This window comes from Paramisgurnus dabryanus, chromosome 14, assembly GCF_030506205.2.
Source record: "Paramisgurnus dabryanus chromosome 14, PD_genome_1.1, whole genome shotgun sequence".
Lineage (NCBI taxonomy): Eukaryota > Metazoa > Chordata > Actinopteri > Cypriniformes > Cobitidae > Paramisgurnus > Paramisgurnus dabryanus.
In genome coordinates, this window is record NC_133350.1 from 17,653,972 (window position 1) to 17,881,354 (window position 227,383).

The following is a 227,383-nucleotide window of genomic DNA, read 5'->3' on the forward strand; positions in this document are numbered from 1 at the left end:
TTTTGCCGCCTAAATGAAGTCTGTCCGAAGTCATTGCAACAAGTCAGCTGCCTAAGCTTTTGGACGCAGCCCTTAAGTTATCGGTCAAATATCTTCAGTTTACCATTTATTTGGCAGTTTCCCATTACCTTTACACACCCTCTGTGAAGACTTTGTGTAACCTTTACTGTTGTTTCAGATGCAGGTACTGTATCTTTACCCAGGTAAAGTCATTTTTTGTGATTTACTGTTCTGCTTAAAATCATCCTGCATAATACGTAAAGAACATTCTGTGAAAATATAAGCTTGATATCTTTATTATTGACTGAGTAGGGTAATTTTTATCCTTTTAGTGGATAAAAATGGCTAAAGTTATCGACCACATCTCTTCAGTTTAACATTTATTTACCGAATTGACCCTTTTCTTCACGCACCCTCTGTGCAGACATTTTGAAATCATTACTGTTGGTTTAGACGCAGGTACCGTATCTTTTCCTCTACAGTTCAGTTTGAAGTAATCTAATATAATATTGTTTGCAAGAGCAACTGCACAACAGAAATGAAAACAACAAACATACAGACCGCGTACATTCGGATATAAAATCATAACCCGCCATCGGCCACAAAATTGGCCTTGCTGTGCTGCGGTTTACAGGAAATCTTCACTTTGTTCACTGGTATTGTAGTACTGATGTGTGGATGATATCTTCACAGTTAAAGGAAGAAATGTTGTTGCATGTGTGACAGCGCATTTGTGTATTTACTGGTAAAGTCATTCTAGTAATATTATGGTAACGCAGTCCAGTAATTGCAGAGGGTGGGATTTGAATCCTCTGTCAGTGGTTTATTCATGTAGAGAAGCTACATGTTTACTTTGGCACTACCATTCACTGGAATAAATTGACCTTAGTGGAGCTTGGATCCAACCACCTTTAGCTTTTAACAGGGGTTAGGACCGTAGGGTTCTCCCAAAGTCATATATGCCCATAGGCTTATAATCTGAGTTCAATTAGAATTTCTATATGGGTTAAGATTGAGAGCCAGCAGGGATTAAGCAGACAGACACAAAGCGGTCTTAGTGGTGACGGTTTATGTAACATCAATTATTAAAATGAGAGCTATTCACCTCAGATCACTCAAAAAAAACCTTTGCCCTGCTGTTGCAAAATACCTGAGTAGAGCCACTGGGTGTCTGAACCATACCAGGTAGTTTAAAGACCCTATTCTACGTAATGTAAAAACATTGTTAAAATATAACTTTGTTTTCTTTAATATTGACTAAGTGAGGTAATTTTAGTATGATCGTGTCCCTTTTTGTGGATAAACACATTTAAAATCTTTTTCTTAAGTTTTTCTTTTTTTAACTACTGCAGTATGAGGAATGGCAAATTGTGCAAATTAGCTATCAAATATTGGACCAGTATTTGATTTACTCAATTTCTTTAGTGAATTGGATGCTAGGAAACCCAGACAGTATATGTAAAAATATATCATATTAATTCACAGTGAATTATCCTATAAGTAACAAGATACACTTGCTTCCTTGTGTGTTAATGTGTGTGAATTTGTTTAAAAGGGGTTGTATGTGAGGGGTTCGGACACGGACCACTGACCTTGCGAGGGTGACTGATCGATTCTCACTGCATTGTGCTGAATAGATGGGTTACTGTTTGGGTGGTGGACCAGTGGTCGATAAATGTATCCTTGGCTTTTCATTTCTGTCTCTTTAATAAAGTGAACTGACCTAGAATCAGAAACCCTATAAGGAAACATAAGCAACGTATAGCACTATTTTATATGGTTTAGTTTACCCATGAGGAACATAAGGTTATTGTTCAACAATATATATATACAGTAAGAGTGATTTTTTTATAGTTCAGATGCACACAAGAGACATGTCAGTGACAATGGCTATGACTGACAGATTGCTATGAGAATGTTGAGGTTGCCCTGACATTTGTTGAACTTGGAAAGATGAACAATATGATATGTCATGGTTTCTCTAACTGAGACAGCTGTTTGAGAGATGTTACAGGTCATTCTCTATTTTGTAGTGTCTGTTGGGCGCGATGTGTGTGGGATGGCCCTTATGAAACCCTTACCATTATAGCTGTAACTGGAGTTCGTGCCATTTTTGATGTTTATTTATTTATTTGTGCATAGCTTAAGAAAGGGAGTGTCTCCCTATAGGTTTCTCTGTGCTTTAATGAGGGTGACCTAAAAAGCCTTCTAATATATTTGCTATGTCTATATAAAAATAGTTTTAACAGTCGTTGCTTACTGAGAAACAAATTATTCATATCTCGACCCGCACTAATTCGCGGGCGGGATAACGTCAGTTTTTTTAAACAATGCTAACAATATCTATATAGCCTACTGTCTACAAACATTAATAATATTAACATTACTATACATTGTTTAAAAGGTCTATGGGTTAAGCATCGGTGTATGGTCTCTGTTTTGAGATGCAGATGCTCTAGCATCATAAATGTAGTATTTTGTGACAGAAGTCCTGACAACATGCAAAATATAAACGGAACTTCTTACCTTTGTGTTGATATAACGATCGCGAGTCGAATCCAATCTGTTTCAGATGTGTGAATAACCCATGAAAACCGTCTAATAGAATGCATCCAATGACCATTGTTGTCCACAAATGCATATAATCCATGAAATATAGATATATAGTCTGTTGTTTACATCAGATTTCGCATGAACATCTTGTAATAGAATTTAATATACAATCTGAGGACTATTTATGTCGTAACACTGTATATGAGATTACACTTAAGGTTCTAGTAAACACGTAACCTGCGTTCAAACTTTGTTTTTAAAAGTAGGCGGGAGTATAATACATAATATCCAAACAGTGCTGTCAAAAACCGTGACGTCATTTGACTCGCTCGCCTCGTTCCTCCAACGACTTCATGGAAAATATTGATAGACAGAACGTGTAGCCAATTAGATAAAAAATCCAACAATCTTTGTGTGACGTTTTATTTCCTGGTGTGAAAACTGCATTTATGCTAACATAAGGATAAATAATAAGAAGAACGAACGTGTATGCATGTAAACAAAGACTTTTATTTTGGGGCTGACTGGCACTTAGAAAAGGCCCTACTCTTACAAAAACCCTTGCAAGAACCTCATTTTTGAGCCTATTTACCTCAATCATGACACAAAACTTCTTTAGACTTGTGACTTTGGGATCATTGCATTTCTAGGTTTTCACACAAATATTTATTATTCAGTTTTATGGAATAAAAGATGGTATGGAAAATTTTGTACTTCAGCCTTTCTAACTTTTTTCATTTTTAATTTAAAATAATTTTGAAACCTGGAAAATGAAGCTCAAAGTGTCTTCTTTCTAATGATAGTTATGCGTATACTATAAATAAAAACTTTGCATAAAATATACAGTGTAGTACATATGTGTATCTGTACGTATGAATGTGTCATAACACTTCAATCACACTTAAACTTATTTGCACAAGCTTTTTTGAAAACTGTGCAGCATAAATTTCCGCCTCACATTTTCCGCGTCAGTGTTCTACTTTCCTGCAGGCTGTGTTCTGTACATTCCTATGTGCACACTCAGTTCTCTGTTATTTGGTCTTACCCTTTATTCATTAGCGTTTTAACCCACCCTCTTTTATGCCGGTTGGTGATCTCCAAATTTCTGCTTTAGTAGATCTCTGCCAGCCCATCGCTCTCCTGATGTCAGTTGGCCCACAGTTGCCAGGATACACAATTATAAACAGACAGTCACAGAATACAAATGCAGATGTTAGAGAAATAGCTATACATTGCGGGATAAGGGAAAGCATACATAATAAACAGCAACCTGCAATATAAAAAATAAAGGTTGCAAAAAGTCTGTCGGCTGTATGGTTCCATAAAGAAACTTTAAAGGCGCTCTAAGCGAATAATGTGCGACGTCACTTCCTGTTGATGTTTGAACTGTTTTCAAACAGACAGAGCGTAGCTAACTCCTCCCCCTCCCCCTCCCTTCCGTGCTTTCATGAACGCGCCCAACCCCCACCCCCAAATCCTTCTTGTCGTTTATTGGCTGGAATACTTTGTTTAGTTTTGTGCTGCTAGGTTTGGCCATTTGTTGATATTGCCGTTTGTGAAGCCTGGGCTGTCTACAGAGATCGTGTTTTTTTACAGTTTGATCAGCGGACAGGCAGCAAGCAGATAGTGAGGAGATGTTTCCGGTATGTAACAAAAAATGTTTTATGGTCTAAAACGCTTCAATTCGCTTAGAGCACCTTTAACCTTCACAGAACCTTTCTTTTGCACAAGGTTCTTCAGAGTAATTTAAAAGTTCAACAGACTATAAAAAAGTAAGAAAGAAATAATTGTTTCCAGAAGCTTTGACTGAAAAGTTATTTGGGGAACCAATAATGGCATCACTGTGAGGAACACTATTTAGTACATTTATTTGTAAAAGTGTGGACCAGACAATGTTAAACCTTTCCATATAGCTCAATATTCAATTTCGTCACTTCATCTGAGCCTTTACAGTGACTGTTTAGGAATAAAACACTGAAATGTTTACCTTTTGGGGTAGAATATTATACCCTATTGTGTAACTTAAAGGAGTAGTCCACTCTATAGATGGGGCCCATTGACTTACCATAGTATTTTTTTCCTACTATAAAAAGTCAATGGACCCCATCTTTAAAGTGGACTACTCCTTTAAAGGGACAGTTCACCCAAAAATAAAAATGCTGTAATCATTTTCTATTCTGCATGTTTTTCTAAACATTTAAACATGTATGAGTTATTTTTTGTGATGAACACTAAAGAAGATATTTTGATAAATGATGGTAAGCACACAGTTGATTGTAACCATTGACTTCCATAGTAGGAAAACAAATATTATTAAAGTATTGTGACATATTAAAAGGAAGATATTTTGATAAATGTTGATAAGCCAGCCTGCTCTCACGATAAATTGTACATATTTTACGAATTGGCTAATTCGTGTCATTCGAAGTTAATTGTGCAAAATCGTATGATTCTCATAAAAAAACAACAACAACGAAACCGAGCCCCTAACCCCGCACCTAACCCCAACGTCACAGGGGTCCAGGCAAATCATACCAAAACTTACAAATGTGGTCTTATGAATTAATACAAATTAGCCATCTTTTTAAATATGTAAGAATTCTCATGAGATAGCATTGGATAAGCACACAGTTGACAGTATCTACTAAATTACAACTTATTTATTTTTCCTATATGGAAGTCAGTGGTAACATCAGCTGTGTGCTTACCATCATTTATCAAAATATTTTCATTTGTGTTCATCAGAAACAAGAAATTCATACAGGTTTACAACAACATGAGGATGAGAAAATAATGAGAAAATTTTGGGGTGAACTATCCCTTTTAGAAAAATTTTGTACCAGTTAAATTTTAAGGGTACAATACAGTAATGTACCCAAAAAGGTACAACATTGTCTTATGTTTACTATATCTTTAAAGGTACAAAATGGAACCAGAGTATCACCCCAGTGCCAGAAAAAAATACATTTTGTACCATTTTTTCGGACAACACAAAAATAATGCAGTTTGAAGGATGTCCCTGTAAATTAATAACAAGAATGAAATGAAATTAAATGAAATGTAGCAGAAGGAAATTGGCATACATGGCATTCCTGCACTTTGCATGCACTCGCATTAAAATATATTGAAAGATACAATGGTACTAGCATGGATTTTTAAAAATGCAGTTTAGGGGAACCTATGTGCATCATGCCAGTGTTTGTCAATGTTTAAACTCAGTATGATCTCTCTACTGTAGCTCATCATGTTTATTGTTTGTGTTGCTTTATCTTTAAAATAAAAAAACATCTCACAGCTTTTGTGGCCATTTTAGAGAAATCTAGTTTGTAGTTATGCAAATCCAGATTTTTTTTACTGCTGTTATTTTTCTTTAATGTACTGCACATTCAGAACATAAATGAATTATATTGTAGGAGCATCTCAAGTACACCATCAAGATGGTGTGCGGTGTTCCTTTTTCAGTGCCTATCCTATATATTTTATTTAATGCTTTGTTTTAAATGACTTGTTAAGGGAAAAAAAATTGCTCAGTAATAAATAATACTAAATGCTAACAAAATGTCTTACATTTGTATAATCACACTTTACTGCACACTACTTTCTAATACATTCTAAAATATTTACTGCATGCTAAAAATATGAGGATGCTAGATTTTAGTGAAATAGTGGTAGAAATAAAAGTATTTTTTATTTCCGGGACAGAGCATTTAGTGCAAATATAGTGCATTAGATTTGTGGGCATGCAGTGACAAAATAGAGGAGGGTAAAATGCAGGCAAGTTAGAGAATAATACAGTGAAAATTATTCATTTTATACTTTATCATTTTAAAGACTTACAAAACTGAGTTGTGACAGCAGTCCTTTGAGGTGAATATATTTAAATTTTGGTCTCAAAGCTCAATGTGAATGCTTTTAAGATAGGTCAAAGCAACTGTGCTGTATGTCTTGAGTGCATAATTTTAGATACCTGTAGTATTCACTATATATTTGGCTTATATGCATCTTTTTTCAAATGTGGAATTGGATCCCAATCCATTAATTATTTTAATAAGACAAACATTGTGTGCAAAACTTAGTGAAGATTGATTTTATGTTAACACTGAAACAAGTGTTCAATCAAAAAATAAAACTTGCTTGTAAGAACTAAATTGTTCAATAACTAAATAATTAAGATGAAGATTACCAGCATGCCCGAGTAAAACTTAGCACCATGATGCTATAGGATGTTACAGTTGTCAAGGCATTGCTATGTGGTTGCTAATGTGTTTTTAGTGCTGCGCTTGATGGTTGTTCAGACCTCTCTCTGTTTTCCAGTCCATAGACAGGCTTGGGTCCCTCCTGTGGTGCAAGTCTATTTCTGCTCAATTTATTATGCAGCAGGTGAAAATTACGAGGTCAATTCAAAAGTAATAGAACAGTTCTTCTCAAGTCGTGCAATTTGTGATAACATTCATATCCGTAGCACAAATAGTGTGGAATGAGTTACACATTAAAATCACATTAAAAAGTTTGTTCAAATCCCTTACACCAAGTATGAGAAATAATAATGGCGATGCTTGCCTTAGCAAGAATAAACCCAATGATTTTTCTGCACATGGCCACATTTGATTCTATTTGCACATATTATGCCACATAAGTAAAATCCAGCATCGATCCATGTGAAGTAACAAACTAAATGAACTGCAGATGCATTGCATGAGTTGGTCTTTATGACTTTACTCATCATAACATGAGTCTTTAAACGGTATAAATGCAAGAACTCAACAGCAAACTTGTAGTTCTCAGAGATGCTTGTAATTGCTACATTATTACTGTATAATTGCATGATTTTCTAAATCCAAACAAGCAAACCTAATATAATTACAGCAATAGCAATTATTATAATTTTACAAAACTGTATATTAAATTATGATGTACCCAAAATACTGAAGTGAAAGGTGTGCAGTTTCTGATACCATACCTGCAAAAAGTAGCTATGCATCAAGCATTGTTTTGAAGTTTAGCAAAAACCAATTGAATTGAGAATGATTTATTGCTTCATGATCTCGTGTTGGTGTTGTTCTTTTATAATTTTTACACTTCCTTTCCTTGGGAGGTTTATATATTATATAAGCAAACACATTCTGGGTCAAGAAAAAGGCTTGTTATTCATCCCCCTGGCAAGGCATACAGCTTTAGCATATCTCATTCTGATTTACTACTGAGCCCACGCAAGTTTTTTTTTTTGCATATTTGGGGGTAATTTTCATTGCCATTACATTTACTATGAACCAGCGCATACATTATGATAAGATGCTTGAGTTGTAGTGTGACCAAAATGTGAAACACTTCATTAGTAATTGCACATTTTCTTCCCAGATCTCAATATTGTGAATATTTGCATTATGAGATTAATAACTTGATTAAAGTGATACTTCCCTCAAAATTGTAAATACTCAATAACATTATTTTACACTTTTTTGCTCTGCTGAAAACAAAGGAAGATATTTGTAATAAAGCAGAAAACAGGAGCATCATTGACTTCCATAGTAGAAAAAACAAATACTATGGAAGTCAATGGTGCTCAGAAAGGTTTGTAATGGCATGAAAGTAAATAATAACAGAATGTTAATTTATTTTTGGGCAAATTATTAAAGGAAAACACCACAGTTTTTCAATATTTTACTATGTTCTTACCACAACTTAGATGAATTAATACATACCTATCTTTTTCAATGCGTGCACTTTTAATCTTTGTACAGCGCCTCGTAAATGTGTTAGCATTTAGCCTAGCCCCATTCATTCCTATAGCTCCAAACAGGGATGAATTTAGAAGCCACCAAACACTTCCATGTTTTCCCTATTTAAAGACTGTTACATGAGTAGTTACACGAGTATATGGTGGCACAAAATAAAACTTTTGTTTGGAGCCATAGGAATGAATGGGGCTAAATGCTAACACATTCAAGAAGCGCTGTACAAACATTAAAAGTACACGCATTGAAAAAGAAAGGCATGTATTAATTCATCTAAGATGAGGTATAACTAAAATATTGAAAAACGGTGGTGTTTTCCTTTTTAAGTCAGTCCTTTTTATGCGTGGAGAGCAAATATCTGTATTACATGTCTTTATACATGATAAACATGTCAAAAGCGATTAATACTATGCCATAGTGATTTTTACATAAGTCATTTAAATATTCCTTACACTCTTGGTTTGAGGAAATGTTTAATTTTATATGCTTATACTGTATATAGATATATGTATATTTAGATACTTGAGTGTCTTTGGTAAAGCCTCAAGTCAAAAATAAAGATGATTATGATATTTATGCCCAAAGACATAATTACCAAATACTGTACAAATATGTGTTTTTAAATATCCCTTGATCATGATTAATTTCCCTGGATTCATAAAACCAAACATTTTATTGGTCCTCTTTGTTGCTACAAACATTATTTTTATTGGTGTATAAAAGTATAAGCTAAGGGGCTTTGTGGTTCTTCTTGTAAAATCACTGCTGTTGCCTCAACATACATTGGAAATCCGTGAGCCTCAAAAGCACCTGGTTAATTTATGATTCAATTTCCAATCGTGTCTGTTAAGATTACTGCGGTAGATGTCTCATGCACAAATAACACATTCCTCAGTCTCTGGACAATTTAGGGTTTTGATTGAATCCAGTCTGGTTTTAGTTGTGTGATTTCAGAGCTTGTTTAAAGTTCAATCACTGACTTCTCTGCGCATGGATTAATAGATGAATGAACAACATCCAGGGTCAAAGATGCTGATGAGAAATGTCTCCTCTGATCAATATATTTGAGTTTGTTCATCAAAATAATCATAGTTTATCAGACGGACTAAAAGTTTAATAAAATGAGTTTTTAATAGATAGATAGAAAGACAGATATTTGCATCATGATCAAGTACTGTAGTATACAGAAATACTGACGCTTCCTCTGCACTTGCGCTTGATCAATGTGTTAACTGCCACTGAAAATATTGTTATTATAAGCAGATAATCCTAAAAAATACATATTACTCTATATCTCTATTCTTGAAAAAGTTTTAGTTGTCAACGTCTATGTGAACTTGCTCTGTGCACGTATGTGTATTTGCGCACGTCGTCTTCTGTTTAAAACTCACTCTTCACTATCCAGGCACTACCTACTGACAAAGGAATAAAGCTTTGCATCTCAGATCAAAAGCGCCTCTAGAGAGATGACTCTATATCGACAGATTAAATGGAAATGTATTCTGCTTTTTGTTCTGCTATTTCTCCTTTTTCCCACTAAATTGCAAAGGGGCGGCGTTCCCACAAGAGTAACATGTATCAACTTCAAATGGTCCCTTTCTACCTCATCTCTTTAATGCACACACTGCAGACAGATGTAAAGCTGACTGCATCGTAAGAGGTTATGTGAGAGAAAATGAAAGGGATTTGAAACATTGTCTTGGCATGTGCTCGAGGGACCAAAACCCCACCGTTCATCTATCCTTATAGTTTACTTTAGATATGTACACTGAAGGTCCAACATCAACAACAGTCGCGGACCAATAACTTTATTAGGAACTGCCGTATAATACAACATAACACATGAAGTGCTAAAAATAATCTGTTACTACTTCTCACAACTTTTACCACTTTGAAAACTTCTCCAAAACACATGTTGAATATTTATCATGTTAAAAGGCCATTCACACTTTAAGGCTAATGATAACGTTAACTATAACGATAATTAAATTTTTGTTCACGTCACTGGACGATAACTAATTCGGTCACGAATAATTTACCTAATACCCTAAAAACTTGACACATCAGTTTACAGTTTTTAAAACTATATACACATTTTCTGGATTTTTTTTGGATGTATTCTAATAAAGATACTGATAAATAATTATATATGATCACTATAACATTGCAAAAACAACAAATTGTTTATATATATATATATATATATACTGTTAAGTTATATGTACTTAAAGTTTTAAGTAGTTTCAACTTAAAATGTTTAGTTAATTTATTGACCCAGGTCTTTATTTTTAGTTACCTTGACTGAATTAACTTGAATTTTAGATTTTATATATATATTTATGTATATTTTGATAAATTATGACTTCCATAGTAGGAAAAACAAATAATTTGGAAGTATTGTGTTCATGATATAAGAAATTTTGATAAGTAATGGTAGCACACAGTTGATAGTACCCATTGAATTCCATCATATTTGTTTTTCCTACTATGGAAGTCAATGGTTACAATCAGCTGTGTGCTTACCATCATTTACCAAAACATCTTCTTGTGTGTGCATCAGAAAAAATCCATACAGGTTTAGAACAACATGAGGGTGAGTAAATGATGACCACATTTTAATTTTGGGGGAAACTATTACTTGATATTTTTGGGTAATCACAATGGGTCTGTGCGTTTTTGTAATAATGCAAAACAGCTTCATGGTCAGTAACATTTTTCAGTTCAATTTCAGGTGACATAAATTTTGGATTTTGTAGACATTTATGTTCAAATAATCCCAGGTGATGTAAGAACTGTTTCTTTTTGCATTATGTTTACAACACAGGCTGCATCCACTCTTTTCATACCCCTAGTAATTTAGCTCTATGTAATTTAGTTGATATGATAAAGTGTCTCAAGCTACAGCTGCTCACAGTATTATGGAGTTTGCTACACTATAAAGCTCTTGATCAAGAAGGTCACTGAAACAAGGGCATGAAAGTGAATTGAATCGATCCATATACCTGATCAAGCCTCCATTTGATAGATGGTGTTCCACACAAACTGGCACAGTAATCTGTTTTTCGGGATAAATTGAAAACAGAAAAAAAAGAAGAAAAAACAAAAACAACTGTACAGGCTACTAGAAAAGCATTGTTTGGCGTGGGTGGCCATATACTTAATTCAATAACATGCACAGACTGCTGCAAGGGTGGAAGTAGAGAAAAATGATTAATATAAAGTGATATAGTAAAAATTGATTTTGACTAATATAATAATGATTTCAGCTACCAATAAGAGTCTAGTGCTCTTAGTGTCGCTAAACACATTTTACCATGTTTAAATCATTTTTGTCTCGACCTGCTTATTTATTACATATATCACCTTTATTTAGATAAGTACTAAAAATTCGGAAATAACCGGACCTCCAATATCAGATTTTAAAATGATGACTTATCTATTCTGTACTTTCTCATCTTTCCTGTCATCACACTTGATGTCAAATAAACATATATTTATGTTACTTTAACTTAGCAAATTAATTATAATCAAATTGTTTTTATAAGTTATGGCAAAGTCAAAATGTAAAATAGTAGGTTGAATATTCAACTTTTATTGAATATTAATATCAATTTCGATACTATTTCAATGTTATTGTGTTGACTATTACTATTTAAAAAAAAATTACATTTGCAATTCATAGGCTTTGTTGGTATAGTCTTGTCATCGGGAGGACAGTAGGGAGGAAAAAAGGAATGACATGAGCCAGATTTAAATTCTAGATAGTTTTCATCACATAACGTGTCAGAGCGCAACATCTCCAATATAATCTCTCTGTGAACATAAAGGATGAGATGATTAAATAATCCTTGATATATTGAGACACATGACAAAACCCTAGTCAGGAGAAATAATCTTACAAAGGTCACTGAAATCCTAGATCCATTTTATCTTTTGAAAAGAAAAAATGAATCAAATCATGCTTCTGTATATACCGAAATAATCCAAGGAACGGTTTGCAGGGAAGGTGAATGACCTGAACTATTCAAATAATTGGGTGAATAAAGTATTTATTTGTCATAAACATGATGGGCACATAGAGGCCAAATTGTATTTTCTGAAATCCATCTGCGCTCTGTTCATTTAATTCAAGCTGCTTGCTGGAAATGGCAGTATAGTGCAGAAAACAGGAAACACATCTGATCACAGCACATCACATTATGAGAGAGCTCTTATATGAGCAATATAAACTATTGAAATATATCATTAACTAAAGCTTATAAATATGCAAAAAACATGCAGCTGCATATCATTCAGCTATGATGAAGCTTTGGGAAGTATTCATTATAGTCTTGATGAAGCCATTATATAGACCTCATCAATCAAATCTTTATAAAGACTTGTACCTGTATTCATAAACATTCATTTGTAATACACTACAGTATGTCAGACAGCTTGAATAGATTTAATCTCTGAAATTACCTCCATTAACCTTTAGCTTTAAAGGGATTGTTCAATCAAAAAAGAAAATTCTGTCATCATTTACTCTTACAGTATGTTGTTACAAACCTGTATAAATGTCTTTCTTTTGATGAACATGAAGGAAGATATTTTGAGAAATGTTTTGGCGCTTTTCCGTTGCAAAGTACCACACGGTTTGGTTTAGTTTGGGTCAGGTCATCTTACTTTTGGGAGCTTTTCTATTGGGTGCAGTACGTAGTACCCGATACTTTTTTTAGTACCACCTCGGTCGGGGTTCCAAGCGACCTGAGTTGACGCGAAAACACTGTAGATGACTGATTGGTCTGAGAGAATTTTCACTACGAGCGTCACCGCTATAATGTCAAAGATTAGCTTTATCTTTATGCTAGCTTGCGCTGTCTCGAGTAAACCTGTGGCTGGTTGCATAAACATTTAAGACTTGTCTTTTTTTTCTTCAAGACTGATCATAACTGTTTTAAGAATGTTACATAGAAAGGTAGATTGGTCTAATTTAAATCCAAATAATAAGACTGATTAGCCCTAACTAATTGCTAGTTAGTCAGAATCATTTTTAACGTCACGGCTATTTTTATGCAACTGGCCACTGTTGTCACCTGTGCTTTGCTGTATACATGGCAAAAAAGACTTTCTTATACACTGTCAGAGATAAAGGTACAAAAATGTACCTTTTCTATCACTGGGGCTGTACCCTGAGTCTTCGTTTGATATATTTACAGGAATACAAAACAGAATACAATTTTGGGTACATTACTGTATCTTTAGGACCTACAGAAAAAAGTCTAAATATGTACCCTAGCTGTCAGTGGGGCAGCACCCTTTAAAAAGGTAATTGTATGGACCATTGGGTACAGATATGTAAGTACCAATATGTACCTTTGAGATACTAATATGTATTTTTGAGGTACTAATAAGCTCTCTTTGGTCCCAGTATGTACTTCTGACCTGAGGTACTAAAATTAAATCCTTAGGTGCAAAGCTGTACTTTTTGAAAGGGTACAGCCCCAGTGACAGAAAAGGTACAGTTTTGTACCTTTATTTCTCACAGTGTAGTATTTTTGTCTTGTTTTCAGTAGAAATATAAAAAAATTAAGATTTATTTTCTTGATGAGCAAAATTACCTAAGAAAAATAAGTCTATTTTTTAGACAAAAAATAAACAATTTAAGTAAATTTGTGCTTAAAACAAGCAAAAAATATCTGCTAATGGGTGAGAAAAGTTTGCTTAAATTAAGTGTTTACGAAAAAAGAAAACTTATTTTATACTGCAAATAATTACTTTCTAACTTAGTATTTTTGTCTTGTTTTCAGTAGAAATATTTAAAAATTCTTAAATTATGATGTATTTTCTTGATGAGCAAAATTAAAATAAGTCTAGTTTTTAAACAAAAAAATAAACAATTTAAATAAATTTGTGCTTAAAACCGCTGGGTTGCTGTGAAATGGCAAAGCGCCATTTGTAACCAAACTAATCATGAGCCTCATTTACTTCTATAGTAGGAAAAAAGAATGCTATAAGAGAATGGGGTTCATTAACAGTTTGGTTACAAACATTCCTTAAAATATCTTCCTCCGTGTTCATCAAAACAGAGAAATTTATACAGGTTTGGAACAACATAAGGGTGAGTAAATGATGACAGAATTTTAATTTTTGGGTGAAATATCCATTTAACTAACTATTTAAAAACAGATCATGTGACTTTAAAATTCCCTTGACCATGTAAAGCATTTAATGTTTAGTCTGCAGGTTTTCTGTTCAGCTTTTGCCTGAAGCGCTGGATTTGTGCATGATCTGACTCTGAGATGAAATTGTAAAGTTATTTTTAAATTACATTTTGACCATCAAACCACTAGCAACAAACAAACTGCATCCCCAATGCTTTAGCCTTATTTAACTTGATAACACGATTTGTAGGTTATGAAAAATAACAGAGAGAAAAACACATTTTCGAGGTTAGACCTAACAAAAATGTATTCCCTAGAGAAGTGATGGTAAACTGTCACAGCACCCTAAGTTAAAAATCCATCACAAAGACAATACATGTAAACTGCCACTTTGACTCAGCTATACTGGATTTTTTAAGAAGTAAACAGTTAACACGAAAATAATAACCAGGAGCATTTCCAACAACCTTCTTACAGTTCAAATATATTTATAGGAATTATAGAAAGCGCTGGGGGTGAACTAGTTTTCTCTTTAGCATGAGATAAATGTTTCAGATTATTAGGGAGATGAGGCGGCCAAGCCCTGCGCTATTTTTCACAGAAAGCAGCTCCATGCTACAGCTCATACTTAGATATATTAGGTGTTTGTGTAATGATCAAAACATTTGGGAATAATTTAGCTTGCCCTTGATTTTTAACACTCTTATTCCCTATTAGGAGCATTTATTGGATTTATCAGACTCTCAGTACCACCACGATCAGAGCTGATCTGTTCATTTGCTCGTCAGTTTAAAGCAGGGTCCGCCCCCTCACATATGCATATCATAATATGTGTAACCTCGCTTTGGCATGTACCAGCTGCTGGGAGGTTTTGCGCGTTTGTTGTTGTTGTTGTCGTTTGTGCTGTTATGTGGATGTAGATGTAGGAGGAAAAGAGAAATCGGCAACAGGTATTAATGCTGCTAGTTTCATTTCAGACAGTTTCCATGGCAATTGCAGAGAATCCTACTCAGGTGGAGAGCTAGCGTGCTTTCTGCAATCCAATAACAGAATGAGTTTTTCTAAATGGCCATGGGGGTGAGCAAAGGGAAGGACAATCGCAATAAACAGTGTTTTTCAGTCGGTTCAAGACCTCAGCGCTCCAGCTCTTGGGTTTATCGTTGCAGATCTATTGCATAATGCCATTTTCTCAGGGAATTATGGGAAAAATAAGTGTTGCCATAGGCACAGGTTACTTACAAAAGACAGTACAGAGAACATTAAGGGGTAAATGTTTTTCCACAAATGGTTTTGTTGAAAGTGCTCCGGCATCCCAAAGTTTGAGGGTTATGTGTATTATGGGTCCATCTGTTTTTTGTTTTTTTTTAGAAAAACATATTACAACCATACCAGATTTTTACAAATGTATTGATTAAGGGGTGGTTTCCCGGACATGGATTAGCTTAAGCCAGGACTACCCCTTAGTTTAATTAGGAAATACACTCACCTATAGGATTATTAGGAACACCTGTTCAATTTCTCATTAATGCAATTATTTAATCAACCAATCACATGGCAGTTGCTTCAATGCTTTTAGGGGTGTGGTCCTGGTTCAAGACAATCTCCTGAACTCCAAACTGAATGTCAGAATGGAAAACAAAGGTGATTTAAGCAATTCTGAGCGTGGCATGGTTGTTGGTGCCAGACAGGCCGGTCTGAGGATTTCACAATCTGCTCAGTTCCTGGGATTTTCACGCACAACCATTTATAGGGTTTACAAAAAATGGTGTGAAAAGGGAAAAACATCCAGTGTGCGGCAGTCCTGTGGGCGAAAATGCCTTGTTGATGCTAGAGGTCAGAGGAGAATGGACCGACTGATTCAAGCTGATAGAAGAGCAACTTTGACTGAAATAACGTCTCGTTACAACCAAGGTATGCAGCAAAGCATTCGTGAAGCCATAACATGCACAACCTTGAGGTGGATGGGCTTCAACAGCAAAAGACCCCACTGGGTACCACCCATCTTCACTACAAATAGGAAAAAGAGGCTACAATTTGCACAAGCTCACCAAAATTGGACAGTTGAAGACTGGAAAAATGTTGCCTGGTCTGATGAGTCTTGATTTCTGTTGAGATATTCAGATGGTAGAGTCAGAATTTGGCTTAAACAGAATGAGAACATGGATCCATCATGCCTTATTACCACTGTGCAGGCTGGTGGTGGTGGTGGTGTAATGATGTGGGGGATGTTTTCTTGGCACACTTTAGCCTCCCTAGTGCCAATAGTGCATCGTTTAAATGCCACGGCCTACCTGAGCATTGTTTCTGACCATGTCCATCCCTTTATGACCACCATACCCATCCTCTGATGGCTACATCCAGCAGGATAATGCACCTTGTCACAAAGCTTGAATTATTTCAAATTGGTTTCTTGAACATGACAATGAGTTCACTGTGCTAAAATGCCTTCACCAGATCCCAACCCAATAGAGCATCTTTGGGATGTGGTGGAAAGGGAGCTTCGTTCCCTGGATGTGCATCCCACAAATCTCCATCAACTGCAAGATGCTATCCTATCAATATGGGCCAACATTTCTAAAGAATGCTTTCAGCACCTTGTAGAATCAATGCCACGTAGAATTAAGGCAGTTCTGAAAGCGAAAGAGTGTCAAACAAAGTATTAGTATGGTGTTCCTAATAATCCTTTAGGTGAGTGTATAACTAGTTTTAACAAACATGCCTTACTAAAATATGGGCACTGATGTATTTTAAGATATGTCAGTGCAAGTTGTTTTCAGTTTGGACAGCTCTTAAATTTATTTTAGTCTAGGACTAGTCTAATCCCTGTCGAGGAAACCGCCCCAATATGTTTTAATGTTTGTACTGTTTTCCAAAAAAATAATGACAGTTCCAGATTGACTTATATACTTTTTTAAGAAAACTTTTCCTGTATTTCATCTAGAAGGAGAAACATTTAGGAGACATGTTGTGTTTTATATTTCGATTTTGATAAAAGAACACTAACTAATATGATTTCCATCTACACTGAAAATTGTTTAATATTTTAATAAATCACATAATAGGGAGAAGAAATTGTGCAGTGTAGTAGGAATGAACCTCATAGTGTTTTAAGCCGATCTATAAAGCATCCATGAAAGAAAGCACATCACAAAAACATAATATTGCCTATTTTAATTTGTGAATGGCAGCTCCCCGTGGGCATCAAATGTGGTTCTGCATGCCTATGACCAATCAAAACTTTAAAAAGTTTGTAAATTGAAAAACTGGAAACCGTAATTGATCTAAAAAAGACATTGTTGTGTTATTTAATATATTTCATATTTGAATAAGGCACATTGTTAATTTCTTTCAATGATTTTGTATTTTTTACTAAGCATATAAACAGGCTGATATTCACAAGCACATGAATTAAGTGTCAAATAAATTTGATTTCCTCCACCTTTGAAGTAATAGGTGCAGGTTTTTACCCACTAAATAAACTACAGTGATATTCTTGTTTTTCCTTGTTGTTTTTTCATCAAAACATGTGTCAGAATATTTGGCAGTAGAGTAGGGAAATAGTTGGTAGGTGGATATAACATGTTTTTCTGCAAGCGATAAAAAAATCTTCCTCTTTGATTGTGAAACATACACCAATTTTGTCAAAAATGTTGACTAAATTTCACAGCCCAGTCTTCCATACCCAATAAAGCGGGCCAAGGGCTCATCATCAACCAAAGCTCAGAGGTCGACCCTTCCCATCACCCAAATACTGCACCCTCCCGCCCTCAGCCTCCGGCCTTTGCTGGCACAGTAGCCTAGCAACCAACTCTGGCTGGTAACACGTGCAAATGCCTCCTACTTACCAGTATGAGAGTGAAAGCACAGATGCTGTAATGTGCGAAAGACAAAGTCTAAAAATGAGGAATTTCTGGGCAAAAAGTCACGTTACTCATATGAGCCATTTAAAGTACAGAGTTATTCAAGCTATGAACACAGATGGTCTTGACCGGCCTCATTGGTTTTTATTCAAAAACTGGGACCTATGATCTATCTTTCCTTGTTGGTCTGTTGATCAGAAAGCACCAGTAAAAACTGCTGGAGAGAAAGATTTGGCAGGTTGTTGTATGCACATTTTAATTATTGTTTTATAGGACAGCCTTATTTGAAATGATCAGGAATTTTCTGTGTAGGAATAAAATCTACATTAATTACACACACGCACTTCTACTACTGCAGAGCAAGCTTTGAGTTTTAATAGGAGGACCAGATGATTCAAATTATAAGCTCTGATGTTTTTCTAATAAAATGCTTGGATGTTATTGTGACTCGGTTATACTGTTTTTGGGTTGCTGCCCAGATGGGGTTAGTTGATGACCTGCACGCTCAGCTTTTGAAAACATGCTGAAATCTTAGGTCCAGCTATGGCAGACAGTGGATGAGGCTGAGCCAACTCATCCCTTCATCACAGCATGTTTTTGGGTTCTGACTAACAAGGTCTTTAAAGGTCACTTTTTCCATATATCATGATAGGTCATATTCAGAAACAAAATAAAAAATGCATACTATGCAGACTTGGGGGTTTGAAGGTCGGACTGTGTGTGAACATCAGATGAATAAGAAGGTTTAACAGAAGGTTTGGGCAGGATATATCACTTATACACTTCAGTGAGATATGGTGTTGCAGGAGGGACATTCATCAATGTTCTTCTTCATTTTCCTGAAAGAGACTAACAACACGTTTATGTGACGATGGTTGAACTAAAAACCAAAAAATTTTCCTTGAAATTTTGCATACATACCACCACGCTGTCAAAAAGTACATTCACACAGGGCGAAAGCATTAACGCTTTTCATTTACTTATATGGGTAACGTCATGCTTTGCCAAACTGAATTGTGGATCCATCAACGTCGCGTCACTGCCATTGCTTGTGGCAGAAGTTGAACATTTCTCAACTTTTCAAGCACCAATGCATGCGTCAGGCAATCAGATCACGTTATGCAAATAACCAAGCCAGCCAATTACGTTTATGCAAGACATGAACATGTGTTGCGGCCACTGTGATTGGCTTTCACATTTGAGACAAGCCTTCCATCAAGCGTTAAGGCTTTCGCCCCATGTGAATGTACAGAAAATGATCCCTGTTCACAATGATCCACAAAAACGACTGAAAATTTTATGCGTGCATGAAAAATATTATGCATGCCCGACCAGTTGGCGATGTAACTTTATAAAAAAACTATAAATGCATGCATTCAAAAGGGCAAAAGTATCAACCAGTTTTTTTTATAGTATCAAGTAAGTTTATTACTACAAGTGACTCTGAAACACGTGATCTTGTGACAATTTGTATAAATTTTATGAGCTGCACTGCAAAAAAATGACTTTCAAGAAAAATTTATTTATTTAGTACTTGTTTTCAGTAAAATATCCAAAGAATTCTTAAATTAAGATGCTTTTTCTTGATGAGCAAAACGACAAAAGAAAATAAGTTGAGTTTTTAGACCAAAAATATCAAATTTAAGTAGTTTTGTGCATAAAACTAGCAATAAATATAAAACCCAATGGATAAGCAAATGTTTCTTAAATTTTTCTTGAATTTAGTGTTTAAGAAAAATGTTCAAGACTTTTTTGCTTATCCCATTGGTATTTTTTTATTTTTATTTTAATTTTATTTTTGCTTGTTTTATGCACAAAATCACTTAAATTTGATATTTTTGGTCTTAAAACTAGACTTATTTGCTTGGTTAGTTTTTTCATTTAAGAATTTTTAGATATTTTTACTGAAAACAAGACAAAAATACTAAGTAAATTTTTTCTTGAAAGTAATTTTTTGCAGTGTGGCTTATTCATAAATTTTTTTACGATTTGCGTTTGCACCTGCGATGTTGGGGTTAGGGGTTGGGTTTCGTTATTGTTTTATTGATAATCTTAAGTTTTTTATGATTTATTTCATACGAATTAGCTACCTCATAAACTACGTACGCATTCTCGTAAGAACAGGCTGCCCTGGAACATAAAGCGACAACATTTTGTAGACTTTGTTGAAGCGTTAATAAACTCAGTATCTTGATCAGTCCTGTAGGCCACCATTGTTTGAAGTCACCACTTTCACGGATATGCGTGTTTACAGGTTAAATGAAGTTATAAAGACATTGTTTTCAAAAACATAAAACCTCTCATCAAAATTTTACATATTCCAGACCCCAAAATGCTGTTGTTTTGTAAACCAAGGGGCTAAAATGCATTAAATGGTAAGATAATAGGAAAAACAATTGAGTAACCAGTACATGAAACTGACACGGAAAAGAAAGTCTGTTGTATGGATACTGAGAAATGTGGAGATTCGTGACAATGACACCGATAAATGAGCAAAATATTCCGTATAAAATATAACACGGAAATTTGTGACATCAGTCTTATCTGTGCCAAAGGTTCATTTTGTCTTCTTTTTGGAGTACAGTAACACAAAGGTTTTCGACTTTAGTCTTGAGAACCCGCAACACTGCACTTGTGTATGTCTCCCTTATCTGACACAACTAGATCACTGATCTCTCTGTTATCGGAATGATGTTGTGGTAAATTTGGGCCACATAGAAAATGCGCAGAGCTCCGGCTTCCCAGGATCGCAGTTTAAAATGACTGCACCAGCATACAAATGCCTTCAAGTCACAAGAATCAGATTTTGATTTCATGGGGTCTTTAACAAACAATCTCAGCATTAATCAAATATTTCACGGGGCAATAAACAAAAATCTGCTAAACGCACCCCTGAATGAAGTGGGGAAAATATTGCCCATAATGCATGTCGTGAATGTGGTACACTTTTGCTCTTTGACTGGTTATTGATGCGTCATGGTCTCTAGACTGATCCTGTTAACTGGTTGGCCTTCTCTTATAGCTGGCAGGCAGAGAGAAGCATCGCCTGCACAAGAGCGAATATTAATGAAGTCAAACTGGACCATGGGAGTCAGCTCGCATAAAACTTTTATGAAACCATCGGTATATCACTAACCTGAGGTCAGATGACAAGACTTCAAGTTGGGAGTTGTGTATTGAACATGACAATCCACAAACTGAGCTCATTATTATGTGTATTGCACGCCATAATTGCTCTTCTAAAATGGTACTTTACTGCCTGTTTGAGTTTCTAATGCACTTCTCCACTACAAACAGGGCTACAAAGAGACCGGCATGCATATTCTGTCTGTCAAGTACAGATTCTGGCCGTGTGCAAATGCATCATGCATTAAATTCATGTGTAAATAGACGGATTGTGTTTACTATAATTACGCTGAAGCTCATTAAATTTGTCGAAATATAAAAAATCTCTCTTACTTCATGGTGAACATTTAAACTGAGCAGATTATTCTCTTTGTGTTGAATTTATCCTGGCATCAGTAGAGAACTTCAGTATGAACCCTTTGAGGTATCAGCTCAAAACTAAGCCTGCAGGGCCTTTGTGTACAGCAGTAAATTGCAAGAAAAATTAGTCAGAGTCCTCCACTTAGCAAGGAGGAGATGTTGCCATAGAAACGGTCAAGTACTTCAAGGCTTTTGATGGGGAGAGGCCTTGGGTTTGATTGGCCTGAAGGTCTGACCGCAGGGAAAGACACCAGAGGCATCTCAAGTATTAGAGGCAAATCCTGTACTGTGCTTGATATTGACTAAATGTACCTGGAGTGCCACATTACATGTTTACTTTGTCAAATTAAACATGAGTTATTTTATTTATTTATAAACACTATTCCACCATCTTTGGCTATATTTGTGGTGTAAACCAATACTACACACGAGTTAAGGCATCTCTAATTCACATAACCTGCATGTCTTTGGACTACGCGAGGAATTCGTACCCAGGTGAGAACATGCAAACTTCACACAGAAAGACCTCTTGACCCAGCCGAGGCTCGAACTGGGGTCCGTACGTGCTACCCACTGAGTCACTGCGGGTAAAAATATTGTTTTTCTAGGCATGTCTGTTAGCACGTCAAGAGAAGGCATTGTCTCAAAAAGAAGTTGGAGAGAAAATAATTGACGGTGAGAAATGAAATAAATATTTTTTCAAAGGGATGCACTGTCTCTTGTCTCATTTGAGATGAATGCAAAATAAAGTACATTTGCTTGTCTATTGAAGCATTGCATTGCAGGCAAACAGAAGGGTTTCAAAAAAGAAAAGGTATTGTATGAAGTCTTTTTATGTGTTTTTCCTTCAAAATTGCCTTAGGCCATTTATAGCCAAGAGCAGCTAGAAAGTACCAATGAGTTCCAACGACCAAAAGTATAATTTTTGTATATACAATGACAATAAAGCAGTGATACAATCACAAAATAGACATTCGCTCTGCAGAAAGACATAAAGTGGCATGATGCAACATTAAACCAGAAATATTTTCCATTTCGAGGTTTTATTGTATTTCTGCGAGAAGTTGGTTTGTATTGGCAGGTCACTACATCAGTGTACTGTGTACCTTAATGCTTTGATGTGTGATGTATTTATAACGTATTTACAAGCTCACTAGTCTCACACAAAAGCAGCTTTTCTGTCTTTTCATTGACAACAATTCAAACTTTTCTCCAAATAAGTATTCAATTATTTGTCTCTCGAATTTATTTTGATTAACCCCTTTGGATGAAAATGCAAAAGTAACAAGCAAACAAGTAAGACGAATAGAATAGTGATAAACGAACTTGTTATTTTAAACTAATGAGTTTAGCAGATTATTCTTATCATTTGTTGCACAAGACCAGCGTGGACCTCTGTGCCTATAGCAATATTTGTTATTCATTTAAAAAGACGTTGAAGGCGAACATCCGTCCTCATTTCGGAACGTTATCTTCAGCCCTTGTGTTTTCATTCCGTTGTATTCATGAAGGTCAAAACGGCAAAAAAACGAATATCACAAAGCAACCCATACACTTTACGGAATATGGCTTAGAGATAGTAAACAAACAGCTAAATAAATAACAGTATGATGAATATTTTATTTTAGAAATTTAAAATTCAGGAATTTCTCAAAGTCCTTTAATCTCACACATGCCGAGAGAGAGCGCGCGTCTGATGGTTCAGTGATTTGAGCTGCAGGTCAGTTATGGATCTGCTGTGTATTTTTTACTCGTGCACATACTTGATGTGGTTCTTCAAGGCTCCTGTATCATTCACGACTGGAAGTCTTCTGGGTTTGGACGGCTAATCATAATGTAGATTTCTATTGACTGCACTGTTGACATTAGAGAGCGTGAATGCAAATGTGTGCTGTGTGAATTGTTTATAATGTAGCGCTTGCCATTTTAAAAGGTCTCGACATTATGGTGACAACAGTTAACTGCCAATAAATTAATAAGGCACTGCATTGCTTGATAAACTAAAATGTTATTTGCTTGGCAAAAAAGAATCTGACATTTCAGATTTACTGAAAATGGTAATACTGTTTCAAGTGATTATCAAAAAGATAAACGCGTACATTTGATTTTGTTTGTGTAATGATCAATTTACACAGTTCAATTTAAAATGACAGTGGATCACTTCTGTCCCCTAGTGTTCAAGAGAGGAACTAAGTAGTTCAACCAAACGAGCATAAAGGTGATATTTTTCTTTTAGCGTCAATGAAAGCTCACAGATGAATTTTATGACACCAAGTATTCTTCTTCTTATTATTTTTACAATTATTAAAGGGATATTCACTTTAAATGAAAATTCTGTCATCATTTACTCATTCTCATGTTTTACTAAACGTGTATGAATTTTTTTTTTCTGATGAACACAAAAGAAGATATTTTGAGAAATGATGGTAAGCAGATAGTGACCATTGACTTATATAGTAGGCAGAAAATATTTTGGAAGTATTGTAATAAATGATGAAGAAAATATTTTGATAAACGATGTTAAACACACAGTTGACGGTACCCATTAAATTCCATTATATTTTCCCAAATATCTTCTTTTGTGTTCATCAAAAAAAAAAGAAATTCATACAGGTTTAGAACAACATGAGGATGAGAAAATTGAGACAGAATTTAAATTTTACAGTGATCTATCCTTTTAGGTTAAATGAAGTTAGGAATTAAGTTTCCATTAAAAGTTTGCATAAAGTGGGGTCAGTTTTATCAAAAATACACCACTTATATGTGTGATATGTATTTTAAAGTGTTTTATTAAATTAGTAATTTGTTTATTTATTTAGTTTAATTTAATATAATTATCTTTATTCTTTCTTTTTTTTTTAAATGTACTTCAATTTTATTCTCCTCGAGTTGGGGTGAGTGGGGGTTAGGGTCCACTGAGAGTTGTGATTGCTCATGTTTGTGCCCACCCTTAGTAATTGTTTATAGAAAAATGTAGTGTGTAGATTATTAATATTGTGGTAAAACAAATAATTTTAGAAATTTTGTGTTTGAAAATATAAAATAATGTCACACAACAGTTTTTTTTTGTTGCTGCTAATGGCATAGAAATTGCCACTGCCTTTAAAGGGATAGTTCACCAAAAATGAAAAAAGATCATTAACTCACCCCCTTTATGTTGTTACAAAGCTGTATACATTTCTTTGTATTTTGAGAAATAGGGCAGAGCAGGGCACAACTTAATGCTTTTTGACTTTGGCTCATTCAAAAAATATTTAAGTTAGATAATATTTTTTTACACAATCAACACAAACATATCTGCTACAAATTAACACTTAAAGATTGTTTGTGGGACCTACCGTTATCGTACAATTACATCAAAAATTACAGGAGTGCAAAACGTTACAACTTACCCTATAGGTGGGGTTAATTGTAATAAACAGAGGGTTAGTTGTACACTGGCTAGAAAATTTGGTTAAAAGAAAACTAATTCCATAAAATTTTGTCTGTATATTAAAGGTGAATACTGTTTATATATCTGCCTATAATAGATGATTGTGTGGATATCTAGCCATCTTTGTATTATGCGTCAATGCATATATATTTTTTGAATTATGAAATTCATAATTGTGTGTCATTTCCCCTGATATTGTATTAACAGTTATCATTTTGATTAATAGTATTTATATTGTTTTCATTTCATTATCATTGTATTCCTGAGGCTTAGTTGTAGAAGAGTTTTACAACTAACCCCGCTGTGTATAAAATTATTTCAATCCCAGCTATCAGTTACTAGGAGTTGCTGACATGTTTCAAAATGGTGTTATGTGATGGGTAACAAGACAATGATTAAAATACTATAAGGTTGGATTTGGTGACTTACACACCCAACTCAGAAATAAAAAAACATAAGATGAAGAAATTTACTTGTATGTTCAATATCTTAACCAAAACACATCAAAACTTTTCACAAATTCACTGGAAATAATCTTCTGACCGTAAGAGAAAAAGACCAAAAGTAGATTGCTCAGCCCTGTAGAAATATGTAAAGTGGTTGCGTTACAATTAACCCCGCGTTAGTTTGTGCCCAGCTCACCCCTACCATATATTTTAAGGAATGTATGCAACCAAACTGATCAGACGCTCCACTGACATCCAAAGTAGAAAAAAATAATACCCTTCTATCATCTAACACTCAATACAAAAGAGGAGAAGAATATGATAAAATCATAGACAGCACCATTTTTAATTTATAAGACTGTGCACTAACATTTAAGTACAAAATTCACCTTTAAAAAATCAGTATAAAGGACTGTAAACTGCAGCAATGTTTGCTTGATCCCTGTAACACTAGTAAATAAAAAAATGACCAAAAAAATCTATTCATTTAAAAAAGAAATGTTTGATTGCCTTAAAAGCACATTCATAAATATTGTAAACTTCTGCACAAATACTTTTAACTTTATGGCAGCTACTATAGTTTTAATAAGGAATAATAAAGAATATTTTTTAAATAAAAATCAGTTTTCCAAACTATAGGTGTTAAGTAAAAAGTGCTGATGAAATAAACAGTATTGTATTGTTAAAATCTAAGCATACGTTGCTCACTGCACATGTGTTCAGAAAGTTAACCATGCACTTTAGAAAAGTGCATTGCATTCAAAGTCAGGAGGGAGGTGTCCTTGAACTTCTGACAACTTTGATGTTTCTAATGACATTATTGATAAATACACCACTATTAAAAAACAGCGTGCTGTAAAACAGCTTTAAATATTAACTTAACATTTCTAATTTAGTTTCTAATAGTAAAATATTACAGATGCGCCCTACAGCTTCACTGTCCTTGCAGAGGAAAAATAATGCATTTTTTAAAGTGCCTGTTTCTTGCACTCGAATCAATAAAAGTCTTTCCACAGTTCTGACAGATGTGAGGTCTTTCTCCGGTATGGATTCGGACATGTGTGTTAAGATGACTTGATTGTCTAAAGTTTTTACCACAAAAGCTGCAACGGTACGGTTTCTCTCCAGAGTGAATTCGAAGATGAATTTTCAACAGTCCTGATGAGCTGAATCTTCTGTGGCACACAACACAAAAATAATCTCCTGTACCGTACACGTTTCCGTGAATATCGTGAGGGGGGTGGTAATTTTCAGAAAGTTCCTCTTCGTGCTGAATGTTTTCCAAACAAATATCAGACAGGTTTGTCTTGGGCTCTACAAAAGAAGCACATTAACACTTTATGTTGTTCTACTGAAAGGAGAAATATCGTTTTTTTTTTTTGCCAATTTAATTGTTCAAGTTTATTGTGTATTAACTACTTTGTGTATACTTTGGTATGAATCAACTTTTGCATACAGAAGATAGTAGCATTTAAAGTGAACAGTTTAGCACATGTGCTTAAAAAAGTCTAGAATTTTTATGATATTATCCTACACTACAAAGGGAATATGGATTTTTTTCCAGAAAACTTCTTGCATAAAATAGATTCAAGCACTTTCAATGACCTGTATCTATGCATGTATATTTTCAAAAATTTCCTTAGAAATTGGATCTGGCACTTTAATGTTCTTACGTGTTTCATGATGTTGTTCTTTATCAAGTGTCTCTTCTTCAGTGTATCTCGTCTTCTTTAATTTGTGCATTCCCTCATTGTCAAAGATATTCCTTTGGTTTCCTTCCTGCTGTGTTTGCAGTTTACTTGTGGAAATAAGAAATACACATTACTTTAGCTTTTAGAGAAAACAGCATTGATGATCATGAAACAAAAGCATCTACATTTATACTTACACTCATTATTGATGGTTAAGTTTTAATGTGCCAAACAATTAGGCCTACTTATTAAAGGTGATTCTCACAAATCAAATGACAAATTCTATGTGGTTAAACTGAATATATGTAATATGCATATACATAGACAGTTTAAAATCTGAAAAGTGTCCCACAAAAAAATTGAAAGGCTGTATGCCAACATGCACCAGTGTTTACAACATAAAATAATACACATTCAACGTTAAAACAAACAACGTATAATGTAAAAATATTTTATTCCACTCATAACGATATGACATTTTTCACATTAGTCGATGCATTTCACTCACCCAAAAAGAACAAGCATACAGCATAGAAGTGCTTTATTAAATATTTATTTCAAAATTCATAACGATTCATAAAGTTTGGATAAGTCTTTAAATGAAATGGTAAGGAATTAATTATATTACTTATTATATTTATAATGTTAAAGGGTGTGTTTGTGTGTCACTGTTTCTATTATTAAGTTATTGATGTTAATATTAATACATCATTCATGCATTTTCTTTGAGAAACTTAAAAGGCATTATTAACACAGGTATATAGAACAGAAATAAATTGTTCATATTTCTTGTTTAACATTCTGAGCAGAAGAGGTGTCAGACATTGACACTGGTATCTCAGTAAAGTCCTCTTTAATGTTGTCGAAAACCTCATGATAAGTTTTCCTCCTCCTGTAAGCGGCAGAATTCTCCCTCCATTGTTTCTGTCGCCTCCTCAATTCTAAAGGATTGAGATCTTTAGCAAACTTCACTTTCCCCAGAGATTTTCGTCTCTGATATCTACAAAAATTAAGTGTAAATCAGTGTAAATGATTTATTTCCAATCTAAAGCTATTTTCCACATCGAGATCATATTTTACATATATACAATGCAATCAATTGCATGCCAACCTATAAAGCAGTGGTTGTCAAAGTGAGGTGAGCCAGGAGACTGAGTGTGCAAGAGCAAGTGTGCTTAAACACAAATTTGAGTGGATTTGATGATGGCTAAAATTAAATCTATTCCATAAATTGTATGGTTTTACTTGATATTTAGTGCAAACATCTGGCAACAATACTGATAAGTAGGATTAATAGAAAAGTGAACCAAGCATTGAAAGAAAAAACAAAAACCACCGTATATAACCCATGCATGGTCTCTTAAAGGGACGTTTTGGAATCCATTCAGCTGATCTCCCTGTCTGGCGCTAGCACTTTTAGCATAGCTTAGCACAATCCATTGAATCTGATTAGACCATTAGCATTGCATTGCGCTAAAAAGATAACCAAAGAGTTTCGATATTCTTCCTTTTTTTGACTCTTCTGTAGTAACACTGTGTACTAAGACTGACGGAAAATTAAAAGTTGTGATTTTCTAGGCCAATATGGCTAGGAACTATACTTTCATTCTGGCGTAATAATCAAGAACTTTCCTGCTGTAACATGGCTGCAGCAGGCGTAGTGATGTTACACACTGCCCGAAAATAGTCCCCTTGGTTACTTAATAGCTTTCAACTTTCTGTCGGTCTTAGTACACGATGGAACTACAGAGGAGTCAATTTTTAAATAGGAAAAATATTGAAACTCTTGGTTATTTTTTAGCGCAATGCTAATGGTCTAATCAGATTCACTGGATTGTTTTAAGCTAAAAGTGCTAGTGCCAGACCCAGAGATCAGCTGAATGGATTCCAAAACGGTAAAAATCAATCTTTAACTCTAGGGGAACTGGAAAATGAGCCCTTTTCAAAAAAAAGTGGAATGTCAATTTAAGTATAGCATAGTAGATGCACATGTGATTGCATTGATAAATGTATGTAACCTAGAGCAAGTCCTGAACTATACCTCTCTCTCTCCTTTCTCCTGTATGCCTCTCGAAGCTCAGGATTCCCATAAACTTTCTGCTTGTGCTTTAGGGATCTAGCTTTAGATGCAGCCTTCTTCTGGTCTTCTGTTGACAATCTAAACAACAAAAACATGTTCACCTTACAAACTATCATAAACTTTATCTATATTTTTAGACACAATATAGGACATAAGGCGGCTTCCATTGGGAGATAACCATAGGGGTTTGCACTCACTATTTTTCGCTGAAATCCTGCTCTCTTCTGTTGAAGGTATAGAAGAATGGTGGCAGACAAAACAACTGCCCTCAGACATTTTTTTACGTGTTTCTTTCATGTACTGACTGAATCCCTGTGAATGTGTGAGATTGTGCATTTGTGCCTATGGGGCTTGCTGAAAGTGTATGCCTACGCACAGCTTTAGATTTGCACACGTGATACATAACACATATTATTATATCATTTAGGTTTAAGATAAGTCCATAAAATGCTTGAATACACAATCAACATTGTTGTGCTTTTTGTAGTATTTAATTTTATGTCTGTTGAGAAGGATAATGTTACAGAAATACAAAAAAACTCTGGTCACTTCACAGAAGATAGAGATGTAGGCTATCTGAAGCAACAATATGAATCCAAAGAAGCAACTTGAAATTAAGAAAGACTCATAAGCAAAATCTGCAAATGGGTAACCATATAACAAATCATATGAAATGTATCATATTGTAAAATTAAAGGTCCATGAAATAATTGGACTGGATCCACCTGTTTAACATGGAAAACGAACTGCATACTGTGTGCGCTGACCCGAAACTTCATCCGGACTCATCCATAAGTTGGTGTTTCAAGAACTTTAATGCTTAGAGAGTTGGAATAGTGACTTTTGCCTGAAGTCAAATCTTATCTTTACAACTTCAATAAAAAAGTATGCAGAAGTCTCAAGAATACATTTTATATTCAAGTTAGAATGATTATGAAATGGAGCCCTTACCTGGGTAAGTAAGTTTCATCTGGTGAGTATAAAACCAGGACGCCAGGAAAAACACGCCATACACAATTGTGAACACGAGTTCCAGCAAGAAATGCTTAATTTTTGGATTATGGGATTGGGACGGATGCTACATTTCTCCTTGTTTAACCAGGTAAAATGTTCTTAGTTGTCCATGTACCAGTGGTGGCTGGTGACTGCTCATCCGAGGGGCGCAAATTCAAAATATGTATTTTGAGTGTCATGCGTGTTGCTTGTGTTTTCAAAATATGTGTTTGTTGCGTCATGTGAACCATGTGCATCAGGTCAAAATAAGTGCCTGTTGCACACGCGTCAAAACCGTTTATGATAAAAGAGACACTCAAGTTCACAATACACTCAAGACACTCCATTAACAGTAAACTCTGATTACGCATGAGATTATGTGAGTATCTGGCAAACGCAAGTGTCTCTTTTATCATAAACCTTTTAGACGCGTCTGCAGCAGGCACTTATTTTGACAAGACACGTGATGCACATAGCAGGGGCTCCAGTCTGCCACCAAATGGTCGCATTTTGCCACTGAATTTTACATCCAGTCGCACATGTACGACCAGTAAATTTGACCTTTTTTATGATGTGACACTGAATTTGAAACAGCACATTGTACTTTCTCCATCTATAATTAAAGTATTTATTAGTAATACAGTGGAAATTAGTAGAAATTTGAATATTTGTTTAGCATGTTGATTTACAGTGTGTGCCCCTAAATTTTCTAGTTGCACCCCTAAAATTTTCAGTTGGGGGCCACTGTGCTCCTAGTGAAAAAAGTTAGTCTGGAGCCCTGCATAGGATCACTCGACACGCAGAACACATAATTTGAAATTACAAACCACACACATGACGGGCTACATACATGTTGTGATGATCTTCGCATCGAGCGCCCTCAAAAAAGAAGTCACCGGCCGCCACTGCCATGTACTGAGTTCATCTTGAAAAGTAATTTTCAGTAAAATCTATGACGAATAGCCACCAACTGGTCTACTGCTTGTAGGCTATAGAGATGTTAACCAAAAAGTCTGTTTCGCCCGATAACTCATCATCTTGAATGTGCCACAGTTTAAACATTTTCAAACTACTGGTACTTGTTGTTGCCACTCTGAGGACCTGACCTTATTTACATCATAGCACAGACACAAACTTAAAGGGATAGTTCACCCAAAAATGTCATTATTCTGTCATTATTTACTCACTCTCATGTTTTTACAAACCTGTATAAATTTCATTTTTCTGATGAACACAGAGGAAGATATTTTGATACGTTTTTGTAACCAAGCCATTTGTGGACCCCATTTACTTCCATAGTATTTTTTTTCCTACTAGGGATGCATAATGATTAATCACGATTAATCTATAGCAGAATAAAAGTTTTTGTTTACATCATATATGTGTGTGAACTGTGTATAATAATTTTGTATAGATAAATGCACACACATGCATGTATATATTTAATTAATGTTTACATGTGTAAATACACATTTGTATATTTATGTATAATTTATTTTATATATAAATACTTAAATATATAAATATATATTTTTTCTTAAAATTATACATCCATGTGTGCATTTTTATATATACACATAATTATTATACACAGTTCACACACATATATGATGTAAACAAAAACTTTTATTCTGCTATAGATTAATCGCGATAATTCGTTATGCATCCCTATTTCCTACTATAGAAGTGAATGGGGTCCACGAACGGTTTGGTTACAAACATTTCTCAAAATATCTTCCTTTGTGTTAACAAATAAATTTATACATGTTTGTAACAACATCTAAGTGAGTAAATGATGACAGAATGTTCATTTTTGGGTGAACTATTCCTTTAATATATAACTATTTAAATGTGGCAAGGCCACTACATAGATATAAATCGATTCCAGGAATCCAGACAAATACATCAGTGCACATTTATGAAAATCAAGTCATAAAATTATTGTTTGTGAGAATCACCCAGCAGATTACATTTTATGTTTTTTTAAGAACCTCTTTAAGTTTTTATAACCCTGGATCTGTTTCTAATATAGGATGGTGGTAACCTGACCTTACATTGCCAACACTTCTAAACTATGACTATTATTTAATGCTGCACAGCTGATTTTCAGATTGGACCCTAAAGAATCTAAAAACTACCTCTCATTTATTTGGGCCAGTTCCATTCTTTGCTGCGTCAACATCTCTTGGTCTCTGAAGGGCAGCTGTAAAACAATGAGATAAATCAGTTATACACTCCTAGCTATAGGGGTCTTAATAAAATGTTATACTGTAGTATAAACAGTGGTAAACTAATAGATGACAATAATAATGCTGTACTTTGCATACAAACACTTACATTAAATTCCTGTATTGTATGTGCAGCAGAGTCCATGTGACCGATTTTTGTTTTGTTGCTGCTGGATGCGTCACTTTCTCCTGGATCATCTGAGCTGTGTCTTGTGAAGTGCTGTGCCTGACAGGTGCTTCCTGCTTCAGTATGAAGCCCAGGTTCATTCTTAATACGAGCATCTTGGTTATTAAAGGGAAAATCATTCTCACTGTTGTCCATCATTTGAGTTGCAATGTCTTTGCTGGCCATCTGATCATGGTCTGTGTTCATACATGGAAATAATGTTCTGGATTCATTACACACAGACCTCTGGACTCCATTCTCCTCCTGCTCTCTGTAAAGCTCTAGTTTCATCTGCACCTCTGTATCCTTCCCATCTTCTTCACATCTCCATTGCTCCTCTATGAATGTCTGACTGTCTCGAATTTCATTGGAGCAGGACTGTGTTTCTGTACCACAAAGAGCAACACTTTAAAAGTATGTGCATACATGTATACATTGTATATATCTTTTGAACAATAATTAATTAGATGCTTTAACCTAAAGCATGTTGTTCATTCAAGGTAAAAAAAAAATCATAGTCTTAAAGTGATGGTTAACCGAATTGTGTTTGTGTTTCATGTTGATCTAAACCTGTATGAATGTATTTTTTCTGATAAACACAAAATAAGCTATTTTGATAAATGATGGTAAGCACACAGCTGATTGGAACCATTGACTTCCATTGTAGAAACAACAAATACAATGAAATTCAATGGGTACCAACATCATTTATCACAATACTTCCATAATATTTCTTTTTCTACTATGGAAGTCAATGTTTAAGCAGCTGTGGGCTTACCATCACTTATCAAAATAAAAATAAAAAGTCATACAGGTTTAAACAACATGAGGCTGGGTAACTAATGACATAATTTTCATTTTTGGGTGATCAATGCCTTAAACAAGTCAATTATTATCAAGTAAATGTGAAGTAAATCAATAAAAACGTCAGTGTGAAAACATACAGCCATTTGGCTAATATACACACATGAATTACAATAAACGCTGCGTAAAATATAAGCTGAAATAAGATATAAAGAACAAATCGACTAACGTTATTGCTCTATGATGTCTTGGTATAATTTAAATATGTTACGTGATAATAATAGTGTGAACTACGAGTTTATAGAGCCAATTGTAATATTGAAAAGCTAAAGTAAAAGAGACTATGTCTTGACAACCTAACTGTGAGATTAAGATTAAACGGTTTAATGGACTAACCAGAGTCGATCTGAAGTCCAGCCTGCTGCAGTCTCCTCCTCAGCAGCTCAATCTCCTTTCTGGAGCGACAGATCTCCTCATTGTACTCTGAGAAGATATCTTCCACAGCCTTAAATATCTCCTGAGCAGCTAAAGTTAACCTGTCTGTCAGAAAAACGCTTAAAAGCTGCAGCTTTGACATTGTTTTATTATAAAACGTGAATAAGTCGTCTGCTACCCTGCTACTTGTACTTCCATAACAGATATTTTGTCTATTTTTCAATCGGCGTTGATTTCGCTGAGCTCGATGATAATCAGCGCCACCTTCTGCTCTGGATGTGCGCTACTATGGTAACGTCAGGCTCTCGGTTATAACAAATTGTGGCATTTGGTTACAATGTACTAACATAAAGACTAAGTATATGCTGTAGTTTCTTATAAATACTTTGGGATGACTCATCATGACGATTAGATTTGCAGCAATCAAATTAAATACTTATCTTTCAATAGTGTAATGTAGTGTAAAAGTATGTGTAGATTTTGCCCCAATTGTTGTTGAGATTATACTACAACAGGCCAAAATGACTCAAACACCAACTGTTAGTACACCCATGTATGTTATTTCTGACAAACATCTTTCAAGTTTAAGACAAATGTATAATACAAAGAATTGTGCTGTAATTACAGGACTTGGATGGATACTATTATATGAAATTGACCAAGCAAGGAGTACAAGCTATTGCACAATTAGACCATAGCCGGAAGTGTAATACATGTCAAATGCACCACAGGTTAGAATTAAAATATGGAATAGAAAAACTGCTTAACTCTCAATAATAAAACTTAACACATACAGTGAGACATACAGTTGAGACAGTCATAAATGTTTTTAAATATTGAATGTATTGTCTTTATCAACTGAAAATGGCTGGAGTCCAATCAAGTTTACAGGTCTACAAGTCAGAAGTGAATAAAATCAAATAAGATCAACAGTACTACTAGTTTCTCTTCTGGATTTTCCAGCTTTCAAAGTTCATAGGCTTTCTGTAGACAGATCCCTATGAGGAATCTTTATTGTTGTTTCAGTCCTCATGTAAGGAAGCTCTTGTGCTACTTTATAATATCAATAGAAAGCAGTTATTTTGTTCACAACATACATGTAACTGGCATCAGACCTGCATTTTATGACCTTGTTCACACTGTCAGTCCAAAACCGATTTTGGTGCATATTATCACAACTGTTCAGATCTGCTCTGTGTGTCCTGTCGTTTTCCGGATTATCTGCACTGTTTCTATGGCAATGACGTCACTAAAATCAGATTTGGATTGACAGTGTGAACAAGGTCTAAGTTACCATTTATTGAATGAGAGTTTTGAATCTGGTCAGATATGCTGTGTAAAGGTTAAAGCACCTTGCTACAATATTTAGCACTTTTTGGAAACCATGAAACATGATGTGACAATAAGCTGGTTGTTCTCTGAGGATCAGTAACCTCATAACAAGGAGTACAACGTCGGATAAGGTCCATTACAATGTCCGCAAACTTCTGTGCATCAGCCGGAATTTTTTCCACATTTTTGTCACTGCCAACTGTTTGCTGATTTAGCTCTAAAGCCTGTAGATCCAGCTGTATAAAATGAAGAGAAAATATTTGTTTGTGACGTGTAAGTTCCCTTTGAGTCTTGTTTCATTTTTCTCTCTGTCCATACACTTCTCTTTGACAATTTTTCCTATTACGTTTCTTCTCCCATCCTGTTTCTCTTTTCTTTATCCTTTCACACTTCTGTTTCTTTATACTCTCTTTGTGATGTTTTTATTAGGAGACATAGACTCTTTGTCAGTTTTACACTGTTGTAACTTCTTTTTGGCCTTTAATCGTCTGTCGATCACAATCACTTTTCCTATCAATTTCTATTGCTGCAGCAGATTTTCTTCTTCTATACTCTCTTAATCTTGCAGCCTCCGAAGCTTTGAACTCCGCAAATTTTACAGGGTCTTTTTTTAAGCGATCCCTCCAGGCGTGATAATATCTTGTGCTGGTGGCTTTCCGCTTGTCAGATTTTGACCCTTCATCCTGACAGACAGATGATTGACTAGAGTTTAAAAAAAAATATATATATATAAAACAAGAGATTAATGTCAGACAGTAAATAATTATAAGAAGTATATAGATATCCACATATATTTAATATGCATTATCAGCTTATCAGAGTAAAATATCTAATTTAATCTATCACCAAAAGTTATGAAAAAAGACCAGCCAAGAATAGATAATTTACCATATGAAGTGTTTTATAATGGATTGGTATTTATTCTCTTTAACATACAGTGTAGCGTTTCACTCAGTTCCCTGATTATTACGATAAAAATGCTTAGAAGTTACATGAACCTTAAAGTATCTAAAAAACTACCTCAGATGTATTTGGGCCAGTTCCATTCTTTGCTGCATCAACATCTCTTGGTTTCTGAAGGGCAGCTGTAAAACAATGAGATAAATCAGTTGTACATTCATGACTATAGGAGTCTTAATAAAATGCCAAACTGTAGTACAAACAGTGAGAAACTGATAAGACTATAATAATAATGATTTACTTTGCATACAAACACTTACATTAAATACTTGTGTCATATGTGCAGCAGAGTCAATGTGACTCGTCCATGGATCATCTGAGCTGTGTCTTCTGAAGTGCTGTGACTGACAGGTGCTTTCTGCTTCAGTATAAAGCCCAGGTTCATTCTTAATCTGAGCGTATTGGTAATTGAATGGAAAATCATTCTCACTGCTGTCTAATATTTGAGTTTCAATGTCTTTGCTGGCCATCTGATCATGGTTTGTGTCAATACATGGCGATAAAGTTGTTGATTCATTGCACACAGACGTCTGAGCTTCATTCTCCTCCTCCTCCTCCTCTGTGTAGACCTCTAGTTTTATTTGCACCTCTGTATCCTTCCTATCTTCTTCACACCTCCATCGCTCCTCTGATAATGTCATAGTGTCTCGAGTCTCATTGGAGCAGGACTGTGTTTCTGTAATGCAAAAAGCAAGAATTATGTGCATACATGTACAAATCTTCTAAAACAATAACTACTTAAAGTTATGCATTTAGGTGACTAACAAAATACACGTTTTTGATCCAAGTCTTTGATCTGGTGTTAGCTTTAAACGTTTTAATTTCCTTTACGAGTTTGAGATTAAATGGTTTATTGAACTAACCAGAGTCCAGCTGAAGTCCAGCCTGCCGCAGTCTCCTCCTCAGCAGCTCGATCTCCTTTCTGGAGCGAGAGATCTCCTCATTGTACTCTGAAAAGATATCTTCCACAGCCTTAAATATCTCCTGGGCAGCTAAAGCCAATCTGTCTGTCAGAAAAACGTTCAAAAACTGCAGCTTAGACATTGTTTTATTATAAAACATTGATTAACTCGTCTACTCCCGTTAATTTTACATGCATTTACAGATATTTTTGTCTACCGTTTTGTCGGCGTTGATTTTGCAGAGCTTGCTGATGATCAGCGCCACCTTCTGTTCGGGGTGTGCGCTGTACGGAAGGGATCACCCATCCCTAAAATCTGGCGTTTAAAACGTTTTGTTTGCCGAATCTCCTTATTATTGATGTATACCCCCTGAGGTTTTAAGTATTTTAATACATTTTTTTAAGTTACAGTTAAAGTTTAAAGTTAAATTAAGGTAAAACATTAATTTCTCATCCGCTTAAAATGTTTTAAGTTATTGCTATTAATACTATTGGACCTACATCAGGGCTGCGTTCAGCCCCGACAAAACGTTGCACAACGTTTATTAAACTGAAACGGTGATGCATTGAACACCCTGTTGTGATGACGCAAGAGTTGCAACTACGGTAGCTGAGAGGCCATTCTTTGTGTTATTTTTTAAATGTTTCTAAAGCCTGATGAAATCGTTATAAATGTGTGTTTAATACTGTAAAATACCCTCGATGTTACAATCACTGACCTTGCTGTCCAAAATGAAAGACAACATTCCAACTTGAACCCATTGAGAGAGCTGTCTCTTTACTATCGCGTGGTTTTAAACATCTTGCCGCTGATTGGGCTGACATTTCTGACACACCCACCAAACAAGAGAAAACGCTTCTAAAACCTGTTGCATTCCGTTGCACACCGTTTCCAGGAAACATGTCGTTCAACCCGGAAACCGTAGCAAAACGTTGCGCACCGGTGTGAGATTGAACATGCCCCTGGTAATGATCTTTAATCGCTACATAAAACGTATATGTCCATTTTGCACGAGTTCTTCTCAGTTGCTTGACATAATGGTCAAATGACATTCAGATTAAACACACGCACACACACACTTTTTTAATATGTATTTACAGTTTATAATTGAATTATAATTGATTATTTTTCATCCACTCACAAACCCCATTCCAGTTTGGGAAACACTGCCCTAAACACTCCGATAAATAACAGTTTGTTTTTCCTGTAGGAGTAACCATGTGTGTTTTTTAGTTTTGATAACCACCTACAGTGATCAATATAAAACCAAGGTTAATTTGTCGTAACCATGGTATATATATGGTATATATATATGGTATATATTATATATATATATGGTATATATTATATATATATATATATATATATATATATATATATATATATATATATATATATATATATATATATATATATATATATATATATATTTGTAATAAAACCATTTCTGTAAGGAAAATTCTGTTATATTTTGTTTGTTTATGGTATAGTTTGTTAGTTTTGCCAACAGGGCAAAGCCTATGGAAATGGAAAGTTTGATTTACGTTTTAATGATCTGTTTGCCCTTAATAAAACTAAAAACACATAATACACTTTTAATTATGTCTTACTCAAGTTATTTTTTTTTACATATTTCAATAAAAATCTTGCTTTTAATTTTGTAAAAAATGTGAAACCTGTTTGGACGGATCTGCTTTTACACTATTTTGGCCAGCTGGTGTCGCCAGCGTGTGTGATGTTTCGAACGCTTCGAAAAACTGAATCAATTTTCAAAGCAATTGCTTCAATTGATTCGAACCACATACACCCTTGGTTTATTTTTTGATTTTGCTTGTCTCGTTGGGTTTCATGTGTTGTTTAAACTTACTTTGTCTTGTGTTTGTTGGCGTCTGTCCAGTCGGTCTTTCGGCTATGTCTCTCCATCGGCCGGCCAAACTCGAGCGCCATCTTGTGGCCTGGCTAAATAGTGCCGGTGTTATCAAACGCATGCGCAAAGCAGCTGAAACCCGACGAGTCCATTTTATGGTTTAAAGGGGTATCACGGAAATGTTTATAATTATTATATGTTTATTTAGTTATTTTTGTATATATTTATGGTTGAATTATATTTTATATTATTTCTTGGGATGTGTGTATTTGTCTTTAATGTTTATATGCTTTGCTTCTCCAGACTACAAATGTTTGCAACAGTGGTTTAGCTGTGGGAGGAGCTAGGGCTATAAAACCTGGCAGGCGATCGTGTAGTTGTGGTGTTTTTGTCTGTGACTGTCTTAACCTCCAGCATTGTAAATAAATACCACCTAACTTTTACACCTGCGAGAAGTGCCATAATTTTTTCCCTGTTTTTTTTCCTCCCTCCCCTTCGGGTACGAACCCGGTTTAATTATAAATTTTGGCAAAAGCCTGCTGTCTCACATTGATACAATCAGTCAAAATGAAACCAAAGGCTGAATTAAACACAACTTTAACTCAAATGTAAATTACAATTCATTGTACTGAAATTACACATGAATGGGAAAAGGGTAGAAATATAACTGTTAGTGTTATAGTACAATTCTAAGCACATTATCATATAAAATTGATCAAAAAAGGAGTACAAGCTATTGTACAATTGAACCATAGCCTGAATTATCTGACAACTAATACACATCAGATGCACTACAAGGTAGAATTAAAATCTGAAATAGAAAAACTATGAAATTAACAAAACTCTTCATAGTAAAACTCAACACAAGTAACTACTGAGAGTGTCAGTTGTGAAATGTCACTTATGGAAATTTAGTTCTTCGTATAATTAATTATGTTTGATATAAACTAATATGCATTTTTTTATATCCTTGTTTTTCTAATTCTTCTCTTTTCTCAACTTCTCTTTATTATATGAGAATGTATAGGGTCCAGTCAAGTTTATCAGGTCAATAAAATGTGTGAACTGCATCCACTAGTTCAACATCAAGAGTATTGGGCCAAGAAGAAAACTGTTGTTTCTGCACCGCTTCAGAAACTTCCAAAGTCTGCTATCAGTTGGTGTTGAAATTTGACCAAAAACAACTTGGGTGGATGGACTGTACAAGATGACAAAATCTCTGAGAATCTTCTATCAAAATAAAATAAAGTTAGATCAAAAGTACTAGTAGGACTAAAGGGCCCAGTTTCTCTTCCAGCTTTCAAAATTCATCGACTTTTTATTGACAGATCTACATGAAGAATCTTAATTGTTGTTTCAGTCCTCATGTACGAAAGCTCTCGTGCTACTTTTAAAGGTGACACAGAATGATTGAAAGGAGTACTTATCCTTGTTCTGTGATGTGACATTTAGACAAAAAAAATTTTGTTTGGGTCTGTAATGCCTTAGAAGCTTCCTAAAAACATCTCTCAGATAGTTCTATTAGGGTGGGGGATTTTAAACATGTGGTTTTGCACCTATTTGGCTCCCCCTACTGGCTTAACTTGCAATCTAATTACTGATTGGCTGACTTTGCTGCCACTAAAATAATGTAGCCAATTATTTTAAAGTGGAGGGGCAGTGAGATGCCTGTGATGTCATAAGCATCAGTTTTTCAGATTGGGCTGTTTTCTGGCTGACATTTCTAAAAGAGGAATTACTATGAGACTGAGATGTTTAGCACTTTTTGTATGTTTGTGAATGTGGGTAGACTACCATTATTCAACAAAGACAAGGTAAAAATGGTTTTTCATTCTCTGTCCCCTTTAAATATTGATAGAAAGCAGAAACTTGTTACAACATCCATGTATGTGGCATCAGACCTGCCTTTTGTTAGTAACCATTCATTGGATGAGAGCTTGATTTTGAATTTGGTGAGATATGCTATACAAAGGTAAAAGCACCTTGCTACAATATGTTGCACTCTGTACTGTTTGGCAACCATCAAACGAATGACAATCAGCTGCGTGCTCTCCAAGAATGCAGTATCATCCTTCTCCAGAGATTTAGTCATGGTTTGTCTTGAGATGGATAGTTTTCAAATTTGCTTGAGGAGTACAGTGATGGATAAAGTCCATTAAAATGTCTGCAAACTGTTGTGCATCAGCTGGATTTTTCCTCATCTGTATCACAGCCATCCATTTTGCAGATTTAGTTCTAAAGCCTGTAGATCCAGTTGAGTAAATTGAGTAGAGAGACAATATTTGTTTGTGACGTGTCGGTCCTTTTTTTCTTTTACAAAGTAGTCTCTCTTTTCTTTATCCTATTATACTCTTGTTACTTTTTCGTTGTTAAGACTTAATTAGGAGGCTTAGGCTCTTTATCAGCTTTACACTGTTGTAACTTCTTTCTGGCTCTAAATCTTCTCTGGTTCTCACAGTTCTGTTTCCTAAACATTTCTAGAGAAGTAGCAGACATTCTTCTTCTGTACTCTCTTAATCTTGCAGCTTCAGAAGCTTTGAAGTCAGCATATTTTACAGGATCATTTTTCAAGCGATCCCTCCAGACACGGTAAGATCTTGCTTTGATGGTTTTCAGTTTGTCCGATTTTGAGACTTCATTATGACAGACAGATGACTGACTGGAAGTTTTCGATAGAATAGAATATAAAAGAAAATAAATAAGAGATTAATTTAAGGAAGTAAGAAATTATAAAAATATATATTATCTACATGTAATACATGAAGAGCTCAGATGCAAAACCCTCAAAGTGCATCTGACATTTTTTTTAATCAGACTCTTAATGGATTCTGTCAACAAACTGGTATTTCTGAATGGCCTGAGGCCAAGATTAAGCAGATCTGAAGAAAGATTATTTGCTGAATGTATAATATGAGCTGTACAAAGATTAAGTGCATGCATTGAAAAAAGAAAGGTATGTATTAATTTGTCTATGTTGAGGTAAGAACATTGTAAAATATTGAAAAACGGTGGTGTTTTCCTTTAACATCTAGTACAGTGCAGTATTTCACTCAGTTCCCTGATCATTAAGATTTAAAGATTAAAAAAAGTTACATGAAACCTCATAAAAATACCTCTTCCTTTTTTGGGCCAATTCCATTCTTTGCTGCTTCAACATCTGTTGGTTTCTGAAGGGAAGCTGGAAAACAATGAGATAAACTCACTCAGGCATCAGGCAAAAATACACTTAATAAATTGTCTATTGTAAAAGCAGTGAGAAAGTGAAGGACTACAATGATAAAGCCTTACTCTGCATACAAAGACTTACATTAAACTCTTGTGTTGTATGTGCAAAAGTGGATGCACCACTCCCCCCTGGATCATCTGAGCTGTGTCTTGTGAAGTGCTGCGTCCTATTGGTACTACCCTCTTCAGTATAAAGCCCAGGTTCATTCGTAATCTGAGCGTATTGGTTATTGAAGGGAAAATCATTCTCACTGTTGTCCATCATTGGACTTTCAATATTTTTGCTGGCCATCTGATCATGGTCTGTGCTCATACATGGCGATAATAAAGTTCTCAGTTCATTACACACTGACATCTGGACGTCATTTTCTTCCTGCTGTGTGTACACCTCCAGTTTCACATGCACCTTTGTATCTTTCTCATTTTGTTCACATCTCCATTGCTCCTCTGTACATGCATTCATATCTTGAGCCTCATTGGAGCAGAACTGTGTTTCTAAATTGCAAAGAAAATCGCTTCAGAATTATGAGCATTTATCTAAACAATACGGGAGATTATTTATTTAAAGTGAAATTTACAGTACAAGTTTTTCAGTTTTAAATATATCAAACCCATGATCTTGTTGTTTTAGCTTAGCGTTTTAATTACCCAGTGTCTGATTAAATGGTTTAATGGACTAACCAGAGTCGATCTGAAGTCCAGCCTGCTGCAGTCTCCTCCTCAGCAACTCAATCTCATTTCTGGAGCGACAGATTTCCTCATTGTACTCCGAGAAGATATCTTCCACAGCCTTAAATATCTCCTGGGCAGCTAAAGTTAATCTGTCTGTCAGAAAAACGCTCAAATCCTGCAGTTTAGACATTGTTTTATTACTAAAATGTGACTGATGGGGACACTGTTACCTTTATATCCATAACAGTGATTTTTCGACTGTTTGTCGGGGTTTGTCTCGTTGACCTTGATGATAAACAGCGCCACCTTCTGTTCTGGAGGTGCGCGTGCGCTCCCCGGAAGTTCTTTTTCATTGGGTTTACCCAAAGTTGCATTACTGCCACCTTTTGTTCTAACTTTTCCTTACACTTCACTCTCTTGTCCATTCCGGTTTCTTTTAAGAATTCAAATAAATACTTACTGCCACTTGTTGTAAAATGTCACTAATGGGAAGTCTTAACTTCCACAAACAATGTTGTCATGAGTTTACTTTTTAATCATACCACAAAAGCACATTTAAATCAATGATCTATAACACAGATCTAGTGTAAACTAAAGATTAATTTTATATGAAAATTTCATCATAAAATCACATACACATCATGTTGCTTATATTGTATATGTATTGTATATATACATACATACATATATGTACGGGGAGAATCTCAATCCGTGCATTTCTCCACAAAGGTTTTGAATTATGCGATTTATTAAAAAAGGAGTGAGAGGATGTTAACCATTATAGGCACACACGGCGGACACATTTTGATGTTTAATATTATTATATTATAATATTATTTCAAAATCCCCATTGAATCAATAGTCCATCAATGGTCTCAACTGTATCTACTTTAAAGGCGGGGTGTAGGGGCGTGTTTTTTATTTAGGGGATTTCAAATGTCAACATTGGCTTAAAACAACTTTAACACAGAACAGAACATCCCAATAGTTGAAGAGAAGATTTTCAATTATCCCAACATCCAACAGCTACTGATATTTGTGAAATGTGATTTATAGGAAAGGTTTTGAACGTAAAACAATGGCAAACTATTTTAATTTGAATTTCTAATGCTTTAAACACAGTTAGTAGTCTAAAAATATTAATTTGTTGCACCACCTGCCATTTGCAAGAAACCAAAACATAAATTCATATTTTTTATAAAAAAATGCTAAAAAGTATTTACACTATATAGGTTTTATAGAACAAAGTGACACATTTTATGTGCAAAGTAATTTTTTAAGTAAATAATGTCCCTGGACACAAAAATGACCCACTTATTATCATTATTAAAGTTGTTATTATAATTCAAACATAATTATACAGATATACAAAGAAAACAATTAGGTAAAGAACATATACAATATAACACAATATTAATGTATTTTCCACTGATCCATTCAATGCATTATATCAGCATCACAGTCATATGTGTCATTACAAATCTTATTTTAATTGGACAAAACCTAAAAGCCAATGAAAAAAACATTACACTTAGATTTCTTTAGAGCATATATATTATAATATAACATAATATTACACATTATGATTAGATAAAGCCTTATAGGAGTCCTACCCGTCGCAACATTCCCTGCTCTGCCTTCTTATTTAAAGCATTTTAAATCAAAAGTAAAAACGTAAATACAGTTCCCAACAAAATTACTGGTGTGATTATTTGGTGTAAAACATGTTGAAGATTAGCACACAGCTGTCAATTCATTAAATAATACAATATTTCCTCAAAAAAGGGTTTATTCAGCTTACCAACGCTTTTTTTACAATGTGCTTTAGGGATTTAGGTTTCACTGTGACCTTCTTTAGCTCTGATCTGACAAACGTTTGTTGTCGGTTGGCATTTCTGTCTTGTTTCTTTTTGTCCTTTTTTGAGATGCACAAAATCATCTTTCACCATTTGTTTTTATTTTACCATTTTCTCCCTTTCATCTGTTTTCTTTATCCTATCATACTCACGTTTCTTCCTCTTTTATTATAAAAACTTTTATTAGGTGGAATAGGATCTTTATCATCTTGACACTGTTGTAACTTCTTGCAGGTTTTGAATCTAAATCTTCTCTGTCGCTCATTTTTAATCCCCCAATTAATACCATGAGCAGCAGCAGACTTCCTCCTTCTATACTCTCTTGCTCTTTCAGCTTCCAAAGCTTTATACTCAGCATACTTTACAGGGTCTTTTCTTATATGATCCCTCCAGGCCTTACTTCTTCTTGCATTGTCCAGTTTCTTCTGGTAAGCTTTTGACACATCATCTTGACAGACAGGCGACTGATAGACAGACGTTATGGAGTTATGGAGCTGGATTCTCAAAGACATTCTGAAATGAAAATTAACCATTTTAAGAACCATTTAGTTGATTTATTCAAAAATTTAGGCCACCATTTACTGTACTGTACATTAGTGAATTTATGCATTTGGTAGACGCTTTTAAGCGGTTTAAGAGTGCATTGCATGGTAGGCCTCCATATTTTTTTTATCAATATCTTTGTTCCCTGTGTTATGTTTTACAGTCTATGGTTCAAACCTATGACTTTTTGCATTGCTAACACAATGCTCTTCCCTGTAAAAATAGCTGTAATTTATGCAGCTGATTGCCAGTAACTTACTGTAAATTAAAATTTGTGTTATTTACACTGTAAAAAAATTCCGTAGAAATTACAATGTTATTGCAGCTGGGTTGCCGGTAATTTACCGTAGATTTACATTTATGTTATTTACTGGCAAGAGTTTGTTCAAAGTTAAATACATTTTAAATATTAACAAGTCTTTATCTTTACAGAATAAAACAATACAATAACAGCCTCATGCAAAGCATTCTGGGAACCAGAAATCCTCATCAACCTTTTTCTGTTTTTTGCTTCAGATTTTGTTTCCCAGAATGTTTTGCTTGATGCTGTTTTTTAGTTTTACTCTGTAAAGACAAAGACTTGTAAATGTTTAATGTGAAACATTTTCAGTCTTTATCTTCTACAGTAAGTTACTGGCAACCAGCTGAATAATTACATCAAATTTTAAGTAAAAAGTTTTATTCTGTCAACTACAAGTTTTTACTTGAATGTATTTAATGAATACTGAAATAAGGAAAACATGGTCCAAATAACAAAAAAAAGATGCAGTTAAATGTATCTCAATAACAAAATGTTAATGTTTTTACTAATACTAAATATTTTTACTATTTTAGGAAAATATCTATAGAAATATAAAGGTTATGGAATAACCCTGATTATTTAATTACATATTTCATGGGTCTTGTTATGCCCCAAGTCTTTTGCATTAGCTGTTGGGTGATTTTTCACTCCTGAGGTTTGCTTTTGAGACACTGGACTAAAATGATCACAATACATTTAGAAATGATGTTTACATTCAAAACAGGTGGTCTATTATTTTTTATATATAACATACAGTATTTTATATAAACAATTTTCATACACCAGTTTATTTAAAAGCACCGTTTATTGTAAATTACAGATACAACTGAACCTAAATGTAACATTTAGTAACAAAATCTAGCACTCAGCACCTGCTTACATTAATCTTCCTAAGATTTGAATAATTTTTTTATATAATTAAACATTACTGTATAACCGCATTACAAAACAGTCAAATTTACTGCCAAATTAGATGCATTCAGCACTCTTTAGGCAAGCCTGCAATAAGCTTGCAAAGTTTGTTCAACAACCTTGGATGATTACAATTGAACAAAACTGTAACCACATACAAAACAATAACGTTTATATACAAATTATGCATTTAGCACCATTTACAGTAGGTACCCTGCACAGTTTTTAACAACTCAGGATAAGAACAAATGATCAAGACTGTAACAACATTACAAAACTGAGATCACTACATCACAAGAAATTGCATAATGTTTGTACATCTTAAACTACTGCCATTTTCTAAAACATGGCATATAAATGCAAGGAAACACAACTGTCCTTACTCGAACACATCTGAAAACAGTTTGGTCTTCAGCATTTGCACTTTACTAGACAGCCGGTGGCCATCTAGCTCAAGAAATAACTTCTGCATTATTTCAAAAGTGTACCGAAGTTCAAGAGGGTAGCTCAAATTGAGAGCATAAATTAGTCCCATCAACATGACTGTGGCATGTGTTACACTGTTGAGCCCCTCAAGAACTCTCAGACCCTCCAATACCACTCCAACATTTGCTGGGCGGTCTTCGATGTTTGAACCTTTCACTTTGATAACAAACACTCCAAGCAGAGTGTTTTGGATCGCCTCCTCAGTACTGACTACATCTGTATCCTACAGACGAAAATTACAAAACTGAGTATTAAAGGCATACTTTAGGCAACAATAAAAATTCTGTCAACTCTTATTCATTCTCATGTTATTACAAATTTGTACAATAAATAACTTCTGTGGCACACAAATGCCTCAGTGGTTTTGCCCAGGTGAAAAGTAGTACACTTCCATAGTGTACTTAAAGTGCTTTATTTTTGCACACTAACTTTGTACTTAATATACTAAAAATTCATCTTTAGTACTTTTTAAGATGTTCTTAAGATTGTCTAAGTGTACTTCACTGTGCTATTTTGACACACAATGAATATGAACTAAAATACACTTTTAACATACTATCACTGTATTAAAAAATTTATTTAGTTTATTTACTCAACTTTCATACAAAGATAGGTTCAAGTTTACTACAAGTGGTACCTAAATACATTTTTTAAATACATTTTTAGCACATTTTAGTTCATATTTATGGTGTCTTAAAATAGCACAGTGAAGTACACTTAGACAATCTTACAAATGTTTAGTATATTAAGTACAAAATTAGTGTGAGAAAATAAAGCACTTCAAGTTCAAGTATGGAAGTGTACTACTTTTTCACCTGGGTGTGCCCATTAAGTACAATGGAATTCAATGGGGACCATTTTTTTTTTAAATACCATACAGGTTTGTAATGACATGTGAGAAGGCAAAAAGCATTTCATATTCTTAATAACATCAAAATGTAAAAGGAACATTTGAAGTTCTTACCATATACTCCCTAATGAAACCGCTAGGCTCTTCGTTCAGGTACAAACTGAGAGATCGGAGCACACACTCTCTCCTCACATCAATGTTGTCAGTCTAAATATGCAAAATAATAATCATATTAATAAATTACATTTTCACCACACATACTCTCACATCTAAAGTATTCACATCTAAAATAAGTGGACCTCAGAAAAAATACAATTTAAAAATGATTTTAAAAAAAATCTAGCTTGAACGTTTTAGAAAACATCTAATTCCATGCCGTGGCACTAAATCAGACATTTAGCTCTAATACAAGGTGCGGTTGTTCATACCAGTGTTGTGGTAATCAGTAGGTTTTTAATCCGTTGTCCATAAACTCCTCCTCGCTTTGCGAACAACTTCATAAGTTTTGCAGAGTATTTATCCATTTTAGCAAAGAAAGTAGAAACCAGTGGGACTGTTGTTATCCTCTCAAATTCTGCACAAATCTGTAATGCATAAATAATAATATTTACCATAAAACCCATATAGTTTAACAGAAATTACTCAATTACTAAAACGTTCACCTACCTCTTCCATTCTGAAAAGAGCAGGCCATCTGTCCTTGAAGTTTGCTATAAGAGGTGAATCCTTGACCACCTCGTGCCTCCGAATTGAAAAGCTCTTGTCCATCAGCATCCTTACATTTACCTCATTGTTCTTCTTTTGTATTTCAGAGAGAAGCGTTACTCTGACTGCTTCAAGAGATTCGGGTGTTTCCCCTTGTGGAAGAGAAGGGCAGTAGTTCACCTCAGCTTTGCGAGGTTTTTTCACCTGGTATGCAGGACTGGAAATCCCATCTGGTTTGTGCTTGAGGGAGTTAACGATAACTTCTGCACAGCCGATGTGTCTTAGTTTTGCTCTGTAGTTGCCGAGTTTATATTTTAAACTGGTTTTCCATCCGCTGTATCCATTTACAGAACCTCTCTCTTTTAAGCAAGGATGCTTTTTAATGAGTGCTTCAGCCACCTGAGTGTATTCGGCATCTGAAGGGTAGACTTTGTATTTGACTATTTCTTCTGCGAGACCGTCCAGAATTGAGATCTTCAGCTTTGGGTCAGGACTGAGATAGATGCCCTGTCTGTTGAAGATTGCATTACCTTGTTCTAATTTAAGTTCGGCATCATATGCGAAACGGGGCACTGTGAAAACCGGTGGCCATGCAGAGGACTTTATACTGGAAGATGGCTGATGAAACACACTTGCAAAACAGTCAAAGTTTGCTGAAGTAGATGGAGGTGACAAAAGTGCATCGCAGGATGAAAGTGACAAAGCTGGTAAAGAGCAGGCACTTCCACTTTGAGATGTGGCCACATATGGTATGGGTGAATTGTCACAGTCACTTGATTTTGTCAGACATACCACTTTCAATGTACTTCTGTCTTGAATCTCAGACATGGACTCGAGATTGAAAAATTCATTGTCAAATTCAGGATCCATGTATTGTAATCTGAAATTTCCTTGTAGATTACACTGTTTTTTAATTTCTTTTGACAGATCGGGAACAGAAGTGGGCATGCCATACTGCAGGATCACCCTCTGTGAGCTTTGCGGTCCAGTAATAATTTTCAGTTGGATTGGAGAAGTCAGAAGACTGTGGAAAAAAAAGAAATAAAATTAATTTGTAAAATTAATTTTGAGTACACATAATTATTCAAAATTGATCAAATAAAAATTTATTTAAAGGGATAGTTCACAAAATTCTGTCATCATTTACTCACTCTCATGTTTGTATTAATTTATTTGTTCTGATGAACACAAAGGAAGATAATTTGAGGAAAGTTTGTAACCAAACCGATCAAAGGCCCCATTAACTTTCATAGTGGGAAAAAAAATGGGGCAAAAACATTGTAACAATGGTTACAAACATTACTCAAAATAGGTCCTTTAAAAATTCATTTGAACAAATAATTTTATACAAATGACAGTGATTAAATGATGACAAAATTTTTATTTTTGGGTAAACTATCCATTTAATGATTCAAAGATAACAGTAACTTGTGAAGTGTTCATTTTTTTAAATAATATAATTTTGAAAAGCATATTACCACCTTTTATGCATGAACTTGGTTTTTCAAGCCACCAAACGTGAAGAACCAGCCCAAGGATAATCTTCAGCTAGTTGTCTCATTAGTTGTCTTCACGGATCCGTGTAAACGCAAATCTTTTTGACAGTAATGTCATGTGTATGTGAATTTTTTTCAAAAACGCAAAGAAAAAACGTTGCAGTTTTTTACTAAATCAATGTTTAGTAGTAGTTTTGGTTCATGCAACTACGGAGCCCCTAAGGGGACATGGAGCAAAAATTAAATAAAGTTTAGTTTCGCGTACGCATGTGATACTAAACTTTAAAAAAATTATGCACATGAAGGTTTCACGTGAGCACATAAAACTAAACTTTAGATTTTACTCCAATGTCACCTTAGGGGCTCGGTATGCAACTGCAAGTGCACAAATTTTACATTTCCACATTTTTAGAGGAAATATTTTGTTTAAAAACTCCCTGTAAAAGTCAGATATTACAGAAAAATGTGAAACACAGCCAGCCAAATTTAAATGATAAAAAGCCAAATAAAAAAAGTTATCAAAATCTAACGCTGGGGCCGTGTCAAATGTCTCTGCTGAAACCACGCCCACTCAGGGGAAAGCTGTCGTCTCTCTCAACTTTCAAATAACGTTACATCATGAATGGATGCTTGCAATTTTGTTAGGGGCGGGGTCATGCACGATTGCTCAAATGCATCATGGAGCCACCGTTTTAGGCCCGCCTAAAATCATGAACTCAGTCTTTGTGGCGTGTTTCAGTAATACATTTTTAACATTTGTAATGTGTTTAGAAACAATTTTCAATATTGATTTTATAGGAACTTTAAGATTTGCAACAAAAGCTAACTTTTATATCTTCTTTCTGTTCCTGAAATGGCTGAATTCAAGCATTAAGCATTCAGTATATTTTTACCCATGACCAAGAATTGAAAAATGTGAAAACCGTGGCAAAACGCTGCGCTTGTCGATGTCACTATTCACTCAGTTGTCCTATCACAGTAGAGGCGCAAAACTTGTGCATTGTAAAACGATTGATAAACAAAACTGAAGGATCATAACAACTGAAGGATCATAACAACCAAAGCGCTCAGCTGAAAAAATGCTGCCAAGCACCCACAGTCTGCATTTTTAAAAGAGAGTCTGGCGTTTTAGACGCGTTTAAACGCTTTGGTGGACACGGCCTAAATAACATTTACTTAGAGACTGACATGTTTGGTTTGTCAAAAATGATTCAGCTGTCACAAGTTTGTTGTTTTTTGACAATCAAGTGTAGTTTTGATGTCTTTGTTTTCATTTTCCTAATAACATGTTTAAAAGTTAAAAAAAAAGTATTTAAAGTACGCTTTGTGAATCATTTAAAATTTTAACATAAGTGAGATTTGTTTTGAATGCCTTCATTTAGTTTTTTTTTTTTTTTAAGTTTTAATTTTTAAAGCCCCAAGGTACTGGTATGTGTGAATTTAGCCAGGTAAATAAATATAGGATGATGGTAACCTGACATTACTTCACCAGAGTTTCTAATCTATGATGACTCTTTAAATGCTTAATACATGATGTTAATGATTTAAAAACTACCTCTCGTTTATTTCGGCCAATTCCATCCTATGCTGCGTCAACATCTCTTGGTCTCTGAAGGGCAGCTGTAAAACAATGAGATAAATCAGTTGTACATTCATGACTATGGGGGTCTTAATTAATGTGTTTTACCTTTGCATACAAGGGCTTACATTAAACGCATGTGTCTTATGTGCAGTAGAGTCAGTGTGTGGCAGATTTTGTTGTGTTACTGCTGAAATATGTTACTCACCCCTGGATCATCTGAGCTGTGTCTTGTGAAGGTGCTTCCTGATTCAGCATGAAGCTCAGGTTCATTCTTAATCTGAACATCTTGGTAAACGAAGGGAAAATCATTCTCACTGTTATCTATCATTTGAGCTTCGATGTCTTTGCAGGCCATCTGATCGTCATCTGTGTCCATACATGGCAATAAACTTGGGGATCCATTACACACAGATGTCTGGACTCCATTATCCTCCTCCTCTGTGTACAGCTCAAGTTTTATTTGCACCTCTGTATCCTTCCTATCTTCTTCACATCTCAGTTGCTCTTCTGATAATGCCGGAGTACCTCGGGTCCCATTGGAGCAGGACTGTGTTTCTGTAACGCAAAGAAAATCACTTAAGAATTATCTGCATATATTTACTTACTTACTTATTCATTTAGCTGACGCTTTTATCCAAAGCGACTTACAATTGCTATATATGTCAATATACAATATACGACTATTGTAATAGGTTTTATTCAAAAGGATATTTGATAGAAGTGTCAGACATGAGGGTTGGCTCATTTGGGCAGCAAACAGCCTATCACAAATCACCTTCACGACTGGCAAACACTGTTTAGCACACTAGCAACCCAAACATATATTAAAACGTCTTAGGCATTACTAGGGTTGGTTTATATTCGTACCGGCAAGAAGCCTATATAGTGTCAATATTGGCAGCTGCCAAAGTACTCCCTAGCGTATAATAAGATCTATATCTCTGCATCAGAACATCGTAGAGACATTTTGACTCATGTTAGCAAACAAGACTTCTAACATGCTACATGCTAATAGTGATTAGCTAAGTGTTAAAACATGTCAAAAGTACTAACTGAAACATTCAAGCAACATGTTATTCATGCTAGACCCATGTTAGCATCATGGTAAATCGTGCTAAACCTGTTAGCATCATTGTAGTATTTTGTGGCCTGGGTTTTGCCACGGCAAGCACCACTCACAATTTCTTAAGAAAGTATACCTAAAGTTATGCATTTGGGAGATAATAAGATAAACGATCTTGTTGTTTTAGCTTCAAGTGCTTTGAAACTAGTAAATGCCCAGTAAACAATCGGTGGGAGACCATGCAGCCACCACAGTGGTCGTTTTAAAGGACTAAAGTAAAAGCAGCGATGACTCTGAATCGTAATATTAACATCCAGGTGCTCCATGTAATCCATGTCATGACAAACTGAGTGTGAGATTGAGATTAAACGGTTTAATGGACTAACCAGAGTCCAGCGGAAGTCCAGCCTGCTGCAGTCTCCTCCTCAGCAGCTCGATCTCCTTTCTCGAGCGACAGATCTCCTCATTGTACTCCGAGAAGATATCTTCCACAGCCTTAAATATCTCCTGGGCAGCTAAAGTTAATCTGTCTGTAAGAAAAACGTTCAAAAACTGCAGTTTAGACATTTTTTATTACTAAAATGTGACTGAAACGTCTACTCCCGTTATTTTCACATCCATAACAGAGATTTCTCGTCTATTGTTTTTTTGGTGCTGCTCTCGCCGACCAGATGTTAATCAGCGCCACCTTCTGTTCTGGATGTGCGCTGCATACGGGCAAATCTCAGTTAGTCATCACCGCCAATGTCCTAAAGACACTCCGTAGAGCTCTTAAAGTGGGAATGCTAGGGGTGATTATTATGACATCGTGTCCACGTTATGAATAACAATGTAATTAATAACAACGTAATTGTCTTGTTATTTAACTTAAATTATTTGTGCTGAAAGGCATCAGTGACACATCAAAATCTGTGGATAATGCAGTAGACAATCACTTTTAGATTTAATGAACAAACTTCCCATTACCTCATTCCCCTGTACCTTCATCTTTTTACACATTATATATCATATCTCCACATCCGCATCTAGTTACCATGGTAACATCACTCTAACTAGGCTTCTATAAGACCATTTCAAAAGATGTAAACAACACTGGTCCAGAAACACTTCCTGTTTCAGTCTGTGTTCACATATATCATTATCTTTAAGAAGTTTGTTTAACTTTTTGATTCAGTTCTGTTGGTTGTATTTTATCCCAATGTTAATCTAGTGTTAAAAAACTGAAACATCTGGACCAATGTTGTTTACATCTTTTGAAATGGTCTATAAGAAAGTCAAGGTAGTTGTGGAAAAATTCTGAATGACAACAGACTTGTCTTTTAATGTTTGTTTTTAAAATGATAAAAGTCGACAATTTTACAAAATCTTGGGAGCAAAGATCTCAATGAACTTCTGTTCCAAACTTCAAAGCACCTCTAGGTTGTCTCAGTGTTTTTAGGTAGATCCCAACTCTCTATGCAGAACATTAAGTACTTTCTTTATTGTACACCTAAGCATTTCTTAAGATAACCATGGCTTTCGTGCACTTCTGCTAGTCTCGGTATGCACTTGCTGTTTTGCAAAAACAGGATGTCTGCTAGAAAGAGAAAAACACTGTTACTTTACCTTTGTAACAGTGTTTGACGGTAACTGATTGAAACATGATTAATTTTAAGCTATTTAAAAAACTTTTTACAGAAAATATGATTTGTTATAATTTATAACACCTTGAGGTTCATGACAATGGGTACCAAGTTTTTAAAATAATGAAAAATATAACCATTTGAAAAAGCAGAAAAAAAATATTTCATATAGAAAAAAAAAACACAAACAAAGAGACATTTTCTCTCTCTGTCTGCATGTGTGTGCGTGCGTATGTGTGTGTGTGTGCGTGTGTGTGTATGTGTGTACCTGGTAATTATCACATTGTGGGGACCAATTGTCCCCATAAAGATAGGAATACCAGTGTTTTTGTGACCTTGTGGGGACATTTTGATGTCCCCATGAGGAAACAAGCTTATAAATCAAAAAGGAAGATTTTTATTGAAAATGTGAAGTAGCAGAAGGGTTTCTGTGATGGTTGGGGTTAGGGAATGTGGTAGGTAAGGGGAATAGAATATACAGTTTGTACAGTATAAAATGCATTACCTCTATGTCCCCACAAAACATGGAAACCAGAATGTGTGTGTGTGTGTGTGCGTGCGTGCGTGCGTGTGTGTGTGTTTGTGCGTATGTGCTTGTGTGCATGCGTGTGTGTGTGTGTGTGCAGCTGAGAGAAGGTTTACAGTGCTGGGCAATGGATAGTGAAGAATAAGTCATTGTTTGACAGGGCCAGCTGTCAGCTCTACTCTTCCTCACGACAGGCCTTGCCTGGCCACCTGCCTGCTATTCTCCAACTATGGTCACAAACTCTTTCTTCAGACCACCTCAGATTAGTGACAAAATACATGACTATAACTAATTGCCTTTATGTATTTAATTGTTTTAATATAATACAAAAAAAGAAGTGCCAATATGTATCACCGTTTCGGATGCGTATCACAGAGATACTCTTAGTGGAGAGACAATCACAATTTATTTATCAATATTATACCCACCAATTACAATAGTGGTAAGTATGCTAAATATGTGGTTAATACACAAATGTACTAAAAGGTACAGTGTAATAGAGGGTCACTGTAAGGTTGCGTTTGACCATGTGTTGCATCAGCACAGAAAAAAAAGGCTCACCGCTTTGTGGGTAATTTTATCACACTGGAAAAAGAAGTTTAGAATCCAAGCAATGAATGACGCATCCAATGCCGCACATATCACCACAACAAATACCTACCTATCATTCGTATGACCCACAATAACACACGACAAAATAACACCCACCTTAAATCATAAACACACCTTAAGTCTGAAGACTGAATAATGTGTGTTTTGGAAGCTTGACATGAACCTGTCTTTGTTCATCAAACCATTAAAGTCAAAGCCATGCGTGTCACTTTCCTCCATTTGCATTCCAGTTGGGCAAAAGTCACAGAGATGTTTACACTACATTCTGTTTATGTCTCTCCTAGTAAGAGTATCTGCATGATGGACATTCTCACCCTGTCTTCGGTGTTGTCTAACTATTTGGTCTCTCCAGAAACCGAAGCGCTAAATTTGTGCTCCTGATGACACAGGAGAAGGTCATTGGAGCCCAGGGTCGGATATAAACAGTGAGAGACGAGCAGAAAAGCTTGTAGGCCGTATTTTTACTCTGTCTGTAAAGCCAGGGAGGGAGCTCAACTTTCCTTAACGTCCCTACTGGAATCCAGACAATGGCTGACGAACAAAATTAGCAACATTGCCGGCATAGTTTCCGGCAAAAACATTTGAAGGCAGTCCCAACCTAACCCCACTTTTTTAAGTGGTTATCTAAGCGATCACAGATGTTTGAATTGAAAAGTGATTGGATTCAGTGCATTCATCCATGGTATGATCAGCGTTAACTGCTGGGAATGATAAATATCCTATGGAAGCTGGAATGACAATTTGGTATCTTGAATCTAAATTCCACAGACTAATTTTAGGGGCATCTACTGGAGAGAAACAAAGTATTTAAAGGATGCTATTCCTAGATCCATTCTTGAATATTCATGGTATTGAGTCAATGTAAGCCTGCGGGTGAAAATCAAATGGAATTCAACAAGTCATTCGCAGAACACACGCCCAGTTATGCCAAAAAGGAAAACTCTGATTCTGATCAGCAGTATTTATGGGAATCAATGAGGTCCCAAATGAATCACTTCCTACAAGAATAGGCTTACACCATACAGAGGCGCATTTTTCCCAGTCTCTTAAAGGATAATGCAGAATATTATGGGGTATAATGGGTTTGTCAGCTGTTCTGTGATGTTGTTAAGAGGTGTTTCCACGTGGACCGTCGCTATGATGGTACTCTTAGAAAGTGATGTATCATTAACAGCTTGTCTAGTCTATTTAAATGACCCATGAGAGGTCGCAGTCACATTGCCACAGTTTGGGAAGGTGATTAATAGTGTGCTATGCATTTCAAACTGTTGTACGATGCTAATTGAAGACGTATTTGAAAAATGGCGTATGATATGAAACGTGAAGGAATTAGGGATCAATATTTTTGTGATTCCTAAGAATGTAGCTTTGTAAATGAAGTCAAAAACCTTCACAATGTTTTTATGCCACTTCCCCTCTGACAGCTTTATCTAGATAACATGATACGTCTTATAACATACAATAAACTGGCTTCTGTTTCTCTCTCTTCGTAAAATCCACCCGATCTGTTTTACATCGTAACTTTTCTTCCGCCGTACGGTGTGGCCAACATGTTTGTGGTCTCTCAGAGAGTGGCATTTACTAACAGTGAGTAGCGTGCCTCTGAGGGGTGAGGCGGTCATGCTGCACAGAGGATCGGGGTCATTCCTGTGACTTAATATGACACCACTTGCACTAAGACATCGACAGCTGCACATGCACATGCTTTCCATTCTGTTTGTTGTAGAGGATTATAACCTGATAAAAGGGCCCAGAGACTGTAGTATTGTAAGGCCATTGCCACTACTGTTTCTTGCTAACTTAAAAGCCTTCACAGAGGGCTCTACATGCAGATGCAATACAAACCCATGTACTGTACCTGAGGTCATGCTGAAAAATTCAAGGATTTAGAGACCATATTTTTATTCAAATGATGTACAGCACACAGAGACAATAATAAACATTCCTGTGTGACCATACAGTACCGTGCAGAAGACCACCACCTGCTTTGTTGTTCTAGCAAAGTAATATTTTTTTCTCGCTCTTTTACTAAGAGATAAACAGAAAACGCAGAAAAAATGTTTAACAAATTATTTTGGCAAAATTCAGTATTCAGCATGACCTTCACTGGCACTAAGCACATCTTGAACTTTTTGGGGAGACTGAAAAGTCAACAGATTGATGAGAATAAGCATTAAAGTTTAATTTCAAACCTATTGGTCACTCACAATAGTGGTCAGAAAGATGGTTTACATTTATTAAACATCTAAATTAAATGTTTTTTTTTTGTCAAATTCCTGCAAATATGGAAATAATAAAGGATTTCAATTAAATGTGTAGCCTACAATGTGTCATGGATAGTGCAAACGTCATATAATAAGACATGTTTACTTTCTTATGTTAACATTAAAATACGACAAAGATTTTTTATACACATTATCTTGTATTAGGCTAATACATGAATTTACAATTATTCCATTTTTTTATGTGGTAATGGAATGAGTAAAAATGTTCATTTCTCGCCAACCATTTTTTGAAAAGTTGCCCACCAGCATTTTTTTGTGATTTTCCCAAAAGTTTCACAAAATGCCTTCCAGGAAATTTTTCTTTTAAAAATATATAAACACACAAATATATCAAATGAAAGAACCCTCTGCTTTCAAACAAACATTAAACAAAACGGGGAAAAAAAACTTTCATCATATATATATATTTGTTCTCTGCATATAAACTCTTAAATATGGGTATTTTTCTTTAAAAATACATTTTTTTTTGCAAAAAGCTAAAATAATTGCATTTTTGTGAAGGAATTTCGTTAGAGATCAGATTCAGAACAATTATCAAAACATAGAGTTTAAAATTAGTAAATAACATTTTGGTTACATTTGTGTTCATAAATTGGGCACGTGGAAATGATGATGATGATGATGATTTTATTTATTTAAGTGTCATGCACTCATAGGTGCCCAGCCCACATGGGCTTATATGACACTGTTCAGTCATTGGGAAAGATGAAAACAAACAATATAATACACCACAACATCCTGACATAATCGCAACTAAATCACCTCACCCCAGGATACAATTTTTTTGTCTTAATGTCCATGCCTTCTCAACAAATGTTGCCATAATAAAAATTTCATTTTCAAATAACCAAGACATAGTTTCACCTTCAGGCATCCAAAACAAATCCGGGTTTTTCTGTTGCATCCTAGTATACAAATCAACTCTTAAATTACTATACAGTGGACAATAAAACATAAAATGAAATTCATCCTCTACCAAACATCACATACAGAACATAACCCTTTATCGCGGTATTGCAGATTAACATAAAAATTCTTTAGAAACAAGTTTTTTTATGCAAATGTTTTCTCTTAATTGACGAGATAACTCTGTATCATCTAATATGCCTATTATTGTGTTGTATAAGGTTTATGTGCATTTAGTAACACTAGAATGTGATAAAAGTTCAAAAAGGTTTAAAGTGCCGCTAATCTAGTTTTTTTCAGCAATATAAAATAGTCTCTGGATAGAATGTGTTTGTAAAGTTTCAGCTCAAACTTCACCACAGATCTTTCATTATACGATGTTGAACATGGCCATTTGTGGCTGCAATAAAAAATGCTTTGTTTTTGTGTGCGTCTCTTTAAATGCGAAGAACGTTTCTGTTTCCCTCCCCGTATGCAAAGTAGGGGGTACAGCGCTTACATGTGTGCTTTGGACTACACACATCAAAACATGTGTCTCTGGCAGAAGGTTGAACTACGCACTCATAAGGCGGAGTCTGTGAGCGGTTATGGTTGGGGCGTAATCAATGTGACATCACATTGATAGGAAATCCCTAACAGCCTGTTTTGTGAGACTGTTGAGGTTTAAAGGATATTACACAAAGAAGAATAGATGGATTTGTATGTTTATGCACACACACTGGCAACTCATTTTCTGCTAGAAACACATTTAAAAGTGCATTGTTTGGGTTAGGGGGGCTTTATAATCTGTCAATAACTGGTCTGAGATATAAGAATTTTGACAATTACTGTCAGGACTCTGCCTTGAGGTCTTGTGTTATATTTGTATTTTGTCATGGTGGCAGAGTTCTGGCAGTCCCTGGCCTTGTGTGGAGGTTCATGCCTTGTTTTTGTGTTTGGCATGTGCCTCCGGTGTCTTGTCATTTGTCCCCGCCCCCTTGTCCTCCTGCTTATTGTTAATTATTACTTATTCCCATCACCTGTTCCCTCCTCGTTATCTTGTTTAGTTTCTCTTATATTATGTTCTCTTGTCCTTGTTTCTGTGCAGGTTCATTTTGTATTGTTCGTGTGGTCTAGTCGTTTGTATTCCAGTCTAGTATCTAGTAGAGTTTTATTGTCAAGTCAAGTCAAGTCAAGTCAAGTCAAGTCTAGTGTTTTGTGTCTGTCTATACTGTTTGCCCCCACGTGGGCCTTTGTTTTGTGTTAGTTAATAAAGTGTTTTCAGTTCACCTCTGACATCGTCTGCATTTGGGTTCTCCCCTGCAAATCCCTAACAATTACAGAAATACGTTGCAAATGTTAACTATAAATAGTTTAGTAAATGCACAGTAAACTAATGTGAACAATTGTATTGGCATTAACTAACATATTTTTGTTAAAAGCGAAAGCTGTAGGAGAAAACATGATTTTTAACAACCTTTAGTTAGAACTACTTTAAAACAAATGTGTATATCTGTTGCAGGAGTTAAACATTGGAACTTCTTGGAAGGAGATTTAAACAATTGTTCAAACATTTTACAATTTGAAATTGATTATTGCCATCTGTATATTTTTTGTTATTTTTCAAAATAAGTTTGGGGTATAAGAATTTATTCTTCATCCTACTCCTGAGCTTTGCACTGAATGTATGTATGAAATTTACTTAAAAAGTTAGCATTTTTTTGATGAAATTGTGCAAGCACAAATAAAGAATGATGATGATGATTAATAAACGGTGAAAAACTATATTGGTCATTGTTAGTTCATGTAAGCTAATGCATTTACTAATGCAACCTTATTTTAAAGTGTTAACATTAATTATGTATCACGCTATCCCACAAGCAACAATTTTTCCGAGTGTGTCGTACAGTTACACATATGTGGCACAGTAAACAATACCGTTAGACATACAGCAGTTAAGCATAAGGCATAAATGTTCAAAAGCTGTCCATGTGGAATTTAATGTACAATTAGATTCAATTGTTATTTTTTACTATGAGGTTTCTTACACTAATATCTTTATTGTTAAAAACATACACAGTTAAAGTTAAGAGACTTATTAACATTACAGTCAGACTAATGAGACATCTTTTTTATTATAGGCAGAAAGCTGCAGACAGACAAACAGACACTTGCCAGTTTCTAGTGTCTCAACTGGCACCTATATGATGAGGTGCTTAGCAGCCATAACAGAGGTGCTTTGAAAACAGAGAGTCTCCTGACAAATCTTGAACCTGTTGCTGGGCCAGCTCAGCTCTCCGGCAAACATCCAAACATCTGCTCCAGTCACTATACTCCCTCTTCTGAAAGCAATAATGGCCATAATATCTTTCTAGGGCTTCAGAGCCAAATATGAATGAAGAGTGAACATTCCATGGCTAATGCAGCCACGTTCTGGGCATTTCTTCATAAGAAGCCAATACACCCCTCCCTCCCTCCTTTCTGCCAGCTGTCCTGCAATGTGCTGCTGCTTGTCAGTGAGTAGAAGTGGCGTACTGTTCCAGTGACAGGGAAACACTGTGTTGTCTTACACCTAAGACCCACTCGGACAGACTGAGATCATCTTTCGGGTTGAGCATCCACTCAATCCCCATGATAAAGCCGTGGAACTGGCACACACGCTGGTAGACACTTCAGATTGAAAAGGGCTGAGTGAAGTCATTTTATACAAATGATCGATTCCATAATGATTGTTACCTTAGCCTTCATCTTCAGAACTGTAAATGCAATGCCAATAAAATGTATGTGCTTGGAAATATGTGTGCTTGGTCCTGCAAGAGATGCATTTATGAGGCTGGGCTGTTGTCAGGGTGTTGCTGAGGTGTACATTCTTAAAAATAAAGGTGCTTAAAAGGTTCTTCACAGGGATGCTTGAGGAAACTTTTTAGTTCCTCAAAGAACCATCCAGTCAAAGGTTCTTTAAAGAACATTTTTTATACATTTGTAAAATCTGAAGAATCTTTTTGAAACAGAAATGTTCTTCAAATGATGACGTTTCTTTATGAAACTATTCAGCCAGAAATGATTATTCCATGGCATCGTGAACCATCTTCATTTTTAGTAGTTGAGTCCAAATGTACACCTCCTTTTCTCAATACAGCAGACGATTTGAGGTACATTCTAAGAAATGCTGGCTTATTTTTATTTAAGACAGCATTGGGGTCAAAAAGGAATGTGTTGTTATTTAACCTATGCAGGGTTGTTTCAACTTATTGTGTCAAATATAAATGTTGTCTGGGTTATTTTACCCCAACGGCTGGGTTTGTCCCCTTTTGACCCAACACTAGGTTGGAAATAACAGCATTTTTAGTGTATAATTTATGTCTGTAGGACAAAATAACATTGCAGTTTAACACACCCATAACCTTTAGTGTGAGTATTAAAAATACAATCTAAAAAATGCTCAGTTATTTGCAATCCAGCATTGGATCAAAAAGGGACAAGCTTAGCCACTGTGTTAAATTAACCAAGAAAATATTTGACCCAACAATGAGTTAAAACAACTCAAGATTTTGGGTTATAACAACCCAGCATAGGTTAAATTACAACCCAAGCACTGAAAAAAAATGACTTTCTTAAAATTCTTGTCTTGTTTTTAAGTAGAAATATCTAAAGTTAAAATTAAGATGTATTTTCTTGATGAGCAAAATTAAGTGTAGTTTTAAGACAAAAAACATACAATTAAACTGAATGTGTGCTTTAAACATGGATATAAACCTGCCAGTGGGGTAAGAAAAAAAAGTTTAATTATTAAAAAAAAAAATCTAGAAAAATTTGCTTATACCGTTGGCAGATTTTTTTTGCTTGTTTTAAGCACAAATTTACTTAAATTGTACTATATTAGACTTATTTACTTATTTGCTCATCAAGAAAATGCATCTTACACTGTAAAAAAATCCATAGAAATTACAATGTTATTGCAGCTGGGTTGCCGGTAATATACCGTAGATTTAAATGTATGTTATTTACTGGCAAGAGTTTGTTTAAAGTTAAATACATTTTAAATATTAACAAGTCTTTATCTTTACAGAATAAAACTATACAATAACAGCCTCATGCAAAGAATTCTGGGAACCAAAAATCATCATCAACCTTTTTCTGTTTTTTGCTTCAGATTTTGTTTCCCAGAATGTTTTGCTTAATGCTGTTTTTTTAGTTTTACTCTGTAAAGACAAAGACTTGTAAATGTTAAATGTTCATTTAACTTTAAACAAAATGCTGCCAGTAAATAACATAAATTTAAATCCACGGTAAATTACCGGCAACCCAGCTCCAATTTCTACGTATTTTTTTACAGTGTAATTTAAGAATTTTTAGATATTTGTACTGAAAACAAGACAAAAATACTAAGTAAGAAAGTGAGGTGCTGGGCTCGTCTCTTTTTGATACAACACTGCAAAAATGGATTTTCAAGAAAAAAATTCTTAGTATTTTGGTCTTGCTTTCAGTAAAAATATAAAACAAATATTGATGAGTACGGAGCCCCTAAGGGGACATGGAGCAAAATTAAATAAAGTTTAGTTTCATGTGCTCACGCGAAACTTTCATGTGCTCAGGCAAAACCTTCATGTGCAATTTTTTTTTTAAGTTTAGTTTTGCGTGCTCACGTGAAGCTATTGCACGAGCATGTGGAACTATCGCGTGCTCACCTGACACTATCGCGCGCGCACGTGAAAGTTTCACATGCGCGCGCGATAGTTTCACGCAAGCACATGATAGTTTCACGTGAGCATGCAAAACTAAACTTAAAAAAATTCTGCACATGAAGTTTTTTACGTGAGCACATGAAAGTTTCACGTGAACACATGAAACTAAACTTTAGATTTTTTTACTCCAATGTCACCTTAGGGGCAAACAAGCAAAAAAATCTGCCAATGGGGAAAATTTTGAATATTTTTCTTAAACATTAAATTCAAGAAAATGTCATGAAAAATGTGTTCACCCCATTGGCAGATTTCTTTGCTTGTTTTATGCACAAAATCACTAAATTTGATATTTTTTTGTCTAAAAACTTATTTTCTTGGGTCATTTTGCTCATCAAGAAAAAGTATCTTAATTTAAGAATTTTAAGATATTTTTTACTGAAACAAGACAAAAATACTAAGAATTTTGTTTCCTTGAAAATAATTTTTTGCAGTGAATGCTGGGCTGAAAATAACCCAGCATTTTTTAGAGTGTACACCCATGGTTTGGTCAAATATAAACAAATCCATAACTGGTTTAGTAAAAGTTCATGTGACCTAACCTGGGTTGAAACAACCCAGCATTTTGGGTTTAAATCCACAAATAAATAGTTTTTTTTTAGACAAACTGGCATGGTACAAAATCCTTATTCAGACAATATACATCTTTCGATCAAGCTAACTGTGTTATTTATTTGGCAACCTGACCTGTTTTCCAAAACGCTGATAAAGTACTTTCCTCTTTAGAGAGTGTTTTCTTGGTTGCGTGTGTGTTGGGTTGCATGGACCTGTTCCCCTGTTTCTGCTGACAGTAGGCCTAAGGAAGGTCTGGGGTGAGTGACTTCAACACACAGCTCCCCTGCAGCCACAGAAGCTCCATTGTATTCCCTCAACCATCAGTGATCATCCATCACATTTTAACCTGACAGCCAACTGCACAGCCTCCTAATCCTGCCAAGGATGGAGGCTTGAGTTACCATGACGAGAGCACCATGGGGCTTCTCATTTTGGAACCCGTGCCGGACAAGGGCAGGAGGCACCTTGTCCTGAAGGTCCGAAGCAGGTCTTCGCTCCTACACTTGCTAGTTGTTGAAAAACTGATCTCAAGTGGTCATGGTGTTTGAGGGATACAGCCATCAATACATCACGTCACAGAAGTGTTGAGCATATTGTCACCCGAGGGAAATATCACGGTGAAAAACCCCCTTCACCATGTACAACATGGACCTCAAATAGCTGCGGTGGTGTCAGTGACCGTAAATAAGCTAGTGGATTCATTATGGGACATAGCGGAAGCTCTTCTGAATTAGCATGTGAGCTGAGTCCAGACACGTCCATTAGGAATTTCCAGTCTCCGGAAAGCCTAACTCACCGTTTGAGGTCAGGGACAACAAAACTGAACCAAGGTCAGATGTTACAGGTGAATGTATGAGCAGCATCTGCCACAGAGAGAGAGATGCTATTAAGAGTAACGTATGGAAAAGAACCGCAAGTTATGAGTTTTTTCGAGAAAGATTAAGCAGATTCAGAAAAGACCACAAACTGATTTACCAGAAACAGGAATTGTGTGATGTACATGGCAAGCACATCAAATAGTAGAGGCATCACAGAAAAATAAGAAACATTTTGTTTATTGTTTTGCTATAAAAAATTTTAAAGAACCCTCACTTAAAACGTAGTATTTTTGTCTTGTTTTTAGTACAAAAAAATTCTTAAATCAAGATGTATTTTCTTTATAAGCAAAATGACCTAAGAAAGAAATCTAGTTTTAAGAACAAAAAAATTATACAAATTAAGTGAATTTGTGCTTAAAACAAGCAAAAAAGAATAATTATAATCTGCCAATGGGGTGAGAAATATTTTTTTGAATTAAGTGTTTAAGAAAAAAGTTAACTTATTTCAAAACATTTTTCTCACCCCATTGGATGGTATTTTTGCTTGTTTTAAAGGGGTGCTTCACTTTAAAATGAAAAATCTGTCATGATTTACTCATCCTCATGTTGTTCTAAACCTGTATGCATTTTTTTTTCTGATGAACACAAAAGAAGATATTTTGAGAAATGATGCTAAACACACAGCAGATAGTGACCATTGACTTCCATAGTAGGAATAATGAAATATAATGGAATTTAATGGGTACCGTCAACTGTGTGCTTACAATCATTTATCAAAACATTTTCTTCATCATTTATCACAATAGTTCCAAAATATTTTTTCCTACTATGGAAGTCAATGATGACAGAATTTTCATTTTAAAGTGAACTACCCCTTTAAGCACAAATTCACTTAAATTTTATAAAAAAAAATTGTCTAAAACTAGATTTATTTTCTTAGGTAGTTTTGCTCACCAAGAAAATACATTTTAATTTAAGAATTTGTAGATATTTGTACTGAAAACAAGACAAAAAGTAAGAAAGTCTTTTTTTGCAGTGTTTTGGACATGGTCATGATATTTTGGATATGAAAAAATATTTTCAACCCAATGCTGGCTTAAAAAGGGACAAACCCTTTGGATTGTAATTTAACCTTTGCTAGGATCTTCCAAACCAAAATATTGGGTGGTTTAAACCCATTGTTGGGTGAAATATAAACATTTGTGGGTAAATTTAACCCAGCAAGTTGGGTGTCTCCCATTTTGACCCAACACTGTTAAAAATAACCAAATCTTTTGTGTCTATACTCTAAAGTACCTTCAAGTTTCTAGACCAAAAATATAAAATGTAAATGATTTTATGCATAAAACAAGCAAAAAATTCTGCCAATGGGGTAATAAAAAAAATCTTGAACATTTTTTTAAACACTAAAAAAAAAAAATTTTGCTTACCCCATTGGCAGATTTGTTTTGCTTGTTTTATGCACAAAATCCCTTAAATATTATATTTTTGGTCTAAAAATAGACTTAATTTCTTGGGTCGTATTGCTCATCAAGAAAAAGCATCTTAATTTAAGAATTTTTTGATATTTTTACTGAAAACAAGACAAAAATACTAAGATTTTTTTTCTTGAAAATCATTTTTTGCAGTTTAAACATTTAATTCAAGCTAAATTGTCTCACCCCATTGACAGATATTTTTGCTTGTTTTAAGCACAAATTCACTTATTTTTTTGTAGATATTTCTACTGAAAACAAGACAAAAAAACTAAGTAAGAAAGTCATTTTTTTTGCAGTGTAGCATAGTAATTTGGATTTGTGCCATGGTATGTATCACGGTAGTTTGGCATACCACAAAAATACCAAGGTATTGGTACCTCAAAGGTTAAAATCTGTACCAAAATGGTATATATTAGAGCCACCATAACATTGACAACGTTTGTACCTTTTTTGTGAGAGTGCACCACAGTAACATTATAGTACACTATCCAATGCAAATCACTGTAACATGGTACTGCGTAAATGTTGCTAATTCATCTGATAAAAAAACTTTTTGGACACTTTTAATGATGAAAGCTATACCAACAACAATCAAATCACATTAATAAGACAAAGTTAGTTTGCTTTAGACATGATGAAGGCCATACTGTCTGACAACAAGTGTTTTGATCGGCCAATTATGGAGCCATAGTGGATATATTTCATATCTGCCCGAGTCTGTTTGATTTCCATGGCACACATATCATATTCCTTGACTTTCAACAGCGGCCTGACGCTGTTCTCGAAGCAAACCGGTCCCAAATCCCCAGAAGATTGGGGAATGAAAAGAGATGTAAAGTTTAGATGTGTGGCAACAGCTAAACGCGGAGTCAGGTTTCTCAGAGCCCCGGCTATATTTAACCTACTGATCTAACACCAGGCAGAGAGTTTAAATGGCACCACGGCAGTTGGTGCGAAGCAGTTGTCGTCCACAGATCTTCTTCGGCACGAGCTCAGCTCAGGGGAAGGGATTTGCACACATACACCCACGCGAGGACCGTAAAGGACCTATAGCTCATCCAGAGCGGAGAGAACCAAGCTAGCGGACACCGTATGAAAGACATGGAGCTTTTTGAGACCAACCCCTACTTTTTCGCAGACCAGCGCTTTTACGAAAGCAGCGATAACTTTTTCCCCTCCAGGTTGTCTGGAGGTTTCGACCAAGCTGGATATCAGGACAGAAGCTCTATGATGGGGCTGTGCGGTGACGGGAGGTTGCTGTCAGCTGGGGTCGGCTTGGAGGACAAACCATCTCCAACTCCCAGTTTGGGTCTCTCCATGTCGCCGCATCAGGAGCAACAGCACTGCCCGGGTCAGTGCTTGCCATGGGCCTGCAAGGTGTGCAAGCGCAAAACAGTGACGATGGATCGTCGGAAAGCCGCCACTATGAGGGAGAAGAGGAGGTTGAAGAAGGTGAACGAGGCTTTTGAGGCTCTCAAGAGAAGCACGCTATTGAATCCCAACCAAAGGCTGCCTAAGGTGGAGATCCTGCGCAGTGCCATCCAGTACATCGAGAGACTTCAGGCTCTGGTTAGCTCTCTCAACCAGCAGGAACACGAACAGGGCAACCTGCATTACAGAGCCACGGCTCCACAGCGGGTGAGTGAAGTTTGGGAGACCATGGGGCAGGTGCCCAGCGGGCTTGTTGGGGAAATGAGGGGTGGCTGAACAACAGATACATTGTTGATGTATTTCATAGTCAGGACCTTTTCAGGAGTTGATCTGTCAAATTTATTAGGAATGCTTTTTACACTTTTTCATTAGCATTAAAAATGGAAAAAATTGACATTTTGTTTCTGGGCAAAAAAATAAACATATTTTTCTGATTAATTTTATAAAAAGAAAAAAAAAATATTTAAAATGAGAAAACAATGACAAGTGTCAAGATTGTTCAGATTCACATAGGTCAATGCAAAACCCACTTCAAATGTCGAATATATTGACAAAGTTTAGTTTAGTTATGAATATTTAAACTACTGCTAATTTTTATATATTTTCACATTTTGGTTACAACTACACAATTATATTACAAATATCATTTCATATTTTTAAAGACCTTTTAATCACATATCAAGTAGACTTTAAAGGCAGATAAGAGATTGCTATGCATTGTATTTTCTTTGGCTTGTTGGAGGTCCAGTAGGGTAGATTGGGTGGGGTAACTGGTAAAGTGACTGACAGTACTGTATGTGTTTGTAACAGGTGTCCTCCAGCAGCGAGCAGGGGTCTGGCAGCACCTGCTGTAGCAGTCCAGAGTGGAGCAGTGCGTCCGAACTCTGCGCTCCAGCATACAGCTCTGCGCATGATGGTAAGACCATCACATCTATACTGAACATACTAACAAATCAAATACAAACAATAAATCTCACAGAAACTTTAAATTACGGAATGTACATTTTTTATGGTCCACAAAGCAAATATGTGACAATACACTTGTTTTTTATTTCCAGATCTCTTGAACGACGACGCAGAACAGACCAACCTGAGGTCTCTGACATCTATTGTGGACAGCATTACAGGAACAGAGACCACTGCAGTCCCCTATTCAGTGGACATTAGCAAATAAATCAGGTGTTTAGAGCACCTATCCATCGCACTATCCATCTATTACACCCGAGGTGAATGAAGAACCACTTTAAAGTCATAAAACCTTGGGGTGTATTTTTCCAGACAAAATGATGAGGTCCATATGATAATATTTCCAAGTGCTTCAATCTCTGATGGAATGAGAATTTCGGAGGAAACTTAAGAGATGCAAGCAGATTCATATTTTCGTATTTCCTGATTCCTTTATTTTTTCATTTTATTTGTGTGTGCTGTATGCTTACCAACAGACATCCAATTTGTGGGTCCAATGCATTAACTCCATGGTTTTGACCAATTTATGCTTAATTTAAACTAGTTCTGAATGCCAGTTGTGTAAATATGTTCCTATTTTCTACAGAGTGGTTTTCTTATTTTATTTTCTATTTTTGTGTGTGTTATAATAATAATTTATTTGGACTTTTATAATAAAGATTGTTGTGTATTTGTAAATATTTGCATTAAATCATCGTCTTTGTCCTAAAATAACTTAACAGGAAAAAAACAACCAACAAAAAGTTTAACAGAAAAGAAAACAAGCACTAAAATACAATCCATGAACTGATTTATAATACATAAGGTACATATTTATTTTATATGTTCATATATGATAATTTATTCGTGACAGTTTTTTACATTTAAAGTGAAAAATCAAAACTCAACAGGGTGATTCTCGCAAAATTAGACTTATGAGGTGTCATGAAACATTTTGATAAAAAAGTAAATGCTATCAAAAAAAAAAGCATACAGTTACAAACATCTCTTAATGTACTATTTTGCACATGATTTCATATGACATCATACAAACCAATTTTGTTGTTTTTCCAAATTTAAGGGGAAAATCCATTACCGCAACGTGTCCATGACTGGTTTTGGGTTCTTTGACATGGAAATATTTATAATTAAAAAATCTAAAAAATAAAAGGCTTCAGTGCATGTTATACTATAAACATTTACAGTAAAGAAACATGTGGTATTTGGTGATCATTGGTAAATGTAAAGACAATAATAAGGAATATAAATGTGTCCAAGACCAATTTTCTCATCCTCCGCAACAATTTTCAATCATTGTTTAAGCCCTCAAGGAACTAACATTTTCAAAAAAAAAAAAAAAAAGAATTCATAGTTGGAAGGGACATAATTGACTGTGACACTCAAGATGGCTACCAGGTAAGAAGTTCTTATTTTTTTCTCTCCAGATAAAAGTTGAATTTCATATTACCTAGACAACTTTTTAGTTCTCATTACCGAAACATGAGATTGTAAATGCATATATTTAATGTAATCTCATGTTGCGGTAATGATAATTTTTGATGATGATAATCTAAAAAAAATGTATAATTCTATAGGAAATTTTTTTTTTTAAATCCTCTAAAAATAATGGTTATACTATAGTAAGTTCAGACCTTAATCTATGTGCAAAAAATTAAAAATTGCCTTCAAGGGCATTTTAAAAATTCTGATGCTGGACACCTCCTAAATCTTGATTAAGTGAGAATCACCCAACAGTATCTGAGAAGTACTAAACAAATTTCACATTTAAAGAGAAAAAAAGAGGATTTTCACTAAATACTGTAGACTTAAACCAATGCTTTATGTGGAATTTTGTGCAGAAGCTACTCTATACAGAATTATATCCACAAATCAGCTTTTTACAACAACATTAAACCTTACATGCACACAAAAGAGGGTGAGGGTGACAGAAAGAAGGAGACCTGCACCTGTTTTACAGTTTAAAACCGTTAAGAGCAACTACGTAGCGTAAAAATCACAGGAGAACATTGCAAAGAGGCTTCGGTTATTCCACTTAAACGTCACTGTCGCATCAGGGAAACTTCATTATTATTGTACTATCGCTTGGTCCTCATAAAGGCATGTTTAGCAAGCCACCAAAGAAAATGCCCCTAAAAAAAATTCTAGAAAGACAACGAAATTGGCTGCGAGACGCTAGGCACAATGGGCAGATAGAGGCTTAAAAAAGAGCAGCATACCACAGGATTTCAAGTTTAAGTGTATGATATATTTCTTTAGATCTGTGGTAATGACGGTTGAGAGAGAGAGAGAGAGAGAGAGAGAGAGAGAGAGAGAGAGAGAGAGAGAGAGAGAGAGAGAGAGAGAGAGAGAGAGAGAGAGAGAGAGAGAGAGAGAGAGAGAGAGAGAGAGAGAGAGAGAGAGAGAGAGAGAGAGAGAGAGAGAGAGAGAGAGAAAGAGAGAGAGGCAATAAATGCTACAGTGATTGTCAGTTTAGTGGCATGCATGCTCCACTAGACGCCCTAATGCCAATAGTGATCCACACAGCACAAACAAAAGGTCACCAGTCACGCAAACGTAACCATCATCTACTATTTCCATTTGCCGGATAAGATTATTTAAAGAACGATTACTTGGCCACATTTGTTTTCTGTGTATAAAAGAAAAAACAGTCACTTATAATAATACTTTTTTTTAATATAGAGCACTTTTTAAAGTAAGAACAATGATTTGTCAGCATTGTATAACACTTAAAATACACATACATACATTTACACATACAGTACAGTAGCTGCCACAATTGCACGATACATCATATGATTTATACAGAAAATATTGTCTGGGAAATGCCCGACAGTCTGACATACGCTCGTAATTTGGTTGCTTTATTCAAAGCTAGGCTGATCGAGAATAACTGGCTCTCGTGACGATCATGTGTTCAAGAAAAAGAAAATTGATGTTGTAGATCTTCAAGTCTATTGCTTTCTTTGACCTCTAACATTTTTTTAGCATCTTGGTGTCATTGGCAATTTTTGAGAGCACACAATGTTTGAATAGTGAACCCTATGTTGTGGATCAGCACTGTTGATGTGAACACAGACACACTGCTCTCCAGTCACCACCACTGGTGTTTGAAACACCGACTACACGTTTACAGTAACACTGTTCTAGCAGATACTGTAGAGCTGTCTAAACGACAGAAAACTTCAAAATTCATATAATAATAATGATATATTCATCTCCATATACAAGTCTGATATATTTTTCATAAAAAACATAATAGCATAATTTTCTCTTTTTATATATACAGAGACGTTGATTAATATTTTGCATAACCAAAGGGGGAAGCCTTGTACAGTAAAATGCCACACCCAAAGGAACAGACTAGCACTGACAGACTACAGGGCCAAGTACACCAGTTAAGTACGACCACCACGAAGACTATATAACTGGGATAACTGGGAAACAACCGATATGACAAGATATCTCGTTTACGGGTGCTATGCGTTCGATGCCCTCCAGATCCGAATCTCTCTGCTCCCCCCTCTATTGCACGGTGTCCAAGAAAGCTCGGGTGTGTCATTCAGGAAAGGGGAGGGGGCGGAGGCGATCCCACCCTCCCTTCAAGATGTCCCCAGAAATTTGGCATGTCATTCTCGAAAGGCCGCAAGCACGTGTCCATACAGGTAGTGGGAATGCACTGAGAGGAAAATGAGACAATACAAGAAGGCTTTTAGGAAATATTATATTATTATAAATATTATTATGAAATCACAATTCCACAAACTAAAAGTATGAACAGAGAAAATTTATTCAAATTGTCTACAATTTACTGTTTGTGAAATTCATAGGATTTTTAAAGTTTAAAGTGATAAATGCTAAAAAAAAATGTTAGCCCTCCATTCACAGCAAATTGTGAATTACTTTAGGCAAGAAAGCAGTTAAACCCCAAAAGAAATTCAAAGTGCTTGGCAGATCATTTAAAATCATTCACAAACATAAAAATGAATAAGGTGTAAGAAAGAAATAGATTTTTTTCAAAAAAAAAAAAAAATAAAAAAAAAGACAGACATAGATTATATATATATATATATATATATATATTATATATTTAAAAGAATGAAAAGCAAAAATACAGCCCATGCCAACTCTTATGTTATTCTGATCCATAGATGTGACTCGGGTCGTGATGAAACAATGATGTTAGCAGTTCTTTACATTGTTGTTGTAATTGACAGAAAAAATATTAAAATGTTCCTCCTGAATTTTCACTTTAAAAGGATAGTTCAGCCAAAAATGATATTAAACCCATGATTTACTCACCCCCAAGCTGTCCGAGTTGCATAAGTCCATCGTTTTTCACACAAACACATTTTCGGATATTTTAGAAAATATTTTAGATCTTTCAGTTGATTAAATGTAATGTTACAGGGTCCACCCATAGTCCACGACCTTCAAGTCCAAAAAAGTGCGTCCATCCTTCACAAATTAAATCCAAACAGCTCCAGGATGATAAACAAAGGTCTTCTGAGGGTAATCCACGCGGTGTTGTTGTAGAAATATCCATATTTAAAACTTAATTAACAAAATAACTACCTTCCTGTAGCGCCGCCATCTTAGACTCCTCTGTATTCAGGAGAGAGTATTAGCGTAGTGTACGAACTTTTCTTAGTGACGTATCACAAATTCGGAGGGCGGGGCCACAGAGCAGAAGCAGAGAAACCTCCGTAGGCTGCGTAAGCTCTCATCCTGAATGCGGACGCGACTAAGATGGCGGCGCTACCGGAAGGTAGTTATTTTCGTTAATAAAGTTTTAAATATGGATATTTCTACAACAACACCGCGCGGATTACCCTCAGAAGACCTTTGTTTATCATCCTGGAGCCGTTTGGATTTAATTTGTGAAGGATGGACGCACTTTTTTTGGACTTGAAGGTCGTGGACTATGGGTGGACCCCGTAACATTACATTTAATCAACTGAAAGATCTAAAACATTTTCTAAAATATCCGAAAATGTGTTTGTCTGAAAAACGATGGACATATGCAACTCGGACAGCTTGGGGGTGAGTAAATCATGGGTTTAATATCATTTTTGGCCGAACTATCCCTTTAAGTCTATTGATTCTCTGTTATAAAGAAGTTGCAAGAAGTTGTTGTGTCAAGAATTCAAAACAACACAAATCTCATTCATTTCAATGGAAGTTTGGTGAATTCTGGCAATATGAGTAACTGTTTCCATTACTCTTTAAATTGTGCAAATTAAAAAGCGTATTGGAAATTCGCCAAATAGCAAAACGGCAATTTCGCATAAACTTCCATTCATCGCAAAAACGTTTTTATGCTCGGGTGAGGTGTTTTTTCAAGCAATTTGAAAAAGGGAATATATTGCAAAACCTTATGAAATCGAACACACCTGTCCCCATGGTTTTTTAAAGAGCACCATTCACAATTTTACATTTCCTTTGGTGTCTAAGTGTGTATTAGTAAATGGTAACGATATGCAAAAGGTACAAACCCCAAAGTAAACAATGACGCGACTTATCGTTTCCAACATAAATCTCTTTTCTTGGACAACACCAAATACACGGATTGTAGGCAACAGTTTACTTCCTGGGATTAGTGATGTAGACAAGACCGACATTATCATAATTCCTATAGCTTCAGACTTACAGCCTGCAAGTTAACTCCTGTTAGCAATGTGCGCAAATCTTTTAAACATGGTTAAGATGTACGGTACGTGGAAAATTATATTTTAGTAACCATAAACCACGCAAACACATTGTATTATACCAAATACACAAAATAACACTGTTCTTAGCAATGAAATAGGTGCACTTTAAGTGAGCATTTAAAACATGAAGCCGTACGGCTACACAGAACAGCTTACCTGTTAGTGTGAGTACAGTGATTAGTAAAAGCAAGTTAGCAGGAATAAGTCCTGACAGCTGAAGGGTCTAGTCTCTGCGGGGCCGGGGGACCGGCTGCTGAACCACAGAGAAGAAAACATGCAGTGAGTTAGGGACCCCTGTCCCTTCTAACACATGCGTTCACAGCATACATGTTTTGCATATGCAAAAATTAGTGTCATATGATATACTGCTATGTTATGTTATGTTAGCAAAGGCACGTGTTGTTAGTACTGTACTGCAACCACTTAAGCACAACATGCTAGTGACTGAACTCATTTTACCCCAACCTCCCTTTCTACCTTCTGGTTGCAGCTGTTTCTTGGGCACAGCAGTCATGGAATGGGGAATGGACATGGTGCTGAGGCGGAAGCCAGCGGGAAGAGTCTCTATGGAGCCTGCCATCATACCCAGACCCTGGCCATCCCTTGGCCTGAAACGCTTACGCCATGATGGAGACCTCCGAAATGATTTGTCATCACACTGTGAAGATCAAAACAATTAGGTTTAGAGGTGTAGTGTAGTGTAGTGTAGTACAGTAGTAACTTATGTGAAACTCAAAACACATTTCATTTAAAATCCCCTTAAATGTACAGTAGCTGACATTTTCATCTACCTCTTCCAAACGCCGGTCCGTCCCCAATGCTAATAGATTATTGAACTCCCTCTCCAGTATCTGCCTGGCCTGGGAGACACATCAAAGATAATGAAATATATTGAACAATCATATCATTTATTCATTTAACAAATGCTTTTATCTAAAGTGACTTCCAAGTGAGGAAGCATTTGAAATAAATTGCCTTAAATCAATATCAATAAAATGAAGCACATCCAGGTATTCACTGAGAACACTGCCACATTATCTTAGTTTAAATATTTCTGGTCCTCACCTGTGTGTTCTGCATGGGAATTTGCAGAATAAGGGCCAAGCTGCTGAAGTCGAAGGTCTCATCGAGGGCGATGAGAGCTCCGTGCACTCCACTTTCCAGCAGGTTATTATTGTACTCCTTCAAACCGATAGTCTGAACCCACTGCATCACGTGATCATTGGTCCACACCAGAGTATCTGGAGGTAAAACGGCTTTTTAATTTGATATTACCTTTGCAAGACACTTTTTGAAAAAGCTGATTGGTTGACTGAAATATTTTTATTTAGGGTTGTACACTGTCAGAAGAAATGGTCGAAAATACCTTTCAAAAAGTACAGCTTTGGACCTAAAGAGTTGATATTAGTACCAAGGTACACATTGGTACCAAATGTATACATGTTTGTACCTAATGGTACATATTAGGAATTTCAAAAGTGTACCAGTAATAATAAAAGTTATTAATATTAAAGGGGAAATATAATTAAAATCTGACTTTTCCCCATGTTTAAGTGCTATGATTGGGTCCCCAGTGCTTGTATCAACCTAGAACATGTGAAAAAGATCAACCTAGTAACTTAGTTTTGGTAAACCATTCTCTGCAAGCGTGTGAAAAAAAATTGAAATTTGGCTCCCCCTGTGATGTCAGAAGGGGATAATACCGCCCCCTAATCTGCACTATCCAACCACAACACTGCCATTTAGTGCAGAGATCAGCTCATTTGCATTTTAAAGGACACACCTACAAAAAGGCAATTTTAACATGCTATAATAAATTATCTATATTGTATTTCGAGCTAAAACGTCACATGCGTACTCTGGGGACACCAAAGATTTATTTTACATCTTTAAAAAGTCTTGTGAAATGTCCCCTTTAAATTAAAATGTAAAGTATTTGTCAATCAGGTGGCCTTGTCAGTCAAATCATCTGTGGTTACTGTAATAAGTTACTACTGACACTACAGTCAGATTAATATTGTTACTTTCCGTGTCACTTTTGTATCAAAATAACTTTCGACTTGCAATTTCTAATAATGTGTCATAAACATCAACAAAGCAAATCTTGGAAATGGCCTGTGTACACAAGTGTACCGGCTGTGTTTAGAAATATCTGTATTTAGGTAACAGTATATGTGCAGTCTGATCATTCTGCACAGCTGGTGCGGCCTGTTTTCAATTCTGTGCATAATGTACATAAGTGTGTATGTCTTAAGCAGTTGGTGCGTGCGCGTCTTTAGCGAAGAAGATGAAAGATTTGAAAAAGCTCCGACAGCTGTGTCAAGTTCAAGTGTTATGCTGAAGTTCAGCCGGGCGCCGTCCCTTTAAATGGATTTGACACTAAAAAGTTCAGCTGTTGACCTCTCACATTCCTATTTTGACAAAATACACAGGTAGTGCCACTAGATAGTGCTCTTCTGTTCATACCATAGAGGTAATAATGTGTAAAAAAAAGTGCTACAATGCAGTAATTTAGTCATACCTTTGAGGTCATGTTGAAAATCTTCTCTTCTTCGTTCTAACTCTTTCCTGTCATAGTTCAGTCTTTTTAAACACATGATGCCATAGTGCAAACTAGCTCTGTTGGACAAAAATATTTCATGAATAAACCACTTTACTGTTTATTTCACTTTGCACTAGAGTGTTCGTGGTCATTGTTTACCGGTGAAAGCTGTCCACCATCTTCAGATGTGTCCTCAGGTCTTTCTTCGTAAGGTGGTCCAGCATCCGAGCGTCCACCAGGCACTCCATGAAGTAGCTGCGGTACTGAGGCAGACCCAGACTGGGCAGCCACTCATTCCCAATCCATTCGTGGTTCATGTCGCCATATGCTAGCGTCTGAGATAGGCAGAAAACATTATTAACCTTTGCAATGTAAACTCGCTTTTAGATTACTGTAATGTATTCAATTTTGCTGTCAAAGAAAGTTGAAAATCTTTGCACTCCCTACACTGTCAGAAAAAGGTACAAAACTGTACTTTTTCTGTTGCTGTGGTGGTACCCTCAAAGGTTCATTTTTGTAACTTTATGGGTATAAAACACATTGAAATTCTAGTCATTCGAGACATTCGCTCCCTGTAATCACGTCACTACTAGAGCAAGCTCCTGATTGTTTAACACGGCGCGAATTTCCACCAAAGTTCAGATTTTTTAACTTGCGCGGCAAAGCTTAATTCGCATGTGAACGTGCCATTTGCCCATTACGCACCGTGCCTTCCGCGAGTTCAGCCCCATTTGCACCACGCCATTCGCTAGTACCCGCCCTGCCAGATGGCAATTTGCGTCTTTGCATTGACTTAACATGTAAATCACTCGCACTTGCCGCCTCCTCCGTGTCTGGTGTAAATGCCACATAAGGGGCGGTTCACATTTTGCGTCTTTTGCGCACCAAATAAGTTATTTTGAATGTAGACGTGTGGCAACGCACTTAAATTGAGAGTGATGCGGTTGCAAAGCACACTTTTTTTAGGGCCGTCGGTGCCGCAGCAAGTAAAAAATACTTCAACTTTTCAGAATGGCTCGTCAAAAAGCGCACGTGATAGATGGAGGAAAGCCACACAGTCGCCCCTTAAGGTACAGAATAGAACCTTTGGGTACAGTAATGTACCCAAAAAAGATACAACATTGTATGTAGAGGTACAAAACGGAACCGTACTGTGCGCATCCACACCGCCACCGGCAAGAGTGTCAAAAAAAGCTCTGGATGCCTTTCCAACGATGCTATAGAAAAAGTGTGATGGACACTCTGACGCTCGAATGCATTCCTCTCAAGCGGAGATTTTCGTCTTCCGATTTGTTGCCGCCGAATGTTCCCATCTTCCGATTGGTTGCCGCCAAATGTTTCCATCTTCCGATTGGTTGCCGCCTAATGTTTCCGCCTTTCGATTGGTTGCCACCGAACCGTGTCATAGCTCATAACCATAAAGTTGAGTTGATTTCAACTTTCCTTGACGCTCACATCTTCCAAGATGCGCTGCGCCGCAGTTCGCCGGAGCTACCGCCGGCTCTCACTGAAAATGAATGACTTCCGGCCACTTTGACGCTCTCACCAGTGGTGGTGTGAACGCACAGTTAGGGTACCACCCCAGCTACAAAAAAGGTCCATTTTGTACATTTGACCATGTATGCAGACATTATATAAAAAAATCTAAATAATTTAATCTAAGTAACAATCTAAGTACATTTTTAAACAGTCTTTATTATTTAAAAAATCCACAATTTCATAGTTAGATCAGCAAAAGCCACATTTCAGAAATCAGTAAAAGTCTCTCAATAGCTGTGTTTCCACAGTTGGGCCTAAAGCAAGCGTGCCAGTAGGTGCCAAAGCCGGTTGCATTTCCACAGTCACTTCCAAGGCCTGGTCGCACCTCACTCGGTCTTTCTGGCCCAGGTTTGGTCAAGGTTGTCTGGCCGATGGTCTCACTCAGGTCTTCTATCAAGAATTAACTTCCTACTTCCCGCTGATGGGGTTATATGATGTCGGCTCCAGGGAGGAGTATTAAGGATGGGGTTTATGGCTGACTGTGGAAACACGCCTTGAATTTGGCCTCACAGCTGGCGGTCGGAGGTTACTGACTCAAAAAGCCCTGACTCGCACAGGCCCAACAGTGGAAAAGCAGCTAATGGTAAAGACGGTGAGGTCTCTCACCTGAGCCCAACTTCCTTCCTCATTCTCCTGCCAGTCAAACCCCAGTGTGACAGCGTGTTAGAGCACAGAGCAGACAGCATTAGCCATACTCGCTTTCAGATAAAACTCAGTCAAAGTGAATGAAGCAGACACAAAACTACAGCAGCTGTATTGGTTGTTAGCAGGTAGCAGATTTAGCTACTGTAAGTGCAGTTAGTAAACACTGAGGAATTTTGAGTGAAGCATAAAACATAGGACCACAATCACCTCACAGTTGCACATAAACGTGCATAGGTTTATTTAAAGTGCTGTTTTGGGTAAATTAGGAACCCAATTTTTTAGTGAGTAGCATATGCATGGAACTGCAGGCACATGGGAGTCACCCAGATGGACTTACCATTTTAGAGGAGGTTGCCATGTTTTCCATCTCCTCGTGAGTCACCCACACATTTCCGGAAGACTGAGGAAGAGGCACACACAGACAGATCAATGATCACACATGGCATTATATCTCATTCAAGACAATAAAACAATTCCTAATTTTTCTTTAATATCTATTAGTCTTATTTTCATTTTAATTAATTTAGACGTGACATGAGGTATTCAGGTACGCACAGTTGCAAAAATACTAGAAGGGGTGTGCGGGGAAAAAAACTAATGCAGGGTTAGTTGTAACACAGGCTGTTTACATTGTTGCACAAGGTTGAGCGTTTTGATTATCCGGTATGTTTTTTTTAAATATTGTAAATGTATAATGTTTTTCAGAAAGTTATTGATGAACGATTGTTTTGGTGGCATGTACGTAAATATTTTCATGATTTGTTTTTTTCGGTTTCTGAGTTGGGTGTGTAAGATACCAAATCCAATGCAATGTCATCTTAATCAGTGTCTTGTTGACTAAAACATAGCATCGTTTTGAAATATGTCTGCAGCTCTTAGCAACTTTTTTGGTGGGCTTGAAAATATTTTGACCCAGCGGGGTTAATTGTAATGCTGTGTTACAACGAACCCCTCAGCACTTACGATATAAAAACGTTAGCGTAATTCTTGCTGTTGTTTTAAATAGGCTACACATGAATGAATGCTGGCTGCCAACAAAATAAATGTGCCTGTCTTATCAAAAATTGTGTGTCAAATGTAGTTTTGTTCATATCTTTAATATTTATTGAATAAAGTCACGTCAAAGATTGAAATCATAATGAAATAAATGGCTAAAATCAGACTTTGATGCTCATTATCTCAGAATATGATCTTGAAACTGTAGTATGATTATTACAGACTGGGTCACATATAAAACATTTTTTTGTCATAATTGTGCTGCTTTTTCTCACATATTTAGACATTTGTATCCATTTATAATTGAACTATTGTTAGAAAAGAGCTGGATGGATGAATACAGTGTGAATGCCTGTCTGTTATAGACAGATATATAAACAATATCCACTTCAAGTATATAGACAAAATAATATTGAAATATTTACCTGCAAACTTAATTTTTTGGCAAGTGTTACAACTAACCCCCTGCCTGTTACAATTAACCCCACCTATGGGGTAAGTTGTAACGTTTGCACTTCTGTCACGTTTGGTGTAATTGTCCAAGAATGGTAAGTACTAGAAACAAACTTCAAATGGTTATTTGTAGCAGAGATGTGTGTGTTGCTTGTGTAACAATATAATTAATAAAACTCAAATATTTTTTGAATGATCGAGCCAAAACCAAAAAGCGTTAGATTGTGCCCCGCTCTTCCCTACTATTCTAATGACAAAATTTCCATCAGGACCACGCGTATGTGTAAAAAGTGAGGTATACCCAGGCCTTTAAGCTCACATGGTTACTACTACATAACTAAGTATGACTGCAGAAGAATAAAGTTCAAGCGACAAAGCATCATCATTTAGTTGCAGTTGCTTGCAGTTGGCTGCAATTTAATTAAGCAAAAGTAATTTGTATATTTGTTCAAGTGAACTGTATGATTAAAAGTGAATTGTATAAGTAAAGTGAGTGATTTTGGAGTTCTTACTGTGCGTGAGGTCAGCGGAGCTGAAGGACTTGTCAGTGAAACCATCTCTTGAATGGCCAGCCTTAGCTTTAACCGATGTAGTGGGTTACTGATGCCGATCTCTCGCTGGATTTCTGTGTCTGACAGCGCCGACATGATCGCGCCGCTCTTCACGTTAGCGCGACACGCCGCCACGTACCAGGCAGGCATGCCCACCCACAGCTGAAGGATGTCAGAGAGAGAAGTGTCAAAATTCATCTTCATTATCTTCATCATCATCATCATCATCATAGAGAGTGAGTGATTATCATAATTATCATCATCCCCCGTGATTTGTGTGATTGTAATCATGGAGATCATGAGAGCTGAGCTCATTACTGCAATGTGTGGGGGGAAGAAGCTAGACGTCTCTGTACCTCGAGCCAGGAGACGACGGTGGGACCGTCCCACTGAGCGAAAGGAAGTCCTTTCCTCCTGGCATCCTCCAGCAGCTCGTGTCTAATAGCAAAAAAGGGGTGTGCTCAGAGGATATACAATTTTCATCCATATATACAGTATATGTGACACAGGACAAGTTGTATTGAAAATTGCTATTCAATTTCTCTTTCTAACACCCAAACAAAGTACATTTCCTATGGCAGGTGCTATTTAGGAAATCTCTATTTTCCAGTCACATAATGGTCAGGTGACAGAGAAACAAGAGAGGACGATAAAGTATACTTCATTTTTTTTGCTTTAACTGAGCAGTGTAATTGGATAATAGTGTTAGTAAGCGTGTCAATGTGAAAGGAGCACTCTTCCTGTGAGATGTATCAGTGATCATTAAAGAGGAAGACTTACTTTTTCTTCATCCTGCGATCTCTCTCTGCCTGGGTGCCCAGTTTGCTCAAAGTCATGGTGTCGCCAATACCCATCTCGAAATCTAAAGGTCAGTCACAACATTAGTTAAATATAACTTTATCTAATGCTCTGTAAAGCTAATGAAAACTAGACTTGTACAGTAATGTTTTCATCTGGGTTGGTAGTACCTGGAATAACAGGTGGTGTCATCTGGCCGTCCCTGCTCATTGGCTGGTCAAAACGTGCTTTCTCTTTCTTACCAAAGAGACGGCCAATGGACGACTTTATGCCCTTCTTTTTGTTACCACTGGGGCAAAAATATAAAGAGATGAAAAGTTATTCATTCAATTTCAACAAAAGCTGGAGATTTAGCAACCAATGGTAATGCTAAAACAGTATAACCTTGCAGAAAACTTTCTAACTTACTGCATAACTTTGTCTTTACATAAAAATATATGTTTAGTTGTAATATTTAGTCTGTGCTGCTGAAAAACAGTTTGTTGATCCTGCACTCATGCATTTAAATATACAATGTCGATGCTTCATCACTATGACATGACTGCCCTCCGGCATCACCTTATATTTATGTGAAGCATTTAATCATAATAGCCTGACTGCTTTACAAGCTGACAGCAGTGAGGTGCATAATGTAGAGATTGATTTCTTGCAATAATTTAAAGAGCACCAACGGTCCAATTCACGATTTTACATTTCCTTTGGTGTGTATTAGTAAATCTTAACTATATGCAAAAAGTACAAAATAAACAATGACGCGAGTTATCATCTCCAACGTAAATCTCTATTCTTGGACTACAGGGTTTCCCGCAGAAAATGTGTTAGTTAAGGTGGTAGGGTTGTGCCTGTGGGCGGGCCGGGGGCGTGGCAATCAAAGGGGCGTACGCGTCATGATGAAAATTATTTTTTTTAAACACTCAAATTAAACTCAATTTTGAAGAAACTATGACAGAAAATGAACACATACTAGATTATTAATTAATTAAGTGTTTTATTAACAGGCTAGTTATCCTCCAGACAGTGACGGACCATGTCTTTCTCTCATTTCGGCCATGTGGCGCGTGCCCGCTCGCGGTGTGAAGCGCGTCCACGCTATTCTCCGAGATGCACTTGACTGCCTTTTGTGCAGCGTTTTTTTTTTTTTTTGGACGACCTAGTTAAGGTGGTAGGGTATCCCAGCTTAGGTGGGCCCCCGAACTGAAAAGTGCTGCGGGAAACCCTGGACTACAACGAACACACAGATTGTAAGCAACTGTTTACTTCCTGGGATTTATGTTGTAGTAAACACCAACATTATCATAATTCCTGTAAGTTTACTCCTGTTAGCATTGCATTGTGACTGAATCTTTCAAACATGTTAAGGAGCGTCACATATTCGGCTGAGGTCAGAGATATTCAGACCAATCACAACGTACAGATTAGCTGGCCAATCAGGGACAGTTTTGTACAAAAGACAGGAAATCTGGAGCTACAAAAATGTATTAAAACGTAGATTTTGGCAATGAAATAGGTGCTCTTTAAATCAGTAACATTTAGCAGTTATTTGAGGAAAGAAATGTGAATTTGTGTATATGAGTCTGTGTATGTGAAACCCTTTAAAAAATTTTAATAAAACAAGACAGGACACTGTATGATTTGTATTCAAGAGTATCCATAGTGGATCTGAAATGAAAGAAAATCAAAGGAGTTTGGAATGTCAAGAGGGCGAGAAAGATGATGAAATTGCTGTCTGTGTTATTAAAGGGCCTGGTAATGAAGATTAAGAAGATCTTTGTTATTGCTCACTGAGACTAAAGTGTGAGCTACACGTTGTAAAAGAAGATGAACAAAGGCAAGCTGACAGTAATTAACTAGTTTAAAGACCCAAGAGCTGTGTGTGTGTAATAAACTCTTAACTTTCCTCAAGTGTGCCTGCTGGGTAAATGGTCTAATCTGGTTTAATCAGTACAGGTTCTTTTAGCAGCTGTTAAATGTTGAAATGTTAAATGCTTTCTCATTTGTAAGTCACTTTAAATAGAAGCATCCGTTAAATGAATACATGTAAATGTAGCACCTGAGACGTGACTGTCTGTAGATTTGTGTGTGTGCGTTTACCCTCGGCCATCCTCCAGACTTCCTGTTAGCTGAGCGAAGTTCATTTGGTCGAGTCTGAGACTGCGTGGGGATGAAGGGGGTGATGTCTCACACTTTATGGTGGCCTTATCCTCTCTGGTCTCCACAGGGGACTGTTATACACATATATTCTTGTCAAAACTCATGCACTCCCAATCGACACCTAATTTTCCCTTAAACAGCTTTAAATACGCACTCATTACTTAAGTCACCAACTAATATTAATTTACTATACATTCCTCACCCTCAGAAAACACTACACATATTTGGATTAGCAAAGTCAAGTTTGTCGTTTAGAGAGATTAGTCATTTAGAGATGATGACAAACTTACAGCGACTCTCCTGCGGTGTTTCCTTAGATCACTAGGCTGATAGCGTTAGAATGAAGAAAGAGGCGGAGGAAAGATTCAAGCAGACAGGTTATTCAATGTTTCGTTGTTAGAATAAGAAAACAGAAATAAGATTCACTTGAGTTCCTGCTAAAACTCAAGGAATGAGGTAAGAGAAAAGTTGTCAAGCATTGAATTTTAGATACAAACAAAGAAGCTTCTGAAAGGGTTAACTTTAGTTAAGGCTAGGTTAGCAAAAACAGTGCCTGCTTATGTTTTAAAGGATAGTTCGGCCAAAAATGATATTAAACCCATGATTTACTCACCCCCAAGCTGTCCGAGTTGCATATGTCCATCGTTTTTCAGACAAACACATTTTCAGATATTTTAGAAAATGTTTTAGATCTTTCAGTTGATTAAATGTAATGTTACGGGGTCCACCCATAGTCCACAACCTTCAAGTCCAAAAAAAGTGCATCCATCCTTCACAAATTAAATCCAAACGGCTCCAGGATGATAAACAAAGGTCTTCTGAGGGTAATCGGTACGGTGTTGTTGAAGAAATATCCATATTTAAAACTTTATTAACGAAAATAAATACCTTCCGGTAGCGCAACCATCTTAGACTCCTCTGTATTCAGGAGAGAGTATTAGCGTAGTGTACGCACTTTTCTTAGTGACGTATGACAAATTTGCAGGGCGGGGGCACAGAGCAGCAGCAGAGTAGCCTCTGTAGGCTGCGTAAGCTCTCATCCTGAATCCGGACGCGACTAAGATTAACTTACCGGAAGGTAGTTATTTGCGTTAATAAAGTTTTAAATTTGGATATTTCTACAACAACACTGCGTGGATTACCCTCAGAAGACCTTTGTTTATCATCCTGGAGCAGTTTGGATTTATTTTGTGAAGGACGGACGCACTTTTTTTGGACTTGAAGGTCGTGGACTCCGTAACATTACATTTAATCAACTGAAAGATCTAAAACATTTTCTAAAATATCCGAAAATGTGTTTGTCTGAAGAACGATGGACAAATGCAACTCGGACAGCTTGGGGGTGAGCAAATCATGGGTTTAATATCATTTTTGGTGGAACTATCCCTTTAAGCTTGTACGACGTTATACAGTCAAACATGATTTTTGGGAACTTGCATCAAACACACCAGATGACTGTTCATGCATTTTTTACTGCTTTAATCTGCTTGAATTTTAAGTATATGAGGGTCTCACCAGGGTCATAATGCCTAATTCATGTGCCATTGAACCAGACGTCATTTTGGGAGTGGACCGGCCGCTAACTGGAGGAGAGGAGCTGGCCAGGGAGAGGGCTGTGACAGAGGTGGGGATGGTGGAGCGAGGCCGTAGGGTTACGTTGAGGCCGTCCATACTGCCGCTGTTCACTCGACTCTCAATCTCATCTGCACGCAGCTCTGCTGTTTCTCGCTCAACCTGGATCATCCTGAAAGAGACAGAGAGTTTCAATATATTATTACGGCACAATAATTGAATAGAAACTGGTTTTTATTGTCTCTCAATGCACATAAAATTCAGGTTTCACTCTATACAAGCCTTCTCAATAAGTGTGTTTCTAATTTAGAAAATTAACCCTGGAGAACCCATGGGTCAAATTTGGCCAATGTTAGTTGATGCTAAGAGAAGGGTTCTTTGGTTCTCCAGAGTAAAAAAAAATCTGTATTAACAATAAACATATATTCACTATTTGTTCAAGCCTAGAAATTATATTTGTTTTCCCCTGGATACTTTTAGGGGTGTAAGAACCCTAAATACAGCAACAGAAAAAATTAAAGGTGACATAGAATGATTGAACGGAGTATTTATCCTTGTTCTGTGATGTGACATGTAGACAAAAATGTTTTGTTTGGGTCTGTAATGCCTTAGAAGCTTCCTAAAAACCTCTCTCAGATAGCTCTATTAGGGTGGGGGATTTTAAACAAGTGGTTTTGCACCTATTTGGCTCCACCTACTGGCTTAACTTGCACCTCATTACTGATTGGCTGACTTTGCTGCCACTTAAAACATGTAGCCAATTATTTTAAAGTGGAGGGGCAGTTAGATGCCTGTGATGTCATAAGCATCAGTTTTTCAGATTGGGCAGTTTTCTGGCTGACATTTCTAAAAGAGGAATTATTATGAGACTGAGATGTTTAGCATGTCTAGCACTTTTTGTATGTTTGTGAATGTGGGTAGACTACCGTTATTCAACAAAGACAAGGTAAAAATGGTTTTCATTCTCTGTCCCCTTTAAGAGACCACTTTAAGATTATTTTCAGTTTTTCTATTTACTGTTTTTTTCCTGGACTACAAGTCCCTCCGGAGTATAAGTCGCATAAGTCAAAAATGCCTTTTGAAGAGGTAAAACATATATGAATTAACATAAAGTGAATATTTATAGAATAACACTGATGTTTAACCGCGTCTTTTTTATGCGTCTTTTACATTGCTGTTGTATGACTTTGTCACTCCTGAAATTCCAGGACCTGTCAAACTATGTAAAAAGTGTGACTTATAGTCCGGAAAATACAGTACAATTAAGTAAAATTATAATTTTTGCTTCATTCTGTCAATTACCGACAACATTTCAGCCAAATTCCTAAAAAATAATGTTTTTATTTGCTTTATTTATTTATTAACTGAAAATTTAAATTGGTCAAAATAACAAAAAAGATGCAGTGTTTAAACATCTTAAATAAGGCAAAGAAAACAAGTTCAAATTCATTTTTCAACAACACAATACTAAAGTTTTTACATTTATTTTAAAGGTACAGTACAGGTTTTTAGCGGCACCTAGGGATGAGATTGTGAATTGTAACCAACCTCAATTTCGAAATTAGAAACTATGGTAGCTGCCACAGGACAAAGATGTTATCGTCTGTGACAACTTACTGTATGGATGAAACGTGCTTTATACAACAGTTTGTCCGTTTACAACTACTGTACAAGTATGTCGGTGACTTCCATGTAAGTAGACATGTATGTAGATAAAAACGGCTCATTCTAAGGTAATAAAAACAATACAGTTAATTATGTAAGGTCTTTATACACCACTGATAATATAGTTATGTATATAATATTGCATTTCTGTCAAGAGATCCTTTCTAAAAGTGACACAATGCACCTTTAAGAAAAGTTCAAAAGTATATATTTAATGAAATAACACTGATGATTTCTCACATCTTTCATGTGTCTTTTACATTTCTTTTGTATGACTTTATTGTCACTCCTGAGGTTTGCTTTTGTTGTACTTCAACAGACAGTGGACAGAAATGGTCACAAAACACATAGAAATGATTAAAGGCCAAACTGGAGTGGTCTCTTAATCTTTTCTGCGGCTGTATATATTGAGAATACCTTTCATTCATAATTCATATTCAGGCTTCTTATTAATAGAAGTATTTAGCAGAACGTCTCTTATTATTAATTCAGGTATTTATTTAGCAGAACCCTTATGAATTTATCTTACAGCTCAGTCAGTGACTCATCTCTACTGGCACACTGCTGCTCTTTAAGGTAATGGGTCTGTTGTTGTCTGCCATTTGTATTTAACCACGTCTCAGATTCAATCTCTGTGATGAGCAAACTTACTGACTCAAAGTCATATATGACAGGTGCTCTTCTTCCAGCACTTTATGCTGCTGTGAGAGATTCAGGCAGCAGTTCGGTATATGAAAAATATTTGAGCCTTTCTGACACTTTCTGTTAATGTTCTAGTTCCAATACACCGGAAAAAAAAGATGCAGATGTGTCTTCAGGGTCTAAGTCATTTTAAAATCTAGAAGGTCATTAAGTTTGAGAAGAAAGATGAAATGTGTTTTGATCACAAGTAATGTTAATCAAGGTTTTATAATTTAGTTTTACATGAATATTTTCTGCTGTATAGCTCAGTGGTAGAGCATTGCGTTTACAGCAAAGGTCATGGGTTCGAACCCAAAAAACAAATATACTGATAAAAGTGTAAAAACCCTCTTTCACAGGCTGGTTTTGTATCTTTAAGACCAAAGACTATTTAAATGACTTTGTTAATGTTGGCTAACACTTTCACAAGTTAAATGAGTAACAACGCCCTCAGCAAAACACTTAATACTAAATGGAGGTTGATAAAAATATAAATGTGGGTGGTCACATTTTAATGTGCTGACATTTTCTAACTGTGGTGTGTTTAATGACCCATTTTTACTCCTGAGGGGGCGGTTTCCTATACAGGGCTTATCATAGCCTCAGACTAAAATACATGTTTGAGCTGCCTTAATTTAAAAACATCTTGCACTGACATATTTTAACATATATCAGTGCCACACTGCAAAAAAATGACTTTCTTACTTAGTATTTTTGTCTTGTTTTCAGTAGAAATATCTAAAAATTCTTAAATTAAGATGTATTTTCTTGATGAGCAAATTACCTAAGAAAATAAGTCTAGTTTTTAGACAAAACATATTAAATTTAAGCGAATTTGTGCAAAAAAATCTGCCAATGGAACAAGACATTTTTTGCTAAATTTTTCTTGTATTAAGTAAATTCATTTTAATATTTCTACTGAAAACAAAACAAAAATACTAAGTAAGAAAGTCATTTTTTGCAGTGCATTGTTTTGTCTCGAAGTGCACACCAGCATAATATCTTTGTAAGGTATGTTTTTAAAAACTACTTAAATTTCCTAATATAACTAAGACCTAGTCCTGGATTAATCCAAAACTTGACCGGGAAACTGCATCTCCTTAATCACACATTGTACAATTGAAGTGTGAAACTAGATTTTTAAATTTTCGAAGGAATTAGCGCTTGCTCGTGCAAAACCCGCTGGCACGATGCTAGCGTGTTGCGTGTGGCTGCCAGAGCACTGGTTTGCGGTTGCTAAGGAATTCTGAGCAGTTGCTGATATTTAGATGACATCACCTAATCTCCTCATTGATAGCATCCAGCTGTTCCTGCAGCATAAGGGCGAGTGTCTGGGCGTCCGAGTGCCCGCTGGGGGACAGCATATCGGCTGAGCTAAAGATGGTGTCCCGGTCCTCGTCGTCCAAATCGGACAGCTCGGTGTCGCTGCCCATCAAATGAGTACGACTGGCTCGCAAGCTGGAAGGTTGAGAGCGATCCCAGTCCTGCTCCACCATCGGAAGGATCTGGACAAAATGTACATTGGTTACGGCACAAAAGCAAGGAATTTACCAAATAGTGTTTGGGCAAGAGGGATAGGGATATTTGCATTTTGCATTCTGATCCTGATTTTAGGGAAATTTTTCATAATGCTTTTATGTATTAAATGGAGCATACTAAACATTTATTGCTAAAGCACAATCAAACCGCAAAATAATTTAATAAGCAAACAAGCAAATGTCTGGGATTATGCTAAACTACTAAGAATTAAGGACGTTTTGCTGTGGAGCTCATATATCAAACATAGATTGTGTGACAGCCTGCTTAGGGGCTATAAGATGTGTTACACTGTAGCTCCAAAAACACAAAACTTACATTAAATGCATCCAATGAGGCACAAAAAGAACAGAGACAAAGAAAGAGAAAGGGTAAATATTGTCTATATTTATAATGAGAGTTTTGAACAAGGCTGAATATTGCTGCATAATGACATCATCACAACACGCACCAATAGCACCAGTTTGTGTCAAAGCGACAATCTCTACATGCACATTTTAAAGTGGTATAGACCACCTTTACATTAAAGGGACACTCTGGTCTGGCGCTACCACTTTTAGCATAGTTTAGCATAATCCATTGAATCTGATTAGACCATTAGCATCGCACTCAAAAATGACCAATAATAATCGTAATAATCAAGGACTTTTCTGCCGTACCATGTTATTGATTATTATGGTGGAATGAGAGTATAGTCCTAGCCATATCGGCTAGAAAATCGCAACTTTTAATTTTCCGTTGGCCTAAGTACACAATAGGTACGTTTACATGCAACCAAATAATCCGTTTGTAATCGTATTGAAAAGCCTTCATGTAAACACCTTAATCAATCGGATGCTAAAGCGATCGGATGCAAATTTGGATCGTATTGAAGGGGGTGGTGTACTCTGATCTGTGATCCGATCCATAGGAGAAAAGTACGCATGTAAACGTGTGAATCGTAGTATTTTCTCAAGCGGATGCAAAAATACATTGTGCACATGCGCAGAACATTTGTGCTCAAGTTCACGTCTTATATTTAACTCTTATATCACATGATTCACGTCACAGAAACACGCAATAGTAAGGCAGTGACATTACGCAATATTAAGGTAAGCAGGGGTCACGTGATGTACATTCTGCCACGTTTATGTGTACTTTTAAAACATTAGGCTACTTAAAGCAATAAAATAGCGTTGTGTCTTTGGAAAAGTGTGTTTTCATCACCTTTATCTGAAAACTTCTTAAGAAAAACTTTCTCCAACTCCGTTTTGACTTAAATCCAGAGATAAAACAGAACTCGACGAGAGATACTGTCCGCAGCGAGGCGTTGCCAAGTCCTCTGCATTTTTTCGAGTTTAGATTTGAGCTACTGTTTAAACTGTTTCCACCAGTTGTTTTTTTTCTTCGGGTTTAAGATGAAAGTATTTCGTTCATTAGTTATCGGTATTTGGGGATGCTTTTGGGCTAGTTTTGAATGTCCATTTGGGCTGGTTCTGATCCGTGAATCTGGCAACCCTGCTTGCACAGACGTTCGGTTCGGATTCTATAGAATGTACATGTAAACGAACATTTTAATCAGATTGCAATCTTTAGGGTGACAAAATGTTGTGCATCTAAACATAGCCAGTGTTACTACAGAAGAGTCAAGTTTTAAATAGGAAAAATATCGAAACTCTTTGGTTATTTTTGAGCGTGATGCTAATGGTCTAATCAGATTCAATGAATTATGCTAAGCTATGCTAAAAGTGGTAGCGTCAGACCCAGAGATCGGCTGAATGAATTCCAAAACGGTAAAAATCAAATGTTTAACTCTAGGGGAGCTGGAAAATGAGCCTATTTTCAAAACAAGTGGAATGTCCCTTTAAGGTTTACACCATTGATGCTAATAAAATCATATGTAAAGGGAAGGTTTTGGTAGACAGTAACATATGTACGGGTGACATTGGCACCTTTGTGGGTTCATCCCTGAGTGCCATCATTCGACCTTTCTGAGCCCGTCGTATGACACCTGTGGAGGAGTAATGATCACCCTGACCTTCCACCACTGAGAATCGCAGATCTGTGGCACTGCCAAGATGAGACCTGAGACAGGGTCAACAGAGAAGCACAGACAGAGAGTTTGAGATGTTCAAATTAGCATGTGTTTTTAGAAATATAATTTGCATAAATAAGTGGAGCTTCTGTTTCATGTCGTCTATGAAACTATGATGATCTGTTGCAATCTAGGTGTCACCTGGGGTGTGATCCGTCTCCAAACACAGCACTCCTGCGCTTCATATGATCGAGTTCTGCTCGTAACTTCTCAATCTCCCCAATCAGCCTCTCCTAAAGAATTGCAGCAAAATTATAGGCTAAATGTAACATTTGAAAACAGTTTTGATTTTGTATTGCACTAACTACTAGGTTATTGTGTGCGACAGTTCCTTTAGATCAGCATTGTACCTAATAACCAATGGTACCTTATTGTGATGGAACTCCTCCAGTTGTTTCTGGGAATTTTCCAGGTCATGGATGAGTGCATTCTGGATAAGAGCAAACAGAAAGTTGACAGAATTTAAAAACAAGCTCCTGTCCTGCCTGTTCAAGTTCAAAAGAGAGGACAGTTTGGGTCTGATGACTCAGGCTGCATCAGGAAAACTTTATATCTCTTGTGCCCACTCAGTATGTTGCTATAAAAAGGCCTGCCGTTCTCCAGGGTGAATGCAGAGGTGTAAACATGGACATTCAGCCATGTAAATCTGAGATTTGCTGACATTTGGCCTGGGAAATCAGTCAGTTATGAGCTCTGTGTGGGAGGATGCTGAATGGTTGACAGTTGGTGTATGAAAAAGCTTGAAGCAGCATTTGATAATTGGGGTTGGGCACAGAGAACCGGTTCATTTTCAGATTCTTACAAGACTAAGATAAAAACTGTTAAGATGATTTGGACTGAAAACCAAAGTAGGGAAAATTGCTAATGATTTCCACCTCTAACAAAAATGGTATAAAGTGTGTGTAGTATGTACAGGAAGGTGTGGTTAAATCCATACCTTGTCCTCCAGCGCAGCCATGCGCTCCTTCAGGTGAAGTTGAAGGCGTTCATTGGACTCAGTGAGGAGACGGTCCACTGTGTCAGACAGACGTTTGTTGTGTTCCTCATTCATCTTCTCCCTTTGCCGAGCCTGAATAAAAGAAAAAAGGGAAATATGGCATCATTCAGTTTACAGTAAATGTATGAAATCCCTTATAGCACATTCATTTTTCCTCAACAAGCCACATAATAAAATATATTATTCATGTTTGGGGTACAAACTAATTATAAAAAAATATCATTTTTCATATCCCCAAAATATATGTTGTAATGATATTGTGAAGATTACAGCAGAACCAATAGAGGGCAGTATTACACCCTGAAGAAATAAGATTATATTCCAGGGTTTTAAGGTTTTATGCATAAAATAAAGTTGACTTCATATGCTTCTTTACAGTTTCTTGTCTGACAAGGGCATGCGGTGTGTATTTCATAGTAATCTTTCTAGTAAAAACATAATGACAGTGCACCCATATGGACTATGTAGGGGTGATGACTTTTAAACATAGTTGCAGTTCGATATGGGCACTCAGTTGCCTGGCAACACAATATTAATTTTCTTTTAGTGGCAAATGGCCTTTAAGATGTAGTCAACACACTGTCAGTGGAGAATGGTGAGATGTGAGCATCAGGCTTTAATTAAGGCTGAAGGAGAATAAGGAGTCTCATTGACTGTCATTACAACCACCGGCTTGCATGCAGGAGAAATTAACCATGCATGAATTATTCAAAGTCCAAATATAGCAGCCAGTTACAGCTCTTCTCTCACTGGGGGTGGGGATATTCATCTGCAAGAAAAGCTGAAAAGCCCCATATACATAGAGCAATAACATATGGGTGTTGGATCTGTATACAGTACAAGTGGTGCGATGATAGTGGATCTGTGTGTATGTGTAAAGCCCCAACTGTGAGGTCAAACACGCCGCCTGCAGGCCTTGCCAAGACCTATTTCACAATATACTGTCTCCCTGAACCCACAAACAAGCGTTTGTTTTACTACAACTGCAGAGACTATATTTAGCAAACTAATTTACAGTATATTCTTACAACTGCACCTTTTACCCAGCGACACAAACACTTCAACCATTCTAATGCTTTAATGCAATGCACACTCACATGTTTGACCATTCACGCAAAAAATGTAGTGTTCATTCTTATGTGCACTTTAAAATGAAAATTAAGAATCAAAACAACCAAAATAATGAACCAAAAAAAGCTCACATGCTCATGCTTTCCTTTCCCATGCTTTCCTTTCTGATAGCCTTAAAACAAACCCACAATCCCTCTCTCTCTCACACATTAATCACTCTTCATTCATTCTTGAACCCTCAGCTTGCCCATCCCAATGCTCACCCTGCCCAGCTCTTGGTTCTTCTCCTCCAGCTGGGTCTCCAGTTGCCGCAGACGTTCCTCAACGTTGCCATGACGTTCCTCTGCCTGCAAAAGACACTGACATTAGTTTAATGCAGGGGTTTTCAACTGTAGGTCAGGACCAAGCGTGCCGCACAAGCCCTGAAAAGTGAAGCCAAAACGTCTCAATCGCCCCCCAGTGACTGGTCCCAGTATAGGTCATAAAGCCTGCCTCCCCATGTTATTCAATGGGACTTGAGACCAACTAAAAAATTAATTACACTTTAATTATCTTTTTTCCGAAGCTGGTTTCTATCATTTACTGTAATTTTTATCACGCTGATGTAAATTCAAATGTTTGTTTTTAAAATAAGTTTGTGTTTAGTTAGTTATTTAATGATATAAAAACGGTGGCGTCACGTCATGATTGACAGCTGTGATATCGTGTGATATGGCGGGGTCTTGATTTCGCGGCTTTACTTCCTGCTCACTACTGCGCATGACTGGTCCCGAAATCGCTACTGCGCAGACTCAAGACCCAAGATGTCAGCGCCATATCGGGACACTGCCGGCTTCACTTTTCACCAATGGAAGAGAGCGAACAGGCGTCGTCCATCTTTTTTTACAGTCTATGGTCAGGACTGAGGGGCAACCTTCAGATGTCTCGTATGAAGCCAATACGGAAGTGATTTAAGCTGCAATTCATCGACTGGCCGCTTGGGCCTGGCTCCAAAAGGGAGTTGATTCCCATAGACCTCCATGTTAAAATGATCATCTTTAGAGCAAAAAAAAAAAAAAACCTTGTTTACAGCCTGGTTCCAGATTTGTTTTTGGTCTGTATAGCTAATTTTGCCCTTTATGACAACTGTGAGGAAGGTGAATTTTTTGAAACACATCCGTTTAAATTATATTAAGCTTTAAAGTTCAATATAATTAAGGGCGTGGCTACTTGAGTGGGGGGTTAACTGCCACTGCTGTCACTAGAATCGAGCTAGGCGGGCGTGGTTTCAGCAACCATCCACCTTAGCTTCACCAACGTCCTGCCTCTTTACCCATTTTTGGATATCTGTGAGTTATGCACGGTGACACGCGTCCAAGATGGCAACGGCAGGCACCGCCTACTTTAAGCTTCAAAAACGATCTTCAGAAACCTATGGGTGACGTCACGGACACTACGTCCATTTTTTTTACAGTCTATGTTCAGGACCCACTAGTGGGTCGCACAGTGGGATCAGATGGGGTTACGCAAAGTCACTTGGTTGTTGTAGTGAATGACACAAAACTGTTTTGTCCTATTAATGGCAATGGTTTGATATCAGTTTTTTTGGGATTGCAATTAAACTTACATTTAATTCATAAAATGACAATGAAAATATAAACTGCCCTCTTGCAAGAGAGAACAAATTTCTTTTTGTATTTATAAGGGGGCATGCACAACAAAGTTTTTATTAAGGTGACCAGCATATGTTTTCAATTGTTTCCAATGGAAGCATGGCGTTTTTCAAAAAAGCCACCAGCTGCCGCTTTTTCCCACACTGAAAACCGGCGTTCGGCGGATTTTCTGCGCTCAGTGCTGAACGCCGAGAGTTGAAAGATATTCAAATTTGGGAGAAAAGCTCAGCTGGTCAATGTCAGTCCTCACACGGCCATCCAATCACAATGGAGGAGGGGTGGGACAAATATCACAACAACCAACCGGCGCATCGCACAACGACTGATAAACAAAGCAGAAGTATCACAGCAACCAAAGCACTCCGCTAAAGAAAGATTGCAGTCGGTGTCTGCCGGCCGTTTTCAGACGCGTTTTAAAGCTTTGGCGTGCACAAACCCTAAATGTTTTTTTTTGCATATTTCTGTTAAAAAAAATGGCGGGTCCTGAGATAGATTATACCTGACTAAGTGGGTCACAGAATGAAAAAGTTGCCTTTAATGCCTTTAATATACAGTACTGTGCCAAGTCTTATGGTGCATTCCCACCAGCCGCGGTAGAAGCAGCAAAAACACGCTTATTGCGCGTAGTTGGACGCTTGAACTTTGAGTTCACTCGATTCATTTGCGCGTGCAAGCCGCACGTAAAAATTCTAATCATTCGAGACATTCACGCAGAAATTTGCGTCATGGGAGGGATTTCTGCGACTCCGCTGAGACTCCGCCACTCCGCTCGCTTCCTGTAATCACGTCACTACTTCAGCAAGGTCCTGATTGGTTATCGTGGTGCGGAATTCCGCCAAAGTTAAATTTTTTTAACTCGCGCGTTTCCCGCGGCAACACTGCATCTACCGCACTTACCGCGTGTACCGCACCGCAGGATGCCTAATTGCGTCTTTGCATTGACTTAACATATAAATCACTCGCGCTTTCTGCGTCTACCACGTCTGGTGTGAACCCTGCATTTTATGACACCATAAAATTTCCAATGGTGTACAGACCAAACAGAAATACAGGAAATGTTATGCAGTATTAAAAAACTGAATAAAAAGATAAGCAAAAGAGTCATATATTAAGTGTGACATCTACTTACACTTGAGCAAAAGTAGGAACCGGCAGGCTCTTAAACCTAAATGAAATGAAATCCTAATTTCTGATCTAATGACTTCAGGACTTCAGTCTACTTAAACAAGTTGAAGATGTGTTCAGTGCCAAGAGAGGTCACATTAAATACTTAAAAAAGTAATTTGTTGAAAATTGTGTTTTCTACAATTGTGTACATATTTCTTGTATTTTCTGATTGTGCCTCAATTAAGGGAGGCAAATATAAATAGATGATCATTAAAACGTTGCTAAAACAACAAAGCTGGTGGTGGCCTAAAAGTATGAACAATAATGAACATCAACTTGTGCAGAAAATATAAAACTTCAGTGCATTGTTACTTTTGTCTCAAATTAAATACAGTATCTACCATGACTGAGGTCTACAACCTAAAGATATGTGACGGGAAAAGGAAAAGCATTTAGTTGAAGACAGATGTATCAGTCATGGATCTGTATCATTAGGAGCAAGAGGTGTGTGATACAGTTTTACTAACAGGGTCTGACAAAATCTTGTCATTTATAATTAGATGCATTAGAGAGACTCAAAACAAAACCTTACTCCCTCTCCGCCTCACTGATAAGATGTTTGGCTGCCTCTGAAAAACACTGTCATTTACAAATCTTGCAGACGCTCAGATGAAATATGACTGCTGCTGAGTGAGGATCATATAAACAAGACTGTCGAAGTCTGTAAAAGAGAAATATCACTTTTGCCTGTGAAAGTTTGGATGGTTGATGTACTGTAATGGAGAGTATTACCATGAAATCAATACACTGTACTGCTTTTTATTTAAATTATTAACACAGGGAATGATGGGTAGATCAGAAAATGATGCCTGATAGACTCAAACTCTTTCTCTATATCGTGCTATAAAGTCGTTTTTTTAGTCCTTTTCTACCATCTCAGTTGGGAGACCTTAAAACTAAAGTTTCATCACCATCTCAGATAGCGTTTGATTTCTGACAGAGAGATTCCTCTAATGAACTGATTTCCGTATTTTTCTCCTAAGCCTGTCTTTGCCTCCTACTGCTGTTATTTTGAGAGTCAGGATGAGAATTGAGGTCTAGATCAATTTTTTAAAACACACCAGATGCTGTTGGGTTCATGAATGCCTGCATTTGTGCACAGATGGATAAAGAACAGATCTTAAAACAGTGTTTCCTGCACAAATAGTACAAAATAGCACTGCTTGCATGGAGCTTTCATTTAATGTATAGGATAATAGTTGTTGGGGGGATTTACTAAAAGCACCATTCATAAAGAACTGAATCATGTAATCTGAATCATAAAGTGAAACCTTAACCAAATTTGTTATGATTAATGACTCCCATGTGTATTCGCGGGATAGCTGAGTACTTGCCTTGGTAAGAGCCGCCACTCTCTGGGCAAGTTCAGCTTCGACCTCTGGTAGAGTCTCGGCTTTCCTCATGGTCTGCTGTAGCCGCTGCTCCGCCAACTCCAGCAGTTCCTGGAGGTGTCGTACCTTCTCCTCGCTCTGATAAGGGCACACAAATACACGTAAGAATAAGGGTGTAAGGGCAGACACCATTAACATATGGAGAGATACACTGCTGTGTTTAAAAGAGCAAACAGAATAAAATAATATTATAATTTGAAAAAAGCACAAAACACATAGAAAATGAATCACACTTAATATGTAATAAATAAGTGCACATAACAACAAACCACCAAAAAAATAGAACAGTGCAAAAGTGCATTTATCTCTTTTAAAAGATACATACCCACTACAAATTTAACAAACATACACACTTCCAAACATCAGTGCATTTCAGAAAACCTCTTTATTTCTCCTGAACATTTAAACATCTTTCATACACACACAATGCTTTTCAACTGTTGAAATGAACTTGAATGAACTTGGATGGATGAACTTCACCTAAGCCATACTTGAATTCAACTCTGATTCAATCCAGGCCTGGCTAAAGGGTCGGCATACCTGTCTGTAAAGTGAATCCTTGGTGGCCAGCTCGTTCTCCAGCTTGTCGTTCAGGTCGTGAATGGAGGTGGTTTCCCTCTGGGCGGCCAGGTAACGTTTTTCTAATGTTGTGATTCGCTCCTCCATGTCCTCCTTCTGTGCCATCGCCTGTCGAACAGGCACGTAGTAAGAGAAAACAAAGGCTCTCGGACAGTATGGGAATCATTTAATAAATTAAAACACTATCAGGTTTTGCTTTGGCACACACATTAACAAAGGAGACACCAATCGCTTTATATTTCTTAAAGGGGCACTCCACTTTTTTTGAAAATATACTCCCCCTAGAGTTAAACATTTGATTTTTAGCTTAGCACAATCCATTGAATTTGATTACACCACTAGCATTGCGCTAAAAAATAACCAAAGAGTTGAAATACTTTTCCTATTTAAAACGTGACTCTGTAGTTACATCGTGTACTAAGACCGACAGAAAATGAAAAGTTGCGATTTTCTAGGCAGATATGGCTAGGAATTACAGTCTCATTCTGGCGTAATAATCAAAGACTTTGCTGCTGTAACATGGCTGCAGCAGGCGTAGTGATATTAGTGAGATTACGCACTGCTCGAAAATAGTCCCCTACCATTGAAAGTTACTAAGGGGACTATTTTCGGCTTCTACGTAATATCATTGCGCCTCCTGCAGCCATGTTACGGCAGCAAAGTCCTTCATTATTACGCTGGAATGAGAGTATAGTTCCTAGCCATATCTGCCTAGAAAATCTCAACTTTTAATTTTCTGTCGGTCTTAGTAGACGATGTAACTACAGAAGAGTCAAGTTTTAAATAGAAAAAATATCGAAACTCTTTGGTTATTTTTTAGCGCAATGCTAATGGTCTAATCAGATTCAATGGATTATACTAAGCTATGCTAAAAGTGATAGCGCGAGACCCGGAGATCAGCTGAATAGATTCCAAAAAGGTAAAAATCAAATGTTAAACTAGGGGAGCTGGAAAATGAGCATATTTTCAAAATAAGTGGAGTGTCCCTTTAAGGACTATAAAACATTGGCCTGTCGGCTGTCACCATTGCTTTATCTTCCTCTCCCATCAATCATTCTAACCTCGCGGATGTCTCTCTGGTGTTTGGCGCTCAGCTCTTCGCTCTTTAGCAGGTCTTTGCGGGCAGTGGCTAGTTCAGTCTCCAGCTCGGTCATTCGGCCGGTCAAGCTGGTGATCCGCTCTTTGTTTTGGGACAGCTCTTTATTGGCTTTATCCAGCAGTTCCTGGAGCTCCACACACCTGCTGTTATCATCGTGGGCATCGATAGAGCCATTGGGAAGCCTCTGTCACAAACAAACATACAAACTTATGTTGAATGAACAAACCTTTACAAAAGTTTTGTGCTCCATTGACAAAAGTAAGCCATGGATTTGGAACTGCATGAGGTCGATTACACACTTACAAAATTTTCATTTAGAATAAACGATTTCTTTCAAAGTTGAAAACTTTAAATGTTTATTGGTCCCCTGCTTTCCACTTATGGCTCAGCTTTAAATAAGTATCAGAGTGTGAAAACATGCTGAGTCAGAGACTGAGAAACATAGACGGCAAGGTAAGCAACCTTCGCTGCAATTACGGCCTCAGGAGTTCAGAGGTCCTCTGGCGTACACATCGTGACCACTCATTCATCCATCTACTGTACACAATCCAGCAAATTAAAACCTCCACACTAGTTTTGCCACCCCACACACTCACAATCCCTTCAAGTGTTACTGGCAAGAACATGACCTGGGTGAGATACCCAGTTTTTTCCCAAAATGAGCTGTTTTCTCAGGCTCAAAATGGAAACGTCCAGAATAAAACAGGAGGACAATTCCATGGGGATATATTTAATCAGGACACCTTCAGTTAATTGTCTAAAGGGATTTGGTTTCAACATAGAGGTGCCTCCTCTACTCCATCTCACTACAGCAGTGCTGAGCCAGTGACAGGTGATATGCCAAAAAAGGCCATTATGCACTAAAATGCAAGCTTTGCATTTTTATATATTTAGTTATTGTGTGTTTTTGTAAAAGCGTGTGTGCATTTGCTCTCAGTAATGTTGACTGGCAGAACATTTTGGGTGTGTCTAAAACTAATTTATGCAGAGTGCTGAAATAAGATATAACCAATGTACAGTTTCTTTTCATTTATCTTGACTCTTATATCTGAAATATTTTGGGCCAGATTCACTTATCTTGCACATGCGCAAACCATAATTTTGGCATTAAATAACGACTAACTAAATTTTTTACTAAAGACATGCAGTGGATAATTAGAGCTGGAAAAGTGTGGTCTAGTTATTTTTGCCTTACTTCTAGGAGTTTCCCTTTCAGGTGCAAAATTTATGGGAGGAGAGTATTTAAATTATTCACGCAATGCGATGTTTGCACGTGTGATATTACTGGTATTTGCGCCATTATTTAACGCTGGAAAAAAGCATGTCTTAAATCATTTTGCACTTGAAATGATTGTAATTGTTGCTGATAAGAGGAGGCATTGTAGAGATCAGAGAGCACGTGGTACAAGGCAATACTGTTTGCCATGTCATGTTTTTTTTTATACAATACCACGTGTTTTAAAACTTCTTTGTAACCCTTCATTTTTTTGTCCTCCAGTTCATTTCAGTGTACTATAGCTTCGTTAGCTGCGATTTTACACCATGCATTTTCAGCTGCAATGTCTGTGTTGCTGAACTCAAGCGCATCAGGTGTTAGTATAAATCTCCTGCACCTGCAGAAGCATCAGCTCTGCTTATTTGCAAAACCTGTAACCACAGTAGCAGCGTGACTGTCAATGAAGAAGCAGCTCGGCCAGCTTAACCCACAAACGAAGAAGAAACAGCAACTTGTTGTGCATGTTTTGAGAAGACCATGCAGTGATGGTCACTGAACAGCGACTTTTGTTGAAGTTTCAGCTAAATCACTCCTCAACTTGGCCCATCTTTGTTCTCACCGTCGCAAACGGAAATACCTATGCAATTTTTGTACCTGACGGGAGGGGTTCTATTTGACTAATCACAGTGCTTGTGGTCCGAGTAAAACTGATGTGCTGTTAAAAATTTGGCAATGTGCACGTTGTACGCACGACTATAAATCGGACTTTACAGTCCTACAATAAGAAAATTAATCGTCATATTTAAATTCATAAATGTATTTAATTTAAAAATTATCTATTAATAATTTTGTATGTATTGAATTTTATCTAAACAAATATTTGAATAAGCATAAACATTTAAATATTTATTCTGTGCATGTTTTATATTATATAAAAATATAATATATATTATGTTTTATATCAGTGGTTCCCAATTCCAGTCCTCAGGCCCCCCTCCCAGAATGTTTTAGATGTCTCCTTATAACACACCAACAAGCTGATAAGCTGTTTTTATATATGGAGACATCTAAAATGTTCTGGGAGGGGGTGCCCGAGGACTGGAATTGAGAACCACTGTTTAATATTAAATACATTTATATAAATTTTCACCAATTGTGTCTTGTACTGTACATCATTTACACCACAACAAAAAATTTTGTGCCCAGTTAGTGTAAACTGTCAGAAAAAAATAGTAAAAAAAAATGGTGCTGATGGCTGTCATTAGTACCTCAGAGGCACACGTGTACCAAATGTACACATATCGTACCTAAATGGTACACATTAGGAGCTTTAAATTATAGAATTATTAAGAATATTTGGCATAATCCCCTATTGGAAGTCTCCTGGGAAGCTCATGTCAGTCTCTGACAATGTAAACTTTGCTTTAAGTATTTGATGAGCTGTGATCCACAGGGAAAATCAGCCATATTTCTGTTCTCATGGGAAAATTCAGCCAGCTCTCTAGAGAGAAACGCTGTCTGGACTACGTATGCCGTCTCTGGGAATCTCGGTCTCTCTGTCGGCTCTTGTTCTCTCAATGTAGCCTTTTCACATTCTCTAGAATTTATTGTTTCTATTTAAACACTTAGTTTAAAGTCAAATGTCGTACAGCAGACAGACAATTTTAGGGGTCACCTCTGCTGAAATGTGTCCTACATTCTCTGAAAGGCCTGTTAAAACGGAGAATGTTTAAAAAGCCCTGCAATGCGGATCTCATCAGGTCTTGTCATTTAACAAATTATCGAATTAGAGACCACTAATCAATAGTATTTCAAATACATTAAAAACAAGGTAAAACTTAAGCAATGAACAGGATCCATGATTTAATATAATTTGAAATTTACATATTGACTAGACGTCTATTGGCTAGCTGACTAACAATAGTGAGTCAGACTCTGAAGCAGAGAGACGATTTGGCCGCCTGTGCTCAAGGTTGAAGGGCAAAAGTATTTCGCGCATAATCAATGTTGATTATTTCTCAGTAGCTGTGAGAGAGGTAATAGGGCAGAAGGAATCCTTGAGTGTTTTAACAACTGTACGGTGTAATGACAAAATCTATTGGGTAATGCATTAGAATGGCTTAAAAATGTCTTGTGGTTCTGGCGGTCAGAACTGACTGTAATTCTTTAAATAATGATGTATAGTACAGCATGTCCTTATATATATATTCAATAACTTCAATAGGGGTCATATTAATCATGTTTCACTTTTTAATTTTCCTGAATGAGTGTACTGCAAGTTTAAAAAAACATGATTTTATATCTAATGTTCTTCGAACTAAACAGGAATTTTCTGTGTGCCCTGATAACTTCTTTGTAAAAATCAGAAACCATAGAAAGATCTGGCACCAATAGGAAAAAAATAAAAAAAATGTAAAGCAATTAAATGCACAAACCTTCCATGTAGGTTTAGAGCTGTCCATCCTTTCCACATCCCCATCCTTCTTCTGTCTCAATGTGACCACCTAAAGAAAAACAAACAGCAACCGTCACTTTATCAATGCATTACATGTGGGAATAAACTAACCCAGCGCACAACAACCAAGTGCAACGTTTGCAACATTCAGCATAATTGCTGCCACAGCAAGGGAATGATGCACTTGTTTTGTTTATGTTTTTTCTCAATTGCATATTTTTGGTGAAAGAAGGATTTAAGAGTGTTCCTTTTAATAGCAGCTGAGCACTCTTCTTGTCTTATTAAAATGAGGTAGTCTTGTAGATAAGACTAAAACAACACATTTTGCTGAATTAACTAAACACGCTTAAAAGCCACGTGTTATTAATGTATTAATAAGATTTGGATCCGAATCCTCACATTTCAAGCCAATGGACAAAGACAATTAAATATGTACACATCATTTGCTATAGCAGAATTTGTATGAGGGGATGTGATTTACATATTTGCAATGGTCTTTATTACTATTTATTACTCCGTTTATTACAGTGTGTAATTCGTGAATTATTAGAGAAGGCTGGCATGACAAAGGAGAGTCTGACAGGCACTGTTTGGTATGGTAAATATCCCTAAAAAATAACTCTTAAGCATAACAGTCACAGACTAATACAGAGCATTACAATCTCAGGGCCAAACAATATAAGAGAAAGACAGAAAGAAAGAAAGAAAGAAAGAAAGAAAGAAAGAAAGAAAGAAAGAAAGAAAGAAAGAAAGAAAGAAAGAAAAAAAGAAAATAAAAGTATGAAGGAGGGAAGTCAAGAGAAAGAAAAATAATAGGAGGAAAACAGAAAGGAAGCAAGAAAGACAAAAGGAAGGAAAGAAGGAAGGACAAATTAAGTAAGTAAGGAAGGAAAAATGAAAGAAGGAAGTAAAAGAAAGATAGAAAAAAAAGAAAGAAAAAAGTAAGGAGGAAAAGTACGAAGGAAAGAAGGATACATGGAAAAGAGAAGAAAGGAGGAGAAATAACAAAAGTAAAGACAAAGAAAATATAACAGAAGAAAAACAGAAAGGAAGAAAGAAAGGAAAGAGGAAGGAAGGAACGAAGGACAAATTAAGTAAGGAAGGAAGGAAGAAAGGAAAAATTAAGGAAGGAAGGAAGGAAAGAAGGAAGGAAAAAATTTAAGAAATAGAGAACGAAAGAAATGAGAGAAGAAATGAGGAAAGGGAGAAAAAAGAAAGAACAAATAAAGAAATATAAAATATAAAAGGAAGAAAAAAGGAAGAAAGGAACAAAGCAAGGAATGAAGGAAGAAAGGGAGGAAAGAAGGAATGAAGAAAATGAAAGATAGAAAAGAAAGATTGAAAGTAGAGAAGGAAAGTATGAAGAAAAAATGTAAAAGCAAGGGAGGAAAATAAAAGAACAACAGTAAAGAAAATGAAAATATACAATAAGGAATGGAGAAAGAAGGAAGGAAGGAACAAAGGATGGAATAAGGAATGAAGGAAGATATGGAGGAAAGAAGAAAGTTAAAGAAACATAGAAACAAACGAAAGAAAAAAATAAGATTGAAAGAAAAGAACGGAAGTACGAAGGAGGGAAGGATACATGGAAAAGGGAAGGGAGGAAAAGAAATAACAAAAGTATAGAGAAAGGAAATATAAAAGAAGAAAAACAGAAAGGGAGAAAAAAGAAAAAAGGAAGGAAAGAAGGAAGGACAAATTAATTAAGGAAGGAAGGAAGGAAAAAGGAATGAAGGAAACAAATAAAAGAAAGAAAGAGCAAAAGAAAGGAGAGGAGAAATGAGGGAAGGGAGGAAAAAGAAAGAACAAAATAAAGAAAAAGAAAATATAAACGAACTCACTAAAAACAGTTGGGTTAAAAATAACCCAATAAATAACCCAATGGTGGGTTACTATAGCACCGACCCATTGTTGGGTTATTTTAACCCAATGCATTGGGTAGAAAGTTTTACCCAATTAGTTGGGTTATGAAATAACCAATTTGTTGGGTTATTTTTGCAATGCTGTTTTAACCCCATTATTATTATTATTATTATTATTATTATTATTTATTACTATTATTTGCTTTATAAATAAATAATTCAAAACTTACAAATACATTTATAATGCTTTAATTTCATTTAGTCATTTGCACCTGCATTTAAATGTATAAATACATACATGTATAGAAGCATAAATACATACACACATACATACATATATACATACATAAATAAACAAAAACATAAGAACAAAACAAATCTACTCAATCTTATCCAACTAAAAACTGCTTAAAAGCATAGTTCACACATTTTGTCATCATTTTCTCCCTCTCATGTTGTTATAAACCTGTATATAAGTCTTTACTTTGATAACCACAAAGGTATATTTCAAAGAATGTTTAAAAAATAAAACCGATCATGAGCCCCATTCATTTTCATAGTATTCTTTTTTCCTACTATGACAGTCAATGGGGCTCATGATCTGTTTGGTTTCAAACATTACTCAAAATATCTTCCTTTGTGGTCATCAGAACAAAAAAATGTGTACAGGTTTGTAACGACAGGAGAGGAAGAAAATTATGACAATTTTCATTTTTGGGGGAACTGTCCCTTTAAGCAGGTGACAGTGTGTTCAGGAAACATCACCTGGTACAAATGTATTGTGTGTTACAGAAACTACTTAACAGTAGTGAAAGGCTTGGGATACTCTGTATAAAATGTAAAAAAAATATTAAAGCACATGTCAACTGCTGGTCTTGCTCCAGGGCCATGCATGCCTCCCCACGATAACAAAGGCTTGTGATTAGTCAAATTCATCCCATAGCAGAACATGGGGTCTTCGTCATACCTCCTCCTCCAAATACTGAATTATGTTTGTTTTCTGACCTGAAGACAGAATTTTCACAATGTAAATATGCACACATAAACAGGTTAAAAAAAACAAGTGTCATAAATGATACTTGCAAATTAATAAATGTTTGCTTTGCCTCTTGGTACTGTAGGAAGGCTGAACCATCTTGCTGGCCATTTTGTAAGGTTTTTAATGCAACATCTCCAAGAATGTCTACATTTAAAGAAAAGAATAATTAATTAAATCTCAAAGCAAACACATCTGGCACGCTGAATAAATACTCTACTTTGACAGTAGATGGCGCTGAATTGCAAATTCAACCGTTACCGGGGTTACAGTAAACAGTACGTGCAGGATTAAACAGCGCTTTATCAGGGATTATACTGAAGTAAGACGACAATAAAATGCCATCGAGTCATTTCTTAAGACATTTACATTCAGAATCACATTTATATTACAGCTCTGTGTCTATAACACAGACCGGCTAAAAAAATATTTGGAGCAAAAAACAGCCGGTTGCATCCCTTACAAAAGTTAAAAAACGGTTTTTACTACACTTTAAACAAAACAACATTGTCTGTTACAGAAAGCATGGTTAAAGCAATATGACAATCAATACGCCGTTATACTACTAAAAAAAGAAATGATTCATTTTCGTAAGGGCTCATGCTGTTGGTGCTGTTTAGTATTAAAATAAATTGCAATGTCTCTCTACGTTTATGATTGCTTATTACACGGCTCTCTGGAATGCTTGATTCTGATTGGTCAGTTGAGACATTTGCAGGTTCGTTCTTTTCGAATAATAACCTCTCCAAAATAATAACGCATAGCCGGTACTACTTTTACAGTAAGATCGCTCCGCGCCAATAAAGATCAATAAAGATTACTGTCTGTTTGGCGCCATCTTGTGACAAACACTGGACAACCACGAAAAGACACAGAGAGCTTACTGAGACTGAACTTGACAAAATAGAGCATGACAGCTACGAAGCCAACACACAAAAAAATACACAAATGGGCATTAAAACTTCTCAAAGACTGGCTAAAAGAGAAAAAATGGAGACAGACAAGTATGAAGCAGAGGATCTTAATAAGGTATTACGATCATTTTATGCATCTGTGCAAAGTTTCGCGGAAGGATAAAAATGTTAATTTAAAACAAATATGCCAATAAAATGTTTCAAATTCATATTCATGTCCGGTTTTTTTCTTATGTGACAAGTAGCCGTGTAATAAGCGGGATAATGTAGAGGCAGCCGGTAGTTATCGGGAAATAAGCCCCTTCAGTGTGATACAAGACCCTCCGCTTCGCGTCGGGTCCTGATCACACTGTCGGGGCTTATTTCCCGATAACTACCGGCTGCCTCTACATTATCCCTTACTTAAAAACGCGTTTGGCATCGATAACAGTTAATGAATGGAACAGGTGTAACGGACAAAAACTAGACAACAGCGTTTTTGTACACTTATTTAAACGTGACTGATAGTTTACTGTGTGTTAGAGCTTAAAGACACTTTGTAGCAAAATAAAACATTACACAGAGATATATATTTTAAAACGTACCTCTCGTGTCTGTCCGCACTCAGCAGTGGCACCGGTCAACCGTTGAAATTCAAAATGCGTGACGTGAGCCCGATTTTAACCCAACTCTCTGGGTTGTTATGGAAATAACCCAATACAAGCTAGGAATAACCCAACAGAACAACCCAATACGTTTAACCCACCTATTGGGTAAAACAAATAACCCAACGGTTTTTAGAGTGAAGGAAGGAAGGAACAAAGCAAGGAATGAAGAAAGAAAGAGATGAAAGAAGGAATAAAATGAAAGATAGAAACAAAAGAAAGAAAAAAGTATGAAAGGAGAGGAAAGAAAAATGAAGTAAAAGTGAAATCAAAGAAGAAAGGAAGGAGGAAACTGTCATGATCCTGTCAGCCCTGTATGTCTTATGTGTTTCATGTGACAGGATCATGGCAGCCCTCACTGTTGTCTTGTTTTGTGTGGAGAGTCACGTGGCCTGTGTTTGTGTTTTGTGTGCCTCGTGCTCTCCTGTCTTAAGTCTTGACCCCGCCCCCTCGTTCCCTTGTTAATTATTCATTATTAGTTAACGCCCTTCACCTGTGTGTCCTCGTTCCCTAGTTTAGTTCTCCCCTATTTAATGCCCTTGTGTCTGCTGTCTAGTGCTGGATCATTGTTCATCTATGGTGATGTTGTGTGTTCTTGTTTTGTCTCATTCTGCCCTGTTTAGTGTCATGTTATTCTTTTGGATTATTGTCTTTGTTTTACCCCCTCGAGGGTGTTTTTGTTATATAATAAAAGTCTTTTGGTTGAGAGCTGTCTGCACTTGGGTTCTGTCTCCCCGCACCTGACATAAACAAAGGAAGGAATTAAGGAAGGAAGAAAGGGAGGAAAGAAGAAAGTAAAAAAGTAAGAATGAAAAGAAATAAGCAAAGGATGAAGAAGGGGAAAGAAAAATGAAAGAGGGAAGGGAGGAAAACAAAATAACAAAAGAAAAGAGAAAGAAAATATAAAATAAGGAAAAGTCAAGTCAAAGAAGAAAGGAAGGAACAAAGGAAGAAAGAGAGGAAAGAATGAAGTAAAAAAGAAAGACAGAAACAAAAGAAAGAAAAAAGTAAGAATGAAAGGAGAGAAGCAAAGTTCGAAGGAGGGAAAGAAAAATGAAAGAGGTAAGGGAGGAAAACACAAGAACAAATGGAAAGAGAAAGAAAATATAAAAGAAAGGAAGAGTGAAGTCAAAGAAGAAAGGAAGCAAAACATAGAAAGAACAAAATAGGATAGGAAAAAAGAAATAAAAAAGAAAGGATGGATTAAATGAAAGATATCGAGTGATAAAAACAAAAGTGACTGTGTTTGTACTGAGGCAGCAGAATTTTTGTCATAATGCTACACAATGTCACCAGTGTAGACTGCAGCCAATGACTCAATGGATCACAAAAAAAACTTATTTTTGTCACTGAGCCACACCAGACAGCTCAATGATGTGTGGATTTATTCTAGAAAAGAACAGAAAACTGGGACAGCAAGGCCTGCGGCACACAACATTTCTGAATGGTCATGTATTTTACTATTACCCTGTAGTGTGTTTTAGTTTTTCAGTTCTCTGTTGTGTCCACTTGAGTTTCTGTTAAGTGGGAGGCAGAAGATGAAGAACTCGATGGTGGTGACTGTGTGTTTTTTTCAGTGTTAGCTTAACTGCAGAAACTCATACAGTCTCATGTACATAAAGAGAAGCTAGTATAAACAATCCAGTATTTAAAAGATATGATACTATACAACTAAAGAAAACTGATACAGTTATACTGTATCTGAAAGATATGCAATGAATACAGGCGTAAGCAGGTTTTAAAATTAACACTTATCAAGCAGTTCAAATACACCAAAAGCAAACATCTGTCTGCTAGAAAAACATCTGTCATGACACACACACACACACACACACACACACACACACACACACACACACACACACACACACACACACACACACACACACACACACACACACACACACACACAACTTAAAATGTGTTCATCACCAGTGTGAATGAGATAAAAAGAAAAATATTTTATTAAAAATAACGCCTGAAACGTTTTCATATCTGGTAATAAATATTTCACTACTTTGTCAATTCACTTGCTATTGGCAGGTGTGATAAAAACTTCATTTTGGACCATGGCTGTGTAATTGTGGTGTCAACGCCAAATTCCACACAAACGTAAATCTACAGTATGTCAAGTGCATTTGCTCTGCTTTCTGTTAGTGGCATGTGAGAGATGGAAATAGACAGCATGCAGAGATTGACAGCAGGGGGCAGGTGGTCACTGCACAGATGTTAATAAGATCAGCAAATCCATATCAGTGTGCATGCATACCTCAACACACACACACACACACACACACACACACACACACACACATATATGCTTAAAGATACAGTACCTCTTGAGTGGCGGCCGCCAGCTGTCCTTCTAACGTAGTTACTCTTTCAAGAGCCACACGTAACCTTTCACGCACCTGCACAAATTAACAACAAAAGGGACTCAAATAACAAAATACACACATGGCAACCCCATGAGCCCCCCAGCACTCATTCCACCTTTAGGCACGTAATTGAGCACTAATCGTCATTCTTTGTAACACAGTCCCTGTTGACTTTACACCACTGACAGATTGAAACCAGCAAATGCTTTTTGTTTTATACTCTGAGGGGGTTTAAACCATGACCTTGGTGTTGCTAGCAGGATGATCTTCCAAAGTAGTGCATCCTCTGCAACCCTGCACTACAGTAAGGTGTAAAGTCTACCATAACAAGAAAAAATGAATAACATTTTACTCCATATGGCTTTCTTACTTTCTCATCCAGGGCTTTATGATGCTCGAATAGAGATTTGAGAGCCTTGAGCACCTCCACCTCACTGGACACTCCTGAGGGCGGAGGAGCCTGCCTCTTCACCACAGTCATCCTCAGCGAGCGCTCGTGACGAGACACCAGACACTCCAAGTGCTCCAGAAGAAGCTGCAGAGCAAAGCAAAGATGCAGAAACACACATGTGTGGTAAATGTGAGCACTGCAGGAACTGACATGGATGCTAATTACTGTATGATCAATACGGCATTACGACAATGATAGTATTACATTATTTAAATCTTTGAAAGGTTTAGCTTGTTTAAATTAATAACAGATAAAGGTCAGGATTGAAGGTCAGATTAGAGTACAGGAATTGAAAATAATTCAAATATTTGTCTAATTTAATACTCATACCTGGGAATCCAGAACTACTATAGACACTATAGGGCGACCGCATTACCAAAAAATTGAAACAGTTTTTGGCCTATTTTAATTTTTGCTTAAATGTACAAACAATTTCTAAAGAACAGGGATTAAATATGCTTTATTGAAAATGGCTTTGATCTGAATTGTAGACACATTACTAGCTTTAACTCAACTTTAATTCTCAGTTTTATACTGAGATCCAATACGTTGACTTAACATATGTTATAAGATTTCATAATGACTGCAAATGATTTGTTGTAACAAGCTATTAAATATTTAAATTAGTCAGATGGTAGCTAAAAAAATAGCAGCTAATATCTTTTTAAATACGGGTCTCACAATATACTGGTATTTAAAATAACCAGGATATAAAAAAAACATGATGAATAATGATATTGTGTTAAAGGGAAACTCCAGCCAAATATTAAAATTACCCCATGATCTACTCACTCTAAAGCAATCGAGATACATATATACATATATATATACATATATATATACCATCATCTTTCAGACAAACACATTTGGAGTTATTTAATAAATGTCCTTGCTCTTCCAAGCTTTATAATGGTAGAAAACAGGGATCAGGGAACTTCAAACTATAAACCCCCAAAAAGTGCGTCCATCCTTCACAGAAGTAATCCACACAGCTCCAAGGGGTTAATAAAGGTCTTTTGCAGATAATCAATGTGATTTTGTACGAAAAATGTCCATATTTCAAACTTTATAGCCTGTAATAACTGGCTTTGTGAATTGTGCAAGTCAAAGATGGCATCATTACCAGAAACTAGTTATTATATGGGGTAATTTTGATTTTTGGAAATTTTGATATTTGGTATTGCTTTAATAACACACATACTGTATGATAATATCGTAAATAATTCAGCAGCCATTTAAAATTACCAGAAATTACCAAAAGTACCAAATTAGTTACAAACAGTGGTGGCCGGTGATTTTTTTTGAGGGCGCACAATGCAAAGCTCGTCACAACATATATGTAGCCTGTCATGTGTGTGGTTCGTCATTTCAAAATATGTGTTTGGCGCGTCATGTGAACCTATGTGCATCACGCATCTAGTCAAAAAAGTGCCTGTTGCAGACGCGCCTTAAGGGTATATGATAAAAGAGACACTCACGTTTGCCAGATACTCGCATAATCTCATGCATAATCAGATTTTACTGTTAAGGGAGTGTCTTGCGAGTATTTTGTGAAAGTGAGCGTCTCTTTTATCACAAACGGTTTTGATGTGTGCAGCAGGCACTTACTTTGACAAAACACGTGATGCACATGGTTTACATGACGCAGCAAACACATATTTTGAAATGACGAACCACACACATGACAGGCTACATATATGTTGTGACGAGCTTTGCATTGTGCGCCCTCAAAAAGAAGTCACCGGCCACCACTGTTTGCAACTAATTTGGTACTTTTGGTATTTTGAAAACACGAGCAACACACATGACACTCCGAACACATATTTTGAATTGGCGCCCCTCAGAAGAGCAGTCACGAACTGCCACTTGTTACAAAGCCTGTTTCGCCATCCTTATCTTGTCTTTTGAGTATAATTAATTGGCCAAAAATGAATTAAACAAAATAAAATACCAAAAATTCATTTGACTGAATAAGACACAGTCGATCACTTGAAGTCTAAGCTTGAGACATTCTTCTATAACAAAGCATTCACATAATATGTCAAGTAAATATTCCTATCCCGCAATAGGTAGTTTGTCCAGAACAAAGCATTCACATAACTCATCTGGGTAATATATTTATGCTGCAATAGGTAGCCTGTCTGGAACCACAATTTTTAACCACAATACTGTATGACACTTGCTATACATGCGAACGGCCCCTACGCTAATAGGATTCTGTTTTTCTCTCCCTGTCTCGTCCTCGACCCCGAGGACGATGAGACAAACAGCCCCAGTTCTTGCTGCTGTGAAGGTCATCACACCACTGATATACTGGCTGTCCTTCAACGTGATGCCCAGCCGATACGCAACCAACGACCACCGGCTGAACCAGTATAATCCGCTTACCCGTTTCCTATCCCTATCGTGTTTATATATATATATCCTATGGGTTTTTTTCATCCTCCGGAGAGTCAGCCAACATTGGCCTAACTTAGCACTTTACTGTATACATTACATTATTACTACGCTCGCTTGTACGGTTTATTCTTAGCCGCTGTATTCTTCTTCTTATATTATCTATAGATTATTCTGTGTTTTCCCCTACATCTATTCATGTAAAGCTGCTTTGAAACAATTAACAATTGTAAAAAGCGCTATATAAATAAAATTGAATTGAATTGAAATTACGCTAACCAAAAACAAGGCAGTAGACATCGCAAAAATATTGTTGCAGTGAGATAATCGTGTTGTGAAAATCACATTTATGCATCATGGATACTTTCAATTAAATGGATAGTTCTGTCATCGATTACTCACCCTTATGCATTTTTTTCTGTTGAACGCAAATAAAATATTTTGATAAATGATAGTAAACACAGAGTTGACATAACCACTGACTTCCATAGTAGGAAAAACAAATAATATGAAAGGGGAATTTTCATATTTGGGTAACCTATCCCTTTTATAATCTGAAAAGGAAGCAACAAAGGCAAAAACTGCATGGTCATAGTTGCTGGCTCATGATAGTAAAAGCACAAATCACATAAGAGACAGTTTAAATGTTTCTTTTGATCAATTAAACTAAAGATAAGGCTTATGTTATTACCCTAACAATAAAACTGTCCTGAATTTATCAGGACATCTGGTCATTGTAACACACTCACCCTGGTATTGTTCCTCTCCGCTTTAAGCTCAGAAATCTCCTCCTCTTTTTCTAAAAGCTGCTCTCGACACTGATTGAGCTCCTTAGTCAGGGTAGCAAACTCCTGTTAAGAGAGATAGAGAGAGAGACAGTGAGAAAGATTCAATCGTTTCTTACAAATAATGTACAGTACACTAATATCCTTTTACTCAATTAGCACTCAAACTTCTTAATGTGGTTTGATAGAGATGTTATAATTTATGACTATTATTCAAGGGCTGTATGGATCGACACATCCGCATTAGACCTTGTTTGTACATTTTCCCCCATTTAATATGCCATCTACTTATATTTACTGCTGACCTCCACTTTTACAGTCTCTTGTGAATGGCCCATGAGGCAATGAAAATGAATGGTCACGGCTCATGGAGCACCTGAGCTACTGAAGCTCAAACTTTTGGACTCCATACTAGTCCCACAATAGAGGCCTTTTGTTGCACAGGAACACAGTTGATTATGTCACATGGCGTGGTGTGTGAGCCGCCAAAAAACACTTTTAGGAATCTACTTTAGGAATCCAGAACTGTTGACATTATGTACCTGCTTAGAATATTAATCAAGGTTAAATTTAAGTTCAGTTGAGTTTGTGGAGAAGCTTTTAAAGAAAGTTTTTCATTGGCATAATAAACAACACTGACTTCTGGTCTGTTCTCAAACAAAGCTACTGCATGATTTTATATGACTTGAGAGACTGGACTGACACGAGATTGAATAAATATAACACAATTGTTATTTTTAGATGAGCTGTTACTTTAACACTGCATCTCTACAGCAGCATAACATCGGTAACACTGAGATTTTGGCTCTTTGCCTCTGTCCCTCCAGCGCTCAGGCATCAGTCTAGCGTGGCTCAATTGCTCTACTCTATGAAGTTTACCGGCCAGGCCCCTGGCATTAGACCTAGTTAACCCAGCTGTTCCTCATGGTCTATTGGGAAACTTTCACAGCCCTGTTCAAGCATGTCAACACCCCTCCTGTTCCAGCACGGCCATTAGCATACATACATTTATACACACTTCACTACAAGTGATGGAAATACAGGCTGGGGTTGGAAAAGAGTCACATTGACTGCAGCATTATACAGTGTAATACATCACCTATCACAAATAAACATGAATGCCAATCATTTTGACATTTCCTTAGATTCTTATTTTGATGCTTTACTGTGAGAAATATTTTACATATGTGCTATTTCTGCAGAAAACAACTAATGTTAAATGGACATACTGTGCAAAAGTCTTAGGCCACCACCACCACCAGCTTTGTTGTTTTAGCAAAGTTTTAATGTCTATCCATATTTATTTTTCACTCTTTTTATTTGTATAGATATAAATAGAAATGCATGGAATAACACAAAATTAAAAACAAAACAATTTTCCGAACTAAATTCGCTTTTTTGAGGAGACTGAAGTCCTGAAGTCATTCGATTAGAATTAGAAATGAGGATTTAATTTTATTTAGGTTTAAGAGATCCTGCAGCTGCCTGCTATTGCTCAAGTGGAAATATGTGACACTTCAGCTTTTACTTTTATACTGTTTTTAATACTACATACACATGTATTTTCTGGTCGTATTCTAATAAAGAGACTGAGAAATAATTACATATGATCACTATACAATTGCAAAAACAACAAATCTATTGGTAGCTGCATGGTGTCCTAAGACTTTTGCACAGTACTGTATATTCACAAACTTTCCTATCTCATGTCTGAAGCACTTCTTTGTGAATTCTTATTCTGTCGTAATGCTTTTTGATTCTTGTTGATGAAGAGATGACCACACAGACAGTGGGCTGAATAGAGTTTGTATAAACACGGATGTACTCAGACTGCAGGGTCGGCTATGCAAAGCGGAAGCTTTATGAGGTCAAACATTGTGTTTGTGTGCTGCTTTTGCACTGTCTTACTCTGGTTGACTGAAGTATAAGGGCCAGAAAGGTCCAGGAGGAGGGGTGAGAGAAAATTGGGTCAGTGCGTAATTTTTTTTAAAGTAGTAAAGGAAAAGTACAAAATGCACAAACAGATGTCAGATCCTACTGGCTTCTTCAATCTTTTCAATAAAATAAAAATTTCAAGCGGATCTGAACGGGAACTGCGTGATATCATACAGAAGCTAAAAAAATAATGTAATGAAAACATGTTGTATTAGAAAAAGCAATTCTGTTTCAATCTGATATGCCACCTCAGTAAACACATGGAAATAAACAAAAGGAATTGAAAACATGCTTCTGGGGTTTGTCATCAGAAGATGGTGCCTCAGTGGTATATTAATGTGTCTTCTAACTATAAAAAGTAACACAAGAGGATTTTCTGTGCTGTGGTTTTGCATTTAAAGCCCTGGATTATATTGCATTGTGACTTGAGAGCGTGAAAGGCTAAAATCCCACCATTTAATATTCGGTTCTTCTGCACCTTCTGCTTTAAAGCAAGTTACAATTCAACTTTTAGCACCTATAATAAAAAAGCCATTTTACAAGTTAAAAACTAAAAATTATATTTCACACATTTCACACTCTAACAGTCTGTAAAAAAAGATGGATGTTGTGACGTCGCTTCTTTACATTGTAATAAATTGAAGCCAAAAATGTCTGACCATGGGTGCTGCCATGTTACATAAAAATGTCAGTTTGGAGCAAGCGCAGAAGGAAACTTCCGCCCAAAAGCTTGCACGCCAATTCAACCACGCCAATAATAAGGACACACCCGTATCTATAGCATATTACTACCTTAAATTAAACTTATCACAAAAATGAACAATTGAACATATATCAGTGTGATAACAACTACCTTAAAGGACCAAAACCATCTTTTGGGAAATATTGTTTGCATGAAGAGGGTGGGGTTTATGACTTGTACTGCAGCCAGCCACCAGGGGGTGATCAAAGAGCCAGCAGCTTCACTTTCAAGATGTATGAGGCACACCTGTATACACTCTTTTGTACCAACATGTACCTCGGAGGTAATAATATGAACTCTTTACCCACATGGAAAGAACCTATATGTGGATATATGTGCATATACCTATATGCAGCTTATATGCACATATATAATAATATATATGTGCCTATATGAAACCTATATGCAGCTATTATGCACATATATGCTGCACATATACAGCATATATGCCCATATATGATAATATATATGCTGCATATATGCAAAATTGAGGTGCATATACGTGCATATACAGGAAATATAGGTCTCCTGTATTGCTTCTTCTTTATATCCACATATAAGCCCTATACATACAAATTATGTCTCCTATATAGCTTATGGCAGGATAGGTGCAAATGTATAGTTTTTGAATGGAAACTGCCCCAGTGAAAACTAGGAACCATTTTTAGACCATAAAAGTATAGTCAACATTTTTCTCTGAATGACAGCAAAGTGATTTCAGGTGAGTTTTAGTGGTTTCAATAAATGTGAATTAATCAATTTTGACTGCATCTAATTGTAGCTATTTAATTTAGAAACATATAACAGCCTTAAGGTAAAATCTTATACTGTATATAAAAATGTGTTTTAGATAACACATTCATTCCAACCTGATCTCATGGAAACTTGTGTTTTGGGAGCTGGTTCATTCATATGAAGTGAATCGTACAAAAACATAATGACAATAATGATCACAATAGAGATGCACCAATATAAAATTTTCCACTGTTAACTAAAGCTGATTTTTCAGAATGACTATCTGGCGATAGTTTATGGGTTATATTAACATGCATTAACTAAATTCTGAATTTATGTTATTATTATTAATATATTAAACATTACACTAGTGAACTTTTTTAATCTTTTTATACACAGAGTGCTATTGCATTGCATTTTACGTGATATATCGTTTCGTCCATGAATATTGGAAAACAGCTTTTACCGTCCGATACCGATTATTGGCCGATATATCGGCGAGTCCCTTCATCCCACCCCTAACCCGGCCCCTAAACCCAAGTTCACGGGGTGTAAGCAAATTGTACAAAAATGTATTTGGTCATATAAATTCATTGGAACTGGCCACTTAGTAAAATACAAATGGGTTGCCATGAGATTGTGTGTTGTTCATTAATGTTCCTCTTTATGCAGAAATGTTAACCTGTTTTGTGTTTAAAAGCATTTTATCAGATGCAGGCAGAGATTATTAAATTTACAAAATTACAATTTGTCTGGAAGGACAAGCTCCACAGGATGCTAATTACAGGTCACTTTCATGGATATCCATCATGTAAAACATTGCAATTACAGCTGTCAGTTTTCATGAGGTGCAAATGATGTATGAGCTTGTCTATCTAGAAAGTTGAAAAGATTTCACTTATCCTCTCCTGCATGCTGTACTTTCCCTTCATCTCATGGAGTATGACATGAGAGAGATAAGAGAACTGGATCTAAACCTTGAATCTATAGGAGCTAACATTTTTGACATATAGCCTTAGTTGGATCTTTTAACAGTTTAACACAATGCTTTGACACGTCTAAACTCAAGGGGCTTCCAAAATGCAAAATGTACTACACTGAGAAAGAAAAATCCACAATAGACCGACTTTAAACCACAGGTGGCTCATACAGCTTCACGGATTTCTGCGTGTTTGTTTGGTGAAAGCCTTTAGATTAAGAAAAATAAGGAATATTGCCAAAAACAGCAGCGGAGGATTAGACCGCACTGCAGTTTGAATAACTATAAACACACAAATACAGAAGACATTTACTGTACACACAGTATTAAAAATGGGTATGTTTCCATATGATGAGATTTGAGGTATCAATATGTAGCTCTGAGGTACTAATATGAACTTTTTAAGTGCAAAGGTGTACTATTTGAAAGGGTACTACCACCTCAGTGCATGACACTCTGTAATACCATGAAAAATATACTGACGGAAACACATATTAAACAATTATTATGGATATAAACATGCAGTTAAGTTGCTGCACGTTGATTGTTGCCTACCAATGTTTGAAGAATTTGAAAAAACATGAAGAGTATAATTATAAAAACTTTGATTAAATTGTAAGCCAGTGCATATTTCCCATAATAACTGTCAAGCGTTACACAATACATTGAAAATGGTTCCTCATCTTTATAGACCTAGTAATGGCCTCTTAATTTCCATTGACAAGCCTCATGTACATGAAAGAAAAACTAATGTACTCGTGAAAACTTTTCCATAGCCAAATTAGAGGCGACAGCTTGGAATTCCTGATTTCTTTTTTATTGAGAAAATAATCTAACAGTAATCTAATCAGATGAATATCTTTAATAAGTGTCTATGTAATTTGAGAGTGAAAAAGTCTGGAGATGGGTGGGAAGAAATGCTATTAACTTAAATTAATCACCTCGAGCTATCAGTGAGATGTCTATCTAACACAGTGAACAGGCTGCTTAATGATTTATTTCATTTTCAGATTGGTCAGTGAGCGTCAGTATTCATTTCAATAGTTGGAAAGCCTGTGAAATTATAAGAACTCATAATACCACACATGTCTAATAGCATTTTCCATTGCATAGTACCTCACAAGTGTCAGCTCAGCTCACTTTGGCTTGGTTTGCTTTTCCATTGAGTTTAGTACCAATTCATAGTGGGAGGGATTATAGGCGTGTAGTTATTTTTGCCCTGCTGTAACATCATACAAAAAGTGGGAGCGAGCATCGTAGGAATGCAGTGTTTCCTATACATTCATTTATTTGTCAGCAGTCCGCCACAAAATCAAAATTGACAAATAGATGTTTGCACATCATCACGTTTATCACTACCACTGTCTGACATGACAGTTTCTGTACAAACACGCATGGCATCAGTCAACGCGCTCTGCAAAAGTCGCCAAACACACCACAAGATAATCAGGGCTGAATTTGGGCTGATTTTCCCCCTCACGACAATCCTAGGTAAAGTCCAGATTGTCTTCGTGGTTGAACCGATTATCACTTGGTTGGACCAATCAGGAGCAGTGGGCAACTATCGCAATGGGAAACGTGCCTTGCTCAAGAGCACCTCGGTCACAACCTGCTGGGTGTGAGACTCGAACTGGCAAACTTCCTGTTACAAGCCCAACTCTCTAACCATTAAACCAGTTGTAGCCCTACCCAATTGTAAAAATTACTTTACTCATACATCTAAAACGGGTTTATGCTTAAATAAATTGCCAAAGGGAATAGAAAAATAAAGCTTATACATTTTTTTTCTGGGAACATGGTTATAATTCCCAGTTTAAGTAATGTTCAATAAAGTCTATGCTTTAACACCCTAATAGTCTGTTTCCAGTGAGTGGAAAAAGCAATATCTATGCTTGCCACTGGTTTAAGGTGCCCTAATCTTGGTTTCCCTTTGTAGTCTGTACCACAGCTGCACTGTTTGTGTCACTTTCCCCTGGCCCAATGTGGAAAATACACAGAGCTTGGTGCACAATTACCTGTTAATGGATTGATTCCTCTAAAGCATTACATCTTCTGTGGGAAAGATCAGAGCCATCCATGGCCTGAAATCAGTCAGGAAGAATGCAGAGACGTGCACACAAGTTTTAGTTTAGTGGTCGAAATGTTGGCAGGATGCCTATTGGAGCAGGTGAGGCTGAGGTTTATGCTTTTTTATGAACAGTCCTTCTCTTCTAGATGGTTAGGCAATCTTTATATACATACATGAGTGATATCAGGGCTCTGTAACCATCTGTCAGGACTCTTAATGAATTAAATAAACTAAAATAAATAATTTATATTGAGACATTAAAATAAAAACTAGCAGAAAAAATAAGCTATCCTAAAAGAAAAAAAAAACGCTTTAGACCGACATCTTATTATATTTAGTCATTTAGCAGACGCTTTTACCCAAAGAATCTGACTGTAATCAATCATTTTCAGTTTCAGAGAAAAAGAGTTTCTTCTCAGAATCAACAACACTGACAAAAATAATATGCTTAAATGTAAAAATGACACATTTTTAAAACCGTTTTCATCACTGTTCTCAGCTTCTGACAGCACACATGGTAAATAAACTCACTCCAGCTCAGCAATGACACAGTGCAAATCTAAAATGTGAAAACATAAAAGTGTGAATAAGGTCATAGTAGGTAACCTTCGGTTAACTGGTGGCAGCACAGATGGCTTTACTGATGAACTAATGTGAGAGAAATGACACTATTCAGTCATCACTGCAGTGATATTCAATGTACAGTAAATAAATGCAAAATATGTAGGAAAGATGTCTCTTTGATGCATGATTGCGTGCCGACAACTGTCCCACGTGTGTTAAAGTGACCTCAGTGAAGACTTCCAAGTCATTGACTCAAAAATACATCCATAAATCCAGCAACAAAAGGTCCCTCTGGGTAACAATGTGGAGTGACTGCGGAACTGGGGAATGTCACTGAAGGGCAAAACAAGGAAAAGTGACCCTCCTAAATAATGGAAATAACCTTTTGTGAAACTATAACCTTGATATCTTTAATATTGACTAAAGATAGAAATCAATGTGAAATCAACCTACTCTCAAAATTAGATTATAAGACTTTAGTATGGATTTCACAGACAGTGTCAAGTATAAGGTGTAAGATGCAGTATTAAACTGATTAAAGTTGTTCTTAACGCATGTTTGTTTGCATTTTACAACAGCTTTGAATGCATCATCAACCAATCATAATTTTGAGTCAAAAGCCGTAAATCAAAATGTCTGAATAATGTACAGGATGCACACTGTTACGCAACAGCTTTAATGTAGATATTTTCATTTGCAGTATCAAAGGTAGGCCTACAGTCTCACCTCTGCCTTCAGAGTGGATCAGGTATCAGATAACTAACTAAACTATTCAAATCTTGTTTTGTTACCTGAGCATCTTTGTATGAACTGATATGAAATGTTTCTAAAGAAAACATAACACTTTCTGTAAACAAGCCTCTCAGGTATCATTCAATAGAAGCATGATTATAAATGAGTACCTACAAGATCAAGTCTTGCAAGATCATTTAAAACAATCCAGCATGTTCTGATCTAGGATCAGATATATCCATAACTGTATCGCTTCAATTCACTGCACGCTATAGATATAAAGCTGATCTGAACTACAGATTAGTGCTTGCAGTTGATACACTTATCTATGAGGTGTGATATCAGTACCATGGAAACGGCAATTATAACACATCCGCTGTCATCACCCCTGCCGATGCAGTAAAGAGCAACGCCTCCTTAAACCTTTTGGTGTGTGAGCAATAGATACAAGCCTGTGTTGTTGTTACTAAACTGTTCCCTAACACACAAGACTGGGCTTACAGACAGATAACAGTCTAAAGTGACGTGGTTATATTATAAGATAGGATATTTCATCTTTGCTGTGTCACATACCAGGTAAAGGTGGGACATTTTTTGCCACCTTGCAATTTTATTTTTATCCATTAAAGGATGGACTGATGCCACAATGATTTTCAAATTCATGTTTTATGCAATGGCATAAGAGGAAATCAGGGCTCGAAATTGCGACTGTTTTGGTTTCCTGTAATTGTTAAAATATTATTGCTGCTATATTATTTAAACAGCATTTGGGTATTATTTTAGTAATCTATGCAGCAAAAAAGACCAAATTTCAAAGCTTGGCATTGGGATGTGTAAAGCCCAGTTGTGGTGTTTAATTTTTAATAAAATAAATCTATTAACTTATACATTGTAGTTGTGGTGCTTCATAATTTTTGGATGAGTGCGCCTAAATTTTTGCTGGTGCTCCTAACTCTTTTAAGTTGGGAGCACCAGTGCTACCAAATAAAAAAGTTAATTTTGAGCCCTGGGAAATGTTTGCAAGTTAACGTGTTCATGTATGACACAGTTATGGCTTAAAGGGAAACACAACCGTTTTTCAATATTTTACTATGTTTTTACCTCAACTTAGATTAATTAATAAATAATCTTTTTACAATAAGTGCACTTTTAATCTTTGTAAAACGCTTTTTGAATGTGTTAGCATTTAGCCTAGCCACTTTCATTCCTATGGCTGCAAACAAAAGATTTATTTTGTGCCACCATACTTACTGGTGTAATTGCTCATGTAACAGTCTTTAAATACGGAAAACATGGACGTTTTTTGTGGCTTCTAAATTCATCCCTGTTTGGAGCCATAGGAATGAATGGGGCTTGGCTAAATGCTAACACATTTAAGAGGCACTGTACAAAGATTAAAACTGCACGTATTGAAAAAAGAAAGGTATGTATTAATTCTTCTTAAGTTGAGTTAAGAACATAGTAAAATTTTGAAAAATGGTGGTGTTTCCTTTAATAGAATAACACTGGGTTTAAATGAATGTGCAATTAAAAACAGTACAAATGTCACTGTTTTAATAAGAGGTCACTTTTTTGTTAAAGGAATAGTCTACTCTTTTGCCATATTAAACTATGTTATTACCTCAACCTAGACGAATTAATACATACCTATCTTTTTTCAATGCGTGCACTGTACAGCGCGTTATGAATGTGTTAGCATTTAGCCTAGCCCCATTTATTCCTATGGTACAAAAAAAAAAGTTTTATTTTGTGGCACCATACTTACTAGTATCCTCATGTAACAGTCTTTAAATAGGGAAAACACGGAAGTGTTTGGTGGCTTCCCTGTTTGGTACCATAGGAATGAATGGGTCTAGGCTAAATGCTAACACATTCACAACGCACTGTACAGTGCACGAATTAAAAAAGATAGATATGTATTAATTCATCTAAGTTGAGGTAATAACATAGTTAATATGGAAAAAGGGTAGACTATTCCTTTAACCAAATGGTTGCAATCAAAACCTATTCTTTTAAGGCTATGTTACTATGTAAACATGGTAAACAAGTCTTCAATCAGTAGATTGTAAAATGCATAAATACAAGAACATCAACGTCTTCTGTTTAACCCTTTTAATATGAACCAAAAAGTAACATAAATAATGAACAATGCAGAAAACATAAAACATGAGATGTAAGAAGATGGGAAAGGGGAGTAAAATATTCTCACATGAAAATAAGTAGATATCATAGTATTTTGTCATGATCCTGTCTTTATGTTACAGTTTTGTAGCTCTTTGTGACAGGATCATGACAGGCCCACATGTTTTGTGTGAAAGCATGTGACCTTGGTTTGTTTTTAATCAGGCCATGTGCTTTCCCTGTCTCGTCTCCCCGATTGCTCCTCTATTGTGTTTGCTGTCCTGTGCTGGTTCGCTTTGATGCTATCCCTTGTCAAGTTAAGAAAGTCTTCTGTTTATATAGTAAATTATTCGTCAAGTGTATTGTTCGTTTATTAAGTCTATTCATTGTCATTGCCTTGTTTTACCCCCTTAAAGGTATGAATAAGGATGTTTTTTTATACATTTTTGCAATATTACTTGAAACTGTCTTTACTAACTGATAAAAGACTATTTATTAGGTGCACTGAAAGTAATAATATTAATATACGTCATCTGTGCACAAGATAGGGCCTTAAAAACATCAGCAAATTGCTCATGCGGTCATCACATCAGTGATTGGCCCTCTGGCTTGTCAATCACTGCTATTACGATCCTTTTGAGAGACGTGCGCGGTCCAGTAACTAAACACAGGCGACGCATGCGCATAGCGCATGAAAATCCGTCTTAAGTTTCGGTTTGTTTTCATTGTCGATCCCGCTTTCCTTCTCAAATTTGCACCACAGTAGACAAGAAATGCGAAGGAGGACGCAAAAGAAAGTCTTTTACAGTAAACAGAGTCGTTAATGAAGAAACATTTCAACGCTGAAGAGCAATGAAGGTACAGAGAGGTGTCAAGTCAGACGCGCACTTCGCAAAAATTCTTCTCGACAGGTAACAGTGATTATTCTTTTTTTGTGGAATAATTATTGTTGTACTGTTATTCAGGTATATTGACGTTGTTCGTGTACTGTAGTTGTAAGGCAGTGACCAGTCTGCTACATGCTAGTTGAAATAGGAGTAGCGTTGACTAATCTAACGTTACGTCTTATGTGTTTATTATCATATCATTTCACATAATGAATCCACTGACGCGACACACCATATGCCGGTGGTAAACAAACACTCGTGTTCAAATACTCGTGCACGAGTTTTGGAAGGCGTTCCCTAGAAATGAACTGTGAAGGAGGTGGGGGGGTGATCTTATGCATGCGCTCATTTCAAAAACTCAATAACGGTCTTTGGATTCTCAGTCGGCGAAAACATCCTCTTTCGTGCCTTTAAAGGGTTTTTGTCCCCAGTAAACTTGTTTTGTGAACACCCGAGCCTGCATCTGGGTTTCCTCTCTCTCTCCATTGGAAAATCATGACAGTATTTATTATAGTAAACTAAAGTAATATTTCACGACAACCACTACACTTCATCGACCCAGAATGCACTTTGTGTAAAACATAATGGCAGCCTCCACAGCTTAAAATTAGTCTTTCATGTTGGGATTTTTGAAGTAATGAAAGTATTTAATGTGTTCCTATAAATGGATTTTTATAGTAGGCAAATATAAAGTATTAAAGTATACAAGCCTTCATAGTCAAGGTATTTAAGCAAATGCACAGGGGAAACTCAAGTTAAAACTGCCAAAAAATAATATGATATTGCTTTATGAAAACACTGATACATTAATTACATTTTATTTTTGTGCATCAATCCAGAAATGTTTAAGAAAACAAAAAGATGCATTGAATTGGTTTCCCAACAGCAACAATGTATTGACATCTCACTGTAATATTCAGCTCAGTCACTCCTCTTGAGATCTGTGGAAAATGTCACTTTTTAAAGAAAAATTAGTTCTCTGTAAAATGCAAATGAATACAAAAAGCCAATAACTGAAAAGGTTTCGCATTGGCACACAAGTATGAATCACTCTTACACAAATTTAATCAGGACCAAAGGAAACAAAAGCTAAGTTGACAAAGTGCCAGGATGCACATTTACTGAAGTGTATCGCAGGGCACGGCTCAGTTGGGACCAACTAAGTTCTTACAACCGAAATCAGAGATTACAGACAGAGAGAGAGAGAGAGAGAGAGAGAGAGAGAGAAGTATGAAGTTAAAAATGGAGGTGGCCGCATACTCTATATATACGTCCCGAGGTCAGGGAGACAGTTAGGGACACAAGGTGAGACAGAGGTTGACATTTCTCTTCACACAGAATCGGTCAATCACACTTCAATGGAGGCAACTGCAGTGAGGGTGCTGACAGATGTCATTCTCAATTGTTGCTCTCGGCAGAGCGCCTCTGAACTTTAGTAATGTCCAGTCATCAGGGTCACTGAAAACATGAAGGAACTCAAGGACTTACACTTCACAAAGAATACAGATAAGAAAGCAACATTCCACAGACAGAAACAACCTAGCCTGCCTCAGAGGATTATGGGTAGGGTTGAACTGAGCCTCAAAAATTGCAAAATAAATTTTCAGGTGATGTGACATAACATGGCCAAGGGAACAGTCACATCTATACCATCAGCTCTTCTGTGAACTGTCTGGAGTTTCATTCCTTCATGCATCACAGATTATACTTCTGACAGGCTTAAGAATGCCTGCGATACAGAGAGAACATCTGTCAACAGATACACAAGTGAACACAAAGGGCCTTCTGACAGAACCAACATCAGTTCACATGCAAAACAAGCCCTAACTTTTACTGTCAGCTTCACTTCGCTACGGCTCCTTCTCTTGTGCTATGGTGGCCTATACTGAAATAAATCTATTTATTTATTTGTCACTTTAAAACAAACAAGTCAATATTTCCGTCTTTAAAAACTATAAGCCTAGTAAGCCCCTAAATCTCTCCTTTTCTCTCTCTCTCTCTCCCTTTGGGAATACAAGTGATAAATAAGCTTCCTGTGGTACATACTGTTTTCAGGATGCATCTTCAAACTGGACACTGCAGCTACTGTATTTACAGTACTAGGCTGGCCATAATGGCTAAATCTTTAAGCATTTACTCTGACAGGCCTTTTAATTTACTTCTTGCCTTTTTACTTTTTATTATGTTTTATTGCTAAACATTCATTTTAAAGGAATTAAATGCTACGCAAAAACACCTTTAAACATTTATAAATTAGCTTTAAACCAAGAACAAATAAAACTATTTAGACAAACTGAACTCAAGGTCGTTGTTGTTTATCTTTTTGTCTGTGTGGTTATCACACAATCACTAGAAGGGACCAAAATAAGTGAAAAGGAGGTTTATGTTCACATTATTGTTTACTCATTGACAGTTAACCCATCACATTGCATTTAGAAGATGCTCTCATCCAAAGCAACTTGCAGTTCATTCAAGCAAGACATTTTTTTTCAGTATGTGTGCTTTTGACGAATCAAACCCATGGCCATTGTGCTGCTAATGCAATAGTCATCCAGTTGAGCAGCAGGGATAGATAATGTTAACATTACTGCATCTACTAATTCATATATATATATTTTATGCGCGCCGAGCGCCTTGCGTTTTTTTGAAAGAGCGCAGAGAGCGGAGAAGCGCCCGATGTCATCCGCGTCTTTCCATTGTCTAATCGAATGAGGGGAGAGGCGGGCCTTACGTTGTGGTGAGGGAAGTTTACAGTTGCTTTTGAAGAACCGGACTCCACTCGCTCACTCTCTCCTGTGTGTTTATGCACCTCTCACCCTCAAACAAGGTCAGAGCAAGCGCCCTCTTTTTAAAGTTTCTGCTAATATGACAGTTAACAGCAAAAGAGCACTCAAGCTTTAATATTTGATTGACAAGACAGCTGACTCGGTGGTTCTCAATATAAAAAGCCGCGTCGCACTGATCTTTTTTAAAAAAGGCAGTGCGTCGCGCCTTGCGTTTCCAAGCATTTAAAGCACGTTTGGTGTTATTAGCCCTTAATAGGGATATACACAATTACACATGCATACATTGTTTAAAAGAGCAGCACCACAAACACAGTACGGTTTGTCTTTTATTAGCAATACGCAGGACACATGCTGAAAGCTGCCACTGCATTAGGCCCAAATGTGGAGCTTTATGGAGGAACGCATAGATAAATCTAGAAGAGCATTTCATGTAAAGGCAACAAATGCTCAGAAAGGTGAGCACAAATGTTAAAGACAGGGTGCATGATCTTTGAAAGCCAATGTTGACATTTGAAATCACCTAAACAAACACGCCTCTACCCAAATAGAATCTGGACCTTCTTTTGATAGAACCGCCCCAAACATAAGCAACCCAGGCAACAATGTTGGTTAGCAGACACGCCCCTTACCACTGATTGGCTACAAGTGTGTTTCGGTAGTCGGCCTCCCATTAGAGACCTCCTATTTTACCTTTTGGTGTGTCGCTATGTGTTAGTACATGTGGAAAGTTACAAATCTTAAAGTCTACGATGACCTGAGTTATCGTCTCCAACTAAATCTCTTTTCTTGGACTACAATAAACGCAAGAATTGTAGGCAACAGTTTACTTCCGCAGCCAGTTGATGTGGACTCGTGGTCTGCTTAAGCCGCACTGGCAAAGTTGATGGATCAGCTTGGTCATCTGCATTTTCTGGATCATCATATTTGAGCTTGTATTATTGAGGTAGTAAAGACAATATTATTTCCTGTTGGGAGCTGATCTTCCAAATATAGTAAGGAGTGTCACATTTCCGTTGAACATTTGAGGTATTCGGCCAATCACAATGCACTGGACAGCTGGCCAATCAGAGCACACCACACTTTCTCAGAACGATAAGCTTTGTAGCAATCGACACTTTTTAGAAAAGCGGTAGCCTGACGTTGCCATACTCAATTCTAGTCAGAATTTGAGTCTGATACCGCTCCATTGAGCTATAATTATGAGCCGTGTCTCAACCGAAAAATGCCTCTGCACTCAATTGGATAGACCTATGACCAATCAGAGCAACAGAGTATGTTATAATTACGTCTTCTGCAGCCTGACCGAACTGCTAGTTATTTCGCTACAATGACACTAACATTGTGATTATACTAAGTCTGAGTTAGCGAACGTACATCAACACCTACTATGTTTACAACATTTCGTTTATATCACAACATTAAGTATTTACTAAGTCATACAGTAAGACTATCTCTTACCATTTGTACGTTAGGTGAACTTCATCCATGACGATACCCATTACGTTGGCTCGAAAATATTGGAGCCTAGCATGTCCCTCCACTTATTCAGCAACCATGATTCCGGGCTTCCGAAAAGAAGCTGGCAACGACCGCACATTATATCCATCTTGTCATGCACGCCGAGTTGCATCGCTGTGATACCAATTTCTTGAGGATTCTAAAAGAGGATTCTCCGTTCCTCTTTTAAAATCAATGCTCTGTCGATATCTTTTAGAACAGACTCAATGTCAGAATCCACACATCTGAATTCTACAGCGGCAGCCATTTCGATAAACAGATTAAACACACGCGCTCTTTGGTGACGTGATTCATTGCGTTACTGTTGATCATCTGTCCATCATCGTATAAAGCCCGCCCTGACAATTTGATTGGTTCGATCAGCTTCGGGTCTAGCATAGTAGCTCCTCAATGAAGAAACTCCAGACCGATCTTCCCGCTCTCAAAATGTTGTGGGCGGGGCTAAGATCGGCTGGCACCCAGGCTAGAAAAGCGGGGCATAGAGGAGCAACAATAGTATGTGGAAAATAATGTTTTTTTAATCATAAACCACACAAACACATAGCATTACACCAAATACACAGAATAATTTTTTTTTTATGTAATAGAGGCTCTTTAACTTAAGTTAACATTTTGTTAATTTCTACACTTATTTTTTAAGCAAATGTTTAGGAAATCAATAAACCCTGCTAAAAAAACCCAGCATCAAACCAGCATGGGAATTACACAACATATGCTGGTCTTGCTGGTATGACCAGCATGGGATGCTGGTGCTAATGCGGGTTTAGCAGGTGCTGATGCTGGTTTGGTGCTGGTTAAGCTTGTGTTCACTAGCAAACCAGCACCAAAACACAACATATGCTGGTCTTGCTGGTTTTTCCAGGAACAGTATATTATCACGATGTTAAAGCTATTTAAGCAGTGCAAATATAAGTTTATTTATTAGCCAAAAATCTGAACACTGAACAATTATACATGCGTACGCCTTATTTCATTACTAACACACATGCCTTACCACGATTGCATATACACATTAGAAAAAAGCAACACTTACGCTTATATATTCTCAACGTTTTGAAACGTGAGATTAATTCAGAGCTTCATAGTATGTTACTCAACTATGGACTGCCGAAGTAAGCAAGTCAAGAGCCAATCGCAGTCTATGTTTTCACACCTAAATTCTATATAATCATTATGTATCTAAATTCCCACACATACTTTGACAAAAGCTGCTAACTTTAACAAGTGAAACCTGGTGACAGCACTAACCAGAAGCAACTCGAGCATCTTTAAAACAAACTTTATCGGAAAGCCAATACAATGATAGTTGCAGCCCCTTACCTGATACATGTATGTATTAAAGTAGATCCCATTGTGGATCTTCTGAGAGATAAGGTTCATCTCGCAAGAATCATATCAGAACCTGGCTTGGATCTGCGAGCCCCCGCAGTGAGGAGTGAAGGGGAGGGTGCAGGGAGGAGAGCAGGCGACAGAGAGAGAACGAGAACGGGACTCTAAATCCCTGATGGATGATGGTAAACTGAGGAATAAATAAAAGTCTTCGATGCTGGCTCTGCTTAGCAGTGGCGCACAACTCCGCAGACTGAGCCCCATATGAAAACGAAAAAGAGAGAGACATTGAAGGTGGGGGTGAGTAAATGGGGGTAGGAGTGCAGCAGAGGAAAAGGATGCTACGAAATGCAAACAGAGAGGAAAACAGAGCAAGGGAGAAGATATAAAGATAGAAAGTGAGATAGAGACTGAACAGTTGCTGGTGGGGCATGTGAGTCTGCTGACTGGAGGTACATGGAGACGTAAAGAGTTCAGGTCTACTTTGCAGATTTTTCGGCACAACAATTGTCTGCTTAGACAGGAAGAGATAGCTGACTGACACAGCTTGTTAGGGTTTTAAAGGATGACAGTTTGGGGTGGGTAAATCTAAAACTGTAATGTACTGTGAATAATAAAGTACTGCAGTGGTCTCTGTGAATGGATATAATACAATCAGCCAATCAGATTTGAGCTGCAATTTTTTGTTCTCTTGGCATTTTGTGTGTCAAAGGTTCTGTGAATGTAGTTTGAATATATGACTTCATGTTTAAGGTAAAACATGCTGAAATTGAAGTAGCTGTCATATTTCCACCACGTGCTATTCTGGGATGTGGGATTGTTTTGGTATCGATGTGTTCAGAGTAAGTAGGCTAGTATCTCACAGTGGCAATAATGATGAAGGCTCAGATTTCATCTTGTCCGGTTTCATCTCAGTCAATATGTGCTGAAAGGCTAAACTGATCCCAGATCTGTTTGATTAAGAGACAGAGGAAGAGTGACAGACGTGTGCTGGGACTGCGCTGTGAAAGTGAGTGGATGGAGAAAAGGAACAGGAAGTGAATTGGCAAGACAAGCCCCTCTACGGGATGCACCAGAAGCAGCTGACACCGGAGAATCCCACATGCGGCTGTTAATGGCATGGCTGAAGAACAGCCCAGAGGTTCTCATCATTACTGTACAAGAACAAGCACTCAACACAAGATCAATAGAGAAAAGCTGGAAGTTCCAGTGTGCACTGTTGACCAAAAAATGGTCAAAATAAATATATACCCCAGCTGTCACTTGAGGCAGTACCCTAAAATAAAGTCCTAATATGTACCATTAGATACAGATATGTATTTGGTTCCAGTATGTACATCTAAGGTACTACTTTGAACTCTTTTGGTGTAAAGGTGTACTTTTTGAAAGGTACATTGACATTATTTTCTGACAGGACAGCTTAGCTTCTACAGATCATACAGATTTTGTTCAAGAGAAAGCAAAATACTGCAGCAAAGATATTTCTCTAAATTAAAAAGTAAAGTAAATCTCGTCAATTAAGAGAAAACATTTCCCTGCCAACGACACTTTCCTGACAAGTTTTTTAATCCACCAGATGGCCTCTTACCCAATTTATAAAAAATTCTAAGCGAATTCACACATTTTAGGCCATAAAACATCAAAATCTGCTAGCTGCCTGTCCCCTGAACACACTGTAAAAAACGTGGAAGACAGCCCAGGTTCCACAAACTGCAACAAAACTACCAGGAAACATAAAGTGTTCCAGCCAATAAACGACAAGAAGGATTTGGGAGTGGGGTTGGGCGCGTTCATGACTCGTTCAGAAAGCACAGAAGGGAGGGAAGGAGTTAGCTATGCTCCGTTTTGATTGACAACACTTCGAACGTCAACAAGAAGTGACGTCACACAGATTCACTTAGAGCGCCTTTAATTTTAAACTTTGTGTATGTTTTGATAATCGTTTTAAATCCGATCTCTAACAAAATTCCTTTACAAAAATGCAATTATTTCAGCTTTTTGCTCAAAATTTTGTCTTTTTGAAGAAACCTACCCATATTTGAGAGGTTACGAAAAGATAACAAATGAAGATAGGATGAAACATTTTTTTTTGTTTGAAAGCAGATTCTGTTCTTTTATTTGATATATGTGTATGTTTATTTATTTATAGAAGAACATTTTCCTGGAAGGCATTTTGTGAAACTTTTGTGAAAATCACAAAAAATGCTGGCGGGGAATGAGTTAAAACAATGCTAATGTAAAAAACTATTTCATTATTATCAGATTAAGTGATAAGTATCCATTGTTCAGATTGGGCCATTTTCTGGCGGACATTTCTAAAGAAGTAATTTCTAGGAAACGGAGATGATCAAAATGTCTGGCAATTTTTGTATGTTCGTAAATGCAGGAAGACTACCGTAATTCAACTAAGACAAGGTAAAAAAAAATGTTTCATTGTCTGTCACCTTTAAAGGCGACATATCATGAAAATCTATGATTGGTTCCCCAGTGCTTATATCAACCTAAAAAATATAATAAAGATTAACCCAGTAACTTAGTTTTGGTAAACCATTTTCTGCAAGCATAAAAAATAGTTAATTGATATTTGGCTCCCCTTGTGATGTAAGAAGGGGATAATAACGCCCCTTAATCTGCACTATCCAACCACAGCACTGCCATTTAATGCAGAGATCAACTCATTTGCAATTTAAAGGACACAACCAAAAACTGCACATTTTGCTCACACCTACAAAGTGGCAATTTTAACATATTTTTTGCTGTGGTATTTTGAGCTCTTCACATACGCACTCTGGGGACACCAAAGATTTATTTTACAAAAGATTTGTAAAATGTCCCCATTAAACCTAAATTTAATGAAAGTCTAATTTCTAATTTTTTAATCAAATGACTTTAGTACTAGGTTTCCCTAAAAAGAGTTGGATACTAAGAGAGGTCACTAAACACAAACGTTTTCCTGAAATAAAACATTTAGTTTTAAAAATTGTGATGTAAATATTTCCTATATTTTCATTTTGTATTATGAATAAAAAGTCATTAAAACATTGCTAAAACAACAAAGCTGGTGGTAGCCTAAGACTTTTGCAGAAGTATATTTGTTTCTGCAAGATTATACAAACTTTTACATATGCAAGCATGGTATTGTACGATCACCACAATGTTACCAAAGATCTGAAACAACAGGTATGATGTTTGTATAGCTTAACTAAAGAATTGCATTAGCAATGCAAAGATCATAGATTCAGTCCCAGGAAACACACATACATTACTGATAAAATGCATCCAATAGCTTAAATGCACTGTAACTCGCTTTGGATTAAAGTGTCTGCCAAATGCATAAATCTAATGTCACATCCACTAAATATTCCCACTGCTACTGTTGTTGAGTCAACTGAGCCACATTGAGCTTAAATGTAGTTGTCAAGGAAACAGTAACACATCTAAAGAGAGTCAGCACCTGATGTGGAGAAGAGCAGATTACTCAGGAGAGGAGCTCTGTCGTCATTATTTAACCCAACACAGAGGACAGATTGAGCTAAATAAGCAGCGCTTTCCTGCACTTTATATGGCTGTTCTAGATAATCATTCTTGCTTAAATAAAGGCTCTTTACAACAGCTTGTAAGGAAAACATTTAATGCTGTGAGATTCCTAATGAGATAAAAAAAAATGTTACAGTGTGTTTGGGCTGGAGGCCAGGCTGTAGCAGTGCTTGAGGGGTTTGGCATACATTTTTGTTAATAGACACTCAAGCATAACAGAAGAGATTGTTACAATGACCAAATTCCTGTAGTCTGGTCTCTTTTTTACAGCCACTGTGGAAGCCTCGCTCTATTATTTGTAATGAGATTGTGCCCCCTTGTGAATAGGAGGTGTAAGTACTGACCTGAAAAGGGGTCAGTTCATCAATGCCTGATCTCCCTATGATGCATTATATGTATCTTCATCAGTATTTACTAAGAAACCTTGATAAAGAGCATATGAAATGCAAAAGCACACCAATGCATATAAAAATCAGTATTTGTGGCTACTTTTCGCCTCATATATATATATATATATATATATATATATATATATATATATATATATATATATATATATATATATATATATATATATATATATATATATATACCGGTACATTTCTGTTTGGAATGAGAACGTCCTTAATACCATCCAGACACAAATGATCAGCAAGTAGCAACTCGTGATTTTCTGGTCTATCTTAAGGTATCAGAAATTAAGGAGAGGCAAAAATGCTACTGAAAGTGATAAAAATAGCCAGAATTCCAAAATCGGGATCCCGAGATAAATTACTATTTTATTTAATACGATTTTTCATATTTATTTACCGGCCAATTCATTCAAATCACGTGACATCACCTTTTTGATGTTGAGATTCAGATGGTGAATTTATGTCAAAGACCAAACAAAATTAAAGAGCACCAACAGTCTGATTCACGATTTTACATTTCCTTACATACCCTAAAGTAAATGATGGCGCGTGTTATCGTCTCCAACGTACATTTCTTTCTTGGACTACAAACACATGGATTGTAGGCAACAGTTTACTTCCTGGCCTGGGATTGGTGATGTAAGACCGACATTACCATAATTTCTCCCGCTTGGACTCACAGCCTTTAAGTTAACTCCTGTTAGCATTGCATTGTGAGCGAATCTTTCAAACATAGTAAGGAGCGTCACATTTCCGGATGACATCAGAGGTATTCAAGCCAATCACAACGTACAGATTAGCTGGCCAATCAGGGACCAGCTTTTCAAATCCGTGCATTTCAGGAAGAGAGTGAAATCTGGAGCTAAAAAAATGTACGGTACACTGCAAAAAATGACTTTCTTACTTAAAAAGAAAAAATATCAAAAATTCTTAAATTAAGATGTATTTTCTTGATGAGCAAAATTTCCTAGGAAAATAAGTCTAGTTTTTATGCAAAAAATAAAAACTTATAAACAAACAAAAACACCTGTCAATGGAATAAGAAAAATGTCCTTGAAATAAGTTTACTTCTTTCATAAACACTTAATTCAAGAAATGTTTTCTTATTCCATTGGCAGATTTTTTTAAGCACAAAATTCGCATAAATTTTATTTTTTTGCCTAAAAACTAGACTTATTTTTCTAGGTAATTTTGATCATCAAGAAAATACATCTTAATTCAAGATTTTTTATTATTTTTAGAATTTTTTATTTTATTTTACTGAAAACAAAATTGAAAGACAAAAATACTACAAAGTCACTTTTTGCAGTGTATGTGGAAATTAATGTGTTTTTTTTTAACCATAAACCACTCAAACACACTGTATTATACCAAATACAAAATAACCAAATATTTTAGCAATGAAATAGGTGCTTTTTAAATATTTTCTTGTGGTTTAAAAACATATCCCTAATAATTAAAACCAGGCAATTTCAACAAAACTTGAAACTCACACTGATAAACTAATAAAAGACAATGATAAAGACAAAACAACAGAAGGCATGTTCAAACAATTTTGCATAATTGTCCTGAAATTTCCTCAGGCTGTGCATTACTGATTCCGTCGCATCGCCATGGGGTGAAAAAAGAGACGCGCTTCCGGAAGACAGAATTTCCCACAGCTTCCTTCAGCTGTTCTCATCCTTTCTCATCTCTGTTGCCCTTCACCAAGCAGTTCTTTCCTGTGGATCTTTTTGAAGCACCTCTTCACATAATCCCCTTATTCTGGAGTCGGTGCCTGCATGGCCGGGGAGCCATTTTACAGCTCAGCATGACTCCTGAGAAACATATTGTACATGCACGCGCACATAAATGCCCGGTTGTCACAGTCAGCACAAAAACGACCACGCATAAAACACTCTGGCATACAGTGCCTGCTGCCACACCCTATTTGGTCCAGTTTGTCAGAAAATGACTATGAGAAGGTACTATGTATGGACTCACATGTAAAAAAACGCATCTCACACCGGTAACATCACAAATCTTGTATGATTTCTATTCGTCTTATCTGTCGGCTGCTGGTTAACCTGCTGATGATCTATAGCATCGTCATGAAGTACATTACTCAGTGCAACAATGCATATCTGTTATGCAGAATTTATTTAATTTGCTCAACAATAAAGACTTAATAAGCTCAATGGCCCAGGGTCTGGGATTTTCCCAGCTGACTGCCCTTTTACTATATTATCCATTGAAAAAAATATTATTGTTTAGCCTGATTTCCAATGAATCATTGTTCGTATTTATAAAGCTTCTGGTGAGTCACTTCAAAAAAACACTTAATTACACAGACATTCAATTGAATTAGTGAATCAGATTTTAATATCACTGAACGATCTGTTCAGTGTAATCTACGCCGTTGGTGTCTTCTCTGTGTAATCTGATATAGAAAAAGACATGATCTGATCTGATCTGAGAAATGAGCGGGGAGGAAAAGATAAAACAGATTGGAGAAAGTGAATGAAAAATAGCAGAGATGCTCATTTCATTGACGGTGTTTGTGAAGACGTGGAAGATGATCGGGGTTATGGCTATATATGTGCGTGTTTATGGATGTGAATTCTGGCACATACAGAAAAGGTCATGGTTACAGATCTATACGTCACACAGTCAGGGACACCACAAGCATGTGTGTTTTTGTGTGTGTGATGAAACCCTACACTGCAAGGTGGACAAAGGGATTAAAATAAAAGCGGAAAGAGACGGTCAGGTGGTAAGAAGTTAGGGTGGCGCCTCAGTAAGAGATTTCAGACTGTGACCTTCCACCTACTGTATGCATCACAGTCCTCTTCGTGAATTATATACATCTACTAACACTGTATCTCCACTATATACATGTGTACTTTATCATATATCATTTTTCTTTTTAGTGACCTTTGCTTAGTTTCAATGCACTTCTCTTTGTTACACATGAAAACAATACAGATGTGCCGTGCGCGTGCACACACATGCACACAAATCCAGAAAAAAGGCACACACAGCAGAGTTGATGGAGCACCTGACCTGAATAATTTACTCAGAGGTAAAGCAGCGTATTGAGCTTCTTTACCACTGCAGATTAAACCTATAGGGAAAAGCACAATAGTGTGGTTGGGGGGTGGGGTGGTTGTGTTACAGATACAAACATTCACAAGCCATCATGTCTCTGGCTTCATGTGTAGGCAACCTACACCTTTTTATATTTGTCATATTCCCAAACTTAAAGGTATAGCGGAGGATTTTCTTTTTTGGGGTGGATCATCAAGACTATTGATCATCCTAGTTGTCAATCATTCTGGTAATATGTTTACGTAAGGTACGTGCTCATCCCTAGGTTCACTTTCTGCACATGTGCACTTTCAGGTGTATATGTGTGGTGAGCTACGGTTAGCCATTCATTGAAGCTCGCGTTCTCCGTGTTTTTTCAAAATGTCTGAGGGTTGCAAGAGAAAAAAAGTCTATGAATTTTATGACAAGAAGAGGAAGAACGAGACCAGAGTGTTTTTGGGAGAATATTTCACACGCTGGCATATGCTAAAAGGTTGGGCTACCCACTAATGCCTCAGACGCGAAGTTTCTACTCAACATATAAAGTTTGGCATGCTATTTGGAGAAATCCATTTAAAATCAATGTAAAAGTTGATGTAACTATGATAAGCGATGCTAGTCCAAGTCACGAACCGAAACTCAATTTATGAGCCATGCCGGCAGCAACTTGTAAACAGAGCGTGCATGAGAAGAACTAGGCTCGTGCATGCTCTCGTACACATGTTTAATAGGTGTTCATTTTCGGGAGCAGACTGTTGCGCAATTGCTTTTTTTTTTAAATAGAGAGGGCGGTTATTTTTTTTAAATTCTGGAAAATCTTTAACCATACCTTTACCACACTGGCCCCTGGTTTCATAGACCAGTGTTGGATCAAAAAGTGATGAGCCCAACAGCTGGGTTGAAATTAACCAAGAAAATGTTTATATTCGACCCAACAATGGGTTAACCAAGCATGGGTTAAATTACAACTCAGCGGGCATGGCTAGTCCCTTTTTGACCCAGCACTGGGTTGAAAGTAACCCAGCATTTTTTTTGTGTGTTGTCCACCTAGACTAAGACACATGTTTGAGCTATCTCAACTTAAAATGACTTGCACTGACAGATCTTAAAACAGGTGTTATTGATTTGACTCAAGATACACACAAGTAACGTCTTTTTTAAGGCATGCTTATTAAAGATGCTTAAAGATCTTAATTAAACTAAAGCATAGTCCTTGCTTTAGCTAAGCCTTGTCTGTGAAACCAGGCCTTAAACTAAAATATTGAAATACATAAACATTTGCTTTGAGGGTGTGATATAGGTGTACAGTAATGTAAATCAAGTGGATTTTAAAACACAACCAGCCTTATAAATATTTAAACACATGCTTCAGCTATCGACATGTAGCTACCTGAATAATAACATATCCAGTGTAACAACCGACCTTTAAAATTAACTGCTTTGTTACCCCCACAGTAAAGCAAAAATGCCATGTATACAATAGTATTGATGCTTGCCTGCAGTGCATTGGTCCAGCATTCACATGTGCGTTTCTTCTGGCTAATGATTCTGTCCCAGCAGACAGTGCCAGACGGACATATATTAACCCCACCGCTCAAGACAACCAATTTAGATCCTGTCAATATTAGGGCCTACTGGCTTTCCTCCATCCAAAAGCTTTAAAACATGCTGTGTTCAACCAAACATCACAAACCTTTCTCAAAAACAAACCCATCACCATAAAGAGCGTACATCAGCCGAAAAGCAAAGCTGGCTTTACTCCTTGATTTATGTGCATCTATGGACAGCATTCACTGTCAATCACAAACTGTTGAGTCTGAACATGCATTCTGCTGGGAAAACCGATAAAAATATCTTACCATTCATTGACTGATCTACTGTCATCCGGATGAATGGATGAACACTAAATAAGGTCAAAATGTTAATCATTTTCTCTTACAAATGTATTGTTTTGCTTAAAGTGACACTTTGTAGTTTTTCAACCTTTATAATATATTTTCAAGACCATTGTGATGGTAAATCGACTTAAAATAGATTGAATGACATGTCCACCATAGACTGACGGTGTCTGTATCGCTTTTACTCGTACTTTTAAACTTGAGGTTTCGGGTAGTAACAAAACAAAAAACGACAAAAATCTGCTTTACGGCATACGTCACTTTCTCCACTTCCTCAAACTCGGATGTGAGAGTGCAACTATCTATTTTCCTGATGTTTTTGTCATGGCCGAAGCAGCAACTAAGAAAAAGAAACCCAAGGTTTTGTCGGAGGAGGGGTTTCTTTCCGATGCTGACTTGGCCCTCATGCTTTCGTTCTAGTAAGTAATGTTATAATGCTTGCATATATAAGTCCTGTCTGGCGCCCAAATACTCTTTTTATTTTACGTGAATTTTAATGGAGGCTACTTGAGGAGTTTAGAGAGAGACTTATATCACGTGACATTTTGGTGCTGTGGTGGCGTTATGGACCTACGATCCGGGCAATCCAGGTTCGATTCCCCTTTAGGGCAAATTTTTTTTTAAATATAAACTTTAACCAAGTGACCACCATTATAACTGGCATGTAAACGTGAGTTATGCAATTCTTTTGGCGTTTGATGAAAATAAATCCCATGAAATTATATTATATGACACATAACATGCCGGAAGGCACACTTTGTGACCTTAAGAGTGTCTTCTTTTCCTTTGCGACAGTGCTGCGGCACTTGTGGCCTCTAGGGGCGCTAGACGTGAAAAAGACATGTCTAGCACCCCCTAGTGGCCAAAAAGTTCCATGGTGTGCCTGAAGAAATGTACATTTATGCATTTGGCAGACACTTCTATCCAAAGCGACTGTACATGAACACAAAGTACACATTTTTTAACAGTGTATGTTTCCTGGGTTCGATCCCATGACCTTTTGTGCTGGCTGCAAAGAAGTCATATACATCTAGGATGGCATGAGGATTGGTGAACTATTCCTTTAACCACTAGTATTTTCCTATGCGTTCTAGCAATTGATGTCCTGGTGATGTTCAATTTCTTGGTAATAAAGTGACTGCATTTGTTGGAATTTTTAAAAGTTCATTTATTTTACCAACTGTCAGGTCCTTCCTATTGGGCCCGACATATTTAAGATACACAAAACACAGTATCCTTCCAAAGAAATAGGTTTATTAAACCACATATAATTTGTCTTTCACCAATAAGAAGCGGTTAGGTTGACACCAGTGCATTAATAACTCGCGGTCTGGAAATAAACTATCGACCATAACATTCTGACTGTTTCCCGTTTCGCAGCGTCACACTTCAGTCTATTTGATTTAACGGTATTCAAGCCGGCCAGCCTTTGGACAACAGAGCTAACCTGCGAGTAGCTTCGGTCCCCGAGCCAGAAAAGAAAAATCACATCTCATAAATAAGTCAGACGATCTCCCTGAGAGGGAGTGAGCTACAGTCGAGCCACCGAGGTCCGCCATGGCCACCTGGAGACATCTGAAACGTATGACTTCAGAGCTGTATTTAAAACACACTGCAGCTGTGTGTGTGTGTGTGTGTGTGTGTGTGTGTGTCTGTCTGTCTGTCTGGCAACTAATGACAGGAAAGGAAGCCGGGGGAGGCAGATAGGATAATCTGGGTGGGAGCACACTTGAAGCTTGTGTACGTGTATTTCTGTGTTCATGAGAGCATATGTCAACATGCAAACTTGACATTGGCGCAAAGTGAATCTTATAAGCCCCTGTGCTGTTTGGAGGATGGTTTTGGGGGATGGCCAAGTGGTGCAGCTGGGACTCAGAGAGGTGCGGCGCTCAAGACAGGTGATAAGTCTGAGTGACCTTGAGTGTCAACTCTTAAAACATCTCACTGTAGCTACACAATATCAATGTTTATGTGTTTTGCAAACAATAAATGCATTTTAAACTATAAAAAATAAAACCATTATACAGTAGGCCTGAATATATAAGTGAACTGCTTTCCTTTTGTAATCTGACATCTGGAAACAGGATATACTGTATATCAATTAAACACGATAACATCATAGACGCTTACATTTCTGTTTCCTTTTACAGAACATGCAAGAAATTCCTTGCATTCCTTGCAATTTTATCCTCAAGAAACCATTTATGGTAAAAATTCATGCTTGTTTCTATTTTCAAAGTTTTAATCATGGCATCTCATCTGCATGGTATTTTTGGCTCAAGACTGGAGTAGCTTGCGAGACTGACGGCATGAACACAGCTTTAGCAGTTTTGCGTTCACTCTATGAATAATGAAGACAGTGTACTCAGCCAGAATGTGGATTAGCATTAGCATGATGTAATGGTTATGCGGCTACATCACGTCACTCTTTTACTCTGTCCTGCACCATCTCACAAGTATAAGAGATTAAACTGATCTAATTAGCTTACTTCTTCAAAATATTAATATAAATAACATGACAGAGCGTTAAAAAACTGCTACTGAGTAGCAAATTCACATTTACTAGTGATCTTATACCGATAGTAAATGTTGTAGTTGTGTGTCATGATGATGTCACTCTAAAAACTCTATTACTTGTGTATTAGCTAGACCTGGGGTGTTCAGCTAGTGCCAACCCCGAGTCAGCCCCTACTGGGCTGACATGGCATGGCAGTTGGCAGACAGGGTTTTGTCTTTGTGTCTGATACCAGACACCACGCCCTACTCATGCAAGATGGGATATATCGGTCAGGACAGCTACAAAAACAGAACTGGGTCTGTACATAGAGGACGGTAAAAAACCTAATTTGAATTTACAGTAACAGGTGCTCACCCACTACATTATATGTTACCAAGTATAGTGTGCTATGATTGATTGGCAGATTAAAAACAGAAATTTAATTATTTTCTCTAAGCAGCTCAACATTACTTCCCAGTTTGTATGCAAATGTAAGACTGAGCCCTTGGGCTATTAGGGTAAAAAATGCACATTTATAAACCCAACACGAAACGCATTGTTGACATTAGCTGTTATAAAGCTTTAAGGAAAACGTCTATAAATAATTGCTGTTTGAATAATTCATGAGCTTTGGAAGTCCCTCAGTGTGTAAGCATTCAATTGTGAATCAAACATTTCACTGATCTTTAACTACAGTCCTCCTTAACATTCAGTTTTTATGAGCAATTCTTTGTGGCCACATAACAAAAATGCACTCAAAATTTGGCAGAGGATCAACTGGACTAAAACAATAATATAAAATCAAATAAAGGCCTTTTTTTTTTTTAGCTTTTTTTGCACATGCAGTGTGTGTATGAAAGGAAACCTATCATTAAATTCGGACTTATTGGAATGACTAGTGGCGCTTTTCCATTGCATAGTACCCCACGGTTTGGGTCAGGTCGGGTCAGCTCACCTAACTTTGGCTTGGTTAGCTTTTCCATCGAGTTTAGTAACACTTCGGAGTGTGAGGGATTATAGGTGTGCTGTTATATTTGCGCTGCCTACTGCTTTGACATCATTTAAGAGCGTTGTTGTACATCCCCATACATTCATTTATTTCTCAAAACTTGAACACCCCCAACTAACCAATCCTAAAATCTGGTGAGGTTGTTGCTTCACATGCGTGTGTCTGTGATTGTTCACACCTCTTGGGGTAGATGGGAGATGTAAAGTTGACTTCATCTGCCACAATGTCTTGCTGTTTCCAAGGAGACAGGATTTTCAGGGCCCCTGGACACGAGCCATTTGAAAAAAGAAAACAAGGAAAAAGAGAGCCAAATGTACAGAGAGCACAGAGGCAGGGATGGATTTCTTCTGAATGGCAACACTGCGTCAACATGACTGAGCTATAGTGGTCGTGTTTACATACCGCGTGCACTTAAATAGACAACCCCGGCTTTGCTGTGAGCTTTTAATAGCATGTGAGGGCGGTGCCAAACTGTTTCATCAAAACAAAACAACCTTTTCCTTTTCAAGAGGACACATATATTTGCCTCGCTATATCAAAACCAACTGCTGCTTCCAATTTTAATAACTCTTTAGTCAGCCTACGCTTAAATTTCCAGCCAAGAACTCCCCCGATATGATCCTGCTGCGCACTGCTGTCATCATAACCTCTCGCACGATTTCCCAGAAGCGGCACGGGCACGGCGATGCTGTCATCGGGTCCCAATGAGCACTGCCCTAAACAGCCACGACCATTTCAGAATGACCTGTGGTGCCACACAGAACCCTTATTTTTAATTACAGCTCGTCTCTGTCTGGCACACAGATGCACGCCTACTATCAGTTATATACAACAAGAGCCTATTACACTGACAATGGAGATTACTGCTGTTATGTGGTAAAGAACATTAGTCACAGAGATTTAGGGAAAGAAAAATGAGACAGATATGTGGCTCACAGCTCAAATTGTAGAGCACGGCAGTACCAACGTCAAGATTATGGGTTCGAAACACACAAACTGATAAAAAATGTATAACCAAGTTACTTAAATGGACCTTTATGCCTTAGGCTACGCTTCAGTTTTCATTCATACTTTGTGGAATTACACATGCAGATAGCTAGTAGGCAATGTCCATGGGCATGTTACAGTATTGCGGGTTTCATACAGGACGGGGTGTGCGCGTGCTAGCCGCTGGGTTCAGCGCAGCCAAGCGATATGCACCATGCTGGCCAGACCAAAGTAGGCTGAGTTTTCAAAACTTTCAGCGGGATTAATATAAATTACTACAGTATTTTTATTTAAGGTTAAGTAGTGGAGGAAGAATTGATTAAATGTGTGCATTTACTACTTTAAAAATGCATATTAAACTTGTAAACTACTCGTTTCGTTTTTTTCGTTTTTTCGTTTTAGATTTAAGAGTATTCCTCGTCTGAAAAAAAACGTGTTATTTAAAAATGTCATGTGTGACGCCATCACACCATGCATCACACCCAGATATTTTGCACAGTTATTTCATGTACTACGGCTTTTGATCAGTAACTCCTTACATGCCTTTGAAAAGGCAACACTCGTCAAACATAATCATTAGACATATTCTTTATTATCATGAACAAACCTGAAAAGTTTTGAAGAACAGCAATATAAATATATCCTTAAGACATTTCCTGGAGCTGCGTGTCTGTGGTTCTTCGTCTGCAGCGCATATAGAGTTTCTGCATGAGAGCGCACTCTGGCTTTTGGATGTAGCAGCATTTCACCGTATTTCGTTGAGAAGCATAGCAAGCATCTTTGGCCAATATATAGGTGCACCCTTAATATAGGTCAGTGTCTCCGCCTACCAACCACACCTTTTTTGCCACGGTTTATGCATCTGATGGAAGACAAACTGTGCCATTTCTCTAATTAGGTTGCTTTGTATATGGCACCTGTGGGCAGTTGCATAAACATAGCCGTGACATTAAGACTGCGTCTTAACAATGATTCTAACTAACTAGCAATTAGTTAGGGCTAATCAGTTTTATTATTTGGATTTAAATTAGACCAATCTACCTTTCTATGTAACATACTTAAAACGGTTATGATCAGTCTTGAAGAAAAAAATTCATGACTAACTTTTAAGACTAGTCTTAAAGTTTTATGCAACCGGCCACTGGTTACGTTTGGCATACTTCTTGTGTTTCATTACTTTAAATGCTAAATACACTTGTTATGAATGTACCTTAATACTTTAATAGAAAATAATACAAATTATTTACATCATCATTTACACAGTTTTTGTAATAACCAGTTTTTCCAGACCAGAATGATGAGAATTCAGATTTGGACCTTTAAATGTAAACTTGAACCCCTGGTGTAGGGTTTGTGTTTCTGCGTAGGCTACAGCATACAATCAACAAAGAAGTATAAAATGCACTTAAGTCACTCACAAAGATGAAAGATTGAAGATTGAAAGTAATTTTTCCTGATATTTTCAAATATTTTTGATATTTGTGTTGGTAATGATCAGATGACATGCAGAATAAACAAATCAAATATATAGTTTTTTTGTTAGTTGGTGTTTTATCTAGATTTTTTATTTTAAAACGATTTATTCGCTTTTTATGATTTAATTGTAATTTATTATGAACCCCTTGCAATTCCCTTACAAACCAGCGATTCATTAACCCTTGTTTGGGAAACTTTGCGTTAAAGTTCATAAAGCGTTCATTAATGTCAAAAAGAGAGCAACAAAAAAGTCCAGAGATAACACACAAAATTTGACATTGTTGGATTGGTGTAGTGCAAAATACAATACCAATCTTGGGACATATTTAAAATAATTCTGGTGTTTTTTACTTTATTTTAATTAATAAAGTGATAAAAGCAAATAGGTGATGAACTAAGGCTCATAGTGACTGAACACATTTAAACCCAAGCTACTGACTTACCTAGAGCCGCTCCAAAAACACAAAAACAAAATTTTTTAATTTGGTTTACATTTTTTCTTAGAAGTCAACCTAACAATGCGTTTAACATACAATAAGAATCACTTTAAAGCTATTTCCATAACTCCAGTTCAAAACTCTGCCTCTCTCCAACAAACCATAATTTAAGGGTCAGGTCTACTACATATTCATTTGCACTGACTTCCAAATTAGCATCAATTTAAGTGATTCTGTCTGCAGAAATTTTGTCCATGCTCACAGTCTCTCTTAGCCTAGACAACCAGATGTTTAAAAAGGACGCCATGGAGTGTGCCTGTGTCCTATTAATTTTAAGATGGCTACCATGGAAACTGTTTGGCATTGCAAGGATCAGTGATCTATTTTTAACAAAAGCGCAAAAGGTGCTCATGCCAGGCAGTCAATATGCCACGTCTCTACATCCTAGACATGCTGCAACAATCGACAGCAGTGAATCCCCAACTTTTGATTTTGTGACCAACCCAAATAGCTGTAATCTGTCCCGGGACGCACCAGTATATTTTTAAATAAAAATATGAGAAAAATACACATTTTACTTCTTTTATAGTTGAGTATTTTTTATTTTTCTTGTCATTTTATTAATGAAATGTAAGTTTAATTAAATAACTTATGGTATATATATTGAAAAGATTCCACACAAAGAACAATTCCTAAACGTTTCCTTAGAGCTATTCCCGTCTCAGTTGTAGTGGTAGTAGGACCACACACAAACACCAAGGCCAGTTTAAATCCCGTGAATGCCAATTAAGACTGACAATCTAAGCGGAATGGAATGGCATTGATCAGAAGAATGCTTCAATTCCTCTCTGCACCCTGCCAGTGTCCTTGTGTACATGCCAATGACCGCATCCAATCTTGAACAATTAAAGTGCACAGCCCTGTAGTATGTAAGAGACAAGAAAAAATTCAGGCATGTGTAGGTAATGCTGACAGACTCAGTGGGAAACAGTTTTTGACCTTTACGTAACAAAGCTGTAGGCAGTTGTTGCTTCCCTCACATTAAACTGATCTCAGGATCGTCCAGGTCTCTTATACCACTGACAGCCTACTTTTTAAATCTCACCATAAACCACAATTCTCCTGAGTACTTCTGAGGCCAGAAGAGAAGAAAGTCTATACTGTATGTTTGACATTACAGTTGTTGGTTATGCAGCCTAATGGTTGTTAATTAGATGTCAGCAAATGCTTGAAGTGTGTATTTCCAAGAAGATCACAAAGCAATCTTATCCTTATGATTCTATTAATAGAAAAACATCTCTACAAGTTGTTAAAAGGGAATGAATGTAAGAAGGTTGAGAAATGCATGAGCCCCAGCATCTCGAAAGTCTTGGACACAGAGAATAAAGATAGACATTTAAGGTTAAAAAATAGCTCCACCTCGAAATTACTTATTATTTACAGAATTGCTTATGTATCACGTATGTAAACAGACAATAAGAGCTCCAAATGTAAAAATACGGTGGCAGGTGAAAACTGAACCCAGTCTCATGGAGACTGAAGTGTGAAAACTTGTGCAATACATATGCCAAATTAATTTGACGTGCATATGATACGCCAGTCCTTCCCATTCACTTAATACGCCGCATCTTTTTTTGTCATTTTATGTATTGGTTTCTCAATTTCTTTTCTTTTTTTTACCATTGTCGCTTGGGTTTAGGTTTAGAAAAACTTTTAGTTACATAAAATGACATCCTAACCCAAACCCCAATTCTAACCCCAACTCTAAGCGACCATGGCTTTAAAATAGACAAAAACATGGAGAAACCTATATATTAAATAACATCCTAAAGCAAATCTCAAATCTAATACCAAACCCACGTGAAAATGGTTTAAAAAACTGAAAAAAATTGAGAAACCAACAAAAAAAAGATGCGGCGTATTAAGAGAACGGGAAGGACTGGCGTATCATATGCACGCCAAATTGGAATTTGGAATATGTATTGCACATGTTTTCATACTTCATGCTATTTAAATGCATCTACATTAGACTGGGTAGGAAAACTGTGTTATTGTCTGTTTACATTACACACGCATTGTGTGACTTTTTGCGAGGGTGCTCGATACGAAGTTCGTCACAACATGTATGTAGCCCGTCATGTGTGTGGTTCGTAATTTCAAAATATGTGTTCTGCGCGTCGAGTGAACCTATGTGCATCACGTTTCTTGTCAAAATAAGTGCCTGCTGCAGACGCGTCTAAAGAGTTTATGATAAAAGAGACGCTCGCGTTTGCCAGATACTCGCATAATCTCATGCGTAATCAGAGTTTACTGTTAAGGGAGTGTCTTGAGTGTATTTTGTGAACGTGAGCGTCTCTTTTATCATACATGGTTTTGACGTGTGTGCAGCAGGCACTTATTTTGAAAAAACACGTGATGCGCATGGTTCACATGACGCAACAAACACATATTTTGAAAACAGGAGCAACACACATGACACTCCAAACACTTATTTTGAATTTGCGCCCCTCGATGGGCAGTCACGAGCTGCCACTGATTGTAACTAAAAAGCTCATAACATGAATAGTTTTTTCTCACAAACCTTGTTCTACTTCCGAGGACATTTATTAACCCACTGGGTCATATGGATTATTTTTATGATGGATGATGCCATTATAAAGCAAGGAATGGGGGTGGAGTTATACTTTAAGGGAGGCGAAATGATCTGATGTGAGTATTACTGTAAATATTCGAGTCCTAATCTTTGCAAATTACTAAATTTTTATATATTTTCTTTATCTTTTTGCTCTGTCACTTCCCACTTCCTCTCTCTCTCTCTCTCTCTCTCTCTCTCTCTCACACACAACATGGAATTAAAGCCAAGTGCTTAGTTCTATATTGACCCATCAAAGCCCAAAAGGGAATGAATTTGTATTGATCTTCCGGGCATGCCTGAAGGTCAAAAATAGCATACTGAAGGAGAAGACCTAAAATGCATTTCTCATAAGGGTTGCATGTAAACATAAGAGCCACACTTTTCCATTCTGAAAAGATGCTAGCTGTGTTTTCACACGTGGTAGCTGGTGATTAGCAAGTGCAAACTGGTATTATATTTCACCTAGTGTAGTCTTTTATAGTAGCTGTTTTTTGGATTAAAGGGACAGTTCGGCCAAAAATTATATTAAACCCATGATTTACTCACCCCCAAGCTGTCCGAGTTGCATATGTCCATCGTTTTTCAGACAAACACATTTTCGGATATTTTAGAAAATGTTTTAGATCTTTCAGTTGATTAAATGTTATGTGACGGGGTCCACCCATATTCCACGACCTTCAAGTTCAAAAAAAGTGCGTCCACCCTTCACAAATTAAATCCAAACGGCTCCAGGATGATAAACAAAGGTCTTCTGAGGGTAATCGGCGCGGTGTTGTTGTAGAAATATCCATATTTAAAACTTTATTAACGAAAATAAATACCTTCCGGTAGTGCTGCCATCTTAGACTCCTCTGTATTCAGGAGAGAGTATTAGCGTAGTGTACGCACTTTTCGTAGTGACGTATGACAAATTCGGAGGGCGGGGCACAGAGCAGCATCAGAGTAGCCTCCGTAGGCTGCGTAAGCTCTCATCCTGAATGCAGACGCGACTAAGATGACGGCGCTACCGGAAGGTATTTATTTACGTTAATTAAGTTTTAAATATGGATATTTCTACAACAACACGGCACCGATTACCCTCAGAAGACCTTTGTTTATCATCCTGGAGCCGTTTGGATTTAATTTGTGAAGGATGGACGCACTTTTTTTGGACTTGAAGGTCGTGGACTATGGGTGGACCCCGTAACATTACATTTAATCAACTGAAAGATCTAAAACATTTTCTAAAATATTTGAAAATGTGTTTGTCTGAAAAACGATGGACAAATGCAACTCGGACAGCTTGGGGGTGAGTAAATCATGGGTTTAATATCATTTTTGGCCGAACTATCCCTTTAAGGGAGCTTGTCATCGCCCAGCAAACAGCCAGTATGTAGCAGATAAAACTAGCTAGCATGTTTCATAAACAGCGAACCACAGTTTAAACAAAGGTTCCTAGCAGGGTTGCTGAACGTATGGCTAATGTCTGAACTTCTCTCAAGAAAACGACTTGTACGACAATGATAAAAATGCTGAATTACATTGCCCATGTGATAGAGGCAAGGCAGGCAAATCTCTAAGTGGCCCTTTATTTTTTTATGCCCCAATGTCAATGTCAAACTTTGACTGGACGGCGTGTGACTCCCCCCCCCACCTAGAAACAAAACACTGTATTATTGCGGCAAATCCAATTTCGAGTACACATGACTCAACTGTCTCCAGAAACAAGTCCTGTGCACATTCAGGGTCTGTTGCTAGCACAGCAAAGGGCACTGGATGCCCCAATTACAGCCCTAATCAAATTTATCACATGGCTTATTTCATGGACTTTAGTGGAATAGGTTAATTGTCTCATTAGCTCAAGCTAATTTCTTCTTCCCTGCTTGATTTTGTGTGTGTCCTGAAGCCACATGAGTTTATTTAATCTCCACTGTGTTTACAAGCTAGTAATCGTGACCTACAATAGGACTGCTGCCCTCTTATTATTGACAAAAATGAAATGTTCGCATAAAACTCGATGTGAAATAACAGCCTTTTTAACACATGTGTTTACAATATTTTATTTCACACTGCACTGTCAGAAAGAAACAGCCCCTGATGTCACTGGGGCAATACCACTTAAAGGTACTAATATGTACCATTTAGGCACAGATATGTACACATTTGGTACCAATATGTACGTTGGATATTTCAGCCTTATTTCTGTCAAGTAGACTACTGTATATGCATTGGCGTGACTAAAAATAGCTGCCTATGGATGTTACCAAGGACACTGAGTGGACTGTTATGCTTTAAAAAGAACTATGTCGTCAACCACTAGGTAAGTAATATCAGAAAAATAATAAGAACAATGGAAAGAAAAATAAATGTGAAAAATCGCAATGGATACTACTGCTACATTTCCTGTACATTTTTGCATTTTGCAGATGATTTTATCTAAAGCACTTTACATTCAAGCCATAAAATGTATCATTATGTGTACACTGTCAAAAATTAAACTACAAAGCTGTCACTGGGGCAGCACCCTTTTAAAAAGGTCCTAATATGTACCTTTTAGGTACAAATATGTATCTTTGAACTACCAATATGTACCTTTGAAGGACTAATATGCACTTGTTGGGTACAAAGGTGTACCTTTCTGAAAGGGTACTGTCCCAGTGCACAACTTTTTTACCTTTATTTCTGAGTATTTCAATAGTTTTCTCACTCTTAAGTTGTTAAAGACCTGTATAAATTTCTTTGCTCTGCAGAAAACAATGGAAGATATTTGTTATGAAGCAGAAAGGAGCACCACTGACTTCCACATAGGGTTGGGAACCGATAACCGGTTCTTATTCAGAACCGGTTCCGTTTTTTAAAAGGAACCGGAACCGCACGTAATTCTTAAGTTTCGGTTCTAAAAGCGGTTCTGATGCGAGGCACGTGCAAAGCGCTTATGTCTCTTACCTCATGAATATTAATTACGTTGAGCCACTGTTTATAGTCACTCGCGCGCAACCAAATTAACCCAGCTTACCACAGAAAACACTCGGGCTGCTGAGGTAAGCTTTGTATACTTCGTGTAAAACATGTCTAAAAGTCAAAAGTGTGGATTCTAGGGCTGTTGACGGTACAGTGCGACCCGCGATTCCGTGCACTTCACAAACTATGAAAAATATAAAGTACAGTCTCACCCAGCGAGATGTCTTCAAGTTCGCGTGAAAGCAAACGGACATAAGACTCAAGAGTTAATGCGCTATAAACTGATATCAGTGATGACCCGCTGGCTTGGGGGCAGAACAATGAGGTAAGATATTCTTGGTCAAGGTTGCGAAAAAGTATCAATCTGCACTACCAGTATAGCAACATGCGTTTTCAGCACTTTGCAGACATTATAACCCCAAAAAGGTTCCTCACTTGAACCGTGTGTTGTTTCACGGATGAAAGTGATAAAATAAACACGCACATAGCCGCGCTGATCCCGTGGTCGCTTCGGGGCTCGAGCATCACCCACCGAAATGGCCATGCACATTATGCTCAATTGCTTCACATTTCGCATCTAAAACCACGCGGAAAACGTGATCGCGCCACTTTTCTCCAAAGCGGGTGGACGCTCCAAAGCGTCTGTGGTTGCTAAGTAACCTAAGCATTGCTTGATGTTGTGACGAGCAGCCTCCGGCGAAACATTGCTTTAAATATCTTCCTTAGTGTTCAGGTCTGTAACAACTTGAGGGTGAATAACTAATGACAGAATTTTCATTTTTGATTGAACTATCCCTTTAAATGAATTTGGCAGCTCCTTAACAGCAGAACTGGAAAGCATGTGAATATCTTGCGAGATAGAGAAAATATTCAATGTAACTTTAAAAATGAAGTATTGCACTGTGCCAAGTGTTTGCTTCCTGCAGGACAGTTGGAGGTTAAACCTTTGGTGGGTCAGCAGTGTGTTATTGGCTTTGGCTGCAAGTGAAGCACTTTCCTGCCAGTGTGTGCAAAAACAGCACTGGGTGCTCCAGAAAGACACTGTATGATGTGGTAGTGCAAGCTTGTTTTCAGGCCAAAGACTGAAGAAAGTCTCATCTTGTATTTAATACAATAAAAATCAACAACCTATGTAAATCTGCCTGTAAAGTCTTTCAGAAGTAACATCTCCTCCTCAACATCTTCTTTCCCTATGGAAATCATTAACCTAGTTTAGACCTCATTAAAAGTCTTAGTTCGTTAATCTAGCCTCCCTTTATGGAAATTAAATTATTCAACAATTATCATCAAGCATCTTAGGCCAAGCTTCCAAATGTTCCCCACGTTACCATGTAAAGTCCGCACGAGTGCAATGCTAAATAAATGAAGCGGCTCTTATAACAGAGCTTGTCCTGTGACTTCTCATGTTCTCATCATTTCCTGTTCTACCTTTTGGGCATTCTAAAATTGAATCGCTTGGCTCAGTGGATGACCTATTTAGCATGACAGAGGCGAAATTTACTTGAATCTCCTTGAGATATTTTCCTCTCCATTGATTTTTGAGTCCAGCTTGGCAACTTCTTGACAACATGCATGTCTTGGCATGTTGGGGGCCGTTTTCAAGGATATGCAAGAGCTGCACTTATTTGCTGAGGATCTGGATGCGCTTCCAAAGACATGCATCCAAGACTTATATATGTTATATATGTAAGGAATAATTGACGACGGGCCATTGAATTATTCAAAAATAATGCACACCCAAGGTGGTAATTTGACAGCAACAGGCATTTTACAGAAAAGTAATCAACACCTGTGGAACATTTCTCAACCAATCAGAATAAAGCATTTAACAAATATATATATAATTTTATATTTATAATACCAGAGAAAGGCTCTTCCTAATATGTGACCCTGGAATAAAAAAGGGTATTTTTTTTCTAAAAGATGAATAAATAAGCTTTCCATTGATATACGTTTGTTATGATAGGACAATATTTGGCCGAGATACTATTTGAAAATCTGGAAGCTGAGGGTGCAACAAAAAGTCTGTCTAAATATTAAGAAAATTGCTTTCATACAGTTGTCCAAATGAAGTTCTTAGCAACTGCATCCACTCACAAAAATAAAGTTAAAGGACCCCTTCATACACCCGACACAAGTGTCTTTTGCTAGTTTCAACAAAGCGCAATTATAATTTTCATGTTTAGCACCACATTGTTTAAATAGCAAATGCATTTGCGCGCAATTTTGCGCCCATGGGTCTTCTGGTCTGAAAACGAGGTCTGTTCAGGCGCATTGTTGGCGCGTTGCTATTTTGAGGCAACTAAAATACACTATGCAATTGACCAACTAAAACCTGGTCTAAAGTCTATGTCGCAATATTGTTTTTGTTATTTAATGAGCGCATTAGAAATATGCGCCTATAAACGGTATGACAACGCGGGTTTGCTTATCACACACATGGATGTGTGCAGCAGCACAAAAAAGCTTTTAAATATGAAAAATTAAAGCATTCAAATGTAAAAGATTATTCTTGATTCCCTTGAACATAAAGGAGGACCGTTTATGAGACATTAGAAGGCGTAAAGAGCTGCTTCACCTGCAGCCTGGTAAGTAAATAAATGCTTTGCGTTAAACAAATGCATCTGTTTTTAAATGTTTTTTTAAATGCTTCCCCACAGATTTATTGTATATGATGACTCTGTGCCTGTGGGTATGGTGAACGATGAGAACAGTTTTTAAGTGATGCTTTTAAAAAACCCATGGCGCTGTCCGAGTGCTGAAAAGGCTCTCCGCACGTTTGAAAATTCTTTATCTCTTGTTTCTATTTTTTAGAGTACAAACCTTATCTTGCATATTTGCTAATTATTTTATGAGATTACAATGATTGTGTAGGATATCAATACATTTACAGCAATTAAACGCCTGCTATTTTTCCTTCCATAATTGAAAGAAAATGGCTTTTAAAGGTTTTAATCCAAAAAATTTATAATTTCAATACAAATAAAAACAAAACAATTTTTTTACATTAATCTTAAACTGGTGGTATTCTTCCTCTTTCTAAATAAGGGATTAGACATGGCAGCAGTCGCAACTTACTTTTAAAGAGGATGAGAGCTGAGACTCTCATTGGTTTATTGTACGTAACCCCCAAAACACACCCATTACGAAAATAGGAACAACCCTTTTAGGCCTTGCGCTTGGCACATAAAACATTTTTCCCGTCGTTACATTAGCAAAAGTGGGTTCCCGTTTAGACCGTGCGCTTTAGACAATGCAATTAGGTCATAAAATAGGGCCTTTAATATATTTACAGTAGGAAAATATTTACAAAATGTACAAACTTTTTTAAGATGTAAAATAAGACTTTGGTGTCCCCAGAGTGCTTATGGGAAGTTTTTGCTTAAAATACACCACAGATAATCTATTATAGCATGTTACAATTCCCATTTTTTACAATTGGATTATATTACCCATGAATGTCAAGTAGGAAATAAGTTGGTTTCTTGTGGAATATTCAGCTGTGGCTGCCACTAATTTTGGCATCTTCCACACCATGCCAAAGTAAACCCACTCTGTTAAATGGACAGGCTTGTGGGAGATAATTCCCACTCGCGAACGCCCACAAACAAAGCCCTGTCCTACAGGGGGACAGTTACATGTAAGAAAATAACACAGCTGCAATCTAGAGAGGAAACTAACAACTGATGTGTCTGCCCCGGTATTACTGTCCTTGACCCATTAGCTACTGATCCAACTTTAAAATAGATGCTGTTGTGAGTCGCACCAAACGCCTTAAAAGGATTTGAAGTGACTTCAAATGGCTGATCTTGTGCATGAAATCTTCCTTGTCACCTTCTCTCAGTCCTGTCACAAATGGAGATGTTTTTATTGGCTCTTCAGGGAAATGAGGCTATCACATACATGGCTTGGCTTAGCCACAAGGGCGGGTGTGAGAAAAATTACAGGGCTGATGATATTACTGTAACAGGACTCCAAATTGACTGCCACAATGACTATATTGAATGATTAATCACAGAGCTTTCAAGTACTAAAATAGTTGCACTATTTGCCCATGCAGCAGCGAAGGAGACAGATTATTATTTTGAATCGGGTGTTTTGATTACAGTACACAACACATGCACTCTATTGCATTGGTAAGCTTTTACTACACTCTCCTAAAAACACGTTATCATACACACAATATAAAAAGCATTTTCATAAACATTGGATGATATTAAAAATGCATAAAAGTCCTAAACAAAACTATATACCAACATCATCCAGCATTATAGATAATGCAATAAACACTGACTGTGGAGCATAAGGTCCTAAATAGTGTGATATAAAAGTACATTTGGAAACTATCTGGGGATTGCTAGAGTGTGTAATAAGATGATAAGTGGAAGAAAAAGAGTGAGGAAGAAATATTGGGCAAGTGCGTGAAACAGATCACCTTGCTTCAGTTTCCATAGTAATAATGACCAACAGGTCCTACTTTCTAAACCAAACCGCTCTCTCACCTTAGCACTGTCAACAAGATCCTGTGCCAACATGTAAATAAATGAGAATGAATAACTAATTATCACAGAGAATCTGGCCATCTATACTGCAGCAAGTTCCACTCGCATATGGAGAGAAATGAAGGACATCAATTATATTGAGTACTTCATTCATTACGAGGCGACTCAATGAAGTATGTGATGTCTTTCATTACTGTCTCTGCCAGAGCAGAGAAAGAATGAGTTGAAAAAAGGATAAGAAACCCTGCAAATAAAACTACATACTATAGACGGTTTATCGGATGCACGTTCGGTGACGTGATTATGCGTCTGGTAGGGACTTTACTTCCAATTTCTGTTTTTTTAATGGTCTGACAAGTTGCTAAACTGAACTCTTAAGCAAATACCTCGTCCGAAATAACAAATGTTTTGGTTTCCTAGGTAAGCTACATGTTGTTTATTTTGCTTGTTATATAAAAAACCACTTTAAAAGGATTTTTTTGTTTTAAGCGGAGTTTACCGGAGGTTACGTGTTGACCATCAAAGTCGCTTGTTTATGTTTAGGTATGCACCGATACCACTTTTTTTGGAATACGAGTACGAGTACGAGTACTTGCATTTCAGTACTTGCCGATACCGATACGGAGTACTTAATTAAAAAAAAATTATTTAAATTTACAGGTAACAGCTTTAGTCATATAATAAAAAAACAAAAAAAACAAAGGACTAGTTTTCCAGTTTGTTGTAAACTCTGCCTCTTTGGACAACACAAGAGGCATTAACCCCTTACACGCCGCTAAAACATAGACATTTCTCAGACCGTGGTATCGATTCCAGGTATCGGGGGACTCTTAACAAGTACGAGTACTTTAGAAAATGTGGTATCGAGGGCGATACCCGATACCAGTATCGGTATCGGTGCATCCCTATTTATGTTGTTACCAGTGGTGGCTGGTGACTTCTTTTTTTTAAATGTATTTTTTATTGAACTTTTTAAGGAACATCCCCTATCCCAACATTCAAACCCCTTACAACAGAGGGAGAATAAAAATGAAGTAAAGAAGCAAATTAAATAATTTACACAAATAATATGAATAATAATAATGATAAAAATAAGTAAAAGAAATGAAAATAAAATATCATCAGTACAGTTTCTTTGCAGAGGACATTTTTATACAAAAGGTAACAGTAGCTTATTGCATTTATGTTGAAATAATTTTCCATACACATTTTTATGGTCCATCTTATTTACATGTCTAAATACTAGGGCTGAACGATACATCGAATTTTCATCGTCATCGCGATATGAACTCATGCGATGAACACATCGCAACAGACAGCCTTGACCCGATGTATAAAGGGAAAACGGTAAGCGCATGTAATGAACGTTTGACCCGTCAGGTTTAGTCCTGAAGACATGCCATGCGTCCCAAACCGCATACTTCCATACTATATAGTAGGCGAAAAACACTACTTCTCGTACTCTTTGCATACTATATAGTATGGAAGTAGGCAGTTTGACGCACGGATGGTTTGCGCGTTCAGGGGAACCCCCAAGTAAGCTACGCTCAGATTGATTTGTGAGGTGTCAGTTGCGACGCTGTGCCTGTTAGCAAAAATGATGGTGAGAAAGGAGAGAATAGTGAGGAAAATGTGTTGTCAGCCGAAGACCTTGTGGTAAAAAGGAACAGCACTTCAGCTGGAATTATTTTGGATTTAGGAGAGATGACGCCGCAAACACAGGTACTGTGGAAGCGGTGATTCACATATATTGCGTCTATTGCGCACTCAAGTTATTTCAAATTTCATTCGCTCTGGAAGCACCATGGTCACGACTCGCACGCGGTGCGACGTGGTCGTTATTTCCGGGTATTTCAAAAACATTAACTTTTCAGAATGACACAAGCACAGCGTGCAGGTCATGTGACAATAACCTACGTGTCTAGTGTTTTCCACCCATTTTTAGGCGAGACATGTGATTGGCCCCTAAAACATGAAAAAATATAAAATATTTATCGCAAATCACATCGTCATCGCAACATTAAACAATGTCATCGCACATCGCAACTTTTCCTCACATCGTGCAGCCCTACTAAATACAGTGAAATACTTTTCCATCTTTGCAAAAATATATCCATTTTCATTTGTAGACATGCAGTCATTTTTTCCATTATATAGACTTGTTTCAATCTCTGAGTCCATTGAACCAGACTTTGAAGCTGTCATGTTATCCTTTTTTTTTGCTATCAATATTCGCAGTACATATCTCTCTTCTTCATTATACATTTTTTTGGACAATGCTCCCAACAAACATACTGGATCTAAAGGTATCTCTACCTCTAGTATCTTGTTTATTTCTTTTTTAACACATTTCCAAAATTCTTGAATTTTTGGGCAATCCCAAAAAATGTGTGTATGATCTCCTATTTTACCACATTTTCTCCAACACAATGCCACCGATGTTTCTTTCACAAATGCAGAGATCATATGAGGTGTGTTGAAATATCTAATTTTTACTTTCCAGTCAAATTCTTTCCATCTGTGACTTCTTTTTTCAAGGGCGCACAATACGAAGTTCGTCACAACATGTATGTAGCCCATGTCGGATGCTTGCATAATCTCATATAATCAGAGTGTACTGTTAAGGTACATTTCAATTATTCATTTAGCTGACACTTATATCCAAAGTGACCTCTGACATACAATTGCTATATTTTTTAGAGGTCACACGGCTCTGGAGCAACTAGGGGTTAAGTGTCTTGCTCAAAGACAAAATGGTGTGTCACAGTGGATTCGAACCCTGGTCTGTCACACCAAAGGCGAGTGTCTTATCCACTGCACCATCACCATCCCTGATAGTGTCTTGCGTGTATTTTGTGTACTTAATACATTTTAAAAGCGACAGAGATGCAGCCATTTTATAACTTATGCCTTAAAACCACACGGTAGTGCGCAAATGTTACCACTAACTCTCATACGGGTTCATCACTCTTCAGAAGGGTGATATGTGAGTGTTTCAGAAGGTTTCGAGGGCTCTTTCCACCATGACAGCAGTGTTTTTTTTTTTTCAAAACTGCAATCACATTGGCAGTCAAACCCTGGAGGGAAAAATGCATTCCTGTTTCTGGCCTGGCTGACGGACAGCTCTGAAGTGAATGTACTGCTATGGGATAAAGGTCCACACATGCCTGCTGTTTTCTGTTCCTGTGTGATATAGAGCTGGACATAAATACTGACAGATTATATACCAACAATGACACAGCATATTTTCTTTCATAAATGTTAAACTTAATGATTATTACCACCTTATATTTACAATGAGTGCTGAATGATGAATGCTTCATGAATAACTTGGGCTAACCATTATTGTCTTAGGGCTGTAAGTGCTGTGGTTTTATTAAAGCATTAGTCAAAGATTGTATTCAAATGCCTTGAAGTATTTGTATCAACAAACATAAACAACATTGGAGCGAGCTATAAAACCATCAGCTTAACCAATCAGAAATTAGCCAAGGGGTGAAATCACTATCGTACATATCCAGCAACCACCTAAGGTGACAGTAGATTATATAAACAAAAAATGTATTTTTACAAAATGTAATTTTTTTGTGAAACGAAAGTGAAATCTGAGGTCACGCATGGTTGTAATTTGATTTGTGATGATAATGTTCAAGATAATCATTGAGGTGTGTAATGTGTTTTAGATTTATCTAAAATTTTATTAAATATTTCTCCAATTCAATCCAAAAAAAAAAAAAAAAAAATTATTTTTAACTCACAACTTATAACTAAAAATGGTGTAATGGGCGGCACTGAGACCAAATAAAGGTAATATTAAAATCAAGGTATGAAGATCACCAGACACATTTGCTGCCCTTCGTTCAGGTCTGACAGTTTCCATGTGGTTGCTAATATTCACCCCATCTGATGGCAAGAAGGGACAAAGTGGCCTCTCTGTGCACTAATCACGCTGAGAGCCTTTGGTGGCAGATGGTTTGGCAAACATACAGAAGGTAAGACACAGCGACATGCTGCGCGAAAGCACTCACAGCAATATTTCATTAGCGTTCAAGGGTCTTATTTTTATGTGGATGTGCCACAGAGTAAACTTTGAGTAGGGTTGAACGAAGCACAGCGGGAACATCACAACACGCCTACTATGGGTGTGACAGGTGGAAAAGTGTGGCACAGAAACAAAGAAGAATAGCATGATGAAAAGATGCTTTATACGCACACACATAAATCACAAACACATAATCCTCGCCCCTCTCTGTCTGTGTCTAAATACAAAAAATGTATTTAAATTAATCAAAATAAATACACTTTCTAACAAAACACATCTTGTCATCCAGTTTATAGATTATCTTCCCTCTTACTGGAAACAAGTAAATCTAATGTCTAATGAGACTGCTTTGATTAGGCCTATATGGGGATTAAAAAAGGAGGAGTGGGTGGATTTATTTCATTGTAGAGTGGTTGTGTTCACACACTGCCAACACACATTTATGTCCAAACACCTTGTAAAAGTTTTTTTAGCATAATACGTTTACGTTTAATAGGAATTAACAACTTCGTAAATTAGTGTGATGCACATTCTTTGGTCAGTATACTTAAACATAGACCTTAAACCTGCCAAACTGTACTTTCTCTAAACTCTGTAATTATCACCTTGTCTCCACAATTTCACAGAATGTTTGTTTTGTACATGCACAGTAACTGCCCTCTTACTAATCCCTTAAGATACTCAGAACCTAACTCTCACGCTCTCTCTCTGTAACTCTTTTTCTCGTCCTGTGCTACACTCTTTCACTGTTTGTCAAGTCATCACAGCTCTCTTCCTAATCCCCTGCCATAGCATCCGAGGCTGCATTACGCTCATATCATGCCCAGAGGAAAACACTCCAAAGATTACAGACCAATCCAAAATATAATTTCCTAGGGTCCTATCCCCTTTCCTAGACGACGATTTGCCATGACCATCATAAATCCAGACCACCAAAACTCTTACATTCAACGTTCAGCTGATTCGAAAATCCTTATACAATGGCAAATAATTTTCTCCCAACAATTTTAGGGTTCCAATACCTTCTCAATCCGGACAGTCATGTGGTACCTCAATAAAAGCATTAATGATCTTTACTACTGGACCAAATATGTGACCCTGTCTGTGAAAACCCAGACAAAGTCATTTTTTGTGATTTACTGTTTTCTATAAAAATTCATCCTACATAATGTAATGAACACTCTGTCAAAGTAACCTTTGAATTCTTTAAAATTGACTGAGTGCAAAAAAGCTAATATCACCAACCACCCTAAGGTATTTTGGCTAATACACTGGAGTGTAGGCCTACTGTAATTCCTGTATCCATATTCCACTTGTAAAGCCATTTGAGTACAAAGGAAAGACCTTAATATGTCTTGTCAGTGATCATGTGAGAATATTGTCCTTTACAATCAGCTGTACACCTCAAGCTTGAGTGCACACATGACTTCAGACAGAAGCTGGCAACATGCTTCAGAGTGCTCCATTTTAATCGCATTACATGCAAAAAATCTGTGATTTCACACGACAGAAATTATGGAATGAGGAAAATCAAACAGTAATTTTTTTTAACGCAAGAGATTCCTTGAGAAAAACATTACTGGAGTAAATGCCAGAAATTTTCTTAAAGAGGACATATCATGACAATCTGACTCTTTCAATGTTTAGGTGCTATAACTGGGTCCCCAGTGCTTCTGTTAACCTTGAAAAAGTGAAAAAGAACAGCCCAATAACTTAGTTTTGGTAAACCATTATCTGCAGCAAGCATGTAAAAAATAGTTCATTGATATATGACTCCCCTTGTGATGTCGGAAGGGGATAATACCGCCCCTTAATCTGCACAATCCAACCATGGCACTGCCATTTAGTACAGAGATCAGCTCATTTGCATTTTATAGGCTCACACCTATAAAGTGGCAATTTTAACATGCTATAATAAATGATCTATGAGCTAGAACTTAAAGGCGCTCTAAGCGAATAATGTGCGACGTCACTTCCTGTTGATGTTTGAACTGTTTTCAAACAGACAGAGCGTAGCTAACTCCTCCCCCTCCCCCTCCCTTCCGTGCTTTCATGAACGCGCCCAACCCCCACCCCCAAATCCTTCTTGTCGTTTATTGGCTGGAATACTTTGTTTCGTTTTGTGCTGCTAGGTTTGGCCATTTGTTGATATTGCCGTTTGTGAAGCCTGGGCTGTCTACAGAGATCGCGTTTTTTTACAGTTTGATCAGCGGACAGGCAGCAAGCAGATAGTGAGGAGATGTTTCCGGTATGTAACAAAAAATGTTTTATGGTCTAAAACGCTTCAATTCGCTTAGAGCACCTTTAACATATGTACTCAGGGGACACCTACGATTTATTTTACATTTTAAAAAAGTCTTGTGAAATGTCCCCTTTACATCAGGGTGGCATGCTATATTAAAATAATACAATTATAAAAACATTATAGAAATTGTAACCAATATAGTGTTTAGCAAACAATGTTGCTTTAACCAACAGCAAAAAAGTCCAATTTGTGCATGTGGGAGGTTAAACCAACAAATGACCCGCAGCTGTTGAGAGAGGCGCTGGAGTCAGAGGAGTCACGGTAAAGATTAGGGCAGCTGCCAGAATTCGTGTGATGGTGTTTTTACACCTTTGCTGGCAACAGTGTGAAGATTCTGTAGTTCACAAACATGAAGCTATTATCATTTCTTTCTTATATAATAAACAAATCTAAACTGAATTTGTCTGCTTGACGAAACATAATTAAATCCTTTTCATCCTTCTTGATAAGATTTACAGTCGATCTCATTTTCAATTTCGGGACTAATCTAGGCAGAGGCGAATAACAATGCCATTTTCTGGAACCACGTTACGCAAAGAATATTAGCTTAGTTGCCTAAAATTAAACTGTCTGCTGGGTCAAGCTGTTCGCTTTCAAGAGAGTGTAAATTTTCAGACACTCTGCAAATACGAAACGTCCTCCAAAGAGGCGGTGATGAGGAAATAGCATCTATTGATCAGCATCTATCACTGAGCGCTGAGAAATGCTGAGTCGCAATGAGGGGAGACAGCGGCACTCAGTTAAAGGGATAGTTGAGCCAAAAAGGAAAATTACCCCATGTTTTACTCACCCTCAAGCCGAGATGTATATGTCCATCACTCTTCAGATGAACACAATCAGAGTTATATTAGAAAATGTCCTGGCTTTTCCAAGCTTTATAATGGTAGTAAATGGTGCTACTAATTCACAGAAGTAATCCACACGGCTCCAGTGGGTTAAAGGAAAACACCACCATTTCTCAATATTTTACTATGTTCTTACCTCAACTTATACAAATTAATACATACCTATCTTTAATCATTGCGTGCACTTAATCTTTGTACAGCGCGTCGTGAATGTGTTAGCATTTAGCCTAGCCCCATTCATTCCTTAGGATCCAAACAGGGATGAATTTAGAAGCCACCAAACACTACCATGTTTTCCCTATTTAAAGACTGTTACGTGAGTAGTTACACAAGTAAGTATGGTTGCACACTATAAAACATGCCGATTTTTTGAGTGGATTAAAAATTAAAACTATATAGTATGGCGGAAGTAAGTTTGCCCAAGGTCGAAGTGCTATGCGATTTTGTAATCTATGCGATTTCATAAGAAAAATATCCATATTTAAAACTTTTTTAACTCCAAGACACTTTTTACTTATTTTAATGACCCCCATATCTTTATTTCGAAATCTATGCAGCACTGCTACAGTGATCATACAGAGCTATTTAAAAATGCATCTGGATTTGCTATTCAGTGCACCTGACTGTTTAATGGTGACCTGCTTCTGAAACATTCTGGTACGACTACTTAGCGGGCACATTAATAAAACACAAACTTGACCTCCATTCTCCATGCATGAGAAAGCAGATGACTCAGTATATAACTGCTCAACTGAAGAACCATTCCTACATGTCACTTCATCTTAACCTCACATATAAACAGCATACAGAACAGAACCCACAACACACACAGACAGCCTGGCATTTCTCCCTGGCCTCACCCCAACTTCATTTCTCCCTGCGTTTGATTGACAGCACTGCTGAGAAACCAACATCTTTGATGGACTCTAATTCAAGAGCGAGAAGGAGGATGCTAGCTCTGCACTGTGTGATAAATCCCATGAGTGCACGAGACACATATTTCAGTCAGCTGTCTGTTGCAGTTGTCTTTAAGATGACTCTGCAGAAAAGGTCTGATAATAAAAAAGTCTTAGTGGGAGTGTATCATAACCATCAATTTTGTATTATTTAGTTTAAACCCCTTATGTCTTAACTTAAATGCATTTTTTTTTTGGGGGGGGGGTGCAGGTTAGTATAAATAAATAAATAAATAACTCTACTCAGGGGTTAAGGCGTTTTCTCCTGCGCCCGGCGTATGTTTCCAATTGCTTTTCAATGGAAGCAAAGCACTCTTAAAAACGCTAGCAGCAAGCATTTTTTTCCACATTCAGCGCTGAGCACTCAAGAGTTGAAAAATGTAAACTTTGGATGAAACGCTGAGCTCGTCAATGTCACTTTTTACTCAGCCGTCCAATCACAGTGGAAAAGGGGTGGGACAAATACCAAACCATCAACCGGCGCATCGTACAATGACAAACAAAACAGAAGTATCATAGCAACCAAAGCGCTTAGCTGAAGAAAAGCTGGTGTTGGTGTCCGTCTGGCATTTTAGCGGCATCTAAATACTTTGGTGTACTGAGTGGATCATTGTCTTTTCAGTTGTTACACATTATTTAAAAGTAAACATCCAAAACCCGCCTCAACAACAGTTAAGACACAAAGAATGTGCACTGAATGAGGCAACACTTAAAAAAAATACTGGGTTCAGAAGAACAAAGAAATTCATTGAGGGTTCAAACGGTATGAGAATTAAGGGAAGGGGAAAAATTAACAATTTATTTGTTTTCTACACAATGCTAAGAATCGAACTCGAGAATGAATTTCTATGTACAACTACACATTGTCATTAACATCCAATCAATAATGATTCTAATTAAAGTTTCATAAACCTCAAGTACTTCCTTCTTCATTTAGAGCCAGACATGACAGAAGGTAATGACTTGTGGTTTAGTGAGTGAATCAGACATTATTAAACCTCTCAAAGCAGGTACTGAATCGAGATCATTTAGTGGAGATTTCGTCAGACTGATTCAAACCAGACATGCCACACACTTTCTGAAAAGTGAAGCACATACATTTTAATCGCGCCCCAGTGGCTGGCTGCAGTATAGGTAATAATCGCCAAACTTAAAAGCCAAATTACACTCCAAATAAATTTATCCAAAAGATGGGTTCTGTTATTTAGTTTGAGTGTTCGCATTTCTAATAAGTTTGTTTTTGGTTAGATTTAAGATGCTATTAAAAAAGGGTGTGACGATGTGATTTGTGATTGAGTCAAAGGGGAATATGGGCGGGACCTTGATACAGCGGCTCCACTTCACAATCATTACCACACAGAGTCTAGCTCCAAATGATGTCACCGGAGCCATTTTTTACAGATTTTGGTTTCATTTTTCTACAATGGAAGTCTATGGAAACATGTCGTCTATCTTTTTTATGTGATTAAAACTGTAATGATAATTGTGCAAATGTGGGTTTTCTCAAATAAAATTGTGAGTAATTTTAATGAATTATGGTAAATTCCTGGCACATCCAAAAGCCAGAGGGCGCTCTCATTCAGAAACTTCAATTGTGCCACAGAAGAAGTACCATTACAAACGCTATCCAGGAAATGTCTATAACAATATTTATATGGCCGTTCTTTGAATTGTTTCAGGTATTTTCATGATAATAAAGAATATTTTAAATGATTCTGTTTAACGAGTGTTGTTTTTTTAAATGCACCTAATAAACACCTCAGACTCATAATGATTTTAGATTGATAAGGACTTCTTACTGACCAAAACGCCGTAGAACACGCATAAGCTGCGCATAAAACACAGAATCGCAGCCTTGCGATTCAGAATCGATTTTAGACAGGTCTTTTTAATGGGACAATTTATCGTCACAGCCCTAACCGATAACCCATCAGTTTTGATGTGTAATGGGGCATACACACAAACACGAGTTCAGCGATTTGCACGGGTAGATTACATACAAAGTCAATGCAAAGATGCGATAAGACGCGATCAGAGATTGCTATTGCTATTAGCCTCAAGCTCACCTTCACGCAAGTTGAAAATATTCAACTCAAGCGAAAATTTGCATGACACAAAGTTAAAGGAACAGTATGTAGGATTGTGGCCAAAACTGGTACTGCAATCAAAAAGCTTGTGGCTAAAACTGGTACCGCAATCACACAACTGGTGGCCAATACACAACATGACAACATAAACATCAGTTGAGGGCTGCAACTCCACTTTTTAAATGACAATTTCCTGGCCGGACCTCTGTTGTCAGTGATATAAGTATTTTAAATGAAAATGATTTCTTAATGTCTAGTAACATATCCGGGCCATTTTATGATTAATTGATATAAATTTCTTACATACTGTTCCTTTAAATCCCGCGAGTAATCTAGAGCGAGCAATGCTACGCGTTTGATGTGTACGTAGCTTTATTCTTTGTAATGCATAAAAGGAACTCTAAATCTAGCGTAATAGAGAAAAGATGCGAAAATAAAGAGATATAATGTCAACAAAACACGTAGTTGACTATTATTATGACTGCAGTACAAGCATACTTGAACTGCCATACTGTAGTTTATTTGCAAACCAACTTGTTATCACAGAATCAAGAGCATTATGAACAGTCAAAATGTTTTCCTGCAACAAAACCAGAGGCCTACCAATAACAGCAATTACGGACCAACAGAACAAAAGCAATCAGTTATGACAATGTGTAATTATCTTCATAAACTACTGATAAAACGAAAGGTGGTGAAACACTCTAGTAAACTTACAGCATTGCATAAAACCATAATGCAGCATAATTAACCAATTTGTAAGTTAGATAAAGGGACTGTACTGACACCTTATCAACTGCCACAATTGTTTTGCATGCAAATTAAATTTAAGCTATTATTTTACATATGGCCACTTAATCCAAACTGATTTCACAGTGCCAAACAAGCAATAAGCTGAACCACAGGGTTTAAATGTGACCTTGGTTGTAAAATTGACTAATTGGCCTCTTAGAAACAGCCTCACAGGCTCCAAAGCATCAGACATGCCCTAGACATGCAAGCACCTAAAACGAACATTGAGGAATTTCTCAATTGAAAAACATAATCCCGGTTCCATTTTTAAAATCCATACCATTAGGGGTTCAGGCACCTTTTTTTAAAAAAGGTTATTAATAATACAATAGTGTGTTAAAATGACCCACAGGCAGGCTGTTCAAGCTTCATATTATCCCACCTCTTAACTGTCTGGATATGCTGGGTGACGTAAACTGGAAAGTAAGCTGCTTTTGCATCACTTGCATGGAAGACTAAATTAAAGAGAGGGAGATGGGGGATACTCAGCTGAATCGATAAATAATACTTGTGTCCTTGGCAAGTGACCAAACAAGGAATGTGATCCAGAGGAAGAGACACTAGAGCTAACCAAGCTTGTCTTTTAGAAAAAATTACATAAAGAAAACAATGCTGAATGAACTACTCAGATTGCCTTTTAAAACGAGGGGAAAAGTTCAATCACTTAATCAGAGGTTCATTTTATACCATATACTATCATTACAATCAGTGTTTTAGAGCATGCAAAGACCAGACATAATTTGCTTATAGAAAGTTACAGTGTAAATTTTACATTCGTGACATAAGTCTCATTCCTATATTTTGGCGTAGCTCCAGTTGGATATTTGATGACTTTCCACTCTAGTGGACAACAGGGGCTTTCATGTTCAGAATTACATCCACCTTGATTCAGCGTTTTTGCCATTTGATATCATTTTCACATTAATTTTTTTTTTACAATTTTATTTTCTTCACAAAGTGCAATTAAAAGGTTATGAGTTTTAAATTAGATATTTGATCCATGATGATATTTAATGTAGACTTCTTGGTGACGCATAGGAACATGTTGCTCTTAATCCGTCTCCGGGAATTCAGTATTTAGAAACATTTTGGAATGTCCAGCATTTAAGGCAAATGGATGGATTGCACCATATTTCTCAATTCTCTCATATGGGTGTGGCTTTCTTTTAATTATTTGGTAACACTTTACAATACGGTTGTATTTGTTAACATTAGTTTATGCACAATGAACTAACATGAACAATTGTATTAACATTAGCTAACATTAACAAAGATTAATAAATGCTGATAAACTAAAATGCTCATTGTTGGTACATGTTAGTTAATGCATTTTATAATGTTAACAAATACAACTTTATTGTAAAACGCTACAAATTTTTTTTTTTTTAACTTCTCAGCATCTTTCATAGAACTGCCTATTACAAGAAGTAGAACAAACATAAAAACAAAGTCCTGGTGTCACTACAAAGGACACCAGATAAAAGTTGTGTTTTGAAAGGGTCAGAATTATTGTACATTTCAGAAATTCTTAATTTTAAGTCTAGACTCTCACGTTAAAAAAAGCAATTGATGATTATCAAGAAAACATATAATCTGCAAAAAAAAGTATTACTTACTTACTTTCATTGTTGCCATAAAATATGGAAATTGCAATTGTCCTTATTTTAAAAAGAAAGTTTGTGTGCTTTTATATATTCACATAAATATGAGTCTCGAGAGGCTATTATGTGTGTGTGGGGGGGGGGCATATGTGGTTTATGCGGACATAAATAGTGTATAATGACATGTTTACTATGCTATAAACAGGAAGTGTCCCCATAAACTAAACAGCTAAAAATATACTAAATGGTAATTTTTTATAGATTAAAGACAGCCAACAGGTTTTTGTGACATTGGGGTTAGGGTCTGGGGTAGGTAAGGGGGAATAAAATATACAGTTTGTACAGTATAAAACATAAACCACATATGCCAATGTGTGTGTGGTCAACTTCAAGCATAGTTTACCCATAAATTAAAACTTTCATTATTTACCCATGACAACAGGAGATCCTTTAATGTATATCTCAATTGTGAATTTCGATTAGTTTCATGGCAGCCAGCGATATCTTGAAAACAATCAGCCAGCCACATAAACTTTCTGTTGACATTCTGTGTGCTTTAAAGGAATTAAAGTGAGTCCTACTGCCATTGTAATGAATTTACCAAACCAAAGTCATGAGTTTCAAAGACATAATAATTGCCACCTTTTAGCCTCCTTTTTGAGTCAACAAATTCTTTAACTTTTAGACTTTTATATCTCCTTGGCTAAAATGAATAGGACAAGAACAGCTCAAAAAAACAACACTGTTTAGTTTTCGGTCCACATTTGTAGATTAAAGTAGCCTAATGCTATCACTATGCTGGTGATCCAAAAGTTGACATTAAATCAGAAGGTCATAATCTAACTTACACATTTAAAACATACTGTCTTCATTTTGGGAAAAGGCTTAAAATATTAAATGGCATACAAATTTTGTCCAATAAAATGTTGGTTTAAATAGAGTTGTATTTGTTAACAATTAGTTCATGCATTAACTAACATGAACTATCAATGAACAACAATACTTCTACAGCATTTTATTAATCTTAGTTCTATTAAAATACATTTTAATTTCAGCATTTACGAATACGTTTTTTTAAAATCACACGACTATTTACATTAATATTAACAAGAATTAATAAATGCTGAAAAAAACTATATTGTTCATTGTTTGCTCATTTTAGTTAATGCATGCATTTATTTACTAATGCTAACTAATACAACCACACTGATTGTAAAGTGTTACCAAATGTTTAGGAGAACGTCTGGTACGCCTAGCAAAAGCAATTAGGCTAGCTATTCTCAAGGTTCACAAACATCAGGTAAATTTAAGCGTACAGGCTCTATATAGGCCGGCTCAGCTACATGTTTCAATAAGAAATGTGTCAAAACAAGAAATTATTGGTTATTCTAACACATAGTGGGCTCGAAATAAACGATTTCAGTACTTCCGGTGTGACAGGTGTGCCTGTGATTTACCTGCGGCAGGGCGGAGTTGAGCTGTCGCTGTAGCACATCTCTCTCGTGCAAAATATCCTGCAGTTTGGTCTGTGACTGGATGAGGGTCTCTTGTGTCTCTCGTAACGACTCCAGCAGCTTATCTCTCTCATCTAACATATTTACCATCAACTGTTCAAAATTAGACTCGGCATCCGTGCCGTTCTGAGATCCTCTCTGAGAACTCACCGAGTCCCCTTCATTTATGGTTGGCATCACTTCGCACATCATATTGCTGGCTTTTACAATGTGATGTCTACGTCAAAAAAAACACCTTTGATGAATTTTGTGAATTTTTCAAATTCCTGATTCAAGTCTGAGGTCCATTATTAATATTTAGTGCCACTTAAAACACATTAAACCGTCCCTGCGTGTCCATCTCTGAAATGCATATGCATCCTTTAATTTTACTCATTGTAGCCCTCGCCCCATCTACATTATTCACACACCTTGACCTATCTGATCCATGACTGTCGGCCTTTCTGGCACCATTCAGCTAGTTTCACTTCAAACTCAAAGCATTTCGCTACAAATCCATCACGGTGTTCACCACTCGCATATTTCCAGCGAAATCGATGTCAGCTTACTGAAGCAACCCGGGTCCTTGGCTTTAACATCCACCAGTTGCCATTAACCTTTCAGAAAACGGTGAAACGCGCGTCTGCCGCATCCTCCGGATCCCTCTGCCATCATTATCACCATCATCATCTCCCTGTACGGCGAGCCGGGCGAAGCGCTCCTCCCTTTACGAGCTCATTCCAGCCACCGCTCACAACACAGCCATTCCACTATCTCCATAAACATTAGCTCATATTTTAAAGACGAAAGCACGAGCGGTTTGTTTGTCCTTACAGTTAAAAGTCTCCCGCGTCCTCGGCGAATATCATATCCACCCGGCGCGTATCGAGAAAGCTCGCGCAAACAGCGTAAATTCGGCAGAGTTCCTCACATCAGCACCACGCGACTACAGTACATGAGTGTCATGCACGAGACGGGCAGTTTGTGAAATGGTGTCAAGCGCAGCGCCCTCGTGCGGCAAACATTTATATAAAAACGACTAAATTCGTATAAAATATAAAGTGACATGAATAATAAAACCAATAAAATAGTCATATTTTTAATATTATTATTACAATAATATTACAATAATTCTTAAATAACTCAGTAGTGTAAATAATTTGATGCACTGTATAATGAAATAGAATACTGTAATTTACATAAACAGAACATTTACGTTTAATGTAATACTATACAGTTTTATAGCCTTCTTTACAAGTATACAGAAAATTTCCTATCTATCTAAAATGGCCTAAAAGGAAAATATTAAGGCCACTCCTTCAAGGCGCTTAAAAATACTGTTGAGATGACGTCATGGCTTGTCATTTTTGAAACGCAAATTTGGTCCTCTCACATGTGTAATTTGATCCGTTTATACACAGTAACAATAGAAATGCCCGTTTTTTATTATTTCACGAAAGTTTAACGAATTACTATTTAAATAGTGTTTTTCAATTATATGTAAATCTATGTTTAGTTCACAAATAATACAATTATTAGATTATTATGTTGTATCGTATTTGAGATTATCAATGTTCATGTTCTTTTATTTTATTCTGCATTTAAAAAGTAAAAGATCAAAACCTTTTTATCTTATTCGTATGTTGTTTTATTTGGGTGATCAGTATACGCCTGCTGAAGTCTCGCGAGAATGTACGTGACCTTGAGCGTCAGTTCCATAATGGCTGAAGATCCCGGAGGAGCATTCTGTAATTTCACTCTTATTTTTATCGTTTCTTCGTTATCTCTGCTGGGAAGATGGCAGGGCACACAACCTCGATAAACGTCCACAGACCCCCGCTGTCGTCATGCCCAAGAAAGGGAACCGAAAACGGCTGAAATTTAAAGCCGATGATGTTTGCTCGGAGTCAGGTAATACTAGCACTAGCAGACCAATTTTTCATGATTGGTGAAGCAAAGTATTACACTTAAAGTAATGCGACAGGTTTTTTGACATTTAGCTTTATCTGCGTTTTTCAAAAGCACTACCATTCAACCTTGCGTTCATAATTTAAACTTACAAGTTGTAACGTTATGACTCTCGGGTTAGTTCTAACAAATGCTAATCTTGTCTTGCAGTAACTGTGGCTGACTATGCCAACGCCGACCCTGCCATCGTGAAGTCGGGAAGAGTTAAAAAGGCTGTTGTTAATGCAATTGAAAAAGAAGGTAAAACCAGAAATATAAAGCATGAAACGTTTGATTTTAGAGTGCTTCCTTTTACGGCTTGTGAAGTGGGGAGTGGTCGATCAGCCCCACCCTCCAAGAAGCGTCATGTGACGTCATAAATATGGCTACGACCAACTTTATTTAAACTTTATCATTTGTATTGCATGTTTTGGAATATGTAAATATGCCATATCAGAACAGACACCTATTAGCGTTTAGTAGACGTTTAGTAGACATCCATAAATCTGCTCTAATGGGCTTCATAGGCTTACAAATAATGTTATCTCTCCTGATTTTTACATCTGTCTTCCCATTTTTTGAACTCTGCATTAGACAGGTGCTCAGTCCTTCTTATACAAATCTAGCTACCTGCTGATATATTTACTAAGACACCTGCCTGTAATTTACAAGTGACCGCAAAAACATTGATTAGCTGGATCAGGTGTGTTTAATTTAGGGCTGAACTTGAATTCTGCAGAATAGTAAATACACACGGGCAGGACTGATCTCTCCTGGTTTACAACATTTTCTTGGTGCTTTTTCCTAGACAACCTACTTGGAATCCACATCCAGTAGGTTGAGTATACTAAATTCATGTCTATAATAACATGAAACAACTAGCGTTTTAGCATGTGAACTTTTTGTCTGTTTCAGTGAAATTACTTTGTGGTCTCGAGGCATCCCAGGGTCCTGTGCAGGAGGTGCTGTCCTCTGCTGGTGGTGTGAGTAATGGAGCCCCTGGCAGCAGTGATGAACTGGACTCAGAAGAAGGGGATGAAGTCAAAGGGACCCGCAAAAAGAAAAACAAAAGGCGTAAAGGTAATTTGGGCCTAACTTTAAACGGCAAAGGCATTAGGTTCTTTGCTTTATGTAAGTTTTGTAGTGTATAAAGTATGTGAATATATCCTGTCACATGTCTATTTTTAGAAGATAGTGAGAGCACAGATGGAGGAGAATATCCTATTGATATTTGGCTTGTGCTTGCCACATACATTCGGCCAGAGGATGTTTGCAGATTTGCTCTAATCTGCAAGAATGCTTGGACCGCCACGTGCACAGCTGCATTTTGGACACGACTTTACAAAAGGTAGGCCCTGGGCCAAAATAGTGTTAAACTTACTTGGCAATGGATGGTTTTTGATTTCCCAATCTCATAATCATATCTTTGAAACATGGGGCGGTTTTCCGGATGGTTTAGATTAATTCAGAACTAGGCCTTAGGCATATTAGGTCATTTAAGGAGTTTTCACAAACAAACCTTACAAGTCAGTACATGTGTTTATAAATTAAGGCAGCTAAAACATGCATTTTAGCCTGGGACTTAGATATGCCCTGTATGGGAAACCACCCCATAGAGTTCTAATCATGTTTATTTATATGTATATATTTGTACCCTTTCCAAGGCACTATAATATTGATGCAGACCTCCCTGATCGACTTCAGCCTGATTCTATGGCAAAGATGCATTGTCTTCGCGCCCGTGTGATATGTTCGCTTTTTCACCTATATGAACCGTTTAGCTTGCGGGTGTCCAAAAACCCTCCTTTCCCAGAATCCACACCTACAACACTGCTGAATTCCAAGGTGTGTAGCAATATTTTTTCATATGTGACATTTTTTTCTTGAGTATTTTATATAAAGATGCTTTTCTTGCCTTTTATAGTGTTTGTTGTTTTGGGTCAACAAAGTCCCTGGAAGTAGATCGGAGCCAATGTGGGAATTTAACTTCAAATTTGTCAAGCTGGTATGCTAACTGTTGCATTATAAATCCAGAATATTAAATGATTTAATTGTTCAGTTATTTTCATTTCATTATCTTTTAATTTTTTTTAGCCAACTAGAACCAAAAATGGATGTGACCCAGGTCTTCCGCTGCCCAGGCAGTATAAAGACGTTCACACTAATCCAGACTCTGACTGTTATCTGTTGCGAGTCACCACACTAAATTTCATTTTCACGTCTGTTGTTATGGGCATGACATTAACCTTGGTGAGTGATGTTAGTTTAACATTCACATAACATGTCAGTTTTTACATCTGATCCTGATCTTGCTTTTTTAATCAACTACAGCCTTAGAGAAACATCAGCATTGTAATGTAATGAAAAAAATGTCATATCTGATATGCCTAACTGTATGGACCAAACAGATCTTTTGCATTGTTTTGGGCTATTTGTCAGTTCAAGTAATTGGTCATTCATATTTGTGTTTTTCAGTTCACTATTAATGTGAGTACAGACATGAGGCATCACAGAGTACGCCTGGAGTTCCAGGATTCACCAGTCATTCGTGGGAAGAAGCTGAGGGGTGAGCAGGGGGTGCAGGTAGTGCTAGACCCCGTCCACAGTGTGCGCCTCATGGACTGGTGGCATCCTCAGTACCCTATGTCTTTATATAATTAGACTAAACAGCTCCAATCCATCACAAAACCTTTGTAGATTACTTGTTTTATCCCAGAATGTTCCAAGACAGCTTTGTCCCTTGGAAGAATTATTTTTCCGTGTTTCTTTAGTTTTACACATTGTACTTGGTACACTAGTTTTATGGATTTAATGTTTTCTTTGTACCGTAACTGGCTTAGACCTTTAAGTAGACACCTTATTTTTGTAAAGGTCTGTTCGATATTTACGATAATGTCAGATTGTCACAACCTATGTTTTTCACAGTTTTTGGTCCAATTGAAGCTTGTGGTAAAATGTGTTTTATTGGCAGAACTACCGACCCACTTGTGATGCATTTGTGGATTTTTGTCCTTCAGATTTTGTGGCAAAAAGAAATTTAGTGTACCAAATAAAATATGGCATCTATTTTAAGGTCTAAAGTGCTTTCCCCTTGCTTTAATTAAAGCTGATTTAAGATCAGTCTTGCTATGCCATTGGCACTGTTAGTGTTTTAAGACTGTTGTTAGATCTGCATTAAAGGGCATGCTTAATTCATTCATAATCTTTATGCTAAACTCATTCCAGCTGTCTGCAAATGTGTAAATCAGAAAGCACTTGGATCTGTCATTTTTTTAAGCTTATTAGAAAATTACTTTCAATTCACTTGGAAATGCAGTGGCCTGCTCCGAAGTGACGTAAATCAATCAGAATAGCTTTTAGCTTGGTGTTAGATGTAGGAGGCGAAGCGTGAACAATGTATGCAATCAGGGCTTTGTTTGGGCCTTTTTCTGACTTCAGCTTTGAAACTGTGCATGCTTGCCAAGTTAAGTGTTTGGGTCACCTGCAAACAATATTGAGCAGTTTTCTGCATATTGTAGATATTAAAGTGTCTTAAAGAATAACAAATGGTCCAGAGTTTGAATTTTCTTGCTTTTACAGTCAAATCCAGAAGTCTTTGAAGTAAATTAAGTTCCTTTTCATTTAAAATCTGCTTTTTAGATTGTAAAGTTGAATCACAAGGCGCTGATATTGCTCGATTAAAAAAAAACACCTTAATGTGTTCTGTGCTTCTGTTTTGTTTTGAAAATAAGTTAAATACTGACACCCAGTGGCCGAATACAAAACCACATGAAAAATAACATTTACATTAATAAATTGTAGTATACTTTTTGCAATTACTACATTTTAACTTTATGGGTAGCCTAATAACTTATATATAATAATTTAGTAACTCGATTAGTAAATTGTTGTAATATTTTAGTAACTTTTTTTATTAGGCTAAGATATACTACAGCATTCTTTTTAGATGAGTATATACTACCGAAATAAAAGTTCCTATATTATTTATTCACTAAATAGAGCACAGCTCTCGGATCGTTCTCGCGATACATTGACGTCATACGAGAGTTGTTTACTAATATTTTGAACGAGCTTTTTTTAAGTTTTCGTGTTAATTTTGTTTATTTTTAGTTACTTTGCTCATACCTTTTTTGTTTTATTCACACCAATATTGCTATTTAGATACACTAAAACTGAAATAAAAATACATTTTAGGCTATGTTTTTATTTTGCTTCAGTTAATAGTGCCTTGATCGATCAGCTCAAACTTATTACAGGTATTGTTAAGGCAACATTTTTTAAGTTTCTTTTACTTCAAGCTTATCGTGTACTTCAAAGTCTATATTTAATTTAATTTTAATTAACAGACAAGTTTTTAATAGTTTTAGATAATTGAAGAAGTTAACTATAATAACCGGTCGCATTTAAACAACTCATGTAAGAGTTTTTCTGTAGACAGCGATTTTTCCAGTTCAACGCACTAACATCAGCATTCAGGAACGAAAAATACATTTCCCATAATCCATGGCAAGCGCTGTGATTGGTGGAGGCTACTGTCACAAGTGCACGCAGGTGACTGGGACTGGAGCGCTGTCACATCATACGCAGCGCACTGACAAAACACATCGCAATCTCACACAGCGGGGAGTGAGTGAGCTCTTACTGACAATATCCCCAAGTTGTACAGGGACTCTGGCAGTTTCGCTTCTCCACCAAGCGACAAGGAACTGATACCAGTTTGATTTTAATACTGCACGACAGCACCGAGACGCTAATTTCCAAAAAAACTAGGTTCCAACTTTGTACTTGTCTGACCTTCAGCGGGTAAGTTAAGTGATACAACCCATTGCGCTCAACTCTTATACCTAAAAAAAGTCTGTCTCTGCATTAATGTACAGGTTATTGCATTGCGAAACTTAGCCTATATGTAGTACGTGTTTTCTCATGTTAACAAAATGAAGAAGCGCAACTGGTGGTTATTTTGCCTCTCCATTAAAGTGACTCAAAGTTGATGAAGCTGAATAAAATTAACATGCGGAGTTATGTTTGGCGTTACATTGTTTGCATTCTGTTGTTTAATATAATGCTATATATAATGCTATTTACGACTTAGTGTTATATGTATTGCATGTACAACATATACAAGCGTTTATAGTAGTTGTCGCAGTAACTTCATGTCCCTGGCTCACAGCCATTTGCTTTATTAGTGATACCCGATATACGTAAACTCCCTAATATGTCTGTATGTTAAAACTGCGTCTGTCTTATGTAATGTGCATTTTGCTGGAAAGCTAAGAGCTGCCCAAACCCTTGCCAATCTGACCCCTATAAAGTACGAACTATTTACACATAATGTACAAATATAGCGCGCAAGTTATTTTTAGACGGCGAAAGCCAGGCCCGTGGATACACTTCCTATTCTAACAGAGACTGACAACTCTCTAGTGTAATTGTATATACACAATGTAACTGTTTATACCAGTAAATCTCAACCCTTTTGACTTTGAGGCCGCCCCCCATGGGCCATGACAATATTTGTAGACACTTTCTCCTCAATAAAATACTCTTAAGCTTGTTATATTTCGAAAGATGTATAGTTATTGTACAAATAACACCAAGAAATATCTTGTTTTGCTTATTTTAATGCTTAATTTTGAATTATTTTAAAAAATTTAAAGTAATCTCGACACTGATCTATACAGAGATATACTGGTTGAAGTGGACTTGTGTATGATCCATATCAGGAAGCGCATCACACTGTAATGTTTTAGTCAATTTTTTTTAAGTTCTGTAGTATATGGGAAATAATGGACATATCATTCATTGTGGCATCATACTTTAGCATAGTGTCATTTTCAATTTTGTGAGTAACAGGTGAATTCTTGAAAGTGTGTTTGTCCTGTAGTTATCTTAAGCATTGGATAGCCCGCCAAAGAAATTCAGTACATACTGTACATGTGGCTACAGTGCAATCCTGTATTCAGGTTTAGTTGAGCGCGTAAATAAACAATTCAGAGAGTTTTTTTGGCTCAGTGAAAACTGATAGTATAAAGTTAACCCTTTGATTGTTTATTGTCTTTCCCTTCTGATACCCATAAACACAAAGGGAAAAAAAACATGTAACATAGTAGAAGGTAAAGACAAATTCATAAAAAAAAAAAAATCTGGATGATTTTTCAAGATAGAGTGATGCCAAGTCTATGAAACTTTGTGGTTATGTTTATATACTTCTGCTGAATCATCCGAAGGAAAAAAATCTCTGACATGCCAGAAAATCAAGTTCACCTGCAGTTCACATCAGATATTCTGCAGAATGGGTTTATCCGTCATCACTGATGCTGGGAGATAAATTCACTGTACTGTCGCGGGTGTGGCACCACAATTTTGTTGGTCACACGTGGCAAAGTGTTTGACCAATGTGTGTACAGTAATCCAGCCAAAGTCAGGACACAGGGCGACAGTTGCCTGTTTGTTTTGATACAACTGAGTGATTTGCATCAGATAAATGCAGAGGAGGACACGCGTCTGATAAAAGGTGACTCCAGAACGCTCACCTCTCGCATAAACACTCAACAAAAACCGCATTTGTTGCTGCGCATTGGTATTCAAGTTGGCTTGCCTTGGGTTCATTTCCATTCCAATGTCATTGAGTCGGCTGCCATATCAGTATTTTAGTTGAACATAAACTACACTTGGGTTAATTCTAGATATGACCCCTTCTTTATGGCTGAATTAATTAGCTTTTATTTGAGGTACTTAATGCAACAATAAGTACACAACAATCGAATTCCTCCAATTTTTGATAGAGTCAAATACAATGAACTGAAGCTTTGTAACATTATTAAAAATCACTCAGGTCATTTACTAAATCAATTTAAGGATGACTTAGGTTTTTTTGAGGCAGATTTTACAGCAAATCATCATATGCTAGAGGCCTACACTCTCAGTATAAATGGTATGGACGCTGCTAGGGTGGTACCCTTTACAATCCTAATACATACATTTTAAGTCCACATATGTATATATTTGAGGTATTAATATGCACTGTTTGGTAACAAAGATGTTTTTTTTAAAGGGTACATCCCCAATGACAGCTTTTCTACCTTTGAGAGTGTAGATGCAGCCCCTTCCTATGAATATGAAACCAAATTTGGTTCCTCTCTGGTTGTTTTCACGATGCTGCTCTTAGGCGATACTTAAAGCTGATGGAGCGTGGTAAGAGAGAAAGCAATGGACCATGTAATGCAACAGCTGTTTTTGACAATGAATGAGGTTTTACTGACTAAGAAAGCCAAAGGAAGGGTGGACAGATGCAGTCCTCTGCTCTGTATCCAGGTGATACTGCAGACAGGACCCACGGCCATGGTTTTGAAGCCTTTAACCTTTAACAGTAGACTCAAGGCTCAATATAAGAGGTATGCTGTGTTGTCAATAGTGCTGTATATCTCACATTAGTTTATTATGTACTGTATGTGTGCTTATGCCTTGCAAACTAAAACGTTCAGATGTATTACATGTTGTTGTCGAATTGTGCTAATTTAATTTGCCACCATGCAAGTGTTGCTTGCATAAGTAATGGAGATTGCGCAAAAGATTTGTGGTAGTCGGAAACATTAGAATAATAATTAGTCATAGTAATGTTTCATATTGGATGTAGTGTTTTCCGACATGTTTATTGGTGCCTTGGTGGAGATACATTAGAGCTTAAACAAGTAAAACAAACTAAAGGAAAATGTATAATATAAGTAAGGAATAATTGACGACGGGCCATTGAATTATAAGAAAAAAATGCACACCCCTTGCACCGCGGGTGTGCATTATTTTCAAATAATTCAAAGGACTGGAGTCAATTATTCCTCTTATACCACGGTTACCACAACCATTGCTCTGGTGCCTATTTTTAAGACATTTGACAAGTTAGGTGTGCGGTTATTAATGCATACCCACTGAACATTTCTCAGCCAATCAGAATACAGCATTCAACAGACCCGTGGTAAAACACAAAAACAAATGTGTGAGAATATGTATGTTGTTACAAATAGTAATTAATCATATTTGTGGCAGGCCAAATACAGGTTAGCAGGGCAGGTAAACATCTGGAGTCCTATATAATCCTCTAACAGTTTTGAAACAACACCTTATTATGTAATGTAAAGTTGTGATGTCAATTACATAGCGTGGTTGCCAAATTCATGCCTACAGGCTGATGTGTGTTAAAACAGAACCAGGCAGTCCTGTTCTAATGTATACAGATAATGCAATATCCTGTTTCAGTCTCCTCTGCACTGTATACATTAGCAGGGAGTGAAGATAGAGCGCCTTCAGTGGCAACACTCTTTAAAAGACAGATACAAGTCAAACATGATTAATGTGTACAGTACATGAAGAGCATGGAAACACAGAGGTGGTGTGTACTCGGTGTGCTGGGGACGTGAAGGTCAAACTGTCCAGAATGGTTTTTGTTGCAGAGGCCCAGGGCCAGGTGCAACTGATCTTGTACCTGAACCCTGTGGAGAACAATTTCATCTAGACAGGACCACTTTCTAAAAGCTGCAGGTACATTAGTCCCCCTTGACTCTGTGACAGCGGGAAAACATTGGGCAGGGCTCCAGACTTACTTTTTTCACTAGGAGCACTGTGGCTCCCAACTGAAAATTTTAGGGGCACAACCAGAAAATTTTGGGGCACACACTGTAAATCAATATGCTTACCAAATATTCACATTTCTACTAATTTCCACTGTATTACTAATAAATACTTTAATGATAGATGCAGAAAGCACAATGTGCTGTTTCAAATTCAGTGTCACATCACAAAAAAGGTCAAATTTACTGGTCACACATGTGCGACTGGATGTAAAATTCAGTGGCACACTCTCAAATTTGGTGGCAGTCTGGAGCCCTGTTGGCACAGATTTATTTTGTTTAATTATGTTGATATTATTAACAGGAATACAATTACATTTTTAAAGATTTGTTCATTTAAATATGAACTTTCTATAAATTCTATATCAGTGGGATTGGAAGTTATCGACCTGTTGCCAAAATTGAATTGAAGGGATAGTTCAACCAAAAATAAAAAAAATTCTGTCGTAATATACATGTTGTTACAAACCTGCAGTGGGGAACCTTCAGGGCCTTCTACGCCTTCAGAGAAGGCCTTAAAAAATTAATAAAAAGATTTTTATAAATAAATAATAAATAATATAGTATTCAATAAAAATATGTTTTTACATTTTTAAATTTCTATTTAATTCAATTTAATACAATACATGTAATATATTTTCTCTCATCTATGTTCTAACGTTAAGCTTACTGTCAGGTTCATGTCATGAAAACATCTAATCCAATCAGAATCGTCTGTCTCTATTAAGGCCCGGTTATCTGGGTCATTCATTGGTTAGGACTTCATGAATCCCAGGGAAGGCCAAGCTATGTGTTTTGATGTGGAGAGTGACGGGCAAATTGACCAATCACGTTTTGATTTCAAGTGGGCGGGTGAAAAACAAAACATTGTAAGCCTTCATGAAGTCCTAAGCATGCAACAAACTGGATGCGAGCTGCCGTAAAACACCAAAGACGAAGATCATAGACGTTAATATTAATTCAGTCTAATGGCCCAAATCTCTGCGGTGAGAGTGGTTGAGGCAAATGGCGGAAAACGTGATTGACGTTGTGGCTAGCTTGATAGGGCTGAGGTAAAAACGAAATTACTTAAGCGCGTACTCATGAAGAGCACAGCTGGGAGAAGCGCGTGCAGATGAGACTGTGCATATGACGCGAACACGAGAAAAATAATGGGTTTAATTATACTTTTACTTCCTGACAGTTTCACTTGTTACGTGAGGATAGTAATGACTGACAGACGACGCCGAATTACATACAATATAATTTCCTAACTAAATCTGAGAGAATGCGAAAACATTCAAATATTTTTTTCCTCGCTATACCCGATGGGCAGGGCGGAGATACATTTTGGTAGCCCGACAAGAATTCGCAATAGCCCCGGGACCTCGGGGCTCGGGCTAGCGATTTTGCGAGCCCTGGATATCTTATAACAACAGTTATAAGCCACAAGGAGGTGCACTGAGAACGCAGGGTGCTATATTTCCCCTTATGAAAAAGACTAACAAGGCATCCTACAGCTAAAAATATATTTCCAAAAAATAAATTAAAGAACATAATTTAAGCTTGTTAAATGCAAATTTACAGAGCCCCTGTCATTACAGAGCAGCAGAATCTGTATTTGTGTTTATCAGTTAGATTAAAGTAATTTTAAACTTTAAAACTGCATTTAAAGGCAGACAATGCCCATTCTGTTATTTAACTTTGCGTGCTCAGAATTTTTACACGTTCACTGTATGATTTAACGAAATACGAATAGCTTAGTATTATGAATGGAGAGGCATTTGCACTTCATTGCATATTTTGAAGGCCCAGCTGAAGTACCCACGGTTCGCCACTGCAAACCTGTATATATATATTTTTTTTTTGATGAACACGAAGGAAGATACTTTGAGGAATGTTCGTAATCAAACCATTCGTGAGCCCCATTCACTTTCATTGTATTATTTTTTCCTACTATGGAAGTGAATGGGGCACACGAACAGTTTGATTACAAACATTCCTCAATAATCTTCCTTTGTGTTCATCAGAACAAAGAAATTTATACAGGTTTGAGTAAATTATGACAGAATTTTCATTTTTGGATGAATTATCCCTTTAAGTGCACTTACAGGTTTGCTTTACATACAACTTTGCTAAAAATAAATGTATTGTTTCACTTATGAAGAGCTCAGATGCAAATCCTGCTAAACAGCACCTCTGTCAAAAATGAGATATTGATATTAACCAAATGCTCTCTGCACATATTATATGTTCATCAAATACATAAATACAGTTTTGTTGGCAGAATCCGCTAAACTTTACCTTGACTTTTTTATCATAGTCCTCTAAGTACACAGAAGATTAATTTGATGAACATCACGCAAAACAACTGTAGATCACATTCAGGCAGTTTCTCATTCAGTATGCTGCAGCCTCCAGATGTTGCATACTGTATGCAGGATACATATGTCATAAAGCCTGGTTTAAGTTGCATTACATTCGCAAGTCATATGCATATTCCAAAATTTACGATTAACTTAGAATAATACTCAATCGTAATATTCTGAAATAAGACGTCTATATGATGTACTATGCAGCCTACAAATGCAACCGTAAGTGAGGGAGCCAAAGAAGCAGTTGGAATATCTGGCAGTGTTGAAAATTGTGAACAATTGTGTTCTGAGAAACAGCCTCAGACTTGTGGGTAGCCTACTTGGGCCTAAATACAACACAAATGTGGCAGCCACATGAATGACAGCACCCCCTAATGTGGTTTTCAGTTTCTTCTTTTTTACATTCTGACATTCATCATTCGCTATCATGTTTCTAATTGCATCTTTAGTGATTTTGCAACTGTTTACTGTCATGTCCAAAGAAGTGGACTTTTGAGAAGTGGAGGTTTTTCCCAAAAAAAGCTTGCATGCACTTAGAGGGTTTTGTGGTGAAATGCAGTCAAATCTGTTAAATACCAGTGTAATGACTAAAGTGACATCTGTGAAAATAAGCTGTTTTAATTACTGACTTATAACATATTCATTGCCATAAAAGTGAAAATACTGAAACTAAACAGACTTTTTTCATGTTTAAGTGCTATAATTGGGTCCCCAGTGCTTGTATCATTCTAAAAAATTGGAAAAAGATCAACCCAGTAAGTAACTTAGTTTTGGTAAAACCATTCTCTGCAAGCATGTAAAAAATAGGTCATTGAAATTGGGCTCCCCTTGTGATGTCAGAAGGGGATAATACCGCCCCTTAATCTGCACTATCCAACCACGGCAATGCCATTTAGTGCAGAGATGAACTCATTTGCATTTTAAAGGACACACCCAAAAACAGCAAATTTTTCTTCACACCTACAAACATGTTATAATAAATTATCTATATGATATTTTGAACTAGAATTTCAAATACGTTCACTGGGGACACCAAAGATTTATTTGACATCTTAAAAAATTGTGTCTTGTGAATTGCCCCATATAAAGGGGTTTTGCATCTGAACTTTTTGTATGTTAGCCAACTGGAGTCATTTAGATTACTTTCATTAAAATCTATATGCTTTGGAGCTTCACCATGTTGGCTTCCATATAAGAAGATAGCGTGACAGCATTTTAATATGAAATGATTTGATTGTGTTCAGCTGGGAAAAGGAAGTCATACATCTTGGATTGCATGAGAGCGAGTAATATATGAGAGCAATATTCCATAGTTGGGTGAGCTATTCCTTCGAGGATATTTTGGTATTATTTTAGGTCACCATTTGATGTCAAAATCTGCGTCCTAAAACAACAAATACAAAAACATCAGAGTACGGTCTGTCATAGCAAACCCAATGTGTCACCCTTCATATCTCTCAGAGCTAAACATGGACACGGTTCCTTTCTTTAAACTCTGACTAAGGGTCCAAGCATGTCATCTCTCTCTCGACACACAAGCCAGATAGGCCAATGGCTGGCATAGTTGCCATACTGTAAATAAATGGTGCTGGCCACCATTACAGTTTGAGTGAGGGAGCCAAAGAAGGTGCTGGAATATCTGGCAGCGGTGACAATTGTGAACAATTGTGTTCTGCTGTCACCAATGCTCCTAATCTCCCAGCACATCTCCAGGCATTCCTTGTTGAAGCTCTTGCTGACAAATCAGGAATGCAGGTGAGCTAGTTTTTCCCACTCGTTTGTTTCACTAGCACAACATTGGCGTTATTAGCCGTAAACAGTAGTTTAGCGCAACTTCGGGATTCCCCTTTTGCCGTTTTTTATGTCATTGCACAACGCATGAGTCACTTCGCAGTTCCCTATGTGTGATCAGAAAAGTAATGCTGGTTTAGACGTATAGTCACATCCTAGACATATCTTTTGTGTGCCTGTCTATTCCATAGGCTATTGTCAGGAACACAACAGCTCCTTGGTCATGAACTTGTCCTCCTACACAGGAGCCGGGCATTGCTATAGCCCCGCAGCTGTTCGACCAATGAAAAACAGTCTTGTGTCTGCCGTTCCCTCTCTGCACCAAAATAATACTGTAAATACATTGTTGTCTGTTTTTAGTTTATTAAAACCGCCTCAGTGTACATGCGCACAAGGGTTTGCTTGTCTAGCCAGTTGAATGTCAACAGGCAGTTGAAATCCTGTTTTTGCTACAATCTGCGTAACACTGTGTTGGCTTAGATCGTTTCAAAAGCCCTCCAGTAAGGTCTCTTTGGAGGAAAGGTCACTGCTGGTTTGAAAGCTCTGTAGAGGTCACGCTGTCTGAATAGAAATGCATGCTGGCTCACCTTTTATTACCTATTATGCACTTTTTAAACAAAGCTATGGAGAAAACAAATCACAAAATCCCACCAAAAGGGGAATCTTACAGAGTGCAGAGCAGTAAGGTGCTTTGTTTTTAGTATTGATGTAAAATACCTCCTAATGAGTGGAGACAAATATACGCAAGACTTCAGTAATCTCATATATCTGCAGAGTGTAAACACTGTGGCTTTAATGGTGCTTTTAACAGTTCTTTGTTTGTTTAAAGCGACACTCTAGCCAAATATCAGAATTACCCAATGATGTACTCACCCTCAAGCAATCCGAGATACATGTCCATTATCTTTTAGACGAACACATTTGGAGTTAATTTAGCAAATGCCCTTGTTTTTCCAAGCTTATAATGGGAGAAAACAGGGATAAGGCAACATCTTCTGGCTTTGAAGCCTAATAAAGTGCATCCATCCTTCAAAGAAAGTAATCCACACAGCTTCAAGGGGTTAATACAGGTTTTTTGCGTGTAATCAATGCAATATTGTAAGAATTTTTTAAAAACTTTATAAACTGTAATAACTAGCTTCTGGTAATGACACCATCTTATGCCAAGTTTAGACCGCATGATTTTCAAAGTAGTCGGGTCCCAGATTTTTTCACCGTGCATGACTATCTGGGTAGCGTTCAGTCGCTGCTGGGTTGACACTACACGATGGATTAGAGATGTAGTCTGGCCTTAAAAGTTAGGCCCGAGATGACCGGAGCCCGAAAGAATTCGGCCGAACCTGAAAGTACATTTTGATTGTGATTGACAGCTTTTTAAAAGCCCGAACCCATTTACAGAATTTAATTTAATTTAAACCGGTTTTAACATTATTTATTCATGACTAACTTGGCTACATGCCACTTGGAAGTTGAAACAAAGAAATAAAATAAGTCATCTGTAACATCATAACGTCTCACTCTAAATAGGCCTATGCAACACTATAAAAAGGCCAACATGCCAATAAAAATTATAATTTCTTAACACATTAAATTAAGTATTTGGCAAAAACACAATTAATTACGATTTTCTTGGCAGATATGGCTAGGAATTATATTCTCAAACTGGCATAATTATCAAGGACTTTGCTGATGTAACATGGCTGCAGCAGGCGTAGTAATATTACGCACTGCCCGAAAATAGTCCCCATGGTTACTTTCAATGGCAGGTGCTAATGGTCTAATCAGATTCAATGGATTGTGCTAAGCTATGCTAAAAGTGCTAGCGCCAAACTCGGAGATCATCTGAATGGATTCCACAACGGTAAGAATCAAATGTTTAACTCTAGGGGAGCTGGAAAATACATGTTTTTGTTGAGGAAAATTCAACCCACTGTAAATGGCTTCAGTTGAGTCCTGCGCTAACTGATAGTGCATCCAGCAAGATTGAACTTGACCGCTCATTTACCGTGCAAAGCCAGAGCGCAAGCCTGTGTAAAATGTTAGAAATTAAGCCTGTCGGGTTCGGGCAAAGACCTTCAGCTCTACGATGGATTGGTGACAGGGGGATTCACACTGCATGACTTTACCATAGGAAGAATTGGCGACAACTTTGTCCCTTTCCTCAAACTACGTCTCCCAATCAAATGCGCACGAGAAGTGACAAGAAAACAACGCAAGGTCATGCGTGCAAGACCGGAGTTCTCACGTAAAACTGGGATTATTATTAAAAATGGTAGCCCGCAAGAAGCTTACCATACAAATTGCATGTGCGCTCATTTGCAGCGAAAAAAGAAGAAAATAAATAAAGATTATGAAGAAGGCAATGGTTGGGGAGACTCCTCCCCGAACTTTCAGCTGCCTTTTATATTGCTCTCTCATTGGCTGTAGGTCATTAAAGATGTAATTGTCAGTCAGAACACATTTCACACAGCATGATTTGAATCGCTGACAGGTCCAGATATCTAGCATGCCAGATATTTCACACGTGTCTTGTAGGTGATTCTCTCAGATCGGGTCTTTGATAGTTCACACTGTTTGATTGTCACTCACGTGAACGAGCACCAATTTGCCTGTGATTTCGGGCATTTGTTGGCGATTTCTCAAAATCTGTTGGCGAGTCAAAATCAGGGCTAAAATCATACAGTCTGAACTCAGAATTAGACTTACACGATTTACAAGAGTCACTGCGTAACTACCCATGGCGACCAACGCTCACCACGCTTAAACACTTGCGTGAATCGTGTGAGTCCAATATGGCGCAGTTATCTGAAGCTTGTTATTACAGTTTATAAAGTTTGAAATCTGGATATTTTTCTTACAATAGCGCATTGATTTCCCGCAGACGATCTTTATAAACCCATTGGAGCCGTGTGGATTACCTTTGTCAAGGATGAATGCATTTTTTGGGGGGTTTAAAGTCAGAAGTTGTTCCCTGATCCCTGTTTTTCACCATTATAAAGCTTGGAAGAGCAAGGACATTTACTAAAACATCTCCAAATGTGTTCCTCTAAAAGATGATGGACATATGTATCTCATATTGCTTGAGGGTGAATAAATCATGGGGTAATTTTGATATTTGACTAAGTATCACTTTAAGCAGACTAGCATGTCAACAATGATTTAGTTTGTCTGACTGATGCCAGTTGATTTGCAATTTTGATTGGTGGTAAATGAAGCAATAAATTATTCCTGAAGCTGTAAAAATATATATTTTTGAAGTGTCATTATACATTATGCAATACGATAATGCTTTACGTTTGTAAAATTCATTTAAATTATATTATATTTTTTTAAATGGAAAATTATATTATCAGGATTCATGTTTCATAATGTTATTTTTTTAAGAGCATCATCGCTCTTTCTTGTCAATCTCTCTGCTGCCCTAAAACTTTGATTATACATAACTTTGTGGAAGCATTAAAATCATTCATTTATTGGATACCATTGCGACATGTATATTCCCATATGAACTTTTGCAGTATTCCAATAATTTTAGTATATCTTGCAGCCCTACTTTATATTTGTAGCTATTTTGTGCCACATTTATTACATTATTATCACAATGAGCCTGTTATGGATAAGGCATCATGACATTGCTGACCTGTAGTGACAGTCTGTTAAAGTATACAATATAAAAGTCTTTAATAAATCCAAACATGAGGGAAATCCAAAACAAGAACCATGAAAAAACCTATGAACATAAATAGAAACAAAACAAAACACCTACAATACCCGACCAGGGACAATAGACAACATTGGGGTATATATACACAAGGACTAATCAAGGATAACAAGAAATACCTGGACACAATTAGGGTGGGTTAACATGAAGACTAGAATAACCACGATACAAGGACTACAAAATGACAAGGCAACTTCAAAACAAAAAACATCAACACAAAACACAGAACCCTGACAATGACACAGTTTCACATTTTCACTTACAATACAGCTTGGCATCAAAACAGAATCTTTAAACTTCCGTAAAATGGCCACAGGAAGTTTTGCTGTCTCATTCTAAATCTGGCAACTTGGTTTTGTGGCCTTGTTGATCTGTGATAGATTATTTATTGATTTACAGTAGATTTGCATTTACCGCCGTACGCATACTAAAACGCATATAGAAAATAATGACTACAAATAATAACTACAAAATAATACTCTTAAGTGAATACTTATAAATTCCTCCTAATATCAAATTAATATTAATTTTTTAAATAATATAAGACCTGTAACCATCATTTCAGACATCTTAATAGAAGATACGGTGCCTTTTTAAATGCCACATTCCTATAATGCAGAAATTAGGTTGTTTTTCATCTGCACATGATGTGTATCATGGGTGGGGATTATTCAGTCATAATGCAATACTCATTTCTTGTAAGCAACATCTTGCTTCCTCTTAAATCAGACCTCCATTAATGTCTGTCTGTCTGCTGTGAACCTTGCAAATGTCACCATAGTCTGTGGCACATAATCTTGTGATGTGAATTAAAACAGGCCTCTGTATTTGAGTTTGACACAGTGGATGTTAAGGATCTGTACTAGGCACAGATTAGGGAACAACTCAGTCAGGAAGTGAATTAATGGCCCATTTACTACACACAAAAGAAGTGTGTCTTAAAAAATGAATCAGATATGCACTTTACAAAGTATGCACAGTTTATCAGAAATATGCACTGCTTATGCAATTGAACGCTTTGGATGACCACTGGGGGGAGACAGACTGTTAAAGCTGTCGTCTTTTTACAGCACCAAAGTAACATCTTAAAGCAGGGGTGGGCATTTTCTGGCCCTGGAGGGCAACTGTCCTGCAAAGTTTAGCTCCAACCCTAATCAAACACACCTGAATGTCATTTCCAAGTCATACTGAAGCCATTGATTGGGATTTTCAGGTGTGTTTGATTAGGGTTGGAGCTAAACTTTCCAGGACAGTGGCCCTCCAGAACCAAGAATGTCCACGTTTGTCTTAAAGGTATATGGGTTGATCCAGGAGCACTTTTTGCCACTGCCCTATCGGATGATATTGTGCATTATCATTAATGAGCACAGCCTCTGTGGTACAGTAACAATCACAACCGTGTTATTTGTTAACAACCTCTCTCACGCAATTATGTTTATGCAGCCGTCTTTGTTTCACATGTGACTTCATTGCTGCCTCAAAAGAGGAAAACCAAAACATCTGAGTGCAAAGTGTGATATTCATATCTTTCAGTTTTGTAAAGTTGTCACCAATATCATGTGAGAGCCGAAAACCACATCATCGCGCTGAAACATCTGGAGAACACGCTAGGGGCTTTTTAAATTGTGGTCCGGTGTCAGTAAATGAATTAAAAAGTCTTTGTCATCAATTTGTAGTGATTTCTAGATTACTTGTGAATGTATTAGTATAAATGTGTCATCCAAATCAACAAGTTTTAATGCTTGACCAAAATTTATAAAAACACTTAAAAAATCATAATCCACTGGGAAGGTTTAGAAAATGTATTGATATTACCAAAGCTTAATCAGAATATGTATGTAATATATAGTTTATTATATGCAGCTCTAGGTAATTTACGTAATTTATTGCAAGTTACAATTAATGCATCTGTCTTAGTACAAAGTGTAAATGTATGTACATACATCCACATGAGTGTTTTGCTTACCCACTCAAAACTGTGACTCACCATATACACCCCCATATTTAACCTATTCAACCGAGAAGCGGGTTCAGGGACAATAAGACACCCTTGTCCATTTCTTTCGGAAGCTCATGGGGTTTGGTCATTTAGGGGAAGTGACAGCGGAGAAGTTGTGGAGACTATACTGTAAGACTTCATGACTAAGGATTTCCCTGTGACTGTTTGATCGCTCTCTCTCTCCATCTCTATCTCTGTGGCTATCAGTCACGGGTGGTGACCGTATAAGAGCGAAGCTTCACAACATGAATGCTCAGTATTCTGTTGTAGCACCACTGGGTTTGGACTAGGCTGTGACTTACATGAGGATTGTGTGTGTTTGTGTGAATAACTGGACAAGACGTTCACTAGCCGCCGGCCCTTTTTGCCGTTACTGCATATAATATAAGGTATGGCGATTCTGTATGAGGACGGATATTATTGTAAATCAGAGATTTTTGTGCAAACTCAGTCAAAGTGAATGAATACTCACTTTGTTGGAGGTTAAATTTGATTTACTCAGGCATTTTGTTATGTTATAAAAGGTCACCAGATATAGACATTGCTGGTTGTAAATCATTGCATTATGTTTTTTCTAAACTTTGTTTTGGCTTAGCATGTGTCGTCGTGTTATAGGTCAGATTTGTACTTGTAGCTTTTTTTACCTAATTTTGGACATGAGTGTATATGTATGAATATAATGCATTGTGAGAGGCACATAAAAGGCTCAGATGGAATCTCTGGACTTTTTTCACATTCCTGTGCTAATCTGTAAAATGTTGTGGAATGGATACTTGATAAAATGTGCTGAACAGAACTAAGTGTAGTGCAATATTATTTGCATTTATTTGAACAAACATGCAAGGACACAGAATGTGAAATAAATGTTAGATAACTAAAGTCTCCAATGCACAATATAGGTCCTTATGGACAGTATCTTTCTTCCTCATCACCTTTAAAGCAATAGTTCGTCCAAAAATGAAAATTAGGGGAGAACCGGGGCAAAAGTAATGTGGGACGAAAGTAACAAAGCGATTTTCTCTGAGCCCTGATAACATTTGCATCCCAAACTATGACAGCATCTTTAACACACAAACCCTTGACAGACCTGACAAATATCTCGTTATTTACTCACCGTTTTCCGCATGTAGATCCAGAAAGGTGTTTTCAACCATGATAAGTAAATTCCAAAAGCGGTCATTTTTTTCTTATAATGCGTTGTGTTTCTGGTTTCATGTGTTACAATACTGATCAATCTACAGGTTATTTAGTGCTCTAACACATCCTGAAGTTTGACTTCTCAGAGTTTTTCAAAATAAAAGTTAAATCAAGTTTAAATGTGAAGAGATCCTGTCGGAACGAAAGTAATACTTGTTTTTTCCCCCCGCTGCTAATACTGTTGTATATATTGAAAATTTATATTTATTATTCTAATTTAATTTAATTTTCATAGTGTTCAAACTGTTGAATTTTTTTTTTTATTCTCAACAATTTAAGATTGTGCTGTTGGTTGCTTTTGAAACATTTGATAAAACTGAAATTTAAAATAATTTCATTATTTATTACAAAGATAAATGACAAAACAAAGTTTGCAATTACATATTAATGAGGTCACAGTCATGTATATTTAATTAAAACAAGTGTAACACAATAATCTATCTTGCTTTGTTGTGTTACTTTCGTCCCTGCTTTCAGGGTCAAAAGTAACATTTCACTACTCATGTTTAAAGTAAAATTATCCTGAAGTCGTTTTACATTTTTTCAAAATTCCACCTGGTATTAATAGAAAACATTTGTGAGTTACTGACCACAGCAAAAATATATCTCTGTCTAAAACATTATCTTTTAAAATTAAGTTTTTCTGAAAAATTTTACTTTCTGCTCTCCCCTACCCCATGATTTACTCGCCCTCAAGTCATCCGAGATACACATGTACATAATCTTTCAGACGAACATTTTCAGTTATTTTAGAAAATGCCTTCGCTTTTTCAAGCTTTATAGCATTTGAAAATGGGGATTGCTTCCTTCAAGCCCATTGAATGTGCAACCCTCCTTCACAAAAGTAATCCACATGGCTGAAGGGGGGATAAATAAAGGCCTTCTTAAATGGGTGCAATTTTGTAAGAGAAAAATAAATATCTTCCGTTAAAGGCCATTGCGCATTATGCGTACCATACAATGAGTATGATCCATTGAGAATAGAATCTCGCGAGAACCCTGCGTTGTGAGTTGTTTTAGCTACAGAGATGGATAACTCAATATCCTCTTGTTTTATATCGAAATCCTCCACCATTTTCTTTAAAATCCGAAAAGTCAAAATGAAAGTAAAATGAAAAACTGTAATTTGTTTTGAAATATTGTTTTTTTTAACAAAATACCTATCTGTGAGCCCTCTGCTTGGCTATGCTGATAATCCATTGTGAATGCAGAGGAGTCAAAGATGGCGTCGCTATTTATTTTGTTTGTAAAGTTTTAAATATAGATATCTCTCTTACAAAATCGCATCAAAAGGCTTGAAGGAAGTAGACCCCATATTAAACCGTTATAAAGCTTGGAAAAAGTAGGACATTTTCTAAAATAACTGGGGATGTGTTCATCTGAAAAATGATGGACTTACAGTACTGTGCAAAAGTCTTAGGCCCCATCACCAGCTTTGTTGTTTAGCAAAGTTTTAATGTCCATCCATATTTAAATTATTTTTTACTCTTTTTTTAAGATACAAGGAGAAAATACAGGAAATATGTACACAAAATTAAAAATAAAAATTTTTTCAGAACTAAATGTCTTCTTCAGGCATCAGTCAGTATTTTAATTGATTGATTGATTGAATTTATTTAATTGTATCGACCACAATGTCTTACACAAAAACACAAAAAGACATCAAATACAATTGAGGATAAAAACACAATAAAGTCCAAGACTTATTTCCATTGTGGTCCTCATATATTTAGTGTGACCCTCTTGGCACGAAACACATCTTGAGCTTTTTTGAGAAGACTGAAGTCCTGAAGTCATTTCATTAGAAATAGAAATGAGGATTTAATTTTATTTAGGTTTAAGAGATCCTGCAACTGCCTGCTATTGCTCAAGTGGAAGGGGAGTTTACCCTAAATACTTGACACTTCAGCTTATACTTTTATACTGTTATTAATACTACATACACATTTCCTATATTTTCTGGTTGTATTCTAATAAAGCGACTGAGAAATAATTATATATGATCACTATACAATTGCAAAAACAACAAATCTAATGGTAGCATGGTGCCCTAAGACTTTTGCACAGTAAGTAGTGTATGTATCTTGGCTTGAGGGTGAGTAAACCATGGGCTCATTTTAATTTTGTGGCTGAACTATCCCTTTAACTTGGATTCTTGTGTTCAACTAAATGTGTATTCATATGCATAAGTATGTAAACAGTCAGTGTAATAAATAGCTTCAGGTGGGTGGCTCTATAAAAACTAATATACTCTACTTCAATTCTCACACAATTTGAAAAAAAATAAAAACGTTTTATTAGATATTTCACACTTTGTCAAGGTTATCACATATCTTTAAATAGATATATCTGATATACACCTGTTGCCTGTTACTTGACCATTAGCAACAGCACAACTGCAGCATTCTCAATCCGGTCATACTGGGATTCTTCCGGCCGGACACCTTTTAATAACTCATCTGCCACACAGAAAGGATTGCCACGCTAATTCTCATCTCTGTGTTTCTCTTCCAGTCTTCAGCCCACTTATAAACGGGCACACAGTCATGTAGAGAGGAGAGAGTCGAGGACACCCAGGTCACTTTCAGCACTTTCGTCACAAAGAGGTAATTGTGAGATGAATTTCTCACAGTGAAACATGAATAAAGACTAAATACACCATTCAGCGCATGTCAAAATACAGCTGTCCCTGTCTGTTTGGAGAATCCACGTGCCCGTTTGTGTATTTTCCTGTAAATGTAGTCAAAAGTGGATAGTTGAAAGCATTAGGGTTGTAATTGCGTTGTTTTTTCTGAGTAATCTGGGACTAAGGTTGAAAGGTTTCTTTTATTTTTGTATAATGCAAGTGCAAAGTTCTCAACTTACACAATTGTACACAACTGGCCCACAAAGGCAAAATACAAGCATATAAAAATCATAAGCAGCCTGTCAGAAAACGTGATGCTCTGTTTATGGTCCTTTCCTTTTTCAGTCCAAGATAACGCTTTGCACGTGGCTCAAGCAGCACACAGCAGCATTTAAGATATTAGATGATACAGAAAAAAGCGAAACGGTCAATAGCAGCATTGTCTTGTAATGATACACAAAAATATCCATTCATTCAGATTCAAAAGACCAAGGCTGAAGAGGCAGTGGTGGTTTGTGTTTGCTTTGCATAAAAAGAGAACAGTGAATGTTTTGAAACCCACAGGTCATCATAGTCTCTAGGTAAATTGAACTTAAAATAACAAAGTTTGACAACACGCTAGTGAATAATCTATCTTTATAACATACTACATTTTATGTAGCATCTCGACTGAGAATTTTGTGTCAGCTATGTTTTTTTATTAAAGGTGCCGTTCTTTCTGTGTTTTTGAAGCTTTGATTGTGTTTACATTGCACAATATAACATGTTTTCATGTTGTTTCACGTGTAAAAAAACGTGGTATTTTTCAAACAATTTACTTATCTGTATAGCGCTGTTTTCACTGTCCTCAGAACAGGCTGATGTCTTCCTTGTTCTATGAAGTCCCTCCTTCAGAAATACGTAACGAGTTCTGATTGTGTAGTTCTTTTTAATGTGTTGTGATTCGATAGCAGCTTAGCTTGCCGTTAGCTTAGCTGGTGACTGACGTATTCCTGTGGGCGGAGTTTAGTCAAAAAACTGTTCTACTGACGTCATTAAAGCAGGAAGTAGAGGGCTGTAGTCCAAACCGGCCGTTCGCTGTAGGTTTTGAAAGGCGAATTCTGTTAAAGAAAATGTATTGCCTGGCAGTGAACTTTGAGCTTTATCATTTTACATGTATTATTTATGCTATTATAGTAACATTACACACTAACTAGAATTTAAAAAAACGGGATCAGAAAGAACGTGACCTTTAATCATTGTGTAAATATTGGAAGGGTTTTAATTGCTAGTTTTGTTTATTGGGGATTCCCCCAGCATTTTTCCTAACTTTTGCCCCTGTCTATGCCCCTTAGGATACTATATGTAATTTAAATTGGCATATGACCAAATTGCCTGAATGCTGGTAAATTTTTGCAAGTGGTCATCTTTTTCTAACATTTGGTTAGTTTGGATTTTCTATACGCTGTGCACAGATATAGTTATTTATAAAATTGTGTATAATTTCTTAACTTCAGTCCAGCATCTGTGGCTATATTCATGGATAGAACCAGTTAATCATTCTACACAAGTTAAGGCTGAAGTATGGTCTATTTTTAGGTGTACGCAATGCGTAGCGGGCCAGCATAGTTACGTGTTTGAAACCGCCAAGGAGCAAGTGGGAAGCAAAAAAATTGTGACAAGTCAATCATCCATGTACTTGATGGTTCCCATACAGTCTGCAATCTGTGCCCGGTGCAATTTTTGTCATTAGAATAGTGCACGCGTACTGTACGCGCATTGCCAGATTTTTGAAAACCTGCGTACTAGGTCGCGCATACAGGAGAATGTAGTATGTAGCCGAAGAAGAGCTGCATTGCATTTCGTGTCGCAATGTGCATGCCTTGAACATGTGTTTATTTCAAATAAACTATACTTTGCAAGTTTTGTGCGCTCGACCGTGCGTGTACGTTCACGTAAAAAACAGACTATACTCTGGGCTTAAGGCCGAAGTATGGTCCATTTTCTATGCGTACGCGAGGGTCCGGGTACATGCATGGCTCAATTTTCATCTGCATGTACTATCACATGCTTTAAACCCCTAGGTTCAAATTGCAAATTGTGCATACGGCGATTGTTAGCGCAAACATATGAGTCAAATAAACTATGGCTTTGCAAGTCTTCCGGTAAAAAAAACAGACTATACTCTGGGCGTAGATCCGAAGTAGGGTAAATTTTTACATGTATGTATGCAATGGTCCGCATACATGCATAGCGCAATTTTCGTCTGCATGTACTGTACTGTACTGTACACATGCCTTGATCACCTAGGTAGTGGTTCTCAAACTTTTTCGGCGTGTAGCCCCCTAGTGTACGGTGCATCCCTTCATGGCCCCCAACGAAAATTGATGACATAAAACTTAAAATTTTAATTAAACAAAACATTAAATTATTCAATGTAGTGCTGTTGGTTAGTAGCCTTATTTTTCTGAGGTTTAATTAGACAGAATTTACTGTATTTTATAAAATGTCATTAAACTGGGACCCCTCTGGCACCATCTCAGGGGCCCCCAGTTTGGGAACCACTGCCCTAGGTCCTGCATGCAGAAGTATGTAGCATGTAGGCCACGATTGCAAATTGTCGCAATGTTAATTGTCAGTGCAAGCATACGAGTCAAATAAACTGTGGTTTTGCTGTGCGTTCGACTGTGCACGTACAATCTTGCGTAGGCGTAAAAAACAAACTATATCCAGGGCTTTAATCTAAACACAAGTTGGGGAAGGACAATTTGGCATCTGTAATTCACCTGCTTGTCTTTGGACTGTGGGGGGAAACCAGAGTACCTGGAGTAAACCCACGCTAACACAGGTAGAACATGCAAACTCCACATCGAAATAAAACCGGAGTGAAGTAAAACAGGATGAGGACAGCAGAATCTGTAAAAGTAAAAGCAGAAGTTCAACAGGTTTGTTTGCATGAGTTTGGGAGTGAGCTCATCGCTGTGTTGATGAAAGCTCAAGAGGCATGACCGATCTACACATGACCCAAGTATAATTTGGACATCTTTCTATATTTCCGTAAATCATGGGACCCCAGATGTATTCAGTTTATTAAAGGGCAACACTAGCAGCAACAAACCAAAAACCGTCTGTCTAAGTTAGTTTCACATTCACTGTGGACATTTAGGTGACATTTTCGAATGCGCAAATAGGTAGTCCCATCCTAAACTCATCCTCATTGCTTAAGAAGTTGACAGGTGCCAACAAGAAATTAAAGTAAAATCAATGAGAGAAATCAAACTTTGATGCTCCTAATCGCAAAATGTAATTATCAGACTCCATCTTGAATTTCACAGACAGGGCCATGGCTGTACTTCTAGTTGTCTTTCGATAAGGCACCGAAAACATACGCATTAGGTTTCAAGACTGTACTGCTTTAGAAGTTAATAACGATTGGTGCTTTAAAGGAATTTCATTCCCAATTTTAACTATGCTAAAGGTTTTTGCTCATATATTAAGTTTCATTTTAGTATGAGTCAGACAGTAGAGTTCTGCTTTCATTTCATCTCTTTAAAGATTACAATAATTCTTGACTGCTTTGCAAGCACAGTTTAGTCATTTACTTTATTGTTGGGAAACAATGTTTTATCTGGTCAGAATTTTGTAACACTAGCCACATTTACATGCAACCAAATAATTCGTTTGCAATCATATTGATGGCTGAATCCGAAAAACTTTCATGTAAACACGATTGAGGTCGATCGGATGCAAATTTTGGATCGTATTGAAAGAGCTTTGATCCTATCATCAGGAGAAATCTACGAATGTTAACATGTTAACTAACTGAATTGTAACATACTGTATCTTGAATTCTCCTGCCATGTCTGAGATCTGCTTTGTCAAAGCCCAAAGGAAAAGTGGGGGCATCTTATTCAGAATCAAGATGTTAGCTTGTGACTGACTGTATGTTACTTCTTTTAGCTTTTCAGAGAATTGACACTTTTGATTTTCTTAAAGAAAAGAGGAAGAAACAAAGGGGAGACTCCAACCCTGTCTTCCTCTTGAGAGCCGTCCTTTCCCCTCTCGCCCAACCCGGCGGGTGTTAATCCCTCACGCAGGCGTGAATCTGTAGAACGTGTCCGAAAAGTTGGCACAAGCATTGAAAGTTCACCGTGTGCTGCAGAGGCCTAGAATTTACACACCGGTGGTCTGTTACCCCGAGGGAACAGAGTGTCTCTGAAATGAGGAACAGAAAGTGTGGGTGTTATTTTTGTTCCGCTTGCCTCACTGAATTGTAAATCGGGGTGGTTGTAAATCAGGGTGGGAAGAGGAGGTACTGTAACAGACCCCTAGCAGCCCTTTCTATGTAATGTGCAGTGTGCAAAAGCCACCACACCACTGTTTGTTGCCGATTGATTTATATAAGTCAATGGATCGATGTAGATTCCCCCAAATCATTGCATGGTTCACTTAATCTTTCTGCAGAATGTTGAGCAACAACATCCCATGCAAATTTTGATCGGTGCTTTTTGCTTGCGTGTTTAATTCATGTGCTCCTTAACGTTGCGCAACCTCACACGAGTTTAAGTCGACCTGACATCATTTCCTGTTTACATTCTTTCCAACCATTTCCTATTTTTATTACACTGTCCATATCAATAAAGTGGCACAAAGGACTAAACATTAAAAACAAAAAAGCATGCATGTGTGTCTGTGTGTGAGTATTATAACCCATGCATACTCCATCTGTCCTGCAAATTAAATGAACGTTATTTCTTTCATCATTCTTTGATGTAAAAATGCCACGATTGGTTGTCTGCTGAGACAATAGGGCACTTTGATTTGTGTATGCCAGTGTATGCCTGGCATTTGCTGACTGGTGGAGTGGGAGAGTTCTGTAGTGAAGCAACGTCACAAATGAAGGTGGCGTACGCACAGACCAGCTTCAGTACATGCCGCCTTTATACAGTACATCGGTATGTTTAGGATTTTCCACAGATGCTCTGTATTAGATGTGAGTAAAAATGTGTAAAAGATTCATGCCTTTATGTTTAAAGAAGAGACTAAGCCAAATCTAGTGAATCGAACATCACAGAGACATGGATGGGCTCTTTTAACTTAGTCCTCGAAGCACCCACCCATAAAACTATTTGGTTAAAGTCCCTGTAAAGTCAGATATTAAATGTGTTCTGAGTTTGTCACGCCACAGAAAAATTTACTAACCACCCAATCAAATTTGAATGATGGAAAAACCAAGCAAATAAAATAAATTATCAAAATCTTGAAAAAATAGAAAACTTTCTCTGCTCTCAACTTTAAAGACTGTTACATAAGTAGTTACACGAGTAAGTATGTGGCACAAAATAAAACGTGGCGATTTTTTTAAGCAAATAAACAATTAGATTAAAACTATTTAAAGAATGAGAACTATGGTGGAAGAACACTTAGTTTGCAGCACTTTGACCTCGGGCGCAGTAATATTAGGGACTTTAAGCAACAGCCTCTGATGGAACGGCAACGGCATTCTGGCGTTGTATTGCGCATGTGCGAATTTAACTGCTACTTTGCGACGTTCTACTGTAACGGTCTACTACGGGAGAACAGCTGATTTGCCGTAGTCGCTACAACGTGAGAGTTTGTGTAAATAAATGTTATGTTTTATGGCATATGACATTGTAATTGCATCAGTTTATGATTGTACCACATGTCTTTTATATAATATCTGTTAAAATGTTTTAAATTTAAGCTAATTTTAAAGATTTTTAAGTATTCAATGTTTTCAAGTATTGCTTAAATCTAGGTTTTTAGACTTATTTACATCATACAATAGTAAAAACTCATCTTCTGACAAAAGATTGTCATTTAATGACAAAACCAACCCTTCTCTTGCTTTTTTAAATGACATTTTTTGTTTCTCAATAAATGAATTTATACCGCGTTGCGCTGTCCTGTTTACGGTTGCTTAGTGATTTTTACGTTCTTGGCTACGGCGGTGTGACAGCATACTTCCGGTCGCCGTAGCCGTTCCATTCCCAGCTGTTGCTTAAAGTCCCTATTGACCGCAGTTTGAGCGAGAGTGGGAGTAGTTAGGAGTGATGATGTTACTGCTCGCCAAGGTTGAAGTGCTGCAAACTAAGTGCTCTTCCGCCATACAATATAGTTCTCATTTCTTTAAATAGGGAAAACATGGAAGTGTTTGGTGGCTTCTAAATTCATCCCTGTTTGGATCCTAAGGAATGAATGGGGCTAGGCTAAATGCTAACACATTTACAACGCGCTGTACAAAAATTAAGTGCACACTTTGAAAAAAGATAGGTGTGTATTAATTCGTCTAAGTTGAGGTAGGAACATAGTAAAATATTGAAAAACTGTGGTGTTTTCCTTTAAAATCGAATAGGCGCCGTGCATATGTAATTCCGCATAATGTTTATTATAGCTTATTACATACATAAAATTAAACGGTGTGTCAATTTAATATTTTATAATATTAGTATGAAAATTGCTTGTTTGGGGGTGTATCACACTGTTTGCTGAAGTGTCTGATGTGATTAAAGTGTCTTTGGGCAATATGAGATATGAGTGGTGTCAGTCGTCATATGTTTTGGTAGCTGGACTGTGATCTGGGGGGGCTTGCTGGGGTAGAGAGCATACGTTCAAGAGTCACGGTTCGCTACTGACCCTAAAACAGTTGCAGCAAATTTTAGTGATATTTTTCGGCCGATTTTTGATGAATTTGAAACCATCGGCATATCGGCAATAGCACGAGAAAGGCCGATACCGATTGTTTATTAATTAACTGCATAAAGAAATCCATTATATGTAAAAAAAACAAGTTAATGTTGTTAAAATAAATAAATGCTGAATAGCAAAAACCACCTTTGAAGGTTGTCATGCTGTCTTATTATATTTGTTTTAGCTTAATTTGTGTCTCTCTTATTATGTTGGTCAGTTGAATGTTAATTAGATCCAATCCATGTTCAGTAAAAATAATTTGATGCAGAAATAAACTAGCTAATAGACCAACTGTATAGTATTGTATACAAGTGTTTAATATCGGTATCAGTCAGAAGTTGTCTGTTTAAATCGGTATCGCCCCCAAAAAATCCTAACGGTGCATCCCTAGCAAATTTTCTTCAGAAAATATACAGATGTCGTTATTAGTGCTGCCATACTACCACATCCATATTTCTATATCAGATACAATCCTGGTGGTTTGGTTCAAAGCCTCAGTCTGCTGTGATCCAGCTGTGGTTTTTCTCTTTGCGAGGCAGTCTGTCCCAAAGCTCGGCTCTCCTGGAATTGAGTCAACCTCTGGCCACCGCCAGGGTGACAAAGCCCGAAAGTGTCCACTGCCGAGTATGAACCACAAAGCGTGCGTTGTTTTTATCCCTCTCCACCGCTGAAATGTACACTGTGGGCTAAACACGGCCTCAGTACCCTCTCAATAGGAGCTGCTTTGCTTATTGTACCTCTAGTACAATAAGCTTTTCTCCATAGGCGGTCGTGTGCCACAGGCTTGTGTTTTCCGCCCCCTAGCTATGTACATTATAGTTTGTGATGAATTCCTCTGTGCCTTAAACCAGACCTCAGTATAGGGTATGGTCCACACAGAGGTGTGACGATTTTAAGTTCTTACAGATTTAGACTTTGTTTGTTTGTTTGTTTTTTTGTGTAATCCCAGACTAATACAATGAAGGTGAGATCTAATGGTCAATAATGTATGTTGTTAGACTTCTTGTATACAGAAAATATCACTTGATTATTACAGTTTATTCAAAAAATGATATAAATGTCCATTATTATATGAATTATTATAAATAAACATCTTAAAAGCACTTTTGAATTTGCCTTAGACATTAGCACACTATATAATTATTAATAAGATTTTGAATGCACCACATCAATACAAAGCTTGCAAATTTAGCACGGCATCTTTTCCAATAAGTACTAAATCTAAATTCTCTTTCCTTTTTAAAACATTCTTACAATTCTTCTTTTAATAGCAAAGTCATGCTTGTTTGCACAGTGGTTTTCTGTAGCACCCAGAAAAGAGGAACTCATCCTTTTAGGAACTCCCCAGGTCAGCAGTAAACACAGGGCGTGGGTGTTTCAGCAGTGGGGTGAGAGACATAGGGGTGAGGATGTTTTGGGGTGTTTCCATATCGAAAAGGTCACTCACATGAGCTTTAACGCAAAACATCACCTGACCCTCACATGATTTCCCCAGTCACAATTGTTATTACTCATACATCCAAGATTTATTTATGGGATTTATTTTATATCTAAATGAATAAAATGATGAAATGAGATAATTTTGATATATGATCTAAAATAGACAATAGATGGAAAGGCCCAAAATACAATCCCAGAGGTTCCTCAGAGTTTGCTCTTTCATAGCTCAGGAGATATGATACTGAGTTCTCAGTTGTGTTTTACTGAAACATCAATTTAGTATCAAAATCTAAAAAATTCTAAATTTGCCTAAGAGAAATTAAAGTAAAAGAAATAAGACAATTCTTAAAATACATTGAGTTAGAATTACCTGGACAGGGTTTAGATTAAGCCAGAAATAGGCATTAGTTATATGCAGGACCAGATTCAGCAGCAACAGCAGGCAGCAGCCATGCATTACATGCAACAACACATCCCAGGCTCACCCACACTCTCACCCGCTATCAGTGCCCATGCAGGTGCCCATTGAAGTGCAAAAGGTTGGCATAATCATCAGCGTGGATTTCTTTTTTCTGAAATGACACACGGTTCCTTGAATGTTTGTCTGTGGTGAAGTTTGGTTTACCAATGTGTGGCTCATTTGACCACATTAACCAGAGTAATCTGTCCAGGAATGGCACAACATTCATATCATCTCACAAACACACCACCTGTCTTCTCCCCATTCCCATTTCTTGGTTTTAATAATACATGATCTACAAAGAAAGGGTATTTTTAGAAATACTTTATTTTTGGGGGGATATGCCCACTCCCAAAAATCTCCAAATCCCAAATTCCATGTGTTGCAAGCAGTGTTACGAGGGTTGATCCGAAATGAGCGGTTACCCGCGGTTACAACTCATCCAAATAATATTCGTGTCACGGTCGGTCGGGTCATTTAAAATAAAGATCCCAGTTAACTATTTTAAACAATTACCACTTTTAAAAAATGCGGGCCAGGGAGCGGGTCGGGTACACTATTTATTTTTTTGCGCTCCGAGTTGCAGACGGGTTAGTTGAAAACGTCGATCGGGTGCGGGTTGTTTATACATTGACCCGTGCATCACTGGTTCCCAGGGCATGAATGAGCCCCCAAAGAGATCCTAATCTTTCTTTGCATTGGATAGTTCAGCACTGTCGCTACCCAAGTTGTCCTAACAGTATGAATAAGATTAGGTACTCCAATAATTTCTCATGTGGCGCACTGGTGTTTTTAGGGCAAAATGGTGGGCAAAGTCCGAATAGGCATTAGTTATATTAGGACAGTTTAGTCAAACATGCCTTACAAAAAAAATACTGGTGTGCATCTTGAGGCAAAGCAATGGCACTTATATATTTTCAATTATGTTTTCAATTAAGACAGCTTAAACAAGCATTTGTTACTTAAGCCCTGTATGGGAAACCACCCCTAAGAGTATGGAGCTGTAAAATGAATGTACATTCTACAGGTAAAATAATCTGATTTGGGTACATTTGATGAGAAATGTTTAAGTTCATATCTTCAATAATATTGACTTTTTATTACAGACTTGGCAAATCTGAGCTCATTTAATGACATTGTTGAGATATCTTGTGAAATTTTGGAGTATTTTTCTCAGGAGAAATATCTAACAAAAGTTTCCGTTTGCTATTCATTTAATCTCATTGATGTCTGGAAGAAATAATTGAGATATTAAAGAAATCTCATCTGCAATTTTTCTTAGGGGAATGTCTTGACATTTTTGGTTAATTTGCAATAGAAATAATTATTGTAGGATAAATAATACATTACAAAACACCTTGCCATTCCTTGTTTCTAAACTTATAAATGAATCATAAGTTCTCTTTAAAAACATTTGCACACATGTGATACAACACAAATGTACACATGTACATAGTTAGTAAATGAGAACAAGGATCATTGGATGTACATCATGTCAACTACACTCAAATTAAGCTATGAAACATTTATAAATATTTATCATGTTTATGGCTACAGAGCTGTTTTTTACATGTAATGAAAGATATGCAACCATACAATTATGAATATATTTCCCTATATCCATTTACTTCCTCTAACTCTCCTTATTACTTTGCAGACACCCCCTCCACTGTTCGGGCTGGACTGCACAGCAGCCCGCCCCCCGCGTCCCCCAGCCATGTCGTCACGCATCGCCATGCGCCTGCAGCTTATGCGGGACCAGATGCAGCAGGAGGAGCAGCGGGAGCGGCAGCAACAGCAGCAACAGCAGGCAGCAGCCATGCATTACATGCAGCAACACATGCCAGGCCCAACCACACCCTCACCCGCCATCAGTGCTCCATCTCACTTCCAGGCGCCCATGCAGGTGCCCGTCGAAGTGCTAAAGGTAGGCATAATCATCAGCGTACATGTGTTCGTACTAAAATGACACATGGCCTCCTTGAATTTTTGTCTGTGGTGAAGTGTGGTTCACCAATGTGTGGCTCATGTGACCACATTAACCAGTTTGAGTAAACTGTCGTTGGCGATAAGTGCAGGAATGCCACAACATTCATATCATCTCACAAACACACCACTCGTTTTCTTTCCTTATGACCATTTTTGGTTTTCATTATAAAGGATGTACAAAGAAAAGTTGTTTTAAGAAATACTTTATCAAGACTCATTTTTTGGGGGATACGCCCACTCCCATAAATCTCTCCAAATTTGGCTCTCCAAATGGCAAAAAAATCTCTCTGTGTTCCAGGGCATGAATGAGCCCCTCATGAGACCCTAATCTTTCTTTGAATTGGAAAGTTCATCACTGTCGCTACCTGAGTTTTCCCAACAGGATGATTATGATTAGGTACTCCAATAATCTCTCATGTGGCGGTGCTTCTAGGGAAAAATATTGGCCAAAGTCCAGAAGTCAGTGGGTCGTGCAGGACTGACCACCGGTTTACAGCACTGGATTACATTTCAACCAAGATAAAAACAGAAACTAGTAATATCTGAGAAAGAATGCGGTGGAACGGCAGGCAGGTAGAGAGGAAACAGGCAGAAAAGAGGATTTGTCTTGTATGTATTTCTTTGTAGATAACAAACAGGAAGAGATTAATCTCAGTTGATGTTTCTGCCGAATTTCAAAGATGTGTTCCTGAATTACAGCAAGCTGTGTGCTTTGTGTCTACTTCAACCATGTAATAGCCCTGTGTTTCTTTTTTTAACATTTAGGATCTTAACACAGAATCACAGCTTATCCACACTCTGCTGTGATAATAATGATTTATTATTTAATGATTTGTCCATTCAAATACTTCCCACCTTGATATTTTCCTGACACAAATTGGCCTGTTAATATGTATCATTTTGCACCATGTGTTTCGATTGTACAGTATTAGTGTATCAACTCAAAAGTCCAAGAATGTTATTAGAGATTATAAAAAGATGATGTCATGGCGGCATGATGTCTGTTCATGATGCATTATTACACAACATTATGCTTTCTGTCTGATAACTATCAACATTAAAGAGGTTTCTGAATAGACGAAAACTTAGATTATATCAGAGACTATGAATTCAGTTACTTGTCCAACAGCTTTCAGTTGGTTAGCCAACGATAACTATTGTTTTGCTACAACTGTTTCAGTAAAATCATGTATGAATCATTTAAATGGATAGTTTACCCCAAAAAACCATCGTGAGCACCATTGACATTTATAGTAGGAGAAAATAATACTATGAAAGTGAATCAGGCTCATGATCAGTTTGGTTTCAAACATTCCTCAAAATATCTTCCTTTGTGGTCATCAGAACAAAGAATTTAAAACAGGTTTGAGGGAGAGTAAATGATGAAAGAATTTTCATTTTTGGGTGAACTATCCCTTTAAAGGGGATAGAGAATGAAAAACCATTTTTACCTTGTCTTTGTTGAATAATGGTAGTCTACCCGCATTCACGAACATACAAAAAGTGCTAGATATTCTAAACATCTCAGTCTCATAGAAATTCCTCTTTTAGAAATGTCAGCCAGAAAACGGCCCAATCTGAAAAACTGATGCTTATGACATCACAGGCATCTAACTGCCCCTCCACTTTAAAATAATTGGCTACATTTTTTGAGTGGCAGCAAAGTCAGCCAATCAGTAATGAAATTGCAAGTTAAGCCAGTAGGGGGAGCCAAATAGGTGCAAAACCACTTGTTTAAAATCCCCCACCCTAATAGAGCTATCTGAGAGAGGTTTTTAGGAAGCTTCTAAGGCATTACAGACCCAAACAAAAACATTTTTGTCTACATGTCACATCACAGAACAAGGATAAGTACCCCGTTCAGTCATTCTATGTCACCTTTAAACTTTGAGTCCGGCATAACATTGTTTCTAACTGAGGTTGTTTTTTTTTTAAGTCAAATACTGTATCCATTTCGCTCCAACAATCTAAAAAGGCCTTAGTAAAGTACAGCACAGTAGCTACTGTGATAGTTTTCATTAGTGTAAGTCTATGGTTATGTTTTGTGTCATAGCATTATGTTGTGGGTTATGTTATGGCAATAACTAGATGTACCTAGATGTTGTTGTCCCCATGCAACCAGTCACGTGTCATCCCAGGATTAAGCAACAGTGGCTCCTGTTTCACCCTGGCACACTATCATTTTTCTGGACATTTACTGCTACCGTTCCTAGATATAATAAAATGTAATGCAGTTATCTGTCCATGTAAAATGACCTTGGTAACAAAGCTTCTATAATTTTACTCGTGAGAGCTGGCCAAAAACTCCTTTGCATGGCCTGCATGAAGGCATTTAACCCCCTCCTGAAAGTGTTCGAGTTCAGCTTGTGTTTTATATGCTCCGATATGTTTTAGTTCAGTTTTAAGTAAATAAGAAGTCTAAATGGATGAGTTGCGTAATTCGATAGCTGTTGTATAAGAGTGCCTTGTCATCCACCAAATTATAGGCATGTTTTTATTTTTTCAATGAGTTTTATGACTAGTATTTTTCATCAGTGTATTGACAGTAGAGCTCAAATTTGTTGATATACCTGCATGCTTGCTTCATTGTTAGCACAGTTATGCATAGATGTATAAATAATAAGATTGGCATAATGTATAGATCAGTGGTCTCCAACATGGTTGCCAGCACTGAGTCCGTGAGTTGCCCGCCAAAGCACATTCTATTAATAGCCTTTATGTATTACATATTTTTATATTAGCTTGACATCTTTTATGTATGTAACAAGTAAAATAAAATCAACAAGTGAAACAAAAACGTTTTGAGTAGACTATGTAAAAAAGTAACCCTCCAGATCGTTTTATCCATTGTTGTAGCCCTTGCTTGCAAAAAGGTTTGGAGACCACTGGTATAGATAATAACTTTTGTTATGCTTGGAATACATTGGAGCGTTTGCCCAAAAATTATAATTTTTACTCACCCTAATGTTTGTTCAAATGACTTCATGTCTTCTGTTGAACAAGGGAGGGAAATTATGGAGACTGACAACATCAGTCATCATTCACTTTCATTAAAGGGGAAAAAACATGCATTGAAAGTGAATGGTAACTGAGGCTGTCGGTCCTTAACATTCTGCCTTTATTGTTCACAGTAGAAAGTCATGCAGTTTTGAATCACATGAGGGTGAGTTAAGGACTTATTTATGGGTGAAATGTCCCTTTAAATTCAATGTTCTGTTCATCAAATGTCAGTTGTGTGTACTTAAAGCGACATTCCACTTTTTTTTTGAAAATATGCTCATTTTCCAGCTCCCCTTGGTTACTTTCAATAGCAGGGGACTATTTTCGGGCAGTGCGTAATATCACTACACCTGCTGCAGCCATGTTACAGCAGCAAAGTCCTTGATTATTACGCCAGTTTGAGAGTATAGTTCCTAGCCATATCTGCCAAGAAAATCACAACTTTTAATTTTCCATCGGTCTTAGTACATGATGTAACTACAGAAGAGTCAAGTGTTAAATAGGAAAGATATCGAAACTCTTTGGTTATTTTTTAGCACGATGCTAATGGTCTAATCAGATTCAATGGATTGTGCTAAGCTATGCAAAAAGTGCTATCATCAAACTCAGAGATCAGCTGAATGGATTCCACAACGATAAGAATCAAATGTTTAACTTTAGAAAAAAAGTGGAATGTCCCTCCCTTTAAAGACACCCTGTCTTTGAAGTGAAAGAATGAGGCCATCCAGTCAGACACCATCTCTTCTCTAAGCCCATCAGCAGGTGCTTATGCCCTTGTGGTCCTCATAGTTGAAGTATTTGTGACTGCAGCTAAACTCCATCCAAAGTATTACTTTCTAATCTGTGCCTCTTCATGTTAAAGGTGCAGACTAATCTTGAGAACCCCACCGACTACCACCTCCGGCAGTCTCAGCGGCAGCAGCTCAAGGAGTACCTGTCCACTACCTTTGCCACCAAGCAGGCTGTGCACGCTGTCGCAAGCATTGTTCAGCCTTCTCCGCCACCCACCATGGCCCAGGGTCAGACAGGAACTGTCCCACCTCCCCTACCATCTCCATGCATGCGCACAGAGCAGCTCATGAACTCTGCTGGGAACAGCGCACCCAACAGTCCCATGGCAATGCTCAACATCGGCTCCAGCCATGAGAATGAGGTATATTTAGCTTTAAAACATTTTAATCTTTGAAAAAGATATCAAGGTTAAATTTAACATTATGTCTGTCACATTTTTTATTTTGTTTAAGAGCCGTACAACCAGAAATGAAATGCACCCCATGACACATTTTTGTCACATGTTTGTTTTATTTTATGCATCTCTTACAGTTTCATATTTAAAAGTCTGTTCCTCTTTTAGTTCACAGAAAGCTCAGTAAATGCCAAGTTCTTGCTCATCCCTCGAGTCTTATTTCTTTACCTCCGGTATTGTGGGTGTTATTTGCTTAGGTGCACGCGAAGGTCAGGGTGTTAACTAACTTAACTTCATTGTCATTGGAGTTTAAGTGGCCAATTATGGCAGTGAAGGTATAATTAAAGATTAAAGAGTGACAGGGATCCACAAAATGGCCCTTTGGAACCAAGCAGACTTTGGTCTTGCGTTTCTCTTCTCCCGTTCTACCGAATCGTATTGGATGTTGAAGTGAATATGTGCTTGTGGCACACTTACAACCTACTGTAACAGAAAGAGCATGTCAATGCGACTGTTAAGAGGAATACATCTTTCATCAGTAATTTCCATTGATTTCTCAATAATGATTTCTGGGAAAATATATTTGTACATACTTTGCAGAATGCCTATGCCTGACGTGTCTAGAGATACAAAAATGTAAAATGTCATGTTATGTGTTTGTTTTTTTTGAAGATGGATGATGTTATTGATGACATCATGAGCCTGCAGTCCAGTTATGATGACATCCAGGCTTATATTGATCCTGTGGTGCAGATGCCAAACACAGTAAGTAAAAGTCTTGCTAAGTTTAGGCCTCTAAAACTAATAGACTTATAGTAGAAAATTGAGTATAATTCCTGTTTATGATGCACAGACTGCATCTCATTGATGCTGAATAGGTCTATTTCTGAAACCTTTTTGCTTTGACAATGGAGGAATTATGCTATATCATTTGTTGTGCTGTTTTATCATGGTTTGAGAGATGAAAAGCATCTTTGTTCAGACCGCCAAAAGTCAAATCTAATTATAGCAAAGCAACATCACGGTTAAAATGATGCAATTGTTTTGCTCTCATGCAACCTCAAAACAAGTTACAGTAGCTATCGATTTATATATTCATTTATTTAACGCAAAATATTTTTCCTTCCTGATTTATTGGATAACCGAACCAGACGGACTCCAGCCAGCCTTAAGTGTTTTTAAAAGTCTAATTGACTTAAATGTTTTGACCTGATCCGCCCAGCCGAAAAAAACATGACATTCCGAATCGGTAAAATGAGAGCACCGTGCTGTGTATCTAAAGTATCTACTCAACATTAACAATTAAGCCACACTAAGTTAGAGATCAACTTGTTTACAAGGCATTTTGTGAAGGTGGGGACGCTGCAGAAGGGGGGAGGTTTTGGAGAGAGAGGGAGAAGGCTTGGAGAGGGGAGGCTGAAAGTCCAGATAGGGGAAAGTTCAGTTTAGTGGTTAAGAGAAAGTTGAAGAGAGAAGGTCCTGGTGCGACTCAGATCAGTCCCTTAGGAGAGGTTGAAGAAGAGGAGGGGTTAAACAGCAAGTGTGCGCCAACCATGAGAGATTCAGAGGCCGGTGTGAAAGAATCGAATAAAACCTATGCCATCGTGGAGGTTATCGATGGGGAAAAGATTCAGCTGGTAAGGCCGGGCTGTTGTTTAGGCTTTTAATGTACAGCTAATTCCTGGAAGAAAATAGGAATGCCACGGACACTGGTAACATGGTCACACATATTTAGCCGTGCACCCTGTTGCTTTCATGTATGTGCAAATGATTTGTTGTTTATGACTGTTGTTAGAAGAGAGCGACCGTGTATCATTCGCAGCTGTTGTCTCTATAAAGACTTTGTAAGCTTGATGTGATGTGATGTGTCCTGTTTGCACAATACTGAGTGAATGAGTTGGGTGATTGATTTTTCGATTGATCCGTGTTCTTGGGAATTTAATTGATCTTTTATTGTTTGGGGTTGGCAGATTGTTTAAATCAAATTTGGTATTTGACCAAACAGTCTTGGCTTTTTCATGGTTGATATTTTCCATACGCAGTGATTTTTCTTCATGAATGAAACGGTTATGCATGCCTGCAGAAGGATTTAAGATGTAATCCTGGTGGCTTTGGAATTGAAAATGCAAGCATGGCCTTGCCAAGGTTTAACGTTCAGTGTGCAGGCTGTGTTTCAGAATAGGTTTAAAGGTCAGAAGAGACATCGGGGTGAATAGGTGGGGTTTAGACATAACTCCTAATGAGGCTGCACCAGAGATCACCCCTGACCTCTGTTCCTTCATCACTGCTTCAATGTCTTTGATCAGCGATTTAAAACCTCTCACAATGAATTTCCCAAACCCAACCTCTTGACTACACTGCGCAAATACATATTTTGAATCATTGTCATAAAGCAGCTTTTAAGCATTTTTAGACTGGATTTAATCTTTCCCTTTCCTTAGCTTAGCATTTGCAAGCATGCTAAATGAGCTGTTGCAGTCTTTTGGTGTAAAGAAAACTTGCAAAAATACATAACATAACGGTTTCTCTCTCCAGCACCGTTTATCGGCATTGTGCTGGCTTTTTTACTGTTGATTTGTGTTTGTTTGGCATTGTGCTTCACAGTAGCGCCCGCGATAAGGTATCTGAGCATTTCCGCTGATTTATCTGTAGCAGCTTATTACGAGCTCAGAGCTGTTGTGCTTACGATTCAACTACAGCTCGGAGATGAAATAAAAGATACAACCGGTGTAAAACAATAAAGAGCACGATAAGAACGACCTGTGATAGTCAATGATTTCTCTCACCTCAGGAGTGTGATTTTTTTCGAGTTTTATCTCTGTGTTATCGCTGGATTTTATAGCTTTGCTGTAGAGATAAGATGTGTTTTTATTGGGATTTCAATGATTGTGATGATTTACCAGAGTTACGCTGAATATAGCTTTAAAAAAATGAAAGACATACTAGCTGAACATTCTCCAGCAGGGAATGTATAGGTTGTGATCCCAAGATCATCAAATACAGGTGATGCATTATATTCTTAAGCTTAAAGGGATAGTTTGGTCAAAAACGATATTAAACCCATGATTTACTCACCCCCAAGCTGTCCGAGTTGCATATGTCCATCGTTTTTCAGACACACATTTTCGATATTTTAGAAAATGTTTTAGATCTTTCAGTTGATTAAATGTAATGTTACGGGGTCCGCCCATAGTCCACGACTTTCAAGTCCAAAAAAGTGCGTCCATCCTTCACAAATTAAATCCAAACGGCTCCAGGATGATAAACAAAGGTCTTCTGAGGGTAATCCGCGCGGTGTTGTTGTAGAAATATCCATATTTAAAACTTTATTAACGAAAATAAAAACCTTCCGGTAGCGCCGCCATCTTAGACTCCTCTGTATTCAGGATGAGAGCTTACGCAGCCTACGGATGCTCCTCTGCTGCTGCTCTGTGGCCCCGCCCTCCGAATTTGTCATACGTCACTAAGAAAAGTGCGTACACTACGCTTATACTCTCTCCTGAATACAGAGGAGTCTAAGATGGCGCCGCTACCGGAAGGTATTTATTTTCGTTAATAAAGTTTTAAATATGGATATTTCTACAACAACACCGCGCGGATTACCCTCAGAAGACCTTTGTTTATCATCCTGGAGCCGTTTGGATTTAATTTGTGAAGGATGGACACACTTTTTTTGGACTTGAAGGTCGTGGACCCCGTAACATTACATTTAATCAACTGAAAGATCTAAAACATTTTCTAAAATATCCGAAAATGTTTTTGTCTGAAAAATGATGGACATATGCAACTCGGACAGCTCGGGGGTGAGTAAATCATGGGTTTAATATCATTTTTGGCCGAACTATCCCTTTAATTGTGGCATAGAAAGAGTTGTACTGTATGTAAAATGAATCATGGCTCTTTATACCTTACCCAGACGCATGTGTTTTTGTGCACTTTAGCTCCCACTGTCTAGCAGCCATTTGGATGTGTACATGGGGCCAGGTATGACCGGACCAGCAGTCGCCATGTCCAGCAATTCCTGCCCTGCCAATCTGGCCATCAAGAGAGAGGTCCCAGGTAAGGCTGATATTATAAAACCCATACAGACTATTACAATATTGCTCACATAGATTTGGGAACTGCATACGGTTTTATTTGTGTTATGTTTCAGTGATATGTTTAAGGATTGGTACATTACCAATCAAATATTGGGACACAAACAAAAATAAACTAATAAATTAAGTATTTTACAAAGCTTAGCATGTTCTGTGTATTTTTATTTCTAACCTTTAAAATTATTGACATTTTAGTAAAGAATTGTATGCATAGTTCAAATTTTATTCAAACATAAGCTTTAAATATGAAAATATTCATCATTCTGTCACTTTCATTGTATTGTATTGTATTAATTTCTTTGTTGTAATTAACAAAGGAAGATATGTTGAGGAATGTTTGTAACCAAACCCATCATGAGCCCCATTCACTTTCATAGTAGGAAAAAATAATACAATGGTAGTGAATGGGGCCCCATGAACGGTTTGTTTACAAACATTCCTCAAAATATCTTTCTTTGTGTTTGTAACAACATGAGGGTGAGTAAATAATGACAGAATGTTCATTTTTGGGTGAACTATCCCTCCTTTAAGATGTTTTTGAGAAACATGCGACATGTTTTGTGCTAACTTTACTTGTCTTAGCAAACCTTTGACTGGTAGTTTATCAGTAAAGTGATTACAAGTGATCTGAATGGCATGAATTATGGTTATCAAACATCAAATTTCCTGTAGCTCAGGAAGCTCATTTGTTAGAGCATTGCATTAGCAGTGCAAAGGTCATGGGGTTAATCCCAGTAAACATGCATACTAATAAAACACTTGAATTTATCCATTTACTTTGGATAAAAGTGTCTACCAAATGCATACATGTAAAAACAAAATCACTGTCATAGGAAAACAAACAATAGTAGTTTTAAATAGGATCAGTCAAGTGTTTGACATACTAATCTCGAATAAGAAACATAAAACACTGAGCTGAGCTTTAGGAAAACTTTGCTTAAACATTATCCAGTACATACAGCGAAACATGTTTGCAATAACAGTCGATTGACAGGTTCGCCTTTTGTTTTTGTCAAGATGGTGACGTCCGTGCCATGGCTAAAGAGAGACAGAAGAAAGACAACCACAACCTGAGTGAGTATGCGCTTTTTCCTCCTTATTTTTCACGGTTTACAACCGCTCACAGTTTAAAGTACAGCAGCTCTGTTAAAGTACTTTTGCCCTGCCGTTGACACCCGCCATCACATCTGCCCCTGGGTAAATTCAGCTGACACTGCACAGCACTTTGGTGTATAGTTAACCGGATGGATCCTGCTGCTGTGGCATTAAAATGTAATTGTCTGTGACAATATTCAGGTATTGGAGTTTGGAGTTAAGTAATTCCGCTAAGATGTGCTAAGCTTGGCCTTTTCCCAAGTACATCATTATAAAATAGTATATAGTGCCATATCTCTTGCATTATAAATGCTTTGCTTATAATGTGAGAGCGTGCGTGAAAGCTATTGCCTGAAACTTTACCTCATTAAATTAAGTTTGAGTCAAATAAAAAAGGAATCTTTATTATGGTTAAATCTTATATTAATGCCAAGGTAAGCCCAAATTAAGAGCTATAAACCTTTAAGCACTAAAGTCATAGGTTCGAATCACTGCAAACACACATACTTATATAATGCCATAACACTTTGGGTAAATGCATAACATAAATTGTGCCATACTGACTGTGTAATAGGGGTGTCACGATTCTCCAAATCCTCGATTCAATTACATTTTCGATTCTAAGGTCACAATTCGATTCTCGATTTTTACTTTTTACGTAAAGCACAAAAAATGCTATGCCATTTTTAGACTAGACTTTTGGGGACATATAATATCTGACCTTGAACCCAGAGATGCCCTGCCATGCTAGTCGTGCTGCCAGTGAAACAATATGGTGCGTACATAACTGATAAAACAAAACTTCCTGTCAGATGAACATCTGTCAGTACTTTGCTCATTAAAAACTCGCTTTTATTACCGTCAGACGAGATTGTGAGACTATACCCCAATAAGTCATGTTCAAATGCTGTTTTCATAACTCTTAAGTTGTTGTGAAACTTACAGATCTCAGTTCAGAGAAACGATCGGCCCAAGGCACAAGCGGGAGGCGCTTGCTGTTTTTTTGTTTCCCATGTAAAGAGCAGCTTGCGTGGTGTCTCCTGCATCTGCCTTGCTATCTTTTAATTGGCTGTAGCTAGTTAAGTTAGAGAAGGTTGACTCGCAGCACTCAACACGTGTTTTTTTTCCCGCTTGGCAAGCCGACCAGACGTGACATGGGAGCGTGGCAGCATCGACGATTCCATTTTTTTATTCGAAGTTCTAGGTTGTGACTTAATTTCGATCGATTTCTATTTAAAATCGAAATCATGACACCCTTACTTTCTTTGTTATATTGTAATGCTAATAAGTATTGTCATACTAACAAATCCATTTACTTTACTTTTAGTTGAAAGAAGACGAAGATTTAACATTAATGATCGAATTAAGGAGCTGGGAACCATGATCCCCAAAACCAATGATCTGTAAGTTTGCATTCATTTGAACACATGGGTTTCCATGATTGTAATTTCATCCGAACCAGATGTGAACTTTGTAGGGCACCTCTTTAAACTGCATGGGCTCACTGTAGTAAACTTCCATAGCATTCTTTTATCAATAAGCACTTGTCCATCTGGATCCTCTTGTGTTCAGGGATGTACGCTGGAATAAAGGCACGATTCTGAGGGCCTCTGTGGAGTATATAAAACGCATGCAAAAAGACGTCCAGAGAACCAGAGAGGTGGAGAACAACTTCAGAAAGATGGAGATGGCCAACAAACATCTATGGCTCCGCATTCAGGTGAACATTTATTCAATTCACATTTCATTACGTAATTTGAATCCAACCATGGATTCAAACAACCCAGCATCTTTTAGTGTGATTTTACATTTCTATCGATTTAGTTCAAACAAGCACATGTCTCATCTTATTGTTCTCCATCATCACCCCTGCAGGAACTTGAGAGGCAGGCTCAAATGCATGGCCTTCCCAACACCTCTCCATCAGGCCTGAACAACACTGAGGTTCTGAACCCCTTCATCAAGCAGGAGAGCAGTCCTGAGGAGAACCACCTCCCGCATCAGCACCACCTCCCCCCTCACTACCCCCAGCATCAACAGCATCAGGGTCAGCCCCGGCCGCACCCTCAGCTTCACCAGCACCTCCACCCCCAGCCCCCGCTGCAGTATCCAGCTGTCGGCAGCTCCCAGCACTTTGACTATGCCCAGTCACTGGACTTATGTGACAGTGGCATTCTAGGATATCAGGATGGGATGGGTGGCATGGGGGATCTCGGCTCATTGGGCGGAGGCATTGCACAAATGGGAAAGAAGAATGAGCTAGGTTTCTTACTAATGGATGAGACCTTATCGCCTTTGGGTGGAGACCCGCTGCTATCAGCCATGTCCCCTGAAGCTTCTGTGGACAGCAGCCGTCGTAGCAGTTTTAGCATTGAGGATTCAGACGTACAGTGATGTGGCCGGCCTTGCGTGTCACTGTGCAGATATTGCAAATATAACGCAGTTAGCAGAAAATACGGTTTAGGTACTTTTTCATGTTTTGTCTGGCACACAAATCAAAGCGTCATGCTTTTAGTATGATTTATTACTTTTGTATACAAACCTTTTTTTGCTCTACAAAGCTGTTCGCAAAAATCAGTATATGCACATAATGATACATAGATACATGCAATATACACTGTAACAAAACAAACTGAAATGCTTGAATCCTGTCACCTAGCGTTAGCTTATATTGTACAACAATCCAGAAGCCCTGCAATATAAAAGTGCACCAGTACAACCATCAAAACTTCCGTTTAGGTATTGTTTTGTAACCCAAAAATGTAGCGTTCGAACCAGTACAAAAAAAAATTTAAATATGCATCTCCACCTTAAAATCATAATCAATACAAAAGTCACATTTAATTTCTGTCTTGCACTGTAAAAATGCTCTGTTTTATAGCTTTATTATATACACTGTCAAGCATTAAGTCAAAATATGTGCCCCATCTGTCACTGGAGTGGTACCCTTTTAAAAAGTGCAGCTTTGCACCTAAAGAGTTCATATTAGTACCTCAGAGGTACATAATGGTACCAATGACAGCCTGTAAGTACCTCATATATACATATTAGTACCTCAAAGGTACATGTTGTTACCAAATGTATACTTATCTAATGGTACATAATAGTACCTTTTGAAAGGGTACTGCGTTAGTGATAGCTGGTGTAAATATTTTGACCGTAAGTCAGTCCTTCTCCAGAAAAACGTGATTATGCGATCGCATGATTCAATGCGTAATCAGCCAAAGTCCGCATATTTATGTGCGGGCCGCATTTTTTTAAAATGCCGCACTTTCGGCGCATAAATTGCAGATTTCTGCTCGCAAAATATGCAGGGCTTACATGATTTCAAAAACATTAATGAAAAGCTGCAAACAGTTTTTGCAAGTTCACGCAGTGTTGGCAAGTTCACGCAATTTCATTGCATGAACATCCTGCATATTCCATTGCATTTTTTAAGAAAACGTGCCGCAACAATCACAAAAGAACTCCGCGTTTTTCTGGAAGGACTGATTTGTCTTTTTCCAATAGTGAAACATATATTTTCCTAATAAATAGATTGGAAGCGTTTCCTATGATTATATCACCACATCTAAGCTCTTAGACAGACAGAGGGAAAGCTTCCTCTATCATAGCAATATGCAAAATCAGCTTCCTTCCAGGTTCCCACAGACAAAAAACCTTTTGAAAAAGTTTATTTAAAGGGACTGTAAGTAGGATTTTAAGTGTTTTATTAATCAAAATCAATGTCTTTATTCATAAATATGTCCTCATTGGTGTCAAAAGACCTCTGGCAATGATCTGACTTTTCTATGTAAGCTTAGAATTTCTTCTCTTTACTTACATTAAACGGGTAAGTCCAAGGAGGTTTCCGTGTTCGTTCCGCCATATTGATAAACTATAATAGCAGAGAGGGACAAAAAGCACTAGCCTACCAACATGTTTCCACAATGCGTTTTTATTCACCAGCTGAAACAGACAAGGAGATCAGTGAGTACATAACGGCTACCATAGTTACAACACGCATTTGGAAAAGCGAGGCGCTAGAGAGCACTGTTCGTTTGAATGCAAATACAATTTCACCACTACATGGGGGAAAATCCTACTTATTATCCCTTTAAACGTCTAAAATGTCTACAAATGAAGCAATACATTTTCCAGTTATGTTCTTCATAATATTTCATCCGCAAATATTGCTCTTGGGTAGAGTTAAACTTGTGCACAAGCCATGGCAATGTCTTGTTTGTCAGTGAATCATTATTTTCAGTTCTTTCCAACCAATTCACAAATGAGTGTAAATGATTTAAAATTGCTATAGTACAAAAGTTTAATGATTTTTGTAATTCATTGGTGAAAGTGTGGAAACCCTGCAAGCTTTCATTACTGTCTGTTAAAGCATACAGTAAAGTCTCGTCCTATACACTGGTTAGTATTTCAGACTATTGTGTGCAATTCTCCACCAACATGAAGAGATTTTGAAAAAGATAAAAGAAACCTGCCACAGTGCCTGACACAAAACATTAGTTTTACACAAATACATTTTGATGTAGCAGCTCGTGTTGTTATTGAGGACAAAACAATGCATGCGGGCTTTGTTTGTTTAACAGAACAGAGCAGGTGCTGGTGTGACAGTTGAGTCAGTGGACAGCACAGCAGAATGAAATATAAATTAACTAGTCTTGTTGGAACATACTCCTAGTAAGGTGCCTTAAAGCCAAGGCTGGATTCTTCAAAAAGCACAAGGTGAAATGTCCTCGCATGTTGGAACGCAGAAAAATAAAGCCAACAGCTGTGAGTGCCATTTGCCAAGCTCAAATTTAAACAACCAAGGTGCCTTTCAGGGAACCTGGATCAAATTTCAGATTGATCCACGTTTTTGTTGTTGTTGTTGTTGTTGTAAAGAAAGTAAATATTTTCAAAAGGTACATGTACTTATATAGATTTCTTTTTCCCAAAGCACTGGAGAAACCAATTATAATTTTATTGATATTATAAAGATTTTATGAAGTGAGTTTTATTTCAAATGTTTTATGCCACTAAGCCACTTAAATGTATTTTATCTGTCCTTTTTTATTTTATCTTCTAAAAAATATTTTTCACTGCCGAGCCATTGAAATATAAACATATTTCTCATGCCATTCTGTTATGGAAATGGCAAGTGTGGAGCCATATATATATATATATATATATTTTTTTTTTGTACAAAATCATTAAAACACATCAGGCTTTTAAGAAATTAAAAGAGCATGTAAATGTTGTTTTTATATTATTTGATTCTTTTTTAAGAAAAGGTGATAATGTTAAGTTGGTGATTCGTTGTTTCATTCAATATTGATTGGAGAATGTGAATTTTATGTATTGTACAGTTCAGTAGGTTAAATTTAAGATGGTTTGTAGTCTGCCTGTGTTAAACATGAGCTTTAATAAGTTTCTTAAAAACATTTTCCAAATGATACACTTATTGTTTAACCACCACCTCTCTCTGTTTTATTGCTTTATTATTTTAAAGGTACAGTCCATAAGTGTTGAAACAGCACCACTTACCACTCAGTGATGAAAATACAGGGGAGACACCACCGGTGTTAATACATTATTGCAGGGGTTTATGACTAAATGCCTGCCCATGGCAGCAATTATAGATCACACATAAGTATAACCGACCAACTTGTTAAGCTGGGTTGGTTACTCTATGCAAATCTTTGACTTGGTTAGCTAGACAAGAAAAAGTAAAAAATAAGCAAGGGCATTTTTGGATAGCATACTGTAGCTAAAAATGGGGCTTCTAATTTTGCTTGTGTGACATTTTTGTTTTTAGCCATGCGCCAAGAATGAAAAGGTTTGCTATTAAAAAAATGAAAATAAATCACTTGAAGTAAAAGAGTATGCTTTGGTAAAATATCTTGATGAAAATACTTATTTACAGCATGCTGAAAGACAATACAAACAGAATGTGACTCAAGTTTTTACCGAAACTCTCTGAAGGCCGTGAGAATGTTTCAATGTTTCATTACTGTGGATGTGTCATGTATATGGGATTTGCGCTTTCAAAATCTCTGGAAGAAATGACAGCTCTCATTAAACATATTTAAGATGATGGGAAAACGAAATCTTGTGTGTTTCTTCTTGTAAATTTAAATGCGGTAAGAATGCGAAAGTGTCTTAAAAGGGCCACGAGAGGGCACTCTACACTTACATAGGCCTCTTCACTCAATCAACAACAATAACTTGTAAAACAAGGGATAAAAACAACGAATACAGTGCAAGCGAACACTCACAAAACTGCTAGCTTATTTCCCGTATAAAGTGCAGAAGATCACAAACTAATCAGTATTACCATAATCACGTCGCAACAAAACAAATTGACAATGATGTTACTGTTCTACATAAGTAACCACACTTCACATTTAAGCGTACGTAAATTAAAACAACGCATAACTTACCTTTAAAAAAGGTTCGAACATTAAATTTCCTTAAAACCATGTAGATTTGAAAATTCCTCCTTGACCTCGTTGGCCCTAATCTCCGAGTTTGAGCCAATTAACCACCCGTATTTGCATGAAGTGAGTTGGGGCATCCGGTGCTGGTTCGTTCTAAATTTTCTAATATCACTATCCATGAAATGCCGCGAAAAAAACACGTTGCTAGTATCAAGTCACATTAATATGTTAAAGACGTAATGACGCATGAGTCGCCGCAAAGCAACCAATCAGAAAAACTGGTCTATTTTAATAATAATAAAAAACATATATCAACTATATTTTCCTCATTTTATAACATTAAAAATCATGAAACATGTTTAGTTTGTTTATTTATTATTTTTGATATATATTAAATTCATAATTAAAACTGTAGGGGGGGCACAACAACCTCTTTGGGGGGGCCTAAAGAGACCCTGACTACACTACACAATTGTTATATGTTGTGTTATCACTTACTATACTGCACGGGTATTGTTTATTAAAAAGTACGTTCAACAGAATGCATTATGATAGTCATTTCAAACAACAGTTTGATTTTACTTCTGGTTTATGGTTTATGGGAAGTTAGTAGCATTCCTAAAAAAGGTTTAAAAAAACGCCTAATTGCTGATTGTATCATTCGAATCACAAGATTCTCAGCTTTCCAAAGATATGACATGTTTAGCTTTTTGTTTATGAGTTGTTGTATAGTTTTCTGTCCAATCATGCAGTGTTTCTCCCACATTGGAACTTTAACAAAATTCGAAAATTGTAATACTGAGCATGCGTACTATCTGCTAAAATAGTTAAAAATGTACATTTTGTTCAAAATTCACTAGACGTTCTATTTGTTTTGCCTTTTAATGTTAATGATTCACATATGGTCAATAACAAATTACGCTTAATTTAATTACATTTAATCAATTTAAAAGCTACATTTAAAAATGCTTTTATTTTAATGTTAAGAATTCACATTAGAATTCATTGAAAAAATATTTAATTTAATTACATTTCATAAATCATTCCTTTTTACCACTTTAATTAATATTTTGTGAACATTAAATTTAAGTGAAATGTGCTTTGTTTTATACACACATAAAAATCTATTAATGCAAAATAAGAGGAATGTTATTCATCACACGTGATGTCTCTGTTTCCCCTTTTTAACAATGCTACACCCACGCCGACTTAATGTCTTTCTTACTTCCGATTGGTTTTTATATAAATGACACAATTATCTTATAGCAGCTTGATGACTGAAGCACCACAGTTATTTGGTTTAGCACAAATTAAGAATTTTAAGGGTATAAAAGGCTGATTTTGGCATGGACTCACATTGCCTAATTCAAGCATCAATCACGAGTAATCTGCCATAACCAATTAATTTTCCTAAGAGCTCGCTCGTGATTCAAGAGATCATCTTCAGTACACACGAGAAAGAGCCCTGTCACACACAACATATCATATCCTCTAGGTGGCACCAGAGAACCACGAAACCTCCTTTGCTGTCTCTCTCAGACCAGGCCTCATTTATTTCCTGTAACAATTACATATACAGCACTGCAATGCAATTAACCTATTTTTAAATACCATTTTATTAGGGCAGTTTATCCCAGATAAAGAGAGGCTTAAAATAGGACGAGGTGAGGAATAATTAGCCTGCAGTCATCTCAGTAAAACCCTTACCACCTCATGCATATAAAAAATTGCCTGGCCAATATTTCAATGTTGCTTCATTAAAATGAATGAACTGTAAACAGAGACACAGGAAGACCGGAGAATTAATCTGCTTCTAATGTATGGTGACAATTAAATTGACCTCACGTTTCGCCTCTTTATATATCATCTAAAGAAACAAACAAGACTGTATCAGAGACAAACAGCACTTTCTGTAGCTCACATCAGACATGTAGTTTAAAACAGTAAAATCACATGAAATTAACACTAAGCAATGAAATTGTCTGTAAAACAGCATGTAGTTTGAGAAAACTGAGTTTTTGTGTTAATCAAGTACAAAAGCACACAATTGCACAGTGTTCATATTGTAAATTACTTTAATGATTATGGCAATTTTAATGCATTATTGGACAAACTATTTTAATTGAATTAGGAGATTCATCATAACATAAAAGTATTGTAGCTCAAAAAGCAACTCTTTACAGATAATCTGGACCTGGAAAAAGCCCTGAATTACAAGTTGTGTGCAAAAAGTAAGCTCTGGAATTGTGTGCAAATCCATTTTCACCTGTCAAAGTAAAGGTGTTTCAGATTGTATCTTCAAACTTTGGCATTGGCTTACGCAGTGCACAAAAAAGAAAATACACCCACCCAGACGCACTCATGTTCCACACTAAACACACCATCTGTGTCAAATTGAGCAGTGCATTGGAGTAAACTCTGTTAGCAAGTGCTGTGCAAGTGTACGGCTTGATCACTGCTGTGGCCCGTTGGTGGTCTCCCTCTCACACCCATGCTCCATCATTTTACCTTGCATTAGAGTCTGCTGTGAGCAGATATGCATCTTCAGCACTCCGGGTTGAACAGCCCACTCTGGAATAAATCAGGACAAATCGGCTTATTCGGATTCAGGCGTTCATGTTTCTTAAAGCTTCTTCAGGCTCTGGCAAAGTGCCATTCTCTCCTTGTTCTTTATGATGCTAATAGACATCCATACTCGTAGATTTGATGTGTGGAGATGTTTTAGCTCTCTTGTTGGGATGCCACCCCACAACAAACATCAACTTTTATTTTTTTGCTTACAAACAAGCTCATCATACACAGTACTACATCTAGTTTTAGAGGGGATTGTGAGGTGCCTTGGCAAACATCTTTCGCACACAAAGTATTGTCATTAACAGGGAGTAAATATTTGAATAAATCTTATGTCATTTAGACAATGGTTTATTTATCTTTTTTAAGGTTTCTCTAAAAATTGTGCTTTTTGATGAATCATTTGTGTTAATATTTTAATTAGAAATGTGGTCTTATTTGAGTATGTCTTTGTGTGTATCTTAATAGAGGCCGTGAATATGAATCAGCAATCTTGTTATAATCCGGCTTGTTTACATTTTGTATGTTCATAAACTTGCATTGTCCCTATCAAATAAAATAAAACATACTAGAAAATGTCTGATCAGCACATACTTCCTGTGAAAAAATAACTGGTGTGAGGAAGAGAAAAATCAAATGTGAAAACATAAATTAAGGAGCAGTAGGGCTTGTGTTACACCACAAGGTTTTCGCACTGCTGAAGCATGTCTGCCCTGGAGGTGGCCTGGGTGGGTTTAAAATTTCCTGCCTGCTCTGTGTTTGGCAGCAGCAAAGCCTGGAGCTCTGGAGGAGTTTTCAAATGGCATGCAGAGGTGGGCTTGCGAAAAATAACACGTATGTAAACACAAAAAGGAAAATAATCAGAGTGGTCATTTTATTGCCCCAACAAACTACAAAAAGTAACAAGGGAGTCTATTCATGGTGGAGAATGTGCTTAGTATTACATTGTGTCAAATTAGTTTAGAATATACCAGTACATTATTCACTTCTATTAGACACTTTAAGCAGGACAGTTTCCTCATGCTCACAGTCCAAAATTAACACACACCAAGTACCAAAAGCGAGTAAAAATAGGTTTGGGCAAATAAGTATTTCTCGCCAGTTGGCTGTTAACATTACTGGAACCAACAGCATTAGGCGATTTAACTGTAAAAAACGTTTACAGTTTGACTGGGTACGGACAGCGACTAAACTGCAGGGTTCCCAATTATATTAAGTTAAAAGTAGGTAAAGAGCACGCCTGGACAGTTTCTAAATGTTGCTAAATGGCGTCATACTATATTCGTTGCGTCATCATATATTTACACTACGCTTGTTCAACTTCACGCGGCGCTGCAAGAACCGACAGCCGGATGACGTCAAAGAACCGCGAGAACGATTCATGAGCTCACACGAAGTTTAATTTCGTCTCGCTCTCGCGGCACTTTAATGTCATCCGCCTGTCAGTTCTAGAGGCGCCGCAGGAAGTCGAACAAGCCTGTTTCCTTTTATGGGGGCTTGGACACGTTGCCTGTACGTCGCGCTTGAGGGGCAGTACTAACGTCACATCACTTTTATTTATTTTTTAATTTATTAAGGGCATTGAGTAGGTAACACTGTTAAGTCGTTCGGCGTATGAAAGTTTGGCGAGAGCGAGACCTCAGTTACTGGACACGCCCACATCCTGAGTCTTGACGCCGGAAGTGAAAAGGGTCGATCTTGAACATTTTCCCTCAATATTTATTTATTTTTGAGTTTTTCACTATAAGTACAGTATATGGCGTAATGTATATGTAATATTTGTACATATTAATAAACAAATATAAGAGTAAAATCACGGTTTTTTTTTTGTAAAGGTGCGGTTTCATTGAGACTGCGAGAAAAGATCACTTGTGAGTTACATGAACTTGCTAATCGTATGTTAAATAATGCTATATTTTTAAATAGCTAAAATGTACTATTGTAATGGTAAAATATCTTTATATATGTAAAATATGTATTTTTTAAGATAAACAGTACAATTTCAATGTTTTGGCTCACTTCACTGTTTCTCAGGATCTTATCGGGAGGGATGTGCGTAAATGTTTGAAATTATTTCGTAGACAAAAAATATAATTGTGCCAATATATATATATTTTTATTAAAAAACAGAATAAAAATGAAATCAGTCAGAACAGCTTAAAAATCTACTACTTTAAAACGGTTTTGATTTATTTTGAATTTTTTTATTTTATTTTGAAATTGTCATAGTTCTGTGTTATTCCACTATTTCGTCAAGTTTACTTTTATCCACATAATTTTTTATCCTAAATTATTTAACGGAAGTACATGTTTAAAAATATAATAATGAAAATTCAGTTCTCTGCCATTAGCAGGTAAAAAAATTTGTTTTAATGCTCCTCCACTTTCAGGCATATGCACCTTTCAGGAAGGTTTACTCCTTTATCTGACTCCTCATTGAACTCCTTCTAACACACTTTTTCCTCTGCTTTCTTTCATGTCCTGTTTCTCCACAGGCACAATGGAGGGGCACATCGCCGGGGAACAAAGGGCGAAAGTCTGCTGATTGAGGTAATTTACCCCCATGATACATGGGCATTGGAGACCACACTGTCTTTTTAATAGGCATGTGCCAAATTAGTAAGGAGAAGTGGGTGGAGAGGTTGTAAAACCTGACGGCTTGCTGTTAATTTATTACATTTTGTTCAAAAGATAGTAAAAAGACTTTTATTAACACAAAGTGACATTGTGCAGTTCGTAAAGGTTTATGCATATTGCCTTATTTTAAAACTTTAGATATTGCTTATCGATCCCACTCTTATCCATTAACGTCACATTAATCATGGCATTTTTTATGATCTTGTCTTGTGAAATCGACAGCTCATTTTGTCCGGTGTGACACAAAGTGTCAAATGTGCGGATTCCAAGCTAAATTGAAGGTTATGTGTGTTCTTTATGGTACGATAATCAATAGTAACCTTTGCCTGTCTATATAGCGACTTATTTTAATGAGACCAAACTGTGTGTCCTGAGAGAAGCTTCTCCGAAAGAGAATTATAAAGTTGGACAATCGACACATGGAGGATTGTGTCAGAGACGTAAATGGGGGCGTTTTTTTTCTCCCAGAAAGGTCAATTATGTTCGGTGACAGCTTCCTCTCAGGTAGTTACCCTGTCATCTTCCTCTCTTCCCTCACTGCAGACTGCACTACATATTTAATACTTTTCCAGACTTCTTTCAATCCACCATCATACGGAGACCCAAATTGGCAGGGGTGAGAAAAGAAGGTGAATAATTCTCTTCTGCATTAACATGGTTTGGAGACGGATTGCCCTTTCCCGTCTTGAGAACGTGAGTCTGAGCTAGAGGAGCAGAGGTGAGAGAAGGTAGGAAAATGACATTGTTCAGCCTTCAGGATGCCGTCACTCTAATCCGGCACAGATCGCAATTTTCCCTCGTGACACCTCCTGCGACCTGCTGATGTCTCACAAGGTTCTTTCTTCTCTTTATATAGGCATAATTAAGTAAGCTGGGCTTTGAAATCAGGAAATAAGAGGTCAATTTACAACTTATAAAATGAAGAGATCAAATCAAGTCACTGACAATTAACAAGGGAATGAGTGAGAATAAAAGATGGGATTGGACCGCCAAGGGTCTTTTATTAGCAATTCTGCCATTAAGGATTAGTCAGTAGGTCATTGGAAACCAAGGAATGACCTTGGAGATCAGACCTCCAGTTTCCCTATCCACAACTGTGTCCCAGTGTTGCCAATCTAAGCTGTCCCGAGAATGGATCTGAGCTTCCTTTGAGGGCTCTTCTGCGCCGATCAACCTCTGTGTAATTGTATCAGGAAGAATGTTGAAAGTTTTTAAAGTGCATACATAATGAAAGGACCGTTTCAAATCTGCAGGAATAATAGATGTCAAGTTTTTGAAAATCAATGAACACTTCAGTTAAACAGTCAAACCCCTGATCTCAATCCAACAGAGAGACGGTGCCACAATCTGAAACCTGCATACTAACCTGAACAACCTGCTCCAAATCTGCCTGGAGGGATGGGCTAAAAATCTAACCAGGGACCACCCCGAGACCATTATAGCAAGAAAGCAAGTACTTTCTTATATTTTTAATACACACTGTCAAAAAATGCTCAAAAATGGTCTCAAGCTGTCACTGGGGCAGTACCCATTATAAAGTACATAATATTTACCATGTAGGTACAGATGTGTATACATTTAATGTACTTCTGAGGTGCAAAAGTGTACTTTTTGAAAGGGTACCACCCCAGTGACAGCTAGGGATTATTTTTGACCATTTATTTTGACAGTGCAGTATAAAATTAAGAGCGAGAAGTTAAATTAAAACATTAACATAAACGAAACTGGCATGGACTCCAACTTCATGTTATCCCAGCATGTTTTGAGGATGTTACAAAGGCTATCTTTTGTGTTTTAGTAAGAACATATGACCTTTTGTATAAAAGAGTTAACATGGTCAGTGCCACCAATCTGATAGTTTGATTTGTGTCCTGGAAATAAATTCTTAAATATTTAATA

General features: G+C 37.0%; 6 protein-coding genes and 1 pseudogene across 21 annotated transcripts; 3 read left to right on the top strand and 4 right to left on the bottom strand.

The window, feature by feature from the left end:
- Positions 1-26,034: 26,034 nt before the first annotated feature.
- Positions 26,035-37,495, bottom strand: LOC135719351 (uncharacterized; annotated as a pseudogene).
- A 2,091-nt stretch (positions 37,496-39,586) lies between these two features.
- Positions 39,587-43,306, bottom strand: LOC135718964 (uncharacterized). Its single transcript, XM_065241394.2, has 4 exons — positions 43,021-43,306; positions 42,422-42,834; positions 42,228-42,292; positions 39,587-41,773 (listed from the first exon to the last, which is right to left on the bottom strand). Exons 1-4 carry the CDS (start codon positions 43,199-43,201, stop codon positions 41,491-41,493), a joined length of 942 nt encoding a protein of 313 aa, XP_065097466.1. The 5' UTR covers positions 43,202-43,306; the 3' UTR covers positions 39,587-41,490.
- A 3,197-nt stretch (positions 43,307-46,503) lies between these two features.
- LOC135718966 (uncharacterized) lies at positions 46,504-53,470 on the bottom strand. Its single transcript, XM_065241395.1, has 7 exons — positions 53,192-53,470; positions 51,948-52,297; positions 51,716-51,780; positions 48,626-49,688; positions 48,388-48,543; positions 48,074-48,166; positions 46,504-47,332 (listed from the first exon to the last, which is right to left on the bottom strand). Exons 1-7 carry the CDS (start codon positions 53,370-53,372, stop codon positions 47,003-47,005), a joined length of 2,238 nt encoding a protein of 745 aa, XP_065097467.1. The 5' UTR covers positions 53,373-53,470; the 3' UTR covers positions 46,504-47,002.
- Positions 53,471-67,172: 13,702 nt separating this feature from the next.
- myog (myogenin) lies at positions 67,173-70,363 on the top strand. The gene is made up of 3 exons (XM_065241409.2): positions 67,173-67,966; positions 68,570-68,675; positions 68,818-70,363. The coding sequence occupies exons 1-3, from the start codon at positions 67,421-67,423 to the stop codon at positions 68,931-68,933; spliced, it is 768 nt and encodes a 255-aa protein (XP_065097481.1). The 5' UTR covers positions 67,173-67,420; the 3' UTR covers positions 68,934-70,363.
- Positions 70,364-70,496: 133 nt separating this feature from the next.
- On the bottom strand, positions 70,497-170,625 carry ppfia4 (PTPRF interacting protein alpha 4). Of its 13 annotated transcripts, none has more exons than XM_065241403.2 (30): positions 169,609-170,625; positions 113,695-113,796; positions 110,468-110,632; positions 110,056-110,130; positions 103,244-103,312; positions 99,555-99,776; positions 98,455-98,589; positions 97,854-97,992; positions 93,968-94,047; positions 92,574-92,705; positions 92,004-92,066; positions 91,778-91,869; positions 91,494-91,626; positions 89,305-89,510; positions 85,624-85,852; positions 84,399-84,434; positions 84,049-84,179; positions 82,128-82,246; positions 81,940-82,021; positions 81,516-81,597; positions 81,121-81,321; positions 79,497-79,559; positions 79,121-79,147; positions 77,135-77,310; positions 76,955-77,052; positions 75,499-75,674; positions 75,225-75,293; positions 74,911-75,091; positions 74,590-74,683; positions 70,497-72,401 (listed from the first exon to the last, which is right to left on the bottom strand). In XM_065241403.2, the coding sequence occupies exons 1-29, from the start codon at positions 169,855-169,857 to the stop codon at positions 74,625-74,627; spliced, it is 3,591 nt and encodes a 1,196-aa protein (XP_065097475.1). In that variant the 5' UTR covers positions 169,858-170,625; the 3' UTR covers positions 70,497-72,401; positions 74,590-74,624. The 13 variants fall into 13 exon arrangements, with proteins under 13 accessions (XP_065097475.1, XP_065097472.1, XP_065097470.1 ...); XM_065241400.2 differs by having other exon boundaries at positions 89,305-89,531; XM_065241398.2 differs by having other exon boundaries at positions 74,590-74,686; positions 89,305-89,531.
- Positions 170,626-171,346: 721 nt separating this feature from the next.
- Positions 171,347-174,663, top strand: tmem183a (transmembrane protein 183A). Of its 2 annotated transcripts, XM_065241410.1 has the most exons (8): positions 171,347-171,555; positions 171,763-171,852; positions 172,507-172,671; positions 172,780-172,939; positions 173,256-173,436; positions 173,516-173,596; positions 173,686-173,841; positions 174,067-174,663. In XM_065241410.1, exons 1-8 carry the CDS (start codon positions 171,492-171,494, stop codon positions 174,250-174,252), a joined length of 1,083 nt encoding a protein of 360 aa, XP_065097482.1. In that variant the 5' UTR covers positions 171,347-171,491; the 3' UTR covers positions 174,253-174,663. The 2 variants fall into 2 exon arrangements, with proteins under 2 accessions (XP_065097482.1, XP_065097483.1); XM_065241411.1 differs by lacking the exons at positions 171,347-171,555; positions 171,763-171,852 and adding an exon at positions 172,342-172,424.
- Positions 174,664-176,185: 1,522 nt separating this feature from the next.
- On the top strand, positions 176,186-219,946 carry tfeb (transcription factor EB). Of its 3 annotated transcripts, none has more exons than XM_065241412.1 (10): positions 176,186-176,394; positions 193,792-193,883; positions 204,151-204,420; positions 208,345-208,635; positions 209,341-209,433; positions 212,610-212,727; positions 213,783-213,839; positions 215,188-215,263; positions 215,433-215,580; positions 215,736-219,946. In XM_065241412.1, exons 3-10 carry the CDS (start codon positions 204,211-204,213, stop codon positions 216,252-216,254), a joined length of 1,512 nt encoding a protein of 503 aa, XP_065097484.1. In that variant the 5' UTR covers positions 176,186-176,394; positions 193,792-193,883; positions 204,151-204,210; the 3' UTR covers positions 216,255-219,946. The 3 variants fall into 3 exon arrangements, with proteins under 3 accessions (XP_065097484.1, XP_065097486.1, XP_065097485.1); XM_065241413.2 differs by lacking the exon at positions 176,186-176,394 and adding an exon at positions 190,332-190,469; XM_065241414.1 differs by lacking the exon at positions 193,792-193,883.
- The last annotated feature ends 7,437 nt before the right edge of the window (positions 219,947-227,383 follow it).

Coding starts and splice junctions, on each gene's coding strand:
- LOC135718964 (XM_065241394.2), bottom strand. CDS start 43,201: ATGTCTAAACTGCAGGATTTGAGCGTTTTTCTGACAGACAGATTAACT. Junction 42,293..42,421: donor ATACAACACAAGAGTTTAAT/GTAAGTCTTTGT, acceptor ATTGTTTTCCAG/CTTCCCTTCAGAAACCAACA. Junction 41,774..42,227: donor TTGGCCCAAAAAAGGAAGAG/GTATTTTTATGA, acceptor GAAAACTTCCAG/TCAGTCATCTGTCTGTCATA.
- LOC135718966 (XM_065241395.1), bottom strand. CDS start 53,372: ATGTCTAAACTGCAGTTTTTGAACGTTTTTCTTACAGACAGATTAACT. Junction 52,298..53,191: donor TGGACTTCCGCTGGACTCTG/GTTAGTCCATTA, acceptor TTTGCGTTACAG/AAACACAGTCCTGCTCCAAT. Junction 47,333..48,073: donor GTTTCATTAGGGAGTATATG/GTAAGAACTTCA, acceptor TTTCGTCTGTAG/GATACAGATGTAGTCAGTAC.
- myog (XM_065241409.2), top strand. CDS start 67,421: ATGAAAGACATGGAGCTTTTTGAGACCAACCCCTACTTTTTCGCAGAC. Junction 67,967..68,569: donor GAGCCACGGCTCCACAGCGG/GTGAGTGAAGTT, acceptor TGTTTGTAACAG/GTGTCCTCCAGCAGCGAGCA. Junction 68,676..68,817: donor ATACAGCTCTGCGCATGATG/GTAAGACCATCA, acceptor TTTTATTTCCAG/ATCTCTTGAACGACGACGCA.
- ppfia4 (XM_065241396.2), bottom strand. CDS start 169,857: ATGATGTGCGAAGTGATGCCAACCATAAATGAAGGGGACTCGGTGAGT. Junction 110,633..113,694: donor CGGAGAGGAACAATACCAGG/GTGAGTGTGTTA, acceptor TTTGCTCTGCAG/CTTCTTCTGGAGCACTTGGA. Junction 91,870..92,003: donor AGGAGTTCCATCACAATAAG/GTACCATTGGTT, acceptor GCAATTCTTTAG/GAGAGGCTGATTGGGGAGAT.
- tmem183a (XM_065241410.1), top strand. CDS start 171,492: ATGCCCAAGAAAGGGAACCGAAAACGGCTGAAATTTAAAGCCGATGAT. Junction 171,556..171,762: donor TGATGTTTGCTCGGAGTCAG/GTAATACTAGCA, acceptor CTTGTCTTGCAG/TAACTGTGGCTGACTATGCC. Junction 173,597..173,685: donor ACTTCAAATTTGTCAAGCTG/GTATGCTAACTG, acceptor AATTTTTTTTAG/CCAACTAGAACCAAAAATGG.
- tfeb (XM_065241412.1), top strand. CDS start 204,211: ATGTCGTCACGCATCGCCATGCGCCTGCAGCTTATGCGGGACCAGATG. Junction 204,421..208,344: donor TGCCCGTCGAAGTGCTAAAG/GTAGGCATAATC, acceptor TTCATGTTAAAG/GTGCAGACTAATCTTGAGAA. Junction 215,264..215,432: donor ATCCCCAAAACCAATGATCT/GTAAGTTTGCAT, acceptor TCTTGTGTTCAG/GGATGTACGCTGGAATAAAG.